The sequence below is a fragment of the Cupressus sempervirens genome, chromosome 8 (assembly GCF_028749045.1).
Source record: "Cupressus sempervirens isolate cs-2001-9-10 chromosome 8, ASM2874904v1, whole genome shotgun sequence".
In the NCBI taxonomy this organism is placed as follows: Eukaryota; Viridiplantae; Streptophyta; class Pinopsida; order Cupressales; family Cupressaceae; genus Cupressus; species Cupressus sempervirens.
In genome coordinates this window covers 144,275,436-144,563,793 of record NC_143125.1, presented here as the reverse complement: position 1 = coordinate 144,563,793, position 288,358 = coordinate 144,275,436, and the positions used below count along the sequence as shown (strand labels likewise).

General features: G+C 34.9%; 1 protein-coding gene and 1 pseudogene across 2 annotated transcripts; both read left to right on the top strand.

The window, feature by feature from the left end:
* The first annotated feature begins 97,508 nt into the window (after positions 1–97,508).
* Positions 97,509–283,160, top strand: LOC149541961 (transferases, transferring acyl groups). Of its 2 annotated transcripts, XM_089797010.1 has the most exons (17): positions 97,523–97,720; positions 97,810–97,873; positions 133,919–133,964; positions 167,949–168,085; positions 168,210–168,283; positions 168,434–168,524; positions 168,651–168,740; positions 174,243–174,313; positions 201,872–201,959; positions 204,517–204,573; positions 230,127–230,253; positions 230,461–230,565; positions 237,776–237,917; positions 238,077–238,128; positions 238,365–238,409; positions 282,442–282,540; positions 282,764–283,160. In XM_089797010.1, the coding sequence occupies exons 1-17, from the start codon at positions 97,671–97,673 to the stop codon at positions 282,911–282,913; spliced, it is 1,488 nt and encodes a 495-aa protein (XP_089653136.1). In that variant the 5' UTR covers positions 97,523–97,670; the 3' UTR covers positions 282,914–283,160. The 2 variants fall into 2 exon arrangements, with proteins under 2 accessions (XP_089653137.1, XP_089653136.1); XM_089797011.1 differs by lacking the exon at positions 204,517–204,573 and having other exon boundaries at positions 97,509–97,720.
* LOC149541962 (sphingoid long-chain bases kinase 1-like) lies at positions 177,742–194,593 on the top strand (annotated as a pseudogene).
* Positions 283,161–288,358: the final 5,198 nt, after the last annotated feature.

Genomic DNA, 288,358 nt, shown 5'->3' with positions numbered 1-288,358 from the left:
AGCCAACATTACAATTCAAACTTTGATCTTCAATGATGACCTTTGCATTCTAACCCTCCTTACTCTTCCTAATTGAATCCTCTTAAGACTCTACCGAAGACCCCTTTAAATTCTTGCATGGTCACAAGTCGGCCTATTACAAATTACCAACTAAATAAATTCGTACAATAAATTTAAACCCAGGCCACAAGTTAGCTTACAAAAAATTTTAAACATTAATCATAAAATTAAACACACACAAGGTCAGCCCAAATTGGAACTAGACATAGACAACTCAGTCAAAGAAGGACTAAGGCAAATACTAGCACTCAGCAATACTCAGGATATACTGGTCCTCAGCATCAATAGGAACTCAACACCAACAAGGAACTTGGCACCAATAGGAACTCAACACATACTAGGAACTCAGTCAAAATTGGAACTCGATACCAATAGCAACTCGGTCGACACTGGAATTATAACTTTGTCAACAAAGGAACTCGACACCATCTGCAACTTAGTCAAAACTATGAACTTGTAAATCACATGAACTTGGTCAACAAGTCTTTCACTTGGCCACCACAGCCATTGGGTAGCTACTATAACTTGGTAAACACTATTACTCAGCAACCATTGACTAAAAAGAGTAGGAAGGTTAATAAACCAGAGATGTCCCTACATTATTCTACCAGGGTAAATAGAAATGACCTCAGATGAATTAGACTCCCTCAAAAAATAGAAAAAATTGTCCCACATTTTGATTCCAAAAGAAAACTCTTCTCTAATCTTCATCTTCACCAAAGGTTTCCACTCCATCAAGGGTAAAAGATTAAATATGAAAATCAACCATATGTGCTTCATCCATCCAAAAATCATAATCTCATCCAACCAATCAACATACTCACTCATAGGGATTAACTAAAAACCACAATGCTCCATGATTAATCTCTGCAACTTATCATCACAAACGGCCATAATAACATCCTCGTATATGAAAACCAAATCAACAACAATATCTAAATCACAAACCCAACTAGTAACAATAGGGTAAAAGCACATATCTATGTCACCATTTATGATACCAAAACCTGTTTTGGTCAAATCTCATTTCTCTATTAAAACTCAATTTTTTTCAAAAACTAAAAATACTCTTTTATAGATCTCAGATTCAGTATCATCATTATATAAATTTTTGAGTGTTTTAATAAGTTATAATATGTTATAATCTCAAAATATTATAAGTTGATATTTCAATATTTTAGAAGATGCTCTCTCAAAAATGAAAAAAAAAATAGTAAATCATATCAAAAGAATTAGAAAATCATATTTATCTCTAGAGGAGAGAATCCTCTTCAGGAATATGTAATTTTTTTTCAAGAAGGTATAGATTTGATAGGGAAGTTTTGATGGGAGGAAAAAATTGTTGTATTCTGATAAGGTCAAACTTGAGTACTTATAACAAAGAAAATATATGTCAAAAATAATTATTTATTTTTTTGTTCCCTAGATATACATGTCATCTATAAGATATTTTCAAATCAGAACAACAAAAGATGATTTGCATATACTTGTTTGACGGAAACTACACCCTATTATTTTTACAGTTAAAAAGGGGACTTCAAAATAAAATAAAATGAATAAATTCTTATTCAAAAAAATTATAAAAATTATAGGCATAAAATTCATTCAATTCTACACATTTCATCAGTTTACATCATCTTCATACTCTAAACACAAATACCACTTTTTTTTGTCATTAATATTGAACTGTCGCATTCTAATATCATGTTTCTTTATAAAACGTGACACAGGTTTGTGCTTTTACCCAACATATGAACTCAGATCCATGGTAGTAGCAACAACAATATGTATATTTGTTTCTCTAGCAACATGTAAACTAGTAACATCATCAAAATCCACCTTATTAGCAACATCCATATCTTTCAGCATCTCAGCAGCAACATATAAGTTCATACCCATATCAGCAATAACAACATCATGTAAACCCACCTCAATAACATCTCTAAATTTCTCAACCACATTACTAGCAAATAAATTCATCTTCTTACCACAAGAAACATCTAGATCAATAACATCCATAACAGAAGGAACATGTAACTCTAGATCAACATATAAATCCTCAATCACATCTCTATCAACATTAACAGAATCTTGAATAATAGAAACCCTTACCAACATAAGTGAAACTCTCCTCTTTAGAAATCTCATTATGCACAACATGATGCAGGAACATCCTAGGATTCTTGTGATCTTGCATGTTGGAGGAGTTTTGGTTTGTGGTTGTGGACTCGGTCACCAAAGAAGTGGTGCTCAGTCATTTTTGGGCATAGTTTATGCTTGGGAGCTCAACATACTCTAGGAGCTCGGCATTCACTATGGAGTTCAACATCCTCTATGATGCTCAACGTGCTCTATGGTACTTGGTAAGATATTGGTGTTTGAAAAGGTCTTGGAGTTCGGCATGGCCTGTGGTACTCAGTTTGCGCTATGAGCTTGGAAATACTTATGGTTTTACTTGTGCTTGACATGGTTTTTCTAATGCTTGGTATGGTCTTGGTAATTATTAGTGTCAAGTTGTCTATGAGCCAACTTTTTGTATTTAACTTGTGTATGGGTATTTAATTTGTGTTGTAACCAACTTGTGGCTCAACATGTATTTAATGTAAGGAATTTAATTTAGTTTTTAATGCACCAAGCTGACTTGTGGCTTAGTTGGGTATAAGTAGGGAGTTTTGTAAAGTCTTTAGGTAGTTCTTCATTCAACCTAGAGAAGGGGATGAAGGGTAGATGCAAATTTTGAAGAGCTAGGAGTTGTGGCTTGAGAACTAGAGAATTGCTTGGTGGACCTGAGGGTACAAGTGTGGATTCTTCTTGGTGTTCTTATCCAGTTGTGGATCTAAGCTAGCTAGGATTGAGATTGTAAGTTGGATCTTGCAGAACTGATATTGCAATTGTTTTTTTATATTTGGACCTAACCTAGAGGCCTTATAGCTGGCATATTGCATGTAACCAATTATTTCTATGAATAAAGAGTTGTAATTAGGTGTCAAATCTTCCATTACTGTTGCTTTTTGTTGTGTTTCTACTGTGTGGTTATTTTATGGTGGTTTGGACATCTCCTTTAGGGACTATCTTGCACTGTGTCACAACAAGATGCCCTATAATTTTCATGTCAGATCTATCCATCTACTCATGAAAACCAAAACATACCTCATCAATTTTAGAAAAATCATCATGTACTTCCACAATTTGTCTTCTTCTCTTCATAATCTCTTTAACCAGCCAAACAATCTTCTTTCTAATCCTTAGATGTGAACTCAAATCAGACTCTTCCAAATCATCAATCCTTTCATGTAATTCATCCCAAAAAGACTCTTACTCATTGTTCGCAACATCATCAAGATGTCTTCCATGGTCTTATGCTAACTCAATAGCTTCAACTTTGGCTACAATTTTCCTCAACATGTCAAAGAACTTTGGATCCACATCTCTCCTTCCACAAACCATATCTACACATATAAACAACGATCGAATGTCGATTTTTCTACTAGTATAGGCCAAATTCCCAGATCTGTCATCCTACACCAAATTTACCAACTAGCTAAGGCTTCCAAAAAAAATTTAAAAACTCTTCTCTAATAAAATTTTGCCCAATCAAAGATCCTAGTACAAACTACCTCACACTCAGTGATTTTTCTGCACACTCAAGAACATTGAGCTCTAATACCACCTGACATAGGGAGATCGAAGGAAACTAGGGCCAATGGTAAACCTAGTTACCAAGCCACCTACAAGAGTAAACACAACACAGAGAATAGAATCAAAGGATATAGAAGAGAAAAACACTTATTGATTCATCAAATCATCAACATACATGCCCAGCGATGAGGCCTTCCAAGTTATGGCCAACATTACAATTCAAACTTTGATCTTCAATGGTGATCTTTGCATTCTAACCTTCCTTCTTACTCTTCCTGATCGAATCCTCCTAAGACTCTACCCAAGACCCCTTTAAATACTTGTATGGCCACAAGTTGGCCTATTATAAGTTACCAACTAAATAAACCCTTACATTAAATGCATAACTAAGCCACAAGTCAACCTACAACAAATATTAAATACTAATCATGAAATTAAATGCATGCAAGGCCAGTCTAGATTGGAACCAGACACAGACAACTTGGTCAAAGAAGGACCAAGGCAAATACTAGTACTCAGTAATGCTCGGCATATGCTAGAACTCGTCATTAATAAGAACTTGGCACCAACAAGGAGCTCGACACTAATAGGAACTTGGCACATACTGGGAACTTGGTCAAGACTAAAACTTGGTACCAACAGCAACTCAGTTGACAAAGGATCTTGCCACTATCTGCAACTTAGTCAGAACTATGAACTCAAAAATCACATGAACTCGGTCAACAAATCTTCCACTCAACCACCATAGCTAGTAAGCATTGTTACTTAGTAACCTCTGACTAAAAAGAGTAGGAAAATTAAGAAACCAAGGATGCCCCTACATTATTCTACCATAAGTAGAAAAGACCTCAGATGCTCCTACATCAATAATGGTTGCACTTCAGCATTCAATATTTGCATACTCTCCTTCTGAGTAGATATGACACATTAGACAAGTGTACCAATTGATTTTGCAGTAAATATAGGTACAATACTCAGCAATTATATTAAGTCTTGAATTTCCTCTCGCTCTTTTGGCTTTTTAGACTCTTTAGTCTTTTGTTGCTCGGCCTCCTTTGCTCCCTCAATGTGAGGTCCTCAAGCATCCTATGTAGATTGATCTACTTGTACTTTCTTTTCTCCTTCCTTTTCAATGATAAGATTGGTTGCAAGTGGTGGATATTGTATCACAATTACGGCTTTTCCCTATCCTCGGCACTTACATCTCTCTCACCCTTCTTCTCAACTATGATTGAAGTTATTTGAAAACCATCAATTGTAGCGATCATAGTTGGTGCACTCTCAATCCTTGGATAATATTGAACTTGTATTAACACCTGATTGGTGCATAGAAGAGGAGTTTCTAAGGTTGTACTCATGAATGCTTCATTTTTAAGTTCTTCCTTACTAAAGACATTGAGATTTGTATGTGTTTCATCATCATGAATTTCTTCAATACTGATACAATGGTTAGAAAGTAATAACATCAACATAAGTTTGACACTAGGATTTAAGGTGGAAACCAAATTTTGGAAAAAACCACTAGTAACATGTCACCAATCTTTTTACTCTTCCAAAGTGAGCTCTGATAGGAGCCAACCTTGTTAAAGGTTACAAAATACACTGATAAATGTGACCTTGTTAAATTATTTAATCACCCTATTAGGAGTGGCCTTGTTAGAGGAATTTAGAACATTCCATTAGAATTCCATCTTTATTAAATGATTTACATATGACTATTAGGTCAACCTTGATTAAAGGATTTCAATACTGATACAATGGTTAGAAAGTAATAGTAGGTTTTGTTCTGATAAATACAACTCACTTTGCAAATATAGATCATAGTTTGGCTCATATGCCAATCCACTAACTGGCCTTCATTATCATCTCTATCTTTGATCTTCTTGGAAACCCTTGAAGCAGTTACTCTTCACCTCTTCACAACTCTTCTTTAGCCTTCTTCTTAAGTTTTCCAATCAATAGCATCAACAACTTCTCCAATCCTGATATGGTCTTCACCAATTTTTCTAATCTCAACAACTTCTAAAGTTATCCCTTGTACCTCCTTAAATAGGTAATTCCAATTTTTTTTTCTTAAACACCACTTTAGATCTTAAGGTTTTTTTGGATTCATCAAATCCTTCCAACACTTTGTCTCCTCTTTTCTCTTCTAGAAACTTCTTCAAACTTCTTCTTGAATCCTTGCATAGAAATGCACAAACACAATTTCCATCAAATTAAATGTTCCAAATCATCCATCCTTATCTTCAACATGTTTTACATATTCTAAGAAATTAATTATGTTGGTTGGAAATCATGATTTTATCATAAACTTTCAAATGTTTTCCCTTAGCCAACAATGTGTTCTAACATTCAGTCATCACTAGGTTACTAGGTCACTACTAATATTCTATATTCGGCACATATAATGATGCTCAGTAAATACTAATGCTTTGTCAACACTACTTCTTCTTGGCATATAATGGAGCTCGGTCGACACTAGCATCACTCAGAATATACTTCAAGTTGCTTAATCTTCTACTCTTTTTCTCGATCAAGCCTATGCATTGAGTTAATCTTCCATCACTTCTTCAGGGCTTCAATACAACTATCTGCTTCACTTGTACCATGTGTAAACAATCACTTTATCTTGTCAAAGTCTAACTAATCAAGGTCCCATTGTAGTTTCTTCTCATAACTCAATCTTTCCTCTAGCTGCTATTGTTATGACCAACTTCTCAAATCCTTTTCATCAATAATCTAGATATGACACTCAAATTAGATAACAAACTATCAAGGTTTGACATCATTGACAACTTAACAATTGTTCCAATTGTCATTTCCAACAATCTCCTTCTTTGGCATTTGTAAGAACACCTCTACTTACCAAGAAATCCAAAACATGTAGTACATTGAGAAATCTCCCTTTGTGTTTACTATCAAATCTTCATTAATATCCCTAATTTGATTCTCATCTATATATCCAACAATCTCTCTTTCTCTAGTTTCATTCTGATTCTAATCCATGCAGCTCTGATATGCAACACATATGCTCCCTCTATCATATCATATCATGAAAAAAATCAACTTCTTATGTATTACTAGCAATACCTTACATATATTCTCTCTCTTTGCAACATCTCTTGACATATTCTCTCTCTTTCTTGTTATTGCATAAGTAATTGAATCACAGTATCTCCTTCTTTGACAATAATGCCAAATACACTTCATCTATCTTATGCATCTTGATTATATATATTTCCTCATGTTAGTATTGAGTTCATCATTTTTCATCTAATCTATGATGCTACATCAGTGTGTCCTTCTTCCTTGACTCTCTGCTTCTTCCTTTACTACTTTAGGTAGCTCCTAAAGTAGGACTATCTGCATCAACTTGTAAGATATTCTTATCAACATATTTATGTAGAACTTTATCCTAGCTTAAGTAGCCTTGTATAGTGGAATCGCCCATATTTTACCTCTTAGATACTCATTAGAATCCTTAGGTAATGCCTTAGTGAAAATATCAACTATTTTCTCCTTAGTGTTCACATACTCCAATCTTACTTCTTTGTCTTGAACTAGCTCTCTCAAGAAATGATACTTGATAGAAATATGCTTGATCTTTGTGTGCATCACAAAATTATTTGATATGTTTATAGCACTAGTATTATCATGGTAGATAACAACTAGATTGGTGATCTCTTCCTTCATTCATTTCAGCAATTGCTTGATCCACATAATATTTGAACAATTCACTACTACTGCAACAAATTTGGTTTGAGCTATTGATTGAGAAATGTAGGTCTACTTCTTTCTTGTCCATGAAATTAGTCTCTTTCCTAGAAAGAAAGATCTATTGGAAGATTGGTAATATTTTTGGAATATTGGTTTGATGATGATATGTTACATTCATGACTGAGTTTTTCATTGATGTCAACATAGCATGTTTGATGTCTTTTGTGGTATTTGATAGAAGAACAGCAAAAATATTAAGTCAATATGGATGACTAGTTGAGCATAAGAACCACCTGAGGTTATGAGAGATACTTTTGAGTATCTTCTATATGTAATTAATGTCAAAAGTAGAAAGGATAAGTCTAGAAGAATCTATGTAAGTTTTGGTGATGTCTGTTTTGAGATAGAGTTTATAGAGGCATGTTCTAGTAAACTTGTTATATCTCCTAGCAAAGTTGATATCTTGAGGATTGAGGTTGAGGACATGAAGAATACATGTTGGTAATGATGTGGCTAAGCATGCGCATCATGATATTTAGTGTACAGAAAGTTATTCGAGTTGCAAGGCGGAAGAGATGTGTTATCACTGAGTGTAACTGATGCAGGAGCATCCAGAGATATAAGGGCAATCCTGTGTCACCCAAAAAAATGTACTTAGACTTAGTTTTTGTATCATGTGTTTTCATTTTTGGATACCCATTTGGGTCAAATAAAGGTTCCAACTTTCACAGTTCCACTATTAGTGTTATGGGTTAGAGTTTTTAATCACCTTGGTATACGTGTAAACACCAAAAAAATAGGAGTATGTAATTGAGACATCATTTTGGTGAACTAAAAGGTGTAAATTGGTCAGATTATTGTCATTTTAATTTAGAGCATTCCAGAAAAAGAATCAAGTCAAAAGGCCCCACGGTTTGAAAGTTATCGCAATTTTTCAATTTTTGGAGACATCCTAAGAATGCTTCAAAGTCAAGTTAGGGGCATTAAATGACCTCAAATAGAGCCAAAAATGGGGGATGAGCAAAGCTGGCCCATAGGGCTATAGAGCACTTTGAGAGCTTTCCAAAAATGTAAACGGTTTGTCAATCGAAGCTACGATTCAAAAGTTATGCTTCCCAGAAGTTCAGTTACCGTTTCTAGATTCTTCTAATTTTGTGCCAACTTCTAATGTGACTTCTAGAGCCTTCTATTTGGTCGGTGGATGCCTACTAGCACTTTCTAGAATGTATTCCTAATCCTTAACCCTCTGGGGTCTATTTAAGAACATTTCTGGCATTGTAAAAGGCAGTTAGGAGTGGAGTTTGAGAAGAGGTACTGGGAGAAGAATTTATCTCTAGATTTATGTTATTGTAAGCCCATAGGGCATGTTTTGGAGTTTGTTTCTCTGCACTAAGTGTACTAGCATATTTTTATAGTTAATAAAATTTTCCCTTTCCTATTGTGTCCTTTCTGTGCTTGGGTTGTGTCCCCATCAGTAACGTGTTCTTAATGAGGTCCTATAATAATTAATTGCAAAGGACTAATAGCCAACTTAGGAATTATTTTATGGACTAAGTATAAAGGAAAGATATGTTCATTTATCATGGTATAGTGATATGTGACTTTTGAATGTTCAGAAAGTAGCAAAGTAGTATGGAATGTGAAGTTGAGCATAGCAGCACAGAAGTGAACGAAACTTCATTTCTGAGGTTTTTCTAAGTGATTTGAGGTTTGGTACTTGGATTTGAGATTCGTGACCTAGTCTACAAGGTCTGAAAGTGATTGGTACAGTTGCCATGATAGAGGAAAGTATAGAGGAAAGAAGAAGATACTAGTAAATTACTTGTTTGAGCAGTGAACTCTTCTTGTAGTTGAAATTGCATGTTTGGGCAGTGGGCTCTTCTTACATACATTATACCACAACTCCTAATAGTGTTGGAATCTCCTAAAAGGAATTCAAAGTCTCCTAATAAAGACTCATTGTATTAAATGTTGTAATAGACTCCTAACATGGTTTATCCTCTAACAAGGAATATTTATATTAGTACATCATCTTGTGGGCATCATTCCCACCGGGGTTTCCGTCTGATCAAGGGTTTCCCTAGTCAACATATTTGGTGTAATTGTCTATGTGCATCTTTATATGGTTGATGTTTACTTTGATTGAATGGTTAAGTTTTTTTAAAGAAGATAATTGTTTTAGTTGTTGGATAACTAATTCACCCCCACCTGCCTCTTAGTTGTCTTGGTGGACTATTAATTCTAACAATTGGTATCAAAGCTTCAGGTCCTTGAAGAAAAAGTTTAGCAGCTTTGGGAGATCCATGGCGAACATGTTCAGGAAAGATAGTCTAAAGTTTGATGGAACAAACTATGATAACTAGAAGGAAAAGATGAAGACACATTTTTTGTGTATGGGTCCAGGATATTGGATTTTGATAAAATTAGTGAAGACAGTCATTGAAGAAAAATATTTGGAAACTTGCAGTGAGATAAAAAGAGATATTTTCATGTATGACATGAGAGCTAGAGAAGAACTATTGACTACACTTCCTAAAATTGAGTACTATTAGGTAAAATCACTTCCTACTTCACATTTGATTTGGAAAGCTTTAGAAAATAGTTTTGAAGGTGATGCACATTCTAAGAAGTTGAGCCTACAAAGTTGGATTTATGCATTTCAAGATGCTAATATGATGGAAGATGAATCTGTAAGAACATATATAGGCAGGATATTAGAAATTACTATAGGTATTAAGGCTCAAGGGGGAAACAAAGAAGATGATGAGGTTATATAAAGATATTGAAAAATCTAACACCACCATTCAAGCCAACAATTCAGATGATATAGTTGTTGATATCATGTACCAAAGATTTTGCAAAGGAGACATTGCTTGGAAGACTTGAAGTAGTTGAGAATGAACTTAGATAGTTTGGAGAACTAACCAGAAAAGAGATAGCATTTAATGCCTTGAACATTTGACCTAACCTATCAAGGAGCACAAGTGTTAGAGGAGATTTTGCTAGCAACAGTAGATTTGAAGAAGAGAGAAAGATTGATGAAGCAATAGCCCTTCTGGTAAGAAGAGAAAAGGGAGGTAAGAAAATCTTTTAAGTGTTGGACTTCCAATAAATATGATCATTATGCATCTAAGTGTCCTAAAAGGGAGAAAATTATAAGGGGAGTCACAAGCCTAGAAAAGATAGAGATTGTTTGTATGCAAATCAAGATATTGATTCTGATGATCAAGCATTAAGTGCTAGTGATGATGCAATTGGATTTGTGGAAATTAAAGAGGAAACTCTAGAGAAGATAGCTTTGGTATCACAAGTTGAGATGAAATCTAATTGGATATTTGATAGTGGTTGTTCACATCATATGACTAGTGATGTGAACAAGTTTTTTGATTTCAAAAGTCAAGATGGAGGAATTGTCAAAGTGGGAAACAATGCAGCATGCCAAGTAAAAGGTATTGGATCTATAACTGTTGATGGTAAAAATAATACTGAGGATGTATACTTTGTTGATGGTTTAAAACACAATCTTTTGAGTGTTGGACAATTAGTAGACAAAGGTTATCAGTTGCAATTCATAGAAAAGACATGCATGATCAGAGATAAAGATGGAAAGGTAATTGGAATAGGAACCAAATCTAGAGGTAATGTATTTTAGTTGAATCCTATTGAAATGACATGTTTGGTTGCAAAGGTAGATGATAGTGGGTTATGGTATAAGAGATTTTGTCATATAAACTTTGATAGTATTGTGAGGACTAGTAAAATGTTTGCTATTAGAGATTTTTCGAAGATTGTAAAGCCTTCTAGCACAATTTGCAAGGAGTGTGTTTTGGCAAAGCATAATAGAACCTCTTTTCCCAGCAAGAAGTTTACCACTACAGCAAAGTTGGAAATTATATAAACAGATCTTAGCGATCCTAAAAAGGCAAGAGGATTCTATGGTAAAAGGTATTTTATGATTCTTGTTGATGATTTTTCTAGAATGATGTGGGTTGCATTTGTTACAGAGAAATCTGAGGCATTTGACAAGTTTAAGATATTCAAGAATAGATTTGAGAATGAATCTGGTAAAAAGATTAAATGTTTAAGATTAGATAGAGGAGGAGAATTTACTTCAAATGAGTTTAACATGTTTTCTGAGGAAAATGGAATTAAAAGATAGCTATCAACTCCAAGAACTCTTGAACAGAATGGCATTGTAGAGAGAAGAAACAAGTCTATAATGGAAGTAGCTAGAGCTATGTTAGCAAAAAATGATGTATCCAAGATATTTTGGAGAGAAGCAGTGAATACAGCAGTTTGCACTATGAAAAAAGTTCAAGTGAGGAAGGATACAAACAAGACACCTTACAAACTGTGGTTTGGTCACTCACCTACAATTAAGTATTTCAGAATGTTTGGAAGTAAGTGTTACATTAAGAGAGATGATGACATTGGTAAGTTTGATGCTAGAAGTGATGAAGGTATGTTTCTTGGTTGCTCATTGAAAAGCAAGGCATATAGATGTTATAATCAGAGAACTAAGACTATTATGGAAAGTGCTAATGTGAGAATTGATGAGAAGTTCAGAGTACAAGAGAGAATAATTGATTACAATTCAAATGATGATGTTGTTATTAAGCCAAGGAATGATAAGGTATTTCTTAAGACTCATAATGATTTGCAAAATGAAGGAGAGAAAAGGTAGGAACAAAGCTTAGAACCTTCAGTAGAGTCAAGAGTTCAGACAACAACTCCTACTTTAGGAAAGAACGTGATAAAGAATCACCCATCCAAATAGATCATCGGAAGCAAAGACAAAGGTAAGATGACAAGAAGTAGAGTTAATGAAGAACAATGCTTGATATCTCAAGTTGAACCAAAGAATGTAGATGAAGAATGTAAAGATGATTACTGGAAACAAGCCATTGAAGAGGAATTGGATCAGATAGTAAAGAATGAGACATAGGAATTTGTCCCCAGACCAGCAAATAAGAATGTGATAGGAACCAAATGGGTATTTAGGAACAAGATGAATGAGTAAGGAGAAGTAGTAAGAAACAAAGAAAGTTTGGTATGTAAAGGTTATTCATAGTAAGAAGGAATAGATTATGAGGACACTTGTGCTCTAGTGGCTAGAATAGAAGTCGTACGATTATTATTAGCCTATGCAACATAGAAAAAATTCAAAGCATATTAGATGGATGTCAAGTTAACATTTCTAAATGGAGAACTTGAAGAAGAGGTATACATTGAGTAGCTTGAAGGATGTCCTTTGATAGATGATAAAGACATAGTATGCATACTAAGGAAAGCATTGTATGGATTGAAGCAAGCACCCAGAACCTAGTATGCAAGGTTGGATAAGCATCTGAAAAAGCTCGAATATATCAAAGGTATGGAAAATAGCAATTTATATTAGAAAGAAACTAATAATGGTTTGATGATTTTGGTAATATTTTTTGATGATATCATATTTGGAGGAAATGATGAAGAAAGTAAGAATTTATATGAAGAAATGAAGAAATAATTTGAAATGAGTATGATAGGAGAGATGAAATATTTCCTAGGATTGTAGATAGTACAGAATAAAGAAGAAATATTTATTTATTAGACTAAGTACTTGAAGGATTTACTAAAAAGGTTTGGTTTGGAAACATGTAAACCTATTGGAACACCTATGGTAACTAGACACAAGTTATCTACAAAGGATGAGACACCTACTGTTGTGCAAAAGAAGTACAGATCTATGATCAAAAGTTTACAATATCTGACTCACACAAGGTTGGATATAGAAAATGCAGTTGGACTTATTGCAAGATTCCAAATTGATCCTAGAGAAGCACATTATGTAGTAGTTAAAATGACATTCAGAAATCTAAAAGGAACTTCAGAATTTGGATTATGGTATGACAGATCTAATGATTGTACTCTAAGTGCTTATATTGATGCAGATTGGGTAGGCAATATGGATGATAGAAAGAGCACCAGTGGAGGAGTTTTATTTCTTAGAGGAAGATTGGTTTCTTGGTTAAGTAAGAAGTAGGATTGTACATCTCAAAGTACAATAGAAGAAGAGTATGTTACAGCAGCAAATAATTGCAATCAAGTTATCTAGATGAAGCAGATGCTAAAGGATATAAAGATAGAAATCAATGAATCTATTTTTATACATTGTGACAACACAAGCATGGTAAATATGCCTAAGAATGCAGTATTGCATTTGAAGACTAAGCACATTTCTATTAAGTATCATATGTTGAGAGAAAAAGTTGCAGAAAAGGAAATCAAATTGGAGTATGTGAGCACAAAAGAGCAGATTGCATATATATTCACTAAGCCTCTTCCCAAAGAGAATTTTGAGTATTTGCAAGGTATGATTGGGGTTATGCTCCTTCCTACATCAGAATAAGAAGATGCAAGAGTGCATCAGTCCAGGGTAACAAAGCACCATTGATTGTCTAGACTAGATGTTGATGCTTCCTATATGGGGGAGTATCTATGATGGATAGAGCCATTTAGGACTCTTATTGATGTTGTTGATGTTGTTTTGAATAGTATTTTTTGACACTCGAGCTGAGAAAGTACCAGTTGTTGCAGAGTTTGATGCAAATATGTTGGTTGCAAAAACCTTTGACATTGATGTCAATGTGGGAGAGTTTGGCATGAAATACATCATACTATGGGGGAGAATTTGGCATTATACTCTGGGGAAGAGTATTGCAAGAAAACATTATGCTAAGAAGATGTTTTGCATGAGTATGGGAGAATGTGGCATGAATTTGAAATAACAGTTTGGTATAGAGCACTTTGAGGTATATCAATGGGGGAGTATGATTGATGAAGAAGATTTGAAGACTATTTGTCGTTTGCTGGTATTCTTGGAACTAGATGGTTTCTCATCTATGTTGCCATCAATGCCAAAGGGAGAGATTGTTGAAAGATTGGTAAGATTGTTGGAAGATTGGTTTAATGATGATATGTTACATTCATGACTGATTTTTTCATTAATGTCAACATAGCATGTTTGATGTCTTCTGTGGGATCTGACAAAAGAATAGTGGAAAGATTAAGTTAGTATAGATGGCTAGTTGAGCATAAGAACCACCTGAGGTTATGAGAGATACTTTTGAGTATCTAGCATATGTAGTTAACATAAGAAGTAGAAAGGATAAGTCTAGAAGAAGTTACATAAGTTTTGGTGATGTTTGTTTTGAGATAGAGTTTACAGAGGCATGTTCTGGTAAACTTGTTATATCTCCTAGGAGAGTTGATATCTTAAGGATCAAGGTTGAGGAGATGAAAAAGACATATTGGCAATGACATGGCTAAGCTCACTCATCATGATATTGAGTGTACGAAAAGTTATTCAAGTTGCAAGGTGGAAGATTTGTGGTATCACTATGTGTAACATGTTCTTAGTGAGGTCCTATAATAATTAATTGAGGACTAATGGCTAACTCAAGGATTATTTTATGGACTCGATATAAAGGAAGGATATTTTCCTTTATCAAGGTATGTTGATATGTGACTTGTGAATGTTCAAAAAGAAGCAGAGCAGTACAAAATGTGAAGTTGAGCAGAGCAGTGCGAAAGTGAAGGAAACTTCATTGTCGAGGTTTTTCTAAGTGATCTGAGGTTTGGTACTTGGATTTAAGGTTCATGACCTGATCTACAAGGTTTGACAGTGATTGGTACAGTTGACAAGATAGAGGAAAGTATAGAGGAAAGAAGAAGATAGCAGTAAATTACTTGTTTGAGCAATTAGCTCTTCTTGTAGTTGAAATTGCATGTTTGGGCAGTGGGCTCTTCTTGCATATATTATACCACAACTCCTAATAGGTCTGGAATCTCCTAATAGAAATTCAAAGTCTCCTAATAGGGAATCATTGTACTAAATGTTGTAATAGACTCCTAACAGGGTCTATCCTCTAACAAGGAATATTTATATTAGTACATCATCTTCTGGACATCATTCCCACTAGGGTTTTCCCTCTGATCGAGGGTTTCCCTAGTCAACATATATGGTGTAATTTTCTATGTGCATCTTTGTATGGTTTTTGTTTACTTTAATTGAATGGTTAAGTTTTTTTAAAGAAGATAACTGCTTTAATTGTTGGATAACTAATTCACCACGCCCCTCTCAGTTATCTTGGTGGACTATTAATTCTAACAAGCTCATCCACTTGTACTCTTTCTATCATCAACATTTTTTGCCCAATCTGATTCAGTAAACACATTTAGTTCAAAATTTTCATTCTTCTTGTAATATAAGCCATATTCTTTTGTTCCTTTCAAATATCTCAGTATCCTTTTCACTGCCATCATGTGATTCTCCTAAGGACGTGTAGAAAATATTGCAACAATCCCAATTGCTAATGCAATATTAGGTCTCTTGTGTACAACATGTTAAAGTTTCCCAATCACTGATCTATATAATGTCTTGTTCACATCAGTAGAATCGTCATTCTTAGATAAGTTATGTCATGTGGCCATGGGTGTACTAACTAGCCTTGAATATTTTATTCTAAAAAAATTTAGTATCTCCTTAATGTATTTTTATTGAGTAATGAAGATAACCTTGCTCCATTTTATATATTTGAAAACCAACAAATAATTTGATATCACCAAACAGAGACATTTCAAATTCCTTCTTCATCTCATCTACAAATGATTTGCATAATGCTTCCTTTCCTCCAAATATGATATAATCAAGAAAGATTTTAGATAACAATATCTCATTGTTACTACTAGTCTTCAAGTATAGATTGTTGTTGTCATTAGTTCTTGCAAACCCAATCTTTACCAAATAATTGTGCAACCTCTCATACCATGCTCTAGGGGCTTGTTTCAAACCATATAGATCCTTGTACAATTTAAATACCATGTTCTTCTTGTTGGGGTCAACAAATATTTTTGGTTGTTCAATGTAAACTTCTTCTTCAAGTATGTCATTCAAAAATGTAGATTTATCATCCATTTTGTATACTTTAAATTCTTTATAAGAAAAATATGTAATTAGTGTTCTAACCCCTTCTAATCTTGTGACTGGGGAAAATGTTTCCCCATAAATAATTCCTTCTTGTACATATCCTTTGCATACCATTCTAGCATTGTTCCTTGTGGCCTTTCCTTTTTCATTTAGCTTGTTTCTAAATACTCACTTTGTTCCAATAAAATTCTTTTGCTTAGGTCTAGGTACCAGTGTCAATGTTTTGTTCTTCTCTATTTTCTCAATTTCTTCATTCATTTCTTGAATCCAATCCTCATTCTCCAAAGCATCTTTTAATATTTTGGGCTCAAACTCACAAAGTAAACATATCTCACTTATGAGTCTTTTCCTTGTCAATACTCCAAATTCTTTATCTCCAATTATTTTCTTAGGTGCATGATGTCTTCTCAAGTATTTTTCTAGTACATGTTCTTTCCTTCTCTCTTCTTCTATAGGTTCATCTTGAAAAATGATTTCAAGTTCATATTGTCTCTCTGGTTTAGGTTCTACTTTAGGTTCTTCTTACTCAACATTATCTTCCTAATGTTTGGCATCTTTTGAATTTACCTCAACATCATTTTGTTGCTGCTCGGCACCCACAATCTGCAACTCAGCAACTAGTTGTTGCAACTTGGTATTCACATTATGTTGTTGATTGATATATTTTTTATGTTGTTTAGGTAAGGTGCAGGGAGCACCTTCATTCACATATATGAATGTGCTATAATCTTCAAGTTTTTTCTTGCATTCAACTTCAATCTTTTCTACATATTTATCAACTTTCATATTTGTACTTTTCACAACTTTGTTAGTGTTAGAATTCAAACACTTATAAGCTTTTCTCTTAAAGGAATATCCTAGGAATATGCCTTTATCACTTTGAGCATCAATTTTTCCTATTATCCTTTAGTATATAACATTTGCTTCCAAAAACTTTAAAATACTTCACATTAGGTGCATATCCATACCACAACTTAAAGGGTGTAACATTTGTACCATTCTTGACTTACACTCTGTTCAAATTATGAAGTGTTGTACTTACAGCTTCTCTCTAGTACTTCTATGATATATTCTTCTCCATCAGCATTGTTCTAGCATAGTCCATAATTGATTTATTCTTTGTTCAACTATTCCATTTTGGCGAAGGGTCGTAGGTGATGAAATCTTCCTTTTGATTCCTCTATCATTGTAAAATATATTGAATTCATTAAAGATAAATTCTCCACCTCTATAAAATATCAAGCACTTCAGAATCTTACCTATTTCCTTTTCAACTCTACCCAAATACCACTTAAACAATAGAAAAGCATCAATTTTTTCTTTAAGAAACATCACAGTCATCATCCTAGAATAATCATCAACAAATAAAATGAAATATTTGTCTCCATAATAACTTTGAACACCAATAGGTCCACAAAGGTCAATATGAACCAGTTCCAAAATATCATTAGATGAATATGTCTTGCTCTTGAAACTAGAATTTGTCATTTTTCCCAACTAACATTATTTTCACATAGCATTGTTAGGTTTCTTCAATTTTGACAAACCTCTTACTCTTTTCATCTTACTAATGCTTACCAAATTGTTAGAATTCATGTGACATAACCTCTTATGCCATAACCATATGTCTTCATATTGTACAAACAAACATGTCTCGTTAGATAAATCTAGATAGAACAAGCTACCTTTTGTTTGATGACCACTTCCAATCAGTTCACCATCAACATCAAATAGTTTGGCCTTCTTGTGATGGAATTCAACCCTGTATCCTGATTTGTCCAATTGTAAACCACTCAACAAGTTATAGTTAAGTCTTTTAACCCAATGAACATTGTCACACTTGATCTTATCAGTCAATTATATTGATCCTTTACCTTTCACAAGAAATGGAGCATTATTACCAAACTTAACACAACTACCCATGTATGGTCCCATGGTTTCAAATTTACTTTAATCACCAGTCATGTGATGTGAACAACCACTATCAATTATCCATGTATCACCTTTAATCACATAAGAAATTAACACATTTTTCTCATCTTCATCATAATCTTCTTTTATAGCAACATAGACAACTTCTTTATCATTACTTTGAGATTCATTATCAGTCTCTTCTTTAGCAATGTAACAATATTTATTACCTTTGTCTTTGTAGTCCTTGTTTATCTTATTGTCTCGGTCATCTCTTTTTCCTTTGTACTTTCTTTCCCTCTTTTCATCCTTGTCCTCTCTGTCAAGACATCTTGCAGCAATATGACCAACTTTGTTACATGAAAAATAGATTATATGAAGTTTACCTTTGTATTTTCCTTAGCCTCTTGAAAGTCTTATAGCCATCAATTCTTAAAGAAATTTAAGTTCATCATTAGAAATATCACTATCACTTTTCACACATTTTTTTTTCCTTTCTTACTAAAAATAAATTGTGATTTAAAAGCAAATATAACAGTAATAGGTGTGAAATTATCAAAATTTGACATCTCAAAAGTTGTAAGTCTACCAATGACACCTTCCAAAGCTGGGTTATTACTAGGAGTACATATCAATTCTTGTTTTACATAAACCCTAATATCATAGATGGGAAGTAGAGTTCTCAATACCTTCTTGATCATAGTTTCATCATCAATATTTCCATTTGCTCCTTGTATAGTATTAACAACCTCTTTGATTATTCTACAATATTAGACAATATTCTCACCTTCCATCATTCTCATTTCATCAAACTTAGCTCTCAAGCTTTCTGATTTCACCCTCGAGACAGTTTTGTATCCTCTATAGATGGTCTATGGTGTATATCACATTTCCTTAGAAATTTTGTAGTCTTTTATGTCATCAAACTCAATGTAGTTTAGGGCTAATGCAATCTCCAACATAGCTTGGTTGTGTTCTTGCTTCTCCTTTAGTTGTTGAGTTTTCAAAGGAAGAACTATTATCTCCACATATGCATTGTCCAAAAAATATATTGCATCATCTAAAATTCCTACTAGATGTAGCCTCATCAAACTTTACCATGCAAGGAAGTTCTCTTTGTTCAACCTTGGCACTTCCTTATACATCTTGATCTTTATCTTCAAATACCTTCAAGCAATTCTCTACAAACACCAATTCTCTTATACCAATTGTTAGAATGTTTAGAATAACTAAGAGGGGGGTGAATCGGTTATCTAAGGTCTAGATGTACCAATTGAACAAACAAACACTTAAACTAGTTCATATTTGAACATCTATTAGCTCGGCCTCTATAGCAGATTATCAATAACATCAACTATTAGTCCACTATCCTAATAATAATAGACTTGTAGAATGTAAAACATTAATAATAAATTTTCACAAATAAAATACACACAAGATTGACACTAGGACTTAACGTGGAAACCCAATTTGGGAAAAACCACCTGTAACATATCACTAATAATTTCACTCTTTCAAAGTGAGCTATGTTAAGAGCCAACCCTATTATAAGGTTACAAAATGCATTGTTAAATGTGACCTTATTAAAGGATTTAATCACCCTATTAGGAGTGGCCTTGTTAGAGGACTTTAGAAAATTCCATTAGAATGCCACCTTGATTAAAGGATTTACATATTACTATTAGGTCAACCTTGATTAAAGGATTTCCATACTAATACAATGGTTAGAAAGTAATAACAAGTTTTGATCTGGAAAATACATATCACAATTTGGCTCACATGTTGATCTACTGACATTATCATCTCTATCTCTGATCTGCTTGGCAACCCTTCAAGAAAACACTCTATTGGGACTCAAAATTGCATTCCCGATTTGAGTACCATTTTAAACTTTTGAGTCATTTGAGCCCCTATAAGCATATTTAATGCATGATTACCTAGTTTTCATGTCAAGGCCTAAGAGATGTTTTATGTTTCTAACACCTTGCATTTGGCATATCCATACATTCCCTGATGATAAATTTTCATTCCGTGAAGTTCCATTTTGAGCAATGTTCAGATTTGCATTTTTGCCTTAGTTTCAAATAGCGAAAGGTAGCATAGTTGGCAATTGAATATCTTACACCCAGTAATGCTCCAAGACTTGTCACTTTGGGAAAATTTAGTATGCATATCAAATAACCTACATTTCAATTTTCAATTCATTTTAATATGTTTTGACTATATTTTGAATCCCTTAAAGTTGATTGTTTACTATTGTCATGCTAATATAAATCGTTCAGAATTCTAAGAGGCCTTGTTTGACCAGTTGTAACCTTGACCCAATTGAATGAAATGAGAAATTTCCTTTTATATTGCTTTCTAGATGTTAGACACTTATTATGTTTCATTTTTTAGGCTATGAAAAATTTGTTTGACTAGTTTTCAAATGCAATTTGTAAGGTTTTACTGGTGTCATAAAATGCAGATTAATCAATACCCTTGTTCGAGATGTCATAACTCTAAATCCATGATTGTCTAAACCAAATGGATTGTACCACTATGTTATACTTTGCAAATACTATGAAAATCATAGTTCTGTTGACATTTCTAGTTCTGCAAATGTGAGTACCCCAGTTTGACTGAATGCCAAATGCACCTAGTTATTCATCATGAGCCCAAATCATAGATTCATACTCTCCTCATGATAGAAAACTAATTCCTTTATTTTTGTGGTTCCAAGTGTCTGTTTAACCTAATTTTGAAGCCAAAACCAAACACATTTTATTGTTTTCTAACATGTTTGCTTGCAGGCAATTTCACAAAGGCAACTTTGATGGTCAATATCTTTTGACCCAAGTGTCATAATGATACAAGATTTGATAGAGTAAGAGAACATGGAACATAGAATCAGCATGTCATATCTCAAGGCCTGGTTGTCAATTTTGGTTGGTTTTTAAGGCCAGTCAAAGGACCTCTTGGCACAAAAGTTGTAGTTTGCATGAAAGGTTAAAAATGAGTGTTAAGAGTTGAATCAATGATGAAAATTAATTTCAATTAGTGAGGTAAGCTTAGTGGATCAGTTTGAGGGGCTAGGCATTTCGGTTCAAAAAATATATAGCTGAACCCACTTTGGGGCCCAACTAATTGCATCAAATTGATAAGAAATTATAGATTTTAAATATCTTTTAAAAAATTTAAGATGATTATGTTTGATTTTACATCTCATTAGATGCTTATCAACTTAAGAGGTAAAGTGAATGTACAGAAGGAGAAATTTGAAAGTATCATTGTTGTTGTTACCTGAGCTTTTTCTCATGAAATAGTATGAAATAAGCTCGTCATTTAAGAGATGGAACCCAAATAGAACCCAGGGTCAAGTGAACAAAGCACAATAAAAGCACCATAAGTGGATTTTTCCTGCATTTTAACTTATGTCCCAATTGAAGTAATGAAGGCATTTTTTAAATGCAGCCTTGTTTTTACAACCTTATTTGTAAGCATGTTTTTTTTCGAGCATCACAATAAACAAGATGACAAGATGGCCTTTAGAGGACTGATATGTACATTATCCATACTAGATGGTCTTTCCTTAAAGGGGCGAGCTACTAGTCCACCAAGAGTCTTTGTTTCAGATTTGATGAACTAGAAATACATTTTTTTCCCCTTGTCAAGCACCTTATTCTGCTAATGGAACAATTTCAGAGCAACTACCAAGAATGAGTTGGTAAGACCTAGATTTGGTGTTATGGAAACAAAATGATTATGGAGCAATTAGTGAAACAGTATCAAGAGACACATTTGGGGAGGAGACTTCTTGTATATGATGATCATAAGAGCCTATACAGTGTTGGCTTTTCCATTTACATTCAAGAATTTTATGATTAATGTTCTTGATTAGGAAGATGGGTTGGGAGGCCCAAGAAGGGAGAGATAGTTCAAGGTTGTGATTAAGTTTCAGGCTTACATAGACCTTCATCATTTAGGTAATTTCTTATCTAGAAAGCAAGAAGATTCTCCTCAAGAAGCTTTGCAGATCTTGGATATTGTGTTGCGTGAGTTGCCTACATATAGGTATTCTCCTGTTGGAAGATCTTTTTGCTCTCCTAATTTGGGAAGGAGGCAACAACTTGGTGAGGGTCTAGAAAGCTAGCGTAGATTTTACTAGAGCATAAAATCAACTCAAATTGATATGTCATCAACTATCTTCATCTACGTTAACTTCTCAACCCACCTAGGAATTAATGTTTCCTATGGATGATAAAGGAGTAGTGATCTTTGGCAGTAGTTTCATTGCAAAAAATTCTAAGAAAAAGCCATTGAAACGTAGTGGGGAGCCCACATCTAGAGACCAAGTTACTTTCTATGCTTTCCCTCTACACAACATCTAGGACCAATTAGAGGAGGTCATCAACCATTATCTCATTTTGAAAGATTGGTAGTTGCACCAGAAGAGCATTAGTCAGAAACTCATCTTAAAGGATTTAATGCTATGTTGGGAGGATGCATCTCAACATGCCTAAGGTTGTCCATTAGGAGGTGAACCCTATGTGAAATCATTCTTTATTTAGCCTTGACCACCAGTAGTAGTGTGAAATTAGGCATAAAATATGAAGTGAATATTTTTAAAGCCTGGTGCCTCCGAAGTAAAATAGAATGTCTTTTCTCTTGAAAAAATTGCCTCTTGTGACAAATAAAAGGAACTCACGCATGTGAACTATTGGTGAATCTTAGCTACTTGTTTAATAAATTTCCAATGTTGGTGATTATCTATGGGGATAAGATCTAGAGAGAAGCATCATTCTAGTGCAGAGGAGGCACAACACTACAAGAAGGAAACAAAGATGGCAGCATTTGTAATAGGGTATTGTTTGTAATAGGGGAGAGCTATGTCAAGATTCAGGAGTTTCCTGTTATATTTGTGGTCAAGTATGAACTAGACATAAAGTTTAAAATGGGTCATAAATGCTTTATAAGAGAGCATGGGGATTTTAGTTATCCCACATTACCTATGTGGAGACCTCTCAAAGTGTTTTTATACGTGAACACCAACTATCTAAGTGTCTAACAAGACACCACGCCTTTTGAGGTGAGAGCTTGTGCATGAGGGCCCACACAGACAAAAAGTTGGCAAAGATAAAGTCAACCAAATTTTGACCAACCATGTAGTTGAAAGGACATAGTAGTGATGACATCACAGGGTGATGTGGCAACAGTCAAGTGCACCTTCGCAACAATAACTGCATAGTCAAAGTTAAACTGCATGACGACGCAAAATGATTGGCTAATTGTCAGTCCCACAATTGCAAGCATTAAATCTTAAGTTAGAAAATTGCCCCAACCATGCAAAAAGTCTCATTTTGCATGGTTACAAGAGTTAACCATAGTTAGCAAAGGAGGGTTTTGAAGCCATGACAAGGAGTCAGTTGTCAGTTCATAGGGGTTAAGGTGGAGTTAGGAGTTAAGTTCACAAACTCGCGAGGAGGTGACATGTAGTAGAGCCTACTGACAAGGTAGTAATGATGTGGTAGATCTGGCCAATAGAAAGCTGGCACGTTGTGCCTATGTGGCAGTCAACTAGGAAGGTTGACCCAGATAGAAAAGGGGGCAAAAAGGTGAAATTATAAAAAATGTTTTTTATTGATTTTGCTCAAAAAAATTCATGTACAGTCTTAAATATGAAAAATATGAAAACTTTAAATGATTTGAAAAGTTTCTATAGTCAAAACTATAGGGTATATTAAATTTTTCATTTTAATTCTCTACTCATGAGTTCGGACTGGAAATTTCAAATGCATGCTAGAGGGGCATTCTTTATCCAAAATACATAGTGCAACATACTATTGAAATCAACAGAAGACAAACTATATAAATATGGAGTCAAAAAATGCACAAGTATTCAATGGTAAGAGCTACATGAAGATTTGTAAAATGAGGGGCACTCTCAGTAGAATGGGAAAATTTCATGATTGAGCATCAAAATCAGTTAGAAGAGTGGACATGAAGTTTGTTGACTCCAGATTTGGAGGAAAATTTATCTGAAGATTGCATTTTGCCTCTAGAGGTCATTTAGTGGGTTCTTTCCCCCTTGTCAAAAAAATCAGATCTGGCATCTTTTTCAATTACATGTATCCATCATTCTGAAAATATTTTTAAGGCATTCTTTAGCAGCAAGAAAAGATTTGATTTTTAGTTTTAGAGAGAGAGTAGAAAGAAGTTTTGCATCAAAAAATGGAAGCTGTTCAAGTGGACAAACGGTAACATCCAATCTCATCTGGGATTACTTCCTATCTTTATATTCTCTTCTCCTCTCTTTCTTCAGGGTTGGTTCCAGTTCTTGGATGTTTTTCACTGTTGTACTACCACAAGGATGGTTCTAGTTAGGTTGAAATTTTTTTCATGGCTGTAATTCAACCATTCTTCAGCATTTCTCTCAAGTAATGAGAATATAAATAGTTCTAGTCTATTCAGCAATTTTGTATTTTAGTTTCATGCATCCTTTAAGTATTTGTTTCAAGGAAATGAATAAAAATGCAATAGCAAGTTTATTTTTAGTCTTATTTATTGTCTCCTATTCATGTTGTTAGTAATCTTTTGTGATTTGGAACAAAGAGCACAAGTCTAGTTGCAATCTATTTTAGGTTGTATGTTGTGGTTTATTTTGTTTATGATTCAAGAAGTCATGTAAATGCTTGATTTACCATAATGGGGTTGCAGATTTCATGAAGGAATAAGTTGAGTATGAGATTCATAAAAATATAGATTTCTAATTCACAAGGTGAATTGATAAATCTAGAAGTGTCACAACAATTTCCAAGGATGTGTGTCAATGATTTGTGGAATTTCCCAATAGAAAAGGCATTAATTAGCTATAGGATCAAAGTGTTGTGTTGTTCATATCATGGTTTTGCTGAAATAAATATTATAATCAAATCCTTTTTTCCTTTTTGTTGAAGAGTTGAAAAGAGTTTCCCTCACTTAGCTTATCAAATTCATGTGTTTTCTCATTAGCTATTTCATATCCATGATTGTTTGTATTAGCGTTAGAAGATTAAGGGTATTATCTACTTTTTTAGATTCAAGTGTATGCTTTAGCACTGGTACCATATGAATGAATCTGAGATACATTCACCTAGGTTTTGTAGAGCCTAAAGTAGAAGAAGGGTATAGCCTTATAGTTGGCCCTAGTGTCTAAATAAGTATGTTGAATATGGGATTTAGCTTCCCCTATATGCATTCTATTCCTATCACTAGGTTTTTGAAACATGACATTTTGAAACACCAACACACTCTTCACCTCTTTAGAAATCTTCTTCAACCTTCTTCTTAAGTTTTCCAATCAATAGCATCAACAACTGCTCCAACCTTGATAAGGTCTTCACTAGTTCTGCTAACCTCAACAACTTCTAAAGTTAGCCCTTGTACCTCCTCAAATAGGTAATTATGACCTTTTCCACTTAAACACCACCGCAGATATTAAGGTTTTGTTATATTCATTAAATCATTCCAACATTTCATCTCCTCTTTTCTCTTCTAACAACTTCTCCTTGAATCCTTGAATAGAAATGTGCAAACATGATTTCCATCAAATTAAATGTTCTAGGTCATCCATCCTTATCTTCAACATGTTTTACATATTCAAAGAAATCAACTGTGTTAACTAGAAATCATGATTTTCTCATAAACTATCAAATGATGTCCCTTGGCCAACATTGTGTTACGATGCTCGATCATCAATAGGTTCCTTGGTCGCTACTAACATTATTTGTTTGACACATATATTGATTCTCAGTTGACGCTACTTATGCTCGACATATACTGGTGCTTGGTCAACACTAGCATCACTCAAAATATACTTCAAGTTGCTTAATCTTCTGCTCTTTTTCTCGGTCAAGCCTATGCATTGAGTTAATCTTCCATCACTTCTTCAAGGCTTCAATACAACTATCTACTTCACTTGTACCATGTGTAAACAATCACTTTATCTTGTCAAAGTCTAACTAATCAAGTGCTCATTGTAGTTTCTTCTTATCTCAACCTTTCCTCTAGGTGATATTGTTATGACCAACTTCTCAAATCCTTTTCATCAATCATCTAGATATGACACTCAAATCAGATAGCAAACTATCTTACCAATAAGGTTTGACATCAATGACAATATAGCAACTGTTCCAATTGTAGTTTCCAACATAAACTTAGATTAAGGGAAATAAGTTGTTGTAAGGAAGAAAAAGATTGAGTAAGACTAATGATAGTGGAATTATTAGAGGAAATAGCTGGCAATGGCACATTTAACACAGTATGAAGAGTGTATGAATTAGTTGAAATAGAATGTGTTATGAGTGGGACACTAGGAACCATGGTAGGAGGATTGGGATAAGTGTAAGAAATACTCTTATATGAAGGTTTTGAGGTAGGAAATAAAGAAGATGGAACACTCATGTGCAAAGAATAAATAGGAAGACTCATGATATGAGGAATGGATGGTCAGATAGAACTAGTCACAATAGGAAAAACATATGTAGGAATGTTGGATATAGGTGTAGAAATAGGAAAGGATAGTTCAACACTAGTCATGGGTAGAAACATTCCTATTTCAAATGCGGCTTAAGTCAATGGTTTAACATGAGAGTGGAAAAGGTGAGTAAGACCATGCAAAATATTATCACCATGTTCATCATTGCATACGACTATTTTAAGAGCATAAAGAGTAGAAATAGTATCAATATTGTGATTCTCTTAAAGAATTCAATCATGCATTTTATCAATGTCAGTTGAAAGCTTATGAACTTGTTTAGGAGGAACCCTTAACGCCTCACCTTCATCATGAGATAAATGAGGAGATTCATTCTCCATGGAAGGATTAGGATCATGGGAAACCATAGGATCAGGGTTTCTAAAGAGAGGAGAAGAGGATTTTGGATCAAAGGGAGCCATAATTCTATGACTTCTCCTGATGAGAATACTATAGGTAGGGCTTAAGGTAATGAAGTTCATACACCAAGAAACGAAAGGGAAAGATGATACAAAAGTAATCTAACCCTAAGGTATGAACTAAACCACTAAGCATATAATTGAAATGATAAATATGTCTAACAAGATATCTAATTTCATGCAACAGGGTAAAAGTACAAACATGTGTCACCCTTTTACAAAGGAAAAGGCGAACATCAAAAAAAGTGTTAAACTTCAACAATGTAAAAGTCATATTTTTGTTTTGAATTTTAAGTTGGTGTAAACTAATAAAATGTGTATAGAAGGACAAAGTTTATGTATATTATTTTTTTTAAAAAAATTAAAAATAAAAATAGTATGTTTTTATAATTTTCAATGACCTTTTTTGACAATGTTAAAAAGCAAGCAAATTAGGGGTTATAGTTCCCACCACAGAATTAACTGCAAATAAATGTATTTTCATCAAAATTTGAAGTATGTTGTTGATGACATATGTACCTAGAACTATCAAAAAGAAATTTTCAAAAATATTGTATATTTTGTCTATTATAGCTATTTAAAGTTGAACTTTTCATAATTTAATAGTTTTTCGTTCCCACCATCTTTTCCCTAGTAAATCTATCTTAACCATCACAAATGTTGTATATTATCAAAGAGGACTCTCTCCTACAGAACAATTCATCATTTTTAAATTTTTCATTATCATTTGCTAATTTTTATATTTTTTCAAGTGTGCATCATCTTCAATGTTGAAATACCTACTTGCATTATTTTACAATTATTGTAATCGATATTGTGTCACCTATAAAAAAAATTATATTGGCATAATTCTGACTACAAGTTCTATTTAGTGGTTTTTTTTTTTTTTTTTTTTTTTAAACCCTAATTCTGATGACGAAATTGGCCTCTGAAGTGTTAAGTTCTTCAAAATTGCAAAAAATATGAAAGAAAGTGCCACATCAGATGACATGTAGACAGCTCTGATCACATCGAATCTAGTCATACCAAATCTAATCAGACCCAGTCCAGCCGGATCCGGTCAACCCAAAAGTCATTCACACATGGTCACATGCGCAATGTAAAGTTTTATTTTTTCAATTGTAAGATTTAATTCAATAAAATAGGTTTTTTAATTTTAAAAGTAAAGTTTTATTTTTAAATTGTTATATTTAATTCAATAAAATAAGTTTTTTATTTTGAAGGTAAAGTTTTTTTTTTAATAAAAAACCTTTTTATTTGAAAAGTAAAGTTTTATTTTTTTAATTGTTAGATTTAATTCAATAAAATAGGTTTTTTAATTTTAAAAGTAAAGCTTTATTTTTAAATTGTTATATTTAATTCAATAAAATAGGTTTTTTATTTTAAAGGTAAAGTTTTATTTTTAAATTATTATAGTTGATTCATAATTGCATTTGTAATAGTAAAAAACTAAAGTTTTACATGAAATTTTATTGAAGAAATATTTAGAAATTAAATCTTTTAAGTTATTTTTGTATTGAAATTTTATTTTATTTTTAGGCAAAAGTGGCAAGCCACTATATTATATAGATAAATCTGGTTCAAAAAAGGTCAGCTAGGAAAGAACCAATAAGAAAACCTAGCATCATCCCTTATATTTACATCAATCATAATTATTGGATTTACAAATAAGAAAATATGCTTCCTCCATTGAGGCATTGACTCATAAACCAGTATTAAGCATATTTCTTTTACAACATCATTTCAATATTTCAAAATAACAAAATTGACACAAAATTCAAAACATGATCTTTCACTGATCATTCTTCCATGTCATTTCTACCTTTGAAGTCCTTGCACACAGCATCTTTAGAGTCATTACCGACCATTGAATATTAATCCTTTCTAATAGTAATCGAAGCATCACATCTCCAACATGTCTTGTGATAAAAGGTCAAGAAGAGCCTAGTCCATGCTTTGATATTCCAAACTGTCAAGTTCATATGGATTACAAGAAAATTGTATGTTGCAAGATCAGCTTATGTGGCCCTTTACTCGGATATTGCTATACAGATGATATAAGCTCCAAGGCCATCCTTACATGCAGGGGGCTGACTATAATCATATGAAATCCCTGGCTACTACTGAGTAAAATAAGGTTGAATCTACCCGCCTCCTCCATTGGAGCAGTCTGTTGTTAGACACTTTTTCCAAACTTAATCCAGCTCCAGTAGGCAACTTATGACTTACTTTGAATCAACTTAGATCTGCTATGACTGGTTGTGAACTTCTACAGCACTCTTCTCAGCTTCTTTAACCTGTTCAACCCCTATAATCTTCCTCTGAATTCAAATGGCTCAGTTCTGTGCTAAACTAGTCTTGTATGACATGAAACACTCTTGCCAAATGCTACAGAAATCTCAGAAATAATATGCCTAGTACTTTGTTGTTACACAAGTGGAAATAGTTTACTATTTTTGCACAAGTGCTGCCATAGACATAAAAATTTGGTACTCTATTTTTGCACAAGTGTTGCCACAGTCCTCCCTTAATGAGATCATATCTCATAACATGTCATGCTATTTATTTTTTTTATTATCCATATCAACAAGCTTTCTTAATCCCTCATGATCTTCGATGATTGATTGTGGGTTAAAAGATTTGAAAGAAATCCCATTGCATCCCATATTAGAAAGGTGATCTGCCACCCGATTGCCTTCCCGAAAGATATGTGAAATACATACATCTTGGAGTTCATCTAATTGCTTCCATACCTGATTGAAAATGTATTTTAGTTTCCAGGAATGTATTTTTCTATGGATGCAAGCATTAATTATGACTGCAGAATCTCCTTCAATGTGTAATCTCCAGTATTTCCCTTGCTTTGCAAGGATCAAACCAGCTAAAAGGGCTTGCAATTTCACCATGTTATTAGTTCCTTCTAGCAGAGGACAGGTAATTATAGCCACTACTAGACCTTGTGAATCTCGAATACATGCACCCAATCCGGAAGGGCCTGGATTTCCTCTAGAAGCCCCATCAAAGTTCAATTTCCAAAATCTTGGCGATGGAGTTGTCCAGTGAGTTGTAGATCGAGAAGCTAAAGAGTGGCTTGACTGACTAATTTTCCAACCACTGGGAATGAATAATTTCTTCCATTGTTGAATGATAATGGAGTCCCATGCTGTGATAGTAGGATTGAATTTTGACTGAAGTAAACTCAAATTTGTTACCTCTGAAATTGATCTCTCCAACCCCTGTAATATCCTCCCCTGATTTGAACTTTGACTTGTAGAAATTTAATTTAAGGAATATTGTCAAACACTTTGTATGCAAACTCATAAAGCTGATTTCCTCAATAAATTGCTTTCCAATGAGTAGATTTACGAACAACTATGAAGTGACATTAAAATGCATAATACACATCATAACATTTTCACAAACACTTGGCACACATTCAACAATATATGAAAAATCTGGAAACTCTTTCAATCTGTTGAATAAAGGGTGATTTGTAAATGTAGATGTGCACTTATAGCTACCTTAAAGGCTGCAACAACTATTCAGACTTGTATTCAACAATTATTATGCAAAGTATCAAAATTTGACAGAAGAAACCTGGAATTAGTTGCCGTAGTATTTTGCAGATGTAGTCGGCAACCCTCCAAACTTCTAATCAGCCAGAAAAACAAGTAAACTTGATACCAACACTGTTCACGTCGTACTGTAGCAAAATACTATTCATGCCGACTGTAGCAAAATACTATTCATGTGGCACTATAGCAATAACTAACTTCAGATCTGCACCTCAAACCCTTGTAAATTTCTTTATGCGAACGCCCCAAATGAAACCCAGTGTGTTTCCTGAAGTGAAAACACCCTTGATCCTCCTGACTGTGTCTTCCAACAGCGAAGAGAATGCTAGCAAAGAGGGATTCCATCCTCCGAGCCCGATAATCAGATATCCAGCAACATAACATTAATCTTCATCCAAGCATACAAAAAAAAGCTCTTCCATTTCTTTTATAGTGTTCTCACAAGAGCTCAATCCTTTGTTTTCTCAATGTGGGATAAAACATAACTCCCTTTATGTACCTTATGTCTCCAATGTGTTATAAAAATAAAGGAAACTTTTTTAATTTAAATATTTCCCACAAACTATAGTCTATGCATTAATAAAGTTAAATATTTAAATTTAACTTAATAAAATGGCTTTATCAATGCATAACAAATCTTATCAATGATAAATAAGTTTTCTGTCGATTTTAAACAATTACCATCGACATACCACTATGACTGAATGTCCGGCCATGTCCAAGATGACTTACTATAAATAGTAAGTATGCCCAAAGTTTCCCCAGAACCCCTCAGAAAGACCTGCAACTGAAACTATCTAGGCCAAATGGCCTCTAAGCCCCTTTAATGTCCTAGTTAGCCTACAGGACTGTGGAGAAATAGGCTAATGACAACATCATGCTATGAATGCTAGAAAGGGGACATTATAGTCCGCCCTTCCCAAAATTGCTTTTCCTCAAGCAATTTCAGCTCTGGATGCTGCAATATCTGCTCATTTTCCCAAGTAGCATCCTCGATAGGTAGGTTCCTCCACTTCACTAGATACTCCTTGATAGTCCTCCTGTGAAGCACCCTCTCCCTGGAGTCAAGTATGGCCTTAGAAACCAAGATAAGCTTTCCCTCATCATCAAGAGGTGGCAATACTACTGAAGGCACCACATTGTGACCCAATGCCTTCTTAAGGCGTGACACATGGAACACATTATGCACTTTACTGTCTGCAGGCAACTCCAACTCATAAGCTACTTCGCCCACTCTCCTGATTACTTTGAATGGTCCATAGTAGCATGATTTCAATTTCTCTGCTCCACTCTTCTTGAGAGAGGACTGTCTATACGGCTGTAACATGAGGTACACCATATCTCCCACCTCAAAAGACCTCTCAACCCTGTGTTGATTAGCATATTGCTTCTGCTGATTTTGTGCTTTTTGAAAATTTTCCTTCAAGGATCGCATAATGTCCTGGCACTCCTGCAAAGTATCCTTGGCCTTAGGCACCCTGCTGTCCCCAAATAACAAATCCAAAAAATTAGGAGCATCATACCCGTACAGTGCCATAAAAGGGGACATTTGAATAGACATATGGAAAGAGGTGTTATAGCAGTACTCCCCTAGATGTAGTCACTTCACCCAAGCCTTCTGCTCTCCTGCAATGTAGTTTTGAAGGTACCCCTCAACCCATTTGTTCACTATTTCTGTCTGCCCATCAGTTTGGGGGTGGTAGCTGGTACTCGGAGTGAGCTCTGTTCCACATAACCTGAACAACTCCTACCAAAAGTGGCTCATAAATCTGTTGTCTCTGTCACTGACTATGCTCCGTGGTATCCCATGTAGTCCGAATACCTCTCGAAAAAATAGTTCTGCTGTTTGTGCTGCTGAATATGTAGACGAAATTGCAAAGAAATGTGCAAATTTCGTCAATCTGTCTACCACAACAAAGATACAATCCCGACCCTGTGCCTTGGGGAGGCCTGTGATAAAATCCATGGAAATGCTATCCCACTTCTTCTCTGGTATGGGTAGGGGCTGTAGTAAACCACCCGAAAAAGAATGTTCCTGTTTGTTCTGCTGACACACAGGGCATTCCCTCACAAAATGAAGCACCTCTGATTTGAGTCCTTTCCAAGTGAAGCGCTCTCTCACCTATCGATATGTCTTAAAGAATCTGGGATGTCCTACCATTGGTGAATCATGAAATGCCCTCAAAATATTCTGCTTCATAGTAGACCTGGGTACTAAATAAATCCTTTCCTTGTAGATGATCAGATCATTTACGATAGTGTATCGACTATCTTGAATAGCTCCCTCAATAATGCTAGATGCCCAACTATCCTTAGCATATTCTACCAAGATCATCTCTCTCCAATCATCCATGACTATCCCAATAGCAAGCAAATGAGGCCTTCTAGATAAAGCATCTGCAACAATATTTTTCTTCCCTTTGACATAGGCTATGTCAAAATCATAGGCCTGTAATTTACTCACCCATATATGTTGTCTGTCATTGAGGTCCTTCTATCCAAGGAAATGTTTCAAGCTATTATGATCTATTTTTACTGTGAACCGGCTTCCCACTAAGTACTGCCTGAACTTAGCTAGCGCGTGCATGATTGCTAGCATCTCTTTGTCGTAGATGCTCTAGGTTCTCTCCACACCTCGTAATTTTCTACTCTCATATGCGATGGGATGTTTGTCTTGCATGAGAACAGCTCTTATGCCCTCTCTCGAGGCATCACACTACAGCTCAAAGGGCCTGGTGAAATCTGGAATGGCTAAAACAGGACATGTACTCATCAGCTCCTTAAACCTGTCAAAACAATCCTGAGCCCTCTCTGACCACTTGAAACTATCTTTCCGTGTCAAATCTGTAAGTGGTGCTGCTATCTGTGAAAATCCCTTCACAAATCTATGGTAGAACCCACAAAGCCTGAGAAATCCCTTGAGTTGTGAAGTGTTCCTCGGTGGTGGCCAATCCAGAATGGCCCTGATCTTGTCTGGGTCAACCCAAACACTTCTTGCACTAATAATATGCCCTAGATAGAGCAACTCTGTCATCCCAAACTCACATTTACTCATCTTGGCATAGAATGACTCCCTCTCTAGAATACTGAGCACTGTATCAATATGCTTCAAATGTTCCTCCCAAGTACGGCTGTATATCAGTTTATCATCAAAAAATATCAACACAAACTTCCTCAACTGATCTCTGAACACTCTATTCATACAGGACTGGAAAGTGGCAGGGGCATTTGTCAACCCAAAGGGCATGATTAAGAACTCAAAATGTCCATAGTGGCATCTAAAAGTTGTCTTCTCCACATCCACCTCTCTAACCCATATCTAATGGTAGCCGGATCTCAAATCAATCTTGGAGAAGTAGCATGCACCATGCAGTTCATCAATAAGCTCATCGATGCGCGGGATAGGGTATCGGTTCTTGATTGTCTTCTTGTTTAGCTCCCTATAATCAATGCACATTCTCATTGTACCATCCTTCTTCTTCACCAATACTACTAAAGAAGCGAAAGGACTTTTTCTTGGCCGTATGACTCCTTAATTGCCTTTTCTATTTCATCCTTAAATCTCTTCAGATGGCAGTAAGGTGTGATGATAACTGGCTTAGCCCCTTCCTCTAATTCAATAACATGCTCGATTCCCCTATCCGGGGGTCTCCCTGGAGGTATCTCACCAAACACCTTAGTATGTTTGGTTATTATTTTTTGTACATCAGGTGGATACTCTTGTTTATGCTGCTCTGTCATCTCAGGCATTACTCTAAACTCTGCTGCCCACTGCACCTGATCATGTCTAAAGAAACTCTGCATCCGCTTGAGTGACACCACTCAAAGTCTCCCATCTGACAAACCTCTGAGCACTATCTTCTTACCATTTGCCTCAAACCTCATTTCCATTTTCTCAAGGTTAAATGTGAACTCTACCAGAGACTTCATCCAGTTCATCCCAAGCACCATATCCCTATCACCAATGTTGACCACAAAGAAATCTCCTGTCATGTCATAATCTCCCAAACGAAGCTGCAAGTTGGAGATTTTCTTGGTACATTCAATTTTGAAGCCATCGGCAACCATCACCTTAAATCCCCTATGCTCCTCTATATGTAGCCCGTTGCGTGTCACAAACTTCTCATCAATGAAATTATGTGTCGCCCCTGTATCAATGAGTGCCACAACTCTCTGTCCATCCAAGGTTCCCCTAACTCTGAAAGTGACGGCCTCCTGTATACTTGACAATTGAGCTATCATGCTATCACCGCGTGCTTCCTCCTGTGAAGAACTATCATCATCTCCATTTGATTCGGATGACTGCTCTGAATCTCCACCTACTGACTCTTCGGTTGAAAAGTACTCCATCTGCTTAGCTTTTGCTTTCAATGGACACTTATGTGACAAATCCCAAGGCTCCCTGCAATGAAAACAAAGCTTCTTCTTCCTGAGATAATTAAGTGTCTCATTGTCCAACCTCTTACTTTCCTCCTTAGCTGGCTGAACCTCTTTATGAAAAGGTTTCCTGTCCTTATCTTTCCTTGAAGGGAAACTCTTTGCCTGGAATTTTTTTTTTGAAGATGAAGAGGAATCCATGTCACTAGCTTTCTTAATGGCTTCTTGCAAAGTGGGAGGGTTGAGAGCTTTAATCCACCCTCTCAATGGATCAGCTAACCCATCCATAAATAGAACTAGTATCCTCCATTCAGATACATTTGTTACTAACACTGCAAGTTTCTGAAACTCTGAAATGTATGTTTCCAATGATCCCCACTGTTTAAGCTGAGCTAACTCCTTGAAATGGAGTTCTGGATCCTTCCTATCAAAACGTTCAATCAGCCTCTCTGTAAACTCCACATATGAGGTAATGTGTGCATGTCCCATAGTGACCATACCATGATGCCACCACTCATGTGCTAACCCATCCAGATGAATTGTTGTGTACTTAATAGCTTCTTCCTCGGGCATAGGGTTCAATTGAAAGTATGTGTCAAGCTTTTGAACCCAAGCTCTTGTTGTAGACTTTCCTGAGCCATCATAATATGGTAACTCAAGTCTCCCTACTTTCTTTCGTAGCTCATAGCTCTGGTTCCTGTCATGTCCACGTGGCATATGTTTCATCTGAACATCCATATACTCCCTAAAGGTAATTGCAGCAGTAAAATCTGGCTCTCTGGCTTCCTAATCTCTCCTCAACTGGTCCTGTATATCAGTAATCTGGGGCTCTGGTACGAGCTTCTCTGGAGCTCTAGGAGGAAATGTAGGAATCATGGGCCTTGAACTCACTGTCCTAGCTCGCTGGGGTGCATGACCAAAATTGTTCCCAACTTGTTCATCTCCATTATGTGTCCCATCCTGATCATTTCCATTCTGATTGTTACCATTCTGATTATTTCCTCCACCCATGTTAGCATTCATCCCCATTTGATGAGCCATCATCTGCATCATAAGATCCAATCTCTGATTCTGTTCCTGTGCCCTTCGTTATGCCACTCGCTGACCCTGTACCAAGGTCTCTAATAACTGTAAGAATCTTTCCTCTCCAGGCTCTAGATCGGCATTCCCGCCTCCACCTAATCTTGTATTTCTGTCATCTCGGTCACCCATATTGCTGTCTTGATCAAAGAATACCTCCACTGTGTCTATATGACTGGATTCTATACCCCCCTGTACGAATGAACTAGACTATTTACTTTGCAGGTCTGAACTCCTACTTTGTCTTGCTCTGGTATTGCGGAAATTATAAGGCCCCTGTCGCATGCTCAAACATAAATGCTCTGATTTTAGTGTTTTGAGATTTCATCAAACACTTTCCCCTCTATCTGCCAGTTCCAAATTTCCTATAAGACCTCCACAGGATGGCAGGACTTATAGCTCTGATACCACTGTAATATCCTCCCCTGATTTGAACTTTGACTTGTAGAAATTTAACTTAAGGAATATTGTCAAACACTTTGTATGCAAACTCATAAAGCTGATTTCCTCAATAAATTGCTTTCCAATGAGTAGATTTATGAACAACTATGAAGTGACATTAAAATGCATAATACACATCATAACATTTTCACAAACACTTGGCACACATTCAACAGTATATGAAAAATCTGAAAACTCTTTCAATCTGCTGAATAAAGGGTGATTTTTAAATGTATATGTGCACTTACAGCTGCCTTAAAGGCTGCAACAACTATTTAGACTTGTATTCAACAATTATTATGCAAAGTATCAAAATTTGACAGAAGAAACTTGGAATTAGTTGCCGTAGTATTTTGCAGATGTAGTCGAAAGCCCTCCAAACTTCTAATCAGCCAGAAAAACAAGTAAACTTGATACCAACACTGTTCACGTCGTACTGTAGCAAAATATTTTTCATGCCGACTGTAGCAAAATACTGTTCATGCGGCACTATAGCAATAACTAACTTCAAATCTGCACCTCAAACCCTTGTAAATTTCTTTATGCGAACGCCCCAAAAGAAACCCAGTGTGTTTCCTGAAGTGAAAACACCCTTGATCCTCCTGACTGTGTCTTCCAACAGTGAAGAGAATGCTAGCAAAGAGGGATTCAGTCCTCCAAGCCTGATAATCAGATATCCAGCAACATAACATTAATCTTCATCCAAGCATACAAAAAAAAGCTCTTCCATTTCTTTTATAGTGTTCTCACAAGAGCTCAATCCTTCGTTTTCTCAATGTGGGATAAAACATAACTCCCTTTATGTACCTTATGTCTCCAATGTGTTATAAAAATAAAGAGAACTTTTTTAATTTAAATATTTCCCACAAACTATAGTCTATGCATTAATAAAGTTAAATATTTAAATTTAACTTTATAAAATGGCTTTATCAATGCATAACAAATCTTATCAATGATAAATAAGTTTTCCTGTCGATTTTAAACAATTACCATCGACATACCACTGTGACTGAATGTTCGGCCATGTCCAAGATGACTTACTATAAATAGTAAGTATGCCCAAAGTTTCCCCAGAACCCCTCAGAAAGACCTGCAACTGAAATTGTCTAGGCCAAATGGCCTCTAAGCCCCTTTAATGTCCTAGTTAGCCTACGGGACTATGGGGAAATAGGCTAACGACAACATCATGCTATGAATGCTAGAAAGGGGACATTACAACCCCTCTAGGATTTTGTCAACCGTAGAAGCCTCTTTCCTGAAAATACGTTTATTCCTTTCCCACCAAATAGCCCACATAACTAATGTCGAGATACATTTCCAAATGTTTGCAAATAGTGAATCTTTATATAAGACAGGCCAAGATTGAATAAAGGCCCAAAGATTATTTTGAATAGGAGTACTGTAGTTCAGCTTTTGTAGTACGAAGGTCCAACATGTGTTAGCAAATGGACATGTAAGGAGAAGATGATCCACAGTCTCTTTAGATTCGTTGCAAAATATACAATTAAAAGGTGGTGTAATGTGCAGCCTACTAAGCCTATCACTGGTCAAGATCTTGTGCTTTAGTGCTAACCATGCAAAGCTTCCTGCTTTTGGAAGCACAACATTATTCCAAGAAAATGAAAAAGCTCTACAAGAAGGTTTATTCAAAATATTTTGAAGTAAAACTCTATAACCATCCTTAATTGTATAATTGCCCTCCTTATTTGGAGCCCAAATTATCTTATCAGTTGATCCCGAGAAAAAAATTTGTTTAGACTCAAGAAAAGCCCTAAATTGTTTGATTTTGTGAAGAGATAATGGTAATTTCCTCAAATTTTTCCATTTAACTTTGCCTGATGTTGAACACACATTGCCTACAAACTGATTGAGTTGGGTCCTCCAAAAACATTCTGAAACATTAATAGTTGTGTGAGAAGCTGAATTAATTAATTGAGGTTGTCCAATCCATGAGTCCCTCCAAAAGTTAACGTTACTTCCATTGTTCACCTCCCAAGTAACATACTTTAATACTATGTTTCTTGAAGACATCATGAAATCCCAGATGACAGACCCTTTTGATGGATTTGAGATAGTTAACACTCTTAAAGGGTCAATATTATCCAAATATTTATGCTGCATAATCTTACACCATGTTGATTGTGGCTTTTGGTACATTTGCCACACTAACTTTCTGCCAAATGCTTCATTTCTCTTGGCTAGATCATGAATCCCTGCCCCTCCAGCTGCTTGAAAATTAGCCATCTCTTGAAGAGAGATAAGAGGAATTTTCTTTTCATCATTCATATTACCTATCCATAGAAAACTCCTAATCAGCTTTTGAATGTGTTGGAGAACTTTAATAGGGGCTTTTAACACTGCTAGAAAATAATTGGGAATTGTTGACAACACTGATTTGATGAGCAATATTTTGCCTACTAATGATAACCATCTGGTTTTCCAAGCAACTATTCTACTTTGAATACGTTGAACAACTGAGGACCAATATGAACTTTTGTTAGTGCCCATAAAAAAGGGGATTCCCAAATACTTAGAAGGAAGGAAGTCCACAGTAAATCCTAAGATTTTGACAATCTTATATGAGATCAGTTTGTTTGTGTTAAAGATATACACTTTCAATTTTTGCTCATTAATAGCCTACCTAGAAACTATAGAATAAAGATGCAATGAAGATTTGATTTGGTGAGCCTCCTGAATGTTTGATGCACCAAATAACAAGGTGTCATCAGCAAATAGTGAATGTGTAACAGAGAAATTTGTGCTAGGAATAGCTGCACCCTTCCATTTACCCATAACATGCTGATGATTGATGGTCCTGCTAAAAGCTTCCACCATGATAATGAACAAGGATGGAGACAAAGGATCACCTTGTCTGACTCCTTGAATTGAGGAGAAGAAGCCTGTTGCTTTTCCATTTACTATCACTGAAAACCATGCTCCTGAGATACAAGCCTTGATCCATTTACACCAACCTTTTGAAAAACCCATTCTAAGCAAAACTTGAAACAAAAAATTCCAACAAACTCTATCATACGCTTTCATCATGTCTAGTTTGATAATAAAATTTGCTAATTGATTTGAATTTATTGAATGAAGAACCTCATGAGCCACTAGTGCACCGTCCATAGTTTCTCTGCCTGGTACAAAAACACCTTGTTCTGAAGAGATAATTGAAGGAAGTAAGTGCTGCAATCTCAGATAAATGGCTTTGGTTATGATCTTGTAAGTCAAATTGCATAGGGAAATTGGTCTGAAATCAACAAACATTTTTGGATCCTGATTTTTTGGAATTAAAGAAATATTCATGGTATTGAAATATTTGAGCATACTTTTGCTTTCCTAGATTCTTCCATGGCAGCTAGTAGGTCCCAAGCAATAATATGCCAACAAATATGATAAAACAAAGTAGAAAAACCATCCGGGCCAGGAGCTTTGTCTGGAGGAAATGAAAAAACAACTTTTCAAATTTCTTGAATCATAAAAGGAGCCATCAACATAATGTTGTCCTGTCAAGATGTCATAGGTGGAATGGTCTCCAAAAGTTCCTTAACTTGTGCTTCAGAAGGAAGGGAATGAATTAGGAGCAAGGAAGTTTTTGAAAAACTTAACCCCTTCTTCTCGAATTAGATTTTTATTTGTAATGGAAACCCCCGTATCTGCATCATTAATTTGGAATATTGTTTTAGATGCTCTCTTCTGTTTGGCTGTGGCATGAAAAAACTTTGTATTTTTATCACCTTCTTGCAACCAAAGTTCTCGTGACTTTTGTCTCCAATACACTTCTTCTCTAGCACATAACTCATCCCATTCTTGTTGCAACATTTTTTGTCTAATGAAGGTATCTTCATCCATACCATTCTAAATTATAGTAGTCAAAACCTTTTCTAGTTGTTGCTTAACTTCTGATTTTTGAGTGAAAATGTTTTTGAATACATTATGATTCCAGCTTCTGATTTGAGACTTGACATACTTTAGTTTCATAGCAAATTGATGCATTTTTGTTCCTGCCGCATACGAATCTCCTTGCCACCATTTATTAATATTAGAAAGGAACTGCGGATGACGAAGCCACATTCTTTCAAATTTGAAAGAAGAATGAAATTGGATTTCTATTGGTTTAAATGAGGGCTTGATATTCAATGAGATTGGAAAATGATCAGAACCAAATATTGAAAGGATATGTGAAGATATAACCATGTTCAAAAGTTTCCATTCTTGGGATAAGAGAAACCTATCCAGCCAGGCAGCAATATGCGCAAATCCTGATCCTTTATTTATCCAGGTAAAAGATCCATTGGTTGGATAGACATCCATGAGATTATTGTTCTGTACAAAGTAGTTAAAATCTTGCATCATTTTTGGTGGTGGGAATATGCCTCCAATTTTTTCCTTCTGCGACAAAAGAGCATTAAAGTCCCCCCCAATAATAATCTAAAAAGAATCTTGAGCTTGGATGAATTGAGTGATGACAGCCCATAATCTGAATTTATCTTGTGTTGCAGTTGGGCCATATATGTTGACCAAAATAAAAGAGATATCATAAGCAACTACCTTCATCATCTGCCAATTCTTGTCCTGATGAATGACTTTTCCACTAATTGTTTTTGGATTCCATAAAACTGCAAGCCCACCAGAAGCTCCTACACCCAAAACATGGGTTGATTTCCATCTGTGCCATTTAGCAATAGTGTTATCAAATGTCTGCTAGGAGAGTTTAGTCTCTTGAAGCATGACTATATCTGCATTCATAGAATCAACTACTTGTTTGATCCTATGTCATTTGTCAGAGGCATTAATGCCTCTAACATTCCATGAGTTGATAATCATTGTGGACAAGGAGAACACTTAGTTCTCCTTGTCGATCTTTTGATTACACCAAAGGTATCATCTAAAGTAGTTTGAATTCCAACTGCTATTTCGACCTTAATATTGGACCTCCTTGGCCGACCCCTTGGTTTAGGTATTTTGATAATAGGCATGATTTGTGAAGGAGTTTGAAATATTGATAAAACTTGTTGTTCAGAAGCCCTCTCTTCAATACCTGGTGCTGACTCGTGGGAAACCTGGAGAGTGGGTGTAGAGACAAGCTCTAAATGAGCTTCTGATTTAGAATGAGAAAGCTGAGGTAATAGACTATCTGTTGACTTCTGCACTTGCTGATAAATATAGCTTTCCAATCCCATATCATCCTCGAGAGGTAGAGAAGAGAAAGAATCTGATTGATCCAACTGTAACCACTGATTCGCACACATTTTATTGTCCCATTTTTTCACACCCGCTGAATGACTATCTTCCCCAAGAAAAACTCTATTAGTTTTGTGTCTTTGCACATTACTTTGACTATTCCAAAATTGAAACTCCTTCATTAGATTATCAATAATAGAGGAATTATATCCATGGTCAATAATGCCCTCATCCTTTGCAATTCCAAAAATAATGGAAGTTGTTATCTCCGAAATGATATGATCTCCTAATTGGGTAATCTTCCGTTCTGCTGGTGATATTGCCATAGCCTACTGTTTGGAAATATGAATTGGAAATTAAATAATATTTTTGAACCAATTAATAAGAAAATTTGAGGTGGGGACCCTAATAACAAAAGAATTGGAATTTGAAAGCAAGGGTCTGGTTGTTTGGAGAGACAACTGCTGCCAAAAAACATAATCCATCTTAGAATATGCACAAATTGTAACTCTGTAACTTGTGTGGATGAGGATGAAGAAGTAGGAAGTTGATTATCATATGGTATATAAGGCATTTGTGCAACTGAATCCTTCAAACATTGATTGCTAGTCATTTGTGCTGCTGAATCCCTCAAACAAAATTTACGCGAGCAACTATCTGGATCGGAACAATGGTCTGGGCATATCACCGTAATGTTTTGATTCCCTATTTGGCATTGAGTGCTAAAGTGGCCAAGCTTGTGCTGAAACTTAGAAACTGTGGCTTCATCTTGAATCTTTACTAGTTGAGTCCAATCTCCCTATTGTGAAGTAATGATTAAGGATGTGGGCAGGGGTTTACGCTTGTCCACCAGTAGACACACTCTAACTTCCAATTGTGGAGAGTCGAAAGGAATAAGATCATGTCTAAGAAATATACCCAATTTCTTTGCTAAAATTTCAACAATCACCGATTCTCTGTATTCAAGTGGCAATAAAGGAAAGGAGACCCAGCATTGAAAAAAAGGAACAATTGTTTCTTGCGGGTTGAAATTTGGGATCCAAATCATAGTATGCAATCCGGAACCCTTATAGAACCAACTCTTTTATTTGTGCACAATATCTCTATGTTATTTTGAATCAAAAATGGCGATGAAAAACTTGGAATCCATATCAGCATGGAAGATATCCTTAAGACCAAACCAGGAGGAGAATGCCCAACTCTTGATATTCGAAAATGACATAGAAGGGTCTGAAAACTTACCTATGAGTGCTAATTGATGGAGCAAGCCAATCGAATTCTACAGCATATGGCTTGGCAGAGTGATTCTTGCAGGATGCACATGGTTAATGAATGCCTCTTTTGGGTCAAGAACTTTCTTTCGCCAGACTTGAGCAATCTTTGTTGGATTGAAGGGGGCTCTGGATGAAGATACCTTTGGATCATTAGTAGTGCTCACCTTGTGAATATCCAATAAATGATCTTGATTTTTTAAAGGCGTTGCAGGAAGGGTTCCCTCACATATGTCAAAGATGGGCTGCTTATTGGTATCCTTAAATGTACTTCTGCCTCTCATCTTTGAAATTGCCCTACATTTAGATTGAAAGCCAACTCCACCTCCTTTTTTTAGACCCTGAAGCTGATTTTTGAAAAAGAATTTATCTTGCCCAAAATTTCTTTGAGTCTTTCAAAGATTTTGATGAGATGATTCACCCTTTTCAAAAGTAGATCTGCCAACCCATGGTTCCCTACTAACATTTCCATGATCTTCTGAGGATTTTGATGAGGGTTGAAGATCTTGAAACCTGGGATTGAGGTAAAAAGGTTTAGCTGGTTGAACTATAGCCTTGCCCCGAAATATAGTTTTGAAAGCTTTGTCGCGTGAAGCATCCTTGGACAAATTTCTTGAAATAAATGAGCATCGTTGGAATGATAATCCACCTTGGCATTGGTTTGTGTGTGCCTTGACATTGTCATATTCGTGCTCAGGTCGAATAGTTGCGCCCTGATCTTGACAATACTGTTGAAATTTTTCTACTGGTGGCTGAAACGGTGCTCTGACATCTGCATTTGCAGATTGCTTCGCAGACGCCATATTTTTGTATTGAAATTAATTAATTAAATTTATTATTTATTTAAAATTTATTAAATAATTTGATTTAAATAAATTATAGATTGAATTTAGGTGTTTTAAAATATTATGAAAACTATTAATATTACTAAATAGTTAAATTATTTAATAAATTGTTTAATTTAAATATAGCAATACTTTAATGTAACTACTTGTCTTAAGATTTTGTAGTGTTACAGATAGTCAAATATAATAAGCTTCTAAAGTTGAAATTTTTTTCTAAATTGTCTATGATCTACTAGTGTTTATGTAATTGAATTTGGAAGTCTTTTGTATGCAAGTGATATCAAACTCTCTATTCAAGTTTTTGTGCAATGGGGAATGATACAAAAAGAGCAAAAAGATATGATCGAGTTAGAGATGACCAAAAGAAAGGATGAACAAAACGTAATATAGAGCTACCAATTGAAGATCCATTTATTGAAGTTGAAGAAGATTATGTTGAAGTTCCAGGAAGTAGTAGGACATTTGGAAAATATGGTTTATGTTTGGAAAATTTGGTGGAGATGGACAAAGACTCTCTTTTTAGAGAAATTAAATCATCTAAACACATGATGCCTAAAAGTAAAATTAAGCTACATCTAAAAAATATGTGGGAGGAATTTTTTGAAAATAAATCTCTGATTGGTAAAGCACAATTATTTGTCAGATTATTTAGGAAAAAAGAAATGACTCCTATCCTAGAGTTGTTAGGTGTGAACAATAAGAAAAGCTCAGAAGATAATGTAAAGGCAACAATAGTTAAAAATTTGAGAGATGCATTAAATGTTATTGATAACAGAAGTTGAGTAGTTGATTTAAGTGCTACACCAAGAGCATTGATGACTATGATCATGAAAAAGGACTTGTCACAAAAAAACCAAGTTTGAGCAATTTTTGAAATGCTCAATCTATCTAGAAGAACTGTTCAAAGATACATAAAAAGGAGAAATTTGCTTGACGAGAACATTGAAAAGAACTGGGTTAATATTTGTCGACTTCCTTAAAAGGATGGAATTTCTGAAGATGTAAGAAGATAGGTTGTTGAATATTGGACCAGCCAGTCATGTGTTTCTTCCAATAGAAGAGACACTATATAGATCAAAGATGAAGAGATGGGTATGAAAATAGCACATCCAAAACACTTTGTAGACACAACACAAAGTGAATTATTTAAAGCTTTCAAAAAAGAATTTTCAAATGTGAAAATTTTCCAAAGAATGTTTGAGAGGTTGCGCCCATGTTTTGTACACATAAATAAGTTACGTGAAACTTGTTGTTGTCAAAATCATGTTGAGTTTCATCTTTATTTGCAATCTTTTAGAAAAGCTATGGCAACACTTAAGCTAGATGTGATAATTCTTAGAAACACAACACAATTTTTCAAGTCTTTGTTATGTGATAATGCTAAAGAGTCAGATGAATTTAATGTACAATGCATAAAAAATGCATGCACAAATTGTGGAGAGTTGCAAAAATTTCCATATGAAATGGACAATATTGATGTTTCAACACCAGTTGTGTGGAATAGATTTGAGTATGAGATATATCGAACAAGGAATGGAGAAGAATAAAAAAAAATAGCTTTGAAGGAGACCAATTTTCCATATGGTCAGTTTATGGATAAATTCAGAACTATGATTTATCCACACAGTCAACATTGTCATGGTACAAGATGGCAAGCCAAACAATTTTGAGATTCAAAAAATTGTTTTCTACTATGATGTATTTTATCAATTATAGACTTCTCTAAAAACTATACTTGTTCCCCTCAATCTGAAATTCAAGCTAAATATTATCACTCGGATCAAATTGCAATTTTCGTACAAGTTTCCTATAGACATGCACAATTTGAGGTGGATGGGATAGAAAGTATTGATCTAGATGAACACATTATCATCAAGGAGGTCTATTTTTATCTTAGTGATAATAGAATTCACAAAAGGAGCTATGTAGCTCATTGTTTTCAAATGTTCTTTGATGATCTTGCAAATCATGGGATAAATGCTATAGAACATTGGATTTGGTCTAATGGTTGTGCTAGTACATGTATTTGGAAATTAAACTTTAAAATTTCATGCACATATTTAATTAACTGAACAATTAATTATATATAGATTTGATTACTCATAAATTTATGTTAATTTTTTTCCTAGGGCAATTTAACTCTACAAAAGCATTCAATTGGCTTGCAAGACAACATGCAAGATGAAATGCTAAGTTTATTTGGAACTTCTTTGAAAGTGGTCATGGAAAAGGAGAGCATGATGGAGCAAGAGAATGTGTAAAGCATGCACTTTGCCAACATGAACTTTCAGGTATAATATTTTTATATACTAGTCAAATTTGATGTATATAACCATCTATTGGATAGTTCTTCTATATTTTGTTAAAACTGATACAATTTTCTTTCCTATACAGGTGCAAAGATAGACAAAGAAAATCAAGTTGTTGAATGGTGCAAATCTCATTTTTCTCCTCATGATACAACATATAATAAACATTTTTTTTGGGAAGTGAAAGGTAAGATTTTTATTTTTCTTTGACATGATTATTTTACTATATTAATTATTGACATATATACTTACCAATTTAATGTGTTACAGATATTGATCGATCAAATCCTTATGATTGTCAACCCATTGTTGGAATTAGAAGATTGCATCAATTGATGACTACTGGACAACAAAAACCTCTAGTAATTCAAGTAAGAAAAAAATCATGTTTTTGTGATGTCTACATTCAAAACAATGCAATGGGTCAATGCAAGAATATTGTGACTAGCTATGTCTCTGAATGAACATGGACAAACATAACCAAAAGTACCCCTTATGAAGAAGATGATAATGACATAGACATTCATAATCCTATATATTCATCTTATTATGAAAGTGTTTCTAATTTAGTTGTTCCAGGTGAGCTTCTACAAACATGTTTCATTTTAATATTAATTTGTCTTCATATTTGTTTATTTACAGTTTCCATTATTTTTGTACATTTGTAGGTGACATCTTTGCTATGAATGTGGATCCTCAAAATATGGATAGTGTGGATTATTATTTACTTAGATGCACAAAAGTGAAAATCAAGTTCATTGAACCATGTACAGATGATGATAACCAGTCTTATCCAACTGGTTCAGTTGTTATAGAAGGTATAGATTATCCTCTTATGAGATGTATACAACTAATTAGAGAGTGATAGATTAATTGTGAATAATTATTTATTTTCTATATTATTAAGAATATTAATGAAGTATAAATCTTATTTTGTAGGCATCTATTATCAGAAAACAAAAATTGATCACAATGATGTTCAATTTATTGAATACATCCGTGGCCAAAAAGTCTTGCATTACAGCCACTTGGTTTTAGCCACAAAGATTCAGCTTGACATTATGCCAAAAAAAGGATGTAGCAAACCAAAGTGGAGGTTAGATATTGAGGACCATGAAAAGTTGTTGGAGATTATTAGAGATAAAGAGGATCTCAACCATACGTATCAGCAACTTCCTAATTGATCTAGATAGGTTCAATGATTCATAAAATTATTTCAAATTTGTAGATATGTATAAATTATTTTTCAATAGTTATACATGTTTTTTTTTCAATATTTATACACTTTTATGAAATACTTGGAAAATGATGTAAGATGCATTTTAATTAATTTATAGAACATGTAAATTTATTATACATTAACAATTATCTAAAAAATAATGTATTTATTTCTAAATTTACATGTACATTTGCTATGTACACTTTTACAACACACCTACAAAATTATGTAACACATATTTTCATTAATTTATAGAACACATAAATTTATTACACATTAACAATTATCTAAAAAATAATGTATTTATTTCTAAATTTGCATGTACATTTGCTATACACTTTTACAACACACCTAGAAAATTATGTAACAAATATTTTTATTAATTTATAGAACACATAAATTTATTACAGATTAAAAATTATCTAAAAAATAATGTAGGAGATATTTCAAAAATATTTTTCCACATTTACATGAAATATATTCTATAAATGTAAATATCAAATATATCAACTACCTATAAACATGGTTGCATAACTCATGAAAAAATCATATATGTCAACTATAAATGTAAATGCTCACATAACTCATGAAAATATCAAATATGTCAACTATAAATGTAAATGGTCACATAAGTCATGAAAAATAAAATATGTCAACTATAAATGTAAATGGTCACTGAACTCATCAAAATATCATATATGTCTACTATAAATGCAAATGGTCAAATAACTCGTGCTAATACATGAAATATGTCAAATATGAGCATATTGTAAATGTAAAATGTCCCATAGTTGTAAATCTAAATGATATCATCATAAATCAATATCAAACATTATGTATATGACATATATGAATATCAAACATGATCATGTCACGCTTGACAATGTGATCGACTGAGATGAGATTGTGAACCCTATGTCCAATATAACAACAAATGTATCATGAGCATGTGTATAAATTCAATAAATAATAACATAAGTAAAATTAAATTTACCTATGACTCAGGATGACTAGGGTCGACAGTTGTCTATCCATCTCCACCCTCATGAGTTGCAAGTGCAGTCTATATGTAATAGAAGAAACAAATATGTCACAAGTTATACTTTACTAAAGTTTTAAATATAAGATCTATAGGTCCAATTAAATAGACATTTTTGTAAATTTTTACCTGTGTCTCTTGCTACACAAGATGCATAGGTGTCTGCAAGTCCCCATATGTCATCATCATAGAAAATATGTGCATACCTATCTCACTCAAATCTATATCACTAAAGGTCACATCTCCGATGTCAAGTGTAGGATATGTGAGCATATCTGTGAACAATGAACATCGTGGTGGATAAGAACTTGCCTTGATAGGGGGGTTGCATCCTCCTTAACTATGGTTTTTGGTGCATCTATAGCTGCAACATATATGTCCTCCTACCCTTGACCATCATGTGCCTCCAATGTACCTCTGATGATACCAGTCACATATGATGGCTGTAGAACCAGAATCAGTATGCAAAGAACATTAACAAATAAAGTAAACATTCACAAACCAAAAACTAAATTCACATATATGCTTAGACTAAGAAAGAAAATAAGAAGTGCAAACCTCACAAGAGAAAACACTCCATGCTTTCTTGATTCTGTAGATGTGTCCTTTTGTTGTGGATGTATGCTCAAGATGCTCAAAAGTTGCTTCAATGGAGATGGGTAATGGCAAATTGGTAGCTTTGTGAGCTCTCAATTTGGCATTATAAGGGTAATATTGATGGCTTTGGTTCTCAAAATAGCATGGTAACTTTAGCTCAAAGATTGTTGATGAAATGGCTTGGGATGGGATTCAATTTATAGGCTAAGGGGTAGAGAGATGGAGGGCTTAGATGCAAGGATGGATGAAGGCTTAAGGAGGGCTAAGATGCACTCAAAGGGGAGCACATGGATTGTGCTTGTTTAGCACCAATGGAAAGGTGACACTTGTCACAAGGAGGATGAGTGTGAGAGGGTAGGGTAAGGGGTTGGTTAAAGGCATGATGAGTGGGGTTGAGTATGTAAGAGGGATGTAAGAGTAATGAGTGTGGAAGAGGGAAGAGTGTGTAAGATGGATGTAAGAGTCATGAGTGGGTTTGTAAGAGTCTTTTATGTTTTGTAAGAGCACTCATGACTTAGTGGTTGGGTTTTTTGAGGGGAGACTTTGGTTTGGATTAGGAAAGTCTTAAACTTGTTTTAAGGAATGTGACAACATTAGGGGGTGGATTAGGCTTGGGTTTAGGATTAGATTAGGGATGTTAGAGATGTGCAAGTGGATGGCATTAATGAGGGTGGGTGAGTTAGTGGCTAAGCTTGGTTAGTATGGGTGGATGGGGTGGATTAGGCTAAATGGAGGATTAGAGATAGGTTAGGGGTTTTTGAATTTGAGGATTTCATTTATCAAATAGATTTATTTAATAAATGGGGATTTTTGGAACTAGATAGGAGAAAAGGATTTAATTGATAAATAATAGATTATTTGATTTATCAATTAGGACTATAGATGATTAATTAAATTAATCAACTAGGGGATGACAAAGGATTAATTAAATAGAAATTTAATTAATAATGCCTTTTTAGATAACTAAATAGGATTACTAAAATAGTGTAATCAAATTTAGGTGTCTACAATGGCACTGCACTAAGTGGTTGTCTAGTAAACAACTGTATAGCTCAATAGGCTGAAAGTAGATTAGTGGACAAACATGTACTCATAGCCCTCAAGCAGTCTACTGAAGACTCCGCAGAGACATCTATTGGAGATGGGATGTCAACCTCATGATACATATCATCACCGAAAGATGATGCAACAATGTGACCACCTATCGATACAAATTGTGACTATGTCATGTATCTGTGCACTCGGTCAGAAGACATCTCATGCACCTAGGTAGCAATAGTATCAATCCTCCCGTGTACATCTCTACATGTATCATCTACCACTCTATCTCTAGTTATAGCTAACTCCAAATGTTTTGGCATCACCAAAAGGTTTGGACCAATCAATGTCTATTTATTAACAAGTGCAGGAGCATCTGGGTGTCTGAATTTATCTAAGAACCTAGCTTGACCCTACCCAACATACCTAGGGATATTAGTGTAATCAACTCTCGATGTAGATGAAATTCTAAAAATAATTATTTGCAGAAATATAAGGGGAACTCATCCTTTTGGGTGCACATGTGATGTGTGGTCAACCAACAAGGATACATGAAAGGTGCCACCAATGGATCAGTACACCTCATAGCACAGTACCCTCTAACTTTTTTCAAAGGTTGATAATGTGGGAACATGTTCTTTACACTCTCCACTAAGACTATCTCATCTATCTCCCTCCATTGTAAACCACCACTGACAGTACGAGATAGAGTGCTATAAAAAGTGTCTAAACTAACACTATCATAAGGGTTAAAACCCTCGACAATGTGCATCATGCTAATCAGCTCATCTCTAATTACAATCACCTTATCCCTATGTTGTAGGGTAGGTGAAGCTTGTAGACTCTGATCAATAGCATCAAGTGCGCTCTATAAACACTGAATAGTGTCACTAAATAAAGTCTCCCTATCTTGGGTACTAGTACTCAATCTATGCGATGAATCAATATAGGGACAACCATGTACATTGGCCTCTCTAGAATCACTACCCTCGGATGCCATAATGATGAAAGATATAAACAAACAAAACTAGATAGATGATAGTAGAGATCTGCATATGCATATATATACATATATACATAGATTATTATATAAACTAATTGAATCAAAACACACTAAATGAATCTTAAAAAAATGTTAACTACAGTAATTGAATCAAAACACATTAATTGTGCAACATATAAAGAAATGTTACATGTATTACATTTTATTTTTAGTAATAGGTACAAATCAAATTTATATAACAAGTTAAGGGATTATATGGTTAGAGAGCGGTTTAGGGTTTAGAGAGATGGGGTTTAGGAGTTAGAGAGAGATAAAGGATTTATGGGGTTAGAGAGTAGTTTAGGGTTTAGAGAGATGTGGTTTAGGACTTAGAGAGTGGTTTAGGGTTTAAAGAGATGGGGTTTAGGAGTTAGAGAGAAATTTAGGGTTTAGAGAGATGGGGTTTAGAACTTAGAGAGCAATTTAGGATTTAAAGAGATGGGGTTTAGGAGTTACAGAGTAGTTTAGGGTTTAGATAGATGGGGTTTAGGACTTAGAGAGAAATTTAGGGTTTAAAGAGATGGCGTTTAGGAGTTAGAGAGAGACAAATAGTTTATGGGGTTAGAGAGTCGTTTAGGGTTTAGAGAGATGTGGTTTAGGACTTAGAGAGTGGTTTAGGGTTTAAAGAGATGGGGTCTAGGAGTTAGAGAGCAATTTAGGATTTAGAGAGATGGGGTTTAGGACTTAAAGAGTGATTTAGGGTTTAAAGAGATGGGATTTAGGAGTTAGAGAGCAGCTCAAGGTTTAGAGAGATGGGGTTTAGGACTTAGAGAGTGATTTAGGGTTTAAAGAGATGGGGTTTAGGAGTTAGAGAGTAGTTTAGAGTTTAGAGAGATGGGTTTTAGGACTTAGAGAGTAATTTAGGGTTTAAAGAGATGGGGTTTAGGAGTTAGAGAGATGGGGTTTAGGAGTTAGAGAGAGACAAAGGGTTTATGGGGTTGGAGAGTGGTTTAAGGTTTAGAGAGATGTGGTTTAGGACTTAGAGAGTGGTTTAGGGTTTAAAGAGATGAAGTTTAGGAGTTAGAGAGTATTTTAGGGTTTAGAGAGATGGGGTTTAGGACTTAGAGAGTGATTTAGGGTTTTAAAAGATGGGGTTTAGGACTTAGAGAGCATTTTATGGTTTAGAGAGATGGGATTTAGGACTTAGAGAGAAATTTAGGGTTTAAAGAGATGGGGTTTAGGAGTTAGAGAGTGGTTTAGGGTTTAGAGAGATGGGGTTTAGGACTTAGAGAGGGATGGAGGAAAGAGATGAAATTATGTTAGGGATTATGGGTTAGGGTTGGGATAGATGAGACTCTGTGTGCATGAGATATATATATATATGAAGTTATGTAAGAGAGAGAGATAGATGAGATGGGAGAGATAAAGCTACGTTAGGGATTAAATGGGATTAGAGAGTAGTTTAGGGTTTAGAGAGACGGGTTTTAGGAGTTAGAGAGTGGTTTGGGGTTTAGAGAGATGGGGTCTAGGAGTTACAAAGAAGTTTAGTATTTAGAGAGATGGGGTTTAGGGGCTAGAGAGCGGTTTAGGGTTTAGAGAGATGGGGTTTTGGAGTTAAAGAGTGATTTAGGGCTTACAAAAATGGAGTCTAGGAGTTACAGAGTGGTTTAGTATTTAGAGAGATGGGCTTTAGGGGTTAGAGAGTGGTTTAGGGTTTATGAGTGGGAGAGACGATGTTATGTAAGAGAGAGAGAGAGAGAGTTGGCAAAGATGAGGTTATGTAAGATAGAGAGAGATGAGATGGGAAAGATGAAGTTACATTAGGGATTATGGGGTTAGAGAGTGGTTTACAATTTAAAGAGTGATGGGGTTTAGGAGTTAGAGGGAAATTTAGGGTTTATAGAGATATATAGAGTATATGAGTTTGAGAGGGATAAAGGGTTAAAAGTTTGAGATCTAGAGAGAGAGAAGAGTTTAGGGTTGGAAGTGATGAAGTTACATAAGTTAGAGAGATGGGAGAGATGAAGTTACATTAGGGATTAAATGGGGTTAGAGAGTGGTTTAGGTATTAGGAGTTAGAGAGTGGTTTAAGGTTTAAAAAGATGGGATATAGAGTTACAGAGTGGTTTAGTATTTAGAGAGATGGGATTTAGGGGTTAGAGAGCAGTTTAGGGTTTAGAGAGATGGGGTTTAGGAGTGGGAGAGATGACATTATGCAAGAGAGAGAGGATAGGTTAGGGTTGGGAGAGATGAGGTTATGTAAGATAGAGAGATGTGAGATGGGAGAGATGAAGTTATGTTAGGGATTAAATGGGGTTAGAGAGTGGTTTAGGGTTTAGAGAGATGGGGTTTAGGAGTGAGAGAGTGGTTTAGGGTTTACAAAGATGGGGTTTAGGAGTTATAGATTAGTTTAGTATTTAGAGAGATGGGGTTTAGGAGTTAGAGAGTGGTTTAGGGTTTAGGGAGATGGGGTTTAGGAGTTAGAGAGTGGTTTAGGGTTTATAAAGACAGGGTTTAGGAGTTACAGAGCGGTTTAGTATTTAGAGAGATGGGGTTTAGGGGTTAGAGAGCGGTTTAGGGTTTAGAGAGATAGGGTTTGGGAGTTAGAGAGTGGTTTAGGGTTTACAAAGATGGGGTTTAGGAGTTATAGAGTGGTTTAGTATTTAGAGAGATGGAGTTTTAGGGTTAGAGAGCAATTTAGGGTTTAGAGAGATGGGGTTTAGGAGTGGGAGAGATGACATTATATGAGAGAGAGAGAGAGAGAGAGAGAGAGAGAGAGTAGGTTAGGGTTGGCAGAGATGAGGTTATGTAAGGTAGAGATATGAGATGGGGGAGATGAAGTTACGTTAGGGATTATGGGGTTAGAGAGCAATTTAGGGTTTAAAGAGTGATGGGATTTAGGAGTTAGAGAGCAATTTAGGGTTTATAGAGATATATAGAGTTTACGAGTTAGAGAGTGATAGAGGGATAAAGGGTTAAAAGTTTGAGATCTAGAGAGAGAGGATTTTAGGATTGGGAGTGATGAAGTTATGTAAGTTAGAGAGAGAGAGAGAGAGGTTTTGAGATTATATGGTTATAGAGTGATTTAGGGTTTAGAGAGTAGTTAGCTCAACATATTTAGATTTAAAGTTCAATATAAGAGTTAGAGTCTAATCTAGTTCAATGTGAGCGTTTTAGTTTGAATTTGTTTAGGCTTAATGTCGAGTTGTTTAATTTATAAGATTCAATGTTAAGGTTTCAATTAGAATTTATTTGTGTTTACAGTAAGAGGTAAAGTCTAATTTAGTTCAATCTAATGGTTTTATTTTCCAGTTTACAGTTGTTTCTAAACCTTTACCTTTAGAACAATTTCTAATGATTTGTAATAAAAATATTTAAATTCTCTAATTTACATCTAACTAATTTTCTATATTTAATAAAAAATTTCTATTGTTTTCTAAAGTTTCAAAAGTTTCTAATTGTTCTAGTATTTTCTAAATTTTCTAATATATTCAAAAAGTTCTAATTTTTCTAATATTTTCTATATTTTATAAAGTTTCAAAATTTTCTAACTGTTATAATCTTTTTTTAAAAATTTATATAATTTGTACATAATTTTCTATAAATAATATTTTACAATTAATCTGATTGCTCTAATAATTTCTAAGTTTTACTAAATTTCAATAATTTTTCTAAACTTTATCTAATATTAGAGTACTTAAAAACATAAACGTATAACAATATTAAAAAAATTGAAATCTTTAAAACAATCTACATTAAAAACCATATTTCTACCTAAGAAAACATAAAACAAAACTTAAAACATATTTTAAAAGTAGGGGGGATTGTTGACATGCTTGATCCGATCGAATGATTGTTGTATCTCTTTCGCTCCGCAGTTCCAAGAAGCTGCTATGACGAAAATGACTAGCCGATTTTATTTTTTGCGGCTTATATAATTTTCGTCATTCTGGCCAAATTGGATCCAGTCCAGCTGGATCCCTGTAGATGTGTACACACCACTTGGCATCTAGTCGACACCACATGGTTTTGACCAAATTTGGTCCCCCTGGAACCTTAAAGTTAGCCCCAAAGGCGACACAGATTTGTGCTTCCACCCAACAATCCAACTCCAAACTACAAAGAATCTAAATAGAATGCAAAGGGGAATCTAACACCAAATCAAAAGTGGACACCCAAAGAAATAAATTATAAAAAGTAAGGCATAGGGAAAAATGTGAATCAATAAAAGTAAATATAAGTTAATCACATAACCTAACACCTAAAAGGGGATTCAAGGAAATTAATCCTTTCAATCCCAATTCTAAAGTAATTAGATCTAGGAAGGTTAGTGCCAACCAAGTATTAAAGGGGTACCAATACAAATAAAGGTCTGATAGGATAGAATTAGATAAAGAATTAAAGATCTTTATATCCCTTAATGTAGCAAGAGGATAAAATGAAATTAAAATAATAGATTTATGAAGTATATGTGATAAAACAAACAACTTAAGAATGAAAAAATCTAGATATGACTTTCTGATGTATGTACAACTCCAATTGACAAATAATCTAAACCCTTCATAGGAAGTTGTGAGATCTTCTAAACCCAACAATCATTTGGTTTGTTTGGTAGTTCAACTTTTCTCATCATGGACAACATTAGGCAATAGGAATGTAATGTGCCCCTAATCAATGGTCTTTGAGTGAAAAATAGTTTCTAAGTCTCCAAAGATTTGACAAAAGGGTATTTGAATATGTAACATGTTCTTCACCTATCAAATAAAGGGTTTTTTTTTTTTTGATGGAGGTTTCTTTGGTCAAAGTGTAGTTTAGAAATTAACCTTGAAATTGGAATAATTAAAATGTTGAAATGTAAAGTAAATTTATGAATTCACCTTACAATAGTAGGATCTCTCAAATAGAATGCAATGAGATCACTTTACCACTTGAATTGATCAAGAGGAATAAGGACGAATGAAAATAGAAGATGCAACAAAGGATCTTAAATGTGTTGAGGGAGACCTTAAATTCTAGATGAACTCCTTCAATTGCATGAATCATTGATCTTCAATGAAGGATTTACTTTAATGTTTGAAAGCCTGAATGATTGAGAACTTGAGTACTTGAGCATAAGTGTGTATATTATGGATACTTGGATAGGATATGAGATGAAAATTGGGGAAAATAGATGGGATTATAAAGAGATCATAATTAACTTTCTCCCATAGGCCGAGTGTACCTTGAAATTAACACCTTGGATCAATCCAAACATGGGACCCAAGAACTGGACCCAAAATAGGGCCTAATAAGGGACACAATTTTTGAAAATATGACTAAGTAGGACAAGTTAGGGTTTTCATTTATGGAAACATAAATCTCAAGATGAGAAGACATAATGTACAGCTAAGAAACCCACAGTTGGATGTGAAAAATTGTCTAGGTGTTAGTCAGTTTCACTAGCAGTATAGAGACAGTTTCGGTAATGCATAGTCTACAGAGATATTTGGAACATGTGTAGTTGAGGAAAAATACTACAAAATTACCTAATGACATGGATAAGTGCACAGTATGGTACAATTAGTATGGTGTCAAATATATTAGTTTTATCAATAAAGGCAGTAAACAGAGTAGAACAGAGCACATCAGTAAAAGGTGGATTAAAGGTTAAGGAATTATTTTGCTTATAAAATAATTGCTTAACTAATTAGGTATTAAATCCTAGATGTTAACCCTATGTTAGCAAGAATTAATTATGTATAATGCCAAGTGTATGAATGCTTGAAGGCCGATAGGGCAAGTTTTGTAAAAAGTAAAGGTATGAGTAAAAGATAAAACTATGTGAAGTAGTGTACAATGTAAGTAATATGAAAATATTTTGAATATGATATGTGAACTTATGTGAAGGCTATGTGAGGTATATATGATGTGAAATCTGATGAATGATCAGAATATTGAAAAGTATAGGAGACGACACCAAAGAGGTTTTTGTATCTATCTCTTCTGTATATAAGAACTACATTGTAAAATTGCATATTTGGGCAATGGTCTCATCTTGCATACTTTTTGTAATAAAAACTCCTAATAGGGTTGAGGCTTTTAATAAGGCTTAGTCCTCTAGCAAGGACTGAGACACTATATGTATTTCATAGACCGCTAATAGGGTAAACATCCTTAACATGATACTTTTTTTTAGTGGATCATTTTGTGGGTACCATCGTCGCTGGGGTTTTCTCTTGGCCAGGATTTCCCTAGTTAACAAAATATGGTATTATTAGTTCTATTTGTGTATGGATTTATTTATTGTTCAATATTGTTGGTTTACTTCCATATGTATCTTATAAAGTAATTTATAATATTCAATTATGGGCAAAAGTTTGTAGAATACTGATTCAACCCCCCACCCCCCTCTTAGTATTAGATATTTCTAACAATCAGAAGAGGTTTAATAGCTTGAGTAAGATCCCTATAAATATGGAATAGATAAAGAGGAATCTTGTAGAAGCCCTTAAGAATATTGATCTTCTTACTAAAGAAAGAGACAACCTGAAAGAAAGGTATGAAGATGCAATAGATTACATTAGGAAACTGAAAGATAAGATTGATCATCTCAAATCTAGAAAAGAACCTAGAGAGAAGACTAGTGATAGTAATGAGGTAGCAACCTTAAAGAAAGAAAATAATGTTTTGAAACATGAGTTTTAGATTGTCAAACTGAAACTGAGTTTAAAGAAGGATGATAGAAAAATTGAATCAGATCTAAAATTTGAGAATGTAGATCTAAGATCTCATCTTACAAAGGTGGCATCTAAACTTGATTCTACCAAAATGGAGCATGTAGAACTCAAAAAGTACAATATCATTCTAAAAGGTGAATTGACCTAGGCTAAGAAATAGTTAGAGAAGCTATATTCCAATAGTGAGAAAACTAATGAACAACTATTCTATCAAAGATGTTCTTACTATAAGACAGGTCTTAGATATCTTATTGGAGAAAAATCAGCAAAGATATCTGAAGCTAGACCTGATCTAGTTATTGAAACCCCTAAACCTAAGAAAAATGATCAAAATAAAATTGAGTCAAGTAAGTCTGAATAATTATCTAAAGAATTTGAGCAAGTAATTCAACCTAAAAACTATGATGATCCCAAACAAATAGAGCAAGTTGAACCACCTAAAGAAGTAGGATATAAATTCAAAAGTAGATGGTTTATATGTAATGAAGTTGGTCATATGAAGAGATATTTCACAAGTAAGTATTTTAAATCCATTACTAATTTCTATTGTTATAATTTTCATGGTTTTGGACATTAAGTAGTAGATTGTAGGAAACCTAAGTTTGATAGTAATAATGGAAATAGTAGACTATTTATGGATACTAACCCTGCAAGTAATGAAACAAGAAGATCCTCAAGAAGATATAATGAAGGTGAGAAAGATAATGGGACAAGAAGAAATATTGTATGTTATAAGTGTAATAAATTTGGACACATTGTGAGGAATTTGTTAGTTTGTGGTGATTGTTCAGGGAAGTACTGTACATACTCCATAATTCCCTGACAAAAATACTTGTATAAAAAGGGCTTAGGATTAGGAATTTCATAAGGGGTTGATGTGATAATTACTTCTTACAATGGTATTGAGATATAAGGGATTATAGATTGTAATTAGGTTGTAATCACTACATAGTAATAATATTAGACTTGTTGTTTGGTGGACGTAGCCCAAGGATTGGGTGGACCATGTTAAATCTTGGTGTCTTGTGTTCTCTTTTGAGAAATTTATTGTTTTATGATATTGGTTATATTTGAATGTAATTGTTATTTCTGTCCATGGTTAATCCTAAAAAGTGGTATTATAGCAAGGTTTTTTTTTCAATTTTCCTGTGTAGGAAAGTCTCACGGTTGAGTGGGAGCAATGGAAAATGAGCTTAAGCTAAAGGTTGAGAAGTTTAATGGGTAGAACTTTCAATTATAAAAAATAAAAATGGAGGACTATCTTTATTAGAAGGATTTATGGAAGCCATTGGAAGGAAAAACCAAGAAATAGGAGACTATGACAAAAGAGGACTAGGAGATTTTAGATAGAAAGGCACTTGGAAAATTTTTATTATGCTTGGCACCATTGGTGACATTTAGCATTACAAAAGTGAAGACAGTGGAAGAGTTGATGCAAACCCTAGCAAAATTTTACAAAAAGCCCTCCACTTAAAATAAGGTATTTCTCATGAAGCATTTATTTAATATGAAGATAACAGAAGGTGGATATATTGTAGATCATTTAAATGAGTTTTATATTGTTACTAGTCAGTTGTCTTCAATGAATGTCAATTTTGATTAAAAAATTAGGGCTCTCCTGATTTTGTGTTCTTTGTTGAAAAGATGGAATGGCTTGGTAATAGTTGTCAGTAATTCTATTTCTAGATCTAATACCCTAAATTTGATTATGTGATTAGTGTTATTCTGAGTAAGGAAAATTGTAGGAAAACCTTAGGTGGATCTACATTATGAATTTCATTGCATGCACAAAGCAAAGGTAGAATGATTGAAAGAGGAAGTAATTCTAGAAATCATGGGAAATCAAGAAGAAAGTAAAAGGGAAAGATGTCTCAATCCAAAGGACTGAGAGATTGTTGGTATTGTGGGAAGCCAGGGCATAAGAAGAGAGGTTGTTGAATTTGAAAGAACAATGAAGGAGATAAAACATAAGGGAATAAGGAGGTAAATGTGGTAAGTAACCAATTTGAAGAGGATTTTTTTCTTCTTTCTTTAGAAAGTGTTAATGATTCTTGGGTTTTAGATTTTGGGGCTTCATTTCATGCTACACCCCATAGAGGTTATATTATTGATTATGTCCAAGGAGATTTTGGGATTGTTTATTTAGGGGATAATGAACCCTGTTAGATTTTTGGAAAGGGAAAAGTTAAGATTAAGCTGCAAAATGGGAATCATTGGCTACTACATGAGATAAGACATGTTCCAAGGCTGAGTGGGATATTAATTTCAGTAGGGCAACTATGTTATGAGGGTTGCATAGTTACTTTTAATGATAAAAATTAGGTCTCAAAAGGTTCCCTTGTAGTAGCAAAAGGTGTGAAAGTAGGCACCTTATATCTTTGTACAAGTCATATTGTTCCTTCTACTTTAACTATTTCAAAGAAAAATGAATGTTCAAGAAAAGTTGGTGTAGTTGAGTAGGGAGAACAAACAATTGTTGTAGATTCAGATACAATACTATGGCACAATAGACTTGGGCATGTGAGTGAGAAAGGTATGAAATTAATTAATTCAAAGAAAGTTTTACTAGGTTTAAAATGTGTCAATATGGACTTCTATGAAAGTTTTATGTATGGAAAACAAAAGAGAGTGAGTTTTGTGAAGAGTGAGAAGGAAAAGAAAAATGAGAAATTAGAGTTTGTGCATACATATGTATGGGGACCAACTTAGGTATCTTCCCTTGGTGGCTCTCATTATTATGTTACATTTATTAACAATGCAACTAGAAAAGTATGGGTTTATTTCCTTAGACACAAATATGATGTATTACAAACTTTTAAGAAATGGAAATGCTTGGTTGAAAATGAGAGTAGTAAGAGATTAAAATGTCTCGAATCTGATAATGGTGATGAGTATTGTAGTCATGAGTTTGAAGATTATTGCTCCACTAATGGTATTCATAGACAAAAAATTATTCCAATGACTCCACAGGAAAATGCAGTGGTTGAATGCATGAACATGACAATAATGGAGCATGCAAGGAGCATGAGGTTACATATTGAGGTTCCCTTAAACATGTGGGAAAAGGTTGTTAATACTATTGTATATTTGATTAATAGAGATCCATATACTCCTTTGAATTATGGTATTCTAGAGGAAGTGTGGACTGGTAAGAAGGTGAGCTTTCTTTTTTTCTCAAAACCTTTGGTTGTGAAGCATATTCATATATAGATTCTGAAAATAGAACCAGTACAGAAGTAAAGTCAAAGAAATGTATATTTGTTTGGTATGGCATTGATGAATTTGGTCATAGGCTTTGGGATTTTCAAAATTATAAAATTGTAAGAAGAAAGGATGTCATATTCAATGAAAAAGTGTTGTACAAAAAACTATTGCAACAGCATGAGAAGAAAGAAAATAATTATGTAGTGTTGGATGATACTCTAAAAGATGATGTTCCAGAAGTTCCTCATGATCTACAACAACCACAACAACAAATAGCACACACCCTAGTGAATGTTAAATAGTCAACAAGGCTAAGTAGACCTCCAAAAATATTTTCTCACTCTTTGCATTATATTTTACTAATAAATTTTGGTGAACCTGAATGTTATGATGAAGTTGTGCAGGTGGATACGAAGATTCAATGGGAGTCAACAATGAGTGAAGAAATAAACTCTTTACTAAAAAATAAGACTTGGGATTTATGCAAGTTACCTGAAGGTAAAGGGCTTTACAAAATAAATGGGTTTACAAGTTGAAAGATGAGGGTGGAGGTAAGAAAAAATTTAAAGCCAGGTTAGTTGTAAAAGGGTTTTCCAAGAGAAAAAGGGCACTGATTTTGATGAGATATTTTCTCCTGTTGTTAAAATGAGTTCTATTAGTATTGTTTTAAGTATTGTGGCTATTGAAGATTTGGATTTGGAGTAGCTTGATGTTAAAACTACCTTTCTTCATGGTTATTTGGATGAAGAGCTATATATGACATAGCCAAAGGGATTTGAGGTCAAAGGTAAGGAGAGCTTAGTTTACAGATTGTAGAAAAGTTTATATGGCTTGAAGCAAGCACCTCGGCAATGGTATCTGAAATTTGATAGTTTTATGCACAAGCATGGATACAGTAGGTATCATTTAGATCATTATGTTTATTTTAAGAGGTTGGATGATGATAACTACATTATTTTATGTTTGTATGTTGATGATATTCTTGTAGTTGGGTCTAATATGGATCACATTAAGGGGTTAAAAGAACAATTAGCACATTCATTTTCTATGACGGATTTGGGGGAAGCAAAAAAAAATCCTTGGTATGAAGATTTTTAGAGATAGGAAAAATAGAAAATTGACATTATCTCAAGTTGATTATATCAAGAAGGTGTTGCAATGTTTCTCTATGGAGAATGCTAAAGTTGTCAGCACACTTTTACCTAATCATTTGAACTTGACTAAGGAGATGTGTCCAAAGACAGAAGAAGAGGAGGATAAGATGTCCAAGGTACTTTATGCTTCAGCTATAGAAAGCTTGATATATGATGTGGTTTGTACAAGGCAACATATTGTTGCATGCATTGGGAGTTGTCTATAGGTATATGATTCATCCAGAAATTAATCATTGGAATGCAGTCAAATGGATTCTCAAATATTTGAGAGGAACATCTAGTAAGCATTTACACTTTGAGGGATCTACTACTGACTTACAAGAATACGTTGACTCAGATTTGGCAGACGATATTGATACCAGGTGGAGTGCTATAGGTTATGTACTTATTGTTGGTGAGGCAGAAGTGAGTTGATTTCTTGATTGTAGAAGGTTAATGCTTTATCTACTATAGAGGTAGAGTATATTACTGTTATAGAGGTAGCCAAGGAGATGATATAGCTTCAGTTCTTCCTAGAAGAATTGGGACACCCACATAGGGATAATTATTTGTTTATAGGTAGCTAGAGTATCATTCATCTTGAGAAGGATTCTTCTCTGCATTCAAAGGAAAAACACATACAGTTGTAGTACCATTTCATTTGGTTAGCTTTGGATGATGGATAGTTAAATTTGGACAAGATACATACAGATAATAATCCAATAGATATGTTTTCAAAGGTAGTGACAAGGGAGAAGTTGAACTTCTCTTCAGCTTCGGTTGGTCTTCTAGACTGAATAGAATAAAAGAATATCAGGGTCCAACATGGTTTGATCCAATGGGAGCCTCATGGAGTAGCGACATTGTTATAGGATTAGTCTCTAAGTGGGAGATCATTGTCTAGTGTGGAGCCTAATCAGTCCCCAAGTAGGAGATTATTAGTTTTTGGTGACTGATCATAGAAGTATTGTACATAATCTGTAATTCCATAATTTTAACCCTAAAATGACAAAAATACATGTATAAAAAGGGCTTTAAGGTTAGGGATTTCATAAGGGGCTAATGTGATAACTTATTCTTGCGGTGGTATTGAGTTGTAAGGAATTACAAATTGTAATTAGGTTGTAATCACTGGATGGTAATAATATTGGACTCGTTGTTTAGTTGATGTAGCCTCGAGATTGGGTGAACCACATTAAATCTTGATGTCTTGTGTTCTCTTTTGTGTGATTTATTATTTTTTGATATTGGTTATATTCACATGTAATTGTGATTTCTATCTGTGGTTAATCCTAAAAAAAAATTAGATCACTAGTTAATCAGAATGGACCTAAACATAGAAGGTGTACACCAATATGTGAACTTGAAGGTTATTGTGTAACTGACATACTATCAACATGAACCTAAACTAAAGAAGGAACAACAACATAAATGAAAGAATGAATGACAGTAGAAATGGTAGTAAAAAAGAAGCACTCAAAGAACATTTTGAAGAATTCAAGGACATATTTGTGAAGGCAAATGATCCATCAAGTTCACATGTACTAGAAGAATAAGATTTTGATGCATCTGATGAGAGATTGAAGTCACCCATTGTGTGTGATTCATCTTATTTGAATTAAGCATTTTTTCATTATAGATAGAGTATCAAGAAGTTAGAACAAAGGTTAAATATCAAGTTAGAAGTTGAGAAGTTAAAAAAAGGAAAAACATATTGTAAGGAAGCTCTGGTTAAGAGTGCAAGTCCTTTAGATATTGTATGAGGTCGCACGAATAAACCAAGTTTACCAGTTAATAGAGAGTAGTTTTTATGAATTGAGTAGTTGCACAATCAATGCAAAGTTCAATTTGAAAGGATTTAAAGGATGTGAACAAGATTGTGAGTACCTTTGAATTGTATGAAGAGTTAAGAAGCATTTGAGAGTGATTTGATAGTGAGTTAAAGGATAATTTGAAGCATTTATAAGTGCAAAGTAAGAAAGCCCTAGTTACATGAATTCCAAGTATTTTATAGAATATTTAGTTGTGCTTTTGAAATCCTTGAATCATTTAATATGGAAAATCCTATTGTAAGTGATGTTAGTGAGAGAACATGATACAAGTTCAAGAAACACCCATTTGTGTCTTTCGAAGATGATCCTTTGGGAGAATTTTTGCAAGTACTATCAAATGTGTTGCATGTAGAGGATGTAAGGGCATACATTCACTACAAATTTGATACTATTTGTAACAGTGATATTCACAAGGATTTGGATGTGGTATGTAACAATGATTTATCCTCAAAGAAAGGTTTTGAGCACTTAGAAGAATTGAATTTTATCAGGCATATGTTTTATACAGATTTTGAAACCATGAATGGAGCAGAATAATCTTGAGTAGAATCCATGAAGGAATCTTTTGGGTAGGAGACATCCCTATCATGATTGGCAATGACATGATCCACAGGCTTACTAGATTAAGCAATGAAGGGATCAATCTAGTGAATGAAAAGAATGTTAAGAAAATGGTTGAAACCAATCTAAAGACCAAGTTAGACAGAAGAAACACGAGAATTGATTTGATTAAGGAAGATGGTGTAAGAATCATTAGAAAAATTATAGGATACAAGATGAACCATAGTTCAAGATTAAATTACATACCTGCTAGATTCATCCATGCAGCATACCTAATGATAGTTAAAAGGAAAATGATTAATCTATGTGAAATTATGAAGCAACAATTGCTTGACAATATCAAGAATTTGAAAAGGACAAAGGCTATTATTTTTAGATTTGAATCACTAACAACTCGCCTATTCTTTCAAGTTATCAAAAAGTTTTCTAGTATGCCAGACCATGAATGCAATGGAAAAAAGTGCACAATGAACCTAATCACTTATCATTATAGGAGATAGTCAGAGGAAAGAATCATAAAAGATATAACTAAGATGATGAAGAGTTTCTAATTTGAAATGAAGAAGAAATTCAAAATCCCTCCATCACTAGTAGAGAAGTACAAGGGTGACAAATGTTTCATGGTTGAAATTGATGTGATATGTATGGAAGCAGTTGAACCCAAAGTTAAGTTGATAAACCCTATGGGCTATGAAATGAGTGAAGATCTAATAGAAAGCTATGTGAAGATCATCCTAGATTTTGATAAGGATAAGGAATGCCCTAGAGGGGGTACCTATGATGTAAAGATAAAAGAAGTTCATAGTTAACTATATAGCATAAGACATTAAGAAGAAGGTAGACAAAAAGATAGAAGCAATTTTGAAGGAATCTGGTATGACCAATGAGGAATTCAATGAAGTTATATGGATTTCCTTGGAAATGAAGGCAAGTGGACAAATAGAGGTATTGGTAACCAGACCCCTTATAATGGTAGGACCTATAGAAGGAGTTATAGTAGTAGGATCTACTTCTTAGATACCTATTACTCCTTATGTTGCAGTTGCACAAGTGCAACCTATTTCTATTTAGAAGAAGAAAGATCTAGAGGAAGTGAAGATAGTTGAAGAAAAATCAGTCACTCCTCCAAGTGCCAGGAAGTCAAAAAGACTTTCTAAAATCAAAATTGAACCTATTGAATTTGTATCCAAGAAGAGAGTTAAATAGCATGCTAGTGGACTAGGGAAAAGAAGAAAAACATTGCAAATGATTGAGTTAAAGTCTAATGAAGATGAAGAAGAGACAAAGGATAGACCAACAGAAAATGTAGTTGGAGAAGCAAGGACATCCGTTGAGAAGAAGACTTGGAAGCCGAAGGTAGAGAATTTAAATGTTCAAATCATTAATGATGATAATTTTGTTCAATTAAATAAGTACTATAGTCTATATGGCAACATGGATAGACTACAACTAGGAAACTTTGTAATTAGGAATATGGTGTTGAGGATCAAGATATTTGAAGACAAATAGAGGAATATTCCACAAGATTTAAATAATAGACTGATTAATAGGAGAAGAAGAGTTGTTAAAGAAGACAAGAGAATTAGAGAAAATATAAAAAAGAAATTTTACAAAGTTAATAATGATGAAGACATAAGTGAAATAATGAAGGGTATTGAGCCCTTGCTAAGGAAAAAAAGAAGAGTCATTCTATTAATGGGAGGAAACTATGAAGAAGTGAATAAAGAGATAGAGGAAGCCATTATTAAATACATGACTTTTGTACCCAAAATTGTAGAGAAGAGCGCAAAGTCAAGGGGAGCAGTCCCTATGTCTGTTAAATAGAATTTCCCCAAACCAACTATAATGGAAGTCAAGGACACCAAGATGTCAAACTTATCGCCATAGATGTCAATAGGTATTGAAACCATCCAAGTGGACAATATGCATATAACCATTAATGTCAAATAAAATCCTTTTATTGACTATAAAAAAAAAAAAAATGGCAATATAACTAGACACTCTAGTTCTGATGAGGAAGAATTGTTAGAAATAGATAATACTGAGAGGGGGAGTGAATAAGTATTTTCAATCTTTTTACCCACAACTGAATTTTATTAATTACTTTTCCACATGCATGAAAAAGAATACCAATAGTGCTAAAAAAAAAAGAAACCATAAAAAAGGAGAACTCATAACACCATATTTTGTTAACTAGGAAACCCTGGCCAAAGGAAAACCCCGGTGGGGATGGAACCCACAAGATGATTCACTATATAAATGATCCAGTTAAGGATATTGACCCTATTAGGAGTCTATAAAGTATGTACAGTGTCTCGAGTCCTTGTTAGGAGACTAGGCCTTGTTAGAAGCCTCAACCCTATCAGGAGTTGGTAGACCATACACAAATGTGTGAAAGAAGAGCCCATTTCCCTAACATGCAACTATACAATAAGTTCTTCAAGAGAATAGATATACATACAATACTAGATTATTTGTTGTACTTCACAAATCTTCTAATTATCAATTCTTCATACAAAGAATGACTGTGCACATATCAATTTGCATCATATCTTTCATAGCATTGCTTCACATCACAACTCATAACATCACATTCACTTGTTACTCACATTTCACAGGATCATATCAACTTCACAATTACAAGTTACATATCATCATCAAATTACTACACACTAACTTCACAAATGAAGTTCTTTACTTATACCAAACATATTGGTAAAATCTTCCTTTAGTTAGCTCACATAACATCCTTAGAGTCAGCTCACCAAGAAATAATAATTAAAACAATTAATCAAGTCGTTGAACACATTCTACTGATGTGCTCTGTTCTACGCTATAACATCACTGCATCACTAATTCCTTTATAACTTAAACTCGGTTGGACGTACAGACATGCACACTGGTATACATCATCAGTATGATGTCATGCATCTTTATTAACTATGCAAGAGAATATTCTAAGGGAATATTCTGCTATCAATAAATCTGTCATGTTGTTGTAACATTGTCTAATACTTGGACAATTTTCCTTCACAAATAATCATGACTAATCTACAAAAAAAAAATGTTGCCATAAATGACAACCATATAACTTATCTTATCTAATTGATTGGTCATATTTCCAACAATCTCCCCCTTTGGCATTGATGGCAACATTTTGGGAAAATTGGCTAAGTACCAAACATGCTATCATACCAATGAAAATAGATAACCATAACATAGTAGAACATTATATTCATGTTTTGAAAAGATTACATCCCTTATAACTCTAATTAAAAAGTTATCAAAATTTACTACTATGCTTTAGCAAAACTTACTGCTATACTTTTCCTTAACTCTTCCCCTTACAATTACAATTTCCATATTTCTCCCCCTTTGACATCAATGAAAAAGGTGTCACAAATTTTTTTTTTGTCAAAATCTGGTAGCTGCATCAAAACTTGGAAAAGGAATCACTAAAGTTGGTCTTCAAATATGAGAAGTGTTTCTTCCAACTTTCTCTTAGTGCATCAGATACACTGATTAGTGCACATAAGGCATATGTGGCTAACTCTACCACATTCAAGTTTATAGCCACAAACTTTTCATATGAGGTCTTTTCTGCCAAGCATTCCTCCAACTGACTCTCTAGCAATGTTACCTATGGGAGTAAGTGTTCTCTTAAGAGAGTGAATCTCTTCGTAACTTTCTCTTTTTCTGCTTGAGTATTCCTTATGTTGTCATGAAGTGTCTGCATTGTATGCTCAATGGTATTTAACTTTTGATTCTACTTTAGAAAGTTGTCAATGAGTGTTTGAAGCTCAATTACCTTTTCTTTGATTTGATCATCAAATTCTTGAAGATGGATGTATGCCAAGTTGCACTTAGCATAAGCATGTTTTCCTTCCTCTATACACTGTCTTAATGCCTTAATGCATATATTCAAAGTTTCTATATCATTCCTCATATTAGTACACATGGTATTAAGGAGTTTACCATCATGCTCTATTTGTGCTTGAATTGAAGCTACATTAGAAAGCATTGAGAACTCATTATCAAAAGATTTACACAAAATGGTTGCGCACTGTTGAATATCTGCAAGTGTGTCAACAAGGCTTACTATCTTTTCCATCCTGTCTAGAACTCAAGTCAAAGTCTTTTTAATGGACTTGACTGATTTCTTCTTCTCAAGAGATTTACTCAGAGAAGATATGAGATTTTGCACTTCATCTTATTCATCTGATTGAACTACTGCTGCTTGAGTAGGTGGTGTAGAGGGTGTTGTTGCTACTGCTGCCAAGGGCACACTTGAAATAGTTACTTTAATGCTAGATTTAATTTTCTTTTCAGTAGGTTCATCTTCTTCCTTAGGTTCCTGATCTTCTTCTTCATCATATGAGCTACTATAGTCCACAATATTGCCAAAAATGCTGCCACCAAAATCTTTGAATGGGTCCTCAGTTCTATCAACTGTCACATTAGTGTTATCTACTTGCATAGATTCACTACCAATGGTGATATTTGGTGAATCAATGGAAATTGGTGTTGTTTCTGGTTGCTCAAAACTATAAGGAGGACTTCCTGTTGTAGGACTTGCTTCCTCTATCTACGCACACTCCTCAAACTCCTTAGGCATAGGGCTTGCCTTCTCTGCACTCTTTTTTGACATTGGGTTTATCTTTTCTATCTATGTACTCTTCTTTGTCATAGTAGTCATACATGTGACTGTAGCCTTTTCAGTTTCCATATTTATTTCTTCTTAATTTCCCCCCATGAGGAGAATAGATCTCCTTTTGTTTCTCAATAAAGATGTTATAACTTTCAGAATTTTTGTTATCTCTTCCTCATTATTTATAATGCATAGCTTTTTTACCATATTGATTCTTATTTGCTTATCTTCCTCTATTACTTTTCTTTTTCTATTTCTTAATCTAGTATACAAGTCTTCAAGTATCTATCCTCTTATACTATCAAACCTTTTATCTTTAAGAATCATATTTCTAACTACAACATTCTCTAGCTATCTTCTATCCATACTATTGAACAAATCATAGTATTTATTTAATTGCACAAAATTGTTGTCATTAATAATTTGCAAGTTGAGATTCTCTACCTTGGGTTTCCATGTTTTTCATCCAACTGAGGTCTTTGCTTCTTGATCAGCTGGCTCTACTGGTCTATCACCAGTTTCTTCTTCAGATTTAGAAGAACTAATCTACAAGGTTCTTCTCTTCTTGCTTGGACCACTTATTATCTGCTTGACTCTCTTCTTAGGAGGGGTTCTAGTCCTTTCAATTATTGTAGACTTCCTAGGTGCATGCGCTTCCTCAATCTTTACTGGATTCTTTGGTGGTTGCTGCTGTGCAACTGTTGCATATGGAATAGTAGGTGCTTATGCACTTGTCTGAGCAACTATGACCTCTTTAATAGGTCCTGCCACTGCAATAGGTGTATGGGTCAATAGTTTAGATTGACCACTAGCCTTCATTTCCATAGCTATCTCTTTCACCTCATCAAATTCTTTTCTTGTCATTCCTGATTCTGTCAAAATAGAATCAATCACCTTTTCCACTTTCTTCTTCGAGTCCTTTATTATTTGGCTTGTTTTGACTTCTCTCATTTTCTCAGAATATGTCCCCCATCTAGGACATTCAGAATCAACTTTTGAGTGAAGGATTATCTGTGTGTATCCTTCAATCAATTCCTTACTCATTTCATAACCCATAGGTTCAATAAACTTGACTCGAGGAACTACATCTTCCATACAAGTGAAATCTGTTTCAACCATAAAGCATAATTCATCCTTGTATTTTCCACTAGCACAGGAGGTATCCTATATCTTTACTTCATTTCTGCTTGGAAAGACTTTATCATTCTATCAATGCCATTGTCTCTGACTACTTTAGGTCTTGTTTTGTGTGCGCGAGTGATTGTTTGCATTGCGCACTCACTTCCATCCCAATTCATGATTCCAGGGAACTTCTTAGATGTATAGAAGAATATGTGTATTAGTAGGGATTCAAACCTAAAGACTGCACTCCTAGACTTCTTGATTCTTGATATATTATCCAATAGCTATGTTCAAATAATGTCACATAAATTAACATCTTTGCCTTTTACTACCAAGTAGGCTGCATGAAGAAATCCTATAGAGACTAAATCTATCCTAGATCCATGATTGAATTTGTATCCCAAAATTTTTCAAATTAGTCTTATTCCATCATCTTGAATGTTGTTGACCTTCATGTTTCTACCATCAAAACATGTGTTGAGATTTGTCTCAACTATCTAGTGCACATTCTTAATGTTCACTAGATTACTTCCTTCATTACTCAGACCTATGACCTTGTGAATTAGGTCATTATCAATACATATGATAGAGTCTCCTAGCCATAAAAGATCATCATGTACTCTACTTAGAATTATCTTTGTATATTTATGATTGTCGAAGTCCATGTAGAACATATGCTTAACTAGGTTGAGTTGCTCTAGATATCCATATTCAGGTTTTAGTGACAAATCATTTTTACACATTTTCTCTAGCTCCTTATGAATCTTTGTATCACCTATGCTTTCAATTTTGCAATGGATATAACCTCTAATATCCTTGACATGAAGAATGTTGTCTAGAACTTGCAAAAATGCTCCAATAGGGTCATCAAGAAAAGAAACAAATGGGTGTTTCTTGAAATTGTATCTAGGTCTATTGCTCACATTAAAAACTTCTTGTCTTGTCATTTCTAAAAGATTATGCTCAACAAATTCAGAAAATACCTTAACTTTACGTATTAGGGTTTTCGATGACTTCACGTATCTACAAACCTCTTTAACACTTCAAATCTTGCTTTGATCTCGCACTTAGATTTCGCACAAACAAATGATGTATGCAAATCAATTCACATCCTTTAAATCTTTCACAATTTGTACTTCGCATTAAATGCATATCTGCCACTAGTTTAGTATACTATCTTTGTATAACAGAGCGTTTATTCTTCTTATATATCCTTATCGTGATCATATTAAGTAATGTGCACTTAGCTATAGAATTTTCTCAATGTCTAGTACAACTATCAACTGCACAACCTATAATATTCTCTCTAACATCAATTATCAATAACTAACGCTATATTCCACTGAGAATGCTTAATTTTGGTAGGATGAGTCACATAGAATAAGTGACTTTATTGTCTTGTCAGGTACATTAGGATGAGCTTCTTCCTGAATTGTGTGAGAACTTTCTAGTTCCTTTGCCTTTACAAATGATTCCTTTAAGTCTTCTATCATTTCTTCTTTTAGACTGTCATTATTCCTTCTATTGTTCCTTCTATAATTTTAATTCCTATTTAGGTTTCTTCTATCCATTCTATAGAACTTTGTTGTGTGTCCAAAGTTGTTACACAATTGGCATATTCTTACATTCCTTCTTTAGTCATTCTGCTAGCCATCATGTGCTCTGTAATTCCTTGCAATGTGTCCAAGATTATTGCATCTGTAACAAACAATTTGTCTTCTTTCTCCACTTTCATTGTTGTGAGATCTTCTTCTATTTCCTACATGGTTAGTGTTCCTAAACATTCTACTATTTGTATTATTATTACTATCAAATTTAGGTTTCTTACAATCTACTACATAAAGTCCATACCCATGACAATTATTACAATAAAAAATTGAAATAGGTTTGAAAGACTTACCTTTGCAATCACCTTCAATATGTTCAAGTTCATCACACCAGGCATGAGATTCCCTTCTTTTATTGACCTCATCTTGATTAGATTCTTTAGCTTTCTTAGAGTGAGTAACATTCTCTTTGTCTTTAGATGTATCATCGATTTTTCTTAGGTCCTTCTTGACTTTAGGAGTATCAGGTTCTTTTCTCTCAATAGATTTCTTGGTGAATTGTCCAAGAAAGAATCCAAGTCTTGTTTTGTCATAACTAGGTCTTTGTACAGATATTTGTTCTTCAATCTTTTCACTGCTAGTATATAATTTCTCAAGTTACTATTTGGTTTGCACCAACTCACCTTTCAAAATAGTGTTGTATTTTTCTAATTCTACATGTTCTAATTTGATAGATTCCAATTCAGAAGTTACCTTTCTTAACTAGGATCTTAGATCTACATTTTCAGCTTTTATTTTAGAGTCATTCTTTCCTCCATTTTTCTTAAGACTTAGCTTAAGTTCAACTATTTTTAACTCATGTTTTAGGATCTCATTTTATTTCTTTATATCTTCAATATCATCATCATTGGTTTGCTTACTAGGTCCTTTTTTCTTTAGATCATCTATCTTGTCCTTTAGTTCACCAATGCAAGCTTTTGCATCTTTGTATCTGTCTCTAAGGCCATCTCTTTCATCAGTAAGGAGATCAATTTGTTCAAGAGCTTCTTCAAGATTCTTCTTCAAGTGTTCTATATCCATAGGGATCTTATTAAAGTTGTTAAACCTCTTTTGAATAAGTAGGCTCTAATATCAATTGTTAGAAATAGATAATACTGAGAGGGAGGGTGGTGAATCAGCATTTTCAATCTTTTTACCCACAACTAAATTTTATTAATTACTTTTGCAATCCATGAAAAAGAATACCAACAGTGCTAAACAAAATAAGCAACCATACAAAAGGAGAATTCATAACACCATATTTTGTTAACTTGGGAAACCCTGGCCAAGGGAAAACCTCGGTGGGGATGGAACCCACAAGATGATTTACTATATAAAGGATCATGTTAATGATATTAACCATGTTAGGAGTTTATAAAGTATGTATAGTGTCTTAAGTCCCTGTTAGGAGACTAGGCCTTGTTAGAAGCCTCAACCCTATCAGGAGTTGCCTCAACCTTGTTAGGAGTTGGTAGACCATATACAAATGTGTGTAGGAAGAGCCTACTACCCTAACATGCAACTATACAATAAGTTCCTCAAGAGAATAGATATACATACAATACTAGATTATTTGTTGTATTTTGCAAATCTTATGATTATCAATTTTTCATACAAAGAATGATTGTGCACATATCAATTTGCATCATATCTCGCATAGCATTGCTTCACATCACAACTCATAACATTGCATTCACTTATTACTCACATTTCACAAGATCATATCAACTTCTCAGTTATAGGTTACATATCATCATCAGATTACTATACACTAACTTCGCAAATGAAGTTCTTTACTTATAACAAACATATTGGTAAAATTTTCCTTTAGTCAGCTCACATAACATCCTTAGAGTCAGCTCACCAAGAAATAATAATTAAAACAATTAATCAAGTCCTTTAACACATTCTGCTAATGTGCTCTATTCTACGTTGTAACATCACTGCTTCACTAATTCCTTTATAATTTAAACTCGGTTGGACGTACGAACATGCACACTAGTATACATCATTAGTATCATGTCATGCATCTCTAGTTAACTATACAAGAGAATATTCCAAGGGAGAATATTTCGCTATCAATAAATCTGTCATGTTATTGTAACACTATCTAATACTTAGACAATTTTCCTTCACAAATAATCATGACTAATCTACAAAACAAATATGTTGCCGTAAATGACAACCATATAAATTACCTTACCTGATTGATTGGTCATATTTCCAACAAGAATATACAGAAGAAGAGAGAAGAAATAAAGAGTAAGAGGAGAACAAGAAGAAAGAGGAAGTAAGAAAAAGAGAGAGTGAGGGGAAGGAAAAGAAAAGAGTAGAATATGAAAATAAAAAGAAGGAATAAGAAGAAAGAAAGAAGAAACAAGAGGACAGAGAAAAAGAGAAAAGAAGAATAGGAGAAAAGAAGATAGGAAGAGGAGAATAGAAAAGAAGAAGAAGAGAAAAGAAGAGAAGAAGAGGAGGAAAGGAGAAAATAGAATGAAGCTGAAGAGAACATGAAGCATGGCTAGAAAATTGTGATGTAGAAGTCTTCATTTCAACCCTTTCTTAAGCATGTAACTATAGAAGTGTTGTGATGTGGAACCTAATCAGACTTAGAGGTTTATTTAGTGTAGTTTCCCCATATATTATTTCTATGGGGGTTTGCCGCCAAAGCCGAGGTCAAGGGGTAGTGCCCCTTGTCGCAATACAATGTGGGGTCGAGGGGCAACACCCCCATAGGGTTTTTAAGTGGTAGTGCCCTTGAAGCCAAAAATGACCATATATTGTAAAAGGCATTGGTTGTTAATTTTCTATTGGATGACTTATTCTAGCCCTAATTTTGTAAGTGGTAAAAGCTTGTATAAAATGGCTTAGGGTTAGGGATTTCATTATGTATGGTGATATTGTAGCTTCTTGCAGTAGTTTTGAATTGTAAGGGATTGTAGACTGCAACCATTAGATAATAATAATATTGGACTAGTTGTTGGTGGACGTAGCCTAGGGATTGGGTGAACCACGTTAAATCCTTCTATCTTGTGTTATCATTTTTGTATTGTATTATTTTTTGATATTGGTTATATTTGCATGTAACTATTATTTATGTCTATGGTTAACCTTAACAAGAGGTATCAGAGAAAAATGTGTGAAAGTAGACACCTTATATCTTTGTATAGGTCATATTGTTCCTTCTACTTTAATTGTTTCAGAGAAAAATGAATGTTCAGGAAAAGTTGTTGCAGTTGAGTAGGGAGACCAAATGGTTGTTGTAGATTCTAATACAACACTCTAAAACTACATGCTTGGGCACATGAGTGAGAAATGTATGGAATCATTTCATTGAAAGAAATTTTTACCAGGTCTAAAATGTATCAATATGATTTATGTGAAATTTGTGTGCATGGAAAGCAAAAGAGAGTTAGTTTTGTGAAGAGTGGAAAGGAAAAGAAAAATGAGAAATTATAGCTTGTGCATATATATATATATATATATATATATATATATATATATATATATATATATATATATGGGGACCATCTTAGGTATCTTCCCTTGGTGGCTCTCATTATTATGCTACATTTATTGATGATGCAATTAGAAAATTATGGGTTTATTTTCTTAGACAGAAATATCATATATTTCAAATTTTTAAGAAATGGAAATTCTTGGCTGAGAATGAGACTGGTAAAAAGATAAAATGTCTCAGATCTGATAATGGTGGTGAGTATTGCAGAAAATAATTTGAAGATTATTGTTCCTATGATGGTATTCATAGACAAAAAATTGTTCCAAGGACTCCACATGAAAATGGAGTGGTTGAACGCATGAACAGGACAATAATGGAGCATGAGGTTGCATGTTGGACTGCCCTTAAACATGTGCATTGAGGTTATCGATATTGTTGTATATTTGACTAACAGAGGTCCCTCTACTCCTTTGGGATGTGGTATTCCAGAGGAAGCATGGACTTATAAGAAGGTGATTTATTCTTTTATCAAAACCTTTGGTTGTGAATCATTTGCACATATAGATTCTAAAAATAGAACCAATGTTGGCAATATGGCTAGTTAAATGTCTAAAGTATTGTCATTTATGGAAACTTGCTTTTAGTTATTCATTTATGCAATCATAGTTAGAAAATTATCTAAAGTGTTCGACAAATTGCAATAGTACATAGACAGATATGGCATGTATAGACGACTGGGTTGAAGTTGGACATACACAGTTAAGGATTGATAGATAACAATGTGGTGATGATGTATGTCAGTGTGTAGGTCTGTATGAGTAGTACAACACAAGTTACAGTCAAGATACCAGTTTAGGTATTTAAGAGAACAGAATAAAGTATATCAAAGAATTGGATTGTACGATTTAAAGAATTATTTTGGTGAAAAAATAATTACTAACTCATGATGGTCTGACATCCTAGATGTTTACCCAAAATCATTTTTATATTTGGTCAAGTGTGTGAAAGCATTGAGGCCAACTGAGTAGAGATTTATTAGTTTTCTAGGTATAAGTAAAGATCATATCTTGTACAAATAAGATGTAAATATTGTGAAGCAAATGTGATGCAAATAGTTGAGAAGAAAGCTTAAATGACATGTGAATCTTATACAGTAGTGAGATAGTATTGTATGTATACCTATTATTTTGAAGAACTTAATTGTATATTTCATGTTAGGGTAGTGGGCTCTTCTTGCATACATAATATTTGATCCACCAACTCCTAACAGGGTTGAAGCAACTCCTAATAGGGTTGAGGCTTTTATCAGGGCCTATTCCTCTAACAAGGACTCAAGACACTATATGTATTGCACATACTCCTAACAAGGTTGATATCCTTAACATGATTCTTTTGCTTATTGAATCATCTTGTGGGTACCATCCCCACCGAGGTTTTCGCTTGGCCAGGGTTTCCCTAGTTAACAAATAATGGTGTTATGAGTTCTCTTTGTGCATCGTTATATTTACTATTCAACATTGTTGATCTATAAAGAATATTTTGATTACCTAAAATCAATATTTTACAAAGGCAATTGGAGGAGTGACTCACAACTAAGGCCTCCTATAAGAAGTTTGCCTATATTGACTTGAGTGTGGTAGAAGTGGTATCCTATGCACCTTACACACTCGTCTATATATCTAACATAGTCAAGGAAAACTATATGAGGACCTTGAGAGATTGCAACTCAATTTTATAGATTGTTTATCCAGAATGACAAGATGACCAACAAGAGGAAATATAGTTTTCTATACAAATTTTGACACATTTTCCATTGATGTCAAAGGGGAAGAAATATAAGTAAGGAAAATTGTATATTTTTCTAAAAACAAGTATGTATGTGTAAGGGGGAGTCTACCTATATACTATTGTAAGGATTAATAAGGAATGTAATGATCCATCAAAACATGAATAAAATATTTTTTGTTTTGAAGGCAATTTTGTGTAGTTACCTTTTGTATTCTTTTTTGTATGACATCATTTTGGGACTTAACCAATTTACCCAAATGTTGCTATCAATTCCAAAGGGGGAAATTTTTGGTAAAATGGTTAGTTAGATGTCTAAAATATTGTCATTTATGGTAACATGTATTTAGTATTTCATTTATGCAATCACAGTTAGAAAATTGTCTAAGTGTTAGACAGATTGCAGCAGTACAGAGATAGATATGACGTGTATGGATGACTGAGTTCAAGTTAGGACATGCACAATTAAGGATTGATAGATGACAACATGGTGATGATGTATGTCAGTGTGCAGGTCAGTGCGAATGGTACGACGCAAGTTATAGTCAAGATACTAGTTCAGGTATTTAACAAAGCATACCAGAGAATTGGATTATATAATTTTAGGAATTATTTTGGTGACAAAATAATTACTAAGTTATGATGGTCTGACATCCTAGATGTTTACCCAAAGTCATTTTTATATTTGGTCAAGCATGTGAAAGCATTAAAGTCAATTGAGTAGAGATTTATTAGTTTGCTAGATATAAGTAAATATCATATCTTGCACAAATAAGATGTGAATAATGTGAAGCAGATGTGATGTGAATGATTGAGAAGAAAGTTAAAATGATATGTGAATCTTATGTGATGCAAAATCTGATGTATGATCAGAGCAAGTGCGAGATATAACAGTAAGACAGTATTGTATCTATACCTATTCTTGTGAAGAACTTAATTGCATATTGCATGCTAGGACAGTGGGCTCTTCTTGCATACATTGTATTTGATCCACCAACTCCTAACATGGTTGAGGCTTTTAATAGGGCCTAGTCCTCTAACAAGGACTCAAGACACTATATGTATTTCACAGACTCCTAATAGGGTCAATATCCTTAACAAGATTCTTTTGTTTAGTGAATCATCTTGTGGGTACCATCCTCACTGAGGTTTTCCCTTGGCCAGGGTTTCACTAGTTAACAAATAATGGCGTTACGAGCTCTCTTTGTTCATGGTTATATTTACTATTCAATGTTGTTGGTTTCCTCTCATATGCAAGTTATAAAGTAATTAACAATATTCAGTTGTGGGAAAAAATTTGTAGAATATTGATTCAACCCCCCCACCCCCCTCTCAATATTATTTATTTATAACAGCCAAGCTAGAAGCTAAGTCAAAGAAATGTATTTTTTTGGATATGGCATTGATGAATTTGGTTATAGGATTTTGGATTTTGAAAATTGTAAAATTGTAATAAGTAGGGATGTCATATTCAATGAGAAAGTGGTGTACAAAGATCTATTATAGTAACATGACAATAAAGAAAGTGATTATGTAGTGTTGGATGATACTCCAAAAGATGTTGTTCTAGCCATTCGTCGTGATCTACAACAACTGCAACAAAAAAATACCACACACCCCAATGAATGTTAGACAGTCAACAAGGGTAAGTAGACCTCTAGGAAGATTTTATCCTTCTTTGTATTCTATTTATACTTACTGATGTTGGTGAACCTAAATGTTATGATGATGCTATGCAGGTGGATACTAAGATTCAATGGGAGTACGGTGTTGGAATTCTTTTAGAATAACTAAGAGGGGGGGTGAATTAGTCACTTAAGGTCTAGATGTACAAAATAAAACTTTTCCACAATTTAGTGAACCCATAAAACATTCATACCCATGCATGCATTCATTATGTATCTACTAAGATTTATATGTTACTGTCAAATCAATTTGCAGAAATGCAAAGCATGAAACACAACACATTCATCAACACATTTGACACAATGATCTAACGTAGAAACCCAATTTGGGAAAAACCACCAGTAACATGCTACTCCTTTTCACTCTTCTGAATTGATGCCCTGTGAAAGGCCAACCCTATTAAAGGTTACAATACACATTGTTAAATGTGACGGTTAAGGGATTTCAATCACCCTATTAAAAGTGAGCCTTGTTAGAGGACTTTAAGCCATTCACTTGGAATGCCACCCTGTTAAAGGATTTTCCAATGACTGTTAGGTCAACCTTAATCCAAAGGATTTACCCTAGATTGATACAATTGTTAGAGAGTAAAAATAGAGCTTTGATCTGATACAACTTACAACTTCACGTGCAGATTACAAATCTTTGTTCATTCCTCAATTCTACTTGGCTATCATACTTTGCAACTCTGATAGCTTGTTCACCCTTCAAGCATTCATCTCCTTAAGCCTTCTTTCTTGGTATACCATTGCAGACTCTTCTCTTGGGTCACTTCATGAAGCAAAACCCTTAATTCCTTCTCCTCCTTAGGTTCTCACTTATGACACCAACCTCTCTAACTCTTTTTCTTCATGACTAGACATTCCTATATAGAGAAAATTAGAATATTTTCTTGCTCATTATCCATCATCTAAATTAGGGTTTTGGATGGATTAAGTAGGATATCATGTATCTACCCTATATCTTGTCTATTCTTGAAACTTCTCCTAGAATCTATTTGAATTCGCCTAAAAATAGTTTACATCAAATTTTGTGCCACCAATTCATCAATCTTATCTTCCTCCTAGTTCACAAGTTCTAAGAAAATAAACTTGTCAGCTTATATTTGGTGAATCTTCGATCTTTATCATAATGCAACAGCTTGACATTATCAATCTTTTGATGCTCAACACATATTATAAAATCACTTGGCATCAACTAGATTTTACTGATGCTTGGCATCAACTAAAATTTACTCGGCATCAACTATGTAGCTCGGCATCTACTAGAAATTGATTTTACTTGGCTCCAACTAAGTTTCTACTCAACTTTCACTAACTTTGCTCAACACCTACTATCCACTTGATCAAGCTTGGTAGACAAACTTTATTTAACTTATTCTTCTAAACTTTCTAAGTGTAGCCATCCATTTTTTAACTTTAAGTAGATCATCAATATATCATATCATCACTGTCTTAACTGATCCTTGTACTTCATTACATAATCATAACTCAACCTTTTCTCTAGGTGCTTTTGTTACATCTTATTGATAAAATCCTCCTCATCAATCAACTAATTGATAGTACTTAAATCTTGTAATCAATTGTCTTACCAGCAAATAGCAGGTTTAACATCAGGGACAAAACAATGATTGAAACACATAGTCTACTTCAACAATCTCCTTCTTAACAATCTCATCAATTAAGTGATAGTACTTGAATCTTGTAAGCAATTGTCTTACCAAAAAATAGTAGGTTTGACATCAATGAAAAAATAATGATTGAAACACATAGTCTACTTCAACAATCTCCTTCTTAACAATCTCATCAACTAAGTGATAGTACTTGAATCTTGTGAACAATTATCTTACCAGTAAATAGCAGGTTTGACATCAGTGACAAAACAATGATTGAAACACATAGTCCGCTTCAACAATCTCTTTTCAAATGATATTTTCAATTAGACATCAATAGAGTCTACAATGAAAGAAGAAATTGACTCTTTGCTAAAAAATAAGACACGGGATTTATGCAAGTTGCCTACAGGTAAAATGGCTTTACAGAATAAATGAGTTTATAGGTTGAAAGAAGAGGATGGAGGTAAGAGAATATTTAAAGCCAAGTTAGTTGTAAAAGGATTTGCATAGAAAAAGGGCATTTATTTTGATGAGATATTCTCTCATGCTATTAAAATGACTTCTATTCACACTATTTTAAGTATTGTGGCTATTGAAGATTTGCATTTGGAGTAGCTTGATGTTAAAACAACATTTCTTCATAGTGATTTGGATGAAGAGATATATATGGCATAGTCACAAGATTTTAAGGTCAAAGGTAAGGAGAACTTAGTGTCCAGATTGCAGAAACATTTATATGGCTTGAAGCAAGCACCTCAGCATTGGTATCTAAAATTTGACAGTTTTATGCATAAGCATGGATACAATAGGTGTCATTTAGATCATTATATTTACTCTAAGAGGTTAGACGATGAGGACTACAATATTTTATGTTTATATGTTGTGATATGCTTGTAGTTGGGTCTAACATGGATCACATTAAGGGGTTAAAGGCACAGTAAGCACATTTATTTGCTATGAAGGATTTGGGAGCAGCAAACAAATCCTTGGTATGAAAATTTGGACAGATAGAAAAAATAGAAATTTGACATTATCTTAGGTTGATTATATTGAGAAGGTGTTGCAACGTTTCTCTATGGAGAATGCTAAAGTTGTCAGCACACCTTTCCCTAGTAATTTAAAGTTGACTAAGGAGATGTTTCCCAAGACACCAAAAGAGGAGGATAAGATATCCAAGGTACCTTATGATTCAGCTGTAAAAATCTTGATCTATGCCTTAGTATGTATGAGGCCAGAAATTGCACATGCAATGGGATTTGTTAGCAGGTATATGAGTCATCCAAGGATCGAGCATTGGAATGCAGATAAATGGATTCTTAGATATTCAAGAGGAACATCTAGTAAGTGTTTACATTTTGGGGGCTCTACTACTAATTTACAAGGCTATGTAGACTCAAATTTGGTAGGGAATATTGATACCAGGCAAAGTACTACAAGTTATTTATTTATTGTTGGTGGGGTAGCGATGAGTTGGGTTTCTCAGTTGTAGAAGGTTAATGATTTATCCACTATAGAGGAAGAGTATGTTGTTGCTACATAGGTAGCCAAGGAGATGGTATGACTTCAATTCTTCATGGAAGAATTGGGACACCCACAAAGGAATAATTATTTTTTACAAATAGCCAAAGTGTCATTCACCTTGTGAAGAATTCTTCTTTGCATTCAAAGATACAACACATACAGTTATGGTACCATTTTATTTGGTCAGTTTTGGATGATGGACAATTAAAGCTAGTGAAAATACATACATATGATAATCCAGTAGATATGTTTACCAAGGCAGTAACAAGGGAGAAGTTGAACTCCTCTTCAACTTTGGTTAGTCTTCTAGACTGAACAAAATAAAAGAACAACAAAGTCCAAGGTGCTTTGATATTACAGTGGGAGCTATAGGTGCTATGATTAGTCTCTAGGTGGGAGGTTATTATTGTGGATTCTGATCAGGATCCAAGTGGGAGATTATTGCGATGTGGAGCCTAATCAGACTCAGAGATTTATTCAGCATGGTTTCCCCTTATATTATTTCTATGGGGGTTTGGGGGCAAGACCCCCAAGATGGGATCTTGGGGTAGCACCCCTTGTCACAATACAAGGTGGGATGAAGGGGCAATGCCCCTACAGGTATTTTCAGGGGTAGCACCCTCAAAGCCAAAATTGACCTTATATTGTAAAAGTGTTTGCTTCTATTTTTCTATTGGATGACTTATTCTAGCCCTAATTTGTAAGCGGTAAAAGCTTGTATAAAATAGCTTAAGGTTAGGGATTTCATTATGTATGGTAATATTGTAGCTTCTTGTGGTGGTATTGAGCTATAAGGGATTGTTGATTATAATTACTAGATAATAATAATATTGGACTAGTTGTTGGTGGACATAGCCCAAGGATTGGGTGAACCATATTAAATCCTTGTGTCTTGTGTTCTCACTTATGCACTTTAATATTTTCTGATATTGGTTGTATTTACATGTAATTGTTATTTGTGTATGTGGTTAATCCTAACAAGAGGAAGATGAGCTAATATTTCAACATGAGGCAGATTTATAGTTACCCACTCCTGTGAAAGATAAAACACCGTTGATCCCCATATTATCAGCAGTATTTGATGATGATGATGACTAGAAAGGTCTCATATCTTCATTGAGAAAATTATTAGAGACAAAAAAGACAATAAAATCTTTGGAAAGAACCTTGGGATAATTTCTGGAGAATATAGTGACCTCAAACGTGATAGAGCCTGATTTGCAGAGGAAAGCAAAGAAAATGGTGAAACTCTTTGACGTAGAGTTTTCCACTTCATCAAACATTGCACAAGTACAGGCATAGACAAAGCATGATGCACAACTATTTGATACAATCTACACAAATGTGTGTAATGATTTGCAAACATTAGATGTTTGTATAGAGGAGTTGAGGTACTACGTGGAAGAATGAAAAAATTTATATGGACAATGTGCTATGTTCTATAACTATTTAAAAGATATTAATAATGAATTCTTATCATGGATGAGTGAGCTCCAAACACTCAGTAATAGATTACAACAACCTAATGTTAACATTGAAGATGTTGAGGTTGAGATACAAAAAGGTTCATGATACTATTAGGATCAGTTAACACAACAAGGAAAGGATAACTAAAATATTATCTATACTTAGAGAACATCTCTTAGTAAAGATCATTATTCTATAGAAGCAATTTGAAGAATGTCTTGTGGCTAAGACTTCTTATGAGAAATTTTATAATATTGATTTGAATGTGGCTGAAATGGCATCCTATGCATTGTGTGCACTTTTGAGCAAAACAAAGGGCATGAGAGATACATGGAGAAATAATCTAGAGAGATTGAAGAATGATTTTGCAAATTGCCTATCCATAATCTCAAGCTAAAGTCACAAGGTAACCAAAAATTTGACATGTACATAAGTTTTAATACCTTTGTCATTAATGTCAAAGGGGGAGAAGAATACAAGAAAATTGTATAGAGTAATAGTATGTAAAGGGAGCAATGGTTATATACTAAGGGGGGGCAGTTTTACTTAGTATTGTATTAGGAGATATAAAGAAAGATGGTTATAATTGTATGATCCACAATTTTTTTGAATTTTGAAATTTTGAAAAGTTTTCAGGGCCAATTTTGAAGACATTTTTTGAACAACATTTTGGGACTTAGCCAATCTTGCCATCAATGCTAAAGGGGGAGATTATTGGAAATATGGATAAGTAGGAAAAGTTAGGGTTTTCATTTATGGAAACATACATCTTAGGATGAGAAGGGATAATGTACAGTTAAGGAGCCCATAGTTGGATGTAGAAAATGATCTAAGTTTTAGCCAATTTCACTGGTTGTAAAAAGATAGTTTTGGTAATGCATAGTCTACAAAGATATTTGGCACATGCATAGTTGAGGATAGATACTACAAAGTGTCCTAATGATGTGGCTTAGTGCACAATACAGTACGGTCAGTACGACATCAAATATATTAGTTTTATCAGTAAAGGCAGTAAACAGAGCATAACAAAGCATATTAGTAAAAGATGAATTAAAGGTTAAGTAATTATTTTGGTTACACAATAATTACTTAACTAATAAGGGATGACATCCTTGTTAGAATATATATTTCACCAATATATCTGAGAGGGGGGTGAATCAATTATCCAACTAATATCACAATTATCAACTTTAAACAAACTTAACCATATGACTAAATAATTAGAAACCACTACAAGATACTCATATACAATAAGACCAGATATGTTAACTAGGGAAACCCTTGATTAGAGGGGAAATATTGGTGGGGATGGTACCCACAAGATGATGTACTAATATAAATATTCCTTGTTAGAGGATGGACCCTGTTAGGAGTCTATAACGACATTTAGTACATATCAGTCCCCGTTAAGAGATTTCAACCTTGTTAGGAGTTGTGTCAACCCTATTAAGAGTTGTGGAAGAAAGTTGGACCCACTTCCCAAATAGATTCAAGGTTAAGACCAATGAACCCACTATCCAAATGATCTCTATATTATTCCTTTCAGAATAATAGAAATGAATTGTACTTCCTTCCTCTTTCTATGTCCTATCAACCAGACTACTGCTCCTTCTAATCTTGTAACCAAATCACAAAACTCACATCCAATAATCCCTTGGATCACTTACATGCACAATAAGCACTCTCCTCCTTTTCACACTTCGCACTTTATATAATACTTTGGTGTATGAAGTGGCAAAGTTCAATAGAGATTTATATAATAGGTAGCACTAGCAGAGAATAAGATCAGTCTTAAACTATCATATACATTAATTCCTCTATCAGGTTATGAAAGCATCAAATATTAGAAGCAAGTAGGAGAATAGGTGAAGCAGTGGTAGTATTCGAGGAAACAAATGAATTTATTATGTGGCATCAACAACTAGAAATGATCAGGTTGGTTGATAAGGATTGCAAAGAGAATGATACTACTTCTATGAGTAGAGGAGTCCATGTGTTAAGGCACGAGAGTCTAAATCTACACATCAAGATCGATGAGAATTGTAATGGCATGGTATAGTCACCTATGCATAAATCCATTCGAGTAGATAAGATAGGAGAAATAAAAAAAAGCCTCTATTAGTTTGTGGGCAAAGAGAAGGTTACATCCTTGTATACGCGCTTGTGAAGCACAATGCATGGCAAAAGTGATAGCACTCAACATGGGAAGAAGTGATAAGACAACACACATATTTGACTCCTCGAAACTATTAATATCATTTCAAGACTCTCATTGACTAGTTCATGTGTCATGTGGGCAAAAGTGGACCCAACACTAATGCAACTAGAATAGGAAAGAGAGTTTTGGCATTATATGACAAGTGATGTAAATGGGTTATCCTATCAACAGATTGTTCACTCTTTATGAGGAGGAAGGTTAAAGTCTCATCATCACTCGTCAAAGCGTACATCATAGACCAAATCTTATAAATAGGGGTTTTCCACCTTGCAAAATAATATAAAGACAATAAGGGGTAATAATAAATAAAAATTCTTGTTTCAAACTTTGGTTTCAAAATGTATTGTCAATGATCAATATGACGGATGAAATAACATAAAAATAACAAGGAATCGTCATTAAAGGTGAGTATAAATATTTTGTTCTTATGATCTCATTCAAATGTTGAAAATATTGATTAAAGTATATCTATAGAAAATGAAAAATATGCATATATGTTTAATGTGTATAGTTAAATTATATATATATATATATATATATATATATATATATATATATATATATATATATATATATATATATATATATATATATATATATATATATATATATATATATATATATATATATATATATATATATATATATATATATATATATATATATATATATATATATATATATATATATATATATATATATATATATATATATATATATATATATATATATATATATATATATATATATATATATATATATATATATATATATATATATATATATATATATATATATATTATTGAACTAATGGGGATCATTCTTATATTAATGTCTAATGGAATGAAATATCAAATAAAAGAATTATTGATGTACAAATGATAATTCATTATCCTTGAGTATTTTATTTATCTAATCATTCTAATATCTCCCTTATATTTTTGTATGAGCATTTCACTCGATCTTTTTGTTTGAGAATGTTATTGCAGGAAAAGGGACATTGATATCAAATTTTGAGGAAGTCTAGCACTTCTTCTAAGACAAATTTGGATGAGGAGTTTAGAAGATTGAGATTTAGAGGGAGCCTGGCATTTTATCAGAGGCAACTATTACCGAAATTTTGCACACGTGTAAGATTTAAGTATGAAGACAAAGAAAGTGCATGAATGTCATTCATTTCATACAAGAATGTCCTTGTATTATTCGTCAAAAGATAGATACAAATAATATTTACAATTGATAGAATGAAAAGAAATACTAAAAGTAAATTTCTCTCACACAATTGGTTGTGAGAGTAACCTTCAAATCTACTAATATCTATCTTTGTTCTATGAAAGTGCATAAACATGAAAGAAAGAGCATAGAATGAGAGGGTCATAGGGCACCAGTCATTGCCTGTAATGACTGGTCATGTTGTATTGCTCCAATTCTGCTTGCCTACTACCCCAAATTGCATTTCCTCCAAGTCTCGAAGTCCCACACACAAAGAAGATGGTTGGGTCCAATGGATCTAAGCAATGATAAAAACACCTTACCTCATCTGCAAACAAACTATGTTACTGTCATATCATGCACTTGCATAAAAAAAAAACATACATCATGATCACATCAAATTTTATTATTAACATGTTTATTTCTTGTGCGGAATCTTATCTTTCATAGGTACGTAGATATAACCGTAGGCTCCCACAAGGGTTATTGAGCCCGACATACCTATAAAAGATAAGATCAAAGAAGATCATCCAAAGATTACAACAAAGAAATAATGATTGATACCTTCAAAAGTGCATAACAAGAAAATGTTTGACAATAATATGAATCAACACCAAATAAGCAAGTAGACATAGATGAATCAAAGGGACTATCTAAAGGAAAAATTATAAGCAAACAGGGCAACTACAAAAAAATAGAGTTTATATTGAATGTAATTCTAAATACACTGACAAGGGAAAACAAGTGCCAATTTTTGGCATTATGCAAAGTAGTAGTCAGAGGGAATACCATGATATGAATCCTAACAAACAAATTCTACTAAAAAACACCACATCAACATTGGAGAGTGATAGTGAAAAGAAAGAAGAGAGTAGATTTCTTGGCACTCAGATATTGAAGGTTCAACATAGAAGATCAAGAAATAGTGGTACTAAATCAGAACAAAGGCAATATTTTGACAACACACAACTCTCTAGAGATAGAGAAAGTTATCTACCTAAAAATATACAGGATTTAAGATGAAGTGAAGTGCATCATAGTTTTCATAGTGATAATTAATCTATAGCTCTATGGAGATAAATAGAAATTTATTTGTTTGCAAGATGGACTATTGGGTGTTAGTAGTACACTTTGAGAAAGTTAGAACAAAATCTATAGTTGTTTATTCAATCATTGTGACAAATTCATAGGACAAAACCTCGTTTGTTGACAAAAGCATTGCACTTTATTGGATAAGTATTTAAAGGATTTGTTGTCTATACATGTATCATCTTAAAATGGAAGCACTTCCATGTTAAGAGCATTTAGCCCTCTAAGTAAGTGTTATGGGGTCATGTCAAGCGCCTTGAGTAGGTTTTTTCATTGATCTAGTAGTTTTACCCCTATTCTAATTCTCTCTCTCTCTCTCTCTCTCTCTCTCTCTCTCTCTCTCTCTCTCTCTCTCTCTCTCTCTATCTCTAGCCTATTTTTTATAAACTACTTTATGAAACTGAGGACTTTGGCCTCTGGGTCAAGGAAGGCCTTTTGGTTCAAGGCCAACCTTGACCCTAACCTAGGTCAAGGATAACCTCAACCCTGACCTAGGGCAGGGTCGACCTCATCCTTGACCCCAAGTCCCATTTTTCAATTTTTGGGAGTTTTGGGATCTTGAGCTTTGAAAAGTTTCTTTTCCCGCTTCCAGGCTGGCTATTTTTGGTTTCAGAATGGTAGACTCTTAAATTACATTTAATCTAGGTCCATTCCTAGGGGTTAGGGTTAGATGGGATTTAATGCTCCTATGTTGACCTTCTCTAAGAGTTTGTGCCCTAGATCTATATATAAGGAAGCCTTCTTCCCTCCTTTTGACATCACTTTCTATGAATGACTATCCATTATTCAAGAGTGCATCTACAATCTATGCATGAACGACTACTATCTATCAAGAATTCAAGCCTTTGAAGGGATTTGGTTCAAGTATTCAAGATTCATCATTTAAACCCTAGATCTTAGCCATCATGGTGGTGTGATCTTCCTTCAAGATCCTTTATTCATCTTCAATATCTATTCATACTTCTTTCAAGGTGGATTCTAAGCATACAATCATGGAGATACATGTGTGGAATAGCGAATTGGAGAGCAAATTTGGATACCCTTTTCATCAAACTTGCAAGATCTGTGAACAAAGATTTCGTCAGAGCAGTGCAGTTCAAGGTCAACTTTTTAGGGTACAATTGTACTGTGGGGTAAGATTGTACCCCACCAACAGGGTCAAGGTCAACCTCCCTTTCAAAAAGACAAAAGAATTATGGGTTTTCTTTGTCTCGACATTTCCAGTTTGGACTGGATTGCAGATTTTCTAGAAATTGCATATAGACATCAAAAAACAATATTTCCCATATTTAAGGTTAGTATTTGTCTTTTACCTAATTCAAGATTTAAGAACAGACTCCCCCCCACAATAGGAAGATCATATAACCTCCTTTCTCCCTATTTTCCAGCACTTGATCCATTTCTACATTGAACACTCTCTTGTGCTTAATCAATTTGGATCATTCCTTTTGGAAATTAGGGTGTAGAAGAGGTTTCCATTTTCTTTCTATTCAATACCAAACATTGCAGAGTAGCATGAAGTACATGACACTCACCTCATGGGAAGAACTGATGATTGCATGTTTAAAAGTAAATTCCATGAAGAAGTTTTTGTTTCTCAATCTGTGACAACTCTTGGAGGAAAACCCTACAGTTTTAGTTCTAGAGAAGATTCAACAATCAAAGGAAAAAATGTAATGGGATCTGCTACATGTGTGCATCATAAAAACTTACATATAAGACATGTTTAGACCTAGTTATCTGCTACAGTGGAGATATGCAACAATTCCAAGTATAGATCAAGCACTCTATGGTTTTAGTGGAAAAGAAAATGAAGGTCTTCAAGTTTGAGGTAAGAGCCAACATGAAATGCAACAAACTCTATAACAGGGAAAAAATATTTAGATTCGTATAGTTGGGGCAAGAGAAAAGCATGGTGACTATGAAGCTACAATCAACAATAGATTACACATTTTCCATCATGAATATTTTGAGAGGAGGAAAAACATCTGTAAGAAATAGTTACCCAAGGCTATGAGATACCCCAGCAATGTGAAATGGAAAATGGCAGAAAATCTAAGAATCCTTTTAAGGGCATGTTCAATCATTCAGTCTGAAAACATAAAGGTCATTGTTGAAGTTCATTTAACAATGGTGCCTAGGATAATCCATAATATTAGAAAAATAAAGCTTATTACAGAGAAAGCAACTTTCAATATTCATGGAATGCAAAAATAAGGAAATAAGGATGCTCAAAAAGTCGAACATACCTTCAACTTTCTCCATCAAAATCTGCTAAAGAATCTCATGGTTGACATTATTTCTTAAGGAGTTTCCAAAAAAATTAAAATAAACAATACATGGCTCATGATAGTTATGTAGAGAGGCCCAAAAGAAGAAAGAAGAGCAAAACCCATGTCAATTTGCAATAAGAGAAAGAGCCTGCGAAATCAATCATGACAATCTCAAATGATAAATCAAAGGCAGCTTGCAATATACCTTCAAATGTTTTCCAGAAACCTTCAGAGCATCAACATTTTGAAAAAAATGCATGGAGAATGAGTTGAAATCATGGAAAAACATCAAAACTAGCAGTAGCGTCCTCCAGAAGTGCACAAGGAAAAGTCATCTTCCAGAATAACAGTGGTGGCCAGATCAAAATTTCTCAGAAAACCCTTGTTGTGAGCCTTTTCTTCTTTCTTATTTTCTCTTCCAAAATATTCAAATGAATAAAATGATGAAGTTTATATCATTAAAAGGAGCAAACTCTAAATTTTATTGATACCTCTTCATAATGCCAATAATGAGAGGGCTTTTGATTTAAATAACGAATCATGTTATTATCAACCGAAACTATATTCATTATTTAAGTTGGAGGGGTCTTTATTTTATTAAATTAAATATTGCAATTATTTAAAAAATGTCATTTAATATTATTTGAGTGATATTGTTATAAATCACCTTATAATGTTAAAGTCTTAGATGCAATATGGAGTCAATAGGGTGGCGAGATTAGTGCCAAGTGGAGGTATTTTGGATTAAGTCTTGGTGACACGGGATAATGGCATTTATTATGAGTCAAAGATGTTCAAGAAGGATAGTAGTGGTAGATCTTTATTGATAAATTTGGTGCTTAAGGGGGAAAGGTTCTTTGGTGCTTTTGATGACTTGTTCAGAAGAAGTTGAGTTGGTTTGGAGACATAAGGAGGGTATATAGGCTTCTAGAAAGAGTTTAGGAAGAACTTGAATTAGGAGCTTATCATGATTGCTGAAGTGTTTTTATGAGCTTTCAATGCATTTTTAGTGTATTTTAAGCCAAGTGTTAAGTTCCTTATAGTTTAGAAAGATTTTCTCAAAATAGATATCCTCCTTTCATGGCTTCTAGACCCCGTTTTTAGAGACTTTTTTCTAGCACTCAACCACTGGAGGTGGAGTTGGAGTTTTTACTTAAAAGAAGGTTGTAGCTGATTTGTAAAACAATTCTTAGTTATGCAAGAGTGGGCTTCATTGCAATTTTTATCTATCAATTAATGATATATTTAGAGATCACCTTGGAGACAATTTTTGATGAGTTTTATCACCTTCTTGTTGATTATGGAGTTGTGTATTAGTGTGATTGGATCAAGCTGTTAGTGAAATTCCTCTTTTCCTTCAGTTTTGTCTCATTGTTATGCCTATTCTATAAAGAGTACAATGTGCAAATGTAGATTGTGTTACATGAATTTCATAGGTTCATTATTGTGAAAGTTATATTTTCCTTTACTGGGCAAGTATGCGTTTAAACTTTTCTGTGAAGCATTGATGTGCATGCATCATAGAGGCAAGTTGTGTGAATCTATTACTCATTTTTAGGTTTCAAGTGTTAGATATTATCTGAATGTCATCAGTTCGAACTTTAGGTGCAATCACCATAGGTTTAATTTTTGTTTTCCTTTATCTTTCTATCCCTTTCCCTTAGAAAGTTTGTGAGTTTTAGTAAAACATTTGATGGGAACTAGCCTAGAAATCAGAGGTCTCTCTTCACTTGCATGTCCCATGTAGAAGTGATTCCCATGTTATACCAGAATTATTGAACTCTTTCAATTCAGTATCAAGTGCAAATTCTAGCACTTAATAGCAACCTTGAAAGAAAGGGAGTAGATAGATGATATGAATTGGTCAACCTTCGGTGATCTCGATCTCATTGATTCAGAGGGAGTAAACCATGTCGTGATGGATTCTCCAGTGATCAATAAATTGTAGCTATCAAGAGGACTATGATTCATAAATATACGTTGTGACCATGTGATTTTAATGGGCTTGCCCTCTGTGTACATCATGAGGAAGTCCAAATGATTATCACTTATATTTGGAGAAGTTATTGAAAGGTGATGAATCTCATGATAGTTTGTATCATGAGATTACACCATTTGAGTACTTGGTGAATATCATTGATATTCTAGGAGGCCAAAATTCTTGATATCAGATGTGATAAATGTTGATATTCTGGGAGACCAAGACTTGTGATATCAATATGATGGATATCTTCTGATCAAAGAGATCCTTAAAACCTTGTCATTCCTAATATTACCAATGGCATAATATATATCTTGTGTTTATCCTCCCTAGCTAAGAGGGAGTGTTGATGTGTGGCAACTTTAGTTGGCTAAACTCCATGTTATACATTTTGAGTAAGTCTTGTACTTAAATCATGACAATATGGATCTTGTGAGACTTACAACTAAGTGCCTAGATGTCATTAAATTGACTATCTTTGAGTTGTCTATATAGATGCATATTGGATATGAGGTGAGTATGCATTTTGTGAAACTAACAGCTAAGAGCTTAGATGTCATCATGTTGATTATCTTTGGGTTGTTTGCATAAATGCATACTAGGTATTTTAATAACTAAGAGTTTAGATGATAATTGTTGATCATCTTTGGGTTATTCAAAATACTAATCATCCTTTACCTTTGATTATCAAAATGTATTTATCCTTCTTGATTAATGAGAACTATCGTGAGATACTTTGAAGAAAGATCGTATGATACTTGTGAAGTATTGCATGTCTTTAGGAGAAGTGTCACCCAAACCCTAAAAGTATCGCACACCTTCTTTAGAAAGGTCATATGATAATGGAAAGTATCGCATAGTGTTGCATGAAAGTGTCACCTAGGTCTTTAGGAAAACCTATCCGGGCGGACAACGTGCACTTTTCGATTTGTTTGAAAGTTTTCTTGAGGTGATTTGACTACCCTCTACGGTATTCTTGAATCCCTTGGTTTTGAATTTTGAATTTAGAATGTTTCAGATTCTAAATCACTTGCATTCTTCTATAGTTTGTCATTTTGGGTCAGTAGTGGTGTTTGGAGATTCGTTAGTGATTGGATGTTTGTTTAGTCTTTCGTTGTGATCTTTGTGATCCTTGTATGATGTTGTCATGTGCATCCATACTTGTTTCAAATTGTTTTTTACCTTGGCTTATATTTATCCTTGTTCCAAGGATCTCCAAGCGAGGCATTACATCTTGATCTTATATGAAATATTAAGTTCATTGTAATATATATATATATATATATATATATATATATATATATATATATATGATTAAGATTTATTATTATATTAATTATCTAATTATCGAATAGACATGTCCCATGAGGGGACATATCTATTCATTACCTATTCTTAATATATAAATCTAAGAGGTTGTTGCATTTGGAATTTAAAAAAAAAATGTCATGGCAATGTTCTTGAATCCCTTGGTTTTGGATTTTGAATTCATAATGTTTCGGATTTGAAATTGTTTGTGTTCTTCTTTGGTTTGTCATTTTGGGTTAGTAGTGATGTTTGGAGATCCATTGGTGATTGGATGTTTGCTTAGTCTTCCGTTGCGATCTTTGTGATCCCTGTATGATGTTGTCATGTGCATTCATACTTGTTTCAAATTTTATTATTATCTTGGCTTATATTTATCCTTGTCCCAAGGATCTCCGGGCGGGGCATTACATCTTGATCTTATATGAAATATTAAGTTCATTGTAATATATATATCTGTATATATATATGATTAATATTTATTATTATATTAATCATCTAATTATCGAATAGACATGTCCCATGAGGGGACATGTCTATTCATTACCTATTCTTAATATATAAATCTAAGAGGTTGTTGCATTTGGAATTATAAAAAAAATGTCATGGCAATGCAATTACATCTGCAAGCAATCCTTACAAATTTATCAAAGATCTTGAAATATGCAAATAACTAAAAGAGAAATAGATAAAAGTGAATAAGATTAGACACTTATGATGTTTTTTAGAGCAATAGTTATTGAAATGAAGACTATTGCCTCAAATTTTGGACCTAAGTATTGTATGGTAAGTGTGGATTTGATTGTACATGTTAATCAGTATATATCTGATTACTTTTTCCTACTAATAGTTTAGGGTGCTTTTATTAGTGGGTACTTATCCTCTATTCATCTAAATTGCAAACATAATTATTAGAAAGGAAGAATTGACAAGGCGATGTTCCAGAAAGTTAGATTACCAGTACAAACCTTATGTTCTAATGTTTCTAGTGTTGTACCTATCTGTTTGTATTTTGTGAGATGTAACCTACGAAAATGAAAAGAAGTGAAATGTGTTTATCTCTTAGATTCTATGAAATGTAATATGTGCAAACGAAAACTAGTGAAACGTGTTTAGTTGTAATTGGAAAGAAAGAATTGCCAAATTGATGTAGCAAAAAGTTAGATCGCTAGTGCTAACCTACGAGCTGATGTGTCTAGTGCTCTCACTATTTTTTCAGATTGTGCCAAATGTAACCTATGGAAATGGAAAACAATGAAACATGTTTAGTTGTAGGAGTTTGCCTTTTGCAAATTTTGAGTATAATATTATTATAAAATGACTTTGACATAAATTGGAAAAAGAATCAATGCAATAAACATTTAAGTCCTTGATTGTCTATTTGTGAGAGTACTAGTTTCTTTCAGCATAACACAATTAATCATATTTCTAAGTGCAAGACTTATTAGTGATAGCAAACAAGTGAACTCATTTTGTGATTGTTGCTTTTAAATTAGAGACTATGTTGTCTATTTGTTTTACGAGTATTTAAAACTTAATGTAACTATTATATTCAACGACGAACATATGCATGTTGAGGAAACAAATATGGGCCAATATGTACCCAACAAAATTAATTGAGCTCCAAAGCATGGAAATATGCTAGTTAAAAGGTAAATGTACCATAGTTATAAAAATAATAATTTGAGAAAATATTAAAAAACAAGGAACCCCAAGATAAAAGTCATTGACACCCAGGTCTAAACGAATCCAATTCTTGGCTTCCAAATTAAAATTTGGAACATAGTATTCAATGCAAACTACAACATAATACAAATATGTGCCAGAAGCAATAAATAAGCCTCTGGATATTTGAAAACTTATAAAAAGTGCACCCATATTTACAGATTTTTTTTTTGTAGAATTGAAGTACTTCATCCCATAATTCTAAATAGGCTTCCCAATAAAGCATGAATTTTATTTTGAGGATGTACCTAATGAAAGAAATAAACAATAAAAAAATAACTAGACTTTTTTTGTGGTATTGCTCTTAGGATTTAACTGTGTGATTTTGAGTCAAACTCATTGACCCATGTTTCATGAGTAGTGATTCAACATGAATCCATCTCTCATGAGAATAAATGGAACACTTAGCACTCACTAGATCTAGGTGATGCTCGCAGGGGTGAAGCATTGGGACTTCCTAGGAGGTCATCGATCCTAGTACTACTCCAGCTTGAGCGCTCTTAACTACAAAGTTTCCTCTATGGTTAAACTGAAAGCTTGCAACCCCATTTGCAAAACCTTCACCAAGTGTCATACCTTATGAACCATTCATTAGAAAGCCCCTTAAGCTCATCAATTGATAAGTATGAGATAATTTTCATAGCAAGTCAAATTGTGATATTGCTATTAGGATTTAACTGTGTGATTTTGTGTCAATCTCATTGACCCATGTTTCATGAGTAGTGATTCAACATGAATCCATCTCTCATGAGAATACATGGAACACCTAGCACTCATTAGATCTAGGTGATGCTCACAGGGGTGAAGCATTGGGACTTCCTGGGAGGTCACCTATCCTAGTACTACTCCAGCTTGAGCTCGCTTAACTACAAAGTTTCCTCCATGGTTGAACCGAAAGCTTGCAACCCCATTTGTAAAACCTTCACCAAGTGTTGTACCTTATGAACCATTCATTAGAAAGCCCCTTAAGCTCATCAATTGATAAGTAGGAGATAATTTCCACAGCAAGTCAAATTGTGATATTGCTATCAGGATTTAACTGTGTGATTTTGAGTCAATCTCATTGACCCATGTTTCATGAGTAGTGAGTCAACATGAATCCATCTCTCATGAGAATAAATGGAACTCTTAGCACTCATTGGATCTAGGTGATGCTCACAAGGGTGAAACATTGGGACTTCTCAGGAGGTCACCCATCTCAGTACTACTCCAGTCTGAGCGTGCTTAACTACAAAGTTTCTGCCATGGTTAAACCCAAAGCTTGCAACCTCATTTGCAAAACCTTCACCAAGTGTTGTGCCTTATGAACCATTCATTAGAAAGCCCCTTAAGCTCATCAATTGATAAGTAGGATATAATTCCCACAACAAGTCAAATTGTGATATTGCTATTAGGATTTAACTTTTTGATTTTGAGTCAAACTCATTGACCCATGTTTCATGAGTAGTGATTCAACACGAATCCATCTCTCATGAGAATAAATGGAATACTTAGCACTCATTGGATCTAGGTGATGCTCATAGGGGTGAAGCACTGGGACTTCTCGGGAGATCACCCATCCCAGTACTACTCTAGCTTGAGCGCGCTTAACTACAAAGTTTCCTCCATGGTTAAACCGAAAGCTTGCAACCCCATTTGCAAAACCTTCACCAAGTGTTGTACCTTATGAACCATTCATTAGAAAGTCCCTTAAGCTCATCAATTGATAAGTAGGAGATAATTTAAGAAGTCAAATCGTGATATTGCTATCCCGATTTAACTGTGTGATTTTGAGTCAATCTCATTGACCCATGTTTCATGAGTAGTGATTCAACATGAATCCATCTCTCATGAGAATAAATGGAACACTTAACACTCATTGGAACACTTAGCACTAAATGGAACATAAATTTCACACGCATAGAATAATAAAGATGAAAATTTCTAACCAAATATTTTACTATATAAAAAAAACAAATGTGACGAATAAATGCATAAACAAATTTAGTGACAAAACTATCAGCTTAACCTTTGCAGCCTTCAAAGATGCAAGTGCTATTATAGTGCCAGTAAAAACAAATTGTCGCTAATGCCACGGTATTTCTTTAAACCCGCAATTACCAAGGCACAATCTTTCGGCACCGGTCTACTGTACAACTTATATAGGCACCTCTTTTTAGCATATTTCACTTGTATAAAAAGGACTCGGACTATTTAAGACTAGTATGGGTGCGTGTTCCCAAACTTTCCCTCCATTTAACACGAGTATCATCTAACGCTTTAAAACATCTGACCCGGACAATTTTGAAAAACCAACCATAAAATCATTCCGTTGTAACGCATCTCCTGTCGGGAAAAATTAAAAATCAAATTCTAAATTTGTTCAAATGGATTCTAACGGAGCTCTTATCAACCCTACCAAGAAGCTCAAGGAAGAGTGAGAATCTGTAAAATTATTCTGACATTGGATTTAAATGTTCTGATCTTTTATCAAATTTATATATCTTTAACCTTCTTGTTAGGCAGATTTGTGAGTAATTTGAATGGAACATCCTTGCTTGAAATTGCCTCTATCTCTGCTGCTGTCCCGGTAAGCCCCTTTATTCCACTCGAATTTTGATTTAGGTTTTTTTGGTTTTTCTTTAAAACCTATTCCACATTTTAACGATTTCAATCCGATCGCTTAGGATTAACTAATCTGTTTTCAAGTACTGTTCACTTGGAGTCTTTTCTCATTTTAATTTTGGATGTTATCATCTGAATACTTGCTGTTGATATCAATTTATAAAATTTTACATCTCGAAAGTCATCGGGAGTTATAAATAGTCTTTTCGGAGCGAGTTACAACAGTAAGGAAGCTGAGTGCAGTCTAAAAACTATGAGTGGATTGGGCACCAGTGTACACATCTTAAACATATCTATCTAAAAAGAAAGTGTAATAATGTTATATATTATTATTAAATAGTAATATCTAAAGAATAATTGTTAGCTCTAAATAATTTTAGTTTCGTGATGATAATGTTGGATGCTTCTCTCTTTCTGCCAGTTTAGGTTATGCCATAATTAAATAATTCTTTACTTGTGAAATTAATGACCAATAACAGTAAGCTTTAATCGTCTTTATCTACATGTCACATGAAAAATTAGGAATCATATTATGATGTGCATGGCGCGCATAAGTAGATGACCCGATGTACAAGTTTTTGGATAAATTTTATGTTGTACTTTACAATGCCCAAGGAAGATATTGCTGCTATAGCACCATCATACTTTTCGTTCCCAAAAATAGCATTTTGTATAAATTGGAAGGTCTTTCGACCTACTAAATAAAATTTTAAGGCAGGGGTCCCATGAGAGGGGGCTACAAGTCTATTTTTTTACCTACAAGAGGTCTCATATGAATTTTTGGGGGCTATAGGATTATTTAGAATCTTTTCCTACAAAATAGGGGTCCTTTTTAAGGCCTCTAAATTTGAGCGATTGAAAATGGGATAGGGCTGGAAGTTCCCACGTGCTTAGGAATTTTTTGCCACATGTCAAAGATTTGGACATTTTATTCTCACCAAAGTCAAATGAGTCCTCTGAGAAAATGAAATTTAGAAAGCTTTTCTTTAAATTTAGGAGCTGAAACTTCTAAGCTGAAACACACTACAAAATTCATACGACCGCACACCTTAAAATATTCCTAAAAAAATCTCAGCAGATACAGGTCTATTTTTAAGGAAGCCACCCTCCATGAAACCCAGCCCTAAGGGGTCTGGATTCAGTCTTTAATGGTTACTAGGTCCTCTTCACTATCTCATTTTAAAAAAGGAAAAATAGTTATATGAAGGCATGAACCCCTTAGATTGGGAATGTATATAGTTATATGAAGGCATTAATCCCTTAGATTGGAATATCTATAACATCTTCAAGGTCATGGTATGGTCGTGTTTGGATAGTCTATGGAAGGAAGGTTTGAGGCAGTGTGCAATACCCATACTGTTATTGAATTAGACCTGAGTTGGCATCAAGGCCTCCTTAGAAACTCTCTTGTCATCTCATAAATTGTTCTAAATACTTTAATTTTCACAATGGCAAACCTACATATGTGTTGTTACTCATTCTGGTGTTTAAATGTTTTAATCTGTGTGATAAACTCCAGATGTGGTTCTTGGGAAGAAAGCAAGAGCGTTGCATCCTTTCATTTGGCTTTCATATTCCATAGTTTAGTTATTTTTAAATTCCAGCATTTTCAGTGGCAAGTGTTGTGGGCGATTTCCTGTTAATAGCATACACTCAAAATCATATTTTTCCAGCTACATGTTCAAATTTCAGATTTTTATGCAGGAGTTCCTTGTTAGGAACTCAATATTGTGCTTCACCTGGTGAATAAATTCACATATTTGAGTTCCTATTTGCTGCTGAAGAACTTGCCAATTACAAGAGCACAAACAGGAGCAGCTAAAAACTTCTAAATAATTGCTCCTTGTATGGTCCACCAATGAAGAACATTGAGCATTATGTAATTGTCTACAATTGAAATTCACACAAATGTTCCTTGTGACAATGCAAATGTGCAAATGATTTCTCACTTTAGCTTGTGAGGAAAATGGAAGTACAATGACTAACATGATTCCTTTGTCACTCTATCATTTTTTGAGGCTTCCCTCTTTTTCTTCTTTTTGGTGTTTGTAGTTTTTCATTTTCCACTTGTAAGTGATGTTCAAATTTTGCTGAGGATTGTCTAGTATGTCGTAAAGGTGCATTTTCTAATATCCCCTTTTTGTCTAGATGTGGCTCTGGACTAGTCGACAGTTAGACAGGACAATGTCTTGCCTAAGCTCTGCTTGGCAATAGAAGGGATTGAATAATTCAGTTAGTTTGCTCTGCCATTTATGTAGTTACTCAATAATATTAAGTTGTTGTTTTTGTTAGTCAATCTCACGAGTAGACCTACTTCTTGTTATCTTTAGCAAAGGGAGTTAGAGATGGGTCAGGTAACTATAAAAAAATTGTTGTTTATTAGTAACTTCAAAGCAGGGAATTGATGGCTATAGCTTCAGGATTAATGAAATGGAGAACATAGTCAATGCTGGATAGAAAGGAAAATGACTCTTTGAAAACAAAACCAAGAACTTTGTTTTGTAGTTTTCGCCATTAGTGCTTGGGACAAAAACCCATAGGTGTGTTCTACAACAAGTTTTGGGGATGAAAACCTTCAGCAACCATCATTGTTACATAGCATCAGCAATATTGAGAGCAAGACGTGAGGAGTTATTGGTAATTTACTAGTACATTGGTAGATATCTAAAAGCTCATGGAGTTATGGAGTGTGTAAGTGCGATTTTTTATATTGCCAGTAAGTGACAAGGAAGTGAGGTATTAGTTGAGGGAATAGAGGAATCGGCTGTCAAATGAATAAGAGAGATGGAATTTTGGTAAGTGATAGACAACATCTCATTGAGCTCTCTATTCAGAGTATGTAGGACATTGAAACAATCATGCTGCTACACCTTTGGGCAATGGCATGCATGGGGCATCTTCATTTGCGCCCATGGATCAGAATACCCCATCAAATTTAGCTATAAATATAGGTCTACTGAAGTTCATGTTTTTGCAACAAAGAGTTGTGATTCAAGATGATAATATGATAGCAAGTAGATGATTTTAATTTTAGAACACAAGTTCACTACTAAGGGTTGGGGAGGGGGGTGAATTAACCTTAGAATTAAATTCAAACTTAATCCAAATCTTCTTCAAATTAATTAATTTGTACTTGAGAACATTAAATCAGAACAAGAGGAAGGTACCATGAAATCAAGAGACACAGAACACAATGCACAGTAGTATAATGTGGAAACCCAATCCAGGAGAAAACTGTTGAATTATGGTAGTATAGATATAGATCTTTCATTTTTCTTAGAACTATTTTTGTTGTTTACCTGGTTAAGCTATCTTCATGTTATTTTAGTCATTGGTTGCTGTTCGATCTCAGACTCAGTGCCTTTGATTTTTCAGTCTTTGATGTTATTCTTCTCTTTCAGTATTGTTTTTCTTCTCTCTACAGCCAATACACTACTATTTCTAGATTGTTTGTATGTCCTTGTCTTTGATAAAGAACTTCTACATGTTCTGTCTATCATATATATGAAAACTATATCATGTATGCACCGGTTTTGTTTATCTTCACATGGGAGCTAGCAGTATTCATTATTTATTATTAGTATCATTATTTGCCGTTTTCCAAAAGTTGTAGTTCTTCATTTATTGATACATTATGGTATTATGTTGTCTTACCTTCTTGATAACGGTTTCCACCATCTGAGGCTATTCGTATTCAATTTTGCTTCAAAGGAGGAAAAACGACAATTACTGCATGTCTCTTGTTTTATTCACCAGTGAACACAAGAGTTGGGTTTTTAGAATTGCTATTCATTTTTGGTGACAACTCTTTTGTTTCTCAGTGCCATGTCACAAGAATTTCTGACAGGCAATTATAGAAGTGTATTGTCATTTGCTTTCACAGACTGAAATATTACCTGCTGTATCGTGTCTTGCAGAGACTTCATTCTTAGTGTCTTATTTTGATTGTACTGTTTTTGTGCAACAACTGATGGGGGTTGTTTTGAGATTTTTGCAGTAATTTTCTGTTAGAGCTTTTATATATCTGATCTAGTCTTGTGATCAAGCTGAAAAGGCTCTAAAAATATCAGAGCTTTGTAATCAAATTCTTGAAATAATTAGTTTGGAGGGCTGGGTTGTTTCCCTCAGTGAGGAGGGCTTTTCCCAGGGTAATCATTTTTGTTCTGATTTTCTTTTGAGTTTTTATATCTTTGGATCGAAATTTAACATGGTATCAGAGCCAGATTATTGAAGTCCTGATATTGAACCATAAATTCTATCCATATTCTTGATCTTCTTAAACTGTGTAAAGATGGTAAATGGTTTGACAGTTGAGGATAGATTAGAAAGGTACTCAAGTTTTGCTTCTCGGAAACCAAGAGTACTGATTGTTCTTGAGGAAAATGATTTGTTGGATTATATAAACTCTGTTGTTTCAGAACCACCCGATGATGTTGCCAAAGCTTAGTGGAGGAAAAACAAAGTGATGGCCAAAAAGATTATGATAGATTTTGTTAAAGATCATCTGATTCCAGTGATTTCCGAATTGGAATCAGCTAAAGAAATGTTTGATACTTTAAAGGATTTATACGAGTTCAAGAATATCAGCAGGGCCCTTGCCTTGAGACGTCAATTGCTGCACATGAAGATGTCAAGAGGAGAATCTGTGGTCTCTTATTTCATTAAAATTACAGAATTAAAAGATCAACTTGCTGCTATTGGTGAATCCTTTGGTGATAAGGATCTCGTCATGCTTGCTATGAATGGACTTCCTCATTCATGGGAGCCATTCATTCAAGGCATCAGTTGTAGAGATGAACTTTCTAAGTTTGATCGCTTAAGGGCTGACTGCATTCAAGAACAATGCAGATTGGAAGCAAGAGGTAATAGTTAGAGATCAAATTCCGAAGACGATCATGTACTTTCTACTCATACCTCTAAAGGAAAAGGAAAGAAAAGTAATTTCAAGGGATTCAGAGAGAAAAACTTTGACACCACTCCTGAATTCAAGCAAAAGAAAAGAGATCTTTCTCATATTCAGTGCTTTAGGTGCGATAAATTTGGTCACTTTGCAAGAGGTTGTAATGTGAATCCAAAATCTTCTCATAAAGCAGCTGTTGCAGACATGGAAAATTCTTCTCCCAAAAAGGAGTCCTTCAATAATTCTGAAGGCCTTCTTTTTTATTTTTGCACTTTCCATTAATGTTCCTACTAACAGTGATACTTGGTTAATTGATAGTGGTGCTTCTCGTTGCATCACTGGTTATAAAGAACACCTATCTGATTTGAAAGAAAAGGATACTTGCATGTCATTATTGGGGATGATGCTAGTTATTCTATAAAAGGTGCCAACTGTACTTAGTTTAAATTGGACTCTGGTATTCCTCTCCATCTAAGGGATGTGCTTTTTGTTCTGGGTATTAAATAAATCTGATTTCAATATTAGCCTTAGAAGATAAGGGATGTTATGTGGCTTTTGCTGATGGTAAAGTTTGGCATGTAAACAAAATTCTGATTTTAAATCAGCTTGTGAAATTGGAATTCGCCATGATAGTCTCTATAAACTTTCTGCTTGTCCTCTTTCATGCGCTTGCTCTGAATTCATCTGATTCCTGTAAATTATGGCGCAAGAGAGTTGGACATCCAAATTTCAGAATTCTGTTCTCTATGGAGAATGCTGTTATTGGTCTTCCCAAACTTAATCAGGATCATGAAGGAGATGCACTCTAGGTAAGAATATCAAGAGCACTTTTCATAATAGTGAATCTATAACTAAAGAAGTTTTAGAAATCATTCATTCAGATTTATGTGTTCCAATGTCTGTTACTTTTCTTAGTGGGTTCTCTTATTAAATTTCCTTCATTGACAATTTCTGGAATCTACTTTCTTAAGTCCAAAGAATCACATGAAGTGCTGTCTTAGCTCAAGGAATTCAAAGCTTTGGTTGAAAGTCTGTCCAACAAAAGAATTAAGATTCTAATATCAGACAATGGCAGAGAATGTGTCTAGAATTTTTCATAATTTTTGTACCGAAGCCAGGATTAAGAGGGAGTTTTGTGTTCCCTACAATCCTCAACAAAATGGTGTGACTGAAAGAAAAATAGGACACCCATTGAAGCAGCTAAGGCATTGATTCATGATCAAAGTCTTTCTATTTTTCTATGGGCTGAAGCTTGCAAGACAACATTTCACATTCATAATCGTTGTCCTCATCAGATCCTTGGCAACATGTCTCTTAAAGAGGCCTTCTTAGGTATTAAACCAGATATTAGTTATTTTAGAATCTTTGGTTGTCTTGTATATATTCATATTACTAAAGAGAAATTAACAAAATTAGAACTTTTAGGAAATAAAGGTTTTTTTGTTGGCTATAGTGATCTGTCAAAGGCATAAAGAATTTATGTTCCAGGTCCAAAACAAATTGAAATCAGCAGGGATGTTACTTTTGATGAAGTTATAACATGCACATTATCCAAACATTCTAACTCTAAAAATGGTGAAAAAAATAATGAAAAATTTCAAGATTCTATTATGGCTGATCCAGAGCATCCTTTAGAGATTCAAAGGGAGTTTGCTGATTCAGATGTTCATGCTGGAACTACTTCTTCAACATACCTTATTGATTTTTCAGTAGGTCCCAGTTCTACTCCCTCCAATAAGAAACGACCCATACAGGCTAGGAACAACATGGAAGAAGCTGAAAACTATGCAGCTCCTCGTGGCACCTTTAGAGAAAGTAAGAGACTGCACAAGTTTGCTGGTTATGCTGCTCTAACGAGTCATATGATTTCTTCAGAACCTTCTATATCAAAGAAGTTTCTAATATGCAAGCATGGAAAGATGCAACGATGGAAGAATATCAGTCTATTCTTAAAAATGATGTTTGGGATATTGTTCCAAGACCAGGTAAATTTGTGGTTTCTTCCAAATGATTATTTAAAATTAAGCATGCTGCGAATAGTAACATAGAGAAATATAAGGCTAGATTTGTTGCTAGGGTCTTCTCTCAAAAGGAAGAGATAGATTATGAGGAAACCTTTGCTCCTGTAGCTCGCTATTATTCTATTGGAGCAATAATTAGTATTGCAGTAGTGAAGGGCTGGAAACTTCATGAAATGAATGTTAAAACAACGTTTTTAAATGGTGTCATTGAAGAGGAAGTCTACATTGAAAATCCCAAAGGTTTCTTAATTCATGATAAAGATTCTCATGTATGAAAGCTGAAAAAGGCATTGTATGGTCTTAAGCAAGCCCCACATGTATGTTATGAAAGAATTGATAACTATCTTCTTGGCTTGGGATTTGAAAAGAATGATACTGATCCAAATCTGTATTTTCAAAGAAATGGTAACATTATGCTGATCCTTGTACTCTATATTGATGATTTATTTTTTCACTGGTGATGATGATTTAGTTGTTATGTGTAAGAAGGATCTTACTTCAGAGTTTGAGATGAAAATCTTGGTCTTTTGCATTATTTCCTTGGGCTTTAGGTAGGACAAACATGAAATGGTATTCTTTTAAGTCAAGGTAAATATGCTATTGATTTACTGAAAAGATTTGGAATGCTCGATTGTAAATCCATGTTCATTCCAATGGAAACAAATCTGAAAAAACCACATGAGGATACAACTGTTTCAGACTTGGTTGATCCGACCATGTGTAGACAACTCATTGGTTCACTAATTTATTTAGTTAACACAAGGTCTAGTATTTGTTATGCCATTAATACATTGAGTCGATTAATGTGTGAACCAAGGCAGATTCATTTTGTTGCAGCCAAGCATATTCTGAGATATGTTTGTGGTACAGTGGGTTATATATTGAAATGTTCATCCGATGATGAGATTAAAACGTTTCTTTGATTCAGATTGAGTAGGGTGGGTACCTGACAGAAAAAAGTACTTTAGGTGGTTGTTTTAACTTGGGTTCAACTATGATTTCTTGGTTGAGTAGGAAACAATCATGTGTAGCTCAAAGCATTGCTGAAGCAGAGTATATTGCAACTTGTATGGCTGTAAAAGAAGACGCGTGACTTCGTAAATTACTTGCTTGTTTAGTTGGTCAACTTTCTGACCCTACTATGATTATGTGCGATAATCAAAGTTGTGTAAAGGTTTTTGTCAATCCAGTTTTTCATGACAGGTCTAAACATGTGGAAATTAAATATCACTATCTTAGGGATATCGTTCAAAGGAGGGCTATTGAACCTATGTATATCTATACTGAAGAACAGGTTGCCGATGTTCTCACCAAGCCTCTTCCTAGGTTGAAGTTTTGCTACTTCCAGGATGGACTTGGCATTGTGGAGAATGATATTCTCGTGGAGAGTCTTAGCTATAGTAATTCATCCTTACATTTGTGTTCTTCTATGCAATAGAAGATTAAGGTGAGATTTCTATTTCCACCCATTGCGAGTAGGCATGGTGGATCCACCCTCTCCGAGTAGGCATAGTGGAAGTGCATTATTCTTTGGGAGAAGATTAAGGTGTAAGCCCTTTGATCACCCTTTGCAAGTAGGCATGGTGAATACACCATCTATGAGTAGGCATGATGGAAGTGGAATATGTTGAAAATAAAACCAAAAATAAAATAACTTGAAACACTGACAATAGAGATACCCTGGGAAAGACCCTCTTGACAGAGTGAAACAACCTCGCACACAAAACTTGTAAATTCTATTTCAAATAATTAGGAATTACAATCCTCTTAAAAGAGTTAATCAACAGATTCTTATTGTCATACATTAGCTTACTGATCCAACTGTGATAACTAAAAATCTTTTGCAATACAAAATAGACTATATATATTTTGGTCCACCGATCTCCATAGAGATCAAAATATCTCTCTCTACCTAGCAAAACATTACGCCAAAGATAGAACATTCATAAACCTATATAGCATTCGAACCATCAACTCAATTCCTCTTTTCTGTCATTTTTTTAACAAAGACGCTTCTTGTGAAGAGCACCAAAAATGATATATCGTATATCACCCAAAACTTGACAATAATATCTTTTGAAAACCTTTCATTTTGCTTAAGTCGCCCAAAAACTCCTGTCGATTACAGTACTAAATGATTTAACTCCCCTCTTGGTCAACGGGTCTCAAAGGTGAAACAAACAATGGAGTCTTTGGTGTTGAAGATGCCATGATGAACATGAAATAATGACAATTGTTGATGGTTGACATCTCAATTGCTATGGTGGAAATAATGGCAACAACAAATAGTGATTACTACGATGAGTGTGACATTCGCTTAGGAAAGATTAGACCGGAAACATGATTATTGTTGGGTGAATATTTTGCAATCGACAGTTTTGGGTAAAATCCAGTCACAAAATAGGTAGACCAGCCACAACGTGTGAGAGAGTCTCTCTTACCTTAAAGGGAAGGCTCCCTCTTTTCACCATTCCTTGGATCAACTCCTCAAGGTAAGCAAGAAGTTGAGAGATTTTGAAAGGGTATTGCCAATATTCTTTCCTCTTTAACTTTCAGAAAAGAATCCACTTACCCACAGAGCAAGTAATGGGCAAGATGAAACCTCTAATTACACCTCTATCTAAAGTTGTAAATGGTGATACTAATAAACCAACACTAACTCAAACGCTAGCTGAAAGAGTACCAGTTTAGCTCTAAGTCCGGTCTTAATTTATGCTATAAGAATAACTTTTACTGTCGGGGCACAAAGACTTCCAGAGGTAAAGAATTCAAACTATTTTTGTGAATTAAGAAAGAGATACAAGCTACAGTCAAAGCTCCTAGTCTAGGTATCACCATAGTCACTCTTAGTCAAAGCTTCGGCTCTAATTGCTTCCTAACTCTTTATACTCAATTATCAAGAACACAAAAGCACATGAATCGAAGATAACAAATGCAAATCACAGTCAAAGCTTCCAACTTGCACAAGTCATAGTTGTACTCAATCAAAGTTTAGCTTCAATTGTTTCTTTGTATTCACTTTTCTTAAAGTAGTACTACACAATCAAAGTTATGCTTGCACAATTTCTCCAGAGCTCTTTTGCATATAATAAAAGATGACTTTTACAATGAGGAGGCACTCCTTTATATAGGCAAAGGAGCTGAGAAAAAGGAGGGAAAAGTGGGAGCAACTCAACCAACTTTGACCTGGTCTAACTAACAAGAGAAATTATTGGATTACATGTCATAAGGACATGGAAATCGTATTACATATAATTACACAATTTCATGCAATACGTCTTCTCCAATCTATAAACATGAAAAATAGAAGAAAGAAGATGGAAAAAAGTGAAACAATCCAAAGGATTTTTCTTAAGTGCCTTAAACTTGATGATGACATCATACACTGTAGGAAGATTTGAGATTTTCATTGTCTTTGATGTAGCTTCTATTTTGACTGTGTTGACATATGCTGATTTTACAACTTTACAATTTGCTGTGAGGGAATCTTGTAGGTGCTTTGCTAAGGATTTGTACAAAGCAAACCTATTCATTGTGTGAGAACCAAAATCTTCACAATCTAGATCAGCATTAACTCTGATTGTATATTCTAAAGTCATTTCCTCTATTGCGACCAAGTTGTCATGCTTAGTAAGAACTTGACATCCCAGTTTTTCCAGGTTACACATTACCTCAGTTTCAATTGATTAACAATCTTTTAAGGCTGCTTGCAACTTTGTTACAAGTTTCCTCAACATCTCTTCCTTGTAATCCATGAGTTCATGACATCTGTAGAACATTTCACAAGATGGGACAACATCACATGCAATGAGGCTGCCCAAATTAGAATTGGCAATTTCATCCCAATCACATAGAATTTCCTTGAAGGTGTTAGCATCCTAATTCAGAGATGCAATCAGGTCATGCAACATCTCTTCAATACCTTTGATATGTTCAAGGATTTTGACTACATTTGTGATAGCCTGAACTCCTTCAGAGACAAGTTCTCCAAACCAAGTTTTTATTGCTTCTATTTTCCGCTTCTTTCATGGTGTCTAGGATGTAGTGATCACATGTTGCGAAGACTGCTGTTAAATAACCTCATTTAGGCGAGCTACCTCTTGCTTGAGCTGATTTTTCTTCTCCCACAACTCATGACTGCTCTTTGATACATTGGCAAGTGCATCATGAGCATCTTGTAGACAACCCAACTGTGATTGCTTACCAAGTTCGATTTTGGTGAACTTGTAATTTGAACGGTTAAGTTCTTCAACTAATTTGTCCACCAATGGTTCAACAACCTCTACAAACTTAATCTTATCAAAATCAACTACGGTCCTTGAAACAATCTTATCTTTCAAAGATTTGGACTTGGTTTTCTTGATAGAAAGATTATTTGGAGGTAACACAACCTTCCTTCTTTTCAAGGTGATCTTGCCTAACCATGCAGGCAAACTAAAATCTTCATCTGCTGAATTACTGACAGTAGTAACCATTGACATTGATCTTGATTGTATTTCCGTGGTGATTGAGCATGCCTCAATTTGTACAGCTGCACCGAGAGGTACTTGATGAGAAGATTCTGTCATGAATGCTTCAAAACCAGTTATTGAAGTATCAGGTTAGGAAACTTGACTTTCTGTGAATGTTGGGAAATCTTCAAACATATTCCCCAAATTCTTGCACTGCTTAGCTATGAGAATAGGAGCCACTGAAGAGATAGGAAGTGCCAATGTGTTTACTTTCGAGGTAGGGATGGTAGGTGTGAGAACAGTGGAGAATGAATCCATGCCATCATCTATGACACCTACAAAAGATGTTTCCTGAATGGATGGACCTTGCTAATTTATTGGTCATGGAGGAATTATGATCATAACCTCTCCTTCCAATTCATCCTCCTCATTAGGTTCTTCTCCAGATTCCTCCTCATTAGGTTCTTGAGCTTGCATAGGTGCTTGTGAGGGCTTTGAAGAAGATTTAGACTTTTTTTCGCCTTTCAACTTAAACTTGAGGGATTTAGCCGGAACAAAAGAAGATGCACCATCTTGGCTTGAAATTTCTAAGTAGGACATCCTTCTAGGTGGTCCAAACTACCACAGTCTACCCCGAGCTTAGGATTCACCTTCTTTATGATGCAGAGCCTCACCTTGGAAAACTTAGGAGGAAATAAATCACTCAACTAAGTCTACATCAAGGGGTTCGTGCACCTTCAGGATCGATTATTCCACTTAACTCAGATTGATATCTATCTGACTCTCTTAGTACCAACTAATAGACAAACATGCGACAGGAGCCCCTTCGACCTCCTATAGCAACATTAGCTTTCTTGCATAGTCTTAATCTAAATCGACCAGATTCATCTTTATTGAAATTTAAAATACATGGGCAATTTTAATCACCTTTGAATATAAAAATTGAGGGTCAATCGAATACAAATTGACTACCCAACAACATTAATCCATGTTTGAATCTACAACACCTTTCTACATGCGTGGGTTTACAGCTCAATAACAGACTGACCAGCAACCTTGAAATCCACAGTCATGATCAACATCTGCGAATCCCTTAAAAGGACCAACATTTACCAATATCACATATCAACTATGTGATTCCAATACATTGGTGAATATATGGAGATATTCATCATGATCATGAAATTCCTTCTGCGTGAATACAAGTTGAATCAACAGAAACACTAAACACAAATGAAAGCATGAAAATAAAATACATAACCCCCTACGATCCCAGGGAAAAAGATCGCAGAGAGTCTAAAAGACTCCCATTTGCTGTCGCAACCCTCAAAACAACAAGTACTTACATTCACGAGTCAGAAAATTGAATTTTTGTAACAAACTGCAAAATCCACAAGCTTAGTTTAGATTCAAAAACTAGACTAATGTTCTGTTATGCGGCAACTAGATTATCGACATATTCTCAGAGTTTAGACTTTCGAGTTTTGCAAAGAAAGTAAGAAATCACACATTCAAATTGAAACCCACACAAAATCAGAAAACTAAAAAATTCTTTCTATTCTCCTCTGCTGTATTCGATCCTCATTTCTGTTACAAAATCTGCCTTTTCAATACTTTCCCATCTCTGAGATTTGGAAGATGAAACATCAACACAAAACAAGAAAACAAAAACCGTTTTTGGATCATGAAGGGATCAATCAGTAGTCAAAATTTGCCGCCAACTTTTTCCAGCTGTTTGAAACTTCTTGTAGCCCTCAATTACGTAGCTAGCCTCATTATTTCAAACACTCTCAAACACACTTAGAAAGAAAACTGACTCAAAACTAAAATGAAATTAACTTTGTCCTAATTGGCTATAATTGGAGAGCTTAAAGAATCACTATTCCATTTATGCCACCATATTGTAGGACTATATTACAAACATCAAAATTTAAAACACACCAGAACATGACATCAACTTCCTTCATAGTTTTTGCACTTCTTGTAGCATCATCCTTGTTATGTCTTCTTATTGCACAATTCTGAAGTATTGTTTCATCTTTGTTTGTTCCTGTAGCATATTTCACCATGTTAGTTCCTATAGCTAAATCTGTTTGGTCTGCTCCTGCAACACTTTAGACTTTTGCTCTTTAACCATTTATTGGTATTTGCCAAGATAGATTGAAATCTATCAAAAATTGATACACCTTCTTTTTACTACCATTGTATAGGAAAAGGACATTGCTTGTCAAAGCCAACACGATGGTATTCTGGATCAAGAAAATTGCCATCATCTTCAATTTGGAGATTAGATGGGATTTTGAGCATATTAAGATCAATGATCTGCTGCAAAGTGAGTCTGCAGTAGTCCATCTGTATGATGTCCAGCTTTGTGCGCAAGTCAATCGATATGGCCTCTATGCGATGGACATAGGTGAATGCTCTTTTGATCATTGAGTGCATTCCTCGATAATCAAATTCATACCTAGCCTTGAACTTCTTCAATGTGATAAGCTAAAGTTATGCCTCCATATTCTTTGCCTTGTAGACTGAATTGATAATATACTAACCAATTACCAAGGGCTTGGCTATAGTGATACCAAATCCTGGCCTATGTTGAGTATTGTAATATGATTGTACTTCCATAAGTTGTCGGGCTAATTCCATCAGTATGATCTTATTTGTAGCATATCTCTGCAGAGTATATGGTTCTCCTTTAAAGTAGCCAACTCTCAAACAAGTAAAAGTTGTAAACTACAAAATGATAGCACCAAATTCATTAACCCTATTCCAAGCTTAATCTGACACTCGCTTGATTACCAACTATTTATCAAACAAACACCAAAAATATCCAAAAAATGCATCTTGGATTCTCCTACAATGATATTTGCTGTTTACCAAGGTGATTTGATCATAGTAGTCTCAAATAGGAACTTGTAACCGATCCCCTTTAGTGGAAAGACCCGAGAAAATATCCCATAGATGCAGCTATGTAGACCAAGTATGAGTTCATGTAAAATGACATTGAGGTTCCCACATTAAGCAACTGCTCACAAATAGCGGTACTGATAAGCTCACCCCATAAGATAGGTTCTTCATTGTTGAAGATTTGAAAGATGAATTTGTACATCCATGGCTTGAAATAACTGGAATGCTTGAGACCACATATTTTGCTGAGAGTAATCAAGTCTTTGCATTCTGGCTTGAAACTAGATTTGTGAAGGGTTGTAGGCCATCTTGAGAAATAATTGCTTTAAAAATCCAGCCAGTAAATTTTAATATTTTTTTGATAAGTTGCTTTATTATCATTCCGTATCTCCAGTGACATTTCTTTTGTTAGATCCACACATTTTGCACTCTGAGGTACCTTAAAGATCTGTTCAATAACCTTGGGATCAAAGCTAATGATAACCTTTCCATCTACATCTTTGATAGTTTTAGACTTTGGGCTGAAACGCTTTGCACATCCAAAAACAAATTCTAGTTCCAGGGAAGCCACAGGGAAAGTAGACACCAAGTGAATTTTGCTCTTCTTAATACATCTCATCACTTGATTTGTAGGGGCTTCAATCCTTTACAAGAAATCATCCATGTCAACATGCCCGATCTCTGTGTCAAAAACATTATCTAGAGGTGATGAAACTTGAGACACAGCTGCATGAGGTAACTCTTTGTCGTATTGGTACTTTATCTTTCCTTTGGATTTTGAGGATGAGGGCATATCTTGTGATGCAACATGAAAATTTTAAAATGTGAACACATCATTAGGGGATATTGATTCCATAAAGACGTTGGTTCTAGATCAGCAACGAAGGATCTATGAAAGGCAAAATGCTTGGAGTATGAATCAAATACTCAAAGATCTTGTGTAATGACCATGAATGAAATGGTAAGCATATGTAAAGGCTGAATTGCGATTTTGGGAAATGAAAGCATGTGGGAAAAGGATGAGTCCTTATGTAAATGCTTTGAGAAATGAAAGCTAGGCACATGGGAATGCGTGTAAATGATGACTTTTGACTTTTAAAGAGTAACCTTTAGTCAAAATCGGGTTCTCTTGATGCAATTGCATTTAAAGTGATTTACATGTAATCCAAACTTGATGAAAGCATGCAATGAGGTTTCAAGAATGAGATTACGTGTAAATGCATATGAAGGATGAGATTACATATAAATGCAGATGGAGGATGGAATTACATGTAATTACTCTTGGAATGTAATTGCATATGAAAGGAAGGGATGCAATGTGCCTTGTCATGTAATAATGGATGTAGAGTGAAATGATGCACTTGCATGGAAAGGTAAAAAATGGAATGAAGTGAAATGCACTTGAGTTCTTGGGAACGAACTTGCAACTTCTTCAAAAAGAAGAAAAACAAAAAATCAAGCAAACAACCAACGAAAACAAGCACAAAATCAACACATACCTTTCGTCTTAGACTCAAACATGTCAACAAGCAAGTTGCTCCCTTATGCAAATTCGAATTTAGAATTTGGGAAAATTCTAAACACTCAAAAATGGAAGTTCTCCTCTTATTTAAAGAGAACTTGCACTTTTCATGGCACATCTTGAGACAAATGTACAAGGATGAATAAAAAGATGCAATGAAATAGCAAGAGATTAAATACTTCAACTTGCTTGTTATCCAAAGAGCCATAAAAGGAGGATTGATAGGTTTTGTTGTCCTTAATTTTGACATCACAAAATTGAGGCAACCCTATGCAATTTTCTCATGGATTGTAGGTGCATCCTCTTTGTTCTAATGCATTGATGAAGCATCATGAAAACATTTCATTACCTCCGAATTGTTTTTTGTACAGTCTCGTCTATGTGTTCTTTTGAAGGTTTTCTATTGATATTATCCCCAATCATTTGTTGGTAAGAGTTTTTCTTCTTGCACTGCAAAGACTCAATTTTTGGCAATCTTTCACATGTTTTCTTTATTTTTCTTTTTGTTGTAAATAGTGTTTAGTCTTGTTTTTGCTTTAGGTGAATAACCTTGGAATTCTGCTCGATTCCAGCTAACTTAGGTCCAAATCAGAGTTGTCTAGCTCAAGTTATAAGGGAAAAAGATGGGGTTTTCAGGTCGTCTACATATTTTTATTAAAAACCTCGTAAAAGTGGGCTTTTTATTGGCAATTGCATGATATAAAGTTATATTTAATATTTAAAGTGGATTTTGTGGTCTATTAAAAAAATTTGACTATAGTTTTTTATGTTTTATGAAAATAACCCATTTCTAGACTATTTTTCATGTTACTTTATAAAAAAACTATAGTTAGATATTAAATATAAATACATGAGAAAACTTAAGTGCATAAAAGTGGGGTTTTTATTACACATTGCATACATCAACATTCAAATCATTATGTGAAAACTCACTTCCAATAAATCATAAGTCCCAACATTAAATTAAATGGACTTTCTATATGCAATAACACGTTTTAATGTGTTAAGTGGGTTTTAAATATGTATTACATATTTTAAACTTATTTAATTAATGCAAGTGGGAAAATATAACCCATTTACATATGTTGTTGCATGTATAAGTTTATTTTAATTAAATTAATGCATTTAAATGAAGATTTTCTAAGCCATTGCATATACATCTTTTGAAATTGCTAGCTAATGGACTTTTTATGTTGAAAGACATGTTTTCATAACATGTAAATGAATTAGGTTGCGATATTGGACCTAATTGCATGTGTATTTAATATTTAAAAACCCATTTCACTTAGCCTAAGCCAGTGTGACATTTTTGGCCCAACTACATGCATTTTAAAATGTGTTTTCATTTTTAAAAATCCCACCAAGCTAAAGTGGCGATTTTTAGCCCAACTGCATATTTTTAAAATACATGTAAATGGCCTTGAAAAATGCATTTTTAATGACTTATATTTCCACTAAAGCATGGTGGCGATTTTTGGCTTAATAGCATGTTATTCCAAACATGTTAATGAACTCTAAAAGTGCGTTATGCACTAAGTTATTGACCAAAAGGCTGAAAGTGGCGATTTTATGTCCAAATGCATGTATTTAATATACATGTGTTTGCTCTTTTTAAAACGCATTTTCCTCTTGAAGGCTAAGTTGCGATTTTATAACTCTTTTCATACATTTTGGTATATGCAAATGCTCCTCAAAAATGTGTTTTCAAGCAACAAAGACTCTTTCAAAGCTAAGTGGTGATTTTTGGAGAACAAGCATATCATTTTAAAACATGTTTTACATCTCTAAAAACACGTTTCAATTTCCAGCCTTGTTTTGAGAGGTTTTTTTGCTTACTTTTCATGTGTTAATGCCATCTAAAATTGTGTCCATGTATCGCCAACATGTTGGCAAGTGTTTTCCAGCAAAAAGTCCCGTTTTGTTTTTGAAGAGTGGCAAATTTGGAAGTGAAAGCACACTAAGATACACATGTTTCTGGTAAAAAACCACCCATCTAAGGCACATTTTTTTTCAAAAATGACTCATTTGTGAGCGTTTTCTACATTCATATTCTTCCAAAGAGCTTTTTAGGGTATGAATTTTATTTCCAGCTTGTTCATTATTTTCAAGCTTAAAATGATGCCCTAGATGCCATTTTTCAATGCATTTGCATATGATATTGATTTGGTCAAAGTTTGTTGCAAGTTTTAAGCATTTAATCTCTCTAACTATCTCCACATGTCCAAATTTGAATCTTGATTGTCCCCAATGTTTGAATTCCAAAATCTTTATAAGTCTTGTGATATTGGACAAATGTAAAATCCTAAATCTCTTTGATTTATTTTCAGATTTTGTCAAAAGATTTGAAAAAAGACTTATTATTTTGTGTTTGGTGAAGAGAGGCATGTTTTTTCTTTATTTTCTTTAAGGCATTTTGGTCTTGTTGAGTGCCTTATTGCAAGTCTTTCATTTCCATTTTTAGATTTGCATTTGTATTGTATATGTCAAGTTGCTTCTTCTATTCTTCCGTCTACTTCTCTAAGTTGCATATGCAAGGTCTCATTTGCTTGCATATGCAGTTGGGGATAAAATCCCGTTCTAATATGGAAGCAAGTCCCTCTTTTCCTCTCGTGGGAATGCAAGTGCAAACCCCAGCATCATGCATTTCATGTACCTCCATATGGCTGCCGTATGGTTGAAGAAGAATTTCCCACATGCTTGCCGGATACATAGTATGACTTACACCTATTTAAGGATGTTGTGTTTTCATTTCATTACACTTCACTCCTCACTTGCATATTTTAAAGTTCACTGTTCACTTATGCAAGCCACTCAAAAAAATCCCTTTTTGGCTATTTTAGCCATTTTTGAGCCAGTCTGAGCTTGACTCATTTGTTCATTTACTGTCCTCGATCATTTTATCCATTCTCCCTATCTATCCCTTGCCTAAAATTTGTGTTTTTACATCAAAAGCTTGCCATTGACCCCTCACATGACGATGTTCATACACTATGGAACTTTCATGTGATAGTTGTGCAGGCACACTATTCGGCAATGAAGTTACACCAGTAAAAGGGAAAGTGACTACTACTGGATTGAATGACATTCTCAAGTCACTCAATCATCAACTCGAGTTGTTGGACAAGAATCTTGGTGCCTGGAACAACATGATGGAGATTGATTTGGACATCTTGTGTGAGTACGAAGTCATCACATTTGTTGAGATGTACTATGATCACGCACATGTGATGACCAACAAAGAGCAAGTTCTACAAGTACTTGTAAAAGATGCAAAGGCAACAATAGCCAGGATAACTAACCAAGAAAGCATGATCAAAGAGGCATTCAGAGGGCTATCATGTGGAATCATCACTAAAGATAACATAATCAAGAATCAAGAAGATGTTCTCACAGAGTTCGTAGAGGCCATCTGCGTACAACTTGAAGTGGATGACTTCAACATTAGTGTGCTAGATACATTTGCAATATGGAAGTATTCATTAAAGAATCTACAAAATCAAATGGAGATTTGTAACAAAGAGATATTTAGAAAAGCAAGCATACTCAGGAAGGTTACAATGATCTCGCAACACATCGATGAATCAGATGCTGCAATTGTACACGAGTCCATGTGGAAGTTTGGAGAGCTAGTTTAACCATGTGAATACTTCAAATCAGATTTTCATATGCCCAATGTAAATAGCAGTAGAAGATTACATGTAAAGAGCAATTATGTTGTAAGTTCAGTATAACATGTCCGTGTACAATTAGCTGATGTAGTCAAGTTGCAAATGCATTAGGCATGCAACTTTGAATAAAGTCAAAATAGTTAGTTAAAGATAAACCAAGGTGGTTGAGGTTGTTCCACTTTTTCCTCCACCTTTCTCTCTTCGTTTTTCCTATATAAAGGAGAGAGCTCATTGTAAATGATCATCTTTTGGCAAGGCAAGAAAATTCTGCCAGTTTATATGCGTATTCTAAGACTTTGTGCTTGGATGTAAATCTAAATTGCTATCAATAAAAGAGGCAACTTACTTTCAAACTTTGTGTTGATTCAAGGTGTTATGTGATGACATTTTTTTTGGATATTGATTGTGAGTTTTGGTGCTTTGATCAAAAGGGATTTGAATTTAATTGTGCAGACTTTGAGCTGCCTATTGCATTCAGAATCAATTTGAACTTTTGAAGACTTTGTGCTGCAGGAGGACAAATTGTAATAGATAGAAGTGGCTGTAATCGCTTAGAGTTGAAGACTTTGGGCTTCAATTTTAAGTGTTGTCATTGAATTTGAGGATACCCAGTAAGAGACTTTGTGCCTTACTCGTTATTCTTCTTGAATCTTCTTTCGAGACAAGTGCAAGAGACTTTGGGTTCCCGCTTTGTTTCACAAAATATAAAAAGTAAACTGCTGCCCTTGGGGTTGTTCTTATGTCAATTCCAGGGTCACTAGTATTATCGTAGCAATGAGACACTTTTTGTTAAGTTGGAAAGTTATAGTTGTATGCAAATCATTCCTGACAAAAGAGGAATTGATCAAGAGAATCATGCTTTTTGTAATTTCAGTTAAGTTCCTATTGAAGCCACCTACGGTAAGAAGGGAGCCTCTCCTACTGTTGAGAGTAGAGAGAAATGTGTGTGGGGATATTTCTCCAAGACTTTGATTCCCTATTGTCATGCTATTGAGATGGAACTAGTGACAAGGGCTTTGATTCCCTATTGTCATCCTTCTGCCTTCAAAGATGATTTAGGAAGGACTATAGATGAGCTACTAAAATTGGGATATATTAGACCTAGTACAAATCCATTGCATCTTCAATGGAGTGATGCAGACTTATATGGATTACATGGCTTCAAAAAACCTATCAAGAATAGATACCAATAGTCATATTAGTTTTCCTGATGAATTTCATGGGGCATCATAGTACACCCAAATTGACTAATGGTTGGGATATTACTAGATAAGGATTTAACCAAAAGGTTCTTTAAAGACTACTTCTAGTTGTTATTGTGGGCACTTTGAGTCTTTGGTGATGTCTTTTAGGTTCACCGACAAACTAGCCACTTCCTGTTAGGCAATGAATGAAATTTTCAACCATATTTGAGGAAATTTGTATTGTTATTCTTTAGCAATATTTTAATTTACGGTTGGTCATTTGTACATAGGAAGAACACATGACACTCCTAGATATAGTGCTGGCCATGCATCAACAGTAAAAATTTGACGTCAAGAAAAGAAAGTGTGAGTTTGGAATGTAGAAAAATTTCTTCTTGGCACATAATCAACAAGACATGCGTCAAGATGATTTCCATCCAAGAATAGCTTGATATGAGGATATTGACACAATTATGAGGATTTATGAAGCTTTTATGTGAGGAATATTGGGGGTTTCTCATAGCTAAGTCAACCTTAAGTGGATTAACCAAAAATGGTGCTTTCCACTAGTCCATAGCAGCACAAGGGGCATTTTGACTTGTCATGTCCCCTTTTTAAAATGGATTCTAACTATAAATAATAATGTATTAAATCATAGAAATTAAAATAGAAAACATTGCTAATATTTAATTAAGTTCAATGGATGGTCAAAAGGCATGAAATATTGAGTTATGCCTATTAAAGGATTAAAGGTAGAAAAGGAAGAAAGGAATCAACCAACCAACCAAGGAATCCCCATCCATCAACAAATAAGCAATCAATGAGTAATCGATTGGGAATAAAAGAATTAACTAAAGCAATCGATTTGGAAATAAACCTTTATTATCAAAAGGGCAACAACGGAGGGTGGTAATGTGATACTTGTGATGGGTGGTGAGTTGTTCAAGATATGGGCATGAATATTCTAGTCTTCTTGATGATGAATCCATGCCACTTTCAAGCACCTTGAAAACGAAGAAAAGAGACATTTTAAGTTTACAGAATAAGAAATAAAATAGAAATGAAGCATTCTTATGGCAGAGTAATCTTGATATTGAAGTTGTATCTATTGATGCCCAACATTCTCAATTTCAATTTGACCAGTACTTTGATTTTTCCTATTTCTTGAGTCTTTTTTTTGCCAATTTTGGATCCGACTCTCTTCATGGTATAAAAGCTTGGTTATAGTCTAGATTGATGATATTCACGACAAAAGGGTTGGGGGCGAGGGGTGTGGAGGGGTGGGAGCTTGGGGCGTAAACCAGATCATATGCCAAGGGAGGAAATTAGTAGTAACTTGGACATAAGTGTCCAAGACCAGTGCGAATTCTACAATATCCTTGGACAACCTTGTCCAAGGGTAATGTAGATTTCACACTAGGCTTCGATAGGCTTCAAACTTTTCATTTCAGGACACTTTCACAACTTACTTTTCCTTTCATTTTTATATTTGACCTCCCCCTTGATAGGAATGAAGTGGCCTTAATGTTTACTTCACTCTATCAACTTCACAAACATTGTCTTTAAAATATCACTTTCCTACTTGTGTTGCTTGTGTTTTCCTTAGTTTTTGCACAAATTTGACCCTTTCCTCAATGATTTGACTTGTTCATTCCCAGATCTGTGGAAAAGATCTCCAAATTCTATGGATTCCATCATCAAATTTCATCTCAAGATTGCATGTTGCCCTCACTTGGTCCTTAAGTTCACTTTACCTTTACTTTCTAGGGGATGTCTCCACCTCTTATATCCAATTTTTCTCTTTTATGAGAACTTGAAACCAGATTTCTTAGTATTATATCAGATCTTATTCTCCTTAAATTTGGCCAAGTGTTGGGGCCTTGCTAATGGTTTCACTTCTTTGGAAAAGAGCTAGATCTAAAGCTGCTCAAACTTTGAGATCTTGACTTGGAGAGTATGAATTTGCACCTAGGCTACCTAAAATTGTTATTCTACTGCGAGAGCAAAAAGTGGAGGTCCCCATTTGCAGAGTAATCTTGATATTGAAGTTGTATCTATTGATGCCCAACATTCTCAATTTCAATTTGACCAGTACTTTGATTTTTCCTATTTCTTGAGTCTTTTTTTTGCCAATTTTGGATCCGACTCTCTTCATGGTATAAAAGCTTGGTTATAGTCTAGATTGATGATATTCACGACAAAAGGGTTGGGGGCGAGGGGTGTGGAGGGGTGGGAGCTTGGGGCGTAAACCAGATCATATGCCAAGGGAGGAAATTAGTAGTAACTTGGACATAAGTGTCCAAGACCAGTGCGAATTCTACAATATCCTTGGACAACCTTGTCCAAGGGTAATGTAGATTTCACACTAGGCTTCGATAGGCTTCAAACTTTTCATTTCAGGTAATCTTGATATTGAAGTTGTATCTATTGATGCCCAACATTCTCAATTTTGAAGTTGTATCTTATGGCAGAGTAATCTTGATATTGAAGTTGTATCTATTGAAGTTGTATCTTATGGCAGAGTAATCTTGATATTGAAGTTGTATCTATTGATGCCCAACATTCTCAATTTCAATTTGACCAGTACTTTGATTTTTCCTATTTCTTGAGTCTTTTTTTTGCCAATTTTGGATCCGACTCTCTTCATGGTATAAAAGCTTGGTTATAGTCTAGATTGATGATATTCACGACAAAAGGGTTGGGGGCGAGGGGTGTGGAGGGGTGGGAGCTTGGGGCGTAAACCAGATCATATGCCAAGGGAGGAAATTAGTAGTAACTTGGACATAAGTGTCCAAGACCAGTGCGAATTCTACAATATCCTTGGACAACCTTGTCCAAGGGTAATGTAGATTTCACACTAGGCTTCGATAGGCTTCAAACTTTTCATTTCAGGACACTTTCACAACTTACTTTTCCTTTCATTTTTATATTTGACCTCCCCCTTGATAGGAATGAAGTGGCCTTAATGTTTACTTCACTCTATCAACTTCACAAACATTGTCTTTAAAATATCACTTTCCTACTTGTGTTGCTTGTGTTTTCCTTAGTTTTTGCACAAATTTGACCCTTTCCTCAATGATTTGACTTGTTCATTCCCAGATCTGTGGAAAAGATCTCCAAATTCTATGGATTCCATCATCAAATTTCATCTCAAGATTGCATGTTGCCCTCACTTGGTCCTTAAGTTCACTTTACCTTTACTTTCTAGGGGATGTCTCCACCTCTTATATCCAATTTTTCTCTTTTATGAGAACTTGAAACCAGATTTCTTAGTATTATATCAGATCTTATTCTCCTTAAATTTGGCCAAGTGTTGGGGCCTTGCTAATGGTTTCACTTCTTTGGAAAAGAGCTAGATCTAAAGCTGCTCAAACTTTGAGATCTTGACTTGGAGAGTATGAATTTGCACCTAGGCTACCTAAAATTGTTATTCTACTGCGAGAGCAAAAAGTGGAGGTCCCCATTTGCAACAGGGCTATGGTGTGAAAAGGTCACAACAAAATCCTTTCTCCTTAGTTCATTGTTGGATGCGAGGGTTGTACAATGCCCATCAAACTTGTGGAGAGATCTTGTATGCTCATTTGTAGTTTTGATGTTTGTAGGTGATGTTTCTAGCCTCAAAGCTCTTTCAGTGACATCATCTAGGTTTGTTGGTTTAAGGGTGCTTACCAATCACTTGAGTGAATCTCTCTGAGTCCCTTAGTAAATAGGTAGGTCAACCTATCTTCATCAACTCTTGCAACACAAACTACAATTCTTTGGAATTCTGCTACATAATCTTCCAATGCCCCTTGCTGTTTTATTTGAGTCAATTCCTTAAAATCTTTTTGGGGGCGCTTCTTGTCAAACCTTTTGATTGGATTTTGTGAGAACTCATTATAGGAGATTATGTTGTTTTGTCCTAGGGTGTGGATTCCATGCTGTCATCATCATGGGCTACTCCCCCTAAATGTAGTAGCAAATTGCATTGCACCCTCTTTTGTTATTGAGCTAAGGGAAACATAAGTATTAAATTTTTGTAACCCTACATATTGTTAGGAGTACAGGTCTGGTTGGAACATGGATTATGTGTTGTATTAACGATAGGTTTTGTCATTGATGACAACATATGTTTATGAGTTCATGCCTGACGATGATTCTGTACATCACAGAGGATTATCGGAACAATGAAGTTGGCACATAACAGGTTAAGCTATGCAAGCTTAGGATTATGTTCAAGGATGAGTATAGATTCTACGTCTATGTTCACTAATGTTTATGATAAGTATTGGTTGAGTTACAAATTCTTTTGGTAGAGACTAGTAGCAGTCCAGTGCGCAGGAAATATTGTATGAGATAAATGTTGGGAAATTGGTTGTATCTGAGTTAGCGAGCTTGGATCTTGGTTGAAGACATGTTGGTGTTAGCAAGTCTTAGAGATAATTCTGGAGAGGTCTCTGAAGTAAAACATGCGATATGTATTACTGGCAGTTGACTGTGTTGGTGTAACGTGTTGATCCTTATTGAAAATTGTGTTAATTGTATTGTAACGTGTGGGAACCTTATTGTAATAATTATAATGTGCTTAAGAAGGCATATATGCTTGAATGGGGTCCTATGTAATTAATTGCATATTGGGGAAGCTTTAATATGCCGACCTAATTAGTTATTTGAGAAGGGTATAAAGGAAAGATGTTGTCCTTGGTTAGAAGATATAACATGTATTATGTTTCGTGTATATGGTGAGAGGATGCGAGTTTGAAGGTTGAATAATTAGAGAAGAGTAGAGATTGGTTTGATACATGGTGTTGAGCTTCAAAGGAACTGTATTTACAATTGAGTTGTAGTATTGGTCAATTCATTACATTGGATTTGTTATCCTGAAGATTTACTCTTTGTTGTTGTTGGAGCAGTTTGAATAGTGGGTTTGGTTGTCTTCCTATTAACCTTTAACGGTGTTAGAGCCTTCTAACAAGGGATTGTTGTACTGATTGCATTGTATTCGGCTCCTGACAGGGTCACATCCTTTACAAGTAACTTTATATTAGTACACAATCTTGTGGGTGCCATTCCCACTAGGGTTTTCCCTCTAATCAAGGGTTTCTCTAGTCAAAAAATTATTGTGTCACTATGCATGGTTTATCTCTTGTTATGCTTCATTGTTTTGGTTATTGAAGTTGGATATAATAAGCTGGATCTAAGTTTGATTTGATTCCCGCCCCCTCTTAGTTGTGTGTGTAGACTTTACTTTCTAACAATTGGTATCAGAGCATCAGGATGCTCCTCTTTGAAGGAAAGTTTGAGGAGATCCATGGCATTTAGGAAAGAGAGTTCGAAATTTGATGGAGAGAACTATGACAATTGCAAGGATAAGGTGTAAACTCATTTGCTTTACATGGGGATTGACTACTAGCTAATTATAAAGACTCAAATTGTTGTGAAGAAGGTAAGTGATCTACCTTTGTGTACAGATGAGGAGAAGATCTTTTTGTGCAATATGTTTGCAAGAGAAGCACTGATTGTTGCACTTCTAGAATCAAATTTTTTGAGGCAAAGGGTCTTGATCTTGCTCATGAAATTTGGACTAGATTAGAGAGATTATATGGAGGTGATCAACATACAAAGAAGGCAAGGTTATAAACTTGGAAATCTAAGCTTGAAAGTGTCGTAATGCAAGAGGATGAATCTGTTAGGTCATATGTTCAAAGGATTACTGAGATTGTCACAAATATAAAGAGCTCTGGAGGAACAATATCAAAAGATGAGGTATGCTACAAAATTCTAAGATCTTTAACTCTTGCTTATGATAACAAGGTAAATGCATTAGAAGAAGTTATCCCTCTTTTGCAAGATTTTAATAGAGACTTTGATTGGAAAATTGCAAGCATTTGAATCTAGTAGGCTAAGAGATAATTTTTCTATAGGTGAAACTACTTTCAAAGCTAGTGTGAGTAATGATAAAAGGGTACTAACAAAAAGTGCAAGTACTAGTGGAAACTATGCTATAGATTGGGCACCTCTTGAAGAAGAGGAAAGGAAAATTGATAAGCTTGTTTCATTGATTGCAAAAAGAGAACCCAAAGGTAAGAAAGCTTTTGTTTGTTGGCATTGTAAGGAATTTGGTCATTTTTCTTTTAGATGTCCAAAGAGAGAACCAAAAGTTAAGCCTGGGAAGCCTTAGAAGTCAAAGATTCCAAATGATTGTTTGTATGCAAGTGATGATGAAACTGAACTTAAGGAAATTAACTTCTTAGACAGTGATGATGAAGGTGAGATATGATTTGTTGCTATTAAGGCAGTGAAAGTCCTGTTAGAGAAGAAAAAGCACTTGTGTCACATGTTAGTAAAAGAAATCTGATTGGATAATCGATAGTGGATGCTCACATCATATGAATAGTGACAAAGATAAATTTGTTAACAATTATGATGGTGGAGTAGTCAGAGTTGGCAAACATTGCTCCTTGTCCTATTAAGGGAAAGGGATCTATTACACTTGATGGTAAAACTAACATTGAGGCTGTATACTTTGTTGATTGATTAAAACATAACTTATTGAGTGTTGGATAGCTTGTTGATATGGGCTCTCATCTGCAATTCATTGAGAAGACATTTATAATCAAGGATAAGTATGAAAAACTGATTGGTACATGTACAAGAACTAAAGGTAATGTTTTTTAGTTGAATGCTATTGAGATAAGTTGTTTAGTTGTAAAAGTGGATGACAGTTAGTTGTGGCATATAAGATTTTGTCATTTAAACTTCAATAATATTGTTAAGGTGAGAAACTTTAACGCTGTAAGAGATCTACCAAAAATTATGAAACCCCCTAACATGATGTGCAAGGAATGTGTGATGGCTAAACAGAAGAAGAGGTCTTTTCTTATTTGCTACTTCAAAGAAGTTGGAGATTGTTCATACAAATTTGTGTGGTCATACAAAGACTAAAACTTTCTATGGTAAAGGATACTTTATTCTTTTCATTGATGATTATACATGAATGATGTGGGTTGCATTTCTAAGAGAAATCAGAAGCTTTTGACAAGTTTAAGATATTCAAGGCTAAATTTGAGAATGAATCTGGTATGAGAATCAAATGCCTAAGATTTGATAGAGGAGGATAATTTACATTAAATCAGTTTATTACCTTTTGTGAAGACAATGGAATTCGTAGATAGGTTTCAACTCCTAAGACCCCACAACAAAATGGAATATCAAAAAGAAGGAATAGAAGAGTGAGTGAGGTAGCTAGAGCGATGGTGCTAGAAGACAATGTAGCACATGCCTATTGGAGAGAAGCTGTTCCAACTGCAGTATACACTATGAATAGAGTTCAGATCAGGCAAGGAACATGTAAGACACCTTATGAGTTGTGGTTTGGTCATACACATACTGTGAAATGCTTCAAAATTTTTGTGAGTAAATATAACATTAAGAGAGGAGATGATACAAGGAAGTTTGACCCTAGGGTGATGAAGGTATCTTTCTTAGTTATTCTACTAAGAGCAAGGCATAAGATGTTATAATCAGAGATTAAAGAAGATTGTTGAGAGTGCAAATGTAGGATTTGATGAAAGATTTCAGGTACAAGAAAGGATACTTGATTATGATTCAGATGACAATTCAAATCGGGCTAGTACAAGTCAAAGACCAATGATTAATCATAATACATAACAAGTACAATTCTTTGAATTGGATAATGGAATACTGGTATAGTTTGAAGATGAACCTAGAGAAGAACCTACAGAAGAGCAAAGGACACCAAAATATGTTGCAAGGAATCATCCGAAAGATCAAAGTTTTGGTAATGCTAGTAGAGGAGTGATGACAAGAGGCAAGGTAAGGGAAGAAACTTGTCTAATTTCACAAGTTGAACCTATAACTATTGATAAGGCATGCAACGATGAATTTTGGGTAAATGCAATGAAAGAGGAACTTGATCAGATAGAGAAGAATAAGACATGGGAATTGGTTTCTAGACCTAAAGATAAGAATGTCATTGGTACAAAATGGGTATTCAAGAAAAAAATAAATAAACAAGTGAAGTTGTGAGAAATAAAGCAAGGTTAGTATGCAAAGGATATTCACAACAAGGTATAGATTTTGAAAAAACTTTTTCTCCCGTTGCAAGATTAAAAACTAGTAGAATGTTTTTGGCTTATGCATCTAACAAGAGTTTCATGGTATATTAGATGGATGTCAATTTAACATTTTTGAATGGCGAACTCGAGGAAGAAGTATTTATTGAACAACTTGATGTTTTTCCACTAATTGAAGGCAAAGACATGGTATGTAAATTGAAGAAAACACTGTATGGATTAAAGCAAGCACCTAGAGCCTGGTATGCAAGGCTAGCTAAACATTTACTAAGTTTGGGTTTCACAAAAGGGAATGCAAACAATAATATGTACTTAAGGACAAATTTAGATGGCTTGTTGATCATTGTTGTATTTGTTTATGATGTTTTTGGAAGTAATGATGAAGCAAGTGAAGTTTTTTGATGAAAAGAAGAATGAATTCGAGATGTCTATGATTGGTGAAATGAAGTATTTTCTGTGATGAACATTGGTTGAGCTAGAGTTCATTTGGTGAAGACTTGTAGCAGACCAATGAGCAGGAATTAATGTCACATACAGTTGTTGGTAAATTGGCTGTATCTTATCTGCAAGATGCAATTAAGGTTAGTGAGCTTGGATTGTGGTTGAAGACATGTTCGTGTTAACAAGTTTTAGAGATCATTCTAGAGAGGTGGTTGAAGTTAAACGTGTGATATGTTTTATTGGTAGTTGATCGTGTTGGTGTAACATGTTGATCCTTATTGAAGATTGTGTTAATTGTATTGTAACGCGTGGGCACCTTATTGTAATAATTGTGATGATGCTTAAGAAGGTATGTATGCCTTAGTGAGGTCCTATGTAATTACTTGTATATCGGGGAAGCTTTAACAGGCTGACCTAATTAGTCATTTGAGAAGGGCCTAAAGGAAATATTTTTGTCTTGGCTAGAAAATATCACTTGTACTTTCTTTCATGTGTGTGGTGAGATGATGCGAGTTTGAAGGCTGAATAATCAGAGCAAAATAGAGATTGGATTGATACATGGTGTTGAGCTTCAAAGGAATTGTATTGGCAATTGAGTTGCAATATTGGTCAATTTAGTACATTGGATTTGTTATCCTTAAGATTTACTCTTCGTTGTTACTAGAGCAATTTGGACAGTGGGTCTAGTTGTCTTCCTATTAACCTTTAACAAGGTTAGAGCCTTCTAACAAGGGTTCAAGGTCTCGTAATAGGGCTCTGTCCTTTAACTGGGACTATTGCATTGTATTTGGCTCCTAACAGAGTCACCTCCTTCTACAACGAACTTATAAATTAGTACACTATCTTGTGGGTGCCACTCCCACCAGGATTTTTCCTCTGATCAAGGGTTTCCCTAGTCAACAAATCCTTGTGTCACTGTGCATGGTCTATCTTTTGTTATGCTTCATTGTTTTGGTTATTGAAGTTGGATGTAATAAGTTGGATTTAAATTTAATTTGGTCACAACTGATTCATCCCCCAAGCTGCGTGTGTGGGCTTTACTTTCTACAAGTGTTATCTTTTCAAATCCATTAATCTTTGGAAGGGTCATTTTGTTTACTTTATGTTTCAAGTCTTTACTTGGATTCCTCTTTTCTTTTTTGGTCATGTAATATCTTTTTGCTTTAAAAAATTCCTTGAATGATATAGTTCCCTTTACCTCAGGGCTTGATGTTGTGTATGCTACAACCATTTCTTCTATGCTATTGGTAGGTGGATTTATTGCTTCTTCCTCCGTTGTTATGTCATCTTGGGGCAGGAAAGAAGTCTTTGGTAATCTAGATGTAGAGGGTCCATTATTTTTGGAATTAGCTTATGTCTCTTCTATTTGGGGAGATGGTCTTGAAGTTATTAATTGAGTTATCTTTTGTTAGGCTTGCAAGTGTACTTGGGTTGTTCATTTTGGTCCGTTAATGCTTTGTTGGTCATTTTCATGAATGTCTTAAAGTCATTTTCCTTTTGATCTCCCATGTTATTCCTTTGAGTGGAATTTGTTGTTGGTGTTTTTTTTCACTTTCCAAAAGCTTTTGTACCCTTTGGCTATGTGGGATTAATACTTTGATACCAATTGTAATGTCCCTTGTTGGGGATCCACTCAAATTTTAATTCTAATCTTACTTTACCATGTGATGAAATTAAATTAAACATAAGAGATAATATTATCCACAATTCTCATGATAGTTAGCATACTCATCCAATTCTCCATTCCTTTCCTAAACAATAACATTAAGAAGGATGGGGATTTACCTTTCCTTAGGACATCGATTCATGATATATGTCCTTGACCCATCTTGGGAGTTTCCTCCTACACTGTGAGGTTTTACCGCTTTTCTCCCTCATAGAACCAACCTATCCTCTCAATGGTATTAGTGAGGAAGTTAAGATAATTGGATGAAGAGTATCTATTACATACCTACCTACCTATCTATATATAAATTGAATGCTATTATTAAGTTAATATCATAGATTATATTTCATATTTTAAAAATTAAATCTCTATATACTATTTATCAATATTATTTGGTATAATCCTTCATATTATTTGCACTAAAATTTTGTTGCTAGTAATTAAATCTAATCGCCCTTCAAATACTTCCTTGCAGTATATATGATAATTTATCTTTAGATATATTCTTTTTTTTTAGATGAATTGTAATATCAATCCCGATCGATTCCTTTGGACGGTGTTTGTATTCTATTTTTTACCATATCTCCCAGTGCCTATGCCTCTTGGGAATGAAGAGTCACATCTTGACCATAAGGGACTTACATGTCACTTCTTAATAAATAATTTACAGTAAAGGTTGGTTACACACATTTGAGTATATCAATTTGTCGTTCTTGAGTTGGTGTATGGTCAAAGCTCCTCGTTACCATCGTAATCCTTTATCACTACTAAAATTCTCCCCATCACCCAAATCCTCTACATGTATGTATTCCATCTATATATAATGGGTGATAGTATGTTACTTTTTATTCAGTGTTCTAACGGGGTCATGCCACTCATTGATGACTACTAACTACTAATTATGTACATGTATAAAGATACACTTAATTATATCTTTATACATATTCTAATAATAGATGCTTGATCTTTTGGTACAACCATCATATGCTCTTCTAGTTTTTTTTCACCTTCTTTGTTGAATTCAGGTAGGGCTGCAAAAGCATTAGCTGGGATGGGGTCCTAGTTTAGACTGGTTGTTGATGGTATGAGGGGGCTACATTATCCTAGACTAGGGCCATATTTAGGGGGGAGGTGGCAAAGTTTTGGACACATTCGATGATGATGAACTTGGTTAAGACACAAACATATATACTAGCAACAATGATCTAGGGTGGTTGGCAGTGTAAGGCCTAGAGAAAGGTCTTTGACTCGTATATACCCTCTTTTAATAAGAAAGTGAATAGTTCCACCGTGATCACCAAATAAAGAAAAAATGTTGATACTAAAATTTGCATTCGAGTAAGCTAATGACCTCTTATGGGAAGTTTAGTGATTGGGGGACTTACTTTGCGCATCACTAAACAAGCTCTGGGATTTTAGAAGCCCACTTTTCATTTACTTCTTGCTTAGTTAGAGAAAAGGGAAGAGGACAACAATTTCAAAGTATACCTATCTTAAAGATTTACGCCATGATGATAATTGTTCGGGCACCTTCAATACATAACCAAAGTAATGCATACTACAATAATATATTTTAGGCCATATGAAGAGTCAAAGACCTAATAATATAGTTCAAGACTTAATTTATTGCAAAAGCCTAAAATATAGATAACTTAGATAATATCTCAAAGGCGATGTTGAGTGTAATGAGAGAAAGATCACAAAATATTCAACAAAATCATTGAAAGGCCACTAACATTGTCAAGCATATTGTCGATATTAAGGTAATGAGACAAATTATGCTAAGAATAAAAAATAAATCTATGTTACTACTGCATTTAACGCCAGAGTCTGTAATGAATAATGTCCACCCCCCCAAAACAATAGCTTCGCTCTCGATAGATAGTCCCTAAGGAAACATTTCAAACGACTAATGCCCACCAACACAACGGATTATTAAATGCATTTGCCATGAAAAGTTGATATTTGAGGAAACTCCCGTTGTATTTGCATGGGTTTGCAATCTCAAAAGTGATGGAGCTTAGATTATCAGGAAATGACCTTGCACGGGTATCAAAAAAATAGCGATTGGTAATGCTGAGAAAGTAATTCCTGACTAAGGAAACTAGCATCATAAATTCACAGTTAATGCCACCGAGGAGAGCCAAAAAAGAAGGCGACCATGACCGATGGAAATGGCAAGTACATGTGTCAACATTGCTGGCAATCCCTGAGAAGATAAAATCAAGAAGATACACCAACTTGCCACATAAACATTGATCGTTAGTCAGGAATACAAAGAGACAAGGGGCCCACTTGACCAATGCAACATAACTTAAAGAAAAGAAATAAGGTGGGGCCTAAGATATTAATCAAGTCTTAAAACTTATTTGTGGTAAGGTCTACGATGACCTCTACAAACTCATGAAATATACAATGGTTCTCTTATATACGACCTTTGATATATTTATGTGCCCTTCTCTAGGAAACACATAATTGATTTGATGCATAAGTTGGGCTTTCAACTTGTAATTTTGATGACTACGACTTTTCCATGACCTCATAATATTTTTTGTGACCTCGCTTTGCTTTATGCCTTTTGACTACCTCCTTGTAATATCCCCTTTTGTAATAAGTAGTTAATAAATAAATTGATTAACTGATCAAAATATTATATTGTTTAATATATACTAATCAAACACCAATGTTATTATTAAATGATAGATAAATAATTATTAATAAAGAAATAATAATGCATATATCAAACATATATAAATCATTGAACAAATAATTATTAATTAAGAAAATTAACTAATAAAAAACATTATTAATTAGTAAATAATGAATATAGCTTGCAGACAAAGATCAAACCATATCGTTGATGCTACAAGCAAAACAAAGATTGAGCCATGTCGATAATTTATCTTACGCAAATTTAAACTCAAATCCACATTGGCAGATTATGTGGAAGATAATACGACAAATAAACTCTAATTTGTGGAGTCATTGTACATCTAGGAGACACAATCAAAAGGCACATCCTGTGTATGGTAGGGATATAAAATGATGAAAAAACATTAGATAGACAACATTTGAAATATATATCATCATAATACATAAAGGCATGGATCATGATAATATCTCCTACATATGTAAGGCAAAATAAAAGCATCATTAGAAGGCATCAAAAAGATAATTCTTTTATTCCTTATACTCAGTCAATTTCTCAAGATGATGGTAAAGGAATGATAAGGACATCATATGACCCTTACTCAGTGGGGAAGCAAATACGAGGAGATTAGACAAGGCATTCAATTTGACAGGATATTAGTCTCGGTTAATATTTGCAGAGAGGACTCAAGACAGGTACTATCAAACATTTTCCCATTTGCAAAGTATTTATATAATATATATTTGCGTCTGTGAATATGGGAATCATATTCAGAGACATCATCTTGAATCCATTTAGTGCACATATATATTTAGTCTATATAATAGAAGAATCTAATGCATGTATTTGAAAGGCAAGAATTTTCCTATATATACGTGTGTGTGTGTGTGTGTGTGTGTGTGTATATATATATATATATATATACACTCAGGCCTATTGCTATGTTTATTAAATCTATGAAAGGACCATGATGTTACCAAGGAGAGATTTGCATAAATGCAAGCAACGGATCTTTGTCCCAAGATAGGGTAGGGTTCAACGTTCCGTAAGCCTTGATGGATACAAACTTGGACCTATAAGCTTCAAGGGAATCCATTGCAAGTTGGTATCTAGGCAACTTGGATGACACCTACTCCTTTCGTCTTTAAGTTGGAATAGTAACAAGGTAAGAATGGATGATAATAATTTGTATAGATAACTTAAATCTACTATAAGATAAATGACTAATCCTATCATGGGACATTACAATCTAAACCCCCGATTTAGAAATTTAGGATAAATTAAGGTCTCAATAAGGGACATTACATGAACAAAATTCCTCCAAAATTTGTACAATCAATATAGCAGACTAAGCTTCTTCAACATGATCCAGTTTTAATACTAATGTTGTTAAACATGAAATTGAAGAATGGAGAATGAGAGAAGTTGGTGTGCTGTGTTGTGCAATTGAAAATTGTCAAAAAATAGAAGAGAGTGTCCTAATAATACAATGTAGTTACAAAAGGCTACTGGTATGACCATCTCATTAAATACCACTAACTGCTTATTATATACAACAATAAAGATACACTTTATTATATCATTATATTAATATTTCGATTATAGATACTTGATCTTTCGGCATACTACATTACGTCTGTTCTGCTATCCTTTGGTAGCACCTTTTGTAAATCCATTTCCATGCTTATGTTTGTTTCTCTCATCTCTCAAACCTTCTCTTGGCAAACCCATTAGAAAAGATATCTCAATGGCGAGCGGCTGACCCATTGGAGGGTCACTTTGGGTTTGAATCCTAGGTGGTAAATTTCCAATATGTTAGTAGATTCTATATTTTGGTTTGGCTTGGAGTTCAACTAGTACCTTAATAAGCTGGTCGATTGAGTACTGTCAGAGCTAAAAGTCCACACTTCTAGAGGAAAATCTATCATATAAGAGCAGGTGACTTACTTATACAGCAGCTCACTTATTGGAGAATACTCTTTGGTTTGAATTAGCCTGTCCAATCTGTACGTATCTGTCATTATATATGGCAAGATATTATCTCCTTATTGATTACACATGCTATGAATTATCTGCTATGCCTCTCTTTTCATGTCTTCTGTAAGTAACATCTCATGATATTAGTACCAGCATTTTGAGAGAGTCCCTTTGAAGCCTATCAATTCAGAAGCACTTCTGACACCATATTGCATTAGTTAGTACTGATTCTTTCTCCAATACATCTTTATTTAAGCAGATGAACATTCAATGTAGTTATGAGTGCAGCAATCACCTTTGTTTCCTTCCGTATAAGTTTTTTGATGATAGTTTTGACTTTTGAGCATTGTCTAGGTGGGTTACACAATTAGTCAATCTAACACTGAAGAGTTTAAAGCAATAGGAGTTCAGCAACAACATTCAAGCACTGAGTAGAATAATATCACGTCCTTCAATCTCTACAGCAATTCTTGCGTGAATATTATTTTCTAAAATGTAACCATCTTTTGTTTGAATGCTAAAATGTTCTTTTTAATATCTGACTTCAGGTTCTTATCCTCCTGCGACAATGGGGTGTTTTTACTACCAAATGGGGTAAGCTTATTTTGTCTCTTTAACCTTTGAATGCATTTCATACTTGTTATTTTTTAATGCTTTGATACAGTTTCCCATTTTGAGTATCCTTTCAGACATTCAGAATTTTGCTTAATGAATAAATAGCAGAGTATCGTCTAATACTGGACATTTTGGGATAGTTATTTCTGATTAGCTTTTTCTATTTGTAGTTTCAGTTGTCACTACTTTTGGCAATTCAAGTAGTAAAATTATCAAGTGTTTGCATCTTAAATGCTAGGAGTATATGCTTATTTACTAGAGTCTAGAGGTGTAATACTCTCATTAACTTCATATGTTCTTGTCTGGAATGTCAATCTAATTATGTTTCTCTATTGTCTCTATCTCCATGGACTTAGGTCCATGAGAGCTTCTTCTGTTAAACTGAGAAAAATACAATATTATTACCATAGTAGTGCTTTGTTCTCAAAATGGGTTTCTATCTTGATCTTCCCTAGACAGTTATACTATTTAGAGACCAGGATGCTTTTTCAGGTTGTCAATTTTTCCTGACTGCCTTCTTTCCTCAGGATACTGTTGAGATGCCTTTGAACTCCCTTTCAGATAAGGGGTTATCAATAAAGTAATTAGAGACAACATACAGAGATGATATGCTAAGGTCACTCACGTCTCGTCCCCTTACCCTTTTATCCTTTATGGTGTGTTTGATTGAAGCATTTTCTGTAGATTGTTAATGGGGACATCTTGATCTTCACTAGACAGATATGATAGTTAGAGACCAAGATGCTTCTACACTCTGTCAGCATTTCTTATAACTGCCTTCTTTCATTTGGGTACTCTTTAGATACTTTTAGATGCCTTTCGAGATAAGGGTGTTGTCAGTACATTGGTTAGAGAGAATACACATGTAATGTCCCCATTCTGACAGGTTTGAAAAATAAAGTATTATTCAATTCCCAAAGTCTGAAAGAAGGAATTAAATAAATTATTCAATATAATTACTTAACGAGATTAGAAGGTAATAGATAATTAATTGTTAAATCAAGTGTCTTTAGAAAATGGAAATCAATTAAAGTTAGTAATGTAGCTGTAGGGATACTAAAACATTAGATTATAAAGGGAGTCTTTAGACTCGAGGAAAGCATGGCATAATTTATAATTTTCTTCAATCGAATTGATAGGTTTCTCAAATTTGTTTATTGGGATTGCAGCCTGGAAAGCCCCATTTTTGTCAGTGCAAGACCTGACCTAAATGGCCTTGGAAAATTCACTCTGATTCTTTAGGTGGATTTAATGGAGTTTTCAAAAATCATTGGAGTTGGAAAGACAGATGACATGACAAATTTCGGATTCACAGAGATAATATTTTATTCCCAAAGTTTATTCAGTAAGATACGAGCAGTGTTTTTAGAAGAGGATTATATTTTGGCCTTTCTGGAATGGTGCAAAAAGTTTATGTTATGAAATTTAAAGTTACATATTGAAATGTTTAGATGCTATACGATAAGATAAGATAATATTAATGTCCACGAAAAACCAAAAATGGTTTATGGGACTGAGCATACAAACAGAAGAGCCGGCCAAAGCAAAAGCACCAAACGGTGACTGAGAAGAAACAAAAGCAAGAGACAAACGAAAAATAAGACAAGGTAAGGACTAAGGGTCCTTCCTTGCCACAAAGAAATCAGTAATAGAGAGGTACGCTCGTGAACAATCCATAGCCTTAGAATGCCGTGAGGGACCGCTATAAGACTGTCACTGCCTGGAGAGACTGGTACAATGTCTGATTGATCTGGAATGAGAAGTCGTGGAAGGCCTTTTCAAACCCCATGGAGGAGACAAGGGAGAGAAAAAGGTGGTAATGAGCTGATCTAAAGTACGCTCCTGAGGAATAAAAGACTGCAGGGTAATCTCTTGAAGATGGGTGGCTTCTTGAAGAAAAAGTGCAAGACACCGCTGATCAATGAAGTTGAAGAACATTGAAAGAGAAGAGCAGTCTCTGAAAAGGCAATAAAATCTACCTCTGATCTCATAGTAACGAGGACAATGATAGATGGGTGAAAATATTTGATAGCAGAGAAAGTTTATATTGGCTGAGCATCTGCATGTAACTATATTGAATGATTAATCTGGAACAAACTGGGTGTATTCATTTCAGTGTGGGAATATCATTTGGAGTTACAGTAGTTATACATGGGCTCCTTTCAATGTGAGACTCATTATATATCAAACCTATTTCCTGGTTTGAGCCATATTGATTGAGGCATATATCCTGCTTTTGTGCATTTTATTGCCTTAAGACTTTAAGTATCTGGTACGTATGAAATGTCAAATTTGTCTTTATCTTAACGAACTGTGCTGTCCTTTTGGGTTTCCTGGCATGGGTGTTACATCTGTGTTTAGGCAAAGTCACCACAATACGATAGCAGAAACATGGACAGCACAATTAATTAAGATAAATAATTATTTGAGAAAAAAAGAAGAAAGCAACTAACGTGAGAAATACAACTGCATATATCATGAACTTAACCATGACACATTACATTTTATGCAATATATGTGCTAAACATAGACCAGAAAACAAAAGTAAAAGATGCTTAACAATAAAATCCAGGAATACTAATTTCTTTACAGGACTTCTGAAATTTTGATTTCTTTTATAAATGAAATATGAAGATCCACAAACTTAACTGGAAACATTCAACCTCAAATATATTTCCCTTTTTTCACCAAGCTAATTCTTCAGTCTGCAATTTCCTGATTCCTTGCGTATTCTTCCCAAAAACAATTTTCCATAACTTCAGAAAACCCCCTCTGAGAAAATCAAAGAATTTTTCCATTTTAATTCAAAAAACAATTAAGATCCACTGCCCATCACCATGCATGAGAAGTATAATCCCCATAAAGTAGTTTAGTTACTTCCTAGACCATTAAAATCCACTACAGAAAACAATTAAATTTCAGAAATAGCCAGCCGTTCCACATTTTCTATTTTCTATTTTACTTTATTTTATTTTTTGCTTCATTTTAAACCAAGAGATGCAATAGTTATTTATAGAAAATAAATAAAATATGTTATTTAATGTTTTTAAAGATATAATTTGATCATCATTATATAATAACATTCACATCAATGCTTTATAATAATACTTGTCGGTGCAATTAGATATTCACTAATTACACTTAAGCTTACTTAGGATCATGCATTGCATAATAGTTTGCATATGTGACACCCAAGAGTTTGCACCCATATTAGGACACGGTGTAGGAGAAATTCCACTTCCACTTTAGGCGGTGATAGTTGTTATCACATTCCACTTTATGTGTGAGATCTACCTTTAGGGCACTTATCACATTATCATCCTCAGCATCTGGCACATACTTCATTGCATAATGGAGGATGATCCATGTTTGGTTGACATGTGATTCTACTTTGGGTGGGCGATAACTTAACTATTCCTTATCATAACATGCAATTACCTTGCCGATACAAGCAAGCCTATTATGTACATTTTTATTATGTCCATTATCAACAATATCATTCTTGTATCTTAATCAAAGTAACAAGAATCGGAATCGGATCGGAATCGGCAAGGCCGAATCGAATCGTGAATCGGCGATGAATCGGCAAATTTGAAAAAACTCTTTAAATTTAAAGATTTTAACAATTTAAAACTTATTTCATGCACCCTTTATTGAATATAACTTAAACACACTATAACATCATCAAATAGAAGTTAAAACTTAACATACATAAACATGGAACATAAAATCCATCACATACGTAACTATGTTATCTAAAATGTAAATTGTAGGCTAGCTGAAGTAAATAGAAATCAAATGATCATAATGATTTAAATCATAGAATGTATGTAAGATGATCCATAAGACATCAAATCATAAATGTATGTAAGAATCTAAAATGAAGATCCATGAAAGTTTGAAACATATGTCTATCAATGATTCAGTATCAATATCTGTAAACAAAATATAAAAACAAGGCTCCAGCTCAAGCCTTAGACTCATAGTCATCATCATCATCCTCAACATCATCCTGAAGCTCGGCTGTAGCCTCAGCCTTTGAGTATCCAGTTTGCCTAGTAGCAAGGCGTCTAATGTAGGTCCTAGAGGATTGCAAAGCCATATCTCCTGCATGTAAGATGGGCTCACGAACGTCGCTAGGGCTTGTGCTTGTGCTTGCACGTGTGCGTCTACCAATGCCTGAAGAACGTGCTCTAGTTGCCTTAGCCTCTATATCCACTTGGTCAACCCATGCACGGTCTTCCTCAGTGACGACTGGATCCACAACCTTTGTGAGCCACTTTGATTCTGGATCAATCTCCTCCAGAATGATCGGAGAGGAGTCAGTGCCCAAAATCTGTCTGATCCTAAGACGGAGGTTGTAATGAACAAAGACAATATCATTCAACTTCTGCACTGTCAACTTGTTTCTCCTCTTCGAATGGATGTGCTCGAACATGGACCAACTGCGCTCAAATCCAGAAGTGCTGCTTGGTTGACTTAGAATACGGATGGCAATTTTTTGAAGTTTTGGGGTTGTGGCCCCAAACATTTGCCACCATCTATCTGCAATAAGGGAAAATAGAAACAATTAGTCTCATTTACAAATTACAAGTTAACTCTAAAATTACATAATCAACTTTAAGTTTAGAATCTAGATTCATGAACATTGAATATATTATTTAATTTTTACTTGGCTGTAGTGTTGTTTGAGCATTTATGGCCATCTTGCCAGAGAAAAGTGGCCCCTCTTTATTGTTGAACTGGTCTAGCTCAACAATCGCAGTAGCGCTATCTTCATCGCTACTCAACCTCTGAATCACTGTGTATAAGCCAGTGAGAACCTCCGCATCCACCTTGAACTCAGGACGGAAACGAAATGCCAGATTCAGAAAGTAAGCTGCTGCATGGATGGGTCGATGGAGTTGATTCTGCCATCTTCTATCGATGATGTCCCAAATAGGGCCATACCTCTCTTGCACTCTTGCATATTGGGTTCTATCCATGCTCTCATAAATGTAGCCCATAGAGGGCTTTTCCCCATCAGCAGTTCGTAGCAAAGCTATAAGGGGCTCAGTGACCTACATATAAAGTAAAACAAAAAATTTGGGTCAAAACTTAAATATAAAATAATATAACTTAAAGTAAAAGTAAAATACTAAATGTTAAATTGCAATAAATTTACTTTCAGGATTTCTCTAGCGGGTTTCCAAAAACCATCCTCATCAAATATGCAATCCGCCACATCTATCCCTGCAGTGGTCATAGCATAGGAAGAGGAAATCCAACATGCTCCTCAATTCATCCCTTGATGTCAACAAGGACTGTAGGGTGATGAAATTCGAGGCAAACCTCGTGATACCTGGGCGAGCTAACTCCTTGCCTTCTGTGTACTTCCTCATTGTGCTAAGGACAAATGAATGATTATAAATGAATTTGCATATGTTTTTAATGATTATAAATGAATTTGCATATGTTTTTTGCCCTTTCTACACATGACTTGACAAACTCAAGTTTGCCAATTTCCTTCAACATGAGGTCAATGCAGTGTGCTGCACAAGGGGACCAAAATATGGTGGGGTGCCTCTCCATCAAAAATTTACCTACAACAATTTTAAGTCAATTAGAAATTCAAATTTCAAAATTCAAATAAATTTATTTTCACAACTTGAAAAGTTAAAAGTTTACCTGTAGCAACATAACTTGCTGCATTATCCGTCACCACCTGGATTACATTTTGTTCTCCCACCTCTGCTATGGCTTCCTCAATAGCCTCACATAAGTATGTGGCAATTTTTACATGTGCGGAAGCATCGATGGATTTGATGAACATGGTATATCCTACAAGTAACAAAACAACGAATTAGAATATTAAATGGATCATCAACAAATTAGCATTCAACAAAGCAAAATTTACAATTATGTATGTAGGAAAGTAGAATGATCAATCACCTCCACAGGATACAAGAAAATTGAGGAGTGTTCTATTCCTCCTATCTGTCCAACCATCAGTCATGATGGTGCAACCATTTGCAATCCACTCCTTTCGGTTCTCCTCGAGCTCAGCCCTCATGTCCTCTACCATCTCATCCAAGAGGTATCCGCTCAACTCAGCCTCAGTTGGGGCTTTAAACCTCGGACCACAAATAGCAACCGCATCTATCATCTTCTACCAATAAGGAGCCTTGTCACAAATAAAAATTTAGATGTCAAAGATTCAAATTATAAAACAAGTAGATATAATTAAAGTTTTACTTTTGCTTTTAATTTTAACTTCAAAGAAAACAAAGAAAAAAGAATCAATTACCTGGTTGCAATAAATGGAATGTTGCAAAAGTACCAAAATTTGCATATCTCCTTTCTGGCAGCATCATGAATCTCCTTGTTCAAACCCATGCCCTCAAGCATGGCACAAAGTAACTATCCATTCTGTTTTTCCGCACTCTAAGCTGCAATAGGTTGGTGTGGGACTCTGTTTCAGTATGTGACTGACTAGCACTAGCACTAGCACTAGAACTAGGATAAAAAGGAGGCCTAGAAGAACCCTCTCCAACACAACCTACAGATGCGGAAGCTGATGTAGATGCAGATGTGGATGCGGTTACGGATGCGGGAACATGGGAGCCAATACCCCTTAACCCTTCAAGTTGCATTTTCCTATTGGCTTTGTCTTTTTCAATTTTTTCTAATGCCATTAAGCAAGTGCGGTTTGCCTCAGGAGTTTGGTGAGTGCAAATTGTAACATCATGTCTAGGTATAGCAGCAATGTGGTATTTCAATCTATAAATACCCCCAGAAGTTATTTTTTCTTTACAAAAAAAACATTTTGTTTGATATTTGGTTCTTCCAAGAAACTCTTCGTTATATTTCCAACATTCATCTTTTCTACCCATTGCGAATTTGCGAAAAATGAAAGCAAAGGCTGCTGCAATAATTTTTTTAATGTAAAATATCAAAGTTTGAAGGTAATAAAAGCTACAAAACAACAAACCCTAGTTTGCAACTTAGTAAAAATAAAGAACATTCAAGATCTAAACTAAAAATCTTGAAAACTATAAAAATTTAACAAAAAATGCATAATACACTAAAAATTTAAGAAAAAATGCATAATACACTAACATGCAAAAAAAAAGAGAGCACTTACCTCTTGCAAATGAGTTGAGGAGTGTTGAGATTGGCTCCTTAATGCTCCCAATGCAATTGATGGCCTCCCCAAATGGATTGCTGATCTGTTTTGTGCTCTTCCTTCTTGCTGGTTAGAAACCTATGGCTTTTCTTTTCTCTTCTTCTCTCTCACTTTTCCTCTCTTCTACTCATGTTAAACAAATAGAAGGCCCTTTAGGGTTATAACAAAGAGAATAGGTCAAAAAGAAAGTAAAAAAAACAAGTATTTTTTTTAATTTTACAAGTCCATACTTTACTGGCCGTGGGCGATTTCTTGGCGATTTTATCAGGCGATCTGGGCGATTTTTTGGACGAATCGCCAATTTGGGTGATTCAAGCGATTCACTCGATGAAATCGGCGATGGCGATTTTCGACTCCAAAAAAATCGCCATCCATGAATTTGATCGCTGAATCGCCGATTCACGCTATTTTTGAGCGATTCTTGTTACTCTAATCTTAATGCAATTGCCGTGCCATTTTCTTGTGGAAGTTAACTTGGTCTTTTATTTCGTCCTGGGGGTGTTGTAAAGTCACCTAAAAGTCTAACATGGTATCAGACTCCTCAAGAAGCAAAATCTTAGCTTGATTTGATTGTGGGTGCGAAATTTGGCAATTTGGGCATCACCATTGCATCCGAAAAGCTGTTTTAGTGAGAATTGACTATAAATTTTCCTATATTAGGCTAAAGTCAAATTCGAGGCTATTTTTTTAGTATATTGAGTCGTACAACCTGATTTGCCAAACCCAATACGTTTTTATTAAAACAATATATTTTTGCAGATTTTCGAATTTTGTTATTTGCAGTTTTTATAAATATATACATGGGCAAAAAATTTGTTTTTTGGGGTCAACCTGAATTTCCTCAGGGTTTTGTTAGAATATATCTCTATCTCTAGAGTGAGAAGGGCAAAGAATTCTCTATCATAGATAGCGATTGTAGAACTCAACCCAATCGACATTTTCGACAGTAATATTGGTAATCACCCAAACACGGGGAGCAAAGTACACACGTAACCATAGGCTAATGTCCTTTGCAAACTCTCTCACAGTCAGTGGTATAAAACCTGTATGATTTTATCAGTGTAGTGCATGTGGATCTAAATTCCCAATGCACCGATGGCCATTTGATCGCCCAAATCCGCCACCAAAGTGGTCAGTTTCTCTTGCTGCTATGCATTACAAGCCTCCAGTGACTGCCACACATTATTAGTGGTCTTTCAACCCACGCGGATCTCCACCTTCGCCTGTCGCACAATCAGGAAAAGACATGCAACACAATTTGGAAATGACTCAGGGATAAATTGGAATTGACCATATGAACAACATCGACGCCACATCAGTGCCACAAGACATCTTACTAGTCTTCCATGTTGCGACACATGTTAGAAGCACATTTTGCCACTTTAACATTTTTTGATGTTACTAGAACAAACAACCACGTTAGCCTAGTTTGCAGCCACATATGCCATTCCGCTTGTTTTTTGCGCCATGTCAACTTTTACGAGGTTAAAATTGACGGGCGTGTGCACATCACACACAAGGTATTTGTTTTTTTTTGTTGTGATGGCCATATGATTACCTGATATAATCACATGGTTTGGATGCCATCATGATGGAGTTCGAATATTTTGCCTTTACAATTGAAGTTTTTGATTTTGCTGTCTAATTTCAGAGGGCTATATCCTGCAAATTTTTTGTTCTTTTTTTTAAGCAATGTTTTTTTAATTTGGGGTAGAATTTCTTGAATTTTCTGGTGGTGGCATTAGTTTTTTATTTTGGTCGCAAGATTGATTATATATTGCAGATTTTCATGACTGTTCCTGTCTAATTCTATATTTTGCAACTTCTAGGCTCAGTTGGTAACGTACGACAACATTTTCAAGTGCAATTTTTTTAGAAAGTACATGATTTTTTTGTCTACTTTCAAGCTTTGGTGTTAGTTTGCATTTGGAGTGGAAATATCACTTTCAGCAATAGGCCATCTTGGGGCTATATAAGCACTTGGGCTAATCCTTGGATTTCAGTTTTCTAATTTGCACCAAGTTATCAATTGTTTTTTTGTCATTGTTTGGTGGTATAATGAATTTTTCAAAAGTTACTCCACACTCCATATAATTATAATGAATGGAAAGAATCCATGGCTAATCAATTATTACAAGTTGGATTGCCTAGAATGACTTTTGGCCATAATCTAGAACCAACTATAGGTGCTGATAAAAGGAGAAAATGGTTTGATTTTTGGGATAAAGCACTTAGCTCTCTTAGATCGTTCATCTCTCCTAATTTTCTAGATCATATCACGGCTTGTGCACATCCTCATGATGCTTGGACAACCATGAAAGGACTCCTTGGTGAACATTTTAGTATTAGAAAATTCAAATTGGAGAATGAGCTCATAGGTCTAGATTTTAGGGATTTTGACAATATTCAAGACTTTTTCTCTAAGTTCACTTAGGTTAAGTCGGAGCTTTCTAATTATGGCATTGCTAAAGAGGATGAACAATTGATCATATCTATTACTTCCAAGATAGGTTATGAATATTCAATATTTGTTTCTATATTCTATGCTACTATGGATGCTCTTGTTAGTGCATACACAATGCCTTCTCTTGATGAATTTGCAGCTCAACTTACAAGGGAACAAGAAAAGTTGGCACGCATGGGTCAATTGAAGCCTTCAAAGCATCATGCTCTTCTTGTAAATAACTCCACTCCAAAGGCTTCCAATGGCAAAGAAAAGAAGCAACATAATTAGTCTAAGCATCATAAGAAAGGTGATGCTTCTCCTTCTTAATGTACTTCTGAATCCAAGTCCTCTTCAAGAGAGGAATCATCTAGAAAATGGAGGGAAAAATGTGCATATTGTAAAAAGCAAGGATATGACGAACATAAATGTTTCCATAAGAAGCTTGATGAGCTCACTCACATTCTTCAAAAGAATAATATTAAGTTGCCCTCATTAGTGTCTTTTCTACACATTCGACAACTTTTCCATTATCATCATCATCTAAGGATAAAGGTAAAAGTCAAGCTCTTATAGATTCTACACATTCTCAACAAGGTAAATGACTTCTTGATTCAGGCACTTCACATTGTATTGCATCTTCTATGGATATGTTTTCTACTATTGATCCTTGTAATTCTCCTAATGTATTGATGTGTAACAACACATGCATGAAGGTTTGTGGGAAGGGTTCTATGCTAATGGGAGAGGGGACATATAATGATGCTCACTAATCTTCTTTTTATTTATCAAATTACTCATGGGACACAAGGTAAAAGTGTTGACTTTGCCCTAGACCATGTCTACATTAGGGACATGGATGTTATAGCTATTGGAGTTGTTGATCATGCATCATACTTACATTCTTTTTCACATCATGTTGATGAAGATGATGTTCATGATGTATAGCAACCCTTTAACCAAGGGTGAATTATGTTTGTGAGGAGAACTTTGGACACTTGAATCGTTGTGTCCTTGAGGCGAGTGTTGAGCTTCCTACTCCCATATCTTGCAGTGTGGAATGACTACTTGGATGACATTTCAACATTGTTTGTTGAGTTTCATAATGCGAATTTGGAAGACATACTTGAGGGGGTTTCTCTTCTCTTTGATGGTAACTTCATTACAGTTGGAGTTGGAGATACTTCTTCACCTTCTTTGGAGATTGGTATTCTTGATCCTTCTTCTTCAGTCTGTTATCACATTTCATGGTTTAGTTTGATGATGTAATAAATTCCTTGAGCTTGGAGACATCTATCTAGTCTTTAGATTGCATACTTGGAGACTTCCTCCTTCCATTTGCACATGAATTAGCTTCTTCATCATTTGATAGATTTACCCCTTCCTAAGGGAAGACATGTTGCTTGGAGGCATTGGATTATCTTTTGTTTGAAGGTACACTTCATCAACATTGAGCTTCTTCATTATGGGGGGGTATCATGTCTCCTTCTATCCTTCCTATTGGGGTATGTTTGTATATACATGATGTATGTATTCTTTGGGGGTTCTTGAGTCCTCTATCCATCCATGCATCTTGTGTGTTTTAATCTCTCTTTTTGGAGGGGAGTCTTGTCCCATGAGGTTTTCTCCCTTTCTCTGCTCAATGAGAGATTGCATTTAATTATTGCATTACATATTGTACATGGGTACCTGAATGGCCCAGTAGCTGGGACCCATCTTGCATTGTGAGTTTAAGTTCATTCCCTTAAATTGCACCTAAGGAGGTGTGTTGTTGTAATTAAATATTCATTGATTACACTTAAGCTTACTAAGGATAATGCGTTGTATAGTAGTTTGCATATAAGATACCTAGGAGTTTGCATTTATATTAGGACACAGTATAGGAGAAATTACACTTTAGGTGGTGATAGTTGTTATCACATTCCACTTTATGTGTGAAATCCACCTTTAGTACAGATATCACATTATCATCCTCATCATATGGCACGTACTTTAGGCATAATGGAGCATGATCCACCCTATGTGGGTGATAGCTTATCTACTCATTATAGTCTCTCACTGCCTTGCCTATATATGCAGGCCTATTATGTGCATGTTCATTATGTCCATTATTAATAATATCATTATTGCATCTTAATGCAATTGTTTTGCCATTCTCTTTTGGAAGTTATCTTAGTCTTTCATTTGATTCTAGGGGTGTTATAGAGTCGCTTAAAACTCTACTAATTTATAACACTAACATTAGTAATTTTGAAGCCATGAGGAGGATGCTCTAATTTGGAAATATAATCCATGGATTATTTTCTGTGTCTTCGGTGTATGTTAATGCATTTGAAGAGCACCAAGAGCCTTGCTAGGCTAAAGCTTGGTTTAAAGGTATGACTCCCAAAGTTAACAATTTTTTTTAGATTCTTCTACAGGATAAAATTCTGACAACAGATAATTTGTTGAAAAGAGGGTTCAACATTGTCAATAGATGTTATCTTTGCAAGGAAGCTGATGAATCTGTTAATCATTTGATTATTCATTGTTCTTTTACTAGAAGATTATGGGAAAAGGTTTGTGGCTTGCTGAATATTACCTGGGTCTTCCTAGTTACAATACAAGATTTTTTAATGGGTGGAAGTCTCCCTCTACTAATACTTTGGTTATGAGGTTGTGGGATTTTATTTCCCCGTTCCTTTGCTGGGGCATTTGGAAGGAACGTAATGATAGGTTGTTTAGGGGTAAAGAAATTAATCCAGGTCAGCTGTTTTGTAAGATTAAGAATATGGTGTCTGAGAATATCATATCCTGTGGAAAAGGGTACCAACCTCAGAATGCTTGGGAAGAATCAGTGTTTCAAAATTGGAATTTGAATGGTCTTAGTCTTGTGTAAAATGGTGCTAACCTTAGGGATCTAGCAAGATGGGATTGTCCTCCGAAGGATTGGTATAAGGTTAACTTTGATGGGGCTTCAAAGGGCAACCCAGGAACAACTGGTTGTGGTATCATCATTAGGAATATGAATAGGGATAGAGTGGGTTGAATGGCCATTCCTATTGGGGTTCAAACTAACCATGTGGCAGAAGCAAGTGCGGCCCTTTGTGGTCTTAGCCATGCAAGATTGAATTTGAATAAGATATGGCTTGAGGGGGACTCCTTTAATATAATTAATTGTCTTAATAAAGTTATTGATCCTTCTTGGACTATTAATAATATTATAGGTAAGGCCATAGATCTTATCAATTTGTTTGAAATTTGTGTTCACTCACAATTATAGAGAAACGAATCAAGTTGCTGACTGGGCGGCTAGTGTGGCCTACAAGAGTGATGAAAAGTTAATTTGGAATCACAATGATATCATCCCTATGGAGGGGTTTTTATTGATTGAGCATGGCAAGGCTAGAAGTAAACAAAAATGTTTCATTTATGATGAATACACCAGCAAGGAGTAATGATGATATGGGCAGGATAGAGAAGCGGTGGGTTATGATGAGAAGGACAGTGTATTACCATTCAATACCACACGGATTATGGGTCTTTTTTCTCACAAAAATACTTAGTTGCGATTTCGACTTTGGTTTTCTTTTGTAGGTTTTTTTTTGAGAAGCGAGAGTCATCATTTTAGTGACAAGAAAATGGTAGGAAGGAGAAAGAGAATTGAACTGGCTAGTTGCAAAGAGTGGAAGAAGAAGAGTGAGATTTGGGACATACTGGAGCAAGGGAATTTTACTGGTTATATTTTGAAATTGAAAGGCAGTAACCCTGCCATTACCTGACAATTTATCAAAACATGGAAAGATGGGAGTGTTTGGGTGGGGAATTAGAGGATGGAGGTTTCTGAAGATATCATTACTGAAGCAACAAGGCTTGACACGGAGGGTATTAACTTCTACCGGGACAGAAAGCTCTCAGATCGGGCAGTTGAAGAGTTTGCGGACTTGACTAAGGAACGCAACAGGCTGGTAAAAATAGGTAATTCTTACTTTAGCCTTGGCTCCATTTCTCGCCCCTGGAGATTTGTTATGTTTTGTGGTGATTGAATATCTTACCTTAGATGGCCGCTTCACTAAAATATATGGTCACCATTTCATGTTGGTTAACCATTTTAGGCATAGGGTTAGGATAAATTTACCCTTTTACCTCAGACAATCTTTGGGTAAATTCTATATTAGCCATTCAAAATGATCCCAAGGGGGATCACGCCTGTCATGAGGGGTTAATGGTTTAAATAATGAACCTTCTAAAATCTGAAAAGGTGGATAAGCCTCGGTAGAGTAAGAAATCTTTAGACTGTGACGCAGAGGGTAGTGAATCTGAGGAGGAATTTGATGAGGATACAAAGGATGAAATAGACGAGGGTAAAATGAAGAAGAGGAAGAAAGGTGATTTTGGGAGCTCTTCCAGGAAGAAAAGGAAGGAAAAGGAGAGTGAATCGGAACAAGATAGTGATTATGAGGAGGAGCAAAAAAGGGTTTTGAGAAGAGAGGATCTTTGGGCAAGGTTTCTTGAAACAGGGGGAAGAATGTTGAAAGAGATTTTGTCCCCTTTGATGACGAAATCTTAATTAAGAGGGTGGAAAGAAAAAGGAAAAAGGTGCTTGCTTAGGATGCGGATGATGAGAATGAGCTTGAGGAGGTGGAACAAATAGGGGGAGCACGAGGACTTCTTTGAGCATAACATGGATGAGGATGACTAGGAGTTTCTAAAGGGAATCATTGGTAACCTAGGGATAATGATGAAGAATATTGGTACCCTAAAACAACAAATCTAGGGTAGATCAAGAGATTTTGATCAGCTTAGCAAGACAGCAAGGGGGGAGAGAACACTAGGTCAACACATTGACAAACTCTCTAAGGTTATGGGCAACGCGGAAGAGGTTAAGAATTTGATGAAGTGTGTGCCAACACTTGAAACCAAAAACAAAAATTTAGATTAGTTAGGCAAAGATCTTCAAAAAAGGATGGATGGTTTGGATACTAGAGTGCGTAACCTGGAGAAAACTATCAAGAAATTGACAGATCAAAATTGTAGTATTTTGAACACTGTGGCTGACAACTTTAACACCCTACTAAACAAGCTGGAACAGAGTAAAGGCCGAGACTCATATGCTGTGAATGAGGACCAGGGCCGGAGCAAGTGCACAAGGACTTATAACAAGAAGAATGGAGGGGAAGCAAAAAAGTTGGATGACATGAAAGCATCTGCAGAAAATATGAACATCCTGGCAGACCAAGCAATGGACCTTTTGAAGACTTTGTGGCTGTCCAAGGGCTGTCTTTTTGCTTATCTTTTGCTGTCTTTTCATGAATAGTTGTTTTTTGGCCTCTTGTTTTTTGGCTTGTTTTTTCTGTTCTCTTTTGGCTTTGAGGCCTTTTGTTATCTTCGTATATGCTCTTGTTTCTATGATACTTTGTACAAGGTTTTAGGTGCTTTAAAACCTATTTTTACATAATCAAAACATCAGTAACACTGAAATAATAATATTAACGATAGCAAATTTCCACAATCCATAAAGATTATTGGAGATTTGTTTTGGGTAGATAGTGTTATATGTAAATAATTCTAACATGAGCTACCTAGAAGAAATCTCAAATAATAACAATGTTTTTATATTCATACTTAAAAGAGAGATTAGTTATTATAATGCTAACTCATTGCCTCAACACAAACCATGCCATTGTGTATTGAATCTTTCACATTTGCCACGACATACATTCATGGAGTATGTGGGAGTAAGGGAATGATAGGTTTAAACAAGAACAACCATGTATAAGTGGTTTTGGTTTGGTTCCTATGTGCTGTATGCATAAGTTACAGCACTTATATCAATCTTTCCTATGTTTGGCGTAAATGCTTTGGATGGGAGTAATAACTATCAGAGTATTTGAGCAAAAGAATTATTGCATTGGAGGAACTGTTAAGCTGCAAGGAATCATATATAGGGAGCATCTAGAAGGGAAGTCTGTGAGTGATACTATCTTTCTTACTACTGCTTTTCGGTGAACCAGAACATTTCGCTGCAAGCTATTGGTGTTTTATGACTGAGTCATGAGATTAGAAGAAGGTAGACTGTAACTGAAGAATGTTCAACTGTTTCTTTCCACCTATCCTAGCGCAGTATGAAGAGAATAGTTGGAAAGGGCAGTGTTGTATGTAATCAATGTCCTTTGGATGAGCAGTGAGGCTTGTTGGTTATCACGTGAGCTAATTGAGAGTTTCAAGTGTTTCTCGCTGCTGTATGAAAGTTAGAGAGTCGAGTAAACTAACTGTTAAATGTGTTGTGTAATTTTTGTATGTGGCAAATCCTTTCCTAAGTGGTCTATGCATCTCAGAAGCAATAATTATTCATTCACAATTTGAAGCTTGCATATTCGTAAGGAAAAGTGAATTGTGGCCACAAAACATTATTTGAGTGACAGGAGAGCACCATTTGCTAACAGTGGCCTCTAATAGAATATTGTAGTGTTTCTTTAATGGTCAGCTTAGGTAGTCTCTAGTTTATTAGCTATGTTCCCTTGAGTCTTTTGGGATAGGGATGACAAGGGGCGACATGACGGGTTTCTGTGATGATAATTTTTTGTGCCGATTTGGGGACGGGGGACAGCAAATGGGGATGATTATAAAAATATAGGGAAATTTTAAAATATACACTGAAATTTGCAAATATACATGTCATTCATATGAAACTAAGCATAAAGGATGTTTTTTAAACATTATAAAATCTTAACATACACCATTTGAATGCCCTCTAGGAAATAATAACTGATTCAATACTCAATTGTCAATATGCATATCAGTATGTGAACAAAAATATAAATTTAGCAATGAACAATATCATAGAAATCTAGAAATCTAAATATGCCCAAAGGCTAGACGGCTGCCATAAAGTTTCATCATTATTTTCAAATTCAACATAGAAAACAAAATATAGAAAAATGAAGCAGACTATTGGTTCTATTTTGCTTCTGCCACCATGGCATCAAAGTCAGAGTCCTCATCCTCACTATTATGCTCTACAAGAAGCGTAGTCTCATCCAATGGAACCCCAACCTATCTCGGTGCTGTCTCATCCTCATCTATCTAGGTCACATCCTCAGGTTCAACATCCCACTGCAAAGCAGGAGTCTTCCTATGGAGTGTGATGATCCACAAGTTGAAGAGCACGATGCATCGCTACTAGCTTCTACACTTGTTTCAAGGCTGTGAGAGTAGCTTTCACTGCAATATTTTTTCCTATCCTATACAAGTGAAGGTATATAAAAGAATGCAATGAAAATGCACAAGGATCAAAGGGACCGGTCATTGCCTGGTAATGATTGGCTGCTCTCTCTTTCTTGTTCGTCTATGACAACTGCTCTTCAAGGTCTAGTAAGTCTTGCAATGTAAAGGAGAAAATAATTAGATCATTATGATCTACACAATGACTATGCACCTCACCTCAAATGCAAAAAACACTCCATTCATCTTTATGTTTGTACTTGCATAGAAAGGGAAAAATATGCATCAACAATAAAGTATCAAGGAAAGTGCCATCAATAATCAATAATAGCTATTACTGCTGAGTGAATACAAAATGGCCTTCCATAAGGGTTTGAGGTAAGCTCAACATCAATAAATATTATCAATAGGTAATGAACTTAATCAAATAAAGGATCTGCAATGAATATCAATCTTTTATAAATATTAAAGGGACATGTACTTTGTGTGAACCTTTTGTTTATGTTATCATACTGATTATAAGCACCAAAGCATCAGATTGAAGAAGCATTAAAGGGACATTGTTCTTTTTATTGGGGGATAGGATCTCTGCAAATGTAATAACACTTTTGATTTTCTGTGTGTTCTAAGTGCAGATTAGAATGTATATAAATATGAGTAGAGGAGACATGTTTCTGGTTATTTTAAGTTAATAACCAATTAGACAACATTAACAATAATAAAAAATTATTTATATATATTATATATTATAAATATATAAAAAATAATATTATATATATAAGTTTGTCTAATTGATGATTAACCAATAACCATAAAAGAATTATCTCTAGATCAATTTAATCCGATTGAAGCTACAACATTAACACTCCCTCTTAGCTAGGGAGGATTGTTGTAGAACACATTATGCTCTTAAGCATATAGAGAGAGATCATCTCAATATGATATTCTTGGAATGACATATTTAAGGGTATCAACATATATCCATCAACTCAGATGTTATCTTTACATATCATCCAAAGTATGATTCAACAAGAAATATCAATCACACTTATATTCTCTTGGTATGTGCATTGGTGTTGTGTTCATGATGACTACCAAAAGAATATGTTATATCCTAGATAGATGTGAGTTATCTAATTTTCGGCACACTTTGGGACAATAAATGAATGTAGTCCATCAGATAAAAAGTAATCAAAATGTCATGTTCTCCATCATGACAAGTATCTTAATCTCTGACACTCCGGGACAACAATGAAATGTAGTCTATTATGATACGTTCGTAATCATGATATTCGACACTCCGAGACAACTTAATGTAGTCAATCATGATAATAGGTCAAACCATTGTTAAGATCGTTGCCTTACAATAGTGACCTCACAAATACATCAATGAAAGATCGTTACCTTTCATGACACAATACACATATGCAAAATAGTAACTCTCATGATATCCACCGTGAACCAAGTCTTGCTCCTAGAGGGTTGAACAAGAGTTTTCACCTCAAACTTCTCTCTCACGAAGAATGTATTAAAGGGATTTCACCTCGAACTTCTCCCTCTCAATCTATTGATCTTTTTCTGTTCAAGTTTGCTTCTAATTGGAATGTCAGACCCTCTCTGAATCTCAGACCCTCTCTGAATCTGATATCAACCTTTTGACCTCCTTGTACAAGTTTCAGACTCTCTCTTTATATAGAAGGATACTCATAATTTCAATAATCAAGGATATTCACTTAAAGAGCCTCACTTTATCTAGCTGGATCATCAAATGACTGATGAATTCTTGATCATAGCTTCTTTGGAGTTGCTGCCATAAGATTGAGTCTACACCAAAGTAACGAGACTCAGACCCGGCTCAGACTTGGCATGGGTAACTCGACTTGTGACTCAGCAAAGTGATAAAACCCTCAAAATTTAGTGATTTTTTAGGATTTAAATTAATTCCATGCACCTATTATTGAATAAAGCCTAAAGACACAATAACATCATAAAATAGAAGGTAATTTGATCACATACATAACATACATGGATTACGTAAGTACAAAGGCAGATTTTAGATGTATTAAGAAAATTTTGAAAACAAAAATAAAAAATCAGCCGAGTTAGATGAGTCAGTCGAGTCAACTAGGCGAGTCAGCCGAGTCACCCAGCTGAGTCAGGCGAGTCAAACGAGTCAGGGTCACTGGTTATTTTGACCCGACTGAGGTAACTCTACTCGTTGACTCGGACAACTTGCTTGACTCGCGGCGAGTCTCGTTACTATGGTCTAGACAATATTTGGTAGCATGTGTAAGGTGTCGACTTTCTTTTCCTGCAAGAACATCCTCAGACATAAAGGAAAAGATCAAGGCAAATAACTTGTATAGAATTTATAGAGTTACAAATAATAGAAAGAATACAATGAGTAGATAAATATTATACTCAGATAAGAAATACTTATCTGCACATGAATTGAACATCTCCCCTTTAAAAATGGGTCAAGTGGGAATAAAACATTGGTTATTATTCCCCTCCCTCCCTCCCCCACAATGTAAAATTTCCACTCTTATATCTACGAACCGTTTTGCATCACATCAAATATGAAAAACTTCTTTTTGTTCTTTTTCTTACTCTCATTAAATATATTGTGGGTTTTCCAAATTAATAAACCTCCAAATTCCCTAAATTGATGAATCAATTTTAAAGCTTCTTCAATCATAGAAGGATACCCTTCTTACACGATACCAATCATAGAACAATAATATTGATCTTCCATGTATTAACTGTCCCTTGACTCACTGCTTTATTCCCAGAAGAAGGCACAATTATTATTATTTAAAATACATATTTGTTTCTAATCCTTTTGTCTGCATTATCAGATCATATCATCATATTTCTATTCAACCCCATTTTGCGAAGTAAATGGTAAAATACTTGCTTAATATTAATAGAGACCAAGAGGTCAATATATACAAAAGAATAAAACGATGTTTCCTTAGGAAACAATTGTACAGAATAGAAACATTCCATTCTAGCTAAAAGAAAGCTATTAGATAACTACAGATTATCTAATATTAGAAACATTCTAATATTTACAATAAATTACAAATAGATAACCATTTACTAATAATAGAAGCTTATCTATTAACATAATACCCTCTCTTAATTGTTAATCTATCCACAACACCAAGGTGTCCTCTGAATTTAACAATCTTATCAGGACCTTTGCTTGGTGAGAATGTTTGCAGTCTGATCCGTGGTAGGAACATACTGCAAGTCTATCGTACCATCTTCAACTAGCTGTCATATGTAGTGACAGTGAACATCCACATGCTTGGTTCATTCATGGAAGACTAGATTTCATGCTAACTTGATAACGCCTTCGTTATCAACAAAGAAAGTGGTCGGCCCTGTTGGTGACATCTACATATCCCCAAGCATCCAACGAAGCCCAACAACTTCACAACCTACCTTAACCCCCTCTCTGTATTTAGCCTTTGTAGAGGAGAGAAATTGCCTGTTGCTTCTTGCTGGTCCATGAGATACCACTGGATCCCAGACTGAACACATATCTAGAAGTTGACTTTTTATCGTCAACGAAGCCTGCCCGATTTGAATATGTGAACCCACTGAGTCTAGGATTAGAACTTCGAGAGTAAAGAAGTACTAAATCTGTAGTGGCCTTCACATAACGAAGCACACGCTTTGCTACCATCCATTGATCAACATTAGGAGCTGTCATAAAACGTGAGATGTACTTGACTGTGGAGTTGATATTGGGCCTAGTAGCTGAGAGGTAGATGAAGCTGCTTACTAGTTGCCTGTATATAGCATCATCAACCGGAGAGAAATCAGACTTGAAAAACTTGGCTAATAACACAAGACCTTTCTCCATGGGTGTAGATGCAGGTTTGCAATCCTTCATACGGAATTTGTCTAACAGACCCCTGATGAATTTGGACTGAGAGATGTGAAAGATCCCTGATGGATCTCTGTTGCAAATCTGCTGTAGATTTATTTTATTTTTGTTTTTTCCTGTTTATTAATGTTTTCTTGTAGAACTAGACGGAAATGCAGAAGAGTTTGTTTGTCTTTGTGTTTTTGATGATTATTCCACATAGAAATGAGAAGTAACAAATGGCAAGAAAAGAGTCTGAAAATAAATAACAATATGCAGTAAAGTCAGAGTTGATACAAATCGTACTAGGCAGATCTCTGAATTAAAGAGTCAAATAAAAGATCCAGTACATTTCCTCTAACAATGACGCCACAACTGGCTGATGAAAACGGGCTGATAAGATGCAAGATTCTGCTGTTGAGTAACCGATTTTTCTATGTATCCAAGTGCTGCAAATGATAGAGTACGGCTGCAAGTACGGCTGCAAGAAATGGCAGTGTACGGCTGCTAGAATTCACCTTCCATACGCCAAAGAACATGCCCAACAAAACAAACTGTAGGCCCAAGCTGAAGTGGCGTCTACCTTCCTCCTGAATATTGTTGAAACTACTGACAAACCAATACCCAATGCTGCTGAGGGTTACGTCCCAGCCAAGAATTACCCTGGGGTTTGCGTCCAGAATGCAAATCGCTCAAGCAGAGCAAATCTGAAAAGAAGTGTTTGAAAAATATGCATAATCATGAGAAATGGCGCCCATCTCCTTATAACCCTTTGCAAAGCAATTCGAACCCTAAAGTGACCCCCAATTGGCGTTGGCTATAAAAATGAATTAAATCTTATTTTAAAGTGACCATGTCACTAGAAAATGACCTTTTCCACCATAGTAATAAATCCACTCACCGAATTGTCCTGAGACCAAAGAGGAAGATTTAGAGAATTTCAAGACCTTTCCAATGAGCTATCATAACATGGGATACGTATCCAGATGAGGCCAAAATTCCCTTATTACTCCAAAATGGCTATTAACTTAGCCTTATTTAAATATTAAACGCTAACTTAGGAAATATTAAAAATATAACCCAAATAGCCACAAACTGCCCAACTGACATCACAAACCATAAAATCATCCTGTCACCTATCTGCGACTGAAGTCGGAAATCAAGGATCCATTGGCAGTTTCATCCCTAAAATCTAGGGATGCTCCTAAAATTTAGGAAACAAGCCCTATCCCTCTGAAACTGAACCCAAAGGGTCATCTCATGGAAACCCAGCCCTGAGCATGATCATACCTCCTAAAAAGTAGGAATGAACCCCATAAATGTAGGAACTGCCTCTTAAAAACAAGGAACGTCACCCAACTGATCAATACCCACCAGAAAACCAAGTCCCCAACACTGAATAACCATACCGGGTCTCTATCCAACCCTGTCAGCCTACAAGACCCCATAATAAACTAACTCACATGTCTCTGTTAGACTGAGCTAGAGTGGGGACATGACAAGATGAATATATCAGAAGATTGTTGCCAAACTTAAACACTTAGGCAATAATGCATGAGCCCAAGGTCATTCATATCAAAAGACTGGCATAGAGTATTTGATTCCCTGAGTCAAAGATGTCGAACTTCAATTGATGATCAAATCATCCACATAAATAATCAGAAGGATGATGTCACTGTCAGTAGTCTTGATGTACAAATTTGAGTGTGAAGAACTCCTTTGGAAGCCTTGACCACTGAGGTACTTATTTTATTGTACCATGCCCTAGGGGCTTGCTTCAAGCCATAGAGAGCTTTCAGCAATTTGAGAACCTCATGGTCTTTACTAGCAACCTTGAAACCAGGAGGCTGCGTCATGTAGACCTCTTCGTGGAGATCACCATTTAGGAAAGCACTCTTGACGTCCATATGATGGATCTTTCGGTCAAATTGTGCTGCCATGGCTAGGACTAATCTGATTGTGCTCATCTTTGCAGTAGGGGCAAAGGTCTCCTCATAATCAATACCCTGAAGCTGAGAAAAGCCCTTTGCAACTAAATGAGTTTTGTACTTATCCAAAGTACTATTAGATTTGTATTTGATTTTGTAAACCCAATTGTAGCCAATGAGTTTTGTCCCTGGTGGAAGATCATAAAGGACCCAAGTGTTATTCTTCAGTAGGCTTTGGTGTTCATATGTCATGTTCTGTTCCCACTTTGGAATTTCTTTGGCCTCGGAATATTTTTGATGTTCAAACACACTGTGAATGTTGGCCATGAGAGCAAAGTTAACTCTGTAGGTTTTCCCTTTTTTTGAGCAGTTGTCCCATCAATGATCTCATCATCATGAAGATCAACAAGTGTCTTAGCCCACTACTCAGGCCGGAGAGGAGAATGACCAACATTAGTATCAGGAGTTGCTCTATGATCAGGTTCCTCGTTTGAAGAATCTAGATCAAACTCAAGCGAAGCATCTACAAATCTGGACGATCTTGCAGGAGAAGCTTGAGATGTTTGTACAGGGATCATTGGTATAATTGGAGTTGTAGGAGCTACTGGAGCCCTCCCATTAGGTGGACCTAATGGAAGTCTAACTCCCAAATCATGAGCCTTCATAAGCTGGTTTGCTGGATCATGAACAAGAGAAACAAGCATGAATGGTCCTTGCTGCTCATCAAAGATTACATCACGACTGTATAGGAGACAACATGTTTTAGTGTCGATCAAGTGGTAGGCTTTCTGAAGACTACTTTATCCAACAAGCATGATTTTCTGACTTTTTCCATCCAACTTAATGTGGGATGCATCAGAGATCCAAACAAAAGCAAGAGAGCCAAAAACCTTTAAGTGATTGATTCTGGGCTTGTGACCTGACTAGGCCTCTTCCAGAGTCTTACCTTCGACCGTCACTGTGAATGACTGGTTTGAAAGATACATTGTAGTGTTATCTGCTTCTGCCCAGAACTTCTTTGGAACATGTTTGTGTTCGAGCATGGATTGAACCATCTCAGTGGTTGTTTTTGTTTTGACATTCAACTACACTGTTTTGTTTTTTGTGTGGGGTGTGATTAACTGGCAATTGATGCCATGAGTATACAAGAAGCTAGAGAATTCATTAGAACAAAATTCACCCCCATTGTCTAACCTAAGAGTAATAATAGATTTCCCAAACTCTTTTTCAACTAAAGGTTTTAACTTCTGAAATACAGGAAATGCATCTGATTTCTTTTAAAAAAAATATACCCACATTTTTCTACTGAAATCATCAACAAACAACAAAAATACCTGTACCCAAGAACAAAAGGAGTGGCCATAGGGCCGCAGATGTCAGGCATGAACAAGCTGAAGTACCTGAAAAGCTCCCCATGAATTACGACAGGTGAAAGGTGTGCGATGTTGCTTCCCAGCTTGGCATGCATCACAAACTCCAAGCTGCTGAGTTTGAATCTTTGGCAAACCGAGGACAAGCTCTTCCTTAGAAAGCTAGAGAGATAATGCACATGTAAGTACTCATACCATTGATGCCAAAGTATGCTTACAAAAGACCGCTGAGTAACCATAGCTAAGTCTCGAGAATCAGCAAAATTGGTAAGTTGGAAAAGACCATGATCCTCAAGACTCACTGCAACAATAGACTGAGTCACCCTATCAATGATGTTGCATTGATGTGAACTGAAGGTGACATCTAACTGTGGAGAGTGTCGCAACAACTGACTAACTGAGAGTAGATTTAGTTCCGTCCCTATAACGTATTACACATCGAGGAAAATGAGATTCCTCCTAGCAGACTGAATTTGAATGTTGCCTTTAGCGACAACGGTGTAATCTTCTCTGCCACCAAAATGAACAAAAGCTGAATAAGGTTGGTTGTCAATGAACTGGTCTCTGCGATGGGTGAAATGACGAGAGGCACCTAAATCAATGTACTAGGTAGATGACTTCACATGATCTGCAGGTCTTTTAGCCATGAAGGTGTAAAAGGTAGATTTTGTTTGCTCAGTGTGCTCTGTACAATTCCCTTTGTGTTGCAAACTTGATTGCTTAGATTGGGCAGCTCAACGTTTTTGACATTCAACCTTCATGTGGCCTTACTTGTGGCAATAGTGGCATTGAATGTTCTTCTGAGAGCTTTCTAAAGTTGGAGCAGAGGACTTCTGTTGAGACTTGCCTTTATCCTTTTGAAAGGATTTAGCAGCAAAGGCTTGCTCTGTGGAGGTGGAGCTGGAACTGCTATCGAATTGTTGTTTCCACCGATCTTGCTGAAGCAGGAGTGTACAGAGATATATGAATTTCAGATCAGAAGAAGTGATGTTGAGAGTCTCGATAAAATGCTCATACGACTTAGGTAAACTCCTAAGAGTGGTGACTAGAATGTCCTCTTCCCCCATCTTGCCACCAATGGAAGGCAATTGATCACAGATTTCCTGAATCCTATTCAGGTGAGCTTGGAGCAATTTTCGCTCATCCATGATAATAGAAAACAGAGTGTTCTTAAAAAAGAAAGCTCTGCTTATGTTAGAAGTCTCATGAAGATTCTTGAGATGTGCCCATATTTCGGCAGCTGTCTTGCTGGATGGAATTTGAGAGAGCTGATCATCAGCTACGAATAATTTTAGAAGTATTGCCACCTCCCGATCATTCAGATCCCATGTATCTTGATCAGTAATAGGGGCAGTTGGACGCTGTATAACACCTAGAACAATTTGACCAGTATTCTGATACTAAAAAATTGCTATTATCTGCTGCTTCCAAGTGCCATAATTCCGACCATTGAATTTTGAATTGCTCTCGAGCAAAATATTAGTCAGAGATGCCATGGCACGTTTTTCAATGAAAAGGTGTGAAAATTTGTGAAGGCATGTACTTTGAGGCAAAAAATGGAAGACCCAGAAAATTTGAAGGGGTGTCTTGAAGAGAGCTCAAAAAACCCATAAAGAATATGTTGTCGATTTTTGGATCTGTTAGCTTGAAGATCGAGGCACCCAAAAAAAGCAGATGACAACCCAGTTGAAATCTCAAAGAACCCATCAAGAATCTGTAGTTTTTTTGATCCAGTACAGAAAATTAGGGTTTTGAACAAGAACAACCTTGCTGCAAAAAAAACACAAAAATGTCGGAAATGTGTAGAAAAAACAAACAACAGTTGCAGAAAAATGGCCGTAAGAAGCAAATATCATAGAAAATAATTTTGAAAAATATTACTTTGATAATTTTAAACAAGAAATCAGAATATTTTTTGAAAAAATTCAAATAATTAGCTCTGATACAATATTACAAAGTAATTGGTAAAATACTTGCTTAATAGTGATAGAGATCGAGAGGTCAATATATACAGAAGAAAAAAACGGTGTTTCCTTAGGAAACGATCGTAAAGAATAGAAACCTTCTATTCTAACTTAAAGAAAGCTAAAAGAAAGCTAAGAGATAACTAAAGACTAACTAATATTAAAAACATACCAATATTTACAATAGATTACAAATAGATAACTGTTAACTAATAATAGAAGCTTATCTATTATTATAATACCCCAATGATATTGCCTAGATACGCAAATGTAACTAATAATTGTATAGTATTTTAAGCATCATGTAATGACGCCTTTCTCGAAGGCTGTCAATTATCAAAGTTTAGTACATAGGGAAACTTAATTATATCATATCAACAATATTAACATTATAATATATCTAATTAATATGGTTAAGCTATTGACTCCGTATTTATCCTACTATACCTATCCTTATGAGAGCGTGGATTTACTTGTTGTAGGGCGCTTGACACTAGTATACTCTCTAGTTTTACTCCACCTCTCCCTACACAACACCAACTATCACCTCTTAGGAGTACAATGAAGAGATAAGAGAATTGACTTAAAAAAAACTAATTCCTTTGTATTACAAGACTCGTATGATCTGTCATGTCCGCTATTTTCCTCCTGTAGAATTTAACAAATAAACAAAAATTATAATATGATTTATTATTCAATTAACTATACAAATTGATATACTAATTAATATAATATAATATTATATAAATAACATAATATGATATTATATAATCATTGATAATAATAATAATACTAATACTAATAATAATAATAAAGAAGTATATAGAACAAGTATTTAATGAATAGCTGAATATGATTTTGTAAATGATAATAAACAAAGTTACAAATAATAATAATAAAAAGATTAAATAAAATAATATTAAATATGACAAATGTGTAAATATTAAAATAGAAATTGTACTCCCAAAAGACATGATTGAAGTCAGAAATATAAAATAGAAGAAAAATTATATATAAAAGGGGAGAAATGGGCATCCTAATAGGGAACTCAAACAGAGATACGAGTGGAAATAGCAGAGGGAAATTACCAAATGTTTGAATGCTAAAGTCAGCAAATAAGAACTCCAGTGAGAAACAAGTTAGAGGAACAAGAGTCAACAAATAAAGGTCATCTACAGTCATCATCCCAATAGATGTACAGTTCAGCGATAAGAGGTTGAACAATAGCTGCCTTGCTCAGGTCTAATTTGACAGCAGATAAGACTGGAGTGAATGTTTATGGACATAAAGGACCCACCGTGAAAGGCTATCCACCATAGCTACAACAAGTTTATCCAAACCTCTTATCACAAACATTTATACAGTCAGTGAGCAACATGGAATTATTGACAGGTTCATGGAATAGAGACCTGCAAAAAGAAAGAGGTCTGAATCAAAACAAGAAATCTCAAAAGAAGCCAACGCAACAATATAATCCACGCCAGGCTCGGAGGTCTGAATCAAAACAAGAAATCTCAAAAGAAGCCAATGCAACAATATAATCCATGCCAGCCATATGAGCCAACACTTGCGTCAACTTAACAATAATGGGTGTCCATCTTAGACAATTATAAATTACTTCTTTGAGATCAGAAGGCTGCGGTGGAGAATGGGGATGCACATCAACGACTGCAAACAGGGATATAGACGAAGTTTCTTATCAATTTAAAAAATAAATTTCAGATTCGGTGTGTTTACAACAGTTGAAGCCTTTGCTAAATTGAGAAGAATCATTGAAAGCCATTATATACATCAGAGAATCAATAACAAGTAGATGCATATTCAATATCTAGATTGAGAAAATAAGCACATCATTACCCGACAGTTTGACATAGTCACCGACAGGTATAAGAAGACATTCAGTTTGTTGAGAGAGGGGGAACACATAGGATGGATTACAAGGACTGTCATGTGGATTACAAGCACAGCATGAAGACACTAAGGGAGGTTAATATAAAGAAAAAATTTATATTAGTATAGTCAAATAGCCAGTGAATGAGAAGGATAGAAATCAATAAAGGGAAAGCTTACACTAGTATTCTCACGATATCTATATCAGTCCACTTATATATATATATTATATCTGATAAGGTGAATAGTCACGGTGATACTATATAACCATGAAACTATTGCAATTACATACGAACCCTCAATTTAGCAGCGGAGTATATATAATCAAGTTTAATTGTTGATGAAGATACACAATCAGGAAGATTGGTATATATGGAACATCTAAATAGTCATTATGAAGAGAGTTGATATTTGCAATGAGTATATTGCTTGTACACAAATTTGCCTTAGAGTATAAGTATTAGTCTTTGCAATTGAAGTTTTGAGAAGATTATTTCGATATTTGAAGCTAGCTGCCTAAGGGACATTATATAATCCCACTTGATCATTCCCCCGTTTAATGAATTGTATTATGTTTATTTATTTGTATCCATATCCATGACATATATATATATATATATATATATATATATATATATATATAATCACCCTTATATGTCATATATAGTAAACTATATATCCCCCATATAAATATTTTATATATAAATCTTACTTGACTATAATTGTTATGAACAATATTCCCCTTTTTCTTATATTGGTTATGGTTATGTGCAGTGCCTTGCATCCAAATTTTTTTGATGTGGAGCGCTTACCTTAATTCATCCAACTTGGCACTTTACCAATTAATACTTCTGCACACCAATGCTTTGATTGCCTGTGCTCGTTATTTGGTCAACCTCTACTCTTTCCCCCGCGGTGATGGTATCAACTTCGATTAATCCGACACCACTGCCAACTCATACTCAAGCCTCCTGATGCCGCATTTAATGGTAAAAGATTTTGGTTTTTCCTTGTTTGATTTCTTATTAGATAAAATCCAATCGTAATCCTTCCTTGGGTATTTGCTTTACTCGGTCAAATCACAGTCATCTATTTTCGATGGCCATATAAACTTGATCGTAATCTTCTTCGATGCCGATGAAGGATATTAATTCTGAATATGTTTTAATGATTGTCTTCCTCGTCCCTACTTTGACGTGACATTACTATACCCTATAAATAGGGTGCTGTGGAAATGAAAGGCATGTCTGTTCAAAACATTGTGTCTCCTCACCTGCCGACGTGGGCAACAAGGTGTCTATTCAGTCTATGTGTCTACCTTATGATACGTTGGTCAAATTAATTTTACTTTGCTTCGTTTGAGGGTTTATGCCTTAGCATTTGATTTCCATTTCCTTGATTTAATATTGTTAGGATAAAATAATTATTTGGATTTATGATTCAACTAATAATAACATTGAATTACTATTAATGTAATTTGTCTTTGATATTTAACTTTAATCATTTATTATCTAAATTTGATAAATCCAAATCAAATAGTTATTTGGTTTATGCACAAGAGAAATAATAATTAGAGAATTAGGGAAATAATTATTATTTAATATATGACAATACAGTTATTGTTTATTGCCTATTATTTGGGTTCATGACAAGTCCGCCCTTCCTCAAATTGCTTGCCCTCAAGCAATTTTCTTATTTTCATGTAACATTGTGTAACTTAAAATCAATGGCTTCAAAAAAATTATCTTTGTTTGGGTTGTACAGACATTCATTGTTGTAGACAATGAGTATGATGTGTTTTTAAAGGAGCAGTGTAGGTACAAGTGCAGGTGGATCTGGACTGGGTTTGAGGGGATTGTAAGAGAGTTGGAGCTAGTATGACTATACAGAATTTAAAAGTGCGGGTGAGCAAATATGAGGTGGGAAAAACCCTCGAGGAGGGCACTTTTGCCAAGGTGAAATTTGCCCAGAATTCTAAGACTGGTGAAAGCGTGGCCATCAAGGTGCTCGACAAGGAAAAAGTGCCAGTTCACCAAGTATGCTGGTAGCATTTGCATGTCAGTTCACCAAGTGTCTTATATTACTCCATTGTATTCTATCTTTTAATTCTTTCTAGGTCCCGCATATGTGCTGGTGATAGTTATTCTTTTGGACTTCAGTTACGTTTTGCCAAGAAAAATCTAATTAAAGAGTTATAACATATATGGCATCTGTCACATTTAAGAAATGAATGTCAACATGCAAGATCATTCCTCCATCATTGCTCGCTTCAAGTTAATTTTCATTCCGTTAGTGATGATGGTATCGGCTGTAAGACATATATAATCTCCAGTTTTACTGCTACCACATGTATTCACTTTGCGATTGATAAACTTCCTTCAGATATATGACATTTGGAAAAACGGCTTTGTCTGTATGCACAACCTCTCCATTTCTATCGACCGCTTCTCAGATTTAAGTTTTTTTGGTATCTTTGTTTTGGAAAATCGCATTACTCAAATTTGATGATGATAATCTTAGATAGGTGTGTTCTGTAACAACTGCGAACTGCCTCGATCAGTGGTGATTTCAGTGAATGATTATTCCTATGTTTCCAGAGTAGTAGCTTTGATATATATTGAGCAACTTATCATTCATCTGTTTTGGCATCTCACATTGACCATGAGCTTGTAATGGAAATTCCTATCTTGTCTTTGTGAAGCTTTTGGTCATGCATGGATCAATTCTGTTGGAAACGGGTCATGCATGATGAGACCAACTCTGCTATAGAGTTAACACTGAGAGGGAGCTTATTTTTTTTTAAGGAGGTTTCTTTAGCTATCTTCTTATGATACTCAAAGTTATATTTCAATCATTGAATGTATGTTACTAATAAGGTTCCTTATTTGTGATAAGTTATTGGTATTGTAGAATTTAAGATTCTTGCTGGAAAAGAGTTTCAAATGTGATTGCATTCTTTAGCTGCAAAGTGGGACTTTGTTGTGAAATAGTATTGCATGGAATTGAAGAGATAAGTATTATTGTAATGTTGATATCATATTCTTATAATTATATTGATGCTATGAGATTTACAGGGATTATTTTGAATCTCTTTGTTTATGTGTGTTTATTGAGATTAGACCACAAAGAGATGAGTATTTATGATTATTGCTAGAAATAGAGTATGCTATTGTTTGATATATTTGATTGATTAATCTTTTAAATCTCATTTAAATCTCATTGTTGCAGCTGCAACAAGAAAGGCAATAGGTTGCTTTGGGAGATGTTAGATTCAGAGGGAGACTTCATAATTAAGAGGGAGTGCTGATGGAATCCCCTTCATTATCGTACATGCTTGTGATGCTTGTGGTATTTGTATAATTTGACTTAAATGGAACTAAGTCTTATTTTGTTATATCTACTTCAATTATGTGTGAATAAATGAGATTGTAAGATCAGCTATGATAACTCTTTCACTATGCGATTGTGAACATCATGTTGAGAGAGTCCATGATGTCATCACGTTGAGAGATTTCGTGATGGGAGTTGGATGTCATGTTGAGAGATTCCATGACTGTTTATGTTGAGAGTCCATGATTAAAGGCTTAATTGTGAGTCTTACAAATCTGTCATGTTGAGTGATTCCATGATTATTGACAATGAGTAAATTGTTCTCTTAGCGTCATGTTGAGTGATTCCATGATTATTAACAATGAGTAAATTGTTCTCTTAGCGTCATGTTGAGTGATTCCATGATTATTAACAATGATTAATTGTGACCAGTTATCATGTTGAGCAATTCCATGAAAATTAGTAATTGATACAGGTTTTTATGATAAGCGAATCCATGAATATGAGTAATTGTTACAGGTTTTCATGTTGAGTGATTCCATGAATTCTATAGGATCTATATGATGAGATTTTATCATTGACTTTTGGTTGTAGTCTTGTGTGATTGTTCAGTTAAAGTTCTCTTTGGCTAAGAGGGAGTGTTGAAGATTGTAATTGCAATAGAGATCTTTATCTCTAGAAATATGGACGTTATTACTATTATTGTCACCTTCAGCTGAAGAGGACATTTAAAGTTTAAATTTGTAATATTAAATGTAAATGACGTGTCATTCACATGCATTGAGGCATGAATATTCGAACAGTTATAATTAATTATAGGAGTTATCGGAATCTCAAGAGACCTTCGGTTATAATGTGAAGAGTCTCTCCTATTGTTATATATTGGCATCAAGCAAAGGATATTGTACACTTAAACTTTTATCATCAATAAAATGATCTTTTGTTGTGTGGCTGGGTTTTTTCTTCATTCTAGAAGGGTTTTCCTAGGATATCTTCTAGTGTTGATTTTCTTTCTAATGATATTCTTTATTACTGATTTTCATCTTTAGTTTCTGGGCCCTAGTTTCAACAACTCTAACTTTGCATCATGGAAAATACGAGTAATGATTATTCTATGAGAAATGGATATAGAGGGATACATAGAGGAAGATAAATCTATGCCAAAGAATGATCTAGACAAAACAACCTGGAAAAGACATAACAATAAGGCTATGAAAATCATTATAGATTCTGTCAAAGATCACATCCTCCCATCTATAGCGAGCCTTAAAACTGCTTATGAGATGTTTTCCACTATTAAGAATACTTTCAAAATTAACAACACTAGTAGATTATTAACATTGAAGCGAGATCTTCTATACATTAAAATGGTCAATGGAGAATCGATTACATCATATTTTCTAAGAATCTCAAAGTTAAAAGATCAACTTGCAACAATTGGAAGTCAAGTAGATGACAAAGAACTTTGTATTATAGCTCTAAAAGGTTTACCTTTATCTTGGGAAACTTTTATTCGTGGACTAAGCTCTCGACCTGAACTTCCTAAATTTGATCAACTTAAAAACAAATGTACTCAAGAAGAGTCTAGATTAATTTCAAGAGGAATCAGTTTAAATCAAGAGGGACATATTCAAGCTCCCCAAGTCAATACCAACAATAAAGGAAAGAAAGGTAAATTGAAACGAAAAAGAAAGGAATTCAACAAAACATACAAGAAAAGAGATTGGTCAAAAGTACAATGCTTCAAATGTGACAAATTTGGTCATACTCATAACTTTTGTCCAGAACCGAAGAAAATTCAAGCAGCATTAGCAGAAATCAAAGATGAAAAAGATGAAAACTTCGCATTCTACTTAGCACTCTCAAGTGAAACTAAACTCCAACAAAAATACATGGATAATTGACAATGGAGCATCTCGTCATATCATAGGCTTTAGAGATAAATTCGAAAGCTTTGAAGGATACTCCTTTGAAGAAGTGGCTTTTGGGGATAATTCTACACACCTGGTAAAAGGTATTGGATCATGTTCAATTCAACTAAATTCAGGTATCACTCTTCAACTAAAAAATGTTTTGTTTGTACCTAGTATAAAATGAAAGTTTATATATATATAATACATTATTACAAATAAACCGTTTAGAAGTCTGACACAACTCTTCATGTATCGGGCTGATTTAAATATGTTCACCGATGGTTAGTTAAGCCTTTAACTAAAGGTATTATGGCCCACGTAGGGGCATGACCCTAATGGCCACATAGAGTCATGTCCCTATGGGGACATGATTCATGAACAACATACATATAAGGAGTAAGCGCTGAGAACAGACACCAATCGATACAGCAGTGTTCTGTTCTTCAGCAGTCATCAACATTATATTTACAGATTTAATCAGAATTCTCTGCTATGATATAAATTGGCAGTTGCATCAATATTATTGTATTTGAATATATATTTGAAGGTAGAAATAATAACATAGATCAATATATATATTCAGTCTGAGTTAGAACTGTATTATATAGCAAATCTAAATTATTGATTGAAATTCAAAACCACTACTCTCTATCAGGGATCCACATAAATTTACAATAATGACAGGCAACTTAATTTTAATGTGACACTGGATATATTGAATAATGCCTAAAGGATAAGCAGTATATTGTCTAAAGGTAGAAATTGAGTGGCTATTCTTCTAGCTTGGGCAATGTGTTTCATTTGTCTTGTTTAATACTCAATGATATATTATTTTAGAATAAAATAATTGTGTTCTTACAGTAATTTCTTTTTTTCTCAGATCAAGCCGCATCTGCCGAGATTGAGAAAGAGAACCACAGTAGCACAAACACAGGATGGAAAGATTGGAGGAACTACACATTTAACTTGATTCTTGACTTTTGTCTCATTGTCGTACCAGCGCTCTCTTGCATAACAGTAAGTTCATTAAAAAATCTGTCTTGTACCTATGTCTTTTTTGTTGGATACTACACTGTATGTTATTATTTAAAGAATTCAAAAGGAATCAAGCTATATTTGCTGTATGTGTGACTGTTCGCAGATTCTGGCAGATTGGACATATGTTCTTATCATATGCCTGGTGCTTCTTGCATTATTTAGAATTTTCTGTATACGGTAAATACACATTATAATTATTTAATAGACATCTTATTGATTTTATCCTGTTTCATTGCAGCCATTTAGGTTTTCAACTTTTCATTGAGCTTGAAAATGGATACCTATCTCAAATGCTTGCATCTAACAAATTTCTAGCCTTTTATATAGATTTTGGCTCCATTCTGGGATTTCAACCCAAACCAAGATTGCTACCACGTCCTACTGGAAGCAAAGTCTATCATCGTCTAGATTTATAATGGTATGAGTATTAATGAATTTATTCATGTATAATGAATATTACTATGTAACACTTGCTAATGTCAATGATTACAATTGTAGACTGCAACTAACAAAATATTATTCATCTTTTTGAGAAAACAATAAGATGCTGTTGACGAGCTTGTCAATCTTGGCCGTGGACTTCAAAATATTCCCTAGAAGATATGCCAAAACTGAAACTTCTGGTACAGGATTAGTGAGTATTTTCCTTACATGCAAAATTAAGAGTTTAAGCTATTTATTTGTATTCAAAATATTGATAAGGTTGATTTCATTTAAGATTTTCTCTCTTTGGTTTCTACTTTCTAGTACATATGAATATCCAATGTGTTAAAATTAGATATTAATAATTACCCATTTCACATTCATATAGCCAACACGATTAAATTATGTATTTTGGTTACCAGAATAGCAAAATGTATGCTAGCTATAGAAATCACATGTTTAGATAGAACTACATGTTTGGCTACTTCTTTTTGATTGGTCAAATTGTTTTGACTAGAGCTTTGAACTAGTGAGGCTACAATGGGGGCTCCATCCCCGTAGTAAAATTCACAAGTCTGAGGCATTAGCACCTTTCTTGATTCGTCTCGTCAGTCTCTGTTCTCCTTATCTCTCCATGTACTGCACACACATCTTATCCTCCCATTTTTAATGCAGGCCATCCTTAAGCCTCCTCTCCTGACATCAGAATCAAACCCCTGCATGTATGGAAGCCCAACAAGGACCTCAAGCCCATAGGGCATGGGACAGGTACACACACAACCTATGTGCGTCTGGCACAGGTAAGCAAACACTCCAACCCAGTAAGAATCAGGTCCAATCACAACACAATCACCAATATCGTCCCTGCGCAACAACCGCCTGCACGTCCACCAAGGTTGGGCCAACCAAGCATTAACACTTGTGTTGAGCCAAGCAGGGATTTGAACCTTGGTTACACTGTCAACAATGCAATTAATTTTCCTGTACAACACAAGGTGACCCCCATGGTTGGCTACTTTTTAAAATATCTAATACAATGTCAGTTTGTCTCCCTCTGTAGTTTGGTTAAGTGTCTGTTGTCTTGTGCAGTTTTGTTTTTCTGCACCCCTTTTTCCACAATTCAAAGACCACTAGGAATTATACTGTAGTGGGACGGGCAAATTGTTTGCAATGCCAATACTTTCCAGACCTTCCATGGGTGTTTTTCTCATCGTGGAATGTCTGGCCATTGTTGTAGTTAGAGATATGCATTAAAAGGGAAAAAGCATGAGTTTTTTGTCAGCTTGTAAAAGCTTTCCCTGTTTCTTCTTTTCCTTTTTTTAATAAATCAGCAGTTTGCAAATTGCTAAGATAGGCTATGCTTTTTTCGTAGGTTTAAGCTTTATGTTTATTTATTTTTTCCTATTCTTAGGAAAACAAATGTAAGATGTGCTGGCTCTCTTTGTAGCTATGCCGAAGAATAGTTTCTTTTGTTTTTTGCAATTTTTTTGTTTTTTGGAATCTATTATTTTTTCCCGATTTTCAAAGACATGAAATGCTGAAATGAACAATTAAATAAACAATTACTAACAATGCCAATATAGAACCAATGACTTGCAATTTGTAACCTTGCAATATTATTACAAATAAGTCTCATGTAATTTGCAATTAAAATAAGAATGTGATTTATATGGTGTTCAATGTAAGTAACAACAGATCTCTAAACTCCACTCCAACTCCCAAATACCCTTCTCACATTGCTTCCAGCTGCAATGTTGCTTCGGTAGGATCAAACGGAGCCTTTGCTCTTTCAACACTGCTCCTAATATAAGAATTCACAGCTTTGGTAAACCTACGTCCTTGCTAGGTAGTTGGCCGCCCAGAATAATATATATTTTGTAGACTTCAAATGCTGCTTAGTAATAATATATTGTGCAGAGAAAAGAACATCACCTTGCAGCTCTTGTACGTGTTCTAGCCATAGTAATAACAGTAAGGAAGGCAAGCAAACTGATGCCCAAATAGAATATGATTCACAGCACAAAGAGATTTCAGTAGTGGTGTTGATTTGCAGCAGATAAAGGACAAGTCCAACGCCCAATCCAAATGCACATCAGAAAAAATAATCACACAAACCGTCCAATCTTAGTGCCTGAAATGCAGATTAAAATTGACCAAACTGGTATACAAGAGTATCAATTCGATCTCGAGAAGAACTTAGAAAATGTACACAATTCACCGTTGTTGGAACCTCTCAAAGTGTGAATCAGATTTGGAGGAATCAATCCTCTCACAAACCCATGATCAAAACCCTCAAGAAACTTCACAGGTAACAAAAATGCAATAGCCAAGATTGAATCCATTTGCTTCATGAAGTTTCTTTTATAATATAAAATGCAACTTGGCTTCTCCAATACACTTTTCATTAGAGATGCTTTATCACCACACCTTTTAATTAGAAGGTTTCATTTAATAATTTTGAATAAATAACTCCCAAGCTAAAAGCTTCACAAAGACACTTTTCACTTAAAAGGCTTATTCAACACACCATCAAATTATAACAATATAATGATAAAGTTCAATTATTAAGATAAACTTAATAAACAACTTATAATATGAAGCTTCATTAATTGATCCAATCAAACACCGAAGATGCCAAACACCAAGTGCCTCCACTGCACTGTTAAAAATAGTAATCGCTCAAAATTGACTTACTACAAATAGCAAGGTTTTCAACTGAGACCCTCAAATCAAACTATCAACTCACAAGGGTTGAAATGATGAACTGATCTAGCCAACTACAAGAACCCGCTAAAGTGGGGACATTACAACAAAAGCATCTAAATATTAAAGCCAATACTCTATTATTGTATTTTCATGAAGTTTTCAATAAATGAGCTTTGCATTCAGCTCTGTCTTTTGGACAGATCTAGTTTTGCGTTTTCTTCCAATATAATGTTATTCTGTTTCAGTTAGCTGTTATTTAAATAGACATTCCTAGGACCACAGATGGTAGTCGACCAAAGAAATAAGATAACGGGTGAGGGTGGCTACCAAGGTTTCCCTACTTCTTACCTCGTAGATAATTCTAGTATTGAATTTTGATTAAGAGCAGCCAAATAAGTTTTAAATATATGTACATTATCTTCTCATTTCCTAAATCTTGTGAAGTTTTTTTGGTGCACCAGAAATTTGTCACTGTTTCTACCCTTGAAACTTCTTTCCTCATTTGGTTCTCCCCCAGTGACGTTGTTGGTGTCATGACTTTATCTATCCAATGTCATTGGTCAACCAATGTCACTGATGCTTGTGTGTTCTGTGGGCACACTTGTACCATGATTTTTAGGCAAAAATAATCATTATGGATGACAAGTGTAAAAATAAGTTATTATGTTGTGAAAATCCTACAAAAATAAAATTAATTTTATTTGGGAGTATTAGTTCTCTTGTCGCGATGCTTTTTTTTGGAATACATTCATTATCTAAGAGGATTAGATTAATTTCTTCATCATACTTTTTAACATACTTTACTTTACAGTTGTGGAATGCAATCTAATTTTATTTAATGGTAATGTTAGTCAGGTGCTGTTTATGAGTTCCATCAACTCTTGTAATTCAGCAAATACTTCTCTTGGCTTTCCTCTTTTCTCTCCTTTATTTGAAATGTCTTGTTTTTGCAGTTTCTTTTCCTGAATCGAGTTGTTTTAGATTTAGCTCTAATTTTGCTTCTTTATGTCTCAATAGAACTGGTGTTGTCCCCAACTTTGCCCAACCTCTTTCATTTGTGTGTCCTATGTGCCTGGTAGGAAGAGCTGCTGTCCTCTACAAGTTGAATAGTTTCTGGTATTTTGTACTTTTGAACTAACATATCAAGTTCCTTTTTATTATAGGTTTATAGCTTGTGTAGTATCTCTAAATAATTCTTCATAATCTCTCTTGACTGGATTTGGTGATTGCAACTTAGGGAAAGTTTTGAATTTTGCTGATTTCATTATTTGCAACCTCTACGACAGCGACCCTACTTATTGCATTCCCGACATTAGGCCATTTGTTAATCCTTATCATGTATGATTGAAGATTTTTTCTTTTCATTTTTGTTGTTACTGTTACTGTTTGTGCAATATTTTGTGGCCTCGTATATCCTCCACTTGTTACAATTGGTTGTACTAGCATTGCTTTCTTTTCTTCTTTATAACTTATTCTAAAGGGCGCTGCCTGTTGTAATGAGCTTTAACATTGTGAACTGTGCATAACTTCACCAGACATTTAACGATTAATTTCAGTCCTGAAATGTATTTATCATCTTCAAATAAACCTATTAGAGGCACTTGCAGTATCTTTTGTTTTCAACACCCAACATGCTATCACAAGTGGCTCCATAGCTTGGAGGAGGGACAAATATCAAGCTTTCTCCAAAAGTGTTTTCAAGTGAACTCATAAGGCATCACATTAAGCTCAACAATAATATGTAATAGTTTTGTACTGATCCATTGTTCTCTCTTTTCAATTGAGCCATGCTCTTTGCAACCGTGGGAGTCCATGTGCCATTGCCTAAAATCCTTTGAAGTGATCCCTTTTGTTCTGATCACAATTTCTTGTTGTCAGCTTCTATTGATCATGGTAATAAATGTCGTAGCTTTGCAATGTTCCTGCTAGGAATCTAGATTCATCTATATTATTGGTCATATTGTGTAATACATAGTAATTTTCAAACTTTGAGTAGTGACCAACAATATGCTCATATAGTTCTTTGCTAAAGTTTTGTGATATAGGTACCAACAAATATTTGGTTTCCATTTCCCCTGTTTTAATGGATCTATTGCTCAAGTTTATATTAGTTGTTTTTCTGTAGAAGTCTCACATGACTGTGTTGTCTTTCTAGTAGATTTATTGTCCTGTGTCTGTTTTCTCTACCCAACAAGATTCTTTTTCTGTTTCAAGCTGCCGCAGTTCAGTTCTAAATTTGTAAGTATGTCGATTCTCAACATCAATATACAAAACAGGGATTTGATAGATGTTCATAACATCCAAATGGGATTTCTTTGGAAATGTTATCTATTCTATTATGATTCTAGTATGCACGTGACTTTTTTATCCTTATATGTAGCCTGAAGTATTCTTGTTAGTACGAGAAAAAGAAAGAGAATATATGCTTAAGAGAAAGACTAAAAAATTCTGTGAGTGACAATAGAACTGAATCGCTGACAAGAGATACAAGAAAGAAACTTCGACCATTAGAGGTAACCTTTCTGTAAATATTGTATGATTTTTACATATAATAGTAAGTAATAGTCTTTGAGGAATTTTTTTCTCCATCAAGTGGTGAACAATGTATATATCTTCTACATCTTTTAGATGTTCATTAGGGGTCTTTGAATCTTCCCCAATGTATTTGGGAAAACCTTTGGGAGCACTAGCTGGACAGTGTCCCATGCATCTGGTGCTACTAGTGAATTCGGAAGATTACCATTGGTCCAATTAATGACACATTTAACAAGAATGGAAACCCAACAACCCTTGCAAGCACAGTATAGAGTTTCAAATGTTTTGGACTAGCAAGTAGAAGGCACAAAAACCTGGTGGAGACTCTAATGATGACTTATTTCATCCTTGTGTATACTCTAATGTTTATTGTGCATCTATAAAAAGCAACAGATATTTTAGTAATGAATGTTCTTTGTTGGACTTTGATTTTTTCAATTTTAATGAAATGCCAAATAAATTGATCAAACAGATGGATCTTGGTGTTGGGTCATTTGTAGTTGCAAATGCAATGGTTTCAAGACAGGCACGCAATATTTCTATGTAAGTACTCAGAACATGGAGTTTTATTGTATTTTACACTGCTTTGTTTTAGATTTTTCATCGTCAGATGTTTTAAATTTAAGAATGAGTTCTGATTTTATAATTTAGTACTTTCTTGAAGGTACGCACTCATCATTATTGTTTTCATAGTTATTGTGCTTAGTTCTTGGTATTGTTGGGTCACAACTTACCATAGCAAGCATACATTTAAGCTAGAATGTATATTGATATTTTGGTCAAGATTAGTTATTCTATGATTTTGGAGACTAAGTTTTACATTATGGCACTTATTTTGCATCATAAGGTAGAGTCTTTTGAATCTCCCTGCTGCTAAGTTTGTAACGAGATAATCTACAGGTCTGAGTGTGCAGACCGCACTTAATCTTCTCCATCTAAATATCTAATGAATAGCATTTAATATATTCCTATAAACCTCTTGTGATATGTGGCGACTTCTAAAGAGTGATTAATATTTTATGCTAACTGAACAATTATGTTAGTGGCTGATTAAGTGTTAACCATTCTTGTAAATCGCCGATTTCTGGGAGAGTTTATATGTGCCAACTTAGGAAGTGAGGGACATGCCCTTTAGTCATGATATTTAGGGAGGTTATTGTTGTAGTTTTGAGAACACACAAATACATTTAAGTCTGCTCCCTCAAGCAACAATATCCAGTCGATTTATTGCAGAGATAAAACTACTATCAGATCAGAATAAAGGTTGACAACTACTTCATACTTAAGAATTTAAGAAGTTCATTTTCAGCAATAAAAGGATAGATTTACAAGTCTGATCAGAGGCACAGAATTTGCAGAAACTTTACACCTGCAACATCCTTTGTTGGATAGGTAAGCTTATAATGATCTAGCAATACTGGAGTTAATAATGTTGAGCACTGTTTGCAGTTAATTAAGACAATGACCAGATCTCTATAGTGTATGCTTGTATCTTAAGCATAGTAGCATTACACTTGAAAAGATCACAATTAATCCTATGGAATCTTGACCCACTGCACCTGCCCTGCCGTTTTCTGTCATGTCCCATTCCCGATATGGAATTTAATATTAATAAAAAAAAAAAATTAAAATAATAAAATGAATAATATTAAATAATAATAATGAAACTAAAAATATACAAAAATAAACAAATAATTATTTGATGCAGCAATTGATATATGAAACAGACAGTGTCTAAGTTTATAAGAAGCAACTCTATTGTGCTTGTCAAGTTGAGACACACCATGACTTTTGAATGATCTCTCTCTTGCTAAGAGTGAGTGTTAATGTTTTGTATCTGTGATAGATGTCATTCTCACATTGTGTGATCAACTAAGGTTTCTCATAGTATATTCACTTGCTGGACTTAGTCTTAGAAGCATCATGTATTTCAAGTAGGTGTATAGACTTCTCCTCATAAGTCATAACCATCACCATCGAGCTGAGATGACGTGTGTACCTATTGTTGGTTATCAAAATCGTTGATTAGAAACCTACGAGCCTTGCCTGCTCGATGCTGGGATATCTAATCGATTTTGGCCAACTTGATAGGATCAATCAAATTAATTTAAATCCTCTGCGCTTTTGGTTCTGCTAAACCAAGGCCTGTACACCTGATCTTGGATAGAAAAACTTGGATCTAAGATGTTTTATAGCAAATAGATATAGTGCAAAAATAATCTCCTTAAATGGCAAGATTTTAAGGAAAAACTTCCGAATTACGAATGATGAATAATCTTTGAATTTTAATTACTTTAGTAGAGTTGTAAGTTGCTGAAAGGAAAATTTAAAATAAATTACTAAAACAAATAAGTATCAAATCCCTCAAAGAAAAAAATTAGAAAATTGCCAGCACATAGATTGAGAAATATGAACAGTTAATGATTCGTGCCGAGTTTTAAATGGGTGATAGAGTCAAATTTATAAGTTTTACATACAACTTTATGATATTATAATATTAAATCTATAAACAAATTAATTATTGGGATGCATCAAATCATTTCGTTTTATGCATATTAAAACTATTCTATAATGTTTTAACCTCTAAAAGGATAAAATAGATACAAATACAGAAACAATTTTGATATTCCACAATATTTGTATTTATTAGGTCTAAATAGCAACAAATAATTTAATCCACTTATCCCAATAATAAATTATTAATAGAAAAACAAAAGATCGTAAAGGACGAACTATATAATATTTAACTCTAAAACCAATGAAAAACCTTACTGCAAAAAAGTCACGTTGAAGACACCTAGATGTTAATGCTCCACTCAACACATTCTCTTACAGTATTTAAAATGCTTGTCCAATAATCCTAATGTCCAAACGCTTAGTTCAACTTCAGTCCTTTTCAAAAGAGAAATTTTAAAACACATATGCTTTAGGAATGTTAATAGCCTTTTTTGAAAGTATTTGAATGGTAGTCATTTGATGTTCTATTACACATTTATAGAGGCCCAAACGGTTACCTCCCCAAACGTTGCATCCTTTCATTAAAACTAAACAATGTTAATTAATTTTTAATATGATTCGAATTTTGATCGGCAGTTGTATTTCTCCCATGGATTATAAATTTTGATGCGATATCTTTCACTCCCGTGGGTGTTTATTTGCTATACTTTTCATCTGCCAAACATTAATCCGCATGGAACTCTCCTTTACTGCCCTCCTGTTAAAACTCGAATATTTTATTTCCTCTGCAACCTCATATACGCATTTTGCGTTTATACTTTCATCTAGTTTCTCCCGTGCGTGAAGACTCCAAGACCCAATCGTATACCTGCCAAGACACATATAGAGTTAGAACGATTCATATATGTAAACATATTACTCATTTCGACCAATAAAGAAATGCTTCTTCAGTAAATATCCACGTGACCCGTGATATGTTTCCATATGTACGGATTGAATCTTCCCTGGACACCACTACTCCAGGTGTAAACTTCTGAAGTCGTTATCCTATAAAAATGGTGGCTTGGTTGCACTCGTTCCTTTCCTGTGCCTGTAAAGTATTCCATCTGGAACTTCACACTGCATGACTTTGGACTGCATTTTCAGACAAGGACGGCAATATTGTGCTTTATGCAGTAGTCTCCAACACTCATTACAGTAGACTCAGACACCAAATCCTGAGAGTGGTATGCAAATAATAATCATTTGTGGTGAGGAATTCAACATGTAATAGGCATAAATATTTTTGTCACCTGTTTGTATCCTTAAGCGTTATGCAAACCTGATAGATCCATTTCATGTTTTCCTTATATCAATAGTTAACTGTCATTTCTCATAGCCATAGCTTGCTTATAATATTGTGTAGTTGCTGACGCCTTTGATCTGCAGTTTTGGGATTTTTCACATCTCAGGATATATGATGACTGGTCCATACTGATGGAACTCTAATTTTTAGAGTCTCTATTTAAGAAATGATGGTGGAGAAGATTGTTTATTGATTATGATATATACGTTTCAATAATATACAAAACAAAGATGGGAACCTTCAGCACCTAAGAAGGGATAAAAAAAACATGTATTGGATAGCCAACCTGCACCATATTAAGATACATCAGAGATGTCATATGATAGTAAAGTGCGGCAGTATCATAAATATCAATAAACAAATGACAGGTTCTCAATGATTTGATTAACAGAGATGATCCGAAAGAAGCAATGACTGTCCCAATTGGAATTATTCCTGCAGGCTCTGATAACTCCCTCGTTTCGACAATGATGGGGGTTAGGGATCCTATCTCTGCTGCATTAGCTATTGTAAAGGGCAGTATAACAGTGACAGATGTTTTTGCAGTTGAGTGGGTCCAAACTGGTGACATTCACGCAGGTCTTGCAGTTGCATATTATGGTTTCGTGAGTGATGTTCTAGAGCTTTCAGAAAAGTACCTAAAGCATTTTGGTACTTTGTAGCTAGTGCTCTTAAATTCTTTTGCTTGCCAAAGTACAACTATGAACTTGAATATCTCCCTGTACCAGAACCAACAACAAGCAATGGTACTGCTGGTGGAAATCTGGGTTGGCAATTGATGTATCAGAGAATCGATCTGATATGTTTGGAAGAAAATCAAATATTGAAAGATTGCCAAGAGCCTCAAATTTATCAAGTATAGATTCAATTTTGATGACATCAAGCCGAATATCTGTAGATCTTGATGAAATAACAGTGCAAGGATCTGCAATTCCTACTAGACCCCGAAGACTGAAGTCCCGAACAGATAAAGGATGGACAGGACAAAGCACAACAAATGATTCTTCAAGATGTTCATGGGAAATCCAGTAACTCTTGATCGGGAAGACATCTCTTCTACAGTGTCTGACCCTGGACCAATATGGGATGCGGAAGCTCAATGGGATACAGGCCCGAAGTGGGACGCAAAGCGAAAATGGGACATTAAGAATAATTTTGATGTGAAAGGGTCTATAGATGAGATGCTGACAGGGTCAAATCGTGAGGTGCCAAAGAGGAAGAGAAGTGGATTGTTAGACAAGGTGTTTTTTTTTTTTTGGTGTGTTGATATGTAACCATCGGTTCAAGACAGGGCAGAACATGATGATAATACTTTAGATTTATTGTTGGTTCGTGGTGTGGGTAGATTGAAACTTCTGCGATTTTTTATACTAATGCAGTTTAGATGTCATCTCTCATTTCCATATGTTGAGTATGCCAAGGTGAAGTCTGTGAAGCTTAGACCAGGTGCAGGACAAAAATGTTGTCAATCATCAGAGTCATAAATAATCTGGAAGACATTCGGCGGAAGGAATAACATGTATGTCCTGTAGAAGTTGAAATAGCGTGTCAACCATACGATAAAACGCCAGAGATTTTACGGCTAATGCACAGGCATATACAGTTTGCAATAAATTTATATTATCAAACGAAGACAACAACTGAGAATTAGTCAAATACGGGAGCAATTGGTTTAGAATATTTCATCTACCAATTACCATGTCGTGGATTCCGTGTAAGGAAGAAGTGATGCGCGAGTTTAATCAAAACCTGAATGTGTCGGGGGAAATGTTATTATAAATTTAAAACTATATTGATTTATGTAAAATTAAGGCCTTCCGACTATGTTTAGAGGGGAGTTATGATGTAATTATTTAAGAAGAAAAGTTATCTAGTTTTAAAGGAAAATTATTTATTTTTAGAGAGAAATGACTCTTCATTGTAGAAAAGTCATAACTTTAAATGAGGAAAGATATAAATATGTGAAAAGTTGGAGAAGGGAAAGACATTGAAAAAGACATATCCGAACATTCAGACATTCAATAGAAAAGAAGTATTTTATATTTACTGTATGGAGAGATAAGGGCAATAATATGATTTTATAATAAAATTCCATTATTTTATTATTATAAAATTATTTTATTTTAATAATAAAATAAAATGTCTTTTGTTTACCTTTAATGGCGTGGAGATTTAAACTGCAGGCGAATCGTCCTTCATAATTATATTTTAAAATTCTACATATGATTTTGTTATCAGATAAGTAGACATGGTCAATTAAGCATTTTAAATTTGACCATCACAGGTGTTGTGAAATATTTAATTGTTTCCACAGCTGTGTCTAGTTTGTCTCAGTAGAGTTAAAATTCAATTTGGACTAATTTAAGATTGCATCATAATTGGTCTGTCGCATCTAGATTATCAAAATTATTGGCAGTACAAATGCATTGAACATTATGAAGTTGTATGTAAAAATTCTTCGAAGTTGACTCTATCGCCCGGATAAGCGAAGGCACTGGTCTTTTATTTGAAGTCAGAAAATCTATAATATTCCTCCTCCAAGCATCAAATTCATTATTTACAAAATTTATACAAAACATTCAATCATCAATTATTCAGCATCCAGTTTCAGTTTCATTCTGATCAAGTTCAAGGACCTTGCCAGCCGAGGAACTCGTAAAGTTTAAATTCGCTATAGAAAACCCTTGAACTGGTTAGTCAATGTTCAAGGTGAAGGTTTACCCGCCTGGGTGTAGTGGAGCCCGAAGTGCAAGGGAATCTAAGTGATTTCCGTTCGTTGGCCAAAACTGATTGAGAAGTCCTATCGGAGAAGTGGCAGGCTCTTGGATTTCCAATCTGCGGTTTTGGGAACCAACACATACCATACCTCTTTTTGCTCTTGTACTTTCCATATCCACGGGTGATCAAGGTGTGCTGATGTTTATATATGATTACATTTTCACATTTAATTTGCTGCTACATATTTTTTCGTACAAGATATTATTTCAAACACCATATTGCATACATATTTGCTGAGAACAATAATTGTGCGGTCTTTGACACCTGGTATGACATATCCTTGCACAACTCATCACTCATAATCATCTTTTGTTCGCTGTTGCATAAATCTTTGTTGTTCTCTATCTGCCCTGTCCATTGCCCCTGCTACTGATACACATATACTCCATAAGGTTGACATCAAATAAAGGACCTCTTGAATGAAATAGACTCAACAATTGTGATCAGCAGGTCAGCATGTCTTCATGTTGTCATAGGCAGCCCACCCTTTCATGTAACAGATTGCAAATTGAATGAAATATATGTACTGGTCCATAATGAAAATGTGTACAATTGGAAACACAAAATTAGGCTCCATCACCTATCACATGGTTGATTTGTTGCATGGTGTAATGTCTCCTTCTCATTTGGCTATTACATTATTCATCACAAGAGAAAAACAATGTGGTATCGTGTGTTGTCAATGCTTGAATTGTGAGGAGTCCTCAGTTAAGGCGATTGGGATGTCTTTCGTTTGGCATTGTTTCTTTTTATATCTTGTCTACCCTCGTTTTTTGGTTGGATGGTCGATGACTTGGCATCGTGACCTTGCCGTGAGCTGCCAGTTGTCTGTTTGCATTATGAAGAGTCAACATTGATGTTTGGTATTTATCATCAACATTTGAGATGCCATTTTGTTTTTGGTGAGGGCTTCTTCAACGGCTCTGTAACTATTGTCTTTTGAACTTTTGCAAGGGGCTTTTGAGTTTCCGTGAGATTGTTTCGGTACCAGCTTTATGATGACAAAAAAAAACTCCCTTACAACAATGTTGGTTGTCGGAGTCTAGCAAAGAAACCGTATTTCTGTGCATGATAATTGTATTCATTCCTTTTCTGCTGAGTTGTAGGGGGATGTATGTGAAGAGAAGTCGATTATGGAGAATCTCCAACCAGAGACCACAAGTAGATATAAGGGATTGAAGAGATTACAACATGGCCACAACTAGTAGTGGGAGCATCGAACGGTATCCGCGAAAAGAATAAAACATGAAAGTGAAAATCGTAAAGCAACAAGCAAAGAAACAAAGCATGAAGGAAGAAGAGCCTAGGTACTTCCCACAGGCGAGAAGTAGTCAAGCATTGAGGGATATGGTCTGAAGCGAGGTCGTGCCCTGGACATCTTGGTCGTGGTATCCTAGAAGTGATGTATGAAGCACTCTTTCTCAAGCATAACAAGGGAGCTAAGCCCCTTTTTAACTTGGGGTTGCATGGTAGATCTCAAGTTGAAACAAGGTCCAAAGAACTTAACCCCCAAGTATAGGAGGAAGTGGTCTCAATCTCAGGACCTTGAAAATAGAAGTAAAGATGAAAGGTCTTTAAATAATTGAAGACCATCACCCGGGTCTTACCTAGGTTCACAACTATTTTTCTCACATCACAAGAAGCTAAGCTATCAAGGATCCGATGGAGCCCGTGGTGGAAGAAGCCAAAAGAACCACGTCATTGACGAAAAGCAAGATGGATATCAGAACCTGGTGTAGTTGACAATCACCCCCAGGAAGTGAGAAGTCCTTAATGAAGGCCTTGAGCTAATCAATGTAAATATCAAAGAGACTGGGGGAGAGAGGGCAACCTTTCTTCACTCCTATGGTTCTCTGAATAGGATCCAAGAATCCTTGCCGAGTCCTAAATCTACCAACCACGCTCTCATACAGTCTCATGATAGCAGTCACTAGAGTCTCTGAGATCCCAATTTCCCTAAGGCACTGGAAGAGAGTTGTTCAAGGAATAGGGTTGAAAGCTTTGCGAAAGTCAACAAAGCAACAATAAACCTTTGTCGAGCAATCTCGAGCCTCTCTATGATGGTTTGTAGAGTTAGAATATGGTTCGTGGTTTGGAAATCTGTACGGAAACCAAATTGCCCCCTAGCCCAACAGTATCGATAGTCAAGCTCCCTGGATAAAATAGTTTTCAACACAGTGCTATAGGGATTGGCAAAAGTATGCCCGATCTTGATAATCTTGTAGTTATCAAGGTCAGAAATTGACTCGGTCTTGTGAATTGGATGGATGATTTATCGCGACTAGGAGTTAGGGAACCTAGTACAGACAACTCTGTTAAAGAATACTATTAGAAAGGAGCCCAAAACAATGAAGCCAAACTTGAAGAGCTCAACTCAAAACCCTTCCTTGTCTGCAACCCTCTATTGTACATGTATGGAAAGGCCCCACCAAGGTTAGACAAGGTGAAGAGGTGACAACTAGGCGTGCGGTGAGGGGGGGGATGAGGTGAAGTAGGAGCTGGTTGGGGATCTCATAAAGAGTGGAGGTGTGAGAGACTAGAGCACTGTGATCAAGGGTGGAGGGAAGAGGATGATGGCGAGGGAAAAGGGTACGCCAGAAGAGCTGTGGAGACTGCAGAAGTGAAGCAGAGAGATCTACATTGCATCGAGACAAAGCTTTGCTTCGTATGGCGAAGAAGGCAACGATAGTTGAGCTTAAACTAAGTGAGCCTAGGGGAAGAAGAAGATAAGGCAAAGTGAAGTGAGTGGTGTAAGGACTTGCAACCCTCATCAAACCACTGATTCAAGGGCCAATAACTCTTGCGCTTAGGACTCTCACATTGTGGAGGCAATATCATCATAGACAATAAATGAGTCCTGAGGGGGGAGTCGTCTGAGGTGGTGGAGGAAGAGGTCATGATCGCTCTTGGCATAGCAAAAGGAAGTACGGGTGAGTTGGGTGGGGCGGGTGGTTGCCACAAGGGGAGGAGTGGTATGGATCGAGAAAGAGGTGGAAGGGGTAGATTGGTGAAGGGAGGGAGAGGGGGTGGAAACCCTAACAGAAGGCATAAGAAAGAGCATAGTTGACCATGCTCGCACCATTGCAGTAAGGCTAGCAGGTGAATTGATCCAATCCAAGGAAGCAAGGGAGGTCCTTTAGGATCACCAAGTCCGAGGACTCACACAATTGTAGAAGGTGGTGTACATATCTTAAGGGGGCCTTGACAATCCGTTGAGAATCTATGCAAGCCCATAGTGTCAGAACTCAACTTCATAGAACAAACAAAGTTTGACCTACGATCATGGAGGGGGTTCTGAAGGTCCTTGGTTTGTGCATTAAATCCTTTGGAACAATGATGTCTCCCATCGTAGAAAACCTGGTGATGTGCTCATGAAGGTCCTTGAAAGGGTCACCACTCTTAGTGCTCTGAACAATGTAGTACAAGGAAGCTAGTAGAAATTAACATACCACGATAAAGATATCCCTGCAATGAGACGTTGACAGACTGATGTGGATCCACATGAATCTGGCCAAGTTGTTGGTGTGGGCTATAGTTCTGCTGAAAAGATGGTCTTTGACCAAGCAAGCAAGATGACCAAAACTAGGAACCCTGCAAGAAAATATGACTTCTATAAGCAGACCACTTATAACCAAAAACACCAAGAAGAGGATGAGTAGGGATCTCGTGAGTCTCTATAACAAGAAGAATTTCGATAGAATCAAGAGCATCCTCAAAAATACCAAGCAAGGACCATGAGGAATCGTTGTCATTCCAACAATAGACAAGCAAGGAACTACTCTGAGGCTCCACACTACTAGATTGCTGCTAGAACTATCATTTTGTCTTAGTGGCCAACATCAATTCCCAACCAGGCGGAGAATCCCAAATAACCTTGAGGTTCGTGATAACAACCCACTTCCTGTCACATTTAGCATCTGTCACAAGGCCTTGTGCCTTTTTTAACTCAACAACTTGTGATTTTGAGAGCTTCCAACAAGATATATCTTCGAAGGAAGAGGGAAGAGCTTCCTTCTTGCTTTGTGCACACAAAGTCTATCTGAGAGATTGTGGAATCGATGGAATAGGGTGGAGTCATAGCCAATCCAAGCCCCCTATATCGTGGAGCTCAAGACGGTCCCTAAGAAAAGCATACACCATATCCAGTGAGTCATTGGTGGCAGTGGCAATGACAATGATGGATGAACCTTTAGGTTGTACTCTCTCGTTCTCCTTGTTCAAAGCCTCCAAAAGTTTAGATTGAATAATGGCTTTCGCCCTTGTAAGAGGAGAGGAAGGAAGAGGGTCATTCCCATTGTGAATTGTTGCCCAGGACTTCAATTGGGACTCAATTTTGGATCTTAAAGACGTTTGCTTGATGTCTAATTCTTGTTGCATTTCTTTCAGCTATTTGATTTCAGAAACTTGTTGAACCTGTGAACCGAGTTGTTATTTGCAGCCTGTGGATTTTGCGATAGCAGAAGAGACGGAGGTTGAGATCTATATGATACTCATTTTTAGTTCGGTATTTTTAGATTGGATAGCATGTATTTTGTTCTTGAGCATTATATTATCTGTTTCTAGTTTATTCTTTTTGTCGAGTAACTCTTGTAGTAGTGATGTGTTTGAAACATAGTTCCCAAACTCAGACTTGACTTGGACTCAACAAGGCCAACTCGACTTGTGACTAGGCCACGACTTGACAAAATGAAAAAACCCTTGAAGTTTAGGGATTTTAATGATTTAAAACTTATTGCATGCACCCTTTATTAAATATAACTTAGAAAACACTGTAATATACATAAAATCCATCACATACAAGGAACGTATATGTTAAATCCATCACATACGTAAAATCTAAATTCTAGTTGAAGTAAATAGAAAACATAGGATCATATGATATATATATATATATATATATATATATATATATATATATATATATGTTGATGTTTTGTAGCTTTACTTGGATAAATCACATCAAGATATGAATATATGTATATGTATATATATAGTATATACATTAGGAGACATTATGTATAATTAGAGTTTAATTAGGGTAATGAACAAACATGTCCCATGGAGGAACATGTCTATTCTCTCACTCTCTTATAAATATAAGGAGAGACTGCAATTGGAAAACACACACCTTAACACGCAATGCCATTACACTTGTAGCGATCCTGAAAAATAACATGGTATTAGAGCAGGTTACAATCTTTGAAAAAGAAAAAGAGTTCTCATTCAATATGTCTAATAACTCTGATTGAAACCAATATGAATGATATTGTGGATATGATTGATACTCCTTAGGTTGATAAATTGTTTCTAATATGAATAAATGACTCATAGGTGTAACCCAGATATAATCATAGACTAGGAAAATAAAAGTAAGGAGATATACTCCGTGAGAATGAATACTCTACCCATTCGAATCAACACTTTACCATATCGAACATCATGAATTAGTGAATAATTCATCCTTATTTTATGGGTTATTCCGGATGAAATGTGTTGGTTCCCAAAACTGCAGATTGGAATCCTGCGAGTCTTGCCAACTTGATGTTGGGATATCCAACCGGTTATGGCCAACTTGACGGAACTGAACAATGTGGTCTAAGTTCCTTGCGCTTCTGGCTCTGCAAAACCAAGGCGGGTGTACCTAATCCTGGACAAAACACTTAGATCCAAGATGATTATAACAAATTGATTAGAATGCGAATATAATGAAAGCTTTCAAAATGACAAGAATTATAGAAAGCTTTTAACTTGCAAATTATAACTGAGAACAAAAGTAAATGATTGTATAAATTAGATAGTGTATTAAATAAAGAATAATTATAGACTAATGCAACAAATAAATATATTAATTCCTCAAAGGAAAGAAATGAAATTATTGCCAGCATATGGATTATTAATCAAGAGTAACATAGAGATCAGTGCCGAAGGGCAATAGAGTCAATACTATAAGTTTAAAACATACAACTTTATAGAATTCTACGCACAAATTATAAATAATTTAGTAATCAAGATGCGACAAATTAAATATATGGACACAATTTTAAAATAGTCTAGAATGTATTTTAACTCCTATGGTTCGGAGACAAACCAGACATAGATTTGGAAACAATCAAACATTCCTCAATATCTATGATGTTTGATTTTAAAATGCTATAATTGATCCTGTACACTTATCTATCATATAAAATTATTTATAAAATTAAAATAATAATTATAAAGGACGAAATTATGTAATATTTTAACTCTAAAGCTTCATGCAAATAAAATAAAATAAATGTTTCTTACAGGTCATGCCGGAATTAAAAGTGTACTGCAGACACTCCTTATGGATGATCCATCCAATACAGTTTGACTCGAGGATTGCATAAGAATGTATTCAATAATCCACAATCCACGGGCTTAGTTCGAAAATTTATTCATTTGCCAATGAAAGAATATAATACATCAAATGCGCATTATAGTATGAATATGTAAGTTGTTTGGAAATTTTATCTATCTTCTTGTTTGATTTTACATATCATATTTATAACCGATGAGGAGACACTTTCAACCATCGCGCCCTTTTGTAACAAGTAGCCGAATATTGTGAACCTTTAATGTAACTTGTAATATAATTTAACTTGAGGGAGATGAAACCATTTATTTGAGCATATAAACATGGGCTTTTGGTATGCATTTCAAGCATAATTCCATACTTTGCCATGGTCGATTTGTTTATATTCGTCATGGGTGCATATCTCCATAGACTCGTTACATCCTGGTGAGAATCTTCCGCTCTTAAACAATTCATTCCTACTTTTGTGCAATGTCTGGAGTAATTCAGAAACATGAAAGCTTCTAATCCATCAATCTTTACTTCCGCTAGAACAACTTTCTCGGATTAGACGTGAAATCTAAATTTGGAAGGGTTCCGTAAGTTGCACTTCTGGATGCTCATGCTTGCGTTGTTGGGCATGGTGGTCAACCATCTAAATAATGCTTGAGCCACTCCTCTCTGATGCATTACAGATCTGTATAAAACACAAACCATCATCAGGTGAAATTTAAAAATGATTGATAATAAACACTATAATTCCACCACTTCATGGTATTGAATATTGAAAGGGTCTGATGGCATCTCAGTTTTGTGCCATTAATTCTAAATTTTTGGTTTTGTATCCACTGAGCCTCTGCATCCATCGGTTTTTCCTTGCTAACACATTCTTCTCCAGGACGACTTGGACTCTATGTCTCCAAGCCTTATCAAGAATATATGTTACCACAAATTTCATAGTTGAAGACTCATACATATTACAGTATATCCTTTCCAGATTATCAGGTGCTGGTAACAAAGGTTGTAGTTGCAGACTTAATATTCACTGCCATTGAATTATAATTTGCACTCAGGCTCGACATTAGTTAGTATGATGACTGTCAGATCATGATGCGATTCTCGTTCTCAATGCCATTTCTGATACACCTATTTTCCCTCATTCATGCTCCAACATCTGTCAATACCGTCTAATTATTCTGAGGATAAGTAGGTGAAGCGTGATGTCCTGATCTGAAATTTTGACCAAAGTCCATAATGACTAAATGCGGAAAATGTCTGGCAATATCATTGCAGTGAGCTTAATATGAGATAAATCTGCCGCTAACAATTATGACTGCATTGCTCCACCAGTTGTGTGTCAGATATTTGTTTGTGATTTACTAGAAATATCCTGTAGGTAGCTGACAAGTGTGTTGCTATATAACTGTCAGCTATGGATGTTAAGAAAATACTGATGCCATTGCTACTTAATTCTTCTGAATTAGAAGTCTCTGGTTGTAGAAACTGAACTGTTATTGACAACACAAAGATTCCCATTATGCAGAGCAAAAAGTTTGTTTACCAAACTGGTCAAAGGTGCTTGAACAACTGTCCACATGTGCAACAATATGGTGGATTTACTGGATCAGGGCTATCTAAGGCCTGAGAATTCATATGTTCTCGATCAGCAGCAATGTCAATTTCAGAATTTCGTTGCCCAAGCTTATTAAACTCACTGAAGCTTCCTTATATTGAAAGTATATCAGCCTGTAGAGAATTGATGTGTCTCTGAATCTTTGTGATGAATAGAATGTTCTGCCCAACATCATACTACTTGTAAAGAATCTTCACATGTTGATACATTAGATTTCTTAGAATCATTGTGGTGGACATAGTAATCTTGCTTTGCAATACTACCTCTGAAATCCCCAAATCTCTTCCTTGTCAGCACAATCCTCATGTGAAGTAGGAAAGAGACTCATTTTCACTAATTTTCAATCCTTATTCCATAAATGGAGACCTGATTTTTACCAAAAAATAGGGCTCCACCAAAATGAATGCAAGGGAAATGGAAAGTATTTGAGAATAGTGTCTAAATTAAAAGTGAATGTGAATCCCCCGTGCCATCACACGACATCAAAGAATATTCTTTGAAAGCCTGGCATGTTGCGATCTAAAGATTTGAGGAAAAATGAAAATTGAAAGTTTATATTCTACTTTTGAATTATTGGACACATCTAAAAGATTGATCCTACAACAATTGCCAACATTCTTTCTATCTACAACAATGAATAAAGCCAGAGGAAAACCTATGCTTTCGAGACATGGATGAAGATAAATTTATATGTTATATTTGGGCTCAACCATGGGTAAGGGCGAAATTTGATTCGAGGTTCCTTGTGGCTAAACTTTGAGTAGATAAATGGGGATGGAGATTGAAGTATTTATCCCTTAGTATTGAGGAGTGAATCGTTGGAAACTAACATATCAAAGAATATAGTTATTACTTCATTTTTATAGGAAGACATTTATAACAGTTATGTTCATGTGAATGAGATTAATGGTTACAAACAGTTAAACAAAATTTCATAATTAAGATTTAACAAAATTTCATAATTAAGATTTGGAAACACCATCAATGAATTTACTATGGAAATTTAAATTTACATACCATGGTATTCTAAACCAAAATCAATCTAGGGATGCTTCTACAAACACCCATGTTAGTCCCTAAATACCACTTAGGATCAAATGACGATTACCATCCAATACCACTATATCAAAATCAAATAACGATTACCATTAAATACCGCTTATATCAATATCAAATGACGATTACTATCAAATACCACTATGTCAATTAGGGCATCACATATCGCTGTATCAATTAGGGCATCAATTATCGTTGGATCAATTTAGGGCTTCAGATACCACTGTATCATTTAGGGCTTCAGATACTGTTGTATCATTTAGGGCTTCAGATACTGCTGTATCATTTAGGGCTTCAGATACCAATGTATCATTTAGGGCATCAATTACCATTGGATCATTTAGGGCATCATATACCATTGTATCATTTAGGGTGTCAGATACCACTGTATCACTTAGGGCATCAGATACCACTGTATCATTTAGGGCTTCAGATACTATTGTATCATTTCTTTTCTTCCCATTGCTAACTGTGGCAATAACATAAGATTAGAAGATATGCTCATATTCATTATTCATATAAATGAAAGATTGAAATAACAATCCTATAGATATATTCCATATTCAATTGGAAGATCATCCGATCTATTGGTCACCAATTACATTGACGAGAAAGGTTGCTTACATCAAATGAAATAATTGAATTCAACGATATAAATTAATCCATCATACCTTCTACTTGTATAAATATCATAAAAGTAAAAATACCTGTCACCAATAGATGTTTGAATGCTTAACTTATCATTATCAGATGCACGTCCTAACATCTCGTGGAGAGGGGAAACATTGTTAGGGGCTTAACCACCCAACCTCGGACCAAAACTTATCCCCACACTTTCTTTAACTTAGAAAGGCCCTTCCTACCCGGAATAGATATGGAACACCTTGTCAGCCATTGAGCATCCTGGTATCTAATCACACCATTCAACTTGACAACAAGAGAAAACAATAAACATGATCATGAATGAGCTATTAAATGATTCTTTTTAAAAATGATAAACATTGTTATGTCACATTTGATTCTGTTTCATGTTATTACAGATTCATTTCTTTCACCTCTTCACCCTTTTCCTTGGCTATACAGTTGGGTGAGTCTCAGGTGTTTGGATCTAAGAGCAACCAACTCTTTCATGAATAATATATGTTCCAACTTATCACAATCTGTGATTTGAAGAATGTGTTCTTTAAGACTTGCAAGAAATATCATTTGAATTCTAATCTCCAATGGCATAATAAATCATGATTTCATAATAGGGTTACTTGGCATTTATTTACCATAAACAACTCTAATTTAGAGAAGGTCTAACCTATGATATCAAGCAAGATATTTTGCATCATGATATAAGCTGTAGCTTACTGCTATGTAATTCGGATTCGCTGCAACAAATGAATAAGAAAATCATATTGTAATGTTTGGATTTTAGATCTCCACATAACCTGGAATGATTTGAAAAGGAAAGGGGTCTTGTTAGATGCTCAACAACCTGCCTCACTTTCGACTGTGAAGATCTTGAACGTTAATCCTAGTATGAAAATAGCTCACGATTTCGACAGAATAACACTATAAGGAAATCATGGAAAGGAACAATGCAATGATTACAGTTGATAACAACAGAGTTATCAGTGCTATGAAATATGTGGTCCATAATGTGGAAGAAGATGGGTGATGAGTACAGAAGTCGGATGTTATATCAAGGAAGTCGGTGCTTGGAAAATAATAATAATAATGTGTCTCCCCACCTCTCTCTCAATTTCTTAAAAACAAAAGGTAATGTGTCTCCTTGGCTTCCAAGAAGCCGTAACATAAAAGGAATATCTTAGCCCTTGGATGCCAAATAAATGTGCCAAGTGTTCAATCAATTTCAAAGAAGATAAAAAATAAAAAGAATGGAAGAAGATTTGAAGGTTAAAAATAAAAAATATTATGGTTATATTTATCTATGTACATGTAGATATATTTGTAAGGTGGCATCATTATATTATAAAGAAAATAATATTATGGTGTCACTTTATATTTATGTGTATGTACATAGGTATATATTGTTGTCGGTGAACATATATTAAAATAATATGGTGAAAGATCATTCAAAATGCTTTGAGGTATGTATTATATTTTAATTAAATTATTTTTTTAATAGCTCATGCAGTTCCATCAATTGTATCCTGATGTTCAAGTCGCTAGGTCGTCAACCATAGCGATTCACGATTCATACCAATTTGCCCAGTGATGGTGATGCTCCTATGTCCAATTCTTTTCTGACAATGCTTCCATTCCTTCAGTGTGCTCCCTACAAGGAAATTCTCCGCAGTTAAATCTTATTACCATAACAAGTTATTAATCATAAATAATCATAATAGCTAACTGCCTTTTCAATTCCATGAGTTCATGATAAATAGTCAACTAGCATGTTATCTTCATATGAAATTTAAACGACTAACCATCTTACCATTTCACAAGATTATAACAAATTTAACAGTCAACTAACTTCATGTGAACCTCAACGGCTATATGAACATTTTAGATTAGGTCAAAAATTGGGACGTAACAAGATCCCTGTGAATTCAGAGGGTTCCATTCTATAATAATCTTATGTTAGAATTATATTCATCCCATGACGACTTAGTGCTTAATAATGTGAAGATTTTCATTTGATCTAATACATCAGTGTATACATTGGTGGATATTTATTGACAATTCTCTACTAATCGAGTGGTTTTCGTAGCTATATTTATTATGGGCTCGATTAATACAATGTTCATTGACTTAAGTATTTGCAATCATAACTGTTTACTCATTTCCGTGATATATCTATATAGTCTAAATAAGTATTAAGAAAATTGCTTGAAGGAAAGGTTTATCAATTTTTTCATGAGCCCAATGAAATTGGGGCATTACGGGGGCTGTTTATTATTTGTCCAACATTCGAGATGAACCTGGCCAAGTATGGGCCTTGTTGAGAAGTAGATTGGATAGCTTAAAAGCTTGACCTAACATCAACTAGCATTGATTGGTAGCAAAGAAAATATCTTAGTAGATAGGTGATATGGAGAAAGTTCATTGCATAGAACAAAGACAACCAAAGATCTATAATTTATATCATGGGAATTATCAAGGAGAGTAGAGTGAACTCAAAACATATATAACCCCGATCAAGCCCATTCATCCATTGCGTGGACTAGTTGCACAAGTATTGACAAGAATTGTTAAATAATAGAGACCACCGGTAAAAGGTGAAAGTAGCCACATAAAAAGGGCATCGCATCAAGCATGGTAAATCATTAAATCCCAATGCAATCAGCAATAACGCAAACGGTAGAAGGTTTATTCAACTAAGTGGATGGAGAGGAAGCATGGACTCCACGCCTTGGGTCAAGGAACAGGGAGATTGAGAATCAGAGGGAGCCTAACATTTCATTAGAGGCAACCTTGAAAGAGAGGGAGCAGATAGAGGAAATGATTCAGTCAACCTTCGACGATCTCCATCGTATTGATTCAGAGGGAGTAAACCATGTTGAGATGGATTCTCTAGTGATCAATAAATTGTAGCAGACAAGAGGATTGTGATTCACGAATATACATTGTGACTATGTGATTTTAATGGGCCTATCCCCTGTGTACATCATGAGGAAGTGACGACTTCCAAATGATGCCACTTTGATGAAGGGGTGCTTCCCTTAATACCATAAACACATAACATACACAAAGAAATAACAACAATTGGCAAGAACAAAATATGGGCTTCTTATTATTGTCGCAGATGCAAAATTACAAAATTTTGAAATACAATATGCAAACTCACATGGGTGCCTTCTTTACAACAATTTGTAACACAGAGTTGTGAACTATCACCCAGAGTTGTTCTAGACAATGTACAAGCATTTCTTAAATAGACATTTTTACATTACTTGAGAAGTTCCTAGACATCAAACCCTAACCCTTGAGACCGACTAACTCTAAAATTACATATAGAGTTAGCCTGATACACCTTTAACACTTATTTTGGAAATTTTGGTCGGTCAAGTTTGGAAGTCCATAACTTTTGAATTGTTTCTTTAATTGGCTATTCTAACCACTTTTCATAATTCTCATCTTTTGATCAACAGGGCTTGATTTGTGCAAGCTCTAGTCGACCCCATTTCAGAGCTCGTTTGTGGGTTCTAAGGTCTTCAACGGTGAGCCTAAAGTTTTTATACCAAAATTGCACACCAAAAATCCACAATAACTCCATAAATACTTATGATATGACATTGAGCATCAACCGATAGATTGATATATCCAAGATGAACATCCACCTCTGAAATTAGGACATCTCGAGCTCGTATGACTAACTTGCTAAGTAGAAATCTTGCAGAAATAACAACTTTGCACTGAGACAACCCTTATTCAAGAAATGAAAAGGAAATATTTTCGAGTAATGCAAGATTGCTCTTACACCCAGGATGCTCCATTAGAGACCCGGGGTAATTTGAGAAGTAACCTCATCACGTCTTAGGTGTTCAGAGGAAAACCAAGGCGTTTAACCTCCTCCTGTGCTAGCCATGATGAATCTTCTATTGGCCTCCCTTTCCATTTGACCAGGTACTCTTCATAAGTTTTGTTCTTTGTACTTTTGTCAACACGACTATCCAGTATCTCCTCAATCTCCTTTGTAGTCGAACTAGTTGTTGGAATACTCCATTGCGCTTCCGCAACTTCGTCTCCATCACCTCCTTCATAATACTCTGTCAGATTTGAAATGTTAAATACTAGTGAAGTATTCAATTCAATTGACAACTCCACTTTATAGGCATTTCTAGAATTATGCCTCTTCACTATCTTGCGTGGCTCAAACTTCTTCATTTTTAGATTATTATATGTACCCACTGGAAAATGCCCCTTTCTCAAATAAACCATGACTTCATCTTTGATATGAAATTCTTTATACCTCCTTTATACCATGTTTTAAGCTTTGGGAAATGAATTCAGAGAGTGCGTTCAGAAATTATCTACCTTTCCTTATTTTTGCCGTGAGGCTCCAGATTCAAAAGGGGCAGGTTTGAAATGGTTACATGGCATACTAATCGTTCCATGAATCCTCTTGACTGTACAGGAGCCTCCCAAGAAAGGATTCTGTATTAATAGCCTGCATTTGATAATAAGTATCTAATGTTATTGATATTTGTTGCAGGTGAAAGGATTACACATGGAGCACGTATTAGCAGCTGGAGTCGCACTATTCCTGTGAAGCCCTTTTACGATTAAATATGAAGCTCACACGAGAGGTGAAGCCCTTGCAGATCTGAATTGTGGAGTCACCAAGCGTATGATCAGAAAGCTATATAAAATGAAACTTTATGTCTTCAGAAATATATGAAGACTAACGATAATGCAGATTAGATGATTCCCGGAGCATAAATTTGTGTGTCCAGATTGAAGAGTTTAAAAATATATGCTTGTGCACCGAAAATCTTTGCTGTATCTTTCTATGGTGAGGAACGATATACATTGATGGCCTGAGAAAGAATGCGAGTTTTCCAGGACTCAATCTTTGAATCGGGTTTGCCTCTCTGTGTGTCAATGGCATCCACAGGGCCTTCAGTGCCCTTTGTGTGTTTTGGCAGATTGCTATTGGATGAAGGAAGTCATTTGACGAGTGAAGAATTGCACAGGAGAAGATGAAATAAACGACGCCCAAGAAATATAAAAGAAAATAGTCTAAAGTGCCGATTATGTTTGGGTTCAAATAAAATTATATATTGGTTAGTTTACCCAAATAAAATTAATTTGGTTAGTGTTTTGTTATGAAGGGATACGAAGAGAGACAATATTCATATTCATACTTTTAACTTTTTTTCCTTACCTATGCTTTGTGATATATTATATTTTTCCAATTGGCGGGGAAATGGACTTTTGAACTAAGCCTGTGGATTTGAGCTAGTGAGTGGATTTTGTGCGATCCGGATATGTTTGCAATAGATGGATCTTCTGTAAGGAATGTCTCTATTGTGATTTTATTTTCAGCATTATTATTTATTTTATATTTTGGAGTTTTAAATTATTATTAAGTTGTGTCCTTCGTAAATGTTTTTTATTTATTTTTTATAAATATTTTAATATTCAGATAAGTGGATTGGATCATTATTGCATTTTAAATTCGATAAACGTAAATATTGTGAAATATTTTATTGTTTCCGTATTTATGTCTAATTTGTCTCCACAAGAGTTAAAGTGCATTTTAGAGTTATTTAAAATTGCGTTTATATAATTGATCCATCGCATTTGAATTATTAAAATTGTTTATAGTTTAATATATCAAACTTTATAAAGTTGTACGTCTCAGCTTATAATGTTGACTCTGATTGCCCATTTAATTAGGCACTGGTCTTTTACTCCTGATTCATAATCCATATGTTGGCAATTGTTTCATTTCTTTCCATTAGAGGAATTAATATATTCATATGTTGTATTAATCTATATTTATTCTTATTTAAAATACTATTTCAATCATTTACTTTTGTTCTCAGTTCATAAATCGCAAGTTTAAAGTTTTCCTCTAATTCTTGCCATTTGGAAAACTTTTATTGTATTCACATTCTAATTGATTTGTTTTAAGTGTCTTGGATTTAAGTGTTTCGTCCAGGATCAGGTACACCCGCCTCGGTCTTGCAGAGCCGGAAGTGCAGGGGATTTGGATCACATTGATCGATCCCGTCAAGTTGGCCCTAACCAGTTGGATATCCCAGCATCGAGCAGGCAAGGCTCGTAGGATTCCAATCTGCGGTTTTGGGAACCAACAAGACTAACATATATTGCCACTTCCAGAGATAGCTACACTTGGAATAATAGGAGAAACCGATTCAGCTTTATTGCAGAGAAACTAGACAGATTTCTTTTAAACGGGGATATGGCAGAACTACCCTTAACTTTGGAATCGGAAGTGAAACCCATCTTAAGTTTGGATCACTACCTACTTGAACTATGCAATTTAAAGGATAAAAGGCTAGATAATTGTCTTTTCAAATTTGAGCTAATGTGGTTTAAGGATGAAGGCTTTCTAAAGATGATAGAAAAATGGTGGAATGAAATTGAGTTAACAGGGTCTAAACTTTACCAAGTGGTTAACAAACTAAAAATTATTAAGCAAAGGCTTAACGTATGGTATTCTAAACACTTTTAGAATAACTTTGAAAACAGGAAGAATTGGAAGAAGAATTGGAGAATCTAAACAATGAGGTTATAGAGAAAGGGATGAATTTAGCCTTATATGAATGAGAGAAGTGCCTAATGAAGGATTATGAAGACATATTAACCAAAGAAGGACTGTTTTGGAGACAAAATTCAAGAGAAACATAGCTAGATGCAGGGGATAGAAACACAACAATACAAAACAATGTAGAATAGCTAATTGAACCACTTTCATTCAAATTAAGGACGTGGAAAAACTGGAGGACCTAGAGGATATTGCAAAAGAGACAATAAATAACATTGAAAAAATCTTCAATAATAATGGTAACCAAAACCTAAGGGCACAAGAAAGCATTATTAAGAACATCCCAAAGCCTATATCCAAAGAACAAAATAAAGCATTGTTGGAAAATTTACCTTTGAGGAAGAAAGTTCGGCCCTTAAGCAAATGAATCCTGATAAATCTCCAAGGCCGAATGGGTTTCCGACATGTTTCTTTCAAAAATGCTGGGACATCATAGGGATGGAGGTAATAGAGACTTTAGAAGGAGTACGAAATTCAAGAAAACTCCTTAGGGAAGTGAATAATTCCTTTATTGCCCTTATCCCAAAAGGAGAAATGAGAGACCTTTAATGACTAGCTCTTTGTGATACTCTTTGTAAATTATTTACTAATATAAATTATTTACTAAGACTATGACAGAGATAATCCATAAATTTCTCCCAAAACTGATAAGCAAGGAACAAACATGGTTTTTTGAGGATAGATCCATCTTCGATGGAGTAATTATTGCCTAAGAGGCCATACATACCTTTCAAAACAACAAAGAGCCTAATATGTTAATTAAGCTAGATATTAAAAAGGCACATGATAGAGTGGATTGGGGCTTTTTGAGGAAATGCCTCAAAGCCTTTGGGTTCGTAAAACAATGGGTGAATTTGATCTTTGAATGCATATCATCCCTTTAAGTTATGAATATTGGTAAATGGATCACCCAAAGGCTTTTTTGGAATAAGCAAGGGAAATAGATAGGGGAATCCAATGTGCCCTTTTCTTTTTATTTTAATGGTAGAAGCGTTAGGAAGATCAATAATTAGAGCTAGGCATGAGAAGACTATTAAAGGAATAAAGATCACTAGTGACCTAGATCCAACAACCCTCTAATAATTTGTTGATGATACTATGCTTTATGGGAAAAGTACCATAGAGGAGACAAAAGCATATAAAGCCATATTAAGTCAATATACCAATGCATTAGGTCAAGAGATTAACCTTGAGAAGTGACAAATCTTCTTCTTTAATACGCATCCTAATCTGAAGCAATGGATTTGCCAATTTTTGAATTTCAAAGGAGGAAGTTTACCTTGTAAATACCTGGGTCCCCCTTTATACAAAGGGCATGTTCGTCAAAATTATGGGATCAAATAACATAAAAGACCAAGAGAAAAATGAATTCCTGGAAAGGAAGATGACTCTCTTCTGCGAGAAGAGAAACGATGATACAATCTGTCCTTTCAGCAAAACCTATTTATCATCTTGTATTGATCTCTTGGGAAAACAACAGGGAAGAAATCAATAGACTCCTTAGAACTTTCTTTTAGCAGGGAACATGGGAAAAGAAAAAAAATTCTGTGGTAGCTTGGGACAAGGTATGTAGACCAAAAGATGACGAAGGTGTAGGGATCGGGGACATTGAAATCTAAGGTAAAGATTTAGGAGCTAAACTAGTATGGAGAATGTATAGGAATCCACACCTGAAGTGGGTAAAGACCCCAATAAAGAAATATCTGAGCAATTTTGACCTAATCAACATATTTAGGGAGAAATCTTCACCTAGAGGATTGCGAATTCAGAACTTCATAATGGATTGTAGACCCTCCATCCATAATAGATTAACATGGATCCAAGGGATGGGGGAAGAAGCTCTCTTTTGGGAAGACGCTTGGGGAGGATATGGTTGTTTAGAAAAGGATGGTAACCCAACTCAATTAAGGTTGACACTTGAAGCTAGATGCAAAAAAAGAATTATAGATTTTGTGACCTTTGAGGATGGAGGAAAAGGTTGGAAATGGAAGGATTTTAAGGACATAAACCTCCCACCTAAGGAAGCAGAGGATCTAAATAGAATCTTTTCAAACAGGAAAGTAACATTCAATTTTGGCAAGGACAAATTGATTTGGGATGATAGCAAGAGCGGGAAATATAACTCGGAGGAGGGGAATAAATTTCCTAGGTCTCTCTAGATGAGCACAAAGGACTCCCTACAACATTATGCTGGACTAAAGCTTGTCTTCCTAAGGAAAGATTTTTCTTATGGTTAGTTCTAAACAGGAAGGTCCTTACCTCAGAAAGATTTAAGAAAATGGGATACCAAGGCCCTAGTAGGTGTCCTTTATGTCAAAATGAGGAAGAATCAATTGACCACCTTTTTTTGCATTGCCCTTATTTGAGTCAATGCTTGAAATGACTATTCACAATTGGGGTGGGTGTCGACATTTCCAAGAGCTATAATGCATATGTTATATGCTTGGCCCCTCTTGCGAAAAGATAGTATTTATAGCTCTTTATGGATATCTACACCTTCCATAGTCTTATTGGAATTATGTAAAGAACACAACCGAAGAATTTTTCAAGATAAGAATATGACTATAGAATAACTTCTAATCAAAATTGAGACTTCTCTCATTGAACTTACCAACAGTTGGTTTTTGAATAAACAAAAGGAGGCTATAATGACTCTTTGGGATGAGAAAATGAGAGGCAAGTGGATAGCTTTAAAATTACCCCCCTTATAGGAACAAGAGGGGAAATTTCAAAAAACAAATGAGAGATGTGCCAATGGCAACCACCCAAGAAGGGCTGGTTTAAACTCAATTTTGATGGAGCTTTAAGAGGGAATTTGGGCAAAGCAGGCATTGGTTGTAGTAGCCATAACTCAAAAGGTATGGAGGTAGAAAAGTTAGCAAGATATATAAGAATAGAAAGTATAATTTGGTGGCATTAACGACTTTAGTTGAACGACTAGAAATGTGTAAAACTCTTGGTAGCAAGAATATAGAGATTAAAGGAGATTTTGCAATTATAAGAAATGCTAAAGGAAAGGATCCCTCATTAATTGGAGACTGAACTCAATTTTATCTAGAGCCTTCTCACTATGTCAAACCTTTGACAAGATTACATTAAATCATATATATCGGGAGGGCAATCAAAGAGCGGATGAATTAACATAGGTATAGAAGAAGGTTAGACATAAGAAGTCAGAATTTCAATATAGGGACTCTATCTGAATTAGGGATGGTTTAGATTTCTTAGAATTTCAACCATAGTTTGCATCTCATTATCCCGAGGAAGATTCATGGGTGTTTCTTTAGCTTTACCCACTACCCAAATCTATCATCCCATGAAAATAGGATTGGATAGATAGTTTCGTTGTAGAAGATGGTGTTGGAGCCTGAGAAAATAAGTTTAACATGAGTTTGGTGGTTTTGGAATCTTCTAGTTTGGACTCGATGGACATTCAGTGTGATGGGAGCCTCTTTACCCCCATTTTATGCCAGTAGTGTAACATAGGTTTATTACTGTTGCATTTTACTTAACTAAGCTGACAAAATACCCTTCGGTGTAACAATCTGATATTTGCGCTACTTAAGTTATGTTTTCTCAGCTGACAAATGGCTACTTCGCTCTTGTAGATGTATTTTCTGATGATTAAGATGTATATTTTATTTTTGTTGAAGAAAAGTTTTATCACTTTACATTTTGTTTCTTTTCTCTTTCTGTATTAGTGTCTCGTGACTTTTCAGAGCTTTATCCTTAATAAAAGTGCAAGATGTAGTGCTTCGATTATATACAGATACTGATCAGAGACAAAAGTAGAATGAAGGGATGAGGAACGACCTAGAAGGAAGACGGAAAAATGTAACTTGAACTAAAAGCTGTCTATCCAGATGTATCTATGTATTTTACAATGTCTCAATCCTTAGGTCATATATCTATCAAAATAAAAAAATGAACTCACTTAAAAATTTCTAATAATTACTAAGATGTATTTTTATTCTTTATAAAGAATCCATTTTGGTGAATGGTAATACTCTTCTAAAGTGGTAGAAGAAAGCCTATTTAACTTTTTGTCTTTGTATGATTTTAAATGCTTATAACGCATACATTTTAAGTAATTGAATGGGTGATAATCACGTTGAGAGAAGTAAATGGGTAATCTGATATTTTCTGTTCAATATCAAATTTGCATTAGTACTATAATCACTAGAAATATGAAATGTGTATACAAATCAGCAACAATGAAATATAATCAATCATACAGAAATATGAAATGTGCACGCAAATCAGCAACAATGAAATAGAAAAAATCAGAGTTATTAATACCAGATTACCTTGTCAAATCTTTTTTGAGGAAAGAAAGATTAGAATAGCTACCATAATATCGGCAAAATCTGATAGCAATACAATAAGAAAGCTTATTTAGGTGTCTCCACCCTATGCTCCAAATCTAGCAAAACTCCCATAGCACCGTTTTACTCCAAAAACTGTGTGAAACCACTAGTTTAAATGCTATTGTTAATTTATTTATAGAGTTGAGAGATAACAATAAAGTTATAAATCATAAATGGTAAATACTAGCGAAATACTAAAACCATGGATTCACATTCCCCAAGGGTGCCCCATGGGTGACCGTTCTTGTGCCCCTGTGACCCTTCACCCAACCCTAGTCCCTTCTAAGTTTTTAACATTTCAAGGCCAAATATGTCCGCTTAGTGAATGGTTTCTGAAATGTGACTCTTGAAATACTTAGTGTTACTATTTTTTATTATTTGCTTGTCTTTATTGGGCCCCATCTTTAAATATGTTTTTGTGTTACAACAGTTGCAAATGAGAGAATTGATCTAACAGAGTGTGGCATCCTCCACTTTACGACCAACATTAAATGTTAGTTATGAAAGGTGCACAAAACCCATCACAATAAACCCATTGTTCACTTTATTGTGCATACTTTTATTGTTCTTTTTGAGTCAGAACTAAATTTGTTTCTTTGCAGAATGCATCTATCAAATAGCAAAAACCTGGGGCCTCTATCTATTTGCATAGTTTACGAGTGCATTGCACAACTCATTTTTCAAATTTAATGTTAGAGTTGATAGCAAAAATAAAATTAGATTCAATAAGATACTCAAAATGTGAGAAAAAAAGATTTAAGAAACGACAACTAAGATAGAATTCTTTCTGTAGTATTAGATAAAAGTTTTTCTTTTCTTTTTTCTTTTGTTATCTTTCTACTGTAGGGAGGATTGAACATGTTGGATGGTAAATATATTAAATATTTAAATCTTTCAATTCAGGAAAGATGGAGATGCACTTAAAAGGGTAACTCCACTACTTTTGATTGGTTTTGCTCGCTCAATTCTTACAAAGGGTGTTGACTATCAGGTATCTAAAGTCGACAATGTTGCTTTGAAAATATTTAACATATGTCAGATTTATTGCTGTTTTTTGAAGTATGAGTAAAATTGAAGAATAGCTTGCTGACTTTAGAATGTGTATTTTTTATTGTATTCTTAGAAAGTAGCTGTCATTTCATGTGTATTTTGGATCATATTCTTGGAAAGTATGTTTCTTTCTCTTAACATGGTATTCATCCCCAATCTTTAAAATCTTGCCCCCCATGTAGAGTTCATTATCAAAAAGACAAGTTTCTTGATTCTTGTCATAATTTATTATTTCTTATTTAGCTACAACGGCTGGAAAAATAACAGGTTTTTAATTTTCTCCTCTTAGAATTTCCAACATAATGGCTACATTTTGATCAACTTGAATGTCATGTTAGAAGGGATGATTTTGTAAAGCTGTAATGCTTCATGAAGACAATTATTGCTGTATTATTACATTGTTTTTCTCCACATATAATGACTCTTTTAACTTATAGAATCCACAAGAGACAGTAAATCCCTTGTCGCAAATCCCGAGGGGAGTGCTGATCATTTTGCCAACATCCTTTCCTTTGTTTGATAGGATATCATCAACAATAAGCATAGTAGAAGAGATCTACTAATCCATAATAATTCTACTTCCAAATTACATTAGTGAATCCCCCATATACTTCTGAACAAAGTTACTAGATTAGTCCTTGGCAGCCTAGGGTTCGGCCCTGGTCTGGTCATGATGCAGTGTAATGCCCCTATTTTTAGCAAGCTTCTGTGGATGATTGAGTCAGTTCATTATAGTGACCCTCGTGAACTGACATGGTTATTAGGGAGTCTTAGTTGTGGACTTACTATTTTTAGTAAGTCTATTTTTGGTAGTGCAGTGGGTGGCTCTGGCAGTTGGTTGTCACCTGCAGTGGATGTGGTTATTTATCGCACAAGCTCATATTTATTAATTAATAATTAAAGTTGCATTTTTATAATGATACTTTATTAAAATGATGCTATAAAAAAAAGAGTTGTGTTGGTAAAGTTTCTTGAGTGGAGTTCATTTGGGAAACTTTTGGCAATGAGGATTCTAAATATGAGCTCATTTCATTGGAAAAAAACATCTGATTATTTGATTTGTCTATTTGCTTTGTCATCTTTGTGACGTTGTCAGAGGTTGATTTCTATGTCCTTGCTGAAGTATAAGGGTTTGATGCTGATTAGTGCTTTTCACCGGTGAGGTATAGTGGATTGAATTCTGAAAGTTATTTTAGTCTTCCATGTCTGTATTTTTCGTTTTATTTGGAAGGAGTTTGGTGCTGAGAGTTGTAGTGGATTTAATTTGTAGAATTGTAAGTTTGAAATCATTAGAGTCTCCCTTATTGTGCTTCCAGTAGCTGGGAGTAGTAGTATTTGTTGAGAAGTTGGTGATTAGGCGTGATGAATATTGGCATCGAATTATACCTTCAGCTGGTGCAAATTCTCACTGGAAATTGATAACTCAAAATCTGGAATTGGATGCCTGTCTAACTTCTTGTATTGTGTTCTTATTTGTTGCATTCTGGGCGGTTCAGTTTGCCCGATTTAAACGCCACTTCCAGGTGCCTATTGATACACAGGTCTGCAATAGGATTCGGTGGCACTAATTCAAGAAGCCCCAGGTGTGAATTGTGATAGGGCTGGTGACTGAAGGAAGCACGACCATCCTGGGTCATGTAGCAGAATTCTGGGCAGTGAAAATTGTAGATAAACCTGCCTACTTGTAGACAGGTGGGCCTGAGTGAATTTCACCATAGATTGGGTGCCGTTTGGGAGTAGGTAATTCAATATCTCAGGGAGCTTGATTCAGATCAGGCGCCTGCTTTTACATAACCAAATCAGAGTTGAAGTATTGATTGCATGCACCAATAATAGTAGTTTGGTAAACTTGCATTTGGAACTTGAGCAGTTCTGGTTATCATTTTCAGCCATGATCGGTTAATCAGCTGCGCGAGTCAAAAGGGCAATTTACCATTTGCAAAAAATCAGTTTCCTTTGTGAATGTTATTTGTATTTTCTTTTGTCAGTTATGATAATGTAAGCAATTTGAATTTTCAGCAAGGAGTACATTAACAATAAATTCCCAAATTAGTGTGTGATTAGCGTTCAGAATTTTGATATTCATTTGACAAGCAAACAATCTGAAAATCTTACCTTGCAAACTGAATTGGCTTGACCAACATTAATGCTATTCTGAAAATTGCCTTACCTTTCTTGATTTGAGTGTGTAAATTTGGAATTGCAAATCTACAAACATTAGAGTTCATTTCAGTTGCATGCTATGTGGCAAATGTCAGAATAATTGATGATTGATAAAAGTTATAACTGAGGAGGGTTATTACATGCAGGCCAACCAAAATTTTGCTGTAGACTTGTGAATTTGAACAGAATTCTGTCAGAAAAGCCTAGGCAAAATTTTGGCTAAATTTTTGACTTTGTGCCTATATTGCTAAACTTTCTTGTTTGGTTGCCATTGCTCAATGAGTGTTGAAAGGTGGTTGTTACATGCTCTAAGCTGGTTTGTAAGCTATTCATAGGTGATTTCTTGTGCTGAGAACTCAAAGACATTGAAGAGGAAGATTTCAACAAAAGAGGTAGGTTTTTGTTACTTTAGTTTGTGTTTAAAATTTTTTGTTTGCATTTTAAAAAGAAAGTGAAATGAACACTTTTGTATTTTATTTTTTCCCATTTTAGTTTGTGGTTTTGTATTTTGTTTATAGATTCATAGAATGGCAAATGCTTTTAGCACTAGGAACTCCTGGGTCAAAACAAACCCAAGCTCTCTACCATGGAAATATGTGGAAACAATTCAACAAATGCTAGGTGGAGGAGGTTTTGTTTCAATTTGTAGACATTTCAAAGAGGAATATAGTAGGTTTCATAGTATAGTGAAAGCACACTTACGTCTTATTCCTCAGAAAGGCATCACTTTTTGTCCAAGGAAGCCAAGAGTTGAAGGGAAACCTCTACCTAAAACCCTTCTTGCAAACCAGTTTGTATTGAAATATTTGGATGAATAAAGACAAGTGGATGCAGTAAGTAGGAATCCAATAGTTCATCCTTTGGAAAGGTCTAAAAGTAAAAAAGCATCAAAGAACTTTTGGTTCTATTGCTAGATTTTCCACTTCTAGCGAGCAACCCTAGAGGGCTATCCATTCTTGTGTCTCTCAAGAATCGGTGACAAATAAGAGAGAAACGGGGCCCTTGGAAATGTCATTTCACAATGAGGCTAGAGACATTATCGAGCAAAACATAGTGAGATGCATCTATGCAAATGGATTGACATTTATGTTGTTTGCTCACCTTATTGGCACAAAATGCTGGGATCAATTAAAGAGACTCTAAAGGGTTCAAGGGTTTGGGTTATGAGAAGGTGCACACCACTTTATTGGACAAGGAGGTGAAACATGTAGAATCTTCCTTGAAGCCCATCAGGGATTCATGGATCAAAGTAAGTGTGACCATATCAACTATTGGATGGAAAGATGGAAGGAATCATCCTTTGGTCATTGTTATTGTAGTGTCCACGAGAGGTGCAATGTTTTTGAGAGAAGTGGATTGTGAAAGGGAATTGGAGGATAGTCCATTTATTGCAAACATTTTCATCCAAGGCATTGAGCAAATTGGGCCTCAAAATGTTGCTCAGGCTATAATAAACAATGCTAATTTTTTTAGGGCTGTTGAATTATTTTTTTAGGGCTGTTGTCGAGTAGCACTATAAGCACGTTCTCTAGACACCTTGCGCTGTCCACTTATTAACCTAGTGCTACACAAATCGGCAAGAAAATTGAGTGGATCAAAGAAATGTATGAAGATGCATAGGAGATCCAAATGTTCATTATGAACCACCATATGTTGCAAGCCATATTTAAATTATTTAAAAATTCAAATATGTTTTAGACTTCAGTTACATAAATTTTCTATGTTTTAAATTTTAATCTTGTTTTGAATTTATTATTGTTTTTATTTTGAAATAGGTTGTTGAGACCCATTTTGCTTCCAACATTATTGTTCAGAGATGCCTTGTGGAGGTTGAAGAGGCATTGTCTAGAATGGTAAGTAGTGCTAATTGGAGTGTATGGAGGCAATTTAGTAATACAAGGGCAACTACCATTAAAGTAATGATACTACGTGACTCTTGGGGGGATCGTGTCGAGGATCGTGTCGAGCACCTCTTGAGATTCACCAATTCTATATTGAACATGCTCTAATACATTGACATGGATAGACCTTGCTTGGGTTAGTTATATGATGACATAGACTCCATGACTGAGGATAATAAAAAATGGAACAAAATGACTACCCCTTTGCATCTCCTTGCCTTGGCATTGAGCCCTAGGTACTATAATCAATTGGTCCTTAATGCGAGTAGCACTAGAGCTGCTCCTTATAGAGATCTTAAAGTTGGTCATGGGTACAAGGAAACCCTTTGTAGACTCTTTCTCGATACGACTTATAGTGAGGTTTGAATTCATGAGTTTTGCAAGCACCGATCATTATGGTTTTGAGGCTATCGAAGTCAAGAATAGTGCTAATGCTCATAAATGGTGGTATTTCTATGGAGAAATACACCAGCTACTACAATTCGTTTCTATCATAAGTTCTTAACTCTTAAGATTCTAATATCTAAATTCTTGTAGTTGAATATTGAATTTATATAAAAATTGTTTACTCAAAACTCTTAACTCTCTAATTTCAAAGTTGAAATTCTTGATAGGTTGCTAGTTCGTCATCATGCGAGAGGAATTGATGCACATACTCCATCCCCCAATAAAACACATTAGAGTACTATTGGTGTGAGTTTTGTTCCACTACAACATGTAGAATCAAATACTCAATGTTCTAGGATGAAACACCAAACATTTAATCCTCTCTTGATATATGGTCTTCTCTCATGCTAAGCTTGCAAAGTAAGATCATGAAATGACTTCAAGGTTCCTTCTTAATCGTGGACTTCAATTAGTTTTATAATGTGATAAGCTAGTTATCACAAAGGGACATAGACTATTCATTCAATGGATATCAACTCTTGCACTTCTAAAGATTGGCTGTACAATGTGCAATGAAAATATAGTTTGACTTTTCCACTTCAACCCCAACTTAAAATTCTAACCCCTATTTCTACTTCTACTTCTACTATGTTTGCAAGGAATCATGTATGAACTTGGAATCTACTAGATGCAATCTCGCCAGCGATTCCACCTACCTAATGCAAGCTTCTAAGGATATGCTCAAATGGTATTCAAATCAGCATATACCCTCTTCAATCCCATCAATGGATGCAAATGTGAATATTGTATATCAATTGAAGTAAGTGCATTCAATCATCGACTCACCACAGAAGGCACTCTTACCGTTAGCAAGAGGCTAGAGGCCCTGATTTGTCGAGCCATTCAAGTGACCATCCACAATGACTTCCATCTAATTAAATTGCTTTTAAACAGCATGGAATGAAATCCTAAATTAAGTGAGGAAATATGGATCACCATGCAATAATGCAAACTTGATCATAACAATTCACCATGCAAGGTGCAACAATGAAAAGTAGAGTGAATTTGACATTATATTAAATAAATTTTTTTTCAAAAGTTCCCCTTTTCACAAATGAGTGGAGCAATCCTTGTATAGGGAGCTCAAATACAACGAATGACCAAGATTGATTTGAAATCAAGGGCCAAGATTAATCTACTCAAGCCTTATTTAGGGTTGGATAACTACATGCTGCAAGTATTAAATGCTCACCCAATTACAATTAAGCACCATCTTGTGGACCAATGAAAAAATTGCATTGCCCCCTTGGTCCAATGAAAAAATTCAATTCCGTAACAAATGGATAAGGATGAATGACACGCGGATCCATGAGAAGAAAGCCCATTGTAGACAATGCCACCTCATCAATTTGGCAAATGTGTTCCTTATCCTACAAGGCAAACAACCAATTGTAAATAATGATCAAATTTTAAATATAATTGCAAAATAAGACTTGGGAAATTATCACAAACTTTACATTTTGATTTTCAATAAAATATATATATATATATATATATATATATATATATATATATATATATATATATATATATATATATATATATTACTAGTTATGATTGGAAAATAATTACTAGCTATATCAGAGCTTGTGTTGAGTGTCTAGAAGGGGATCACTCTTCATCAGTAGAATCTAAGGTAGAGACTTTAAGTGTTTAGATAGATTGTCGAATGTGAGGCAATCTACATTGGGACCTTGGGTTGGTTGAAAGTTTATGAGAGCTTGTTGATTTTGCTCCAATAGAGAGTGAAGCTGGGCAGAAGGTGCACATCTCTCCTCCATTAAGACAGAGTGGGTAGAGGAAGTGATAGGCACATCTTCCAAAAACTTTTGTTGGGTAGAGGATAGATGAATGTGAATTTGTTGCATATATAAGTACAACTTGCAAGAATATCTACTTAGAGGATTGTTGAGAAGAGGTTCCTGAGCTTGTAGCAAATCGCCAAATGTGAAGCAATTTATACCTAATTGAATGAGTTGAAGAAGAAAATCACATTTTTCATTGGATGGATTCTTAGGATTCCTAGACTTAGGAAAATTAGAGAGTGAAAACAAGAAGAGATAAGAGTTCGAATGATAGAGTTGAGGAAACAAGTGAAAGAAATAGATGTAGACTTGGAAAGGAGAAAAGTCTTTACTCAAAAAAGAGATGATTGTGATTCATTTTATCTTTCTAGTGATACTTTATATGTAAGAAAGAAAGAAGATGCATTGAAGTGTCAGGCATGTGACATAAAGGAAGAGGAAGAGGATGAATATGAAGAGATTGATGAACTTGAAGTTGAGGAATGCTTATTGAAAGACATAGAGAATGATATTGAAGTGATTTTGCAGCAGAGGCAAGTCTTTGTTAGAACTAACAAATATTGATAGAAGAAGAGGAAGGTGAGGAAAGAGTTGCAGTATGGATGAAACTGAGGCAATATTTGATATTACTATACATTGTAATCAGGATGGATATGAGCACAATGATGTTGCAACGAAAGAGATTCCTTTGGAGGATGCAAAACAAAGTGAAGAAGATGATTTCTTAATGAAGATTGCAGCAGTGAAGGTAGAGTGGAAATCAAAGAAGTGAAACAATTACGTATCTTACTAAAGGCATGAAGGGAGAAAACACAGTTGAAGGTATATTAGAGTTTGATTGCAAAGCTGTTAAAGACAAACTCATACTTGGTAAAGAGATCACTTTGAGTGAAGGTAATGAGAAAGAAGATGACTTACTCAATGAAGTTGTAGTCAAAGTGAGAGGTGGGCAAGAAGACATTATAGTAGAAGAGGTGAATTTTAATGAATCACGTGATTTAAAATTTGAAACGTATTTGCATATTGAAGTGAAAGAGAATGATGGTTTGCATGTTATGGATAAGTTAGTTCAAGAGGATATTGGTAGTGATATGTGTTATGGGGAGAAAGATTTGCGTGGTGTTACAAAGTTTAATGTAGGTACATTTTGGTGGAAGTAGTTGGATCACAATAGGTTACATCCCATAAGATTGGAGGATAATAAGAGGTACACTTGGAAGAGGTAGTCGATCTATGGTGAAATCGATTTCACATTTAGTAGCATGAGTGCAAAGCAACATTGCCAACGAAGGATAATTACTTTAGTTAGGTGTTGGAAGAGGAGAAAAAATATCAAAATTACCAATTTTAGTGATGGAGTTTGCTGATGATTGTTTGCAATTTGAAAGGGTGGTACTATCACTCAACTCCATTTTGTGAATCTATATTCATAAATTTTTTCCTATCTTGGGTGTTTGACATAGGAGCATCTAAGGTGTAAGAGCAATCTTGCATCATCCAAATATAGATATAAGAGATAGCGAGAAAAACATGAGAAAAAATGAGGAAAAAAAAGAGAAGAATAAAAGATCAAAGGGAAAAAGAAAGAAAAAGAAAAAAATGGAAAAAAGCAAAAGAAATCATAAATTTACTTTATAAACATTTCATTTATGAAGCTGCATATGTGGCATATTTGAAGTTTGTGGAAAGTTCCTTATTTAATAACACACTTTAGCCTTTAGGCATTTATCAAATTACATCATGTATTTAATAGTTGTAGTAAGGTAGTTGCACCTATCTTTTTATCCTACATTGCTTGTGTTTGTAATCTCTAATGTGGAAAGTAATATATACACTCATAAAAATCAATTGTAAATGTTGGTGGAGTGTTGTAAGATCCTAACAAGAAAGGATTACATCTTCAATCAGTTGTAAGCTTGTAAGCTATAGTGGAATATTTATAGGAGTGGTGGAATATCAATGTCCAATGGAATAATAAAGATTTAACTTTTTCTCTTCCATTTCTAAAGTTGTTCTTTTGTTATTGTTGGGTTATTTTTTGAGGGTGATTGTAATGGCCTCATATTGTAAGAAGTTCAAGGGATCTCTTGGAAGAGAGTTGTAAGGATTTTATCCTCAAATATTTGGAAGATTTGGTATCATCTTCAAGTACCATCAATATATGCTTTGTAAAGTGTTGTTCTCTCTTTGATGCTATGTTGCTTTATCTTGGGTTGTGATTTGACAAGGGTAGTGTAGTCCTACATCAAGTGGTATTAGTGTATGTGTTGTGTGTAAGAGGAATACCTGTCATTGGTGATATAGAGCTTGTGTTGAGTGTTTGGAAAAGGACTATCCTTCATCACTAGCCTTGATTGGTTATCAACAAAGGAAACAATTTAAGGATCATGAAGGAGGTGATTATTAAACTCTTAATGATAACATTTCACACAAATTAGTGGAAATGTGCGATTGTATATTATGAGGAGATATGATGGTAGAGGAACATAAGACATATCTTTAGAATGCAGTCCTTTACACTCTATAAGGTGGAGTTTGATTTAAGAAAGGAGACTTATCGAATAAGAGATTATCTAAATAATTTGGGCATTGATAAGACGAAAAAGGATTACGACAAGATTGAAATTATTATTAATTATTGCTATTGATGAAATAAATCATATATATATATGTGTGTGTGTGTGTGTATTTATATATACATATATAGATATGATGTACATATATACATATCATTTGTAGCGAATACAATACTACATTATATGGCTATCTTGTGATATGGTGTGACTTAGGAATTAGTACTGAATTACAAAATATTTTATTTGTATCCTATTAGAGATTAAGAAACATAATTAAATAAAAACACATTAATACATGCACACACACATATACCAAACCACATGCATTTATAATACATGAAAGACTATTATAATGAGCTAGCTTTAAACCTTTTGCTAATGCCTTTTAAGAAGAGTAGGTTGGTTTGTATAGGGTGAGTCAAGTAATTCCATGAAACCCTTGGGCTTAAATTGTGGAGGTGGGCACAAGTGCCCCATAATAGTAATTTCACATCCTCCATTAGGTTTAGGAAAGAATTATGGATGATGTAACAAATATGGATTGTGTTATGAACAAATTAAGTTTCTCTTAGTTGAATTAATGCATAATATTGCTTAAAAATGAATATTGATGCATGTTAACCTTAGTAGGCGGCATTACAATATTTCTTGAGAATTTTTTTAGAGATCTTTTACTTAATTTCTTTTAATAAGATTGAGAGTTTTCACTTTTTGACAATTTTTTATAGATAAAGATTGTGGCTTCTCTACCTTTCTTTTTAGACTTGCAAGGTTTTTGCAATTTTTTCATCAAAAGTCACAGGTCTTGTTTCTGGTGTAGAGGAAGGCTTTTTTGTTCGTATAATGGCTTTTTGCAATGGTGTAGTGCCATGTGACAATAGTTTTCATGACTAGTGGAGTGTCTTGAACATTTCTTGCCTAAAAATCTTGATTTTTCCGATCAAAGAGGGTTTTGCTGTATGTTTTTGCAAAAGTTGTGGTTTTCTGTGGTATGGGATTGCTGGTTTTTGATGATGCTTTCTAGATTATGGGTTCTGACCATTTTTTACAGCATGAAGGTTGTTTTAAATTTTTTCACAAAATTATGCCTTTCTCTTTGATAAAATGTTTTGACCCATTTTTATAAAATCGTAGTTTCTTGCAAAGTATTTCGGATCACACCTTGGGTCTCTAGGGTGGATGATGTTGCTACAAATGTACTTGAGTTTTTGATGATTTTTTTTACAGAATCATGTTTGATTTCAGCATTACATGGAAGGTTTGATTATTTTTTTCCATAAAATCATGGTGCTGATGTTTAGCAAAAGCAAGGATTTTTTTTGGCTTATTTTCTATCAACAAAAATTGAAGATTTTTTGAGAAGCAAATTTTGTTCTCTGGATATTAGGAGGGATGGCTTTGTTACCCAAACATTGGAAGGTATATTACTCTTATGTTCTATAAGTTGATGGTTCATCGAAACACTATTAATCATTGAAGTATTTGTTTTTTGAGCAATTTAGGGCTACCTCATTCCTATTTATTTGTTTTTCATAATCTAGGGCTCTTTTGTGTTCTTTTCTGAAATTGAATATAATTGATTCAAAGCTATGGAAGCTAATTGACTCAATCCTACCGATCACTAGGTTTGCATGACTTCATAACTCGCTCAAGAACACTTGACATAGGTCATATAGGGACACAATTCTCATGATTTTACTCTCCATGAGATTAACCCTCTTAGCTTGTATAGGTCAACATCTCAAGAGTTGCCCTATAGGCTTAGGAGAGTCTACTGAGGACGTTAGTGGGATTCAACAACACAATTCAACTAGAACATAACAGGATTGAAATTCTTTTACAACCTTTCCAAAGAACTTTGCTAGGGCAGGCCTAATTGCCAATTAGGTCTCAAAACGAGTTATTGGAACTTAACTTTCACAAATTCCAAAGGACCCTTCAAACAAATTATGGTTTCAAGTACTTTTGGGACTTCTAACAACTCCAAACTTCTAGAACTCAACTCACTCATTTGATCAAAAATCCCCCTATTATGTCTCTAGGACTAATAGGCCTAATTAGGTCTCCAATGTGAAGCAACTACTCACAAATGAATTTATTTCTTCAAACCCATTTCATTTTGAGGTCTATTCTATCCCAATAACACAATTTCACCATACTCCTCCCACCCTACCACCCATTTCAATCTCTGCTATACTAAAACCTCTTTCTCAGTCAGCCGGTCACACGAAGATGCTCGACTAGGGCTTGATTGTTCTCTTCACTTCCTAGACTTCCTTGCATGAAACCAACTTCAAATGAAACTTCATTCCCATTATTAGAGATCCTCGAAAAGCCATTGAAATCTACTTGAGAATTTTCAAGTGATGGGTCATTTTTAGACAAACCCTCACCAAATTAGGGTTTTAGACCCAATAACACAAAACTGTAAATTATTCCTACAAAACTCAACAAGAACCCACCAAATTTGAACCAAATGAAAGATAACACACCACTCTACAAGAGCCTACAACATTTGCATGTTCACCAATTCATACAACACGATATGCTAGCTGAAACCATTAAAAATTGTAGAAAACACTAGAAATATTTTATTCCTCAACTCTCAAAAAGTGTTCAATCTGTACAACTATGTTCTCTCTTGTCAAAAATGATATTAGACTCTTCATATTTCCTTCCCTAGCCGTCTCTTCGCCTTCCACATTGGGTTGTTGAAGGTGATTCTTCAACTTTGAAAAGTTGTCAAAATTGGATTTGACATTTTTTGCAATTTTGTCATCTTGTTGAGCAAATTTTTTTGTCCTTATATGCACTTCACTTCAACTCGACCAAAATACCTCTTGGGGTCCTAATGACACCTAAAATTATAGTTGGAAAACTCTCACTTTGCAACAACTTGTTAAGCCCCGAAAAGTTTAATTAGGAAAAAAATGGCCAATTTTTATTAAAAACTCAGGAAAACTCGGGAACGTAAAAAAAACTGCTAAAATTTAATATAAATACTTTTTTTTTGCAAATTTCAATGAGACGATGCATTTAATGAGTTAATTAGAGAACACAAAAGAAACAAGCAGAGTTTTTATATATATATATATGTGCCTCGCAGTGCAAAAAATTAATTGGCAAACAAAACGATATCATTTTTTACTTTATCTTGTTGTCTTCTAATGCGGCCGAGGCATTTTCAAAAACTCTGTGATTAAATGCAAAAAAGCGATGAGTTTTTGCTCTGTGATTAAATTCGCCAAAACCTCGCCTGAGTAAAAAACTCTGCGATTAGTGGCAAATCGTCGATTATTCGGCAATAATGCCAACTATGCCTAAAATGACTCCTATGACACCTTGGACAAAGATTTCCATATTGGCACTATGTTGTCACATGACTAAGATCAAACCAACTAGATAAAAGATGAATCACAAGTTCCTAATAACAAAATTTAGTGACCCTATACACCTGTTATACTCTTTTGCATGCCATGAGTATTCTTAACTATCTATGTGTCCTTGCACCATACTCCTTGAAGTAAATCACAATTTCACAAAGGTGCAAATAGGTGGATTGTGAAACAAACAAAGTATCACTATTTCGTAAGGGAGCAAATGAGCATGTTAAAAACCACATAAACAATGAAATTTCATGTTTTTGGGATTGCCTTTGCATTATAAATCACTATTTCGCAAAGGTGCAAATAGGTAGGTTGCAAAACAACAAAATTATCGCTATTTCGTAAGGGAACAAATGAGCATGTTGCAAAACAATAGAAGCAACAAAATTTCATGATTTTGGGATTGCCCTTGCATCATACTGCCTTGTAGATAAGATAAGATAAAATTATTAATGTCCAATAAAAGACCACAAAGGGTCTATGGGACTGGGAGCTACAACCAAGAAGCTGACAACAACAAGAACACCAAATGGTGTCTGAGAAAAGCGAAACAAGAAACAAGAAACAAGAGAAGAGAGAGAGGCAGTGAACTCGTGGAAGACTGTCACAGTGAACTCGTGGAAGAATGTTGCTGACGTAAATAACTGGTGTGGGGCCTAACAGATTTGGAATGGTCAGTAGAACTGGAAGAACTAGACGACCTTTTCACACCCCGTGAAGGAGATAAGGGTGTGAAAAAGGTAGTAATAGGTTGATCAGAGAGGTATGCCAGTGAGGAAGTAGAGACTGTAAAGTACTAGCACGGAGCAATGTAGCCTCCTGAAGATAAAGAGCAAGACATTGCTGGTCAAAACAATAGGAGAAGGCTAAGAAAGAACAACAGTCACGGAACAAACAATGAAATCTCCCTTTGATCTCATAAAAGATAAGGCACCAAAAGATAAAGCGAGTCTCCATCTCAATCTCATCAAGAGTACACAACATATAGATACTTTCCCCTCTGTCAATGTGATGATCTGTCTAAGCACGAAGAAGATGAGAACCAACTTTGAATGACCCTAGAGAGATACGTAGGGCATGAGACCACTGTTGAGAAAGATAATTAGGACGAACAATAATCCCATTACTAATCCAGAAAATGCTCCACATAGAAGGCCATCTTTATACGTAAACCACCATGAGGGTTGGTCCAGGTAGCGGTAATGTACTGTCTGTAAATATCAAGTCTGACATGCTCATTCAACTCCTGCCGAGATGGGAGGAGATGAGCAGGAGCATTCAATGAGAATTGATAATGACGAGGATGATAAATATCAATACTAATCGAACTCAGCAGAGAAGATGGCTGAGCATACTAGCAATGAGCTTGAGAGCTAGTATCAGAACTCGTAGTAGCAATAAAAGACCAATAAGCCAGATAGGAGTATCTATCATGTTCACCAACAAAATCCGCAAAACCACGTAGGCGATGGAGGAACCAAATCAAATCAAATATGGCCGTAAGACTAAAAGGATGAACACCAAACTTGATAAAAATAATACTATGAGGAGTGAACCTGTGACATCGGATCTGAATTCCACTTGAGATGGTTTCATCAAGATTGCTCTATACCTTTTGATCTCAACCTCATGCATCTATATTGCTTCTTCATCTGGAAGCCCATGCCATTTAACTGAATATTCCATGTAATTGTTCCTCCTTGTCTTCTTCACAACCTTAGTATCTAAAATCTTCTCAAGCTTTGTAGAGTATGCGAGGGTGAAAGTTTAGTTAGGTCTTCTTTCTCTTCTTGTTATATCACATCTATCCTAATATTATCTCCTTTATACAAGGTCATATTTGTAACATTAAATATGGTAGAGATGTCAATGTCTACTGATTATTCAATCTTGTAGGCATTTGCTCCACATTTTTGTAGGATTTTACAAGGACCTACCTTCCTTATGAGTAGCTTGGTGCGTGGCACCTGAGGTAGTCTATCCTCCTTAAGATTTGCCCATATCATGTCACCTACTTGGAATTGTACCTCTCTCCTTGACTTATCAACTTGTTCCATATACTTGCTAATGGATTTCAGTAATGCCTTCTTGACTTGTTCATGTATTTCTTTGATGGCCTTTGCAAATTGCTCTACATGTGCATTGATTTGATTAGAATATGGAAGATATCTAATTTCTAATACACCTCTAGGATGTAACCCATTAACAATTTGAAGAGGGCTTCTTCCTGTGCTCCTATTGACTGAACCATTGTGGGCAAACCCTTCCTTTGGTAATATAGTATCCCATTTCTCCTTGTATTGCTTTATAAGACATCTAAGAAGATTCCCGAGTGACGTATTGACTGCTTCAATTTGTCCATCGGTTTGAGGATGATATGCAGAGTTGAAAGATAGGTTTGTCTCTAATTGCTTCCAAAGGGTACACCAAAAATGATCGAGAAATTTGACATTTCAAGTTGATATAATGTTTAGAGGTAATCCATGAATTCTCACTACCTCCTTAAAGAAGAGATCTGCAACATACGAAGCGTCACTAGTAGTTTTACAAAGCAAGAAGTGTGCCATTGTGCTAGACCAATGACGTATTGACTGCTTCAATTTGTCCATCCATTTGAGGGTGATATGCAGAGTTGAAAGATAGGTTTGTCTCTAATTGCTTCCAAAGGGTACACCAAAAATGATCGAGAAATTTGACATTTCAAGTTGATATAATGTTTAGAGGTAACCCATGAATTCTCACTACCTCCTTAAAGAAGAGATCTGCAACATACGAAGCATCACTAGTAGTTTTAAAAGGCAAGAAGTGTGCCATTGTGCTAGACCAAGCCACCATGACAAAAACACTGTCAAATCACTTTTGTATTCTAGGTAAACCCATTATAGAGTCCATAGAAACACTCTCCCAAGTTTTGGTTGGAATAGGTAGTGATTGCTATAGACCCACATTTGTTGTAACTCCTTTTGCATTTTGACAAATGGTGCATGATTCCACAAACTTTCTAGCATTAGTTTGAAGCTTGGGCAAGTAGTAAAATCTCCTCACTTAATCTAAGGTCTTATCTAGACCAAAATGTATTCCAAGGTTTCGACAATGCTTTTCCTTCAAAATGTTATCGCTCGTACAACAGTTAGGAACATAAAGTTGTCTTCTTTTGAATATCAACCCATCTTCTATTAGATTTTCAGAGAACTCAACATGATAAGAGTTCGAAAAATGAGAATAAACCTTATAGGCCTCATTGAAACCTTCATTAGTAGGATACATATACTTGAGGGCCCTAATTCCTACACTCTACAATTAAAGTTGTTGTATTGTCATTAGTCATTCAAATTTTCACTGAAAGATGCTATAGGTCTTCCTTCTTGACTGATCACTGCTCTTATAGCCAAATTAGATGCATCACATTCAATAGTGAAAATTCTGTTGAAATCAGGTGATGCAAGTATAGGTTGTTTTGCTACCTTTTTTCTTTAGTAACTCAAATGACTCTTCTGTTGCAGGAGTCCATGCAAAATCTACACATCTGTCCTCCTTTGATTGTCTCTAAGATGGGGGCATGTATGTGAGTAAAGTTAATGATAAGCTTCCTATAGAATGTTTCTAGTCCATGAAAAATTCTCTCTCTCATTGTTTTAGGTGTTGGCCAACTTATGATAGTTGTTACCTGGTGTGGATCTATCCTTAAATTTCCCTTTTAGATCACAAACCCAAGGTACACTAGTTCTTGTAAGAAAACTCTCTCCAAATTGATCATTAATTTGGTTATCTTTCTTTCTAATTTAATTATTTTCTTTCATTCTAGACGAGAGAATTTTGTCACGTGGGTTGCAAATTTGTTATGATCACATAAAATAAAAAAATAAACCAAGAAATAAAGAAATTATATTATGTCCAAAATGATTGGTGTTGGTCAAGGCAAGTGCTTGAACAAAAATGGTTCCCTGTAAAACAAACTAAAACAAGGAATAGTGGTTTGATGTGTTTTAGATTATGAATAACATAACCAAAATGAAAGTTTGGTCTTCATAAAGAGCTACACTACTAGATTCACTTCTGGACATGGGAATTCGTTGTTTGGTTTGCTCCAAAGTCTAGTCCTTGGCAGATTTGGTCGAAATTCTGGTGTCGAGACCAAAATTCTCTGAAAATTTTCTTTGAAGAACCCGAGTAGAATTTAGATGAATTTTGGGCGACTTTGGTTTCTAGTGGAGTAACCTTGACAAATGTTTGCATAATTTTTAGCAAATTCTGTCCAAAAACACCTTCTGTTGACATTGTTAGCTTTTATTTTTGCCAAATGGGATCTATTCGTTCCATGAACCTTAAAAGTGACCACTAAAACGACCAAAAGGGTTGTTTTATAAGTCACTTGTGTATTTGTGAACTATGTTGCGTAGGGACATTTTTGTTGCTGCATACATAGCTATCTATATATATATATATATATATATATATATATATATTTCGCAAAAAAAAAAAAACATATATTCTTGTACGAACGGACCGAAAATGAACCTGAGCCCAACCCAAAAGAATTTTGAACTTGAACTTGTACCCGAATCCAAACGGGCAACTTATATACATAATGAATGCCAGTTATATGGTCATGTAGCTCAAACATTGTTCATGTGCTTTTGACTCGTGCAACTTCATTCTTTTGATTAGAGGTAAGAGGCACTTGGAGAGCCTACATGTATGATAACTAATTGCAGTAATAGAAATAAAAATATTTTACTGAAAAGAAAAAGGATAGTCCTAGAGACCCTAAAAGAAGGAGCTAAGATTACATGAGATTACAATCAGAGTTACAAATGCTAGTTACAGTGGAGCCACTCCCATTTAATAATGGTGGTTGAACACAATTTTGGTAGTTTTAACAAGTTGCCATTGAAGTACTTGGCTAATCCATCAAAGGAAAGACCTGGGTTGGGATTGGCATGTGGAGTTTTCAATGGAGCTTGCAATTTAAATTTTGAATGCTTGGTAGCATTGCCATGATTTGTGTTAAAATATAAGAAATGTATGCTGAAGTGTGGCTTAAATTTCTTTTTTGGCTGGATTCATTTGTATGTTTAGTATAAATGTAATAATTAGCAATAGCTGTAGAATAAACAAAAAACTAAGTAGGTGATATAGAGCAAGACAAGATATCCGTAACAATGATTTTGTTAGCATAGTACACTAACAGGCACTTCGGAAGAATTCATATTCAACCATAGGCAGAGTGGTGGCTGATGTGTGTGGTAGTTGAGATCGGTGTTGGGTGGATATTTTACAACCGACAATTTGTTAAAATCCAATTACAAAATAGGTCGACCAACCATTATGTATGAGACAGAGTCTCTCCTACCTTAAAGGGAAGGCTCCCCCTTCTCACTATTCCTTGGATCAACTCAAGGTAAGCAAGAAGTTGAGAGCTTTTGAAAGGGTATTACCAATATTTCTTCCTCTTAACTTTTAGGAAAGAATCCACTTTCCTGTAGAGCGAGTAATGGGCAAGATGAATGTAGTGACCCCTTATACTAGGTTATTTTAGAGTGAGCTTAAAGTGTGTGCCTCAAGAAATCGATTAATAATATAATTAATCATATTTGAACTAGCTTGTAGGTATCATCACTGAATTCTATTAGTAATTATAGATAACGTCCATATTCCTATATATTAGATCTCATAATGGATGGTAGATTTACAGCTGCTCAAGTTTAGACACGATCTACATTGAGTTCTCTTTCTCCCAACATGAATGATTTACTCCTCCCCGTACATTCAGTATCCACTACATAACTAATATAATGGTTCTTATGAACTTATTAAAAACTAATATTATTAGTTATTATATTAGAATCCTTATGAAAGGTCAAATTGAACCACATTAGAAAATCATATTATAAACTCAACTCTATTTTTTATTTCTAATAATTATGATTATATCTCATAATAATACTATAAATTATTATTATCAACTCGATGTTTATTATAATACTAGTTGTATTTCAATAACTAAGAATTGTTATTATACATATATGAGGACTATAACTGTATAATTTTTCATAACATATTTACTTCTATACTGATTTATAATGCTATTTGTATCCATAACACCATCTATCAACTCCCAAGCTCGTATAGTGATTGAATGAGATAATTGGTTCAAATTTTTTAATTCCTTTTGCATTAAAAGTTATATTCATATAATCTTCACAATATAAATCCTTTAATATAGTAAATTAGACTCAACACACAACACTTATTCTGTATCAAGTTCATAAGAAATATATGCATGAATGTGTGAAGACACAAAGTAGACAGAAAGAAGATACGATGCACAAAGACATGAAGCATACACGATGCATACACATAAAACATGATGTATAGACTTCAAACTATACACTTGATTGTAGAGAGACATAAATAACATACTTAGATATTTTCTATTTATCCTTTTGATATGTTATGTGGGCATATTCCTATTGTGAGTGGTCAGATTATTGTGTTGGGCATGGAAACAGTCTACTTGAAGCTCGCTCATGAACAAAGGCTGTTTTGGGAATTTCTACCTCAACGTGACTAAATTACTCCCCTCTCCCTTAATAGGATCCTTATTCACTACAAGGCTTTGGGGTGGGTACATGTTAATAGGACTTGGAAATAATTATGTACTTACTATTCAACTACATTGTCCCCTTCCTAAAGTGAATGGTAGAATTACTGTGTTTGGATAGAAATAGTCTCCAAGAGGCTCCCTCATGAACAAATCCCGTTTTGGGAATCTTCTCCTTATTGTGACCGGATCACTCTCCCTTTCACAAACTCCCTATTCACTATAAGACTTAGGGATAGGTAGATCTTCACACATGGTGGTTGAATGTTGAACCTCAACTAACTTATATAGGTCTAATCTCTTAGTTTTTATTTCCTTTGTTTTAATACGTACCTTCCCTTCAAGATGACAAGACCATGCTCTGATACCACTTGTGATGACCCTTTCTACTAGGTCATTTTAGAGTGAGCTTAGAAAGAAAGTGCATTCCTCTAGAAATCGGTTCTTAGTATAATTAATCATATTTGAACTAACTTGTAGGTATCATCACTGAATTCTATTAGTAATTATAGATAATATCCATATTCCCATATATCAAATCTCATAATGGATGGTAGATTTACAACTGCTCGAGTTCAGATCCGATCTACATGGAGTTCTCTTTCTCCCAACATGGGCGGTTTACTCCTCCCTTGTGCAAACTTTCTATCCACTATGTAACTAATATAATCGTTCCTACGAACTTATCATAAATTACTAATAGTATTAGTTATTATAGTAGAATCATTATGAAAGGTCAAAGTGTAACCACATTAGAAGATAATCATATTATAAACTCAACTCTATATTTTATTTCTAATAATTATGATTATATCTCGAACTCAATGTTTATTATAAACTAATTGTATTTCAATAACTAATAATTGTTATTATATATATATATATATATATATATATATATATATATATATATATATATATATATATATATATATATATATATATATATATATGACTATAACCGTATAATCTCTCTTAACATATTTTTTTCTATACTTATTTATAATGCTATTTATATCCTTAACATTAGAACTTAAGGTATGAGATTTGGTAAGAGGATCATATACAAACTACATATCCTAACAATATTATTAATGTAATCTTAGTAATTATTGAGTATGTACCTTTATAAATTCCCAAAGCAGTCGCTAATGTCATTGTACATGCCCACAAGATAGGTCAAGTGATGTAGGATGCCCATATTAATGGTTCGACTCTTCCATTGTTATATATGAGTTAGGCGTTTGTCACTTTTTCCCTCTGCATATTATTTACGATTCTCCATTTAATACATCATTGTACGGGTGGCTATGTAGGAGGATTGTCTAAAGACATTCATAGACTGGGCTTATTGATGTGGATGGCTAGGTTGGTTTAGTTATTGTTACACTCCTTGTTCGATGCCCTTGTCACAAGTTTATTCCATTTGATCCCCTTCTGTGGGTTGAGTCCCCAAACAATATTTAAATATATTCCCCCTTGACATGATGTCCACATCCCCTATAAACAGGGTGACTTGGCCTTTGAAGATCGCGTTTGTTCATAAAGACCATGTAACTCCTGCAAATAGTCGTGTTCCATCAGGTAAGTCAGAAAAAGATGATTATAATGTTTGATATCATTGGGTAATGAAAGGTGGTAATATTAATATTTTCGGATTATCCTAATATCATTATTGTGAATGATATAGGCGATGTTCTTTTGATATTATATTATTATATATTTTAATATTAGTGTTTTATAATTGTTTGATGATAATATTTGATATTTGTATCTTGTTGAGTCTTATTGTGATTAATAGATAATCGATTATAATAATAATTTTATTGTATTATTTTATTTTAGTGATTTAGAATATACTTAAATATTAATTATCTCATTAGACCAAGGATAGATTGTATTAGCTTATATAATGTAGTCATAATCTATTATCAATTATTAGGGCTCATGACAATGAAATCTCTAACTACACTTCTATCTAAAAGCTGGAAATGGTGATATCGGTAAATAAACACTAACTCAAAGGCTAGTTGAAAGCGTATTGGTTTGCCACTAAGTCCGGTTTTATTCTATTCTATAAGAATAACCTTTTCTATTGGGGCTCTAAGGCTTCAAGAAGCAAATTTTTTAAAACTATTTTGTGAATTGAGAAAGTAATACAAACTACAGTCAAATCACCTAGTCTATTTATCACCACAACCATTCCCAGTCAAAGCTTCGAATCCGATTGTTTCGTAACTCTTTATGCTCAATTATTTAAACCATACAACAATAGCATGAATCAAAGAACACAAACACAAATTGCAGTCAAAGCTACCAATTTGTAGTTATCACAATCGCTTCCAATCAAAGCTTCGAATCCAGTTGCTTCTTTTATTCACTTTTCTCCCAAATTAGTAGTACACAATCAAAGTTATGCTTGCACAAACTTGGTAGAGCTTTCTTGCATACGACAAAAGATGGTTTTTACAATGAGAGACACTTCTTTTGTAGAAAAAGAAGTGAGAAAAATGAGGAAAAAGTGGGAGCAACTGAGCCAACTTTAACCCGGTCAAACAAGGTTAGAGGAATTATTGGATTACATGTCATAAGGGCATGTAATTGAATTACATGTAATTACATCTCATGCAATTCATTCTCTCCAATTACAAACATGAAAACTAAAGAAGGAAGAAGATGAAAGAAAGTTGAAACAATCCTAAAGATTGTTTTGAAGGGCCTTGTACTTGGTGATGCAATCACGTGTTGTAGAAACATCTGAAATTTCCATTGTCTTTGATATAGCTTCAATTCTGACTGTATCAGCATATGCTGATTTCACAACCTTGTAATTTGGTGAAAGAGAATCCCATAGGCGCTTTGCTACTAGTTTGTATGCAACAAACGTGTTCATCGTGTGTGATCCAAAACTCTTCGGAATCAAGATCAACATATACTTTGACTGTATACTTTGAGGTTATTTCTTCCTCTATGAGCAGGTTGTCATGTTCAGTAAGGATATTACATCCCATTTGTTCCAGATTGCACATGATCTCTGTTTCAATTGATTGATAGTCTTCTAAGGCTGCCTGCAACTTTATCAGAAGTTTTCCCAGTTTCTCTTTTTTGTGAACCATAAGTCCTTGACATGTGTAGAACATTTCTTAAGATGGGATAACTTCACATGCAATCATGCCATCTAAATCAGCATTGGTCATTTGATTCCAATCACCCAAAATTTCCTTCAAGATATCAACTTCTTGAATCAAAGAAGCAATCAGGTCATGTAACATTTCATCAATGCCTTGGATACGTTCAAGAACTTTGACCACATCTTTGATGGCTTGAACTCCTTTAGAGACAACTTCTCCAAACCAAGTCTTTGTCACTTCAATTCTCTGTTCTTCTCTAGGTGTTTGAGATGTGGTGGCTGCATGCTGTGAAGACTGTTGGCAAATAACCTCATTTAGATGAGCAACTTCTTGCTTAAGCTGATTCTTCTTCTCTCACAGCTCATGATTTCTTTTTGATGCATTAGCAAGTCCATCTTGAGCATCCTACAAACACCCCAGCTATGATTGTTTACCAAATTCAATTTTGGCGAACTTGTAATTTGAATGGTTAAGTTCTTCAGTTGGTTTATCTACCAGAGGTTTTACAATTTTTGCTCAATTAGTCTTTTCAAAATCCACCACAATCCTTGAAACAAACTTGTCTTTTAAAGATTTAGACTTATTTTTCTCAATAGGAAGATATTTGGAGGTACAATGACCTTTCTTCTTTTCATAGTGATTTTACCCAAGCATGCAGGGAAACTAAAACCTCTTCTGTTGAAATAGGGACAGTGGCTATGACAAACATTGAACCCGACTATAATTCTGTTGTGACTGTGCATGCTTCAGTTTGCATGACTAAATTCATGGGTGCCTGATGAGAAGATTCGTTCATGAACAATTCAAAGCCAGCCATTGAGGTATCAAGTTGGGAAACCTAACCTTTCATGTGGGTTGGGAAATCTTAAACACATTTCCCAAATCCTCACATTGCTCAGCTGTGAGAATAGGAGGGCCGCCAAAGAGATAGGGAGTGTCGACATGTTCACGTCTGAAGTAGGGATGGTAGATGTAAAAACTGTTTAGAATGAATCCACATCATTGTCTATATTATCCAAGAAAGGTGTTTCCTTAATAGATGGACCTTGTGTGTTTGTCAACCACGGAGGAGATATGATCATAATCTCTCCTTTCTCTTCATCTCCTTCATCAAACTCTTCTTTAGATTCTTGCTTAGATTCTTGAACCTGTACGAGGGTTGGAGAAGATTCTTGAACTGGTTTTGGTCCCTTTTCCCCTTTAAGCTTAAACTTGAGAGATTTAGCCAGTACTGAGTAAGATGCACCATCTTTTCTTTTAATCTCTATCCAAGTTGCCCTTCCAATCGGTTCAAAATGATCACAATCTACCTAGAGCTTACGATATACTCTCTTAAGACGATTGATTTTCAACCACTTTTTAGTATTGGTGAAGATGGATTGGAATCTATCAAAGATAGAAGCACTTTCATTTTGTTGCCAATGCATGGGAAAAGGACACTACTTGTCAAAGCCAATGTCATGATATTTTGGAGCAAGAATGTTACCATCATCTTTAATCTGAAAATTGAGTGGGATCTCAACCATGTTAAGATCAATGATTTGTTTCAATGTGAGCCTGCAATAATCCATCTTCATTAAATCCAACTCTGTGCACAAGTCATTCCATATGTCTTCTATGCGATGAACATGGGTGAATGCTCTTTTGATTTTCGAATGCATTCCTCGGTAGTCAAAATCTAACCTAGCTTTGAATTTCTTCAATGTGATAAGTTGAAGTTCTGCTCGCATGTTTTTCGTGTTGTAGATTGAATTGATTATATATTGACCAAACACCAAGGGCTTGGTTGTAGTGATGCCGAATCCTGGCCTTTGTTGAGTATTCAGATATGTTTGCACCTCCATGTGCTGTCTGATCAACTTCATCAAAATGATTTTATTAGTAGCATATCTTGGCAAGGCATATGGTTCTCCTTTGAAATAGCCAGCTCTCAAATAAGTGAAAGTTGGAAACTGCAAAAAGATGCAACCAAACTGGTTTACCCTATTCCAAGCTTCATTTGATACTCTTTTGATCACCAACTATTTATCAAACTGACACCTGAGATGCCCAAAAAATGCATCTTGGACTTTCCCATATTGATCTTTTTTGTGTCAATGTGATTTGATCATAATAGTTCCAAACAGGAACTTGAAGCTGATCCCCTTTTGTTGAAAGTCCTGGGATCCCATGAAGACATCAATGTAAGCCAAGTATGAGTTCATGTGAAGTGATGTTGATGTTCCCATATTAAGCAACGGTTCGCATAGTGTTGTACTGATAAGCTCTTCCTAGAAAATGGGTTCTTCGTTATCAAAGATATGAAAGATGAACTTGTACATCGAAGGCTCAAAGTCACTAGATTCCTTGAGGCCACATAATCTACTAATGAGAGTAATCAAATCCTTACATTTCGGCTTGAAGTAAGATCAGTAAATTGTGTTGGGCCATATTCAAAAGTTATTTCTTCTGACATCCAACCAATATGCTTTAATATGCCTTTGATAATCTGACTTCTTATCATTCCATAACACTAGAGATGTCTCCTTTGATAGGTCTACACGCTCTGCACTGTGAGGAACTCGGAAGATCTGTTCAATAACTTCTAGGTCTAGATTGATGATAACCTTACCATCCGCATCCTTGATTGTTTTTGTCTTAGGACTGAAATTTCAAGCACATCCTAAGACGAATTTTGGTTCCAGGGCAGCCATAGGAAAAGTAGATACCAAATGAATGTTTCTTCTCTTGATGAGTCTCATTTCTCTGTTGGAAGGAGCTTTGACCCTTTGTAAGAAATCAACCATATCAACATGTCCAATCTCTGTATCAGATACTTGATCTAGATGAGATGAGACATGAGATGCAGTTGCATGAGCTAACTACTCGTCATACTGGTACTTCGTCTTTCCTTTGGACTAATAGATGCAAACATGTCTTGTGCTGGAACATGAAAATTCCAAAGGGTGAATACATCATCGGAATGTATTGATTCCATGAAGATGTTGATTTTTGATTGGCAAATACGTTCGTTGATTAGATACTCATGGAACATATTCAATGGCTTGGATAGGAAATGAAAAACATATGCAGAGGGCTAAAATGAGACATAGGAGGATGGAACGCACGTGTGTAAGGATGGGTTTCATGTAAATGCTTTAGGAATGTAAGTCAGATGCGTGAGGATACGTGCAAATGATGACTTTGGTATTTAAAGAGGGACCTTTTACCAAAATAAGGTTCTTTGGATGTAATTACATATAAAGTGATTTATATGTAATTGTGTTTGATGAAATCATGTAATTAGGTTCGGAGGATGCAATTACATGTAAGTGGGTATGGAGGATGAAATTGGATGTAAATGAAAATGGATGTAATTGCATATATTGGAAATGGATGAGATACGTTTTCACATGTGTTGGTGAAAAGATGTGATGTACTTGCATGCAGAGGTAAAATGTGAAATAGTGTAAAATGCTCTCGCATTCTTGGGAAAGAATCCTTAGCCTTTTTGAAAAAATGAAATCAAAACAAGCAAACAACAAACAAATCTATACACAAAACAAAAACATACCTTTGGTTTTTGACTCAAACATGACAAAATATCAAGTTACTCTCCTATATGCTATTTCAAAATTGGAATTTTGGGTAATTCCCATTTGAAAATAGAAGTTTTCATCTTATTTAAAGGAAATTTGCAAAATACATGGCATATCTTTGAACAAGTGTACAATGATAAGCCAAAATATGCAACAAAATAATTAAGGCTTGAAAACTTAAACTTACTTGGAGATCAAAGAGCCAAATGTGGAAGATTGATAGGTTTGAATGATTGACTTTCCTCCAAATTTGAATTTCTCAAACAACTCTTTGTCCTTTTCAATGCTTGCAAATGATGGTTTTGTATGATCAATGCACGAGGCATTTTTGTATGCAAATGCCCAAAAACATGATCTTAATCCTTTAATATGCAAAAGGTTTTTGGAAATCTCATGTATTTGGGACTTTTTTGGGAAAAAAATGTACCCTTGTTTTGCAAGAATATGAAACATTTTTTTGCAAATAATAGTGAACATGTGATCACCAAATGCATAAATATGCATCAATACTCAAAAATGCCTCTTCCGTTATGAATTTGTGGGTTGAAAAGAAGAAATCTGGGTGTTTTTGGCAAAACGTGCCCTCCTTTTGCATGAATATGAGCCATTTTTAGCCTCAAGAAACAAAATTGTGGACTTGAATGGCATTTACATGCATCAAAATGCCCAAACACACTCTATGGGAGAGTTTGCATATTCTAAAATGCATGTAAATGGAGTCAAGAGTCAAATCACACTCTCTAGGCCCTTTTGCTTGTATTAAAAAGCATGTAAACGGAGTCAAGAGGCAAATCACACTCTATGGGAGGTTTTGTATGTTCTTAAATGCAACTCTTTGGGTTATCAATGCAAATCACACCCTCCATGTGCTTTTGCATGATTTAAAGTGCCCACAAGTAGCAAACAATGCAAATCGCACTCTCTAGGCTTCATTACATATTTTAAAAACATGTAACATGTAGTATGCATTGAGCAATTTTGGTCTTGGAAGGCAAATTTGTAGACTCTAAATGCATTTACATGTTTTAAAAAGCCAAATTACACTCTCCCAAGGGTTTATATGAAACACTTGATATGTAAAAGACCATATTCATGCAAATCACACTCTTGGAGGTCCATTACATGTTTTAAAAACATGTTTTAAGTATTTAAAAATGCCTTTCTAGTGAAAATCACACTCTCTCAAGGCAATTACATGTAAAGATGTAAATGGGTTGAAAGTTGATTTTGCACAACTTAAGTGACTAATAAAGTACATGTTTAATTGATTTCTAAAGAAATATCACTTAACTGGGTCAAAAATAACATTTACACTATAATTAATATATCATGTGCAAATATTATTCAAAAAGTAATATTTAACTTAGATGTTTTTAAATAAAACATAAATTAATTCAAAAATAAATCAAATTACATAGTTAATAAAGTCATTTAAGTGAAAAAGTGAAAAATTAAAAAACAACTCAACATTAAAATATAACATAAATTTAAGTGATAAAGTAACTTAAAAACATAACATAAAGTGAATTTATGTTATATTTTGCAAAAAGTGAATGTCAACATTAAAATATAACATGATAGTTTAAATATGCAATTGCATATGGACAATCCAACTTTTGGGCACTTAAATGATCATATCTTTTGACTGCCAAGTCCGATTAAGCCCTTAGATACACCAAATCGAAGGGAAAACCAAAAGCAAGGGATTGAACAAAACCAAAAGACCAAAAACAAACACACTCTCAAAAATGTGAAAAATGACGTTGAAGGCTTCTAAAATCAAACATAGGATTAATAAAAAGAAAAACGAAAAAGACTTGGCAAAAGCCTTTAGTAAAATGATTCATTAAACCAATTGGGCTCGATTGATTGATCAATGTTAGCCAATTAAATAATGAACTAAGTCAGAGAAACTCGAAACTAAGTTGAAAAAGTTTTGTACTGTTACCTACATTTTGTGGTGACAAAATGCAGGACAAGAACCAGCATAGTTATTCACTTGACTGACCAACACTAACAAAGAATTATTAACTGCTGCATAGAAACATAACCATAAGAATTCGGTCTTTGGTGTATACATCTTTTTCAGTGCTTGCAATATCTTATTGACTTTCCTATTTATTTGTCTTCATCTGGAATTAGCAGATAGTCTCTGAATGTTATAAGCAAATAGGTCCCAATGATATTACTAGGTTTTCGTATGTTGTTATTAAGGCCCAAGAATGTATCTCAATTTCTTCTATATGAATAGGATGAAAACTTATATAACACTAGTTAGCGTTAACATATTCTGCACTAGCAGTCTAATAAAATATTTTAAATTCAGACATATCTGACGGAACTCACTACCTATTTGTTGTGCTTGTGATTTCCTTTAATAGAGCATAGTTGTGGAATTATGAAAGAATAAGGTTTATTGATATTCTAGATTTGTATATGCTGCTGTTAAGGTTCAAGAACCAGTTCACATGTCATGAATAGCTTCCATAATATTGTGATTAATTACATTCCTTTTAGGTGCATGTTGGCGAGTATGGTGCACACTGGAATTTCTTTTTCACTCTTGCTGGAGTGGTCATTTTGACATCTATGATCAATATTCACCCGCAATATTGTGGCTTCTTTGGATGTTTGATACTCCTAGGTATAATTTGAGGATTCTATGTTGGTAGTTTTTGAGCTAAATTGCATAAATCATTGTGTTGAGGATGTTACTTTATTCTTTTTATTTACAATCACAAGTGAATGCAAAAACTGCTGTTTAAATGTTTGCTGGAGCATTGCTGTTTCAGCATTTATCATGCTTTGATTACTACATCTATGTGTATTGAAGCATTGTTTTATGTTTCAGTTTATCAAGCAGCTCTACTATGCGGGTTAAATAGCTACCTTCTCTCAGATGAGAGGGGTACAAATATTTTCAGTCTGAACAAAGAAGGCATCTTCAGTCTATTTGGTATGCTTACAATGATTTGTTATACATATTGCTATCATTGAATAAAATCTTTTCAACAAGCCAGTTTTCTTAAATCTTTATCTCCTATTTTATTTGTACATAGATATCCAATGAACAAATATGTTAATATGATGGGGGTTTTGTCACTCTTTAAGGTTATTTCTTTATTTGCAACAATTCCCATTAATTTTCTGTGTTCTTCTGCAAGAAGGGAAATAAGGAAAAGTTACCAATAAATGTAGAAATGAAGGAACTTACAGAGCTTGCAACTAAGATTTGCATTAAGTAAAGAGCTTGATTATAGTTAGAGCCAAAGGCCTCTCGCCTGACCAAAAAGGTAGATATATTCATTATTTCCCTTGATGAAATGCACAAGATGGCTGATTGAGTTCAAGAGGCTGTCGTTGCTAAGGTAAGAAACATGGTTGCGAATGTGATATTGGTATCATAATTCAACTGTGTAGTTTTATGAGTCAAATTCATTGATGCATGTGTTAGGAGTAGTGGTTCACAAGAACCCATCTAACTCTTAGCACTCATTGCATCTAGGTAATGCTCACAGAGGTGAAGCACTGGGACTTCCAAGGACGTCACCCATTCCAGTGCTACTCCAGTTTGAGTTTGCTTAACTACAAAGTTTCCTTCATAATCAAGCCCACTCTGCTTGCAACCCCATTTGCAAAACCTTCAACAAGTGTTGCACCTTATGTACCATTTGTTAGAAAGCACCTTATGCCTATTAATTGATAAGTAGGAGATATTTTCCACGAGAAGTCAAGTTGTGATATTGCTATCAGGATTCTATTGTGTAGTTTTACGAGTCAAACTGATTGACCCATGTGTCATGAGCAATGGTTAATAAGAACCTATCTTTCATGAGAATGAAAGGAACAATTAGCTCTCATTGCATCTACGTGACAATTATAGAGGTGAAGCACTAGGATTTTCTAGGAGGTCACCCATCCCAATACAATTCCAGCTTGAGTGCGGTTAACTAAGGAGTTTCCTCCAAGGTTATCAAACGATGTGTCATGCTTTTTGTAATATGGATCTAGGTTACCTATCGCAAACAATCATAAGATAAAAATCTAAGGATTAGATAGTGACAAAGCAGGAAAAGATACAAAGCCCGAGACCATACAGTTAGATAAAATTAGGGACAACTAACTGCCTAACATCTAATATTCAATGTGAACTTGAAGTAACCTAAGCAAAAATTTCATATCAGGATTAATCTCAAGCCAAAGATATAGAATTCAAAGAGTAGCAACGTTGATCGCAGTAATGTTATGCTACAGTTCTTTCAAGGATTGCATGTTATACGAAAATCTGAAACAAAACAATTAACCTGAGATAAACAAAGGACAACTAACAAGCTCCTAATTTTTCACCACAAAGTTATTGGACAAAAGATTCATTATCAAGATTAATATCAAGCCAAAAATTCAGAATACTAAGAGTAATAACATATATGACAGTAAAGTTATGCCGTAATGCTCCCAAGGTCCTCATCATTGGTACATGTTGGATCTTGATATTTTGCATTATTCTTTACACTGATTTGGCAGGCCTAGCAGTAATTTGAAGCATAGATGGAAAACTCCCACTCGGCAAAAACTGGCCATGCCCCCCTCAAAAAAAATCAGGAAAAATTCAGTCACTTAAAAAACTTGGAACCTTAAAAACAACTTAAATTTAACTAAAAATACATTCTTTTTTGCAAAATTCAATGAGAAGATGAATCCAATAAGTTAATCAACGAGAACACAAAAGAAGCAAGCAGAGTTTCAATATATATAAATGCAAAATGGGTATGAAATTGCATTCTCAGGCGGAATGTTGATGGCAGGAAGCAAAATAGTAAATAGTTTCTATAAAACTAGAAGTAAATACATCATAGCAAAATAGTCTCAGAGTGAGTTTGAGCAATTTTGGCCTGCTGGAAAGTAATGCTTGTCTTGGGTGTGAGCAAGTGCTTGAGCTATATAGAATTGAAACCAAGTGATTTGTAAGAAAATGGGTTAGAATCATTAGGAAATCCTTGTTCCAGCTCCAATTTGACCTCAAATAACCAAGACAGGTTATGGGAGATAACGCTGCTCAAAGCATGTTGAATCCTGAAATTTGGCTAAGCTTGGAATATTTTGAAAACCCCCCAAAACTAGAATCTGCATTTATCCTCCTATGAAGCTGAAGCTCACATCCTGACAATATTTATACAGGAATAACTTAGAGTATAGAATACTAATGTTATATTTGTATAACTCCTACTCCTGAGTAGACAAAATGATTAAATCCTCCTCCAAATAAGAAATGACCTTAAAAAATGATGTTTTTAAAGCTTTTGGATACTGAAAGCCTAAAACAGTGCTCCCAAATGTTGCAAGCACAAATTGCTATTAAAAAATGACATTTTTGGGCACATTTAACCTTTGATTTGACCGCACGGGCTAGTGTTTTTCAGTGACTCACTGAGTAATTGGTGAGTTTTTATCAAAAAGTCAGTGCCCCTGATCCTGTAAGTTTTTCTTAGAAAAACTCGCCGAGCTGAAAATTTCGGCGAATTTTTTAAAATTGGCGATTCAATTGCGAGTTTTTCATCTATGATTAGAAGATCATCATGTAATATCCCCACATAGGGATAATAGAAAAACAACAATATATACAAAAATATGCAATAGAAATATCAGAAATTTTATTTGGAAATAGAAAACCCTTAAACAAACTAAGATCTTTGTTTAGATTGCTTTTTCTCAGTTCTCTTTGATTTATAGGAATTTTCGAAAAATTTCTGAATACAAGAAAGGTGTGAAAAAAAAACGCTAACAGTACCAGAAATTTCAGAAACAACCGTCATTAATTTTCTTTCTTTTTTCTGGAATAAATGGAACCAGCAACATACAGGTTAATGCCTAAATAACTTAGAGAATGTTGTCAAAACCCTAGCTGCCCTTGCCAAAGCCCTTATAAACTCACCATAGGGTTTCAAAATGATGTCACTCTTGTCCTTCCTGTGATTTTAGCCTCAAGAATGCTCGGGAAAATGGAGGAATTTCACTCTGTATTGTCCAAATCTGGTTTTGATATCTCTGAATCACAGCTCCAAAATGGCTTCCAATAATTGAGGAATAGCTAGCTCTGAAAATAATGTGCTAGGGAATCAAACACCAAAGCCTTTTTCCTGAAACATAGCCTACTAACTAGGTGGTGCTTGTATGTCTCTACCAAACCAGGGTTCAGTCAAGTGTTTCAAGCATCAAGCCAAAAAATTACAGCAGCAATAGAGAAAAGGATCATGACATAATGTGCTACATGAAAACTCTTAACATGTTATATAACGACTTGCAAAAGAATGACCTAATCACAGCCATATATTCATTGCAAACTCAATCCAATGCTCAAAATAAAAGCCCTAAAAACGATACATTACCTTGAGTTTCTGGGACAGGAGGACAAGGAAGCAGCTTTCCGGTAAAGACTTGTTTTTGCCATTTTAGGGGATAAAGGGTAAGGTTATATAAGCAATAGAAAAAATTCAAAATATATAGAAAGTTTTAAAATATTCATATGAAAACATGGATAAAGCATGCTTATATACAATATAGAACTTTAACATATAAGGTTTGTGTTAAAATATTTGAAAATGAGAGTTTGCTTGAGAGTCAAAGTGAAACAAATTAGTAAAACTGAAATATTAAAACTATGTAACAGCTAGGGGATGTGTCTCTGGGTAACATTAGCCAATAGATTCCTCATTTTCAAATGCCCCGTTTTGACCATTTTTGCAGATGTTTGATAATAATCACATTAAGTATATGTCTCTTAAATCATTATACTCAAAAGGGGAAGAGTGAGTGATGAAGTGCACTTTAAACTGATGAAGTAAGGAGGGATGTTGACTTTTGTTTATAAGATCTGATGCAAATGTGGGAGAAATCCTTTGATCAGAGCGGAAATCCTCTCCCCTCAAGATTTCTGCTCCTTTGCAATAACTAAAATTTGATCCTATGTTGTGATTAAAGTTGTTGAGAGCAGAAAATGGATGAGAAAACTATAAAAGCAGGGTAAGATACCAAGTTTTGGGGGTCCAAGTGACAAAATGATATTGTTGCATTTATCCTCCCAAGTCCAGATTTTTGCCATCCTCAAAAGCCTTCAAAGCGAGTCTAAGGCACGAATTAAGGAAATTGTCAAAACAAGGCTTGAGTAGATTTTGATAAGGACATTATAAGAGAAGCTAAGTGGGTAGTGGAAATCATCTAATCAGAGGATTCTGGCCACCCAAATCCTATGATCCTGAGAATTCTGCTCCCTATATTGATCCAAGTTTGGTTGAACTAAGCAAGTAAAGGGCTGTGAAGTAAGGAATGAAGGAAAATTGCACCAAATAAGACAACTTTTGAGAGATGAGTTGAGGGCCAAGTGTTGGCAGAGATCCTCTGATCAGAGGATTTCTGCCCTTAAAATCCTTTAGAATAGAAATCCCCAACCTTCAAATTATGATAAAAATAAAATCAGAATGAATCACAATGGGCTGGTAAACAAGGATTAAGAGTAAATGCACCAAATTTTGCAAAAAGTAAAAACAGTTTCTGATGTTCTGCTGTGAAGAGCCCAAGCTGTCAAAAATCCTCTATTCAGATGATTTCCAACCCAAAAATCCTCCAACACTTAGAATCCCAACCTCAAACTTTCCCTCCAAAACAGGCTCTCACAAGCAAAATTTCAAAATTTAGAGACCAAAAGGGCCAAGTCAGCCAGCAAGGAGAGGGCCAAAAACATTTACTTTTTGTCATCTAAATGGTCTAGGTCATCCCCCTAGGAAGCCATGCCCTATGGGCCCCTAGGCTGCCTATACAAGGGGAGGCATGGCCATTCATTTTAACATCATCTGTTGTCTGACTTAGGTCTGTGACTACAACAGAAAACTGTATCTTTGTGAGGCGTTTTTTTTTCCAGATTTGAGCAGTCAACTACCTCCCTACCTTAGCAGCAATTTCCCCCCACAAAGCAACAGAAAAATACTCCATTGAGCAGCAAAATTCCCCTGAATTTGGCAGTGGATCACCCCATACTGCAGCAGGCCATCAATAGGGATAAATTGAGGTCTTCTGATAGGCATTAATTCTGGCCGAATTTGGGTATAAATGTTTTTCTATCTTATGATACTAAGCTGGTTGTAGGAACTGGATTAGGATACTAAAGTGACATGTCTTATTCCAAAGCATTATTTAAACCCTAAACATATAATTTTAGAGTAGATTAAGTCCATTCCTAGTAGGGGACATTACATTTGGAAGCACCAAGGGTTAGTCTTTTGAAAATGCATTTTTTGTCTTTATTGTCATATGAGTGTTCATGCACAGCTTATGCAAATTGTCTGCAGAGAATAACCTCACATGCTCTCATCCAAAGATAACAACCTATAGTGACAATTAACTTTACTTATCACATCGTGTCATTTTCTGCATATAAAAGTCACCTTCAATTCCTTGTAAAAGTAACTAATTTTAGAGTATATCTTATAACCTTCAGACTTGGGTGCTCCAGCATTACACCGTCTTGAAGTTAGCAAGAAGCATTGTGAATTACCTTTAGAACACAAAGATTAGAACTGTTTACAATCAAATGTTAACTCTTATATATGCATTTCTCGAATGTTAGACAACTGTTTTCACCATGATGCTCAAAAGACATGCAATTAATCTCAAGAAACAGTGATCCACCACATCTGTCATGCCATCTTGAGTTTTGACCATGATGCTCAAAAGACATGCAATTAATCTCAAGAAATAGTGATCCACCACATTTGTGATGCCATCTTGAGTTTTTCAAAAATTGGTTCTGATATCCTTTTTCCCAGATCTATCCTATTTTTCTTTTTTCAATTCTCAAGAGGTAGAAAACTACAGAGTTATTTGGCTAAGGGTTAGAACTAGTATATTATTAAATAAAACAAGGTTTCTTTTAAATTAAACTTAAATTTTGTTTAGGTCCAGGATAAAAACATTAGGCTTACGATGATGGAAAATAACTTATTTACCGGTTCAAGTTCGATTCGAAATACGGGTTCAAAGAACCGGTTTGCTGGTACGGCAAAATTTTGGAAAGGGTTTTGGGTTCATTGGGTTCGTTTGTACAAAAACATGTAAAAGTTTTAGATATATATATATATATATTTATGAAGGCTAGAAGCATAAGTTAAAATTAGATTGTCACATAGTATCATAAAATTATATGATTTAATCATTTGAATGACAAAAACACCATAAACTTTAAACTTGTAGTTGTAATTATAGCATCATTACAAAGCGTTGTCCAATTGATTGGCATATCTTAGGCCTTGCTAGACAAGTTGAATACAAACAAGAGAGCTCCTTTGTCGAAATCCTTGTTTATTACAATAGACATACAACAAGTGCTTGGAAAGAAGTGTATCATGTTATAAGAGAAGTAGAGTTATACCTGCAACATTTTTTGTCAATGATGGATTTATTCTATTCATGTCTACCATTGGAGAAGCTCATCCTCTCCACATTCATGATCTTGTCTTGTCCATTTTGTGCAATTAAACATACTCTATTTCAAAGATGCAACCTGGGATGCCTACATATAACATCTTACAGGAAAATCAAGGAGTCGTTGATACACCAAATATTTTTGAACCCTTGGCAAATTTTGGACTAAGGAAAATAACACTATTTTAAGGCTAGCTCTTTTTCTTTTAACACATCTTGTCTTGTCCATTTTGTGCAATTAAACATACTCTATGTCAAAGATGCAACCTGGGATGCCTACATATAACATCTTGCAAGAAAGTCAAGGAGTCGTTGATACACCAAATATTTTTGAACCCTAGGCAAATTTTGGACGAAGGAAAATAACACTATTTTAAGGCTAGCTCTTTTTCTTTTAACACAAACCCTTTCAGGTGAAAGTGAAACAGTTATAATTTATACATACAATGTCTGATTTTATATCTATGCACTATATTTGATATTTACTAGAAAAAATAGTTTTCTGCTGTACTTTAAAAAATAGTAAATCATCTTTTAGTTTCCGAGTTTTTGCTCAGCTTTCATTGTGTAGAGCCTGAGTAAATTGAATCCCATTTACTTTTTTGTCATGCTGTGTGGATAACTTTTTAATGAAATGCATTTTGACTCTTTATTTTTTTTGACTTTTGACTTGCTCTGTTGCTACTTGACAGGATATTGGGGCTTATACCTTGTTAGTGTCAATGTAGGCTATCATCTCTATTTCTTAAAAAAACCAATAAGTGCTAGAATATTTCGAGTTGAAGGCCAGTCAAGACTACTTATTGAAGTGTGGCTCCTTTGTGGTTTATTTTGGTATGTTGTGCGCATCCAAAGATGAGACGATAGTCACATATCAAATAGTTGTATTAAATATATAATGCCAAATAAGCATATATGCTTTAAAATTATTTAATTTCTTTTGTTGACACCTAGGATTTTCTAAATCTCCAATTATGAATCTCAAATAAACAGGGGATTGACAATATTTTTGGATCAATATGTGGAAAAAATTTCACGTCGCATGGTAACATATCTGAACCAATTTCATTTGATTACATAAAATTTTGATAAATTGTATTTTAGTGGGCAAGTACTCATGATTTTGATAGGATAGGCATATATATATTGATTCACTATTAGGTCTTTTCTCTTTTTATATTTACCTGGTCTAGCTTATACGAATGTTGGCAATACCCTTAATTGTTATGGAACTATTCAAAACACGAAATAAAGACTGACTTGTCACTTGCTGCAATGCAGTGCAATTTCGCATACATATCGTTTGTTTTGGCAATAAATGCTGAGGTACTCTTTTTGCTAATACCTTCTAGCAATCTAGCACTTAATATTTTTTTCATTAGTCAAGGCTTGGCAAGTTTAATATAGTTAAAAATAGCATGTTCTGATTTATAATGAACTGTAGAAAGTTGTAGTTGACTGTTTCAACTTCAAAGTTTTAATTAATGCCGATTTTCTGTATTTTGCGTCTAAACAACTTGTCTAGTCACCTTAGTACCATCTGCAGTGGTATCTGGGGTGTTGGTCTTGTACCAAGATATTCATAACCTTTTCAGAATTATGTGCTTAGAGGAAACTTACACAATTGTTGAACTATGAAAAACCTGTACTTTGCTAAAAGGTTATGCTCGTATTTTGATTTATTTGTTGTTTTCGTGAAACTTAAGATGAGTTGAAGATTTCGTAGCAATTCACAGTAAAAAAATCATAATTATTAAGTAGCAGCCTTTTATCCAGACTCATGGGTACAGACTTCTTTCAACAAAACATGAGGAATTTTTACAAACGTTCAAATAGAAAATTGCGGTTAGCAAGGTTGCATGGTAGGGAATGTTGTAGAGACCATGTTCCTGTGATTTGCATGACAAGAAAATGTTTTGTTTTGCAATATATGCCAAGAACGCACTTTGTGACAGGCTGTGTCTAAGGCTTTGTAAATGCTTAACTAGGTATGTGTTTTCTCTCTTTTGTGGGTTTTTAAATTTTGTACTTAAACTTTGAGAGAATAAATAGAATTAATCTTCTCTCTTCCCAGAAAATTCCACAAGGCTTTCTGATAGGTTTTTGATTTTGGGGCTTATGTAAAATTTCCTTAGGGACAAGAGTTTGATCTAAGCATGGGGTAGGTAAAGGAGAATTTTCTAATCCTTTGCAGATGCTTTTTGAGGAGAACCTAGACTTAAGATTTAGGTCATAATCTTTAAAAGAAACTCTCGACGATGCCCAAAATTGATACTTGGAAAAGTGTAAATGGATGATGAGAACAAGAAATGGACAGTTGTTGGTAAGATTTCAACAAAATGATGTGTAAAGTGGAATCGATGAACTTGAGAATTGATTGTTTGGTTTCTTGGATTTTGTCCTTTGGTGGGGACTTTCAAAGATTGGACTAGTTTGTTTAGACACACAAAAGGTGAGGTTATAACCTCTGTTTATGCAAATGGATGTTTGATATTCTTTATTGAAGTAAAGATGGAGAATGCACCTTCAAAGGGGGTGGGGAGGGGGGAGGGGTTATTTGGAAGTGCATACCATTTTGTGAAACCATGGCATTCAATGTTAAGGTAGTCAAAGATCTTCCTTTTGTGGCTTTATTGTGGGTTTGACTGTTTGGGCTCTTCACAAAATAATGGACTCTCATAATCTTCATTGTAATCATTAACACTCTTAGCATATAAATGACAACAATGGACTCTTAATTATAGTTGGAGCAAACGATCTGTGTACTTATTCATGTGTTCATGGATCTTAGTAAACCTTTGCACAGTGAAAACCATTGAGATTAGATGGTGGGTAATGAAAATATACCCTTTTTTTGTTGGCTTTGTCTTCAGTATGGGCACTTGTTGAAAGATTGCCCTCTCAAAAGGTTTTCTTTTTATTCGGAATAGTAAAATCATCCTGGGGTTTCCCTTATATTGGATTATCATAAGCTTCATTTTGATCATTAAAACTCTTGGCATATAAATGACAATGGTAGACTCCTCATTATAGTTGGAGCAAATGACTTGTGCATGCATTCGTGTGTTGGTGGCCTAATGTTGTTGCAACTCCTAACTAACTTATTCTAAGTTGCTTGTGTAACGTTGTTGCAACTTAATTATATGACGGTTGTATACAGGGGGCATTTTTTTGTACTTATAAATTTCAATTGCTTCTACATGTAATTTGGCAATACTACTCCTTCTAACAAGCATGAGAAAGTAGAAAGAAGTGCCCTTAAGCACTTTTAGAAAGATCATCACCATGCATCCATAACTCGCCAATTTTGTGCAACGATTCTTGTAGAACTGTTACATTCAATTCTACTGTGCTTTATGCAACAACTGATAACTTGTAGATGATACTTGTATTCTGTACAGTCATATTGCTACACTCCTTTATCTTATTTTGGAGATCACAAAGTGAGAATTTGTAGCTTGTGAGAGTATCAATCTCTCCAAAATTGAAGTCTTCCGTCCCAAGTTGTAGGTGGATAACTTCCTCAAACTCTGCTATGAGAACTCCCTCATCAATGAGTTTTACGTTTTCAGCGGTGATTGCACATGTCAGCTGTTGAAAACCATTTCTAATCAGGTGTTCTTGGTCTCGTAAACATTTCACTACTACTTTGCCTTCAACTGCTAGGCTTTACATCACTTTCTCCCTATTGTCCATTAGATGCATGGTGTTGTAGTGCATCTCTACCGAAGAGAAAATATCTTAATCGTGCAAAACATCTAAGTCAACTTCGCTCTTAGTCCTCCACATGTTGAAGTCTACATCAAGAGATTTAAGTTGTTGATGAAGTGAACTAAGAAGTTCCTTTGACCTTGCTGAAATGTCTCTTCCATGTCTGAGTTTCCAGAAGCTATCTTTGATCACACCTACCCCTTGGGTTACCAATCGATCACACTATTGTCCATGGCTTTGACTCTCTTTGCAATTTGCACAAGATTTAGCTATGAAAGAAGAAGCCTTCATCTTCTCAATAATATCCTGTAGTTTGGTAATCTCCATCTTAAGCTTATTCTTCCTTTCCCACAACTTATCGTTCTTTTGTTTGAGCACACTAAGAGCATCATGTGCATCTTCTAGACAAGTCAAGTGTGGTTGTTTATCAAGTTCAATGGTGGTGAACTTGTAATCACTAGTTTGCATCAACTCTACTGACTCTACAACAATGAGCTCAACTACTTGTGCATTTTTTAGTGTTGTTAGTGTTGGGTGGATATTTTGCAACCAACAATTTGTGCAATTTCAGTGACAATAGGATAACCAATCACAACATGTGAGACAAAGTCTTTCCTACCTTAAAGAGAAGGTTCCCCTTCTCATCGTACCTTAGATCAACTCAAAGTAAGAAAGAAGTTGGGAGATTTTACCAATATTCTTTCCTCTTATCTTTTAGGAGAGAATCCACTTACCTACGAAATGAGTTATAGGCAAGATTAAATCTAGAAACTACACTTCTATCTAATAGCTGAAACGGTGATACCGATAAACCAACAGAACTCAAATGCTGATTGAAAGCATACTGGTTTGGCTCTAAGTCTTGTTTTTATCTATTTTATAAGAATAACCTCTACCATTGAGGCACAAAAACTTCTAGAAGTGGGGAATTCTAATTATTTTCATGAAGTTGAGATGATAACACAAGCTATAGTCAAAGCTTCTAGTCTATGTATTATCATAATCGCTCCTTGTCAAAGTTTTGGTTTTGATTGTTTCTTAGCTAACAATGCTCTATTATTAAACACACAATAATAACATGAATCAAAGACAATATGCACAAATTACAGTCAAAGCATCTAATTTGCGCTATCGCAATTACTCCCAATCAAACTTTCAGCTCCAATTATTTCTTTGTATTCACTTTTCTTTCAAATTGGTACAACACAATCGAAGTTATGCTTGCACAATTTTGTCAAAGTTCTCTTCCATAAGAAAAAAGATGATTTTAACAATGAGGGGGGCACTCCTTATATAGAAAAAGTGTGAGAAAGGAGGTAAAACTAGGAGAAACTCAACCACGTTGACTTGGTAAAACTAAGAAAGAAGATTTATTGGATTACATGTACTGAAGGTCCGTGTAATTGAATTACATGCAATCAAAATTACATGTAATCTACATTGTGCATCTACAAGTGGAAATGCTAAAAACTAGAGAGAAAAAGGCAAAAAAAGTTGAATCAATCCTTAAGATTGTCAAGAAAAGCCTTATACTTGGCAATACAATCATGAACCATGGGAAGATCTAGAATTTTCATTGTCTTTCAAATGGCTTCAACCTTGACTACATCGGCATGTGTTGTTCTTACAACTTGGTAATTCTCTGCAAGAGAATTGCGCAATTGCTTTGCCACAAACTTGTATGTGGCGAACTTGTTCATCAAATGCGATCCAAAATCTTCTAAATCAAATACAACGTTCACTCTGTTGGTGTACCTTGAAGTCATTTCCTCTTCAGTGAACAAGTTGTTATCTACTATAAGGACCTTGCATTCTATCTGTCTTAGATAAGGACTTTGCATCCTATCTGTCTTAGATCATTCATGATCTCCATTTCTACTGCTTGACAACTTTCTAAGGCTCCCTGTATTTTTTCAAATGCTTTTTTACTACCTGCGCCTTATGACCCATAAGTCCCCGATATTCGTACAATATATCCACAAATGGAATGATGTCGTTTTTAGCATAAATGCTGTTGATATTCCTATGAGGGAGTGTCCTGGCATTGTTGGAGAGATGCTACAATGATCATATGTTGCATTCATGGCATTGTTTGTCATTGATGTCAACATACATGTTATTTTGTGAGATTAAAAGAGCAACAGATAGAGATTGAGGTTGTGTGGTTCAAGGATTGAAGATGAGGCTATGTGGAGTTGAGGACGTGTCCTACTGAGTGTCCTTGACGTGGTTAGATTGCGTGCGGAAATTTGAAGACAATGGATAGTTATTCGAGATTTATTGAGGACAATGTCAGATGGAGTTTCTGTGCAGCAACAACTGATGATTTGATTATATCTCCTAACAGAGATAGAATTTGGTTAAATGATGTTGTACATATGTAGAAGACAAGAAGAAGATGACATGGTTAAGTTAGCAAGTTAGAGGTTACACATGTGAAGAGTTATGAAGACTATGAGCCAAAAATTTGGTTGTAATTGTGAAGGTTGTAATATTGTAATGTAACGGTTAGTGTAATATCTTAAGATTGTCTTATATAATTATTGTAAATTGAGAAAGCCCCAAGACCAACTTAATAACTTATTCTAGGACTTAGTATAAAGGAAAGATTATTTCCTTGTGGTAGAGTGTGGTTGTGAATGAATTATGTGTAATGTGAGTATGCAAACTTGTATGTGAGATCCAGTGAACTTGATATTGAATATCTTTTGATCATAGAAGTGTTTGGTGTAGTTGAGGCACAGGGAGCTGATAAAAGAATTGTATTTGGCAAAGAAGTTGTTGTGGATAGTTGTTTATTTGTATTATTCCATGAAGAATAATAGTAAGGCCAATTGGATTGTGAGTTCGGTGGTCTTGCCCCTGAAACTGTTTGGACAGTGGATCCTTCTGTCTTCCAAAACTCCTATGAGGCACAGGGAGCTGATAAAGGAATTGTATTTGGCAAAGAAGTTGTTGTGGATAGTTGTTTATTTGTATTATTCTATGAAGAATAATAGTAAGGCCAATTGGATTGTGAGTTCGGTGGTCTTGCCCCTGAAACTGTTTGGACAGTGGATCCTTTTGTCTTCCAAAACTCCTAATAGGGTTGACACAACTCCTAATAGGGTTGGAATCTCCTAACAGGGATTGATATGTACTGTGTTACATCCCAATTTTTGACCTAGCTTGAAATATAGCTGTTGAGGTTCGCATGAAGCCAGTTGGTAGTTTAATTTGATATATTCTGGTGAAATGGTAAATAGTTGGTCGTTATGATTTCAAGTGCAGAGGACATGTTAGTTGATCGTTAATCGTGAATTCATGGAATTAAGATGAAAGGTTAACTGTTATGATTATTTATGATTTTATAATTTATAATTTAACTACAGACAAATTCCTTGAAGGGAGCATGTCGAAGGGGTGGAAGCATTGTTAGAAAAGAATTAAGCAGGGCATCACCATCACTGGGCAGATAGGTAGAGGACCTAGCGATTTGAAATAGGATACATCTGTGGAACTACATGAGTTTTTTAAATAAATAATTTAAATAATTGAGTTAAATTATAAAATGTATCTTAAAGGATTTTAATATATATATCTTTCATCATATTATTTTAATTAATATTTATAAACATGCATATAATATATAAATGATTTGGCACCATTATAATTTAATAAAATGATGTTTATATGAACCTATAAGATTATAATAATCTGAATAATTTAATAACGTTTGGATTATAACTCTATTTTATTATTCCTCGCTTTAAGCCAATTAGCACTAGGTTTGGAATCAATTTAATATTTGGCATTTGGAACTATTTTATGATCTTTTCCCTTTTTAATCGTTTCCTCTTCTCTTTTATGTTTTTAATCGATTTATTACTTGGGAATCTAAGTCGAATCTATGATTGGAATTCGAAAGGTTTATTATAATGGATGGAAGCCATAGAGTCAGGCTCTTATTATTTATCAATTAAGTGATGTTGCTTATTAGTTTTTAATAATTAAAATAACTTTTAAAAACCTTTTATCTTCTTTTCTTTCTTTCTTTTCCTTTAGCCAATTTATTAAAGATTTCAAGCATAATCTTGGTAACTATTGGGTAGCCGTATGGTTGGCACAACTTTATTTATGCAATTTTTGTCGTATCTTGGATTCATCTCTGCCTTTGGCTATCTCCTTACATCTCTGGCCGGGTTTCTTATTCCAGAATTCCGGAACTTCTTAGGATAGAAGTTATTCCTCTTTGAACAATCCAAAACCAGTACTACACACTAAAGATCTTAGGCGCAAAGACTCAGAGCTAGGTAGGCGGACTATCTCAAGTGTCGGCCTTCCAAAGTGCATTGCCAAAGGAGTCACGTAGGGATTGATTATGTTATTTTTCCTTACCAATAAGAATGCTAAGTCTGCGTAGGAGCTGAATGAAACAAATACACATGTAATTTTATTCCTGGTAGATATTATGTATCATTCATCTTCTTGAAATGAGAACCCGAACTGTGCATATGAATTCCATAACCGAACTATGCATATGAATTTCGCATTCCATCTGACTTTTATATAATAGGAAAGTAATAATGGAAGCCGTCTGCCATAGTACATTTAAATCATGCAAGATCAATTTGACTACCATAGTGAATTTCAATATGAGTCTGTATCATCTATATATTTTTAGAATATGCAATAATGCTGTAATTTGTCCTCGGATGGCTTTTCTCTTTCTGATCAAATTTATTATGCAAATTGAAATAATGTTTATAACTGAGATAAGTTAATATTCAATGTTAAGGATGTTAGGAAAGGATAAATGTGTTTACACCATTTGTATTAATCATTTGTGTATCATGCTATAAACTCAGATAAAGGTGTTTAAATCGGAATACATCCAAATTTGATATGATATAGGAATTATAAAGTCTGTTCTCTTAATCTTTCTTTTATATATATATCCGAATATGTAGAAACTTCTTGATTATTTTTGGATCCATGATAAGGAAGTAAATCAACCCAGTTTAGAATCAGGTCCGTTCTGAAAAATATAATTAACTAAGAATGAGATAATGAAACTAGAAGGAAATCACTAGGTAAGATGCCAGAATGTGGTGAAGAAGTAGTAAAATATCTTTAACATGATAACACCTGGGAATCACCGACTTGGAGGCCTGAAGAGGGTGAGAAGGTGTGAGGAAAGAATCATCAATAATATGAACCAGTATTATCAGTTATGACATTTTAATATATATCATTTAATATGAACTAATTAATAGCTCATGCATATTCTTGTTATGGTGATCTCCTACTGTCAAGTTGTATGGCGCATTATATATCATGATGCCCAGTGGATGGAATGATGTTCCTTGTCAATTCCGGGTAGGGAGGGCCTTTCTCATTAGAGATTGTGTGGGGATATATCGTGGTCGGAGGTTGGGTGGTTAAGCCCCTGACAATGTTTCACGCCTCTCAAGATGTCGAATGTGCGTCGGATAGAGATAAGCCATGCATTCAATTGTTTTATCGAAAAACAGGTATTATCATTTTTATTTATGTGGAGGTAAAGATTAAATTGAGGTAATTCATTGTTATCATCATATTACTTTCATATATATATATATATGATATAAGTATATTTTCTAATCTTGAGATATTGTCACAGTTAAGTAATCGGAAGGAAAAGAAATCCGAAGCCCTAATTGATTGGGTGACAGCTGGAACCTTAAATGATACAATGGTATTAGAAGCCCTAGTTGAATTTGTGGTTGCAGAAGCCCTAAATTGAATCCGTCGTCGTGGAAGCCCTAAATTGAATCCGTGGTCGCGGAAGCCCTAAAATGAATCTGTAGTATTGGAAGCCCTAAGTGAGATAGCAGTATTAGAAGCCCTAAATGAACCGAAGGTAAACAATGCCCTAATTGATACAGTGGTATGTGTTGCCCTAATTTAAAATAATAGAAGTATTTAATTTGATTTTAAGATAGCGGTTTTGTTTTAGATGATAGTTGTCATATGAAATTGTTATAGTGTATTTGTGGACTAACTCGGGTGGTTGTAAAAGCATCCCTAGTTTGATTCGAACTCAGTTTTTCGAGGTATGTGGTTTCCAATTTCTGTAGTAATTTCATTTGATGGTAAATCAAATTTTTAGTTAAGAAATTTTGTATTACTATTTTTTTTTAATGGTAAATCTTATTCACATGAACATGAATGATATAATTGTCTTCCTATGTAACGAAGTAGCGACTATATTTCCTTGAGTATGTTGAATGGTAAATTAGACCCGAGAAAACGAGATGTTACATACTGAGTGTTTTTCATCAACTCCTAATAGGGCCCATCCTCTTATAAGGAACTTATATATTAGTACATCATTTTGTGGGTACCATTCTCACCGAGGTTTTCCCTCTGATCAAGGGTTTCCGCAGTTAACGAAATTTGCCGTTATTGTGTATGGCTATCTTTCTGTGGTTGTTGCATCTACTATTTATATGTTTTGGATTTAATAAGAATATTGAGAGTTGTTTTATTCTGATAATTGATAAAAAACTATATTTGGCAAAGAAGTTGCTATGGACAATTGTTTATTTATATTATTCTGTGAAGAATAATAGTAAGACCAATTGGACTGTGAGTTCGGTGGTCTTGCCCTTGAAGTTGTTTGGAGAGTGGATCCTTCTATCTTCCAAAACTCCTAACAGGGTTGACACAACTCCTAATAGGGTTGGAATCTCCTAACAGTGTAATACACCCTCTTTGAGATTCAATATAATAACAATAAATTGAAACAAATAATAAAATGGTTTTGAACTATATCATTAAATGACTAAAGGAAATAAGAAATTATTAACATAATATAATAATCTAATGGATACAATAACATAAAATTTATATTCGTAATATGAATAAATACTAGTATTAAGGTAATAATCAACAAAATATAAATAATAATAAAAGAGAAATAAGAAATAATTGATATTAATATAATATCAAGTGATTCTAAAGATTAAATTATCAAGCATATAATTTGACTTAGCTATATCAATATAAACAATTCTGATTATTATTCACATCAAAGAAGGAATATGATTATCTATTGATCAATAGAATCATTTACCAGCCATATAATATACTGACCAAACGAGAGTCGTTGGTTATGAGGCAACGCGACGTGTGAACAGGAGTCCATATAACTATGGAGGGATGGGGAGATTTGGAGGGGAACAAATTATTGAACATTGGAATATAGGATTGACTGCGTTTATTGGAGAAGGAATGAGGAGATAACATATTTGAAAGAAGTGAATAGCGACTTCAGACATGTCATCAAAGAGAACCATACACCTCTCGAACGTGGATAATGCTAACAACAGATGAGACAAACAACTGGAGGCGTGGACAGAGCTGGAAGTTATCAATATCATGAAACCAAAAAAGACAACCTTGCCAAAAATAGATAGATAGTTGTAAAGTGTAGAGCGCCTTTGACGGAAGGGAAGGATCTGAACACCTACTAGCATCAACTGTAAGAGCATTGACAGCAATAATCAGTGGACAAGGAAAACTATTACATTTATTGATAATCATAGATGTAGAACATAAAGAAATGAGAGGACAATAAAAGGAACAAACAAAAACTAAGAAAGACAACATTTCTAAGACATTAAAGACAATGATGAGTACGGGATAGGGAAGTAGTCTCAATCAAATCATTAGAAGTGATACAAGAGTTAACAAAGTAAGAACACTCAGCAACATAACTTGCTAATACGTGGAGTGACATACGAAGTGTCATGCAGAAGAAATAGTGACCACTGGGCAAGGAGAGGTCGAACACAAGTGGAGAGTCAATAGTGAAAGAGAACATTCACTAAGGAAGAGTAAATGCTAAAGCACAACGACAATAAATAGAATAAGGATAGTTCCTTATTCTTATTTGGGAGTTTCAAGTCTCAATTTAAACAGATAATATAGAGATACAAATGAAATTAAAAACCAAGTAGGATCATATAAGATTAAAGACAATCATAGGAGCAACATAGAGGTATACATCTATTTTTTGTTTATGTGATAATCATATGGGAGAGAACTTTATAGTTCTTATAGAGACCAAGTTAATCTTGGTAGAGGGCATCCAACCATGGATGTTGAGTTTCTCATATGGAAAACTCAGAGTCTAGAAGGCATTCTTAACAGAATGTCGAGATTCCATATTGGAACCCAGAGAGAGATTTGTAGAGAATCTCTTAGAGATAATACATATTGTAGTGGTCAAACATATGCATATGTCATAGATAAGAGACTTGGTAGAGGTGGGATCTCTACCAAATACTGTTACAAGAGATCCCAAAGAGGCTTAAGATAAGATAAGATAAGATAATGACATTAATTTCCAATAAAAGACCAAAATAGGTCTATGGGATTGAAAGATTACAATAGTGAGGCGAACACCAGCAGGAACACACAAAGGTGTCCCAAAATAAAATTCTCACGAGAGGGTTAGGTGACTAGAGAAAGGATTTCTTTTGAAGGATTAGGAAGGGTAGGTTGGGTAGTTTTTAAAATAGTATTTTCTTATATCAAATGTTGCTAATATGTTTAACATACAATTTTTGATATTGTACTAACAAATGGTTGCAGGTTACAACATTCAAACTTAATTTGGGAGTGGGGACATTACAAATAGGGACTGATATGTACTGAGTGTTTTTCATTGACTCCTAATAGGGCCCATCCTCTTACAAGGAATTTATATATTAGTACATCATTTTGTGGGTACCATCCTCACCGGGGTTTTCCCTTTGATCAAGGGTTTCCGTAGTTAACAAAATTTGGTGTTATTGTGTATGGTTATCTTTCTATGGTTGTTGCATCTACTATTTACATGTTTTGGATTTAATTGAATATTGAGAGTTGTTTTATTTTGATAATCTATGCTCCACGGAGACGCATTTTCAACCCTTTTATGCTCATCCCCGTATCGGGTACGAAATGGGGATGCGGGTACCTATTTCCGCTGTCCCTTGCGACATCTCGAATTGGGGAAAAAGGGTACTGTCCCTGAAATTCCCAAATTTTTTTCCTAGGAAGTGGGTTTATGGAATCCCGTACTAGGGACTCCGTTCTCGTCCCTCGACTGTCCCCTTTGGCTAACACCGTCCCCTTTTTCCCAGCCGGTGACGGCTAAGTTGAAAACCCAATTTTTTTATATATTATTCTTTCAATTCTGCCTGGGCCCCACATGGACGTTGGAGGTTTCTAAAACAAGGGAACCCTAATGTGGCTTCAAATAACAAGAGGTAAATACCAAAAGAGCATTGTTCATTTGGAGTTGTTTGCAAGTTGGGAAAAGGAAGAGGAAAACAACAAGAAGATTGTATTTTGGAGGTGCAAGAGGAGGTTTTGCCTTCATTTCTACTTCATTCCAAGTATGTGTTTTTTTTTCTTTTTTTTTTGTTTGATTCAAACTTTATTGTTGTTTGTTGTCATTTTTCAATTTTTCCAATCACATAGAGAGGGCATGTTGAATGGAAGATTGAAATGTTTTTTTTTCCATAACTTGCAGTAGTATAAAACATTATAAAATTCAAAGGCAAAAACATAAGCAGCAATGAGAGTGAGGGAAGTAGTGATAGCATGGATGTTGCCATGCAAAAAACTCAAGTGTCACATTTACAAAGACCAAGAAAAAAATCTAGGGCAGCCATGGATGATGAGCCTAATATAGATGTCCCTATGGAAGATGCGATGCCTAATCCATTTAAGTGCCCTTCCAAAGCCCTAAAAAAAATGCCAAAGGCCCATTCAATCCCAAGAAACCTCTCCTACAATTTGCCGCAATAGTAGACAACAATAAGAAGAAAAATTCGGGGGTTAGTAGGGAATGGGAGTGTCATATATGTAAGAAGCATTATTTTGGGAGCTACGCAAGAGTGTATTGTCATCTTTTATGGATAGGTGGGCAAGGGGTGAAAGGTGCAAAAAATTAAGGATGATGAAAAACTTGAGGCCAATAGGTTCTCTGTGGAGGGGGAGTAACTGAAATCCGGGGGTCCTACTGGTAGCACACCCACACCCTCATTCACTCCCACACTCACTCCCACTAGCACTGCTAGTAAAGGGAAGGGAAAGGCCAAGTGGCTGATTATTTAACATACAAGCAAAAGAGAGAGCTGAAGAGTCCATTGGTAGATTTTTTGTTGCTCATGGCATACTATACCATGTTTCTCGTTCCTCGTTCTATAAACAAATGTGCAAAGATATTTATGCCGTTGGTCCCTCATTTGTATTACCAGGAGAGACTAAATTACGCACCACTATCCTTGACAAAGAGTATTCAAAAGTAAACATTTTGATGGAGGATATGAGACAAACATGGATGAGTGATGGATGTTCTATCATTATGGATGGTTGAACTGATATCAAACATCAACCACTCATTAATCTTATTGCCATTGGTTGTTCGGGAAAAAAGAAGGATGCATCCTTCCAATTTCAGATTTTGAAGGGTGCTATAGAAGAGGTAGGGGCTTCAAATGTTGTGCAAGTAGTCACTGATTCAACCCAGGTGTGTAAATCAGCTGGATTGATAGTAGAGAGCACCTATAGACACATTTTTTTGGACCCCATGTTGTGTACATGCATTGAATAACACCTTGAAGGACTTTGGGGAAATTGATTGGATGAAGACTATGGTTTCTAAGGCTAGAGACGTGCAAATGTTTATTTGCAATCATCACACATCTCTTGCATTATTTGCATTATTTAGGACATTTTCCAAAAAAGAATTCCTCAAGCTTGTGGAGACTCGATATGCTAGTTACTTCATTTTGTTGGAGAGGATGCTTTAGGTCCAAGAGGCCTTACAATCCATAGTGGTCAATGTAGAGTGGAATAGATGGCATGAATCAAGCACCCCGGATGGAAGACTTTTCAGATGAAGAATCTTGGATGAGATTTGGTGGACCACAATGAAATAAGGAGCTTAAATAATTGACATCATAATTGTTATTGCTGTTTTAATAAAAACATTTCTAATTTAAGCACTTGCTGATTTTTTTAACATATAATGTTTCTGACTTGCAATTTTCTTTTATTTGCAGATACATTTGCTCTTTCATTGACCCTATTGTGCAGGTCATTAGATATGCTGATACTGACTCTCCTAGCCTTGGAGAGATTTATGAGACTTTTGATAGCATGCTTGGGCAGATCAAGCAAGCTATTAAAGAGAAGGAACCTACTTTGGAGTTCTATGAGGAGGATCTTAAGCCCATTGTAATGAAAAGGTGGAACATTATGAACACACCACTTCATATGGCAGCCTATGCAGTCAATTCAAAATGGTATGCACCAAGGCTTGAGAGAGTGCCTCCATCTAGTGATGAGGAGGTGAGTTTAATTTATGTTAAAGATTTCTAATTTTATAATACGTTTTTAAAATTATTATTTTATTTGTAAAGTTTATAAACTCTAACTTCTTAATTTTTGTTTGTTTAATATTGGTGAAGGAGGGCTTCTTCAAGGCCCTTTCAAAAATGTATAATGCAGAGGATGCTACAAAAATTTGAGGGCAATGGCTTAACTTTGCCAATCTTCGTGGTCTAACATTTGGTAGACTAGAGGTGAGGACTGATAGAGCTACATTAGCTCAAAGGGACACGATTGGATGGTGGACATGGCATGGTAGACACGCACCTGAGTTGAAAGGCCTTGCCATCTGTCTTCTGTCATATGTTGTGAGTTCCTTTGCTACAGAGAGGAATTGGTCTACATATAGCTTCATCCAATCGGTCAAGAAGAATGACCTTACCTCTAGACGATCAAAGAAGCTTGTGGCTATTCATAGTATATTGTAACTATAGAAGTGACAGAGTCTTGAGTATCGACAGATTCCAACACTACGGTGGGATGTTAATCCTAAGGATGCATTGCAGATTGATGAGGATAACACACCTCGAGGGCTACTTGGTGTTCCATTGGATGAGGACCCTCTGCCTACCCCTGCCAGTGATTCAAAGGAAGAGACTAACGACAATCTTGGTTTAGATAGATATTTAGATTCCTTGAGGACAACCATATATTTGGCTTTCCGCTTTGTAGATACTCAGAGACATTATTGCTTTTGATTATTATGGAGTTGGACATCTCATTTACACTTCTAGTATTTACTTTCATTATGTGATTTTGATTTCATGCATGATGATGATACATTGATACTTGGAGCCTTTGGGCATTTTTGCTAATTGTATGTGATATTCGGATATATCATATATCATCATACCATATTCTTATTTTGATTTTAATCTTGATAGATTTCAATTTCCATGTATACTATGGTGAATGGTTTATCAATGTTATCATTGTTATGATATGCATATTTGAAATATATCTCTAAAGAAGTATAATTCTCCGTATATAAAATTTTAAAATCCCTTATATTTTATAGCCATCCCTTGAGGTCACGTCTCCTAAATTTTGGCTTCGACCTGTACCCGTATTGGAAACACGTTCCCGTCTCCTAAAACGTCCCCGTCCCCGAAACTCTGTGGAGCATAGCTGATAATTGATTCACCCCCCACCTCCCTCCTCTCAGTTATCTTGGTGGACTTTACTTTCTAACAATTGGTATCAGAGCAACATGTCCTTGAAGGAAAATCTTAACAGCTTAAGGAGATCTATGGAAATCATTTCAAGAAAGAAAGTCCGAAGTTTGATGGAGTTAATTATGACTGTTGGAAGGAGAAGATGAATACAGATTCGCTATGCATGGGTCTGGGATATTGGCTGATCACTAAGGGTAAGAATGAAGTGGTTGAGGAAGACAAGCTTGAAGATTGTAACGAAGCTCAGAAAGATTTGTTTATGTGTCGTATGCTTACTAGAGAGGCACTTTTGACAACTCTTCTAGAAAATGAGTATAGTTAGGCAAAATCCTTTAATTTAGCTCAGGAGATTTGGAAAGCTTTGTAATCTACATTTGAAGGTAGTAAGCATGCTTTAAAGGTTAGATTGCAGAAGTGGATATTTTTATTTCAAGAAGCTAAAATGGTGGAAGATGAATCTGTAAGAAGTTACTTTGGTAGAATATTAGAGATTGTTGCAGGAATTAAGGTTTGCAATGGAAAGACGATGAAGATGAAATTGTATGGAAGATCTTGAAAACTTTGACACCTGCATATAAGCAAACAACACAGATGATTGAACAAGTTATACCTTGCACATAAAGTTTCACAAGGGAGACTCTTATTGGAAGATTGGAATCAGCTAAGATAGGAATGATACAAAGTGGAGAACTACCTAGAATTGAGATTGCTTTCAGCGCATTCAATGTTTGACTTACATTGACAAGAAGTACGAGTACAAGTGGACATTATGTTAGTAGCAGCTGATGAAAATCAAAAGAAGACAAGAATATTGAAGGTCTTGCCTTGCTTATTCAGAGATAACCTGAAGGTACAAAAAACTTTAAATGTTGGAGATGTAATGAGTATGGCCATTATTCTTCTAAATGTTTGAAGAGAAATAAAGTATAAGAAGCGTTATAAGCCAAGAAAATGTGTATTTACTATTGATGAGGAATTAGATGCTTGTGTGGAAAAGTTCTTGAGTGAGAGTGATGAAATAGGATTTGTTGCTATTAAGGAAGAAAGTCCTGAAAAAGAAGTTAGGGAAGAAAGAGCACTAGTATCACAAGTTGAAAAGACAAAATCTGATTGGATTATTGATAGTGGTTGTTCTCATCATATGATTGGAGATATGAACAAATTCATTGAATTCAATAGCTATGATGGTGGAATAGTTAGTGTTGAAAACAATCCAACCTATTACATTGAGGGAAAACGATTTATTACTCTTGCTTGAAAAACTAACACTAATGATGTCTACTTTGTTGATGGTTTGAAACACAATCTTTTGAGTGTTGGACAATTAGTTGACAAGGGATATCTATTGCAATTCACATAGAAGCATGCATTATCAAAGATAAAGATGGTAAGATGATTGGTACAAGTATAAGAACAATAGATAATGTTTTTTAATTGAATCCTTATGAGATGACATGCTTAGTTGATAAAGTTGATGACATTTGGTTGGCATAAGAGGTTTTGTCTTAGAAACTTTGATGACATTGTGAAGATCAGTACTAAACTTGTTAGAGATTTGCCTAAAATTGTTAAACCTGCTAACATGGTATGTAAGGAATGTGTTATGGCAAAGCAAAAGAAAAGTTCATTTCCAAGCAAAAAATTTACTACATCTGCGAAGTTGGAGATTGTACACACAGATTTGAGTGGTCCTACAAAGACAAGAGCTTTCTATGGTGAAAAGTATTTCATGATTGTTGTTGATGATTTCACTAGAATGATGTGAGTAGGATTTCTTAGAGAAAAATATGAGGCATTTGAGACGTTTATGATATTTAGGAATAGAGTTGACAATGAATGTGGATTAAAGATTAAATGTTTGAAATCCGATGGAGGAGGAGGGTTTACTTCGAAAGAGTTTTACAGTTTATGTGAAGAAAATGGCATCAAGAGATAACTTTCATCCCCTAAAACACCTGAGCAAAATGGTAAAGTAGAAAGGAGAAACAAATTTGTAATAGAGGCATCAAGAGCTACGATGTTTGAGAATGATGAGGCAAAGATATTTTGGAGAGAAGCAATAAATACAACAATATACACTATGAACAAGTACAAATCAGACAAGGTACTGGTAAGACCCCCTATGAACTTTTGGTTTGGACATGCACCATCAGTTAAGTATTTCAAAATCTTTGGAAGTTAGTGTTACATTAAAAGGGATGATGACATTGGAAAGTTTGATTCAAGAAGTGATGAAGGTATGTTACTTGGTTATTCATTGAAAATCAAGGCTTATAGATGTTTTAGTTAGAGAACTAAAAGTATTATTGAGAGCACAAATGTTAAGAGTACTTGATTACAATTTTGTTTAAGAAACTAATCTAAGGACTAACCATGAGAATGTTGAGTTGTTTTATGAAACTAATACTGATTTGCAGAATGAAGTGCAGAATGAGATACAAGTTGTGGAACAAAGAGAAGAATCAAGGACTGAACCTAGAGTAGAAGTTAGAGCTGAACTTGTGACACTTAGTATTTATTTTATAAAGAATCACCCTGCTGATCAGATTATTGGAAGCAAAGACAAAGGGGTTATGACAAGGAATAAGGTACATGAAGAACTATGTTTGATTTCTCAAGTTGAATCTAAAAATGCTGATAAAGCTAGTAAAGATGACTTTTGGATCAAAGCTGTGAGAGAAGAATTAGATCAGATTGAAAAGAATAACAATTGGGAATTGGTTCCTAGACCTAAGGATAAGAATGTTATTGGAACTAAGTGGGTTTTCAGAAATAAGATGAATGAACATGGTGAGGTTGTGAGAAACAAAGCAAGACTGATTGATATCAAATCAACATATCTGAATGGAGAACTTGAAGAAGTTTACATTGAGCAGCCTGAAGGTTTTCCTTTGACTAAGGAAGAAGATGGTTTGTACGTTGAAGAAAGCATTCTATGGATTGAAACAAGCACCTAGAGCATGGTATGCAAGCTTGGACAAGTATTTGGCGAGATTGAGATTTGCTAAAGGTATTGCTGACAGTAATTTGTATTTGAAGGAAATTGAAAGTGACTTACTAATTGTTGAAGTATTTGTGAATGATATAATCTTTGGAGTTGATGATGAAGCAAGTGAAAGAATTTGCAACATAAATGAAGAAGGAATTTGAGATGAGCGTGATTGGTGAGATGAAATATTTCCTGGTATTGCAGATTGTGCAGAACAATGATGGCATTTTCATATCACAAATTAAGTATTTGAAAGATTTGTTGAAAAGATTTGGTTTAGAGAGTTGCAAACTTGTTGGAACAACTATGGTAACTGGTCACAAGTTATCTAGCAAACATGAAACACCTACCGTTGAACAAAAGAAGTATAGGTCTATGATTGGAGGATTGCAATATTTAACACACTAAATCGGATATAGCTAATGCAATTGGTATTGTTACAAGATTTGAAGCTGATCCTAAAGAATCACATTATGCAACAATGAAAAGAATTTTCAAATATTTGAAGGGAACACTTGATTTTGGATTATGGTATGACAAATTAAATGACTTTACCTTATGTGCATACATTGATGTAGATTGGGTAGGTAGTGTGGATGACAAGAAAAGTACAAGTGGTGGAGCATTCTTCTTGGGAGGAAGATTGGTTTCTTGACTAAGCAAGAAACAAGATTGTATTTCACAAAGCACAATAGAAGCAGAGTATGTAGCAACAATGAATGATTGTAATCAGATCATTTGGATGAAAAAAATGTTGAAGGATGTTGGAATTGAGTTTACAGAGCTTGTTGTTGGTTCCCAAAACCATAGATTAGAAATCCAAGAGCCCGTCACTTCTCCAATAGGATTCTGCAATCAGTTTTGGCCAATGAACGAGAATCACCTTGATTCCCCTGCGCTTTAGGTTCCGCTACACGTAGGCGGGTAGACCTTCTCCTCGAACTTGATCACTTGGTTGAGAGTTTTTTCTAAAGCGAATTTAGGCTTTGGAGTTCTCTAGCTGGAAAGGTCCTCAAACTCAATTGAAATGAAAATTATATGCTGAGTATATGAATTGTAAATATTTGTAAATAATGGATTTGATGTTTGTAGGAAGGAATATCTAGATTTTTTGACTTCAATAATAGAAAAATGAGTGCCTCTGCTCATCCTGACAATAGAGTCAACTTCAGTGAATTTTCACATACAACTTTATAATGTTTTACACACTTTACTACCAACAATTAAATAATCAAGATGCGACAGACCGAATATTACGCAATCTCAAATTAGTCTAGATTGAACTTTAACTCCTCTAGTAGGGAGACAATCTGGACATAGATTTGGAAGCAATTTAATATTTCAGGCATCTGTGATGATCAAATTTAAATGCTAAATGATCTTGTCCACTTATCTGATATTTAAATTGTATGCAAAATTCCAAAAAAAATTACAAAGGATGATTCATCTGCAGTTTAAATCTCCACGCCTTTAATACTAAACAAAGAACATTTAATTTTATTATAAAATTAAAATAATAGAATTTATATTACAGTGTCATAATATAGCCCTTATCCCTCCATACAAAAATAATATAAATATTTCTTCTTATGAATCTGTGAATGTTTTCGAATATGTCTTACAAATAAAGCAACTTCCTTTTATATATTTCAAAATAGAAAGATGTGTGTTTTCGTTCATGAACAGATGCAACTATTTTTTAGTAAACAACTTAAGTCATAAACATTAACAATATGGAATGAGATAATTAATTCATTAATCTCATTGGTCTTTCACGACAGCTCGAGACTCGACATGCCTTAATATTATCCTTGAGTCAGACTTCGAATTTTATTTCTGTTGTTTTTGTTGTTCGATACCATGACTTCGGCGACCATGTGATGAGGAATTGTTTCAGGCGATGCATCCATTATTCGCCAAACAACGTCTTCCTTATGCTTTTGATGCTCAGTGGGTTTCCATGAATCATATTCATCTTTTCCTAACATTTATTCTGTATACCAAACATTTGGTGACAACGTAATACTGGTTTTTGGTATCAACGCATGCTTAACGAATCCTTAGGGCATACTCACTTGACTTCCTTATTGCCAATAGTGATTATCATTTGTTTTTATATTGGTGCATTTCATAGCAATGTTCCAGAGTTTGATCGATCTCATATATTTAAGTTATCATTAGCTTCTATGATAACAATAGTCGAGTATTCCATGATGGTGAATGTTGAATCTCCTGAAAAGACTTATTTGGGTCATACTTGGTGATGTGGTAAGTAAAATCTGTTATGCTGCACATGAGGTTCTTCACTTGCATATGCTCCTCCCAGAATTACTAGCTCGTAGAAGAAGTCACCATGCTTAACAAGTTCAAATCCATCCTTTCATTGTGTGGGAAATCATGTTACAGTCATCTTCATATACTTGATATGGTTCATCATTTGTAAATGGCTTACCTTGTTTAATTGGGCCACCCCTTCTCTTATAAAATATGAATGTCTGTATACACTGAGAAGAATCTGAACCATCTCTATCAAAAAGTTATTAGTAATGCATTCTAATAGTCAACTGTCATATATACTATTTGAATAACGCTATCAATGCCACAATATGCCTTCAATACATCATCATATGTTGCACTTAGGAAACATATTAGATGGCAATCCTACCAGCAAGCTAGTTTTAAGTATTTTATTAGATTATGTATCATTTTACACATCTTTAATGTGGATAGATGAAATAACTACTGCATCACATTCATTATATCTTTCAATATCCATATAACCATCAAAGATGAATGTGATTTATGTTGTTGTAACAACACTTCATCAAATCTCTGAAATAGTTTCTTAAATGGAGGTTTTGATTTTTATGAAAAGTCGAAGCTCCATCACCTGTTATTATACATTGTGATAATTCAAGTACATTGAGTATGTCGAAGAATCTTGTTTTACATTCAAAGACAACACATATCTATTAAGTATCACGTTTTGAGAGAAAAAGTTGCAGAGAAGGAAATCAGATTGGAGCATGTGAGCACAAAGGAGCAGATAGAAGACATATTTACAAAACCTTTGCCGAAGAATGCTTTTGAGTACTTGAGAGGTATGCTTGGGTTTACACCCCTATCTACTTTTGAGTAGTTGATGTAGAGAGTGCATCAATCCAGTGGTAACAAAGCACAATTCTTTATCTCCATTAGATGCTTGATGCTTCCTCTATGGGGATTATCTGTGTTTGAGCTGAGTCATGAAGGACTAGTGGTATTGGTACTTAACAGTGTCTTTGGACACTTGAGCTTATTGCATATCTTGTGTATTTGTATTGACATAATGATGCCTTTGTCCTTGATGTCAATGGGGGAGAAGTAGCACATGAAAAACATCCTTTGCATATGTATGTTTGGAAGAGATATATAGGTTTGAGGAAGAGTAGCAGATATCTTGTGGAAGAAAGTAACACATGATTGACTGATGTCGATGAGGAACATTGATTGTTGTTAGAGAGAGAGAGAGAGATTTGATTGATGAGGAGGATTTGAAAAGATGATTACATTACAATGGACATTCATGGTTAACATGAATGGGGGAGAAGATGTAGTAGAGACATTTGGTATTCATGGAACTTAGATATTTTTAAATCTATGTTGCCATCAATGCCAAAGGGGAAGATTGTTAGCATTAATGCTATTGATATTTCATGGGGGAGTATTGTAGCATTGTTGGAGAGATGATACAGTGATCATATGTTGCATAGTATTTGTCATTGATGTCAACATACATGTTATTCTATTAGATTGACAGAGCAACATATAAAGATTAGGGTCGTGTGGTTTGAGAATTGAAGATGAGGCTGTGCGGAGTTGAGGACATGTTCTATAAAGTGTCCTAATGATGTGGTTAAGAGTGTGTGCAAAAATATGAAGACAATGGACAATTATTAGAGATTTATTGAAAACAACGTTCTAAATGATTTCTTGTGCAATAGTTACTGATGATTTGATTATATCTGCTAACAGAGATAGAACTTGGTTAAGTGAGGTTGTACGAAGGTAGAAGACAAGCTGAAGATGATGAGTTTAAGTTAACAAAGTCAGAGGTTACACCTGTGAAGAGTTATGAAGACTGTGAGCTGAAAGTTTGGTTGTAATTGTGAAAAGTTGTAATATTATAATGTAAAATCTTAAGATGGTTGTATATTATTATTGTAAATTAAGAAAGCCCTAAGGCTCACTCAATAACTTATTCTAGGACTTGGTATAAAGGAAAGATTATTTTCTTGTGGTAGAGTGTGGCTGTGAACGAATTATGTGTAATGTGAGTATGCGAACTTGTATGTGAGATCCAGTGAACTTGATATTGAATATCTTTTGATCAGAGAAGTGTTTGGTGTAGTTGAGGCACAATGAGATGTCAAAGAGAATGTATTTGGCAAAGAAGTTGCTGGGTACAATTGTTTATTTGTATTATTCTGTGAAGAATAATACTAAGGCCAGTTGGACAGTGAGTTTGGTGGTCTTTCCCTTGACGCTGTTTGGACAATGGTCCTTCTGTCTTCCACAACTCCTAACAAGGTTAACACAAATCCTAATAGGGTTGGAATTTCCTATTAGGAATTCAAAGTCTCCTAATAGGCACTGATATGTATTGAATGTATTTCATTGACTCCTAACAGAGTCCATCCTCTTATAAGGAACTTATATATATTAGTACATCATTTTGTGGGTACCATCCCCACCGGGGTTTTCCCTCTAATCAAGGGTTTCCCTAGTTAACAAAATCTAGTGTTATTGTGTATAGTTATCTTTTTGTGGTTGTTGCATCTAATGTATCTTGGTGCACTTTACTTTCTAATAGTCGTATGAGATTCAGACATCCAAATCACTCTTTTCCATTTGATCCTAGATACTCAAATCTTCTTTTAGGGTAATGGGCTGAAGTTCAAATTCCATAGCTTTTGCCTTATTCATTGAGTTGAGTGTATATTGACCAATTTGGAGGGATTTGATAGGAGTAATGCCAAATCTTGAGCTATGCTGACTGTCTTGGTATGTTTGCACTTCCATGAGTTGTCTGGTCATTTCCATGAGACTGATTCTATTAGTAGGATATCTCGACAGAGTGTATGGCTCTTGAAAATACCCCACTCTCAGGTAGGTGAAAGTTGGAAATTGCAAGAAAATGCACCCAAACTAATTTACTCATTTCCATGCCTCATCTGATACTCTTTTGATGGCTAACTCTTTTTTTAAAAGGCATTTGAAATGCCCAAAGAGTGCATCTTGTACCCTCTTGTAATGAGGCTTTCTCTATGTTAGCATGATTTGATCATAGTAGTTCTAGATGGGAACCAAAGACCAATCTCCCTTGGAGTATAGTCATGAGAACGTCCCCATGGATACAACAATGTAGAGCAAATATGAACTCGTAGAATGGTGATGATGTCCCCATATGAATCGACTGTTCGCACATTGTTGTTTTTATGAGCTCTCTCCAATAGATGGGTGCTTTATTTTCAAAAACCAAGAACATGAACTTAAACATCCAGGTTTCAAAGTGATTGGATTCTTTGAGACCACATATTATACTAAGAAGAGTTATCAAATCATTAACTTCTATAGAGAAGTCAGATTTGTGTATTATGGGTCTCTTATTCTCTAGCTAGTTATCATTTGTATGCCTTTGATTGTCTATTTTGCTTTGATTCCATAGTCACATAGACATTTACTTTGACAAATCCACACATTATGAAGTTGGAGGGGCTTTAAAGATTTGTTCAATAACAACTGGATCCAAGCTGAAGAGTAGCTTACCATCCACATCCTTAACTATTTTTTACTTAGGGCTGAAACGATGCATACATCCCAAGACAAACTTGGGTTCGAGGGCAGCCATAGGGAAAGTGGATACTAGTGAATGTTACTCTTCTTGATACACATCATAGCCTTGTTGGTAGGAGTTTCAAGACTATAAGAAATTGGCCTTGTCAACATGCCCAATCTTTGTATCTAAGATTTGATCAAGGTAGATGACACAAGCGACGGGGTGGTGTGAGCTAGCTCATCATCATATTAATATTTCATCTTTTCTTTGGCTTTTGGTTGTGTCAACATATTTTGCCTTGCAACATGGAAATTCCAAAGAGCAAATACACTGTATGAAGGAATTGTATCCATGAAGGTGTTAGGTTTTTGTTTGTAATGGTAGATTTATGAAGAAAATTTGTTTGAAGTATTGATCAAATACTTATGGAATACATGGGATGGTTGAAAATGAACAGAAGAGCATGTATTTTGATAAAAAGGGGCAAAATCGGACTAAGAATGATGGATTGCATGTAAGCAAGGATAGGGCTTGGAAAATGGATGGCCAAGAATGCAAGTTGGATGCATATGTATATGTGCAAAAATGACAACTTTGGTATTTAAAAGTGTGACCACCTACTAAAATCGAGTTCGGTAGAGGTAATTACATGTAGTAAAAATGCATCATCTTTACTTGAGATAAATATGTAATTGGGTTTGGAAGATGTAATTGCATGTGTTGGAGGGTGGAGCTTGGAAAATGGATGAGGTGTGGATTGGCATGGAAGATAATAACATGTATATGTACTTGTATTCTTGGGTGGAAATTCTCATCTCTCTTTCAAATATAAATTAAAACAAGCAACAAACAAGAAAGAAAAACTAATAACAAAACAAAAGCTTACCTCTTGCTTTTGACTCAAACTTGACAAACTTTAAAATCTCTCTTTACATGCAATTTCATTTTTGGAGTTGAAAGACTTTTGCATTTGCAACAACAAGAGAATTTCAAACTTATTTAAAGACGAAATGCAAAAAACAAGGGGCTGCATTTGAACAAATGGTAAAATATGAGCCAAAGAATGCAATATTTTAGCAAAACAAGTAAGAAATGCAATTAAGGTTGACTCTTATACTTACTTGGAGCTTAATGAGCCAAAAATGGAGGAAAGAGAAGTTTGGATGAACAAGTCTTCTCCAAAATCAGGTTCTCCTAGTGCATTTACTTTTATCGACCAAAAACCTTTGAAAAATTCTTATTTTTAAAGCAAATCATGGTCTCCAAGGGCAAACACATGTGCATGTATGAGCAAGATGTTGCAACTTACTTTTTCTCCAAATGTTTGATGCAATTTGGATTTAGAAGGCCCTAAAACATGAGTGTTTTTGTCTCTAGGATCCAAAATGCGGTCTCCAAAACCATTTGCATGCAAATTTTTTGATGTTATCGCATATATTAGACATTTTTGGTGCAAATCGCACTCTAGAACTGCATATACATAAAATGTTCTTGAGATCCAAGAGGAAAAACGTGGACCTAGAAGCATTTGCATGGATTCAAAACCAAAATCGCACCCTATAGATGCAAACACATATTTTAAAAATGCCTGCATTTGTGGTTTGCAGTGCAAATTGCACTCTTGGGCTGCCATTGCATGTGACACCTAGCTTGTATTTGGAGAAAAATGCCGTTCAAATGATTTTTATATACAAGTATTAGCATACAAGAGGCAAATCACAGTCTTGGAGCCTCATTGCATATTTAAAATGGGGTGGCAATAACATGTATTTAGTCCCTTAGTGCAAATCACACTCTAGAAACTTGAACGCATGTTGCATATGCATGGAAAAGAGAACTTGTAGTGCAAATCTAGAAGGCTCATAATATTTAACGCCTTTTATCCTGCATTTTGTTACCACAAAATGTAGGTAACAGTACAAAACTTTTCCAACTTAGTTTCACATTTCTTTGAGATAATTCATTATTTAATTGGCCAACATTGATCAATCAATTGAGCCCAATTAGTATAATGAATCCTTCTACTAAAGTTTTTCATGAAGTCCTTTTTATTCTTCATTTTATTAACCCTATGCTTGATTTTTGAAGCCTTCAACATCCTTTGTTGCATTTTTTAGTGTGTATTTGTCTTCTTTTAGTCTTTTTGTTTTTGTCCAATCCCTTGCTTTCGGTTTTCCCTTTGATTCAGTATATCTTAGGGCTTAATCGGACTTGGTAGTAAAAAATATGACAATTTAGGTAACCAAAAAGTGGACTTTCCAAATGCAATTGCATATTTAAAATATCATGTTATATTCTAATGTTGACATCCACTTTTTACAAAATATAACATAAATTTGCTTTATGTTTTTAAGTTATTTTATCACTTAAGTGATTATAGAGCACTTTATGTTACATTTTCATGTTGAGTTGCTTTATAAATTTTCACTTGAGTGACTTTATTAACTATATAGTTTAATTTATTATTTAGAGTTACTTTATGTTTTATTTTAAAACATCTAAGTTAAATATTACTTTTTGAATAATATTTGCACATGATATATAAACCATAGTAACGAGAATAGCCTAAATCGTCAGTATGGCTATTCGATTCATGGTTCCCGATTTTTTTGGAACCGGTGAATCAATTCAGAGATTTCATGGCATGAATTGCATGAATCACTTGTGTAAATTGTGAAAAATCGGCCATGCAAGTAGGGAAAAAGTCAAGTCAAATTTTAATAAAAACACATTTCTTTTTAATGTTTTTTTGCTTTTCCTCTTTGTTTTTAACCCTAAAGGTCTTTATAATTGTTTAGTATGAGTAGAAGAGAGGAAAAGTGAGAGAGAAAAAGATAAAAGAAAAACCACAAGTTTGCAACCAGCAAGAAGGAAGAGCACCAAAAAAGGATATGTTTACAGATACTAATTGACATACATTTACAGATATTGATAGACATATGTTTCATGGATCTTGATTCTTCATCTACATACATGTATGATTTGATATCTTATAGATCTTCATCTTACATACATTCTATGATTTGACTCATTATGATCCTATGATTTCTAGTTATTTCAGCTACAATTTACATTTTATGTGTAATGTAGTTACGTATATAATGGATTTATCATTTATGTTCTGTGTTTGTGTATGTTAGCTTCTATTTGATGATGTTCTAGTGTGTTTAAGTTGTATTCAATAAAGGATGCATGAAATAAGTTTTAAATTGTTAAAATCTCTAAATTTCAAGGGTTTTTAAAATTTGCCGACTTGTGGCCAATTCGATTCCAATTCATGCTCGATTCATGTTTCGATTCAGTTTTGCCGATTCTTGTTACTTTGATATTATAAACTATATAGTGTAAATATTATTTTTGACCAATTAAGTAATATTGATTCAAAAATCAATTAAAAATGTGCTTAATTTATCTTTTAAGTTGTGTAAACTCAAGTTACATGTCTCTTACATTATTTTATGTAAATGCATTCCTAGAGTGTGATTTGCACTAGAAATGCATGTAATGGACTTCTTAGAGTCCACTTTGCATGAAAAATCGCCTTTACATGTAAATCACTTTACATGTAATTGCCTCTTGAGAGTGCGATTTGCACTAGAAAGGCATTTTATGGACTTAGGCAAACAAAAACTAAGTTTTTAAAATATGCAATGGTCATCCAAGGATGCGATTTGCATAGAATTGGCTTTGTACATGCTAGGTGTTACATGTAATGTCCCTCCTAGAGTGTGATTTGCACACTCAACTCAAATATATGCTTATTTTAAACATGTGTTTGCCTCTAGAGAGTGCGATTTTGACCAAATGCATGCTTTTCCTCCAAAATATGTTACATGTAATACTCTTTGGAGAGAGTGATTTCGCATACTAGAACATAAATGCATCTCAAGTCCACGATTTCTCCTTCCAAGGCCAAAAATGCCCAAAGCATATTACATTTTGCATATTTTAAAACATGCTATAGGGCTGGGAGACTGTGGTTTGCTTCTTCAATTCCATTTACATGCATTTTAAGATTGACATTTTCCCATGGAGAGTGCAATTTACTTTCTCAACTCTCATGTATATGCATTTTGAACATGTAGATTCCTCCATAGAGTGTGTTTGGGCATTTTAATACATGCAAATGCATTTGGAGACCACAATTTTGCATCTCAAAGAAAATGGCTCATGTTCATGCATTTGGAGAGCATGTTTTTGACAAAAACATCCAGATTTCTTCCTTCCCAAGCTACAAAATTCATCATAAGGGGGCGTTTTTTAGTTTTAATGCATACAAATGCATTTAGGGCTCACAATTTTGCATATTTAAGACAAAAACGACCTAGATTTTTGCATTAAAAGGACACGCTTTTGTTAAAAACGCCCAGAAATCATCGTTTCCAGCCCATGAATATGCATTTGGAAGAGGTGTTTTGGTTTTTGGATGCACAATTTGTCATCTCAAGATCACAGTTTTTCTCTATTTCTCCAAAAACAACTCATTTACATGCATTTGGAGGGCACGTTTTTACCCAAAAATGTCCCGATAGATGCATTACATTAAAAATGTCTTACATTTGGAGGTGTAAAGAGCATGTTTATGGCATTTACATATAAAAACGCCTCATGCTTTGACATTGGAGGATCACATTTTCAAGCTTTGAAATAGTTAAGAGCTGTTTGGGTAATTCGAATTTGGAGGAAAGTCATTTGTTCCAACTTCTCTATCTTCCACATTTGGCTCTTTGAGCTCCAAGTAGAAGATTTCAACTTTGCTTGTCTTTTCTTACTTCTTTGCTATTTTGTTGCATATTTTGGCTTATCTTTGTCTATTTGTTCAAAGTCATGCCATATATTTTGCAATTTTTTTTAGAGAAGATGAATTCTTCTCTTTTAAGTGTTTGAAACTTGCCCATACTCCAAAAATAAAATTACATATAGGAGAATGTCTTGATATTTGACATGTCCAAGTCAATAGCCAAAGGTATGTTTTTTGGTTTTGTGCATAGGTTTGCTTGTTTGCTTGCTTGTTTGGTTTCCTTTTTTGGAAGAAAGTACAAGAAATTTTCCCTAGAATGCAAGTGCATCTACATTCTTTCACATTTTACCTTTTCATACAAGTGCATATTACATCTATTTTCTTATATATGCAATCACATTCATTTTCTCATTTACACGTAATTACATACTTTGATCCAATTACACGTTTACATGTAATTACATTTTGGTAAAAGGTCACACTTTTAAATAGTAAAGTCACCATTTGCATGCATCCATATTCATCCCAACTTGCATTCTTGGCCATACCCACAAAAGACCATCTTTGCCCACATACAATTCACCCTTGAGAGTTCGATTTCGGCCCTTTTCGCCCAAATACATATGCTTTCCGATTCATTTACAGCCATCATATGTGTTCCATAAATATCTAATCCATACTTCGAACACTCATTCCTCATGGATTTGTCATTGTACATCAAATCCTAACGCTTTCATGGATTCGATTCCATTGAAACTTTATTGTTTCAGCAAGTCAAGATATGCCAAAACTTTTTCAAAGAATATAGAGATTCTATCAAGAAGGCGTGCTTCAAATCAAAATTAGTAATTCATTTGGTCTCCATTTTCCCAATAGCTGTCCAAGAACCTGAGTTAATGTGGGAATGCACCAAGTACTTTGCTCTTAGAAAAAAAGTTAAGTGTTGGTGGAAAGTTGTTCTGAGTTTACATCTAGAGACCATCAAGAATGTTTTCAAAGTGTTAGAGACTCCTGAATGTGCCAATCTACAAAGGAGAATGCATGAAAATTCAAACGGGAAAATATTTGATCACATCAAGTTTTTGAATGAGAACAAGAAGCTCATCGAAGAGAATGTAGTGGTGCAGAATACAGGGAACCCCGATCCCGAGACGTCATGAAGTATAAGGCTGTTGCTGATAGTCTACAGGATTGATTCATTTAGAATCAACAGTTTCAACATCTTTTTCATTGTTTCTTCAAGTGTAGTTTTCTTCTTTGTAGATGTAGAATATGGATTGGCATGTAGCTCAGACACATGTAATCTGATTACGTGTCCTTCAGACATATAATCCAATAATTGTTCTTTCTCAGTTTTACTGGCTCAAAGTGGTTGAGTTGCTCCCACCTTTTTCTCGTTTTTCTCAGTTCTTTTCCTATAGAAGAAGTGCCCCCTCATTGTAAAAATTATCTTTTGTTGTATGCAAGAAAGCTTTGCCAAACTTGTGCAAGCATAACTTTGATTGCATATTACCAATTTGGCAGAAAAGTGCATAAAAGAAGCAATTACATTCAAAGCTTTGACTGTAAGCAATTGTGATAGAAAAAATTAGAAGTTTTGACTATAATTTGTGCCTATTGTCTTTGATTCAATTTAATTATTGTGTGTTCAATAGTAGAGCATAGTGAGTTAAGAAACAATCAGAGCTAATGCTTTGATCGAGAGCAATTGTGGTGATACATAGACTAGAAGCTTTGATTGTAGCTTGTATTACCATATCAAATTCATGAAAAATGGCAATAATTCCCTTACTTCTGGAAGTCTTTGCTCCTCAATAGTAGAGGTTTTTCTTATAGAATAGTTTAAAACTAAAAATAAGTCATAGAATAGAAACCATATGCTTCTGGAAGTCTTTGCGCCCTAATGGTAGTGATTTTTCATATAAATTAGAAAAATAGGACTTAGAGCCAAACTAGTATGCTTTTAATCAGCCTCTTAGTTGGTGTGAGTTTATCGGTATCACTATTTCCAGCTATTAGATAGAAGAGTACTTAGAGATTTCATCTTTCCTATTACTCGCTTTGTAGGTAAGTGGATTTTTTGTGAAAGTTAAGAGGAAGAATATTGGTAATACCCCTTACAAAAATCTCTCAACTTCTTGCTTACCTTGAGTTGATCCAAGGAACGGTGAGAAGGGGGAGCCTTCCCTTTAAGGTAGGAGAGACTTTGTCTCATATGTTGTGGCTGGTCTACCTATTTTGTGATTGAATTTGAACAAATTGTCGGTTGCAAAATACCCACCCAACAACAGTTGGGCCGGAAAAGGTATTTTAATGCAAATCAGACTCTTGACATGCAAATGCATGTTTTAAAAAAATGCAAAAGCTTGCCTAAGTCCAACGTTTTCTCCTTAAGAGAAAAATCACACTCCAAGTGCAATAACATATTTTATTTTTGCCTACACTTGCAAATCACACTCTCTAGATATGTTTGCATATTTAAAAATATGTCTTGACTTATCATGCATTTTGGTTGGACAAGTCAAATCACACTCTAGAGAAGCATTTGCATTTGCATGCAAGAAGAAAATTAGATTCTCTAGATGCATTTGCATGTGACATTTCAAAGAAAACATGTTATTGAGTCACATAACTTTAATTTTCTATTTAGTACATGTCTAATTGACTATTGAGCAAATATCACTTAAAGGGGTCGAATAGAATTTTCCCACTATATAGTTTACATATTATGTGTAAATATTTTCTAAAAGTAAACAATTTACTTAAATTTTCTAAAACAAAACATTAAAGCAAATCTCAACATTAAATTAGACTATATGATGCACTATAGTCACTTAGTAAAACATCAAAAAGCAACTCAACATAAAAAATATAACATAAAATGCACTATAATGACTCAAGTGATAAAGTAACTTCAGAACATAACATAAAGTGAATTTAAGTTATATTTTTCAAAAAGTGTAACTCAACATTAGAATATAAAATCCATTTTCTAAATATGCAGTTGAGCTTGGAGAGTCCACTTTTTGGGTATTTAAATGGTCATATCTTTTGACTAACAAGTCCGATAATGCCCTAAGATATACCGAATCAAAGGGAAGAAAGCAAGAGATTGAATGAAATGAAAAGATTAAAACAACCCAAACTCGTACTGGAAAACACAGAAAGGGACTTTGAAGGCTTCAAAAATCAAGCATAGGCTAATAAAATAATAAAATGAAAATTTCTTGACGAAAGCCTTCAGTAAAAAGATTCACTATGCGAATTGGGAACGATTGGTTGAGTAATCTTAGCCAATTAAATAGTGATTTTTCTCTACAAAATGTGAAACTTAGTTGAAAATGTTTCATACTCTTACTTCCACTCTGTAATGACAAAATGGAGGACAACAATCAACACTCACCACAATCCCTTATACTACCTTGGCCTTCTTTGTCTTGGGAACCTTGGCCTTTGCAACCACAATCTTCAGATGGGAGTTCCCCCTTCCTCTTTTGAGTACTTGCATGGAGCCAAGGAGGAAGAGTAAAGGAAGAGGATCACATGGTAGAAGTGGTAATTAGAGTGGAAACTAAATCAACCTGTGCAACTGTAGCTAGAATAGGTGGGGTCTTAGACATAATCACTACTGGAGCTGGGATGCTATGTGTGACCTTTGCGATGAACTGCTCGAATTGTGTTGTTGAAGTATTCATTGATTTCATGGAGGAACCACAACATTTGGGATAGACATGGTGCATGCATCAAATACACTCTCGAAGCTATGATATTGCTGTATCGTTAGGATTGCCAGAGCAACCAAAGAGATAGGCTTAGCCGATGCGATCGAAGTTGGATCTTCATGGAATGATGCTTGCTCAGAAGGAAAAGTGTCCATCGCATCATGCAAGGGTGAATCAACCGACTCATCCAAGACTAGTGCAAAATCATGAACAATTGCAACCAAGACTTTAGGAGGAAGAGGTTTCTTTGGAGAGCATTTTTTTAGCAGAGGAGGAAGCTTGTCATCGTTGAGAATAATGTGAACCTTTAGAGGCTCAACAAACTTCACCTCAAGCACATGTCCCTTGCCTTTATCACCATTGATGGTGAGCTTTAGAATAGCTACCATCAAAGACTCTGTGTCATCCTTCTGTTTACCCCTCATTTGAACTCTTAGACCAATTGGTCCAACAGAATCAAAATCTTTCCTACACTTCACCTTTATGGGCTTCATTCCTCTCTTCTTTAACCAAATGTTTGTGTTGGCAAGAATAGGCTGAAAATGGTCTGAAAGAGACACTTTCCTTGGATGAATAAGATGGAGGTGGGATAGAAAGCCTAGGAAGGTGATGCTCAATATATTTTGGGTCTAGGACTTATTATCATCTTTAACCCCAATAGCGATCATTGTGAGGTTGAAGTCCTAGGTTAACCAAAAATAGTCCATCTTGCGAATATTAAGTTCCTTGCACAAACCAACCCAAAGATCTTCAAGACGATGAACATGAATGTACGTTTTTCTTATTTTATCATTCATTTTTCACCAGTTAAATCAAGCACGTGCCATGAACTTCTTCATTGTGATTCTTTGAAGTTCAAATTCCATGTTCTTTGCCTTTGGCATTGTATCCAATGAGTACCCGTCAAATATTTAAAGGATTCTTTAACGAAATACCAATGCTTGGCCTATGCAAAGAAGATTGGTATGATTGTAATGCCATCAATTGCATTGCTAGCTCCATGAGAATGTTCTTGTTGGTAAGTATATCTTGGAAGAGTATATGGTTCATCTTTGAATGAACTAAATCTTATGTAGGTAATGTTAGGAAATTGGAGGAAGAGAAACATATTCGTTCACCTTTTCCCATGCTTCATCTATTACCCACTTCTTTGGCAACTCCTTGTCGAATAAACACATATAATGCCCAAAAAAGGACTCTTGTACACTCCTATAGTGCATGCGACTGTATCTCAAAGTGAACTGATCTATATACTCCCATACTGACATTATCATGCAATCTTCCTTTGTGGAAAAACCTGAGAAGGATTAGAAGGCAGCAACAATAAAAACCAAGTAAGAGCTCATATAGAAGGTACTAGTTGATGAAAGTTGAGGTAGTTGCTCCAATATCATATCATTGATCATCTCCCCAAAAGATCTTCTTTTGCTTTGAATGCATGATGAGAGAGATGTACTTGTACATCCATTAGACTTGTTAAGTCTGAGGATGCGACTGAGCAAAGTGATGATATCATTCATTTCTTCCTTGAAGTTAGAATGACACTCTCCCTTTTTCCGTCTAACAAGGTTTGGCCTATTGTTGATTAACTTGTTGACATTCACATACGTATTGCATTTGGCCATATCACTGTTCCATCTTTCCAAGGCCTTTTGTTTAGTGATATTAGTCAGTCAACAGAGCATGTAGAACTTAGAAGATCCGGTCAATAGTCTCATGGTCCAAATCGATGATGGTCTTCCCTTCTTGATCTCTAATTGTTCTTGATGGAACATCCAAATTCTTGGCATAAGAAAATATGAATTTGGGCTCGTGAGCAACCAAAGTGAAAGTTGAAACTAGATGAATGACACTTTGATATACAACATATCGCTTGTGGATGCATCATCTACCTGTTTTAGGAAATCATCGGTGTCTAGATGTGAGATGTCAGTGTCCTTGATGCTTTGACAATAGGAAGTGACTTGTGAAGGAGGCATGGAGTTATGATACTGATCATATTGGTACTTCATGTTCTGTCTGTCTTTACCTTTATCTAGATTGATGTTCTCTCTCATGACAAGTGTGTACATGCAAGCAGCTGTGACGTAGAAATCCCACAACATAAGTAGATCTTCAAGAGAGGGATCCATGGTGAATTTTCGAGTGTTCAAGTGTGGAATATGGGAGTTTTGCACTTAAAATATGGCTGGAAGTTATTGGGACAAAGAAGGTATACAATAATTTGAGCTCGAAAATATGCATTTTTATAACGGAATACCCAAAAAGAGGTGTTTAGAACATGAAAGCATGTGCGGACAGCAGTAATGTTGTATGGAAATGCATGAAAATGAATGGAAAAAACGGTTACTTATAATGAGAGTTTATGTTTTTATATAAGTAAATGTGCAAACACATGCAAGCAACCACCGTCATGAGTTTTTTATTCATGTGGCAGTGGGACACAAATATGTGAATTGAGTGTTGCGAGCATTAAAGTGGGAGTTTTGGAAGCAAAAGCATGTGGTAAATGACGTCATTTTATGAGGATGTTTTTTAGGAATAAGGTTTTTAATGCCGACTACATGTACAAGCAAGATGAATTGCTTACAGATGCAACTTGAACAATTTAGATGGAAAATAGGAGCACATTGTATACAACATGCAAATCTAAAAATTAAAATGAGAAGACTTGCATAAACAAGACAGCAAAAATATATAAAACAAAGCCCTATGAAAATGACAAAGGATCATACCTTTTTCCTCAAGAAGCAAACGAAGAAGTCTTTTAACCTCTTGCATAAAATCTGAAGATGAATCAAAGAGATTTTTGGATTTAGATTGATTGTAAGATGGAGAGTTAAATAGACTTCAAATCTTGACTCAGTCTTTGTCAAATTTGAGCCAAAATCCATAACTTGACAAGTGTAAGAGGTTAGAGATTAAAATTGCATCATTTTAGCAACCATTTGACCAAGCAATGTGCAATATGCAAAGCATATTGAAAATGGCGTCGAAAGCATAAAATGTAACTTGAAAGATTTGTATGCAAGTGAAGAGTGATAGGAAATGCTTTAGAACTTACCTTGAGTGAAATAGTTTATGAATTGATAGAAAGAAATGATCAAAACTAAGGTTTTTTTGGACAAAAAAGTGCCCCAGATGGGTTGTGTAATGAGCGAAAAATTCTATAAACTCCACATTTGAATAGCTAGAAATGATCCTTTGACCAATTTCATGCAAAAACGACCTAAAGATCTTGAAAAACTACCAAGTCTTGTTCAAGTTATGAGTGATTCAGGGCTGCCAATCTTGTTTTTCATGAAAAACACCCAAAATGATAGACTTTTTGAAGCCAAAAACATGTGTTTTTGAGCTAAAAATTGCCACTTTTGCTTGATATACCAAAATTCCTTGTAAAAGGAAGTAATGACACAGTTTTAAATACCAAAAACATGTGGTTTTGAACCAAAAATCACCACCCTCTCAAATTACATGCATAAATGAGTAAAGATGTGGTTTTGCAATGAAAAAGCATGTGCTTTTGAGGGAAAAATCGCCACACATGCAACCGACAGTTATAAAATCACATACAACACATGTTTTGGTTGGCAAAGCATGTGCTTTTGGGTCCAAAATCGTCACCCTTCTGTATTTTGGTCTAAAATGCACTTTAGAAAAGTAATGACGTGCTTTTCAGTTGTAAAAGCATGTGCTTTTGACTTATAAATCACCATGGCTATGCATTTACAAGCCAATATAAGCAATAACATGCTTGTGGGTTTGAAAAGAACGTGTTTTCGAGTCTAGAATGTCCATTATATGCATTAACATGTTCAAAATCTCTTGTAGTAGTAATGACATGTTTTTGAGGAGTAACACATGCTTTTGCAATTGTATGTGTTTTTGGGTTCAAATTCCCTACCTATGTGTATTTTAAGACTAACTCAAGTTAATAAATATATTAATAAACTTTAAAAATGCAATAACACCGTGCTTTTGTGTTCAAATTCCCCATTTACAAGCACTCAAGTGATAAAATAACATGTTATTGCCTTAGAAAAGTCCACTTATATGCTTTTAGGACTAATATTTATTGGCAATGGGGTTTTAATAGGTGTTTAGCATGTTGATATATACTTTGAGTGATAAATACTCTACCATTAGGCATTTTCCATGAGAATGTTCTTGTTGGTAAGTATATCTTGGAAGAGTATATGGTTCATCTTTGATGAACTAAATCTTATGTAGGTAATGTTAGGAAATTGGAGGAAGAGAACCATATTCATTCACCTTTTCCCATGCTTCATCTATTACCCACTTCTTTGGCAACTCCTTGTTGAATAAACACATATAATGCCCAAAAAAGGACTCTTGTACACTCCTATAGTGCATGCGACTGTATCTCAAAGTGAACTGATCTATATACTCCCATACTGACATTATCATGCAATCTTCCTTTGTGGAAAGACTTGAGAAGGATTAGAAGGCAGCAACAATAAAAACCAGGTAAGAGCTCATATAGAAGGTACTAGTTGATGAAAGTTGAGGTAGTTGCTCCAATATCATATCATTGATCATCTCCCCAAAAGATCTTCTTTTGCTTTGAATGCATGATGAGAGAGATGTACTTGTACATCCATTAGACTTGTTAAGTCTGAGGATGCGACTGAGCAAAGTGATGATATCATTCATTTCTTCCTTGAAGTTAGAATGACACTCTCCCTTTTTCCGTCTAACAAGGTTTGGCCTATTGTTGATTAACTTGTTGACATTCACATACCTACTGCATTTGGCCATATCACTGTTCCATCTTTCCAAGGCCTTTTGTTTAGTGATATTAGTCAGTCAATAGAGTATGTAGAACTTAGAAGATCCAGTCAATAGTCTCTTGGTCCAAATTGATGATGGTCTTCCCTTCTTGATCTCTAATTGTTCTTGATGGAACATCCAAATTCTTGGCATAAGAAAATATGAATTTGGGCTCGTGAGCAACTCTTAGTGCTCGCATCCTCTTACATTTCCTCATCAATGTCATCCAATCCCACTACAAATCCACCCTCCATAACTTGCCACTCCAAATCACATACCTCATCGTCTGTGAACAATGGAGGTTGCTCTTGTGATGTCCAATCATAGTAGGGATCTATATCATCCAAGTCAGGTGGACCCACTGGTGCTAACTCTACCTTTCTTATGCACAACTTAAGGTTATAATGCACATAAATAAGGTCCTTGAGTCTTGTGCTAACTTGTTCCTCTTTTTTGTGTGAATGGCCTCTTACAATTGTATGAGCTATATGGCTGACATAAGATGCTCAAGGATTTTTTTTTCAGATTTGGAACATTTCCACCCCAATTTTGCAACCAAGCATCTGCAAGATAAATAGTAAAGAGTTAGAAAACAAGGTGAAAACATATTTTAGTAACTTAGTTTCTATCTAATTATCATGCATGTGAAAGACACCAAAAATCTAAATATTGTACCTAGGGTTTGAGTATTCCTCTTCTTACCAAGTCTAAGGAGAATAGCTTTCCCATTGGATTCTGATACACTTCCATCTCAGCCACATTGAGGTCTCTTACCTCAACATCAAGTACCATCCTTTGCATGCAATCAATGAAGTCCTCCATGACCTCTCCATTGGAATCCACATAGGATGGAGGGAAGCGAAAACAAGGGTTGAGGAAATACCTCGCTGCATGGATGGGTTGGTGGAGTTGATTGTTCCACCTCCTATCAAAATTTCCCGTATGGGGTCAAATTTGAGGTTGGCCCCCTTGTAGTAATTTTTTACAATAGATGAATTTAGCCAAGGACTTTGTCACCTACAATTGAAAAGTAGATTTTTTAAATCATTAATCAGAGACTAAAGTTAGAAATTAATAATGAAAGACTTGATTATTGAATACAAAAAAATTAAATATTCAACTTTTGAAGCTTCCAATTTACCTTACAACTTCTGTAGCACCATCGAAATGGTTTTAAAATAGAAGAAAATGAATTTTGAAAACTTACTTGTGAATCCAATTTTGCTTGGAATAACTCTTCGAATCTACTCCAAATCTACAACAAGTTGATCTAGACGGTTGCAAATGTTTTCCTTTTCCTCCAAAAGTCCTTTGTTCTCCTCCAATGTACAAATATGACAACCAAGAAGAAGGTGATCAATATTATTTAGTATTATAATTCTTGCAAACATGTTGAGATAAAAAATATAACCAGCCTTTCTTTAAGGGAAATATGTATGCCTGCCATTTTTTCTGTGGAAGATATTGATGGGAACTTCCTAAACATAGTTCAACTTATCGTTGAGGGCAAAAAAAAAATTGGCAAATGTCGGAGATAAATCGGGAACTTATTGGGAAAATTTCAGGAACTTAAAAAATTGGTTAAACTTAATTGGAAATGCATTTTTTTTGCAAAATTCAGTAAGGAGATGCATCTAATGAGTCAATATTTGAGTAAACAAATCAAACAAGCTGATCTAGTTATATATAAATGCAAATAGGGTACAAAGTCGCATCCTCAAGTGAAATGTTGATGGTTTGTAGCCACAGTCTAATAGTTTGAACTCTAAAGAAAACTAAAAACAGAAAATTGTCTTTGTAAAACTATAAGGAAATACAAGTGTGAAGTACTATATCAAAATAGGCTACATCTTCTCATTAACCGATTAAAAAAAGGGCTACATCTTCCTCTTCCCCTTCCTAGCAACTCTAGTAAAAACTATTGGAGTGGGAGGGAGTCTAGTTCTAGAAGACCATTGTGGTTGTGGCCTAGATGTAGATGGTGCTAACATTGGCAATGCAGGCTACGTCTTCCTCTTCCCCTTCCTAGCAGCTCTAGTAAAAACTACTGGAGTTGGAGGGAGTCTAGCTCTAGAAGACTATTGTGGTTGCTGCCTAGATGTAGATTGTACTAACATTGGCAGTGCCTCCTTATCATTTTTGTCCTCCTCACTCTTAGTGCCCCCATCCTCCTCAATGTCCTCCATAGTCGACCTCTCCAAATCACATATCTCATCGCTTGTGAATGATGAAAGATGCTCCCGTGATGTCCATTCACGATAGGGATCTGTGTCATCCAAATCAAGTGGACCAACCGCTGCTAACTCTACCTTTCCTATGCACAACTTAAGGTTATAATGCGCATGAACAAGGTCATTGAGTCCTCTCTATGCTAACTTGTTCCTCTTTTTCATGTGAATGACCTTTAATAAGCTCCAGTTATGCTCATAGTTGGACGAGCTACATGGCTGACATAACATGCATAAGGCAAGCTTTTGTAGATTTGGAGCATTTCCACAACAATTTTGCCACCAAACATCTACAAGATAATAGTAAAGAGTTAGAAAACAAGGTGAAAACATATTTTAGTAACTTAGTTTTTATCTACTTATCATGCATGTGAAAGAAATCAAAAGCTTAAATAGTGTACTTGGGGTTTGAGTGTTCCTTCGTCTTCTTGCCAATTTTGAGGAGAATTCCTGCTCGCTGCATTTTGATACACTTCCATCTTAGCCACAATGAGGCCTCTAACCTCAACATCAGGTACCATCCTCTGCGTGCAATCAATGAAGCCCTCCATGACCTCTCCATTGGGATCCGCATAGGATGGAGAGAAGCAAAAACAAGGGTTGACAAAGTACCTTGCCGCATGGATGGGTTGGTGGAGCTGATTTTTCCAACTCCTATCAATAATTTCCCATATGGGGTTAAATTTGAGGTTGTCTCCCTTGTAGCAATTTTTTATAAACACTTTGGCCTTGTCCATGGCCTCATAAAGTACCCCATTAGGGTTTTCTCCCCAGCTATCAAGCGAAGAACTTTAACCAGGGATTGACACCTACAATTGAAAAGTAGAAAAAGATTATCATTAATCAGAGACTAGAGTTAGAAATTCATAATGAAAGACTTGATTATTGAACACAACAGAATAAAATATTGAACTTTTGAAGCTTCCAAGTTATCCTTAGAATTTTTGTAGCACCATCGGAAAAGTGCGTCAAAGACAATGTATGCAACACTTTGTCCATCAGGCTTTTTTGAACAGCTTGAGATTAGCCATTCAAGACTCACAAACAATTGCTTAAAAGATTCAAAGAACTAATAACACTTTGCAGCGTTAAGAAAACCATAGCAAACCTTGTGGTAGTAGGTCTAAACAACTCCTTCCCATAGGTGAATTCTCTCACCAAGCGGAGAACTCAAGGGTGATTGTAGATGCATTTTGTTATCTTTCTTGCATTCTCTTCAACCGGTCTCATCCAATCCAATTTTCACATGTCCTTCAAAAGAAGGTCAAGGACATGTGTTGCACAAGGAGACCAATAAAGTGTGCTATACTTATCTTGAAGGATCTACCTATTGCTACATACGCTATTGCATTGTCGGTTATTATCTGCACCACATTAGCAAACCCCACCTCCATCAAAACTCTCTCTAACATTAGAACCAAAGTTTCAGCTGTCTTTATCTTGTTCGAGGCATCCAAGGATTTCAAAAAGAGCACTTGATCCTTGCAAGAAACTAGAAAATTGATGATGGTACGGTTTCTTTCATTTGTCCATCCATCTGAAAGTCTGGTGCAGGAAAATTGTTACCATTGTAATCTTTGATGATCAATTGCATCTTTGAAGAACCTACAAGTGTGAAATTATGTTGACATTAAGTACACAACGTTGATTAAAAGAAACTTATAATGAACAAACATAAGTAAATTGTAAAACTATAAAACATTTAAAAAATAAAACAAGTGAACTAACCTCCTACTCAAGTCTTTAGGACTAGGCATCTTGTAGCCTTTTCCTGCTATTGTAATTCTTGTCACAAAATTCAGCCAATAGGGACTAATTGCAATATCAAACAGGATATTAAAAAATAAAAAATCGACACATGGATGTCAATTTGTTGATGCACATTGTTGTTCCACACGATACCCTCCAGTGATGGTTGTGTTAAGCATGAATGCTTGATGCTGTTGTATGTGGGAGCTTGTTAGTATGTCAAAGAGATGATTGAGTACTTATGTGTTTCATTCATAGCAATCTTTGTCATTGATGTCAACATATCAGTTTTCTAGATAGTTCAGCCAGAGTTGCAGAGGAAGATTCGTTTGGCGAGGTTCGTGGTCAAAGAGATATGTTATGCACAGTTGAAGGTATATTTAAGAACCTGTCTTGATGCTATGTCTATGTTTGCAGAAAGAGTTATGAAGATTTGCGAGAGTTACAAAAATTTTTGTGATGACTGTCTCAGAGAGAGTTTCTGGTAATTGCATTCTATCTCTTCAGTGAGTTTGAGGATCATTCAATGGGCTTGGATTACAATAGAAGACATGTTCAGGATGCTATGGTCAACGTAGCGAAATCAGATGTTCATTCTTTGAGGTTTTGTGAAGACTGTTCAACGTATTATTCTCAAAAACCGACTTTTGTTAATACCATTGTGGGAAGTGTTATTTGTAATGTAACATGTAAATGTAATATTTTAATGTGGTCCTATACTATTCATTGTAAATTGAGAAAGCGTCTAGGCCAATTGAATTAGTTATTAGGACTTGGTATAAAGGAAAGTTTGTTTCCTTGTGGTAGAATGTCCATGTGATCCAATACTGATGGTTGTTGTTTATGCAAGCTTTGGATCTGAATTATGTTTGATCAGAGTAGAGATAAATGTTGAGGTTGGAGCTTCAATGGAACTATATTGGCAAAGAAATTGTTGTTTAGTTAGTTCAAGAACTTGGATATGTTATCTTAAAGATTGTTTAGTGAAGATAGTCTGAGGCTGTTTGAACATTGGGTTCAGTTGTCCACCATTCAACTCCTAACAAGGTTGACACAACTCCTAATAGGGTTGGAATCTCTTGACAGAGATTCAAAGTCTCCTAATAGGGACTCATATGTATTGATTGTATTTCATTGGACTCCTAACATGGTCACATCCTTTCACAAGGAACTTTTATATTAGTACATCTTGTGGGCATCATTCCCACTGCGATTTTCCCTCTGATCAAGGGTTTCCCTAGTTAGCATATTTGGTGTTATTGTGTATGGTTATCTTTCTATGGTTACATCTATTTTTATTTTATTTGATAGGTTATTAGCCGAAGCCTAGATTATTTATTATTCATTTATTGTTATTGTTAATATTAATTATTATTATGCATTAATCTCAAGCAAATTCGAAACCACGGCCTGTCTGATGAGAGGCTCACAATTTACTGTTGTGTTGTAGGCTCTTGCCTTCTATGGTTGCATCTTTTGATTACATCTTTCAGAATTAATAAAGTTATTGAGAGTTGTGGCTGTGGTCTACTAGAACCAGCAGAACTAGACGCCATGGGAATGGTAGATTTGTGGATCTATGGGCCACGTTTTGAGCCCACTATGCCCTCAAGTACTTCTTCTTCCTCAGGTTTTGTTGGGATACCTAGTCACAACCCACATTATATAATTTATAAGATGAATCAGTGGTCATTGTTTTAGCAAAATCCAATTCTAAACAAGTGGTGGTGATTGTAAAATAATAAATGATTCTTAAATGGAGATACTGTGAGGCTTGAGATACCTTGTGATTTAAAAATGGCTGCCCCTTGAGGCCAATTTTTCTCTTTCCCGTTGCAACTTTTTCTCTTCTTGGGCACATAGCAAGACATTCATTCCTCTCTTTATTTCAGCCATGGTGTTATCAAAAACCCTTGTGTCACGCTTTGTGATCCCTCCAAGGTGGTATATTTCAAACGATATATGCCTCCACTAATAATTTTTTCAGATTTTATGTATATCACACTATTAAAGTCGGGTCCTTTGAAAGCATATTTCCATGCCTTGTCTCTAGTCTCTTTAGGACACGTTCCTACATATGTTGATGGACATGCATCTACTGGGGCATTAATAAACTCAGTTGTAGAGGTATCTGTATTTGTCATTCCGATGAAGAATCAACCTACATATGTCACATACAAAATGAGGGCACAAATTTAGAAATTCAATTAATAAATTTAGAAACAAATTAAGTTAGTTTAAAACTTTAGATAAGGTTAAACATAGCTTAAACTTGGAAGAAAGAAAAAAAGGCTGTTAGGTTTTGATTTTTTAAAGAAAAAGATGAGTTTTTGAGAAAACTATGAAAAATATGCAAAAATTGGGGTTAGATCTTATTCATTTCCTTCTAAAAAGAGTTGGGGTAGATTGGAAATGGTATGAGAGAGTTTGTGTAAACTTGGATGCATTCAATACAAGACAATGATTTTAAAACAAAACAGAGAATTTTGAAAAACATACTTGTGAATCCTTGGAAAAACTCTTCAAATCCGCTCCAAATCCACAACAAATTGTTCTAGATGGCTGCAAACAATGGTAGTTTTCCTCCAAAAGCTTTCTGCCCTCTCCAAATTTTCTCTTGAAATGAAAAAAACAAATGAACATGCTTGCTGCCCTGTCACAGTCCCTTAAATTGGTACAGGTGATATTTTGCTCCAAATTGCATTAAATTCATTAAATATTGCCGATATATAGGCGATAAAAGGCAAGTTATATATGATTAATTTTTTTGCGATATCTTTTAGAGTTTTATCAGCTGGTTCGACTTATCACTAAGTGAGCTTATCGCCTATGTTCCTAAATTTCAACTGCTGGTTTTTTTGGCTTGCTTTGTCTTCCTATCAGTATGATTTTTGAAGTGCATTATTATTTTGGTCTTAGACTGTTTGTTGAAAAACAAAATGCTAATAAATAGGTCTGACTGCCATGTTATTGGTATATATGAAATGTGGTTCATCATAAACTTTTTATTCACAAATTTTTGCAGGTTGCTGGGATAGTTACGCTTGCATATTTAGTCCCTACAAAGAAACAGTTGGCCATTGTTGAGTTATTTAATCAGAATTTGCTTGCTAGTTTCCTCTTGGTGAGCTCTCACAAAACTGTTTCTTTTACATGTGTCTTGCTATTCTTAAATCTTATTTATAACATAACAATGAAGAAGCGATCAGAATATCTGAGTTCCTTGGATCATATTTAATAAAATTTGCAGCAGTCTTGCTAGATGTTTTCTATGCCAATTTTTCCATTGTAATTATAATTAATGTATTTTCCATGTTCTTTACAAAGCACTGTCTTTTTCCTTGCAGGCAAATGTATTTACAGGGCTTATAAATATGTCAGTGGAAACTCTTTTTGTTTCTCCATTTGTAGCATATTGCATACTATTTGCATATGCAGCAGCTCTGGTCTTGGGAGTTGCTATTTTGAAGTTTTGTGATTTAAGACTAAAGTTCTGATATAATTTTTTATCACATGAGAATGAAGGTTTTGAAATCATCTATTTCCAATTCTCAGTGGCAATATTTTCTTTTAAGAGGCATATTGTGGCATTGTCCATATTGTGTTACGTGCACCATGCAATTCCTATTGTGTTTTAAGAAAATGGCCACTTTAACATTTTGTTACATCAAGGTCTATGTCTGGCTCTAATTAAAACAATATTTAACATTTTAAAATTGTTTCTTGTATATTTTAATTCATAAATTTGTGTTTCCTTTGTCATGCCTAGTGGCATGTGTGCTTTTAGGACATGCATGTGTCACTCCTTCACCAGCTCAGACATGTGAATGCATGGTAAATTGACATTTTCATGCATTTTTTGTTGTTCCATGCTTCTTTGTTCACGTCAAGGGTAGCTGCATTTTAAAGTTTGATAGCTGCATGAGATATTTATGTACCTGTGATTGTATCAACGTTATATTTGAGAGTTTTTCTGCTGCATTATCTAATCCTTATTATAATCAAGCCGCAAAGTGTCTTCATTTATGAAATGATATTTCATATGAAGAGCCTCGCCTTTTGAAGATCATGAAGAGTCTTCAGAAGCATTGGCTAATGAAGAGACCGTGTGGATATTGAAGCACCAAAACAACAAAGGGGTCTTCACTTTGTATGTGCAAGATAATGAAGGGTCAAGACAATTTTATATATTCTCCAAGAGGAATTCATATGATATAGAGAATGATATAATGTTTCTTTTTTGAATCTTACTCCAGTTTGAGCCTTTTGTTTGGGCATATTGTATTGCAGACTTCAGCTTATTGATTAATAAAATGATTTTATTTTGTGGTTGGGTTTTTCTCCCTCAAGTTGGATGGCTTTCTCAAGATAGATTGTGTGTCTTAGTTTTCATTATTTGCTACCATTGTTTATTCTTCATTTCTAAGATGGAGCATTAACATGGTATTAGCTTGGGTTGGGTAAAAACAAATAGGATTTTCAAGGATTTTGATGGAAGAGATGGATGGAAACTTGGTTCTAGTTAGAAGTGGATTCAAGAGGAATCAATAGATGACATTGCCCAAACCACTAGTGATTGTGTAGGGATAAGTATTTTATGTTTATACCATGAATAATGATCATGTAGGATTCATGCAATAATATTGAGAATAGTGAATCATTAATGCTTTTAGCATTGATTTGTGTATTTCTCTTTATGAAAGTTTGATTCTTAGAATTATTAGTAATCTATTTAATGCTTCTAGGACTAATTGAGGAGCATATGACAATAGATTGCATTCAAGCGAGGAAGAGCTTGTGATGCATCTTGCAAGGAAGTCACGTAGATTGAAGATTGAAGACAACTTGTTTTAGGGCCGAGTTCATAGCACATAATTGGAGATGTCTCCCTCGAAGAAGAACCTATTCAGATTGTAGTATCTTAGGTGCATTTTTTGTTGTTGTTTATTCTTCCATTCTATGATGAAACATTAACATTACATAGCTTACAATGGTGCTTGGAACTATAAGTAGAAATTGCCAGTGTAAGCTTAGTCATTTTAGAAGTTTTGTTTTTCTTGATGATGGTCATCAGAAGTTACTGGAATGGTACTATACAAAATTTGGCAATCTAAGAATACAACCAAGCAACATGAAACAAGATATAACAAAATTTGATTTATGCTATGCTCCATAGAGTTTTGAGGACAGAGAGATTTGAGGGGACATGAACGTGTTTCCCATACAAGTATGATTCTAAACCAATTTTTAGGGAACATGAGGGGACAATTGTTAAAGAAATCAAATGCATCGACACCCCCCCCCCCCAAACACACACACACACACAATTTGAAAGAATAGAAAAGAAATAGTCCGTACAAGGCATAGAATGCACAATATATAAGACTACCAAGATAAGGCAAAACTAAGATTTTCATTCATGAAAGGCAAAGGGATTTAGAACTTTGAAAATATTTAGAACTTACCTTTTTAAAGAGTTCAAGCATAACTCAGATGAAACTTGATGTTCAAACCCCAACCACAATGGAGTTAGATTACAGGGGAGCAATAAATAAAAAATCAGAAAGAAATTTGATCTTCAAATGCAACTTGCCCATCATTAAAGTATTGGCCTTGAAGATGTGTGTTAACTCACTTGCGTACACCTATAGAGTTGACCTGTGTGAAAAAGATCAGATCTGCCCAAAAAAAGAGATGATTGTTGATGGAGATATTTCCATTTAAATTGGGCAACCCTGTTATTGCAAAAATCTCACAAAGAATGGTTAAAACACAATTGTTGATAAAAAAAAACTTTAAAATTTGATGGTTCGTACAATTCCCAATGAACAATGGAAGAAACAACAAAAAACTTAGCTATTTTGAAGGCTACCAAAAGTGACCTATGAAATAGCACAATGGGATAACACGAAACTCAGTGAAAGAACAAATTGAGCCACTTGACAAACCATGGCAGGAACACTTCATTGAGAACACTAAAGTAGGAAACTAAGTCATTTGGTGAAAGAGAAACATGAACAACATGAAATGTTAATAACAAATCTAGCATGTTAACCCATTGCAAACAGCTCATTGAAGTTTTCTCAGATCAATTATTTGTGATGGGATGAATGGGGGCAAAAATAGCCAACATTTCTAGCAACTCATAGGGGATGCTTACTTGCTAAGCATAAGATCACTGGCTTTAAGAAATACATTGGGCATAGAGTCATGACTAGAGAACAATGTGTTAGCCTACCTGTAACTTCACAAACTTTGTTACCAATAAAAAGGCGAAAATGCTCCGATTAACTCTAGAAGAAGAGAACAATTGTGCACACACACTTCTTGGAACATAAAAACACCTACTCTACTATGTATAAATATTTACAAACAAAATAAATCAAACAAAGCCATTGACTAGCTTGTTGAAGTAGCTTCTTTTTCTTATAAGCTGATTTCTTCTTCCATGCGTGTGGGCATTCAAAAATATTAGTAAGTATGGCATATATATTGCTGCATGGAACACCTTCCCAATGCTAAAAAACAATGAAGGTTTCCAATTCTGGGACAACTTGATCTTTAGAAAGAAACACTTGCTCCTCTTTTTTATGCTCACCCTCATGCTCTAAAATGAGCGTGACATGGGAAAACTTGCAATATTGCATAGTTAGATGCCTTATTGGGCATCCTCTTGATGGTATTAGGTCTAAGCAATCAATCTTGACCATGTGGTTTTTCTCTACAACCTCTGAATCCTTATGGTCAAGGGTTGGCTTTGATGGTATGGTTGGTGATGTGTGCTCCTCATATTGCAAAAGGGGAGGTTTGTTTTGCTTGAAGCTAGCAAATTTTTGCTTCGAAGGCTCTTGTGCTTCAGCTCGTTGTAATTGGGCAAGCTTGAGCCTTGTCTATTCCTCTGCTACAACAAGCCTTCTGTCAAGGTCTTTAATTTGATCCCTAAGCACCTCCCACTCTGGGGAGTGATAGAGAGCCCAAAAATCATATTCATTCTTACAATATGGGGAGCAGAAAAAGGCATCTCTATGAAGTGGGTCCATGTTAAAGCACTTGAACAAGAAACTTCATAGAAAGCCTGAAGAAACACAAAAGAGCAAAACGATCTTTACACATATTAGCACTTGGTCTGTTGAAACTAGTAGATGCATAGAGTCACCATGGTGTTAGATTGAATGCCTCCAAAGGCTGATAACATTGATAAAAACACCCAAATTATTAATGAATAAAAATTGAAATGGCTATTAGTGGACTTATGTTGATGAATTTGTTTGTTCCACAACGTGTAAAAAAAATTGTTGACACAAAATTATGCACCCTTGCTTGAGGTATGACCTTAAAACGATCTCATGTAACATGGAAACAACCTCAAAGTGTTGGACTTGCGCTTTGAGGTTGAATATCTAGAGAATGCCAACTTCCTTAGAATCAAGATGGATCTAAATTAAAGCTTTGAGGGAAAAGGGAGAAAGATTGCATGAAATTAAATTGTTAAAAGGGAAAGGGGGTGATGCACCGGATTGAAACATGGTTACTACCTCTTCCTATAATTGCAAAAAACATGAATAAATCACCTAAATACACATATCTCAACTTCAATCTACTTTTCTAGAATTCACATGAAGGTAAAACTAGTAAAAATGTTGCAAGGAAACAAGTTCACAAGACAACATTTAGCAGTAGGTAAACACAATATGCAAACTTGAAAGAATAGAAAAGAAATAATTCATGCAAGGCATAAAATGTACAATATATAAGAGTAGCAAGATAAGGTAAAACTAAGACTTTCATTCATGAAAGGAAAAAAGATTTACGAGTACAAAGCATAATGTTGCTGCAAAAGAAATAGAGAAGAACCTAGAAAATATTTACAACATGGTCTTTTAAAGAGTTTAAGCATAACTCAAATGAAACTTGAAGTTCACACCCCAATCGTGGCGGAGTTATATTATAGAGGAGCAATAAATAAAAAACTAGAAAGAAATCTTATCTTAAAATGCAACTTGCCCATAGAAGTGATAGGAAAAGCCCCAAATGAACACATCTAGCAAATGGAAGGATAAATCTAAAAGATTTGATCCTTACAAGCATTAAAGAGGCATGGGAATGCATTAGCGTCATGGAACAAGGCACAAAAAGTTGCCCAACATTAAAGAACTGGTCTTGAAGATGTGTATTGGACGTAAGAGATCCAATCATGCTGCTATAAACTACAATGCAAAAAGGGATGACCTATAGTGTTAACCCACTTGCGTACGCCTGTGGAATTGACTTGCTTAGAAAGATCAGATTTGCCCAGAATAAGTGACGATCGATGATGAAGATCTTACTATTCGAAATGGATGGCCTAGATGTTGCAAAAATCTCCTAAGGAATGATTAAAACACAAGTGTTGATGAAGAAACTTTAAAATATGATGGTTGGCACAATTCCCAATGAACAATGAAAAAACAACAAAAGATTTTGCTATTCTGTAGGTTGCCAGAAGTGACCTGCGAAAATAACATGAAACTCGGTGAAAGAACAGACCGAGCCACTCGACAAACCATAATAGGAACACTTCATCGAGAACACCAAAGTAGAAAATTGAGCCACTAGAGAAACACAAATAACATGGAAGGTTAACCACAAATCTAATGTGTTAACCCATTGCAAAGAATTCAAACCATTGAAGTTTTCTCAGATCGGTTATCTATGATGGGATGAATGGGACCAAAAATAGCCAAGAATAACCAAATTGGGAAAATTCGAAATTTAAGGAATAATGTAAGCTATCATGTTTGACTAGTTACATTATTGTTCTTTCTCTTTGTGTTAGAAAAAAACATTGAACATAGAGAATTACAATCATTGTGTCATCATTATTGACTTTAAATTGGAGGTTGGGCTCATAATTGGAGTTGATGATTGAATTATTGAGCTCTCGTTTTACACAAAGGAGGTAA

Bases quoted from the DNA above. Each gene is read 5' to 3' on its own strand.
- LOC149541961 (XM_089797010.1), top strand. From the start codon at position 97,671: ATGGATTCTAACGGAGCTCTTATCAACCCTACCAAGAAGCTCAAGGAA. The intron at 97,721-97,809 runs GTGAGAATCTGT...CTTGTTAGGCAG, and splicing joins ACCAAGAAGCTCAAGGAAGA to ATTTGTGAGTAATTTGAATG. The intron at 168,284-168,433 runs GTAAATACACAT...CCTTTTATATAG, and splicing joins TTTAGAATTTTCTGTATACG to ATTTTGGCTCCATTCTGGGA.